This window comes from Diabrotica virgifera, chromosome 5, assembly GCF_917563875.1.
Source record: "Diabrotica virgifera virgifera chromosome 5, PGI_DIABVI_V3a".
NCBI lineage: Eukaryota > Metazoa > Arthropoda > Insecta > Coleoptera > Chrysomelidae > Diabrotica > Diabrotica virgifera.
Genome location: NC_065447.1, coordinates 138222839 through 138511196, shown reverse-complemented (window position 1 = coordinate 138511196; position 288358 = coordinate 138222839). Strand labels below are relative to the sequence as shown.

The 288358-nt window shown below is 32.9% G+C and overlaps 1 protein-coding gene and 2 long non-coding RNA genes across 4 annotated transcripts; 2 read left to right on the top strand and 1 right to left on the bottom strand.

Moving 5' to 3' along the window:
- Positions 1-49792: 49792 nt before the first annotated feature.
- LOC114332424 (UPF0764 protein C16orf89 homolog) lies at positions 49793-236968 on the top strand. Its single transcript, XM_050650375.1, has 5 exons — positions 49793-50027; positions 62960-63097; positions 172097-172370; positions 235010-235170; positions 236601-236968. The coding sequence occupies exons 1-5, from the start codon at positions 49868-49870 to the stop codon at positions 236825-236827; spliced, it is 960 nt and encodes a 319-aa protein (XP_050506332.1). The 5' UTR covers positions 49793-49867; the 3' UTR covers positions 236828-236968.
- LOC126884449 (uncharacterized) lies at positions 199226-202090 on the bottom strand. 2 transcript variants are annotated; one of them, XR_007698044.1, is made up of 3 exons: positions 201464-201810; positions 201203-201405; positions 199226-199406 (listed from the first exon to the last, which is right to left on the bottom strand). It is a non-coding gene; the product is annotated as an uncharacterized LOC126884449 (long non-coding RNA). The 2 variants fall into 2 exon arrangements; XR_007698043.1 differs by having other exon boundaries at positions 201203-202090.
- On the top strand, positions 208154-209388 carry LOC126884448 (uncharacterized). Its single transcript, XR_007698042.1, has 3 exons — positions 208154-208369; positions 208469-208734; positions 208908-209388. It is a non-coding gene; the product is annotated as an uncharacterized LOC126884448 (long non-coding RNA).
- Positions 236969-288358: the final 51390 nt, after the last annotated feature.

Here is a 288358-nt window from a genome sequence, read left to right as displayed (position 1 = left end):
TAACCGAAACAAGTGTGTAGACACTTATCGGTATATGTACTAATTTATTCAAATATTTTATTTATATATGTATACAAAGCTGTAATTTTTTTTTTGAATAAAGTTCATTCATTCATAACGTGAAAACAGCGTTAAGAAAAAACGGCTTCTCAACATACAACATCGAAAAAGCTCAAAATGCTCGAAGAAGAGATAAGGACCCTACAGAAGACAATAAACCGATCGGCAAAACTATTCTGCCATATGTGAAGGGTACGACAGAGAAAATAGGGAGAGTGCTGAGAAAACACAACATATAAACGATATTTAATACGGACAGAAAGATCTCAACTATTTTACCAACACCAAAGACCAAAATATCGTTAGAAAGCCAAGGTGTATACGAGATTCCGTGTGGGGATTGTGGAAAGTCGTACATTGGACAGACCAACCGAAGAATCCAGGTAAGACGAGAAGAACACCGAAATGCTATCGAAAGGGAAGAAACCACGTCATCCCTAGCTCAACATGTCGCAAATACAGGACACACAATAAACCTGAACCAAACAACGTGTAACGGTCCACCCGTTATAATATAATTTTAGCTCTTTAATTATTTTTTATAATTATTTTCTCTTGACCTCCCAATTAATTTCTGTAACTTTCTCGTAAAGGACCACTTATGTGACGTCACACGTCGACGTCTGCGGAACAATTGTAGAATCGTTCCGTGACATTTAATTCATGTTCTGTAGTCGTTTGAGATGCTCCTCTTGGAAGGTGAGGGAGAAGTTCCGTGGCACGTGGCACTGGTGGCCGGAGATTCAACGAGCATGGATGGGTGGCGTGTGCAAATAGTAGGTCAAATTTAGAGGTTAGACCTCCAATATGTGAATTTTGGAGTTTGGATCACCAAAAACTTATTTGTGGAAGGAATAAGTAATTAATCCAATGGGATTTCTGCACAACATCATCGTATCACACGCCACCCATGTGAGAACTTAAAACACCTCGAAACACCGTGAGGCCAATCTCCAACCATAAGTCGCCAGGGAATACGTCTTTTTGGGAACAAGCTATGGGAGCGTTCCAGCTCAATTTTCGTCTTGGCACCTGGGCCTACAGGAGTCATGGGGTCGCACCATCCTGGTGCATCATTTTCTAGGATGCAACCGCAACCTCGTTTGGGAACATTTAGTGAGGTGTTGTAGTAACTATTGGTTTTTTTTATATTTCAGACTATCTGTTAAATACACTATGTTTTTTTCCAGATTTAGGTTACCTCTGGTTTTTTTTTTGACATATTTGTATATTAGATTATTTGGTTCCCAAACTTTGTATCTACGGTAACTTCTTGTGCACAGGAATAAGCCTAGAGAAAATTAGGTTTTTAATACTTTATTATTGCTTTGATATTGGTTTATGTAATTCGGGTAAATTTATTTTTTAATATTACTAGCTTGTTTCCCAAATATTTTACTGTTATTCGCTTTATTCCATTTGTTCGGTTAATTTAGGTCATCGTCGGTATTTATCTCAACTTCATTTCTACTTTAGTCAATTGTATATTTAACTTTATTTATTCATTATTGTATTTTCCCTTAGTGAGGCTTGGGCCTATTTATTTGTAGTATTTTCATCTTTGTCAGTTTCCTTTAGTTGTACGTAGCAGGCGTACTATAACCATTTGGTAGAAGACTCATGTGAGTGTACCCTATATATATATATAAGAGGTATTTAAGTTTGTAACAGATAACATTATTGTTGTTATCTTTAAAATATATATAGCTTCTTGTATAACTTATGTCATTTTAGAGTTACATGATATATGCTTGTCTAACTCAGAGATTGTTAAAAATCTAGTAGTTATTTTAATAAATATTTATTTATTTTGTATATCATGAATTTTACTACTCCTTTATGTTCATTATTACAGGTTTGATATATTTAATATTTGACAGCAGTATAAAATACCTGGGAAAATGATCGAAGATCATTTTCATGGCGCCCATGATTTGTTAGATTTATTTATCTTGTTCGTCTTTAGAAATTATTCATCTTCATTCCTCTTCAGTACATTATTCTTATTTTATTAGTTCATCTTTTAGTCATCATTACTATTTATATAGAGCTACTGTTCTTCGACAGGCATGCAAACGAACCGTATCCATCCTTGAGTGTCAAGTGGTTTTCTTGCATCTCTTGCTAGCCAACTCTATTCAGTTTGCCTCTGTCTCTTCCCACTTCTACTTCTATCCCTTCTAATTCCCCTTTCTTCAGTACTACTGCACTTTAGTAGTATTTTTCCTATTGCGGCTTCTCAACGTAGAAGCCACTGCACCCTTTCTACACACCCCACTCTCTCTCTTCATTTTTATACCAGTTCTTTTCTTTATTCTTTTTCCTTACTTCTGTTGGAGTATATCTTTCTTTTTACTTTCACTCCAACAGAAGTTTCCTTCTTTTTGTTACACTGGCTGCCCAATGCGTGGTGCCAACCGTTTTATGGTTCTAAGACAGTAGTTCTTTTAGTTCATTTTTATTTTATTGGAATTTTCTGTATTATTACCTTTTTAATATCGTTGTATACATGTTACTTCTGATTTATTTTTGTCTTAAATTTTATTAATACTAAACAGGTAGACTTATACTGCTTTTCTTTGTTTTTGATTAGTTTATTTTCGATACCTCATTTTTAGTTTTAGTGGTACAGCTCATATTTTAGTTTGAATTTTGTATTTTTATTGGAAACTTATTTGTGTATTTAGAATGAGTATACATGACTGACATTATGTTCTATTATTATGGATTTTTAGTCCTTCTACCAATGGTAGTATGTTTGCACGTACAATTAATTATTGACTATATGCATATATTTTTTTTTCTAGTGTGGTTATATTTTACACCTAACTAGAAATTATTTTCAGTATTTAGGTATTTTATTTACTTTATTGATTTGATTATTTATATATTTTGCTGGCATTTTTGATTTGTTGGTGTGTCGCTAATATTTTCTCCATATGTATCTTTGTCTTACAAACTTTAGATTATATTTTATATTTGTTATTTTTGATATTTGGGTTGTTTGGTAAGACAGGCACACACCACAAAGCAATATCAGTCCAGACATTAGTTTCTATACATGATACGTTGAATTCGCATGGTTCGGATGGTTACAGATGGTCATCCAAATTATTTTTCTTTAATTGGTAGTGTTAAACATAACAATTATAATTATTGTATAGTAAAGTAGTTCCATTATCCATCTCAGTTTCTAGTTTTATTATTGTTGATGATAATATTATATCAATGTGGGTACCATAATATAATGCTCATAGAAATCAGATACTTTAGGTTGAGATTTAAACATAAATTCTTTATTAGTTAGGAAACATTGGTACTTTTTGTATTAAGTTTTAGAACAATCTTCAGAAGAAGATTACATTAACAGTGTTGTTCAGGCTAATCTCTTCTTCTGTTTGTCTTTAGCTTAGCTCAATCTTTAGTATGGTTAGAAATTTTAGTCTGATATTTTTTTTATCACCAGATAATGCAGGTACCTACATACATTGCTTGATTTCATCTTTGGCTTTGTTGTTGATGACTTTTAATTTATTACTTATTAATTTAATTATTATGTAGTACTTTATGTATGAGTTTATTTTTTTTTTGGTATTAGGTATGGTGCATTTTAATTATTATTATGAGTCAATATTATTAATTGCTAATCCTGTCAGTAGGATTATCCAATTAATAAAAACTTCACTTGTATTTTTGTCTAGTTTTTGCACACCTAACCCCTAAGTTAGAAGGGTTGTTGACTATTATATATTTATATATTTGGATAGGTGAACTCATACAAGTACCTACTCTTGGTTAATATGGATATTATTATGGAACTATATGTTATGCACTACATATGTCAGATTACCTATGTGTTATATATTTTTGAATATTTGATTACCTACTATTTTTTTTATATTATTTTTATATCTAGTTATGAATTTGCCATATTGGAAAGATGTGGTTTTTAATTTGTTATTGGGTTACTCTATTAACATTTGTCTCAAATATCTTAAACACTTTATAATAATTTATATCCTTCTATCCTACACACTATGATTCTGGAATTAGATTGGAATGTTAATGTGAGTATGTATGGTTTCTTAAGTCTTTTATTGATTTCTTCTTGTGGACTAGCCTGTCCTTACTCTGTTAATGCTAGTGAGTGAGTACGTGGGTTCGAAATTCAGCAATTGGCCATTGCTATCCGGTTTCGTAATCTATGTCCTCATGGCAGAGTATGCAGATGTCTATTCATCATCAGTTCCTAACCATTCTCCTGTAATTAGTCCACTTATTCCAGTTTTTGTTACAAATTGATAGGGAGGTTTATTTAATTTGTATTATGTCTCGTACTTCATAGTATGTATGTGGAACTTTGACTGATGAGGGATAGATATCCTAGTGTGCACATATTCATCGATCAAAGCTTTGACTATACCTATACATAGTAGGTTCATTAATTCAGTATTTGGAGTGTTTAGACAAATGAGTTGTTCATTTGAGTATATTCCCACTTCTTTCCTTAGGCATTAGTTTTGTTATTTAGATTTTGGAACATTTCCTGAATAATTCCACGTATGTGAGAGCGCATGAATCTGCAGTTTTAATTAAAATTGGTTGCCCGTTCTCGTCAATTTTTTTTCCTATCACTTATCACATATTTTTTTTCCTATCACTTATCATAGTGTCATAAAACTTATGAGTTCATCATTTATTCTTTTTCTTTCTTACTTATTCTTACATTATTGGTACTTTATCTACGTCTGGTTATTCTCACATATCTGTTGTAGCAACATGCTATAGTTCGCGAATACCAGCACGAATTAGTTTATGTAGTTTCTATAAAATTTTAGTCAATACACATTAGGTATTTATCTTACTTTTGATTTAGTTAGGTTACATCTCTGTTACTTAGTCTGTTAGCAATATTTATTCTGACTTATTTTGATTACTTAGTTTGGATAGGTTCATATTACCAGATGAGGGTGTATGTAGACCTAATTTATTTATTTTGTGCAGTATTAGTTACCATTGGATCCAATAATTTAGTTTATTTAGTATTAGTAAGAATTGGTCCATAAATTTGCCTGATCGTTCTTCTTTGGATATACTCTTATATAAATCTGGTGTCCATTGATAGTCCGATTCTGGATAAGTGTCCGATTCTTCATTTATTTTGTGTATTTGGTTGGATAGGTTCGTATCACCGGATGTGGGTGTACGTAGACCTGATCTGTTTATGTGGTTTAGTATTGGTGTGAATTGGTCCATAAATTTGCCTGGTCCTTCTACTTTGGATATGCCTTTTATGAATCTGGTGTCCACTGATAGTCCGACTTTGGATTAAGTGTCCGATTCCACATTTATTTTGGTTATTGAGTTTTGGATTCCTTTGGTATGTTTATTATTGGTATTATTTGACATTAGTGAGAATTGTTCCATAAATCTTCCTGATTGTTCTTCTCTGGATATACTATTATGAATCTGGTGTCCATTGTTAGTTCAGTTTTGGATAAAGTGTTCAATTCTTTACTTATTTTAGTTACTGTTTTTTTATTCACTTTGATATATTTACTTGTGATATGGTTCGAATTGGCTCACACCTTTTCCTGGTTGTTCCGTCCTTGGATATATCCTTTATAAATCTGATGTCCATGGATAGTTCAATTTTGGTTTGGTGCCCAATTCGACACTTAGCATTATTATAAACTTTAGTGCAATATTTAGTTCTGTTTTGAGTTTTAAGCAATATTATGTCAATATTTGGTAGCAGAGAGTAACATAGTAACATTTTAGTATGAATTTGAGTCATATATTTGTTTATTTTTCCTTGATCATTAGTTTATGCTCCTTGGTAATCTTGCGAATCAACGTGGATTGTTAGACTAGTGTAAATTTTAGTTGTTAATATTTTGAGGTTTAAAAAAAAATTTCTTTGATAAATTTTTTTTCCCGAGTAGAAGGGGATTGTAACGGTCCACCCGTTATAATATAATTTTAGCTCTTTAATTATTTTTTATAATTATTTTCTCTTGACCTCCCAATTAATTTCTGTAACTTTCTCGTAAAGGACCACTTATGTGACGTCACACGTCGACGTCTGCGGAACAATTGTAGAATCGTTCCGTGACATTTAATTCATGTTCTGTAGTCGTTTGAGATGCTCCTCTTGGAAGGTGAGGGAGAAGTTCCGTGGCACGTGGCACTGGTGGCTGGAGATTCAACGAGCATGGATGGGTGGCGTGTGCAAATGGTAGGTCAAATTTAGAGGTTAGACCTCCAATATGTGAATTTTGGAGTTTGGATCACCAAAAACTTATTTGTGGAAGGAATAAGTAATTAATCCAATGGGATTTCTGCACAACATCATCGTATCACACGCCACCCATGTGAGAACTTAAAACACCTCGAAACACCGTGAGGCCAATCTCCAACCATAAGTCGCCAGGGAATACGTCTTTTTGGGAACAAGCTATGGGAGCGTTCCAGCTCAATTTTCGTCTTGGCACCTGGGCCTACAGGAGTCATGGGGTCGCACCATCCTGGTGCATCATTTTCTAGGATGCAACCTCAACCTCGTTTGGGAACATTTAGTGAGGTGTTGTAGTAACTATTGGTTTTTTTTATATTTCAGACTATCTGTTAAATACACTATGTTTTTTTCCAGATTTAGGTTACCTCTGGTTTTTTTTTGACAAATTTGTATATTAGATTATTTGGTTCCCAAACTTTGTATCTACGGTAACTTCTTGTGCACAGGAATAAGCCTAGAGAAAATTAGGTTTTTAATACTTTATTATTGCTTTGATATTGGTTTATGTAATTCGGGTAAATTTATTTTTTAATATTACTAGCTTGTTTCCCAAATATTTTACTGTTATTCGCTTTATTCCATTTGTTCGGTTAATTTAGGTCATCGTCGGTATTTATCTCAACTTCATTTCTACTTTAGTCAATTGTATATTTAACTTTATTTATTCATTATTGTATTTTCCCTTAGTGAGGCTTGGGCCTATTTATTTGTAGTATTTTCATCTTTGTCAGTTTCCTTTAGTTGTACGTAGCAGGCGTACTATAACCATTTGGTAGAAGACTCATGTGAGTGTACCCTATATATATATATATATATATATATATATATATATATATATATATATATATATATATATATAAGAGGTATTTAAGTTTGTAACAGATAACATTATTGTTGTTATCTTTAAAATATATATAGCTTCTTGTATAACTTATGTCATTTTAGAGTTACATGATATATGCTTGTCTAACTCAGAGATTGTTAAAAATCTAGTAGTTATTTTAATAAATATTTATTTATTTTGTATATCATGAATTTTACTACTCCTTTATGTTCATTATTACAGGTTTGATATATTTAATATTTGACAGCAGTATAAAATAACTGGGAAAATGATCGAAGATCATTTTCATGGCGCCCATGATTTGTTAGATTTATTTATCTTGTTCGTCTTTAGAAATTATTCATCTTCATTCCTCTTCAGTACATTATTCTTATTTTATTAGTTCATCTTTTAGTCATCATTACTATTTATATAGAGCTACTGTTCTTCGACAGGCATGCAAACGAGCCGTATCCATCCTTGAGTGTCAAGTGGTTTTCTTGCATCTCTTGCTAGCCAACTCTATTCAGTTTGCCTCTGTCTCTTCCCACTTCTACTTCTATCCCTTCTAATTCCCCTTTCTTCAGTACTACTGCACTTTAGTAGTATTTTTCCTATTGCGGCTTCTCAACGTAGAAGCCACTGCACCCTTTCTACACACCCCACTCTCTCTCTTCATTTTTATACCAGTTCTTTTCTTTATTCTTTTTCCTTACTTCTGTTGGAGTATATCTTTCTTTTTACTTTCACTCCAACAGAAGTTTCCTTCTTTTTGTTACAAACGATGTTAGCTAACATTGAAGTAAAAAGAAAACGGGAAATCAGAGAATCGATAGAAATTGAAAGAAATCCCAACGGCTTAAACCAAAGAGATGATGCGCATACAACATGGAAAACGGTACTGAAGAAAAAACCAAAATAAATCAGGCCGCGACATCCCGCCGACGACTGCAACCTACACCGGACCAATAACAAGAGCCAGAGTTCGCGCAGGGCAAGCAGCAGCAGCATCAGGATCAACTACATAAGTGACGGTATCGTGAGTAAAAATTCAGTTTACTTCAAGCAGCAGCGAGAAGCGGAACTACCTGATTTGACAATGGCAAGTGAGATCTTGCCGAAACGTCGTCAAAATAATGGTTTTTCTCAAAACCAAAATTATTCAACGCGGAGTCAAACCCGGAAAACAACAGAAAGCATATATCTATATATATATATATATATATATATATATATATATATATATATATATATATATATAAATTAAGAAGACAATGAGTCTTTGCTGACAGTAAATGTACAGTTTTTGGTTATTGGGTTATGCAGCAATTGATAAGTGTACTCTTTTAAGTTTTTATTCCGAGCTTTCGTTCATGATTATGAACATCGTCAGGGTGCTACAATTATATTATATATGTGAGACAATATGAAAATATGTATATAAAATTATATGTACTTACAACTTATTGAGGATATTTCAAATAGGTGGTCATTAAAATGAGATTTGTACTTATTAAAATGGTCATGTAATGTCTTGATATAACAAAATTATTCAAATAAAGGTTTATAATTTAGTTCAACTTCAAATTCGACGAAATATAAAATGACACTTGGACATTCATGACATGGAGTTATTTGAAATATCTAACAAAATTTTTTTTAAATATGATCAATTTAGTAAACGACCAATAAGGGTCAATGATAAGTATGAAAGTATTTTTTAAATTTTATAAATTACTGTTGAAATTATAAATTAAAGTAAAATTTAAAAATGAGTAAGATTTATTGATCAAGGTTAATTAAAAGTTTTAAATTATTTATACAAAAGTAATTTATAAAGTTGTTAACAAAAATTAATTTTTACAAAAGTAATTTATAATGTTGTTGACAATTCAGAGTATCTAGAAGAGAAGTTAGGAGATAACTTACGATTATCTAAAAATAGTAGATAAGAAAACATTTCATTTAGGTGGCCTATATCAGTACGATGATTCATCGAATTTGGATTTTTATTTATGTGAACCATTTCTAAAAAAAGCCTCTTTGAAGTATGTGACTCACGGTCCAATATTTTAGCGTTATTGTAATCAATTCGATGATTATTATTGAAAACATGTTCACCCAATGCACTTCTGTCAGGGTACAATCTACAGTCTGACTTATGTGAAGTTATTCTGTCTTTTAATCTTCTTGATGTTTGACCAATATATATTTGATTACAATCAAAACAAGGAAGACTGTAGACTGTACAAGTTTTAGAAAGCATTGGAGTCTTGTACAGTCTACATTCTTCCTTGTTTTGATTGTAATCAAATATATATTGGTCAAACATCAAGAAGATTAAAAGACAGAATAACTTCACATAAGTCAGACTGCAGATTGTACCCTGACAGAAGTGCATTGGGTGAACATGTTTTCAATAATAATCATCGAATTGATTACAATAACGCTAAAATATTGGACCGTGAGTCACATACTTCAAAGAGGCTTTTTTTAGAAATGGTTCACATAAATAAAAATCCAAATTCGATGAATCATCGTACTGATATAGGCCACCTAAATGAAATGTTTTCTTATCTACTATTTTTAGATAATCGTAAGTTATCTCCTAACTTCTCTTCTAGATACTCTGATTTGTCAACAACATTATAAATTACTTTTGTAAAAATTAATTTTTGTTAACAACTTTATAAATTACTTTTGTATAAATAATTTAAAACTTTTAATTAACCTTGATCAATAAATCTTACTCATTTTTAAATTTTACCTTAATTTATAATTTCAACAGTAATTTATAAAATTTAAAAAATACTTTCATACTTATCATTGACCCTTATTGGTCGTTTACTAAATTGATCATACAGGGTGGGGCATTAGTGTGACAAAGTCCAATTACTCGTTTATCGTAAGAGATACGAAAAAAAGTTATTTAGGTAAAAGTTGGGGCACATATAGTACCATAATTTAAAAATATTTTCAAATATACAGGGTCGTCCGTATTGACAGGGTGACACAAACTTATGTTTTTTTTAATGGAACACCCTGTATATTTTTACATTTTTTGATTCTCCTCGATGTTTCCTTTCTTAAAATATATGGTTTTATAATATTATACGAAGTAGTTTAAAAGTTAATTACGTTTTTTTATTAATTTCGCAGCAAAATCTACACCCTGTAGAATTTTAGTTATTTGACATCAAATTTTTATTTTATGTTCAAAGGATTTTTAATGTAGTCTACTATTGTTGAACATTAACAGTATAGCGAAATGTTTAATTTTAGTATACAGGGTGGGTCGAAACTCGGAATGAGTATTTTCTGAGTTTTCTTAAATGGAACACCCTGTATTTAAGTATTGTAATGAAATGATATTTTATGGTACTTTTTTATTTCCTAAGCATTCCCTATACCTAAGTGCTTTAATTTGTAAGTTATTCGTGATTCTTTAAGCCAAACATTAATTGTAAGAAAAATTACGTGAAATTTTAATAGGTGGCTGTGAAAATATTTAATCAAAAATAATTTTTGGAAAAGAAAATACATTATAATCTAGTCTGATCCTTAATTTATTACTATTGGATGAAATATCCAAATAAATTCGTAGTTAAGGTTGTTGGTGCGCAAAATATTAATAAAAACATACAATATTCTACCTAGTCGGCTATGACACTAAATTTCCTTAAAAATTTGACATTATACTATTTTTATAGATCCAGTTGCTTTGTTACCATTACTAATATGTATTTTTCTTATGAGAAACTGATTAATAAGATTTTGGTGCTAGTGGAATATAACAAAAATGTGCTAGTAGCAATAAGAATTTTTCATCAGAAATTCCCTGATAGACGACAACTAAGAAGACAAACGTTTAAAAATATACTAGAACGGTTTCAACGGACTGATCACTTAGATTATGATAAATCAGCTCGAATAAAAACTATTGTAAGTGAAGAAACTAGCAATTAAATGTAATCCTTAGTGTCACTGAGGATCTGCATATTGGTACAATCGTTCTTACAATCTAAGTATCTAGTCTGTTGAAACCGTTTTAGTATACTTTCAAAAGTTTCTCTTTTTGGTTGTCGTCTATCAGGGAATTGCTGATGATAAATTTTTATTGCAAGTAGCTAATTTTTGTTATACTCTCCTAGCACAAACAAAGCCATTTTAATCCGTTCCTCATTAGAAAAATTAATATTAAGTAGTAATGGTATCAAATCAACTGGAACTATATAAATAGTATAATGTCAAATGTTTAAGCAAATTTTGTGTCATAGCCAACAAGGCAGAATTTTGTATGTTTGATTCATATTTTAAGCACCAACAACCTTAACTACGAATGTATTTGGATATCTCATCCAATATTAGTAAATTAAGGATCAGGCTAGATTATTATGTATTTTTTTTCGAAAAATTACTTTTTATTGGATATTTTCACGGCTACCTAATGAAATTTTACGTAATTTTTGTTGCAATTAATGTTTGCTTAAAGAATGACGAATAACTTACAAATTAAAGCACTTAGGTATAGGGAATGCTTAAGAAATAAAAAAGTACCATAAAATATAATTTCATTACAATACTAAAATACAGGGTGTTCCATTTAAGAAAACTCAGAAAATACTCATTCCGAGTATCGATCCACCCTGTATACTAAAATTAAACATTTCGCTATACTATTAATGATTAACAGTAGTAGACTATACTAAAAATCGTTTGAATGTAAATAGAAAATTTGATGTCAAATCACCACAATTCTACAGGGTGTAGATTTTGCTACGAAATTAACAAAAAAACGTAATTAACTTGTAAACTACCTCGTATAATATCACAAAACCATATATTTTAAGAAAGTAAACATCGAGGAGAATCCAAAAATGTAAAAATATACAGGGTGTTCCATTTAAAAAAACATAAGTTTGTGCCACCCTGTCAATACGGACGCCCCTGTATATTTGAAAATATTTTTAAAATCTGATACTATGTGTGCCCCAGCTTTTACCTAAATAACTTTTTTTCGTATCTCTTACGACAAACGAGTAATTGGACTTTGTCACACTAATGCCCCACCCTGTATTTAAAAAAATTTTTGTTAGATATTTCAAATAACTCCATGTCATGAATGTCCAAGTGTCATTTTATATTTCGTCGATTTTGAAGTTGAACTAAATTATAAACCTTTATTTGAATAATTTTGTTATATCAAGACATTACATGACCATTTTAATAAGTACAAATCTCATTTTAATGACCACCTATTTGAAATATCCTCAATAAGTTGTAAGTACATATAATTTTATATACATATTTTCATATTGTCTCACATATATAATATAATTGTAGCACCCTGACGATGTTCATAATCATGAACGAAAGCTCGGAATAAAAACTTAAAAGAGTACACTTATCAATTGCTGCATAACCCAATAACCAAAAACTGTATATATATATATATATATATATATATATATATATATATATACATATATATATATATATATATATATACATATATATATATATATATATATATATATATATATATATATATATATATATATACAGTGAGCACGTAAAGGTTGGAATAAATTCATTTTCTCGAGAATGGACGACTTTGGAAAAAAATCCTAAAACAGGTCAATTTTTATTTTTAAATTACGACTTTTTGACATATATATTTTACTAGTGACGTCATCCATCTGGGCGTGATGACGTCATCTATTATTTTTTTAAATGAAAATAGGGATCGTGTGATAGCTCATTTGAAAGGTAATTCAATTCTCTATTCAGTAATATAAACATTAACATAATTATTTATACAGGGCGTCCAAAAAGAATTTTTTGAATTAAATTTATTGACATAAAAAGAAGAATGTGTGTAATTTATTTAATTCAAAATTCATTTTCCTGCTATCAGGAAACAGGAAAAAATGTTTATTTGGCAAATAAATATTGTTTTTTGCTTAAATTCAATATTAAAGCAGCCACCCACCAGCCTCGTGACAGTTTAAACATTTAATTTAAGCGAAAACCATGATTATTTTTCAAATAAACATTTTTTTCTGTTTTCTGAGAGCAGTAAAATGTATTTTGAATTAAATAAATTACATACATTCTTCTTTTTATGTCAATAAATTTAATCCAAAAAAATTTTTTTTGGACACCCTGTATAAAAAATTATGTTAATGTTTATATTACTGAATAGAGAATTGAATTACCTTTCAAATGAGCTATCACACGACCCCTATTCTCATTTAAAAAAAACATCGATGACGTCATCACGCGCAGATGGGTGACGTCACTGGTATGATATATATGCCAAAAAGTCGTAATTTAAAAATAAAAATTGACCTATTGTGGGATTTTTTTCTAACATTGTCCATTCTCGAGAAAATGAATTTATTCCAACCTTTACGTGCTCACTGTATATACAGTGCTAGTCAAAAGTCCGTACGCCCCTCTTATCCTTTGAACGGTTATACCTATAATAGTGAAATTTGGAGGGAGGAAATAAACAGACGTAAGCTTCTTAACTAGTCATGACAGGTGACGTAATAGTGACAGATGACGTTACATAGCCACTGTGACCGATAATTTTAAATGGGACCTTATAGCAAGTGAGACCTCGTTTGAAAGGTATTCAAAATACCTATTTAGGCATGCAAATTATTTTGGGTTTAAGTTGATTTTAATTTTGGTGAAAAAATTAAATAAATATAATATTGTAGTTTCGCATTTAATTAATAAAAATTCATAGGTCCGCCTATGGTTTTTTTATCAAAAAAGTTGACGTTTTTCAATTCTCTAGTAGTTTTTACGTCAACGTCAACCTTTTTGACAAGTTATCATAGGCGGAATTTTGAATATTTATTAATTAAATGCGGAACTTCCATTTTTTTATTTATTTCATTTATTCATCAAAATTAGCTTAAACTCAAACAAAATTAGTATAACTGAATAGGTATTTTCAATACCTTTGAAACGAGGTATCACTTGCCATAAAGTCCCATTTAAAATTATCTGTCACAGTGGCACTGTAAAGTCATCTGTCACGATTACGTCACCTGTCATGACTAGTTAAGAAGCTTACGTCCGTTTATTTCCTCCCTCCAAATTTTACTATTATAGGTATAACCGTTCAAAAGATACGAGGGGGGGTACGGACTTTTGACTAGCACTGTATGGTCTTTTGAGTCCCTTTTACTTTTCAGTGTCGGGACCTAGTACGTATTTTACCAGCCCGTATTTTCCCGGAATTTCGAGTTTGAATGCGGAGCTCAAATTTACACGTGTGTAAACAATCACCAGTAGCGTAACAGTTTAGCTTATATCATTATTTATACAGGGTGGCCAAAAAAAAATTTGAATTAAATTAATTGACGCAAAAAAAGAATGTATGTATTTTATTTAACTCAAAATACATTCTATTGCTGTCAGAAAATAGAAAAAAATGTTCATTTGGCAAACAAACATTGCTTTTAGCTTAAATTAAATGTTCAAACTGCCAATCGGTAGGAGGGAGGCTGTTTGTGATTTAATTTAAGCGAAAAGAAACGTTTATTTGTGAAATAAACCTTTTTTTTTCTATTTTCTGGCAGCGGTACAATGTATTTGTACAAAAATTATTTCTTGGCAACCCTGTACATAATGATATTAATGTTTATATTACTAAATGGAAAATTGAACGCCCTTTCAAATGACCTACCACACGATCCCTATTCCCATTAAAAAAATTATCGATTACGTCATCACGCTCAGATGGATGAAGTCACTAGTATGAAATATATGCCAAAAAATTTGTAATTTAAAAATAAAAATCAACCTGTTCCGGGATTTTGCTCCAAATTCGTCCATTTGAGAAAAAATGAATTTATTTCATAATTTTGCCCCTCTCTGTATAATCTATTATAAAAATTCTTTCAGGTCATCAATTTATTTAATTATTGATAAATAATTACTTCCCTAAAATTTTATTTGAAAATTGCAGATTTTTTTGGGAAAACTCTGATTTTCCGAGTAAAATTTTTGTTGAAGGAAATCGGAAAGAAAATAACTTTGTGCAGAACTAAATTACGGTGAATTTTTATTTGAGTGTTTTTGGCTTAAAGGAAAATCTTAGGAGTTACAGAGCACTAATTAAAAAAAAGAAGATTTAGGAGTGCTAATTTGTTTATAAATAAAATAACACACTTTCTGTGGACTTGGTCATACCCCATATTACTAATATATGCAATCTTAATATTCGATTTTAGCAATAAAATAGCTGGTAAATAACTTTTCCCAAAAATGGCATTTTTTCGATAATTTTCCCAGACTATCAACAAATGTTGTGGTGGTTCCGTAGCCAATAAATCCAATAAACCGGAGCGCCAACCCAAATTCTGAGCAGTGTCAAAATTATAACGTTAATATCCCCAGTTGTAACTAGTATCGAAATGAATAAGAATCGCTATAAATTGCGACCATCATGGCGGTGTCGAAATTCAATAGCGACCTCGAAATGAATTAGAATCAGGGCCCAGTGTAACTATCATTTCTAATAGTATAATAAACACACTTAGGCTAGGTCTTTTCACCTCCGGATAACTAGTTATCGGGAAGTTTATCTGGCAGGTTACAAATGTAAATCTGTCAAATAAACTTCCGGATAACTAGTTATTCGGAGGTGTCCAATAACAAATATTCAGAATTAATATTCGATATTGAACAGTATATTTTTATCACCCCGTACATCATATTAACCAATTTGTTATCATATTTAAACATGTGCGGGATATTTCATTTGTTTATTTGTCGTAATTTATAAGCTATATTTTGGCAATGAACATTAAATTAGCTGACTAATTAACTTTGTTGTCGTGTGGCCCATGACCTAATTCATGTTGCCAACAAGAAATAATACAATTTAAAATCATTCTCAAGAATCACTTCAACCAGGCCAGAGGTGCCTTTAACTTCAATCAATATGTAGCATCATAGAGTCTTCAACTAAACGCGTACCAGTAACAAGTCAGTATTCAAAGTTCTCCCGGGGTAATTACCCTAGTGTCGGTTCTATAAATAAATTCCTTTATCGCTATTGGTGTTTCCCTTATCTGAAAAACAGACTCCACTGAGCCCTAGGATTATACGTGGTCCTTATCGAGAAAAAAGGAGATATCGAGGTAGAAACGAGACTCGACAAACCTACAACTACAGTCCACACCAAACAAACTCAGTAGCAGATAGACGACGCTAGGAACTTTCCACGATCTGTTTACTAAAATAATACATGAAAACGACCAATTGTCGAACGCAGAAAAAATGCAGTAAGTACGTAAAAACTCAAGTAAGAGGGGAAGCCAACAGAATGATACAACACTTACACATATCCGAGGCCAACTACGAAGTGGCATGGAACATGTTAAAGGAAAGATATGAAAACCCGAGGATGATATTGTTTAAACTAATAGACAGGATGCTACTAGCGCAGGAAGTAAAGGAATCTTCTGATAGAGCACTGAAATCACTACATGACACCTTCCATGAGTGTCTGGAAGGCATAGGAGGATTAGGAACAGACACGGAAGCGTGGAGCCCATTGATAGCTCGAATTAGCATAACAAAATGGGACTATGAAACAAGGAGGCTATACGAAAACCACATCGGAGACAGTAGAGAGATACCGACGTACAAATCAACACAAACATTCTTACAGCGAAGATTCCAAACACTGGAACTGCTGGAGTCAGAAAAGAGACAAGAGAAGCAAGGAGGATCGGGTAAAAAAACAAGAATGAGTTGCGTGATATGTAACGGAGATCACGGAGTACCATACTGCAGAGAATTTCAGGAACTCAATGTAAGAGACCGGAACAGGATAATACGAGAAAAAGAATGGTGTGCGAATTGCCTAGCACATAAGAAGGAAAAACAATGTTTTTCACAGATGAGGTGCAGACAATGTGGCGGAGACCACCACAAAATGTTGCATTATGAAAAAGGAAACACAGGCAACAGAAGAACCTCAAATGAAACAAAAGGAGAACAAACACAAGAAAGAAATGGAAGAGAATCGAACAGTAGAAGAAACGGGTACCAATCGGACAGGTACAGAGGAGGAAATAATTATTCCAACAACGCCAGAGGACAAAATAACAGAAGACGAGAAAACACGCAAGAGAACAATGGACAAAGAAACAACAACACACAACAAAGAGGACAGAATTCAGTTAACTGTGCAAGCCATAAGGAAGGTGAAGCATAACTAACCACAGCAGTGGTACGCATAAGAGATTCGAAAGGAGATTCTCACATAATGAGAGCATTGATCGACCAAGGGTCACAATGCGCATTTATAACAGAACAAGCAGCGACGGCGCTAGGAACAAAAAGGCAGCCAATACAGGCGACCATATCCGGAATAGGCTCGTCAGGGGAAAAGACAGCCAACTGGAGTATGAAACTTTTGATCGGAACTCATTACCAAAGTGACTTCGAGATGGAAATAGAGGCACTGGTATTACCGAAAATAATAAGGGATTTACCGGAACAGGACATAATCCTACAGGACTATAACGAGAAAAATGCACTACTGGCAGACCCAAGATACTAAAAGGTAGGGAAGATAGACTTACTTTTAGGGGTCAAAGAATATAGCCACATATTGATGTAGGGTGTAGATCGAATAAGTAACGGCCTACTTAGCCAAAACACGAGACTAGGATGGATAGTGTCAGGAACGACGCAAAGAAAAGAATTCAGTACTCAGGAAACAATTCATAAAACTATGACAATTGTAAAGGCAGGAAAGTTCAGCTCCTTATCAGGGGCAACTACATACGTTAAGGATCAAGAAACACTTGTCCGAACAAAAAACGTAGAAAACTCCAAAAACCGAAGAAACAGTAGGTATAGAGGGAGAAGAAAAAGTGTACCAAACGGACACAAGTACCTAAATACACATACAAAACAATACGAGTCACAGGAGCCGCAGATGTACCGTGACAAAACGTACAGAAATTCAAAACAAAACGAACCACGCGGGTCGAAGATGTACCGTGATAAAAATTACAGAAAAACAAAAGAAGAAAGACGTCGTGATACAAGGACGTACCTAGATTAAACTTATAGGAAAACAAGCGAAAACAAGAAGAAAAATTACAAGAATACAAATAGAAAATTATACGAGGAGGTATCAATATAGAAACTATACTTCTTCTTCTTTCTCATAATCCTTAGTGCCCTTCAGGGCGTCGGATATAGAAACTATACAAATATGAAGAAACATGAAACATATGAAAGAAGGACTTATCATAATAAGAAGAGGAAACAGAGAAAAAGAGGAGCACAGCAAGCTCAACAAGGAAGAAGAAATAAACAATGGACTCAGGTGACTTACAACCACCGTGAGCAACAGGAAAATTCGGTGCCTGATGCAAAATTTTTCAGGAATTTATGCAAACTAGATAGGGATTGACTTAAGGGTTGAAAACTAAGTCGTGTGTGATGATGCTAAAGAGGTATGCTTAGGGTGGTAATTCGAATCCCACTCGGTTTGAGGACCTGCATATTTAACACGAAAATAGATTGTTTACACGAAGGAAAATAAGCAAACGGAACTGGGAATTATGGAATTAGGATAATTTTTTTTGGAAATTAATTATAACGCTGCAAATGGAGGGATTTTTTGTCCCGCGCCAAGGAACCTACTTACAGTAGGTTTTATTTACACTTTACTTTACTCTATTCTACAAAACTTTTACCTCTTGTACACAACTACAGGGTTGATAAACTAATCATTCGATTATGGTCATAGAAGAAATTAAGACGAAAAGGTGAACAATATAATTAATACTTAAACACACACATACAATGCTATAATAAGAAGAATATTAAATACTCTAATAATAAAATCTAATAACTTTACGTATTTCAAAATATTTATCGTTAGAACACACGACTTATTTTCAATACACATGTAATATGATGTAATATAAAACGAGTAACAGAAAACATATCATTCTGCACAAACTGCAAATTCCATTCAGGTTTGTTTGGATGAAAGAAACTACAGTTAAAAATATCTACATATAATTATAGACAGAGAGCTCGTGGTACAATTCTATAATATTAATAATAAAATCTCGAATACTAAAATCCAAAAATACGATTATAATAGTAAGAGAATACAATAATAATATTATTCTTAACACACTGAAACATATATCCCACTCAATACCTTGCATTTACTTTCATTTCATTTCCTAAACTAAACTTTGATTTATTACCTAAGGTGTTGCAGTTGGAAAAGTATTATTTGTTCAAAGACTAGTGTCTTTACATCAGACATTATATTAACCTATCTTTGTAAACTAATGTATCATGATTATTGTAAACTTTGAGCACTGACTACATTCGTTATTACTTATTTCGTCGGACAGTACTTATTTCGCCCCCGCAGTATGTCCAATAACAAATATTCAGAATTCATATTCGATATTGAACAGTATATTTTTATCACCCCGTACATCATATTAACCAATTTGTTATCATATTTAAACATGTGCGGGATATTTCATTTGTTTATTTGTCGTAATTTATAAGCTATATTTTGGCAATGAACATTAAATTAGCTGACTAATTAACTTTGTTGTCGTGTGGCCCATGACCTAATTCATGTTGCCAACAAGAAATAATACAATTTAAAATCATTCTCAAGAATCACTTCAACCAGGCCAGAGGTGCCTTTAACTTCAATCAATATGTAGCATCATAGAGTCTTCAACTAAACGCGTACCAGTAACAAGTCAGTATTCAAAGTTCTCCCGGGGTAATTACCCTAGTGTCGGTTCTATAAATAAATTCCTTTATCGCTATTGGTGTTTCCCTTATCTGAAAAACAGACTCCACTGAGCCCTAGGATTATACGTGGTCCTTATCGAGAAAAAAGGAGATATCGAGGTAGAAACGAGACTCGACAAACCTACAACTACAGTCCACACCAAACAAACTCAGTAGCAGATAGACGACGCTAGGAACTTTCCACGATCTGTTTACTAAAATAATACATGAAAACGACCAATTGTCGAACGCAGAAAAAATGCAGTAAGTACGTAAAAACTCAAGTAAGAGGGGAAGCCAACAGAATGATACAACACTTACACATATCCCTGGGGGTGACTTTCACCCCCTCTCTGGGGTGAAAAAATGTATGTCCATATAAGTCCGCAAATCGATAAACTGACTAATTCTAAGCAACTTTTGTTCTATAAAGTTTTTCACCAAGTCAATACTTTTCGAGACATTTGCGCGTGAACATGTTCATTATTTAACATAAAAACCACGTTTTCAGACGGTTTTTCGGAAATAACTCAAAAAGTAAGTACTTTGTCGAAAAAAACATTTTTAAGAAAAAATAGCCTGTGAAAAAGTGAAAAAAATGGTGTATGTTAACTCTCTGCACCTAGTAAAACCAGAGTTAAGTATAGCTAATGAAATATATGTTCATATTCGTCAAATTCCAAATCGAATATTTTAACGTGACATAACCAAAAAATGAAGCACTTTTTGGGGAAAACTCATTACATCTTTCTTAAAATGTTTAAAAAAAGCTTTATTTTTGTTTTGTACAAAAGATTTCTAGCCTTGATTCCTTTTTGTTGGTAAAAAAATCGTGAAAAACACCCCCTAATTAGCACCTCCAATTAACTTAATCGTTACCACTTTACAAGTTTCTTTATTTGTGTATCTATTGTTTATACGATCTTTAAGTTTCATCGGTTCAAAGTCCTTATTTTTGAAAGGGCTGTAGTTAAATGGGCTTGAACGATTCTATACTCACGAGTGGATGCAAATTTAGAAACATCAAATCTTAACCAATTTTTGTCTTACAGAAAAACATAAAAATAGAAAATATTCAGGAAAGCAAAGCCGCCTTTTTCTATTGCCTGAAATTTTTGGTATCTCTAACAACTTTTAAGTTATTTTGAAAAAAAGCATTTTTTCAAAATAAAAAATTTTAAAAATTTTATTTTAAAACCAATTTTCTTCAAAAATAAGAAGCACTTTGAATCGATGAAACTTACAGATCATATAAACACAACATAACTAAAGTATTTAACTTGTGAAGCGGTAATGATTAATTTCATTAAAATTGCTAATTAGGGGTTGATATTCACGAATTTTGTTTTGTCAAAACAAAATTGACCAACTTTATTTTGGGCGTAACTTACATTTGATGCTAGAAACTTTTTTATAAAAACAGAAATAAAGCTATTTTAAAACACTTTAAAAAATTTCTAATGAGTTTTCCCCAAAAAGTGCTTAGTTTTTTGGATATTTCACGTTGAAATATTCCGTCTGCAATTTGGCGAACATGAATCTATTTTTCATTAGCTATGTCTATATAGCTAAGTCTGGTTTTACTAGGTGTAGATACCTCATGCGTACACCATTTGTTTTACTATTTTACAGGCTATATTTTTGTTAAGAATATTTTGTTCGATAAAATACTTACTTTTTGAATTATTTGCGAAAAACTGTCTAAAAACGTGAATTTTGAAAAATGAACATATTCACTAGCAAATAACTCAAAAAGTGTTGACTTGGTGAAAAAACTCTATAAAACAAAAGTTGCTTAGAATTAGTCAGTTTATCCATTTCCGGGCATATTTTGGACATATATTTTTTCACACCCAAGAGGGGGTTAAACTTACCCCCAGGGCAAAATCACACACAGGCATAATATCACTTTTTTGCTTTGACTTGTTAGCTATGCGTATGACAAATTTCATGTCAATCCAAGCGGTTCTTTAAAATTTACAGCAAAAACCGTGAAAGAATATACTAAATTTAAGTTCTCTTAAGCCGCCGAATTTGACGGTTTAAATTTAGTGAGGTTTAAATCGAGTTTGACATACGGTGGAACAAAAATATTTACTTTAAGGCCATCGGTACATAATTCGCAAATATTTTACGACTATCCCTACTTTTTCTGTCTTTACACGGCAAATTACGTGTAGTAAAATTCACACTGGTATGCATATGTAAACATTACTAATAGAATGTCATTCTACTTTAAAATGTCATCATTAACTTAAAGAGATGGCTTTTGAATGTTCTTGGATAACTGTTATTTGTATACCTAATTGCAAATTATTAATTCAGTTAATAAATGTGATTATTTTTTTCACTAATTGTACAGATTAATTTTTTTTTATATAGAATAATATAATATTATTTAATACTATATTATTAGCGCCATCTATTGACTAGATTAAATGTTATAAATGTCACCGACGAAATGTAATCAGCGACGTGCGTTTTTTTCTGTCACATACAATTTAATGCGTTAGAGAGAAATCGAAAAACTGTGACGCACTGAAAAATGCTCATGAAAAGAACCATACTTGAATCACAGAATATATTATCCTGATGTATTCTCTGCTTGAATCTTCCACAAATAATACCATTGACATATTATAAGCGTAGACAAGGCATACTCACCAAAAAAGCGTAACGCGGAAACAGCATGGAAACAGTCGATCGGTGGTCTATCTATCTCTTTTAACCAGACGATCCCGCTCATGTGACAGACAAAGATGGCTAGACCACTCAATCCTATGTCGGCGTTAGACATCGATGCATTGGGTGCATTCAGCAGACGCAATCGCTAACTAATCGATTAGTGATTTTCTGCTGAATGCCACATAAATTGTGGCATTCAGCATGTAAATCACAAATCGATTACTAATCGATTAGTTAGCGATTGCGTCTGCTGAATGCACCCATTAAGTGGCATATGACTAGCCCGGTCTATTCTTAACATGTCTATGAATAATACACAATATGGGTCTATTGAATAAAAAGAAGTATTTGCTTTTACTTCCTCGTATTTAAGTATTTACTTAATAGTAATTGGATAAAGCATTAAAGAAATGACTTTATTCAATTAGTATTAAGTAAATACTTGTAAGTAAAAGCAAATACTTGTTTTTATTCAATAGACCCATAAAATAACTTTTTATTAAGTTCATGTCTTAATCAATTATTTATCAAATACACTATATTATATCAATATTATTTAATCAACAACTCAAAATATTTCCGATGCCATGTCAAATATTTAAAATTGTCACTGATTGTCACTGTCTGACTGACAATATGCTGACAATATTCTATTCGACTGAGTGCGTTGTAAGACAAAGATAGATTTGGAAAATATTACCACGGACATTGTGTTCATTTTTTTCGAAACCTGAAAAAACCAATAAATATTTTTGAAAAATTTAAACGCAGAATAAAAGACTAAATTATTACAGAGGGCCGAAAGTCCCTTAGAATAAATAAAAAGTTTATTTTAAATGTGATATTTGAAATTAAAAATCACACTAAATTTTCTCTTAGTTTTTCACCCCTGTAACTTGTTAACATAAACATTATAGAAGTTCTCAGGGACTTTCGGCCCTCGCTAATAACGTAATATTTCATTCTGCGTTTAAATTTTTCAAAAATACTTATTAGTTTTCCCATGATTCGAAAAAAGTGAATCCCCATTTGAATAGCATTGCAGCAGAAAATACGTACCCATCCCCTTAAACGGGCCTTAATCTTAAGCTAGCCTAGCTTAATATAGTCGGTGCAAACGGCCCTTAGGCTACGGCTCCACGGGCGGGAAATTGACGCTAGCAGTAGCCGTAAAACGAACTTAAGGTTCCGCGAAACGGATAAGGAATAGCCGAACTGAACCGACTACGCACAAATCCTGTAGTCGGTTCAGTTCGGCTATTCCTCTTCCGTTGCGCGGAACCTTAAGTTCGTTTTACGGCTACTGCTAACGTCAATTTCTCGCCCGTGGAGCCGTTCGCTTAGTCTTACCACACCCAGGATAAGTGGGTTTTGAATTATTTTTGTATGGGCCTAATGTTTTTTTGCTTGACGGCTCTTGGTTTTTCTCTTTTTTGGGATTATTGAATTGATATTTTATTTTCATCAGGGGGGGGGGAGAGTCATGACCATCGTGACACATAGAAAATCAAGAAAAACATCAAAAAAACCTCATTAATGATATCAGCGAATTAGTGGAGTCACTGAAGGTTTTCACCTCCGATTTCGTTGAACCTTCATCGATTTTCATAAAAATTTGTGAGTAGTTAGAAGAAACTTCAAGGGACAAAGGTGACATAACGCCAACATGCGCTTTTACCCTGGGGGTGGATACCACCCCTTCTCGCGGGTGAAATTTTTTTTATTAAAAATAATACCAGAAATAGATAGAGGGGCAACTTCTAAGCAAAATTTGTTATATAAAGTTATTAACATAAATCAATACTTTTTGAGTTATTAAATATCAAAGATTTTATTTTTTCTCAAAAAAAAATGCATGTTTTGAAGCTGTTTTTCACGTATTAATAAAAAAGTATGAGCTTTTGTAAAAAAGCTATTATTACCAAAATTAAAGATAATAAAAAATTTAATACACTCCCCACTTAAAGAACTAAACTAATGTTATTTCAAAGTGAGTTATGGGTAATTGAATGTATATTTTTTTCGACGAGTACTCAAATCTAAGTATTCAAGCTTGCATAACGGGAAAACGATGCATTCTATAGAATATACTTGTCAAGAATTGTCAAAGTACTTCGGAATTCCTATCAAATGAGCTCCAGTAGAAGTTAATAGCATCAAAATTAAGCAAGTTATTAAAAATTTCCACAAAAATTAAAATTTGTAGTAATCCTCACAAAGATTTCTTTAAGTTAACATAGTTAATGATTTCAACAATTTTGACCGGTTTAGAATGCATAATTTTGAAAAGAAGATATAATTTAAAAAAATCAGAATTTTTAAAATTATCGTACTTTTCATTTTCTTTTGATAATAACTCCAAAAATACTCAATATACGTAAAAAATGATATATAACTATATTTTAGTTTCTTCGGTTCCAATTACTATACCCATTTTACTATTTCCGTAGAATAAAAAATAACCGAGACAGAAAGGTTTAAAATTTCAATTTTGCTGCGAGAACCATGTAACCGGGGCCATTTAACCTTTTATTTTTAAAAAAGTAAGAGGGTTAAAAGACTAATTTCGACGTTTTTTAATAGCTCTTAGAATCAGTTTTCAACTAAATTTTAGGTAAACCTGATATCATAAAAATTAACGGAGTTATTTACAACAAAACACTAACATTTTTTGGAAAAATTTTTAAAAGATACATTTTGAAACATTTTTGGTGAATAAATTTTAATGCTATCAACTTGTTCGAGGGCTTATTTAATAGATATTTCTATGAACTTTGACAAATGTGCAATAAGTTTATGTTATAAAATGCATCATTTTCCCGGTATTTAAGCTTGAATACTTAGATTTGGGTACTCGACGAAAGAAATATACATTCAATTACCTATAACTCACTTTTAGTTAACATTGAAAGGTTTTTCTAGTAATTAGTTTATTTGATTTTTTATTAGCCTCAATTTTGATAATAATAACTTTTTTGTAAAAACATAGTTTTTGAGTTATTTGTGAAAAATCGGTTAAAAACATGCATTTTTCTCACGAAAAATTAAAATCTTTGATCTTCAATATCTCAAAAAGTTTTGATATATTTTAATAACTTTATATAACAAATTTTGCTTATAATTTGTCCCTCTATCGAATTTTGGAGTTATTTTTAATAAAAATTATTTTCACCTCCGAGGAGGGGTGGCATCCACCCCCAGGGTAAAAGCGCAAGTTGACACCATGTCACCTTTGTTCCTTGAGATATCCTCTAACGACTCACCAATTTTTATGGAAATCGATGGAGGTTCAACGAAATCGGAGGTAATAGCTCATATCCACCTTCAGTGACTGAACTAAATGGTTGGGAGAATAAAATGTCTGTAGGTAATTATTTATTTATATGACTACCTCTGGTCATATACAGGTATCTGAAAACCTCTAATGAGAGTGAAACGTACGTAGGTACGCTCTCTGAACGAACTGAAATATAAGACGTCTTTTACTCCTAAATGAGTATTCGGACCGAGTTTTCGTTGGAATTTTGGCCATGATGAATAGGCAGGCAGTAACGGGCCAAGCCGAACCCCTGGGGCACCCCAGCCGTAACATCCACAATCACACCTCTTTCGACCATGATTTTCCTCTCGGACAGATAATCCGACACGATATTCATCAAATGTGCGGGACAGTTCCTCGCTGCTAGAGGACCTAGCACAAAGGAACATTGTAGCGCATTAAAAGCGTTTAGGACGTCGAAGAGGAGCAGAACCGCCCACTTGTTGCGGTCTTCCTTCGCCTCCATCGCCCGAAACACCTCTATCACCGCATCTACCGTGCTCTTACCCTTACAAAATCCGTACTGCCTTGGAGACAATCCCCCAGTTCTCTCTATCACCCCTTCGATTCTCTCAAGCAACATCCTCTCATACACCTTGTTTATGCTCGAAAGAAGACAAATAGGCCGATACTTTCCGGTACCTTTCGGTAGGAGTACGAGCCTAGAGATTTTCCAACTCTCGGGAAACACATGTGCCTTAAACATGGCAGTTATGTGACCCAAGAGCCACGCAGGCTCCAATCACACCAGACATTTAACCGCCTCCGTCTAGACCCGGAGCCTTGCGCGACTTGAGGGACTCCGCCGTCAAAGCGAGTTCCTCCGGAGAGAGGGGTACACCCCGCCCCATATTAACGTCCCTCTGCCAAATTCCGGGCGGGAATAAATCTCTGACAACATTGAGCTTCTCGTCCAGAGGCATGTCGTACGGACGGTACGCTTTGAAATGCTTCATGAAATCCAGAAGAAAAACCACCAAAAAATCCATCCAAAACACTCAGCCAATATCTACCAATTCGGACGTTGCCACAACCTCCAAAGTCAAAGCCTCAAAACCTCCCGCCGCACTGTGGTTCCAAATGAATGAAGAAGAAAAACCACCAAAAAATCCCTTCAAAAAAGCCAATATCTACCAATTCGACTCGATTCTAGATCCTGACCCGAATATTAGCGGCGTGTAATTTGTGTTGCCTATATAAACTTGAATCGCGAAACGGGCCTGTTTATTATCGGTGGCATTGTAGTTCACTATTCCTGCCTTTTTTCCTTTTTCCGCAATAAAACTAGCATTTGATTAGAGCTCTATTTTATTCTTCCAAGAAATGAAGTCATCGTGGTTGGAAAACACTATTGTATCGTATTGCATAGGAATGCTATGAGAAGTTTCATAATGTTTAATAAAGTCCTTTTTAAAAGTTGCATGATAATTACACAGAGAACATTTATGTTGAAATGTTTTAGTTTCTGCAGAAACCGAAGCAGAAACTGATACATTTGTGTGCACTTTTTTGACATGAAAGTTTAAACTTGACTTATATCTAAATTGTTTATCACAATGTGTGCACTTATAGACGTTGCCTTTAAGCACATTTAAAGGGGCAATTGCATCCAATTTGTCGGGATGCGAACTTTTTACATGTCTTTTTAAATCATGTTTACGTTTATACACTTTTCCGCATTCCATGCACTTATTAAATTAATTCTTTCCACACCGAACATTTTCGTTGTCAAGAAAATTAAATACCTACTCAAAAGCAAACACAAACACAGAACTGTGAACAGTAGAAATGATTAAATCGGAAAATTGATCTAACAGCTTCACGTTCAATTGATAATTATACAAAGAGTCTACATTCTACCACATCCAATACTATTTTAATATTAAATATCATGTAACCGCAGTAAATATCGGTTTTTATTATCACTAAAAAATAGTCTTTTCAGCGTTTTAAAAAACTCAAAAGGCCCATTTCGTCGATTCAAGTTTATATAGGTAACCCAAATTACACGCCGCTACGCCTCGGGTCAAGATTTAGACAGAATAACCAATTCGGACGTTGCCACAACCTCCAAAGTCAAACAAAATTAGTATGACTCCATAGGTATTTTCAATACCTTTCAAACGAGGTATCACTTGCCATAAGGTCCCATTTAAAATTATCTGTCATAGTGACGCTGCAACGTCATCTGTCACTATTACGTCACCTGTCATGACTAGTTAAGACGCCTACATCCGTTTATTTCCTCCCTCCAAGTTTCACTATTATAAGTATAACCGTTCAAAAGATAGGAGGGGGGGTACGGACTTTTGACTAGCACTGTATTATGGCAGCTACATGCGAACAACAGCCTATGGTTATGTTGCCGTTTGCGCAACTCGCATCTACAACAGTATCTATTGTTTAATGTTTTCCGAACCATCTTCGTTTGGCTCATAATGCAAATAGTCCATGCTGTATACTTGTCCCCATTAGGTAAATTATTTCGATTCATTTTTTTGCACAAACTTATTCAAAAACAGGTCCTTATAACAAATCCACAAATCTCACAGTGGTTCCAAATGCCGAAAACATGGTCATGCATGAACCTTTAAAAGCGTATATTGTTTATACAATTCGGAATTACTTTCGTTGTTAAGGGTTTTTGGCATCGCTGATTACGAATCTGATATTATTTTTTTTAAACAAAATGGTGGATCCAACATGGTGGAAAGAAATTGAAAATATCAATCAAAACGCAAATTTTTTTATCAAATTTCATAGTTTAATGTCGCTGATTACAAATCTAACTATATTTTTTTAAAACAAAATGGCGGATCCAATATGGATCCGCCGATTTTATTTTAAACGCATATTTGTTTAAAATTTTATATTACAAGGGACTTGAAATTGCTGATTACCAATACATTTTCTTTATGAAGTAAAATAATAGCACAAAGGAACATTGTAGCGCATTAAAAGCATTTAGGACGTCGAAGAGGAGCAGAACTTTATGCACAACCGCCCATACATAGTACTCAACAATCACCAGAATTATGTAATATGCGTAATTTCCCACTTTTGTATTCAAACAACTGCCAGCAATGCATAGGCAGTTATAGGCAGCTAAACCAAATTGATTCTGTATCTTCTTACCATATAATTTTAAGATTAATAAACATTATTCGCAGAATTATGCAGAATTTTGTACTTTTTGTATGTATCTTTACAAAATTTTAATTATTTCAAGTATATTTTCACTATTTATGCATTAACAAATTTAAGGCATTTATTGTTACTAAATCTTAAGTTAATTTACATCTTACATTATTACATACTTAAAAAAAGAAGAATCTGTTTTACAGCAATAAAATTGATAAACTACAAAACGTTTTATAGCGTTTTCAATATACGCTTTCTTTTTTACTTTCTCTGCCGGCCAAAATAACCTCGGACATGGCTCACTTTTTCCTGAGCTATGAACCAGAATACATCCAGCCTGATCCTTATACCTGCGTATTACGACTCTACGATAGTATGAGAAAACAACTGTAAACATGAAAATCCCTAGATAGGGACTTTTTTTCACCTCATGACTACGTTTTCAGCATTTGGAAATACTGTGCGCCGTCCAGCTTCCTTCAACCTCGACGGCCGTTCAGCAACCCAGCTCTGTCCAAGACAAGCGCCCTACGGGCTTCCACTACAAAATTGTTAACATTCCTGCCAGTTATGACACCCAGAGGTAGCTATTCCAGCTGGGTAACACACAGGAGCTCCTTAAAGGGTGTCATGGTTAACCTAAAAATGGTCCCAAAATACAACCTAGCATTCCTTGAGACCAGCCAAACGGTTGACCTCAAGGAAATGACAAAAGGTTACAGGACAGAACTGGCGAGCCAACTATCTGCATTGAACCTAAAAACTCACGCCCAACTCGAGTCCCAAAAACCAATGTATCAAAACGGTCAGAATTACAATTTGTCATCACTGCCTTAGACCCACAGTTAACCTGATCCTAGAGGATCTCAGCCAAAGCCTCAAGAAAATAGACTTTCCTTTCAACAAGTTTCACAGGATTGTATCCAAACGATACAACAAACCTACAAGGCTAGTCCGGTTATACCTCGATTCCGAGGCGAACTTTAAGAGAGCCCTGTCCAGTGACATCTGTATAGATGGACTGATCAGGCCTTTCGAGGTGCCAAGGACCCCCACAATCGTCCGACCAACCTCCAAATATTGCAGCCGTTGCTGCAAAAGTGGTCATGAGATATCTGAATGCGACCAACGACAAGTAAGGGGCCGTCCATTAATCACGTGATGTTTTTTTTGCATTTTCTAATTCTAACCCCCCCTCCCCATTGGTGATACATGGTGAGGTTTAAGACTTACCCTCCCCCCTATATCACGTGTATTTTTTAGGATCTACAAAAAATCTTTTTTTTAATATCTATAAAATACACGTATAGTAGGTAGATAAGTATCATCAAATTTTTTGTATAAAAAATTAAAGACTACAATAATAACGTTTAGAGGTAGACAGAAAGGTTGCAGGTTGTTTTTGACTGACAAAAATAATGAAAAAAATGCGAAAAACATTTTTGTACTAAATTAGTATTAAATACTAAATGTACTATACATAATAGTTATTTATGTACCAAGTCAGTATCAGTCAGACTCTTTATCGAACGAGTCTGATATTATGAGCCGAGCGAGCGTAGCTTGAAGGCGAATAACAGACGAGTTCGATAAAGAGTCTTTACTGACGTGGTGCATACAAAATTTTATCGCCAATCATAAAAAACATTAACACTTACTTAACATTTACTTAATTATATCCTTCTAATGAAAAAAGAGTGTGTGTACTTAGTCCTTATAGTAGTCTAAGTATGTCAATAACCATTAATATTAAACAAAAAAGTTTTCCTTACGGGGGATTCGAACCAAGTACTGACATGCCCGTAACCAGATACACATACCGTTAGCCTACGCAACCACTTGATAGACACGGCCGATATTAGGTATAAAAAGAACAAATAGGCAAGTAAAAAATGCAAAGAAAATAATTGGCATCAAATGAAAAGGCATTATACATAAATCATAGATTCAAGGATATGAGAAAGAACTTTACGTACAATATAATATGTAATAGTAATTTTATTTTTGTTGAATTACCTTCATCATTAAAAAAAATAATCGTTATCAGTTTGCATTTAATAAAAAATTTAGCACTTCTTCTTGCGGCAGGATTTTTGATTTTTTGGGAATGTAATTCCTTCCTTTTTGTTTCAAAAAAGCTGTAAGTTTTTTATAATTGCTTATATATATATATATATATATATATATATATATATATATATATATATATATATATATATATATATATATATATATATATATATATGTATATATATATATATATATATATATATATATATGTCTTTATTTGTGGTCAAAGTTGCCTTTAACATTGAATAATAGGACCACATAGTCGATGGAGAATATTCTTTAGGCAATTCAGAGAAATATGCTAGTAAAACACTTTCACTATAATTTGTGATACAATTTTTTTCTCGCCATGCTTCAAATATATCATATTGCCTATTGTATTTTTCGATGAATTTTGCTGGGAGAAGCTCTGAAACTGCCTCTAACGATTTCTTACGTATTTCAGGTGGCGTTCATGTAATTTCTTCCATTTCCAAAGCAACACAACTGTACTATAATTTGATATTCGTTTTAACACTTTTATTACAATAAATACAATTTTCAATTTAAATTTTTTAAATATGACAGTAATGACAGGGGACTTCTGCATGCCGCTTTCGATTTTTAATCGATAGATAGTTATCAATATTGAATAATTACTAAATCGGTAAAATTTTGATTAATTTTATATGAATATAATTGCAAAATACTACAGAATTTCACTTTTTGGAATACATTTAATTAATAATAACGTAAATTGTGTACAATAATTTCAATAATTAAAGTAAATAAATTTTAAGTTCACTCAAATAAATAATCGATTACTGCCATCGGCCACTTACATTCAATCTCGGTTAATTTGATTAATCGCGGCAAGTAAAGTAAAATTCTTCTTTCAGTACAATAAAGTGTTACTTTACTGCCGCAAATGTCGTCAAATGAGTAGGAATAATGAATGACTTTAGTGACGGTTGGCGATAAACATTATTTAATGTACGGTATCCTCGGATCACTAATGAGCAAGACTTTCTTCAACGCCAATAACTGGATAAGCATCTAGCAAGTCAGTTGTTGGCACAGTGCTTTGTTGAAGATCAACATCAGTTTCATCAAGCCATTCGGCCTCATTATTTTCGCGCACTACGCAGATAATCTCTCTCGATCTACCGTTCGATCGTCGTGTGAGGATGCAGGAAGGACGAACATTGTGCACCTCTAGAGTGTTATTGCTCAGATTCAGTTGCTTGTGACAAGTATTCACATGCGCTTTAGCTTTTTTCTCTGTACAAAGGTCCAGTGCACACCGCTAACATGTCCTTTCAAAAGTATATGAAGATCCTTCTGCAGGCTAGGGCAATACAGGTCATAAATCAATTTGCCGAAGCCTTCATACGTTGGAGTAATTTCTAAAGAACGTCGCAGAAGAAATGGAGCGTGATGGATCTTGTCATCATGCTCTTGAGGCTCTGGAATATATAGGCCACCGAACAACTGCAAAATCGGGTAAGGAGGTATAACGAATCGTTCCGAAAGAATGAATCATATAGAACTCCGCATATTATATACCTAAAGCAAATATTGACTTTCTCACACATGCTCGATATACCACTGCTGGGAAGACAGATCTGGAATAAAACTTTCGACATTCTTATCTGGCTTGACATACTCTGCTATGACGCCATGGCCGTCAATAATTGTATTACTCCATACTTCTGAGAGAACTTCACCAGCCTTCTGAAAGTTCTTTTTTTCAAGGTCATGATCTTTTGTTCTCCCTTGTTCATCCAAATGGGTTCCATAAGAATCATGCGGAAGTGTAAATCCAGATAATTCCGGGCTGAAAGGCGCCATTCTTCTCTCAACGCGATTGAACGCGCTTATACCAAGTGCATTTGTAAAGATAAATATTGCTCTATACTCTAGATCATGCTTGACAAAGTTGTGTAGGGCATGGGCAATACTTTTGAAGTATTGATACATGAGCTAAAATATTGAGTTTGTCAATAGAATAGTATAATATTTTCATCACCCTGTACAAAATTGTGTAACAATAAACATATTATGTTTGAATATGTCAAATACTCTATTGTTAAGATCTAAGAAGAAATGTGCCTCCGATTCATACATAGATTCGTAGATATTCAGTGCCAAAACAACAGAATAACTCCCACCATTTTACCAATTTATCAGATAGTAGGTATAATACCTATGTTAAGACTAAAAGCCCATATCGAAGTGGAAACATCTGGTGGTGCATTCAAAACAAAAGAATTCGTCCTTTCTTTCTTATAGGCACTTACCATGTAAAGTATCCCGTGTCGCTACAGAAATTTGGGTGGAACCAAAGAAAGTTAACGTGTTGTTGGTTTATATGTATAATATTAGAATGAGAAATGATTTTTTTATCAGTCACACCAATGCCACTTTCGATTTTTGTGTGCATTTGACGAAAAAATAAATACACGTGATATTATTACTAGACCCCCCTCCCCCTTGTGATGTTTCGTGATTTTTTATGGAACCCTCCCCCCCTTTCGAGTCTCACGTGATTAATGGACAGCCCTTAACTTGCCCTTATTACGGTAGTGGCGATCACAAGTCAGAGGCGGATCCAGGGAGGCGGCCATGGGCGCCATGACCCCCGCCTTAAAAAATATAAATTTAAATATTTGCAGTTCAAATGCTATTAGTTTCAAACACATATATGTACAAAATAGGAGATAAATATTTTGTCTGGACTAGAATTGAACAAAAGCAGTAACGAAAGCATCAAGAATGTACATAGGATGTTTTGCAAATCAAAATGTTGATAATTTTACAAAGTGCCAATTTTTAGAACGACCTTGGCAGCCATCAAAATCGTATCAATTTCCATATTCTGTATAAACATAGGAAAGAAATGAAGCATCACTTGGGTCACCAGCACTTAGAACAAAGGAGTTTATTGGTACTTTCGCACAGTCAAAAGAGATTGTTTATCAATATTGCGTTTTATTTTTCTAACGAAAAACATGGTCACAATAAAGGGATGACAGCTCAAAGTCTTGTCACGAAACCTTTAACATGTTTAGAAAAACTCATCGTCAAAGACAGAGCCATACAAACCCATGAAAAAACATCATACCACAAGGAGTGCGTTCAGGTTGGGCTGGATTTTCTATAAAGTTATCGCAACCTGCAAAAGTCAGTCATTAACCAGATATACTCTCAGAGGTCTAAATAGGTACAAGAAAATAGAGAAAGACTACGACTTATAGTAGAGTCTATAGTGTTCTTAAGTCGATAAAATACTCCTCTAAGAGGCTATCGTGATGATAGCCTTCTGCTTCTGGACGAAGATGCTGGACCTAACAATGAGGGGAATTGTTAAGGTTTAAAATCGCATCAGGAGATAAGACTCAAACAACACCTATCCACCGCATCTTCCCGAGCAACATACATTAGTAGCACCAGTCAAAATCCATGATAACATATAACATGTTGTGGTGAAGAAATAATGAATCAGGTTCAAAGTGCAAATTATTACGTCATGTTTGACGAAATGACCGACGGATCCCACGTGGAACAGCTTTCTCTAAATGTGAGATACATACACAATAACAACATTCGTGAAGACTTTGTTAAGTTCATTGACGCTTATGAGAATATAAAAATAATTAGTGAAAATCAGAAAGAGGTGAAGAACAAGGCCTGACAGGTGGTGAAGCACTGGAAAAATAGAATAGTATTAAACTTGTTGAAAGAACTGCACTTAGATCCGAAAAAATGTGTCCTGACTTTAATAATACTTTAATAACTATAAGTTTGGAATGTCTTTATGGCACTCAAAAGTCTGTGAAAAGTGCCTTAAAACGCACTATTATAACCCTCATTTTTAAAAATTTTCCCCAGACCCTCCGGTACCCCTCTCAAAATAAAGTTCATGGCCCCTCCCGAAAATATGTCCTGGATCCGCCCTTGTCATAAGTCTGCTGAGTGTTCCAACCACGGCAACCCTACTTGCCCCAATTGCAAACCCCAGAACGCCTGCACCCCAGCTATCCTTAGGAGGCACTACTTACTGTTAGGGAGACTAAACCCCTTGCTGTCGAGAGGAAAATTCTTCCTGGCACATTAAGCACGGATGTGCAACTAGTTCTACAATTTACCACCACACTACTTCTCAACATACTCCCTGATCGTAGGGACGTCGTCGGTAAATACGCTTCCGAACTATCCTCTGCTCTCTTTGGTCACACTATGGTGCCACATACCAGGAATAACAGGTTAGAAATAACCTTTATTCCTAACCACTAATCGAAAACGTCACGTACGGTCAACTGTCAGGGTATCAGAGAAAAAGAGCTCTTATCAAACGCCTGCTCTTTGATTTTAACATTCAAATCCTCCAGTGGCGGCTCGTGATTTTTACCATAGGGGAGGCTATAACTAACTGTAAAATATCAAATATCTAGACAAATTTGCACTAGCAAAAAAAAATTCGCCAAAAAATCTAATCTAAGGCCCTATTTTTTTGACCATTTTTATTTACATTTTATAATATCAACATAATTTCATAATATCATATCATTTTAAAAATAGTTAGTCAAATTGTCAAAGTCTATTACCAAAGTTTGTGTCGTTTATTTGTTAACAATTCTATCTTTATAAGTAGATATGCATATCAAAATAAATACAGATTTGAACTTTTGAAGTCCATACAGGTTGAAGGTTCACATTTTTTAAGATACTTAACTGATTTTTTTAATTCTAAAAACGGCCTACTGCGAATCCAAAAACACGGTAAATTACCGATATTTTGCTTTGCATTACAGATATAGGAAAAAGTTATTTGAACAAGGTGTTCCAAATATTATTTTAACCCCACATACCAAATTTCATCACAAAATTCGCACTTTTAGTTTTTCATTATTTGTAGTCAGGATCGTAAAATTTCAGAGGAGGCTACTGGCCGATCAGCGGCTCTAAGGAGACCGGGTCTCCGTAAACGCTGCTGTGCTGCGCGGAGCATTAGCAAGTGAGATATTCCGGCCAGCAGCCTCCGCTCAAATTTTGGAATCCTGACTACAAAATAATGAAAAAAGTAAAAGTGCGAATTTTGTGCTGAAATTTGGTATGTAAGGTTAGAATATTATTTGGAACAACTTGTTCAAATAACTTTTTCCGATATCTCTAACGCGAAGCAAAATAGCAAAGTAAACGCAAAACAGTGTAGCATGTGTAAAAAATGTATGGGGAGGCTAAGCCTCCCTTGCCTCCTCTGACCAGCCGCCTCTGAAATCCTCTCCTTAACTGATACCCTGTACAAAACCACTTACCGAAAAGTCAGGTCAATCGTGGTAATGGCTTACTTATTCACAACAGCATACCTACCTCTCGTCACATCCTTCCCCCACACATCCAATTATCTGACCTTGATTTCCTGGCAGTTGACATACACGTACAAGATAACACCAAATTACGATAATCTCGTATTAGTCTAGTCTAGTCTATTACTAGTACGATAATCTCGTACTACTCTACTAAGCATCCAAATCAGTCTTTCCAACCTGCTTGTTGAGTATTTTTCCACAATCAACGCAACAGTGTTAATGGGCGACTTTAATAGCAGGCATACCCAATTCGGTGACACTTCCAGAAATATCCATGGCAGAACGCTATCCAATTTGATTTCACGTTTTTCAATCACTTTGGAATGTCCATCGTTGACCATATCCTTTGCACAGACACATTGTTTGATGTGGTGGAACATGAATGTTTCATAGCGGATTCGATAACCTCTGACCACCTACCATGGTTAGTTAAGACTAACTTCACAGACCCTCCACAACCACGAGCTGCTATATACAAAGATTATCGTAAAGCTACTTGGGAAATATTCCAACATTTCATCAGTCATAACAGTCTTCAGTTAGGTGATATGTCAACTACAAACGACGTTGACACAGAGATATCCAAAATTGAAAGTCTTTTACAAGAAGCTTCATCCCTTGCTATTCCGATAACAAAATATAATCCATATGCTCTAACATTATCTCCTAGAATAATCGTTAAAATCAAAACAAAGCGACGATTACTCAGAGGGTATAAAAGATTCAGAGAACCTTTTATCAAAACAGAATATAACCGACTCTCGGCTTCCATCAGGCTAAGGCTAGAGGTTAACAGCATGAAACAAGCACAATGGATGCGTGTTACCGCTGGTCTGGATTATCGAGACAGTAAAAAATTCTGGAGCAATTTCAAAATCCTCTAGATCCTTAATAATCCGCTAGATAAGGCTGAAGCTTTCAAAAGCTCACTTCAAGCAGCCTTCATCTCACCAAATAACCCAAACTTTAATGAACGACACAGGCGCATTACCGAGTTGAGAGTGGAAGAAATACTCCGTACTCCCTCCAGCATATGGCAGCCTACCCTCACCCGATGGTGGCTCCTGTGCAGGAGGAAACCGTCAGGCAGATGTGTAATATCGGAAAAACACAGCTCCTGGCCCTGGAATCCACAGAAGATGCCTCAAAAAACTTCCAGAGGGTATTATCCCGCCGCTTACCAAAACAATCAATGCTTGTCTTAAGCTGAGCTACTTTCCAACCTCATGGAAAGTAGCCAACACAGTCATGATTCCTAAACCTAGGAAACCCCTTACCAGCACAGAATCCTACAGACCAATATCTCTTCTAAATACTCTAAAGTCTACGAGAAGACCCTAAAGGAGAGACTCGTAGAATTTCTAGACATGAATCACATTCTTTCCAGTTTTCAATACGGATTCAGAGCTGAACATTCCACAAATAATGCATTGATTGAAGTGAAGCCGCCACTTTCATCTCCCAAGCTATTAATGAGCATCAAAGATATGCAGTAGGCATATTCCTAGACGTCCAGAAGGCCTTCGATCAATTCTTAGTCTAGGCGCCAGAGGGGTCACCGTGTCCTTTTCGATTCTGATGGACAAACTCAACGGTTTCTTATAGATTTTTGGCTGCTGATTATGAATTTCGAGGGTGGATTTCGATCCTAGTGGTCAAAAAATTGTTATAAACAATTTAATTGATTATAAATTGTTTATAAAGCTCTGTCTCATAAACTAAAAGAGATAAAAAAAAATGTTTCAAATAAAATTTGTTCATTAATGAAAAACGAAGAAAAACCGATTACTAAACTTAAAACCAACGATTAGAACTCAAGATATTGTAAAATTAGTGCACAATGAAAATTGCAAAATAAGTATTTTTTTGAAGCTTTATCGATCGTAACTGGGCTTCTACGCATGGAAATGAGCCTGAGAAGGTCTCAGTTTAAATATTAATTAATAGGCTTCCAAACAAAGTTTGTTAGATTACTTTATCTTCATTTTTTTTTAAGTTATACCCGTTTGAAGTTATAATTTTATTAAAAAAATTGTACATTAATTTGTTTATAAGGGTTTCAAGCAAATTTGAGCTATAAACATTTATACTTTAATTGACAATAATATTAGAAGAACTTAAAAGGAACAATTTTAACTTAATAAAACGTTCGTAAGCTTATTTTTGGCCAAGATGTCGATATTTTAATGGCGCGCTATGAGGCGCAATATCGGCTCACAGTTAGGGATGGCAACGATGTATCGATAAATTAAATTTATCGATATATTTTAAAATTTTATCGATATTTTCATATCGATACTTAACTTTTGATTTATCGGAAAATATATCGATATTTGAGATTCAATATATCGCCCACACAAGATTAATATGCCATATTGGCAAGATATAAAATTATAATAAAATCTTATAATATAAATCATATCCTTATTTTTTTTGAGACGCTTATTATAGGTACTAAAGAAATATTCTATTACACTATACAATATCATAATCAAGATTTTCGACTACAATAGTATTATTTTATTTGAATGTCGTATAACCCACCCTTGCCCTTAACTTGTTGTCCAAGTTGCAGGTAGTAGCATATTTTTTAACTTATATTTTTAACCTATAGTTCCGCTTTAACAATGTTTTTCAAGAGGACAGGCTATGTAAACCCTAATAAAACGACCTCAAATTTACCATTTGTCACGTTCACGTAGTACGTCCTATAAAGTTTTCAAATAATTGTATTGTATTGACAAAAACCCTAAAGGTCGCCTCATATTATAATGCACGTCGCGTTTTCGTCACGTAGCGTTTCGTTTGCGAAAAATATAATTTAATGGTTTTTAAATTGAACCATTCATATTGTGCGTATAAGACACGTAACGTAGCGTATAAGACACGTTACGTCTGCGTTCGGTTCATTCGAAAACAATATTTTTCGGATGTTGACAGATACGGGTAGTTTTCCCCTTGTTGTTTGTGTAGGTATTTCTTTGAATTTGATACCGAGTATTTAGACCGGTCAGTATCGTCGCCCTCGCTAGCGAAATTATTCCGATTCGATTTTTTGCACAAATTTACTCAAAGAGAGGTTCTTATAACATATCCACAGGGTGCCAGGCGGTGCCGTGGTCGAAAAATTGTTTAAACAATCTTTTTTAAACAAATTCACAAAAATATTTTTTCATTCGAGCAATATTTTTTTTAGATAATTTGGGTAATTCTGAGCAAAAAAGGTTTCTTGTCATTTTTCTCTAAAATTGCGAAAAATCAAGGCTTAATAACTCGATTAAAAATTATTATTATGAATTTCAATAAGTGACCAAATCAAGTTTCAAACAACTTCTTCAAGGTCCTGAAGAGATTTTTGTCATTATTTTATTACAAAGCTGTTATTTTTAACTATTAACAATTACCGCTATAGTCCAACTGTATCGTCGCCCCCGTTAGCGAAATTAGATTTTTTTGCACAAACTTACTCAAAAAGAGGTTCCTATAACACATCAACAGGGTTCCGGGCGGTGCCATGGTCTAAAAATTGTTTAAACAATTTTTGTTAAACAAATTCACAAAAATAATTTTTTATTAATAACACTAGTTTACAATCAATTTGCGACTGAAATGCAATGTGCTGTTTTTTGTTAATTTTTGCTCTCTGAATATGATTATGATGATAAAAAGTTCCTAACACGTAAGATTTTTAAGTTATGATTTTTTCAAAAAAAAATGAGTTACGATTTTTGAGTTATGAATATTTTACTAATTTTTTTTAAAACAGTCATTTGTAATATGTCGGGGAGTGATGTTATCAAATTAACATTTTTTCTAAAAATTGTGCATAATTTGACAACACTGGGATATCTAATGTCTACGAATAACACATTATTTAAAAAAAGAATAAACCAAAGGTGATCCTTAATCAGTAAACCTACCCATTTAAACTTATATAGTTCTAAACCGTTTTAACGACTGTTACTTCTGCATGACAAAAGTGTCTGTGTTTTCAAGGAAAAGCAAGCATAAAATTGAATATCCAGATATTATCTCAGCAATTAAACCGGCTTTCCATGGAGAAGATTTACCAGTTCCAGGATCCACGGCAAATTGGGAGGAAGATTTGGAAGTGTATGGCGATATCAGTAAACCCGATGATGTATCAGAAAAGAATGATTCTTATTTTCACGAAAGCGACGAAAAGCACCTTACTGCATCCAACAAGCCGAATTACATGATTTAGTTCGAGACCTTCACTTGTCCAAAGGACATGCTTAACTCTAGGTTCTAGATTACAATTATTGTTTTTTTTAATGGAATTTACTAGCCAGTAAAACTTATAATACTTAAGAACCGGAACCAGGAGTTATCCTAGTTTTTTACTATGCAGGATAAAATGTGTGTTCGTGTTAATCCACATAGTGTTATGGGACAATTGGGATATGCACAAAATTGTGTACAAAAGGCTTACTATGTTTTTGTTTCTAGTTCTGAACTTATGCGTATATAGTATAAAAGAATTTTTATAATAAATAGCAATATTTGATGCATTCTATAACTCAAAATCTAACATATCACCTGACAAGACAATGTAAGCGTGGACCCCTGCGCAGAAATGCACGGCACCTTAAGAAGAAGATAACTCAATATCTATACGTGGTGGAATATTTTAGTGTTTGAATTCGCATTCAGGGCGCTTTAAACTCCACGGTACAGCCCTTTTAACATCTGTCGCAAAAATTTTTTGTTTATTTGTTGACTAGTGTAATTTAATTAAACCCAAATTAATAATAATTTGAGTTATTCTGGGCAAAAAAGGTCTCTTGTGATTTTTCTCTAAAATTGATTGTTGTCGAGTTATATGGCCATTTCCGCATTTTTGCAAGATATGTTTTTTGCTAAGAATAACCCAAATTATCTAAAAAAAAATCGTTCGTAATGAAAAAATTATTTTTGTGAATTTGTTTAATAAGAATTGTTGAAACAATTGTTTGACAACGGCACCGCCCGGCACCCTGTGGATGTGTTTGTTATAAGGACTCTTTTTGAGTAAGTTTGTGCAAAAACATCTAATCGAAATAGTTTCGCTAACGGGGGCGACGATACAGTTGGACTATAGCGCTAATTGTTAATAATTAAAAATAACAGCTTTGTAGTAAAATAATGACAAAAATCTCTTTGGGACCTTGAAGAAGGGGTTTGAAACTTGATTTGGTCACTTATTGAAATTCATAATAATACTTTTAATCGAGTTATTAAGCCTTGAGAATGGCCTTTTCGCATTTTTCAAATTTTTAATCGCATGTAACTCGACAACAATCAATTTTAGAGAAAAATGACAAGAGACCTTTTTTGCCCAGAATGACCCAGATTATCTAAAAAAATATTGCTCGAAATGAAAAAAATATTTTTGTGAATTTGTTAAAAAAAATGTTTAAACAATTTTTCGACCACGGTACCGCCCAGCACCCTGTGGATATGTTATAAGGACTTCTTTTTGAGTAAGTTTGTTTAAAAATATCGAATCGGAATAATTTCGCTAGCCGGGGCGACGATACTGCCCGGTCTAATTTAAAAAGTAGTTTTCGAGGCAATTTGTCATGTAAACATGTGTTGTGACAATAAACACATCTGCACCACACCAAACTGAAACCAACGTAAACGTTCTATGTATGATAATGTGAATGGGCAGTCCGATTGACGTTTTGCAAACGCTACGTGCCGAAAACGCGACGTGCATTATAATATGACGCGACCTTAAAACTCAAGATGTCAATATTTACTGGTGTTGGAAGGAGCAACTGCTACCAAAACAAGGAACCGCTGCATGCAAACGGTTGTCAAAATTAATATTTTTGAATTCACTGCCACAAGAATTAAATTTATTTTGAATATAATATATATTCATAAATACATATATAAGACATAAATTTATATAAACATACAAATAATTATAATTTAAGTAATTTTTAATATAATAGTTTTAAAAATTCTGTATTGATACTGTATGTATGTACTTCTTTACTGATACTCTGTATGTATTAAGAATATTAAAGGATTTTATACGTAAGTGCATCTTTACTTTTAAATTTTGAAGAAAACCTCATCCTTTTATTTATGATTTTGTATATGTAATTTACTTTTTTAGTAGTTTATTTTTAGTAATTCTTTTATTGTATTTAATTACATAAGAATATATCGATATTTCGCACCTATCGATATTTTTTCTCTGATATATATCGTATATCGATATCTTCATTCGATGTATTATATGATACAATATATCGATGTACAATTTGTTTTTGCCATCCCTACTAGTAAGTAAGTAAGTATTTTTCGACGCTTTATCGATCGTAACTCGGCTACTATGCATGCAAATGAGCTTTTCAAGCTTATTAATAGAATTCCAAACAAAGTTTGTCAAATTACTTTATCTTCATTTGTTTTAAAGTGATACTCATTTGAAGTTATAATTTTCTTAAAAAATTTGTACATTCATTTTTTCATAAGGGTTTTTAGTAAATTTGAGCAATAAACATTTATACTCGTACTTTAATTACCATTTATAATAGAAGAACTCAAAAGTAATATTTTGAGCTTAGGAAAGTGTTCGTAGGCGTAGGCTTATTTTTGGTTTTTTGCATCATAATAAAACTATTATAAAGTACTTTTTGAGGAAGCATTTGGTGATACTGATACGTTTTTATTAGTTAATTTCATTTTTACAAAATCCATTTATAGATTGCTCGGAGTTATCTATTCAAAAGAAACCTTAAACTAGCGGAAGAATTTTTGGTAAAGGTTCTGAATAACTCAGAAAATGTGAAAACTTTTGATGAATTACTCTTATGTTTATATGACCATGAAGGCGTTTTTCTTGTTTCTTGTTGAAGATATGCCACCAACCTCAAACTCAATCGAATTGCATATTAACGAACGAGTATTTTATGTGGTGTACCTACACACAATTAACGTGCCTCAAAGATACTGCAAATAACTTGATCCACTTGTATATGGATATCATATAGATAACGAAACCCTGAAGCCCCAAAAAGTTTTAATTTTAATGCCTTCAAGATCAGATTTAGTACCACCATGTGTCTGTAAAAATTGCTCTAAGAAATTATGCAGATGTAAAAAAGCTGAGATTCCCTGTATATCTCGATGCAGATGTATGAAAGAAAATGTTTGTAAAAATAGTAATAATAAATAATATCAACTTACCTTTTTGTTATATTTCTGAAATATTTGTTTTTAATGTTTTTTTTTTCTCATTTAGCACAAAAAATAGAAGACAAAGTAAATAGAATGAAAGGTGATACGAGGTACAGTAATATGATGATTTAATTATAAGAATTATATGATAAAATTTTATTAGGATCTTCAAAAATGAAAAATGCAGATAACGTATGTATATATATATATATATATATATATATATATATATATATATATATATATATATATATATATATATATATATATATATATATATACAGAAATTATAATTTGCATCGAGAAGTTAGCGCGTGAACCTTTACGCTGTGAGTCGATCTTGCGTCTCAGAGCGCGCTATTAAAATATTGATATCTTTGCCAAAAATAAACTTACGAACATTTTCGAAGCTCAAAATGTTCCTTTTGAGTTCTTCTATCATTATTGTTAATTAAAGTATAAATGTTTATAGCTCAAATTTGCTTGAAACCCTTATAAACAAATTAATGTACAATTTTTTTTTAAATATAATTTCAAACGGGTATAACTTTAAAGTAAATGAAGTGTTAAAGTAATTTAACAAACTTTGTTTGGAAGCCTCTTAATAATTAATTATGCTTTAAATGAGACCCTCTAAGGCTGATTCGCATGTGTGGAAGCCGAGTTACAATCGATAGAGCTTCGATGTACGATCGATAAAGCTTCGAAAAATATTTATTTTGCAATTTGCAATTTTCATTGTGCACAAATTTTACAATATCTTGAGTTCTAATTGTTGGATTTAAGTTTAGTAAACGATTTTTTCTTCGTTTTTTATTAAGGAACAAATTTTATTTGAAACATTTTTTATCTCTTTTAGTTTATGAGCCAGAGCTTTATAAACAATTTATAATCAATTAAATTGTTTATAACAATTTTTTACCACTAGGATCGAAATCCACCCTCGAAATTCGTAATCAGCAGCCAAAAATCCATAAGAAACCGTCGAGTTTGTCCGTCAGAATTGAAAAGGACACGGTGACCTCTAATTGGCGCCGAGACTATCTGGCACGCAATTCTTCTTCGAGAATTTTGAGCTTTTTCGATGGTGTATGTCGAGAAGCCGCTTTTTCTTAACGCTGTTTTCACATTATGCATTTCTTCATTTTGGTGTTCTTGGTCTGTCAGTCTTTCGGATCTTGTAATCAAGGTTTTGATGACTGAATGCAATTGTGCAGGATGGTGATGTGAAGCAGCATTTAGATATCTGTCGGTATGTGTCGGTTTCCGATACACTGTATGGCCTATGTGTCCGTCTTGTTTCTTTATTATTAACACATCTAAGAATTGAATTTGATCGTTTCTTCCAGTTCCATGGTAAACTGAATTTTATGGTGGATATTGTTGATGTGTTCTAAAAAAGCCGTTAGTTTTTCTTCTCCGTGGGTCCAGATGATAAAAGTGTCATCCACGTAACTATGCCAAAGTTTGGGTTTGTATTAAGCTGTTTCTATTGCCCGCTGTTCTATTTCTTTCATAAACAAGTTCGCTATTACTGGTGACAGAGGGGAACCCATCGGTGCTCCCTCAACTTGGTTATATCTTTGTTCCTTAGATGAAATATGTATTATTTAAGCAGTGTTTAGTTAGGTTTAGCGTATCAGGTGATAGTGGATACTTTTTGCTTATGATGTCAAGTGATTCCTCTATCGGCACATTCGTGAAAAGTGAGACCACATCAAAGCTGACTAGTAAATGTCCCGGCTCAAGAATCACATCTTTTATACGCTCGATGAAGTGGCTCGCGTTCTTGACGTAAGAATCTGCTTGCTTCCTCTGCGTATGGTTGCAGCTGTTCAGCCAGAAATTTTGCCAGTAGTTGTAGAGGAGATCCGATGGAGCTAACAATTGGCCGCAGTGGTAAGCCTGCCTTATGTACCTTGGGTAGGCCGTAAAATTTCGGGCATCTTGACGACTTCTCTCTAGGTAGGAGATGGAGCTGTTGTTCTTTCTTGATGTCTGAGGCTTTGATCTTGGCTTTTGTTATTTTCTCTAGAAGTGTTGTCGGGATCGACGAGATGCTTTGATATGTTGTATCATTTAAGATGTCGTTTATTTTTGTTTCGTAGTCTTGAACATTCAGTACTACCGTAGCATTGCCTTTGTCAGCTGGAAGCATGATGATTTCTTTGTTGTTCTTCAAATTATGTAAGGCTTCTTTCTCTTCGCGTGTTAAATTTCTTTTTGGTGGTTTGGCTATTCTTAATATTTTTGATACGTCTTGGCGCATGATCTCGACTGTTTCTGCTGGCAGACTAGTAATAGTAGTCTCTACCTCAGTAATTATATTTTCTACAGGAATGTGTGTAGGTGCAACAGCAAAATTAAAAACTTTGGAAAGAACACTATCCATGACTTCATCCAGTGTCAGATTTGAAAAGTTATATACTAATTTTTTTGATTCTATTTGTGGTTTTTCTTTCTTTTTTGGCAGCTGTTGTAGTAACAAATTTTCAAACTTTTTAACTTGTTTTGTCTTAGTGAGATCAGCTTCTGGTTCTGCTCGAAATTCGTCAGTTATTCGAAGAAATTTCATGATGTTGGATGAATAATTGTGTTACTTAGTTTAAGATGCATCTGTAATGATTCTAAATTCAAAGATGAAATAGTTTTCAATCCTAATAGCATTATTATTAATATTTAAAAATATTAAAATATTACTAAAAGATTTTTAAATTGAAAACTTATTGGTCCATTTCCTTGGTAACACCTCCATGGCTTCTAAAATTTGCAAACCAGATGGATGCTGAAGCGAAGGAGACAAGAGGGAATTCAAAAAACTTACAATTTACGACCCCACCCCATCTGTTCAGCTGGTAAATTCCAACAGAAAATGGACCTAAGTTACTCAAAGAAGTAACGACCAATATAAAAATAAAATAAAAATTCCATTTTTATTCAGTTGCAATGCGAAGGCAAAAAAATCTTATTTTTCACTTAAAATACGGAGAGCAGTCCAGCCCTCTGAATCGACGATTTTCGACTCTTATTGGAGTCTCATTGGAGAGAGCGTAGGCCTGCTTCTCCATACCTCAAATAATCAACACCAAGATCTTATCCCCCACACCGCAACTGAAGTGAATGAAGTAGGTGACTAGCGTCATCTGGCAATTGAAAGGTGAAATAGTTTTCAATCCTAATAGCATTATTATTAATATTTAAAAATATTAAAATATTACTAAAAGATTTTTAAATTGAAAACTTATTGGTCCATTTTCTTGGTAACACCTCCATGGCTTCTAAAATTTGCAAGCCAGATGGATGCTGAAGCGAAGAAGACAAGAGGGAATTCAAAAAACTTACAATTCACGAACCCGTCTGTTCAGCTGGTAAATTCCAACAGAAAATGGACCCAAGTTACTCAAAGAAGTAACGACCAATATAAAAATAAAATAAAAATTCCATTTTTATTCAGTTACAATGCGAAGGCAAAACAATCTTATTTTTCACTTAAAATACGGAGAGCAGTCCAGCCCTCTGAATCGACGATTTTCGACTCTTGTTGGAGTCTCATCGGAGAGAGCGTAGGCCTGCTTCGCATTGCAACTGAATAAAAATGGAATTTGCTTCGCTCATTCTGCAAACTTTCACATGCGTGTCTTAAAATTGTACTTTTAACACTTGTATAATAAATAACTATTATTTATATTCAATTTAGAATGTGTGTACTGATTTTCAGCCTTAGTAAATGGATTTATCTAATTACCTCCGCAGGTAAGCAACTTTGACAAGCTGTCAGTACCACCTGTTCTACGTTTCGCTTGACCGACCGCAGTGTGTTTCTCTACACAATCACAGAAATCAACTGTGAAATAATTAGCTTTAGTAAATTCAGAGAAATTTTTCAGCGCTGCCTCTTGGACTATAAGGTAAGTCAAGTACATACATGCAAAAGAGTGCATATTTCAAAAATCTGACGATGCGCGATGTAAAGGGGCATTTAGACGGGCTAGTTTTTAAAGCAATATGTTGCCGGCAATATATATTCGGTATGTTGCTGGCAACATTGCAGCATCTAATGAAAATATCGCCGTAGGGCCGAGACATGTGGCCGAAATATTGCTGGTATTTGAACACTATTGCAGTTAGTGGCTGATGTGTTGCCGATAAGTTCGGACTGCTGTGGAAAATCTTGCATGTTGCTCGGCTATTCTGTAGAAATTTAATTTGGTTTTGTCACAACATACAAAGAAAAAATGAATACGTGGTCAAATGAAAACACAATAAGTTTTATTAATGCAGTACATTTACGTCCAGAGTTGTGGGATGTAGAAAATACATCATACAAAGACAGAAATGCAAAGAAAGATAGTTGGACGGCCATTGCACAAGAATTCAATATAACACCAGAAGAAGCTTATAAAAAATTCAGAAGTTTATGGACATGTGCGAAAAATGAACACAAAAAGGTAATTCAAAAGAAAAGTGGAAGTCAAGGTGGCAAAATTGTACATTGGTTTGCATAGTGCATATGAAGCAATTCAATTTATTTTATCTCGGGATATACCAGAAACGGGTATTGATAGTGTAAACATTCGTCTCGTCAATACTTCAAGGGTATTTTTCATCTAAAACGGATATATAATGCAACAAGCATGGCTGCAAATATTGCAGTAAATATTTTTTATTATTGTTGACAGGCCATAAGTAAATATTTCTGTTTTCACAAATATCGCTGAGCAATATTTCCACTAAATATTGCCGAAAATATGCAATTTTAGTGGCCCGTGTAAAGGACCCTTAAGGAAATGGGTGAGTCAAAAAGTTTCACAAGAAAAAAGCGAATATTTCGCGAAATGAACGTCAGATCGAAAAATTAAAAAATACGTGTTCAATATTTTTCAAAAATCTATCGAATGATACCATACACGACCCCCACGGAGAGGGGTGGGGTAAATTTAAAATTTTAAATATGAACCCCGCGATATTTCGCGAAATGAACATCAGATCGAAAAACTGCAAAATACACGTATTACATATTTTTGAAAAATCTATCGAATGGTACCAAACACGACCCCCACGGAGGTGAGGTCAGTGAGGTGGGGGGTTACTTTAAAATCTTAAATAGGAGTCCCAAAATTTTATTGCAGATTTGAATTCTTTACGTAAAAATAAGCAACTTTTATTCGAAACATTTTTTCGAATTATGGATAGATGGCGCTATACTCGGAAAAAAGATTGTTGCAAATAGAAAATTAAATTAAAAAATGAAAAGTCCCCACTAAAATGGAAAACTTTACTTAAATTTTGTTGGTTTTAGGACCTAATAATCACAACCCAATAGGTCCCCATAGCGCTCGAGTGGCTGCAAATTTAGCATAATTTCCTCCCCTACTATAATAAGAATTTTTGAAAAATTTAAACGCAGAAGGAAAGACTACATTATTACCGAGCGCCGAAAGTCCCTGAAAACGTCTATAATGTTTATTTTAATAAGTTATAAGAGTGAAAAAAAAAGAAAAATTAGTGATTTTTTTAATAATTTGAAATATTTCATTCAAAATAAAATTTTTGTTTATTCTATGGGACTTTTGGCCCTCTGTAAAAATTTAATCTTTCATTCTGCGTTTAAAGTTTTCAAAAATATTTAATAGTTTTTTCATGATTCGAAAAAAATTGATGCATTTAAAAATCATGGGCCCCAAATTTTGCGCCTACGCTCTTAAGCTAAAGTCTAAAGGTGTAAACTATCGATAGTGGCAATGTAATGTAAATGTAGAGGTCTACGATAATTTCCCACCTCTACTAGTTCTATTCCTTTTTATTCCACAACGTATTATGTTTTCCATCGTTTGCGTTATTTTGCCGGTTTTTACCGCACTCATCACTCTGTATATGCTATTTATAGCGTAGAAATAATAGTAGTATATATAGTAATTCTAATTAATTTAGCTTATATTTAATTGTCAACCCACATATGGTTTTAGACAAGATATCGACTAATAATGTGCAAAATATTAATAAATAAAAGCGAGTTTACGAAAATCCTGCACACAACGTTGAAAAATAGGTACCTATACATAAGGAAGGATATCATAGAAGTATACAGTATATTATTGTAAATGTATCTTCTACTAATTGTAGGTTTGGTTTTATTTGCTAACGGAACGAACGGATTATTGGGTGATGTTAAAGAAGCATTAGACAATGTCTTAAATTTTGTTAATCAAAGGATGGATCAATTTGGATTTGATGGTTATTTTGGAATAGTATTAGCTCAAAGTAAGTAGGACCATTTATTTAGTTGGAAAACATCAAATTATATTTTAATTATTAATATCTCGATATACCCATATACAGGGTGCGCCAAACCTCTGGTTTTCTTTGATTACGGCTAAACTATGGGATATACAAAAAAATGTTTAACAAAACTAATGTATATCAAAAACACCTATAATTTAAAATTATTTTTAATTATACAGGGTGAGTCAGAACGACGGTATGAACCAAAGTTGTATTTTTTTAAATGGAACATCCTATATATTAAATGATTTTGGAATATATTCTTTTAAAATATGAAAAATTTGTATAAGGTCTTATAGGCCTAAACTTAATAATTTTCGAAATACTTACATTTTTATTGAGAAAATGGTAATATTTGTAGGGCTGTGGATTATGTTTCCAAGGTAATAAAAATTTAATGGTAGGTCAAAGTTTTTACAATATAGTATCATTTTTAAATAATTTAATATCTCTTACTTATAGCCATAAAATATACAGTGTGATCACTATTTGCAAATACAAAATTTTCTCATTTTTTTAATGGAACACCCTGTATATTACTATTGCATTTTGTAGTAAATATTACAACCTTTCTTTTGGTATAAGGTTGTATGTACATATCATATTTGGTTTTGTAAACATTTAAAAAAGAACTATAGATTTTACGTTTCACGGATATTTTATATCCGCGATAATTTTAATTAAATTTTTTTGCAAAAAAAAATTATAATCTGATTTTAGAGACAAAATATCAAAGATGAAAATAAAAACATAATTAAAGGTTAAAATAAAACGTATGCAAGTGTAACTTAATTTAAATTAATATCTTTAATAGTTATTTATGATATAAGTAAGTACACGTTTAAGGCACGCATGTGAAAGTTTGCAGAATGAGCAAAGTGAGTCTGTAATTCACATGAGTGCCTTAAAAATGTACTTTTTAACACGCATATCATACAATATTTTTTCTACAAACGTAATTACAGGACAATATCTACAAAAACTGTTACTGTAACTTGACTGACATTCCATTTTTATATTTTTTTGACATGACATCAAAATGGCCTATACGGTCAATACGAACTGCAGTGACTTAAAAATTTTAAAGCACTAAATAGTGCCTTAAAGTAGCATTTTTAACGCTCGTATGGAGTGCTAAAAATTGCATTTTTAACACGGTTGTAGAAAAAATTATGTTACAAACAATATTTTACCATACTAATAAGTAATTAATATGGATAAATTAATTATTAAATTAAACAACCAATTTTAAAATCTACCCTAGAAATTTTTCTACCCTAGTAACTTTATTGTACTTAATTTTGATAGTTAAATTGTATTTACGAGTAAGATCAGTTAATAACTTTTTAATTTACCTACATCTTGAAACAAATGAACGTTACACAAGTAGGGGTCGCCCCCAATTCGCCTAAACTGTGAAATGTCGGTAACACAGAAATAGTCACGAAAACGCATAATCGCCAAGTTGGATACAACTGGATACAACCCTATTCATATACACACCAACTCACATACATATTGAGAATAATATTTATACATAATATAATTAGAAATTGAATTAATGATGTCGTTATTACATGTATTATATCGATTAAAAAGTATAGAACATGTATTATCCCACAAATATAATATAAGAGTATAAACAGTATTTTATACTTTTATGTTTGTTGGATAAGTTTGTATTACAAGTGGGAAGAAAAAGAGAAGATTTGATTTAAGTACCTACTACCTAACCTATTAAAATGATATATAATAAAAATAGATCATAAAAATAAAATATAAAGTAGTTTTTGGAAAAGTAGAGTATATATTTCTAAAATATGTGTATAACCAGCAGATGATAGATAAAATATAGGACTAAGTTGTTAAAAATGAACAATTTTTACAATCCTGTTCCTTTGGAAATTGCTGAAACTTACAGATTTAAATGCAGACGGCAAGTAGAAGGAGAATCAGTGCAATAATTTCTATATAAATTGCAATTTTCAAGCACATCTAAAGTCTGCGATAAGGAACCAATTTGTTTTTGGATTATGTTCCAAAAGAATACAAGCAAGACTATTGGGCACCAGGCACCAGGAATCTAGACTTGGAGGGAGCAGTGGAGATTGCCAGTAGTTTGGAAACTTCTGAAATGGACAGTAATCAATTAAGTTACAATAATTCAATTCATTAAATTGTATCTAAATTTGTAAATAATCACAATGAATATTTTTAATTATAATAGATTACAGGTACTATAATATACATATTCTAAAGACAGTGCGATTTATGTAAATACAATTGCAATTTTATACCCTGAAAATATAGGTATGTATATCATTGTAATATTTATAACATGGGGGTGAATCCTTTATATAAATAAATCTTAATGAAAATTCATCAGAAAAACATTTTCTTAAAATTAATGGTATGTAATGGTGATTGTAAACAATTATTCATAGTAATAGGGTATTTAAATGCTAGACTAATCATAAAGAATGAGGAAACAGGCAAAGCAATAGGTATACATGGAGAAAATAAAAGAAGCAACAATGGCTTCAGACTGTTACAATAGGGCTTTTCATTGACTGTCATTTGTTTCGAGCTCCTATCATATGTTGTATAATCCGTGTATTATATGGCTTTTCATCTATTGTCATTTGTTTCGAGCTTCTGTCATGTCACATAATATTAATATATCTACGTCATACGTCTTTGGTTTGTATCATTGTTATATACCAATAACATATGGCAGAGGACGAAAAAAATAAGTTAAAATGTTGATTGGAAAAGTTTGAAGTACACTTCCAAGTAAAAGAAAATATTGCATATGAAAGGTATAAATTCTTTACTTACAAACAAGACCCAGGACAACCAACCAATAATTTCATAACCGAGTTGAAGAAAAGGGCAGGTAATTGCAAATTGGAAAAGCTTCAAGATAGTCTTATTGTAACAATGATTATATGTGGCATTAAGAACAATGAAATACGAGAAAGACTATTACAAGAAGATGGTCTTACATTGGAGAAAGCAATCGAACTTTTGCCAGGTAAAGAGTCATCCAGAGCCAGAAGTGAAATGATGAGAGTAGGAGCCTCGAGTAATGTAATAGAAGTGGAAGCAGACAACAAATCAGGTAATCGTTATCAAGGTGGTGGGAAGGAGAAACATCAAGAGGTCAGAGGAGATCAGAAGGAGTCAGAATATACAAAATTGTAATAAATTTGGTTAAAGGTCGCATCGAATAAATAATTGTCCAGCCTTTGGTAAGGTATGTAATTTTTGTAAATTACCAAATCATTTTGCAACAGTATGTAGAAAGAAAAAATTTCAAAACAAAAAGGTTAATGAAATAAATACTGTAACTAAAAGTCCAAAGGTAACAAGTAGTTGTAATGATTTGTTCGTAGACAATGTACTAGAAGTTAATGCAGGGGAAAATAATTTCACAAATATAACAAGTAGTTGTAATGATTTGTTCATAGGCAATGTACTATAAGTTAATGCAGGGGAAAATAATTTCACAAATATAGCATGGTTTGCAGATTTAAATATAAATAAACATAAAATTACTTTCAAAATAGATTCAGGTGCAATGGCAAATGTATTACCATTGTGTATTACCAATGAGTAAGGTATTTTTGAAACTTTAGAAAGGATTTTCTAACAGGGTAATCATGAAAACAAATACAAAACTACAATCTTACACTGGAAATAATCTTAATGTGGTAGGTGTAGGTAAATGCACATTACACTGTGAAAGAAATAAAGTTGAACATGATTTAGACTTTTATATTGTAAATTCTAAAACTGAAGCAATTTTAGGCTTAAATTCTAGTATTCAATTAAATTTAATATCTAAAGTAAATAGTGTAGGGAGTGTAGGTTATGATTTTGAAGAATATATTTTAATTGAACAATTTAAAGATATTTTTTCAGGCATAGGATGCATTAATAAAAGGTATGCTATAAAAATTGATAATAATGCAAAACCAGTTATACACCCAACAAGAAAAGTAGCTTTACCTTTACTTAAAAATTTAGAAGAAAGTCTAAACAATCTTGAAATGCAAAAAATTATTGAAAAAGTTGTAGGTACTTCAGAATGGGTGAATCCTTTGGTACTTGTAAGAAAGTACTTGAGAATTTGTTTAGATCCTTTTGAACTCAATAAGGTTGTTAAAAGAGAACATTGTCAAATTCCAACTTTAGATCAAATAACGAGTAAATTACGCAATGCAACTGTTTCAGTACTTACATTAGACACGCAACACAAGGGTTTTATCAAATTCCATTAACAGCAGAAAGTAGTAGATAATCTTTGCACATTTGGTACTCCTTTCGGGAGATATAAATTTCTTAGAATGCCCTATGGCTTAATATCGGCTCCAGAAGTGTTTCATAGTAAATTCAAGGAAATTTTCAAAATGGATGGTGCCGACACATAGGTGCCTACATTGATGATATATAATTGTTTGGGGAAAAGACAAAGAAGAGCATGATGCCAAGCTCAAAGAAGTTTTCAAAATTGCTAAGAGAAACAATGTTAAATTTAATTTGTCAAAATGTAAGTTAGGTAAAACTCAAATTTGTTATATGGGTCATATAATTTCAGGCAACGGTATAAGTCCAGATAAATCCAAAATACTGAACTTCGTAGACCAGAAAATAAAAAAGATTTTCAGAGACTGTTAGGTATGCTGACTCAGTGCCGGATTAACCATTAGGCGGACTAGGCCGCCGCCTAGGGCCCGGGCACTTGATGGGGCCCGCATCCCACACAAATGCATTAATTAATATTTAATTATTTAAACAAAAATTTAAAATGTTACGTTTTTTTTTCAATTTCTACCCACCGATGGGCCTTATAGTCCATTCACTCACGGTAAAATATTGCAAAACCTCCGAATTTGAAAGAAACTTTGGATTTGAAACAAGAGCTTGGATCGATATGAAATTTGGTACAAGCATAGCTAACATGTCAAATAAAAAAGTGATATTGTGCCAATGTGTGTTTTTGCTCTACGGTTGAGTCCACCCCTTCTCGGGGTTGAAAAAATATATTGTCAAAATACGCCCAGAAGTGGATAAACTGACTAATTCTAAGCAACTTTTGTTCAATACAGTTTTTCCAGGGTTGGTAGGTTTAAACCAACATGCTTAAATCCTTGGTATAACCATGGTTTAAATCAACTGGTTTTTTTTAAGAAAAAAACCTGGTTTTTTTACTGAACCTCCAAACTGGTGTTTTTATTTAAAGTTTTTTTATACAGCTGCCGCAAATGAAGAAAATTAAAATAAATAAATTCTATTTTTTACTTTCGAACTTAGCTATTTTGAATATGTTGAAAAATAAAAGTTGTCTTAATCATTTTTTTTATTGTTTATTACTATTATTTTATAAAATAATTTATTCATTTTTAAAGTATTTAGACTTATGATACTTTGTATCAAATAAACCTGGTTTAAACCAAATAAACCTGGTTTAAACCAAATAAACCTGGTTTAAACCAAATAAACCTGGTTTAAACAAAAAATCCTGATAATTTTGGTTTTTTTGAAAAATCCTTTGGTTTTTGCCTACCCTGGTTTTTTCATCAAGTCAATACATTTCGAGTTATTTGCAAGTGAATATCTTCATTTTTCAACAAAAAATAACACGTTTTTAGACGGTATTTCGCAAATAACTCAAAAAGTAAGTATTTTATCGAAAAAATATTCTTAGCAAATGTGTATGTGTGCAGTCTGTAGACCCAGTAGAAGCAGAGTTGTAGCTAATGAAAAGTAGGTTCTTATTCGTCAAATTCCAAATCAAATATTTCAACGTGAAATAATCAAAAAATGAAGCACTTTTCATGGAAAACTCATCATAACTTGTTTAAATGTTTTAAAAAAGCATGATTCTTGTTTTTAAAAAAAAATTCTATCATAAAAAGTAAGCAAGATACGCTCATAATAAAGTTGATCCTATTTTGTGGGTTAAAAAACTGGTGAAAATAACCCCCTAATTAGCATCCCAAATGAAATTAATCCTTACCGCTTCACAAGCTACTTTACTTGTGTGTATTGTTTATATGCTCTGTAAGTTTCATCGATATAAAGTGCTTATTTATAAAAGGGCTGTAGTAGAAAGGGCTTGAACAAGTCACTAATCACGAGTGTATGCAATTTTTTTTATTTAGCTTAATGCCTCGACAACTAATGGCCATTGGCATGGTACAGTGGATTTTTTCAATCAGCTACCTAGTGTAGTGGGTAGTGTGTGTGTGTGTGTTGAGTAAATGTCTTGTTACTTAGCAAAGTCGTCATTGTTCTTGCAAACAGACGCTAATTGTATCCGAACGTTTGCGGTCCCTCCGGTGAGTACCGATCCCACAAGGATAGAAACTATTTTCATTTATTAATTTTTAATAAATGAAAAATTCTGTACCCAGGGTATGCAAATTTTGAACAGTCATATCTTAACCAATAATTTTTATCTTAAAAAAAAGCAAAAATCTGAAATATTCAGAAAATCAAAACCTATATTTTTTACTCTTTAAGATTTTTGGTACCACTAATAATTTTTAAGTTATTTTGAAAACAAAATACATTTTATTTTTCAAAATTTCAAAAAATTTATTTTACTTTAAATCCCAATGGTTTAAAATATAAGCACTGTGAACCGGTGAAACTTATACATCATATACATAATATACTTATAAGTTTTTTCAAGATTTTCATAAATTTTCAAGACTTTTGTGCCAAAAGAAGGAATCGACATTATTTTAAGCTTTACTTACTTAATTTTGATACTTGAAACTTTATTAAAAAAAAACAAAAATAAAACTTTTTTTAACACTATAAAAAAATATGATTTTTCACCGAAAAGTGCTTCATTTTTTGGTAATTTACGTTGAAATATTTGATTTGGAATTTGTCAAATAAGAATCTACTTTTCATTAGCTCCAGTTCTGCTTATACTGGGTCTACATACTTCATACATACACCATTTTTTTAAATTTTGTATAGGCTATATTTTTTCTAAGAATACTTTTTCGATAAAATACTTAATTTTGGAGTTATTTGCGAAAAACTGTCTAAAAAGGTGTTTTTTTTTGTTGAAAAATGAACATATTCACTCGCAAATAACTCAAAAAGTATTAATTTAGTGAAAAAACTCGATAGAACAAAAGTTACTTAGAATTAATCAGTTATCCATTATTTTGAATGTATGTTTTTTTACCCCCGAAGGGGTAGCACTCATACCCAGGGCAAAATCACATATCGACACAATATCCCTTTTTTTCTTTGGCATATATTGAATATTAATGAGCAGTTGTTGCGAAATGTAAAAAAAAAGAAAAATGATCTTTTTTACATTGTCGTAATTTATTTTTGGAGTAACTACTTCCCAAAACAACATAAATATCTGTAAATTTGTTTTAAGTAAATGGTCGATATAAAGGGGCCTACTTCTTATGGCCACCTAGGGCCCCATGATGCCTTAAACCGTCACTGTGCTGACTTATGTAAGTAAATTTATTGGTAATTTCTCAGACATAACATATCCGATATCCACTACGTCAATTACTTAAAAAAATGAATTCATTTGGGAAAATGAACATGAAATTTCTTTTGAAAAATTAAGACAAGTTCTAATTAATAAACCTGTATTACAATTTTATGATATCGTTGATTGACCCATATCAATAATTCAATCAACGATGATATTGAATTAGAGACAGTAGTTTCAGCTTCAGTAGACGCATCGCAAAACGGGTTAGGTGCTGTGCTTCTTTTGTTTACTTCAATCATCAACTAGTCTAATTATTAAAAGAGGCTGCTTTCATATTTATCCTTTATTTCCTAGGATTATATTGGATTATTACAAAAATCATAGAGAAATAAAAACAAGGAATAAAAACAAGAAATAAAACAAGGAATAAAAACAAGAAAGAAAACAAGAAATAAAAACAATCTTGTTTTTATTTCTCTATGTTGTAAAATGAATATTATGTATAAATAAACATTAAAAATAAAAATTTATTTATTATTTGTTTTTGTTTTCCAAGCTAGGCTGTCATCTGTCTGTCAATAATAGTGGTCTAGTCCGATTAAGGAATTAAGCTTGATATGAACGAAGCTAAAACAAATAATTTCACCAGAGTATGTGAAATGTCAAGTATATGAGTTGGGGCTCTCGATGAAGTGACTGTATACGAGTTGGAGCGTATAGGACATGCGCGTGACGTTTGACAAGTTCAAGGTTTTAGGTGAATTGGACGGCGCCCCACAAGTAGACCAGGGCGCATCTGTAAAAATATTAGTACATTTGGACGTTGAAAGGTGACTCAAATTTTTTTGCAGAAATTGCTTCAAAATAAATCAAATAATAATATTTGGGTTATCCTCCCTCTCAAAAAGGTCCGGAACATTGTTTAAATAATCAAAATGTCAAAAAATTAAGGAAAAATTCGATTTTTTTCTTGGTTTTTTGATTATAACTTTAAGAGTATTCATTTTCGAGAAAAGTTGTACTGACATAAAAGTTGCGTAATTAAATTTCCTATAATACAGAATTGGTTAAAAATTTAAAAAATAGTCACCCTTGTTGCAAAATAGCAATAATTGTGAAAAAAAAAACATACAAAAACAAGTATTCGCATTTTACGTTTTTCAACCATTTATGCTACACTTAGGAGCTTCATATTTCACCCTGAAAAACTTTATGATACAGTAAAACAATACTGTAAATTTCATTAAGATCGGTGCAATAGATTTTGCAAAATAAATTTTGCAATACAGCTTTCGTAAAAAAAATTCATTTTTTCAAAATGTTACAGGACTGAAAATAAAGCAGATAGCAAGTTGAAAATTTTTTTGCGTATAGAAGTGTACTGTACCTTTCATTTGCAATTTTGCAAAATTAAAATCGATTAACACCACGGCGTCAGGAATTTTTTTAAATAAACATTAATTATTGGTGCTACGCGCAGGACAGCGGATAGTTTGCTCTGATTGGGCATTCCAATGACCTTTGATAATGATTGATACATTTTAATTTTTATTACATTTCGATATAAATAAATAAATTTGTTTATTGCAAAACACTCTATCCTTTGAAATAACACTTATATTAGCAAAAACTTTCTTTGTTCATATATTTTAACTTAAATAATAAAAGTTTATTATTTTTAAACATATGCAATTGTTTAACCAATATTTCACAAACAATAATAAAATTAGTTTGATTTCTGTGGAATTAAAATATTAAAATACAACAAAATATAGAGTAAGAAAATAATATATTAGATAAACATTGGAAGAAATTTTGGTGGAAATCAACTTGTGTGAATCGAACACCGCTGTCCTGCGCGTAGCACCAAAAATTATTGTTTATTTCAAAAATTTTCTGACGCCGTGGTAATTAATCGATTTTAATTTTAAAATTGCAAATGAAAGGTACAGTACACTTCTATAAGCCAAAAAAATTTGAATTTGCTATCTGCTTTATTTTTAGTCCTGTAACATTTTGAAAAAATGAATTTTTTTTTGCGAAAGCTGGATTGCAAAATTTATTTTGCAAAATCTATTTACCCGATCTTAATGAAATTTACAGTATTGTTTTACTGTATCATAAAGTTTTTCTGGGTGAAATATGAAGGTCCTAAGTGTATCATAAATGGTTGAAAAACGTAAAATGCGAATACTTGTTTTTGTATGGTTTTTTCGCAATTATTGCTATTTTGCAACTAGGGTGACTATTTTTTAAATTTTTAACCAATTCTATATTGTAGGAAATTTAATTACGCAACTTTTATGTCAGTACAACTTTTCTCGGAAATGAATACTTTTAAAGTTATAATCAAAAAACGAAGAAAAAAAACGAATTTTTCATTCAATTTTTTACATTTTGATTATTTAAACAATGTTCCGGACATTTTTGAGAGGGAGGATAACTTAAATATTATTATTTCATTTATTTTCAAGCAATTTCTGCAAAAAAGTTTGAGTCACCTCTCAACGTCCATCTCAAAACAGATGCGCCCTGGACTAAAGTATAATATTATGAAGTAAATAGTATCTATGTAGTCGTGTCGCAAAAGCTGGTAATAATTTCTAATGGTTTCGTCCAAAACAAATGTCATATTCACCAATTGTTTGGTTGAAAAATTAAAATTTAAAACATAAAAAATTGTTACAAAAATTTCAACTACAAAAGTATTACCAGCTTTTGTGACACCAGTTAATAATATTTATATTAATAATTTGGCTGATACATTTAACATTCATTTGTTTCAAAGCATACTTTATAATTATCTTCTCAAGATGCAAGTAAATTTAAAAGGTAAATTAAAAGTTTAACTGATCTTACTCGTAAATACAATATAACTAACAATTAATTTGGTACAAGAAAGTTGCTGTTGTAGAAAAATTACTAGGTTAGATATCAAATTTGGTTGTTTATTTAATTTAGTAACTATTTTATGCATTCATTAGTATAGTAAAATATTTTTTGTAAAATAATTTTTAAATATTAAATTCAATTGAATTGTACTAGTAATGTTCTTTTCATGAGCATTTTTCAGTGCGTTACAAATGATGAAAAAAAGGTAAGTCCGTGATAATATACATTTTAGTGACATGACATTTTAGTTAAATCTGACAGTTGTCACATTTTATTTGCAATTTGGCAAAAAAAAAACAAATCAATTGTGTTTATTGCATTTATAAAATGGTATTTTCTTTGATTTGTATAGTCTTATAAATTGTTCAGATTATGGGTATTCGTAAATATTTTATATAATTCACAAATTATTTTATTTTCGATTATGGCGCCATCTATTGACAACTAGAATAAATGTTATAAATTTCATCGACGAAATGTAATCACCGACGGGCGTTTTTTTCTGTCACATACAATTTAATGCGTTAGAAAGAAATCGAAAAACTGTGACGCACTGAAAGACCCTCATGAGAAAAAGCATATACGATTTATTTTAATCTTTAATTACGTTTTTATTTGCATATTTGATATTTTAATGTATGTTTCTAAAACAAGATTATAATTATTTTTTTTTGCAAAAAAATTTTTTAACAAAATATCCGCAAAAAGGTAAAATCTATAGTTTTCTTTAAATATCTACAAAACGAAACATGCTAGGTACATACAACCTCATACCAAAAGAAAGGTTGTAATATTTACTACAAAAGGCGATACTACTATACAGAATGTCCCATTAAAAAAATGAGAAAATTTTATATTTGCAAATAGTGATCACATTGTATATTTTATGGATATATGTCAAATATGTTAATTTATTTAAAAATAACAGTATACTAAAAAAACTTTGACATGCCATAAAAATTTTTATTACCTTGAAAGCCTAATTCACAGCCCTTTGAATATTACCATTTTTCTCAATAAAAGTGTAAATATTTCGAAAATTGTTAACTTTAGGCCTATAATACCTTATATAAATTCTTAATATTTTTAAAAAATATATTCAAAAATGATTTAATATATAGGGTGTTCCATTTAAAAACACAACATCTTTGGTTCCTACCGTCGTTCTGACTCACCCTGTATAATCTAAAATAATTTTAAATTATAGACGGTTTCGATATACATTAATTTTGTTAAAAACATTTTTTTATATCCCATAATTTAGCCGTACACAAATAAAACCAGAGGTTTGGCACACCCTGTATACTTCGAGCTGCAATAAGTGTCACCTCCTCCTATTAATTTAGTTATTTGTAACACATGAGCAATACGTTTGGACTGATCGAGTTTTGAAACATTCCTTGGCCTGTTTTTAAACAAGGAGTAGTAAACTCAAAAGACAGATTCACCCCCAATGTTGTCACTATAAAAATCACCAAATACATCTTCTTTTCTGGTTGATCATGTCGGCCTTCGACAGGCTGGTTGGTTTAATTGGAAGCAAATGAGCGGAGTACTCTGTGATCGAAATATCGGAAAAGGAAAGATATACAAGAATTTGGTGAGGTCTGCGTTGGTGTATGGCGGTGAAGTGTGGCCTGTAAAGAGAGTTCAGTAAAAGAAGATAGAGATAGCTTAAATGAAAATGTCACGGTGGATGTTGGATAAGACTAGAAGGGACAAGATCAGGAAAACATGATAAGGGGAAAGAGCTAGGGTGACTACAGTCTCAATAAAGGTTCAAAACTAGGGTCACGTTGAACGAAGAAATGAGAACTATGTGGGGACAAAGAAGAAAACTGTTAGAAGTTGAGGGAAAGAGAGTAAGAGACAACCCGAAAAGAAGATGGAAGGACTGTGGAGCTGGGGATTTGAGAGAGAAAGGTTTAAATAAAGAAGACACGACAGAAATGACTGGAGAAGAGGAGAGTACGCTGAGGAAGAACAAGAAGAAATCTGTAATCCATACAACACTGGGTTAGAGCTCTGCTTATTCCGTTCGATTCTATTGTCTCGAAACCCTTTTGTCATTCAGCAAAAAGTAATACTAGTGGACACTATAAGATCATTGGTACTGAAATATGAGCCAAAACCAGCTTGATCTGTTGGTTAATAGATATTGTATTATTGATAAAACAGATGACTATTTTGATAAAAAGTTTACACTGGGAGAGGAAGCTGTTAGGTCAGGTCTAAGTTGTCGATTTCCTCTTTTATAGATTAATATCTTTAAAACATTGCAACGTTGCAACGACGCTTTGTTCCAATGGGTTGGAATTATGCTGTCATATTATAAACCGATGATATGTATCGGAAGACTCATAGTCCTGAGTCCTGACCCTCAAAAGAATCAAAAGTTAGTGGATTTTCAATTAACATGTGATCGTTTCGTAAAATAGTTTTACTGGTTTCACGGTTTCAATATTTTTAATTTTCAAAGCTTTTCTTAAAAATGTAATGTTTACAACGCTGATTTAACACTTAATTTTTATTTTAGCTCAATTACAAATGATACTGGAGCTACAGATTAAATTTGACGACATTAAAGATATAAAGTATTTTATACAAAAATGTCAAAGTATATTAAACAAAGCGAAGTTTTTTTTGCCACTGAATCCTCCATATATGATTTTATGTAAGTCATTGTCTTAATTACCAGAATTTGTCTAATTGTTTAGCATTTTTTCGTACAGTTTCTTTTAATATTAAGGAATAAAGTAAGTATTCACATAAGTATTGTGAGGCTCCTAGACCCAGATTGAGCGCCGAAGATTCCGGCCTATTTTTGTAATTCCACGTAAATAATTTTTATTATCAATTTAATTTATAACCTGTCTTTGATTTATTTATGTGTGTAAATATTCTTTGTTATTCTAAAAAAAAGATCCACGAGGAAAAAGGTTTTCCTGTAGTTGGCTGTATACCATATAATACAAAAAAACGAATAAAATCCTTTATAAAAGGTAATAATATAATAATAGTCTCCCGTTACCGCTGACGCGGCTTTGGGATTATAGCAGGGTAGTCTGCTATATCTAGGGCCTACGATATACAAGAAAGGTAACAGGGCCAGTGCTACGCTTCAACCGCCTATTATTACCTCTGGTTTTACCCAAGTACTCATTTTATTCAGGCTGAGTCGACCTGGGGCCTATAGAAATTTTTAAAAATGTCTAGTTGTTCTTGCCGGCGCTAGGATTTGAACCCCGGCCTACCAGCATGCGAGGCAAGCATACTACCGCCTGCGCTACGCCGGCGTCGGCCCTATCTTTATAAAAGGTATATATTTAAAATCTCTAAAAAGGGCTACATCACAGAACTAGTTTTCGATTGATTGACCAATCATTATCAGTGCTTACCTAAAATGAATTAACCTGATAAAATGGTGCAAAGGTTTTAAAATTTTGACTACGGTTAAGAAAAGTTGTAGGTTATACTCACGTGATCTAACATGCTAATCACCAAAATATACCTAATGTTACAAAAATATGAGGGATTACAAAAATATGACGTAAAAACCCTTTAAAATAAATCCGTCAAGGAAGCATTGATGAAATATCCTAACTTAAGCATGGATGTTTAAAATATTCCATGTACTACGCTCTCGGTACCATCTGAGCTCTGATACGACTTGTTCACATGGTAATGGCAGATTGAATAGATAGGGTGAGAATAGTCATATGTAGAATTGTGGGGGTGGGTTGTATATGTATATGTATGATGGCAAGTGACGATGAAATGAATGGGGACTTCTGAACGATGACATGACAGAAGTGACAGTTCCACAGAGAGTTGAAAATTTAACCTGTCATATTTGAAGACTATGGTGTACAACTTGTTAAATTACGAAATGTAACAACACTCACTCCACTGTGAAAAATAATTAATTAAAATTAAAATAAACTAGATGTTGTAGTTATAAAATGTATTCACATATATTGTCAATGAAGTTGGTAGGCAAACCACATTACACAAATTATTTTTATTCGAAAACTGAAATCAGTAATCAAATCCTATTGTCGATAGACCCAGGATTTAGAAAAGCAATTTTGTGTTGATTTAAAATTATCAGTAATAAAATATTGAATGGGTTGCATATGTGAATCCATATTAGAAGTAGTAATGAAACACAGACTTACTCACAATCATTTAATAATACTTTGACGACCGGTTTCGATCTCTACACTATTCAGATCATCTTCAGGTCGGCGTTACAAGTAGTTAAATGCTACAATTAAAGAAAGCCAGAGTTAGAACATTGTCTGGTTGTACAAATGTTAATAGAAAGCCAAAATTTGAAAATAGGTATTCAACTGTTGACATTTCAGAACAACAAACTTATACATACATATGCACACATATGAGAAACAGATACTCATAAGCATGTATACGCACATGGATGCATGCGGTTTATGACTATTTGTTGAACGAGTAAAATTTAAAAATAATTAAAAACTATTAAAAATATTATTATAATTATTGTAATCAAAAATTAAAAATGCGTTCAAAATTCAAAAATTAATAAATAGAAATATCAATTTGATCCACTTACATGCCGTTACAAGGGATGCGTTGCATGTAACGGCATATAAGTGGATCAAATTGATATTACTATTTATTAATTTTTGAATTTTGAACGCATTTTTAATTTTTGATTACAATTATAATAATATTTTTAATAGTTTTTAATTATTTTTAAATTTTACTCGTTCAACAAATAGTCATAAACCGCATGCATCCATGTGCGTATACATGCTTATGAGTATCTGTTTCTCATATGTGTGCATATGTATGTATAAGTTTGTTGTTCTGAAATGTCAACAGTTGCATACCTATTTTCAAATTTTGGCTTTCTATTAACATTTGTACAACCAGACAATGTTCTAACTCTGGCTTTTTTTAATTGTAGCATTTAACTACTTGTAACGCCGACCTGAAGATGATCTGAATAGTGTAGAGATCGAAACCGGTCGTCAAAGTATTATTAAATGATTGTGAGTAAGTCTGTGTTTCATCACTACTTCTTTATCAGTAATAATTGCACAAGAGCTCTAAAATTATTGAATTTTTCCCGAGTGACACTTTGACAGTTTTAATTTAATTTGTAATTTTGTAAATTTAATTATGTCAAAGTGTCACGATGTCAAAGTGTCACGAGGGCAAAAATTCTATATTAATTTTAGAGATCGAGTGCAATTTGTTGCGATTATTTCATGAATAAAACTGTTGAAAACCAAAATTTTATTGTAATTTATTTATGTAAGTACAAATTAGTACAATTAAACACACAGTTGTTATAAATATTTTACGGTTGAAAGTCATCACTTTTATCATTTTTAAAACATTAATTGTGATTAATGTCACTAAATGTATTTTTTCATAGCAACGAAGGGCATCTGACGTAATATACTTGACGACGGGAAATTATCAAAAAATAATCAGCTTAATTTAGATTTATGTAGCTTTCTATTGGTCAGAATCTCCTACGAATGAAATTATCAGTAGTAATTGCACAATAGCTCTAAAATTATCAAATTTTTCCCGAGTGCCACTTTGACAGTTTTAATTTCACGACCCGAAGGGGAGTGAAATTATGTCAAAGTGTCACGAGGGCAAAAATTCGATAATAATTTTAGAGATCGAGTGCAATTTGTTGCGATTATTTCATGAATAAAACTGTTCAAAACAAAAATTTTATTGTAATTTATTTATGTAAGTACAAATGATTACAATTAGTCCTGTCGCCAGGGGGGTACAACGGCCTCCTGTATTCAGATGGACTTACCCAAGTTTTTTTATGTATTTTGACCTGTAGAACACGAATTTTTTGGGTAACAGTTGATCCGCATGTCGATAAGATTGTTATAAACCAAGAAGTTGAGGAATCACATAACAGCGATTTCTCGCAAAACAAAACATTTTTTTGTATTTTTTGGGCCATTCTAACCAAAAAATGTTCCTACAAATTTTTTCGTAGGATGCATAGTTTTCGAGATAAACGCGGTTGAACTTTCAAAAATTCGAAAAATTGCAATTTTTGAACCCGAATAACTTTTGATTAAAAAATAAAATAGCAATTCTGCTTACCGCATTTGAAAGTTCAAGTCAAATTATATCGGTTTTAATTATTTGTATTGCTAAAAATTTATTATTTTATTGTTAAAAAAAGCTATAAACACCTAGTGCTTGAGTGATGTTTTCAATGATTTCTCATTTAAAATCGAACGAGTAGGTGGAGGAGGTAAAAATGCAAGCGGAGCTATTTCTACGTAGCATCATGCATTAAAACGCATGTATTAGGCACAGGAAACACTATGTGTTTAAAGCTTTTTTTAACAATCAAAAAATAAATTTTTAGCAATGCAAATATTCAAAACAGATATAATTTGACTCAAACTTTTAAAGGCGGTAAGCAGAATTGCTATGTTATTTTTGATTCAAAGGTTATTCGGGTTCAAAAATTGAAATTTTTTTACTTTTTGAAAGTTCAACCGCGTTTATCTCGAAAACTATGCATCCTACGAAAAAACTTGTATTAACATTTTTTGGTTAGACTGACAGAAAAAATACAAAAAAAATGTTTTGTTTTGCGAGAAATCGCTGTTATGTAATTCATCAACTTCTTTGTTTATAACAATCTTATCGACATCCGGATCAACTGTTACCCAAAAAATTCGTGTTCTACGGGCCAAAATACATAAAAAAAACTTAGGTATGTCCATCTGAATTAAGAAGACCGTTGTAACCCCCCTGGCGACAGGACTAAATTAAACACACAGTTGTTAGAAATATTTGACGGTTGAGAGTCATCACTTTTATAACTTTTAAAACATTAATTGTCATTAATGTCACTGAATGTATTTTTTGGTAGCAACGAAGTTCATCTGACGTAATATACTTGACGACGGGATATAATCAAAAATTATCACCTTAATTTTCACTTCTGTAGCTTTCTATGGGTCAGAATCTCCTATGAATGAAATAATCGAATTTATTTAACTTGTTGGTAGTTGTTGGAATTTGTGTAAGTTTAAAAAGAGGTCACAGTGGGGGTGATTGGAGTGTAAAAATGTCTTAAATAATCTAGGGGTATATATCATTAAAAAACACAAGCTCAGACTAAGGCGACCAATTTCTAAGAACCCTGCAGGCTGCCCGGATCCCTAAGGGTTTAAAACCAAACCTGTCATAAGATGAAGTTTACAGTAGGGGGAGGAGAGGATGGGTATGAGATGTCTGTAAGGAAATTAATGAGAATGGAACATGAACGGGACCTAGAAAGAAAATGAGACTTTTTGATTTGGTTATAATATAGATGAGTGTTATATGTTGGTAATGGCAGATTGAATAGATGGGGTGAGAATAGTCATATGTAGAATTATGTGGGTGGGTTGTATATAGATGAAAATTTAGATAATGTCGATATGTATGGATGACAATATCAATGATTTATACGTATGTTATGGATGGATGAAAATGGTTTGATGGGTGAAGAAGAAAAGAATGTTAATGTGGATTATACCAAATCAATTATGAGTGTGAATGTGAAAATGTGAAGGAAGCAGTAAAAGGGGAGTGGAAAGTAATAATATAAATGCGTTAAGAAAATATTTGTCGATGGAGTGGTTGGAAGTCTCGATTGAACGAAACATGGCGGTTGACACAGTTCGGACTTTTTTGTTTTTCTTTGATTATTTCTAGGTCCTCGTGGAAGTCCAATTTTAAGAAGTCTTTCTGTGGAATGTTGTGAAGTAGAGAGACATCATCTGGGATATTCAAGGTATGATTTTTATGTTTAAGATGTTGAGAAAAGGTAGAGGTGTTCTCTCTTTTGGTGTGTTCAAGAGAGCGAAAAGCAAGTGATCTACAAGTTCTTCCTATGTAAGTAGCATCACAGTCAGAACATTGTAGTCTATAAACACCACTACGATTCATGTAGTTGATACTATCTTTGAAATTGGATGGAGATTGTCCTAAGTTGTTGGATACTTTAAAAGAAATTTGGATGTTATCTACTGATCTTTTGATAATATTTTTATTATCCCCAGATAGCCTATCTTGGTGGAAAGGCATAAAAGCATAAGTAGGTTTGGTTGTCAAATCCCTAGGGAACGCAGCATGTCGTAAGACCTTAAGCTATCTTTTATGAATGAGCTTATCTATGATGTGTGGATCGTAACCGTTATTGAAGGCTAATTGACGAAGTATATATAATTCCGGGAAGTATATTTAATTAGGGATCCGGGCAGCCTGCAGGATTGAAACAACTACCAACAAGTTAAATAAGTTCGATAACTTTAAATCAACACAAAATTGCTTTTCTAAATCCTGAGTATATCGACAATAGGATTTGATTACTGATTTCAGTTTTCGAATAAAAATAATTTGTGTAATGTGATTTGCCTACCAACTTCATTGACAATATACGTGAATACATTTTATAACTACAACGTCTAGTTTATTTTGTGAGTGTTGTTACATTTCGTAATTTAACAAGTTGTACACCATAGTCTTCAAATATGATAGGTTAAATTTTCAACTTCCTGTGGAACTGTCGCTTCGGTCACGTCATCGTTCAGAAGTCACCAATCATTTCATCGTCACTTGCCACCATACTGTCATGTGAACATGTCGTATCAGAGCTCAGATGGTACCGAGAGCGTAGTGCATGGAATATTTTAAACATCCATGCTTAAGTTAGCATATGTCATCAATGTTTCCTTGACGGATTTATTTTAAAGGGTTTTTACCCTTATATTTTTGTAATAGTATATTTTGGTGGTTAGCATGTTAGATTACGTGAGTATAACCTACAACTTTTCTTAGCCGTAGTCAAAATGATGCCTTTGCATCATTTTATCAGGTTGTATTCATTTTAGGTAAGCACTGATGATGATTGGTCAACCAATCGAAAACTAGTTCTGTGATGTAACCCTTTTTAGGGATTTTAAATAAATACCTTTTATAAAGGATTTTATTCGTTTCGATGTTTTCATTATAAGCTCTTCCGTAATAATCTTGTTTACTCGAAAGATTTCTAGAACATTGTAATAGGGCATATAAGACGCTTTTGAATTAGTCAGAATCAGAGACTCAGTCAGTGTTGTATACTCTCGCGGTCGGTCTAACAAATAAATTGTAATTTGAGATTATAAATAAATAAGATGTGTTTAGTTATTTGTTTTTAGTATTAATTATTCATTGTTTTGTGTTTGTAAATAAAATACTATTAAGTATACCCTGTTCCACGAACATACGCCTGTCTTGGATTATCGCGACAACGAATATTTTACTGTGCAAATTATGAAGAACGAAAGTAAATTGCAAAATACATTGTTGTTTATTGGAACAATTATTAGAGCCATTTATTTTCGCACTTCTTATGTTGCACACTAAAATAATCGTTGTCGCGATAATCCAAGACAGGCGTACATTCGTGGAATAGCCCATATGTCTTTTTACTTAAATATAAGTTAGTGTGGGAGATTGGATACGCCACTGTCCAGACAACAACACAAAAATAGGTGTTCCGATATTTAATTCGTTATCGGGTAATATCGAACTAAATTGGTGAAAAATTGTAGTGAAAGTGGTATTTAACTGGTAAGGTAGACTCAGAATTATTATTGGTTGTAAAAGAAACTGTTCGACGACGAATAACGTGATTTTTTAACAGTGGGTAGAGGTTAGTTATCCGCAAGGTTGAATTGTAACTAACTTCTGGCGCTAGCTGTGCGAAGCTGTGTAGGCAACCAGTAATTCACACCGAACCCAGTGACGTGGGAACTACAATAGTAAGTACAAATTGTGAGAGTACTTCCTAAAAATTAGGCAACCAGCATTACAGTAGCATCCGTTTTAAATTGAATTTAGCTTTATATTTTGATAAACTCCATTAATGTTGAAACTAATTATCAATAATTAAAAGCACGAAAGTTAACAAAAACTGTTAAAATTTGTAAATATTGGTAGACCTGTAGAGGTGGGAACGAATAATTTTAAAAGTTACAAAATAACTACAATAAGAATTGATATAATTAATTATTAAAAATAGAATAATAATTTTTTTAATTACTCAAAATACACAGAAATTGCTACACTGTGAGAAACGGCAATTTTTTAAAGGGTCGACCTGGATACCAGTTTCTATCGCGGTGTAATCAAAATGTATGATTCCGATGACTCAACTACAGCAGATGAATCAGGAAAAAGAAAAGCTACAGATGTCTTGGATGCTTTTCAACAATCTAAAAAAACCACCAGATCTCCAAAGAAATATGACGGTTCCAACAAAGAAATGCTAACGCAAATTATGTCTATGTTAAAAAATCTTAAAGAGGACACAGAAGAAATAAGAAAACAACAAAAAGAACAAGATAAGAAAATGAAGGAGATTTCCGAGGAACTAAAAGAACTCAAAAAAGAACAGATTGAAAATAAAAACGAAATATCAGTAATGAAGAATAATAATGAAAAAATGTTAAAAGAAATTAATAATTTGCAGAAAGAAATAATGAGTTGCAACGAGAGAATTCAATACCTTGAAAGCGACAAAAGAAGGAAAAATATAGTTATACAAGGCATCCCGATAACTACAAATAATCCAAAGGTATTAAGAGATTCAGTAAAAAATTTTATCGACAAGGAAATTGGTATAGAAGTAAAAATAAATGAAGCAAGGAAATTGGGAGATAAAATATACTTAGTCGAACTGGATAGCAAATACGAAAAGATGGAAATAATGAAAAACATATATAAACTCAAAGAACTGCCGAACCGCATATACATAAATGATGATCTAACAAAACGTGAAAGAGAAATACAATCCAAAATTAGAGCAACTGCTAAAGAAGAGAAGGCCAAAGGGAAAATTGCTAAGGTGGGATATCAAAAGTTAATTTTGGATAATAAAGTATGGGAATGGAACAGAGAAAGAGAGAAGTTGGAAAGAGTAAATTATAACCGCTCAAAAAACTAATAAGCAATAACGGACAGAACAATACTATAAAGACGACACGGCAAAGAAAAAGGAGACAAGAGGGAAAAGACGAAACAAAAAAGAAAACAATAAAATCAAACGAAGTAATACGTATGGCGACATGGAATATAAGAGGAAGTCACAAAGAAGGAAAATTAAAACAAATGGTACTTGAACTTAAGAGATACAGTTTTCAGATCGTCGCATTACAAGAAACAAAGCAATTAGGGCAATACAGTCAGGAAATAGAAGATTACTTATTCTTTAATAGTGGAGGGCAAAATAGAATGCTGGGTACAGGCTTTTTAATACATAAAAACTTTAGAGCATCAATTGTAGAATTCAGAGCAATATCCGATAGACTTAGTGTTCTTAGAGTAAAGGGAAAATTCCAAAAAATTTCATTTGTAAATATTCATGCACCTTCAGAAGAAAAAGAAATAGAGGTAAAGGAAGAGTTTTATAACCTACTGGACCAAGTATATGAAAGCATCCCCAAATATGATCTCAAAATAGTCCTTGGAGATACCAATGCCAAAATAGGTAGAGAGGACATATTTAAGCCTACTATAGGAAAATACAGCTTGCATCCAACAACGAATCAAAATGGACACATGCTCATCGACTTTGCAAGAGAAAAAAAACCTTTTAATAAAAAGTACCTACTTCCAGAGAAAGGAAATACACAAGGGCACTTGGAGATCGCCGGACGGTCAAACGGTAAACCAAATAGACCATGTTTTAATAGAGAAGGATGTAGAAAAAAGCATAATGCATATACGTACATATAGAGGGCCAGATATAGATTCAGACCACTTTTTAGTGGGAATAAAAATGAACCAAATAATACCTATAAATAGAAACAGAAACAGAGAAAAACGCATGATGAACAAGCTAGTCAGGTTACAAACAGAAGAAGAAAAAAAGGTATACCAGTTGACACTTAACAAGAAACTGGAACTTATTACAGAAAATGACAATGTAGAACAAACATGGGACTTAATTAAAAATACTTTAAAAGCCGTAGCAGATGATACTGACAAGTCAATCAAGAAACAACAAAAGGCATGGTTCGACGATGAATGCAAACTAGAAATAGAGAAACGGAACAAGCTACGATTAGAAAGTCTAAGACTGAAATCAAAAACAGCGGAAACACTTTACATAGAGCAAAGAAGAAAAACCAGCGCAATTTTAAGAAATAAAAAGAGAAAATTTTACGAAGATAAGTTGAAAGACATTGAAGAGAATTACAAAAATAATCTTATTAGAAATTTATATCAAGGCATTAAAAATCAAAAAAGAGAATATAAACCACAGCCCATTTATTACAAAGATAAAGAAGGAAAAATGATATCTGATGACCAAGAAATATTAAAACGATGGAAACAATATTTTGATGAATTGTTAAACGGGGAGTACACAAATAATCACAATGAAGAAGACACAGATGATGGAAATGAAGAACACATAAATCACGATAATGAAGGATACACAGACGAAATAATGAATATGCAAAGAGACAGTACGGAAGATATAGCACCATCCCTAAATGAAGTTGAAATTATTATTAAGAATCTAAAAAACTATAAATGTCCTGGAAGTGATTCTATAACAGCGGAAATGTTAAAATATGGAGGAGCGCAGCTGACAGACAAAATACACAAATTACTAAAAAACATATGGGAAAAGGAAGAACTACCAATGGAGTGGAAGCAAGCAGTGATATGTCCTCTTTATAAAAAGGGGGACAAAGCAGAATGTCAAAATTATAGGGGCGTGGCACTATTAAATGTAATATATAAGATATTAGCAGTCCACATCAAAAACAAGCTAGCAAGAAGTCTTAACAATAGCATAGGTGAATACCAGTGTGGCTTTAGAAAAGGAAGAAGTACTATAGACAACATCTTTACTTTAAGAGAAATACAAGCTGAGAGCTATGAATATAATAAACCAACAATGGCACTCTTCTTAGATTTTAAGCAAGCTTTTGATAGAATAAAAAGAAAAGAAATATATAAAGCGTTAAAAAATATCTAGAAGTTTCACCAAAAATAATAAGAATGATAAAGCTTACACTTACGAAAACAGAAAATAAAGTAAAAGTAAATAACAAACTAACAGAAAATTTCGAAGTGCAAGAAGGAGTACGACAAGGGGATCCGTTGTCATCATTGCTATTTAATGTAGTATTGGAAATAATAATAAAAGAGGCTAATATTAACAGATCAGGACATATATATCACAAAAAACATCAATGTTTGGCATTCGCGGATGATGTAGTAATTCTATCCAGAAGCAAGGAACAATTAAAAGAGGTACAGTTATATTAAAAAAAAAGGGTACAAGTATTAGAAAGAGAAGTTAACGTCATCCTATTTGTGTAAAACCGGCTGGGATTTTTGGGGGTTATCAAATGTCACAGGTTATTAAAAATATAAATCATTGGCGTTGAGCATTAATTAGACGAAACCATTTATTCAACAATTATATAAAGAATAATTTTAATGACTGTTACAAATAGAATTTAGTATTTGGTGATAGAACCGTCTGCTTCTATAACTTTATTTAGTCTATTTGGCATACTTTGAATTATATTAGATATCATATTTGGATCAAGATCTTCCCAGCACTCTAAGATTGTATCCCACAATTGATCTGAATTTTGTGGCATAAAATTTCTTTTATATATTTTTTTAACAATTATGCCCCAAATGTTTTCAATTGGATTTATATCTGGACTGTGCGCAGGCCATGGCAATACTTCCAGGTTTTGCGTTTGAAACCAATTCCTTACGGCATGGGCAGTGTGGACTGAACAATTCTCTTGTTGATATATAAAATTATTATTAGGATACAATTGCTCAATAGAAGGGAGCATTTCGTGTTCCAAAACGTTAATGTAATTGTCGGCAGTAAATCTTCCCTCTAATCGCCAACAAACACCAGGTCCATGTATAATAATCCAACCCCATACATTTACAGAAAAACGTCCAGATTTATTATGAGAGTGAATATATCGTTCTTCAAACCTAGTATTGGCTGGACGATAAACACGGATTTGACCGTTATAGGTCGACTGAAAAGTCTTTTCATCAGTAAAAATGACGTTGTTCCAAAATTGTGGGTTGCGGTAAATATAATTTAGTGCAAATATTACTCTTGCTTGCCGATGTTCAACAGTTACTAATGGTTTTTTAGCAGCTGGTCGGTTTTTTAATTCACATTCATTGATCCTTCTGCTTACAGTAGGTTGGGCACCAGGAAATCCCGTATGAATCCTTGAATCCTTCGACGTCGCAAATGGATTATCTCTTAAGAATTGAACTAAAACCGCATCTTGTTGAGGAGTGGATACTTTGGAACGCCCTGAACCAACTTTTCTTTTTAATGATTGTTGTTGGACCCATCGTTGCTTAATTCTGAAGATTGTTTTCAAATTTCTATTATAGAAATTTGCTAGCGCACGAATTGGCCATCCTTCTTCCATTTTCGTAATTATTTGAGCCTTTTCAATCTCACTTAAATGACGAGGCATATTAATTTTTTATTGTACGTAACGTTAAACCTTCTATCAAATTAAACGTCTTTGACGTCTATGAGTTGCATTTTTGATCACTTATGACATTTGATAACCTCCAAAAATCCCAGCCGGTTGTACACAAATAGGATGACGTTAACTTCCCTTTCTAATACTTGTACCCTTTTTTTTTGAATATAACTGTAGTAGAACGACTAGAAAAGGCAGCTCGAGAAAAAGGACTTTATATAAATGAAACAAAAACTAAGTATATGGAATGGACCGACAAAAAATTTGAACAAGGGCAATATTTAATGATAACAACGAATGAAGGAACAATGTATAAATTTGAAAAGGTAGACAGATTTGAATATTTAGGGACCTTATTTTCTAGTAAACCAAACATCCGGGATGAAATACACAAAAGACTAATGTCAGGGAATCGTTGCATGTATGCACTCAATAGAATACTCAGAAGCAAAAATATATCCAAAGCAGCTAAATTAAGAACGTATAAAACTGTGATACGACCAATAGTTACGTATGCCTCAGAAACTTGGACTATGACAAAAACCGAGCAATCAATGTTACAAGTATGGGAAAGAAAAATACTTAGAAGGATATTTGGGGGAAAAATAATCAACAATCAGTGGACACGAAGAACAAACAAGGAATTAGAAGAATTGTATAAGGAGCCTAATATAATTGCAGTTGTAAGATCACAAAGACTTAGATGGTTAGGACATGTCCAAAGAATGGCCCAAGTTAGAATGCCTAAAATCATGTTAAGCGCTACAATAGGTGGTAAAAAGAGAAAAGGAAGACCTAGGACCAGATGGAGCCATGAAGTTAATGATGACCTGAAATATCTCAATGCAACCAATTGGAAAGAAAAAGCGAAGAACAAGCAAGAATGGAGGAAGATTGTAAACCAAGCCATGAGCCTGCTTGGCTCGAAGTGCTAATGTATATATAAGTTAGTGTCTAAATATAAATAAGTCACTCTCGCATAACGCATAACATTTGGTGTCAAAGTGTGGGATATTTAAAGATAAATATAAAAGTTAAACTCGTGAAATAAATTTCACTGAGTGAGATTCTCGTATAAATCGTGTAAGTTTGCCCTTAAATAATTTACGCGTTACTTAGCTAAGAAAGGAGCTCGAGGACCGAGAATTGGACTCTGATCTAGTCTGATCTAGAGAAAAAGGCTGATCTAGTCGAACGTCTTAAGAAATCTCTGCAAGAAGAGGGTCATGATCCAGAAACCTATGTGTTTGAGGACAAGCATGATGCGTTGATTTCGTCAATTTCGAAAGATATTACATCATTGGAAAACAAAGTTTTTGGTGAAACCTCTCAAGTTTCTGGCGAGATTTCGAAAGTTTCTTCCGATATGGCCGGAGTTTCTTCGGATATGGCAAAGGTTTCTTCAGATGTGGCCAAGGTTTCTAGTGATATCACATCCTTAGAAAATAAAGTTTCCGTTGAAATTGTATCCCTGGAAAGCAAAGTCACTGACGACATTTCTTCTCTGGAAAGCAAGACCTCAGCTAACATCTCTAAGGTCACTTCTGATTTCGACGGCAAAATATCGTCACTAAAAAACCAAGTTACTGCCGAAATTTTTGCTTCGGAGAAAAGATCAATGAGATGAAAAAGTAAATAGAAGAAACAGAAAAAGTAGACAGAGGAGTGGAACCCATCTTAGCAGAGATAAAAGACGATGAGTCCAAATACAAATTGGAGCCACGGCCGATAGGTGAAGGGAGTGTAAGTGGTGCTCGCGTTAAAGATCCCACTTTCGGCGGAAAATCTTTATGGAACAATTATATGAAACAGTTCGAATCAACTGCAAGAGCGAACGGATGGTCCGAAAAGGAAAGGACTGTAAACCTGACTATTGCTCTTCGAGGAGATGCTTCGGATGTACTTCAGACCGTAGCCGTAGAGGAGACAAATGACCTCGAACTGTTTAAGAAGAGACTAAATATGCGATATAGTCACGAACATTTGAAGCATGTATATCAGTCGCAGTTTAAAAATCGAAGACAAAAGAAAGATGCTTTTCAAGAATATGAGGTAGATATTGCAAGGTTAGTACGATATGAATATCCAACATTTCCCGAAGACATGATGGAAAAGTTGGCAGCTCAAATATTTATTGATGGTCTTAGTGATCATGAAATGCAGAGAACACTGCGACTAGCTCGTCACAAGACGCTGGTCGATGTCTTGTCCGCTGCCCTCAAATCGAATCAGCTACCCAGGCCTCTGGGGGTACAGTAAAGTTAGGACTGTGAAGACTATGAAAGAATAAGACGATGAGTACAAACTGGAGCAGATTTTAAATATGATAAAGGGCATTTCATAAAAGAAAACGAAGACCATAAGGTGCTAGAATTGTGGTAAAATAGGACACGTGTGAAGTTCGTGTAAGCATTCCAGGTATGACACGAATCAGGAAACTTACCATCAGGCAAACAAGAACGGATTGGCCTTAGGGGGGCAGCTTTGACCCGAAACTTTTCCAAAGACCCTCTCATACTAATAGCTTCTTCGAAATGTCGTGAATATAGTGTATATTTATGTAGATGGAGAAATAAATAGTAAAAAGTATACATTGTTGGTGGATACCGGAGCGACCAGGACCATTATACAACCGTCAGTTATAAACAGCCGTAAGAAACTGTTACCAACGAGGTTGTGACTGCGGACTGCCACAAGTGAAAATGCTAACATCCATGAAGAAATCCAGATACAATTAGTAATTGGGGCAGAAAAGTTCATCTGTACTGTCACAGTTCCTGACATCGAAGAGAACATTATATTAGGAATGGACGTAATGAATTTGCATTGATTTCAATTATATTTTAAGAATATAGTAATCAAAGTTGGTAACGAGTAAGTATTTCTTCGTCTACGTGATGACAGCTCTGTATAAGCAGCCATTAAATAAGATACAATTGTGCCTGCAAGGAGTAAAACGATCATAGTAGCGCGTCTACAGGGAATTATGCAAGATGGAACAGCTGTTATGATGGAGTCATTGAACCACGATGAAGAGGTTGGTCGAGGAATCATAATTGGTAAAAAATTAGATATATCTGCTAACTAAATTCCTGTAAGACTCCTGTGCTAATTCCTGTGTGCTAACTTGTGTGCAGGTGACGTCCATAATCCGTCAGACGACAATATCCGATAATTCCAACGACAAGTTCGACCAAACAGTTGCAGTTGCAGGCCAGTCTCTAAATCAGGTGGAGAAAAGGAAATTAAGGGAATTTCTTCGGCGATATTGTGACATATTCGTACCGAAAGGAGGAAAGACAGGAAGAACTACCATTGTCAAACATAAAAATTAACATTAGTAGTGCTAGGACAATTCGTCAAATATCTCGACGATTACCACAGACAAAGCGAGAGGAAGCTGAAAGGATTGATCAGGAAATAAAGAAAACGGGGTGATAGAACCTACTACGAGCCCATGGGTTTCTCCAGTGGCCCTGGTCAAGAAGAAAGACGGAACTACGAGGTTCTGCGTGGACTACCGTTTGTAGAATAATGTTACCAAGAAAGATAGTTATTCTCTGCCTCGGATCGACGACACTTTGGATACATTGGCTGGAAGTAAATTGTTTTCTACGTTGGACTTCTGAAAGTCTGAAAATGGTAGAAATGGACTTAGAGGATAAGGACAAGACTGCCTTCGTCACAGGATCTGGATTATGGAAATTCAACGTTATGACCTTTGGACTCTGTAATGCTCCTTCGGCATTTGAAAGACTTATGAAAAATATGTTGAGAGGGTTATCTTGGAAAACGTGCTTGGTGTATTTCGACGACATAATCGTTTTGGAGGAGACTTTTGAAGACCATCTGAAGAATCTAGAAGACGTTTTTAATCGACTTCAACCTGCTTAGTTGATGTTAAATCCCATCCCAATCCTATTTCAAATGAAAATCAATTATTTAGATCATATAATCAGCAAAGAAGTAGTGGCCGTGGATAAAGTAAAAATCTGTTCCGTTAAGCAATGGCCTGAACCGACTGACAAATATCAAGTGAGAAGTTTTCTGTGATTATGTACTATCGGAAGTTTATTAAGAATTTTGCAGATATAGCTAAGCAATTAACGCGACTTAGAAAGGAAGCAAATGATTATTACTAGAATGGAGACTGCCAACGGCCTTTGAAACCTTGAAGGGGCATTTAACCATAGTGCCGATACTTGGGTATCAACTGCCAGAAGGAGAGTTTATTTTAGATACGGATGCAAGTAATATGGGAATTGGAGGAGTGCTATCTCAAATTCACGGAGGACAAGAAAGAGTCCTTGGATATTTCAGTAAAGTACGTTCAAAACCTGATCGAAATTATTGCGTTACTAGAAGAGAACTTCTGGTAGTAGTGAAATCAGCAGAACTAGTGATGAGCGAGACTGGTCTTGGTCTTGCGGTCTCGGTCTTGGTCTTGCAGCAAGACCAAGACCAAGACCAAGACCGCCTTTTGGTTGCAAGACCAAGACCAAGCTTGCAAGAACAAGACCAAGACCAAGACCGAACCTTGCAAGACCACGCAAGACCAAGACCAGCCTGCAAGACTCTTGCACTCTTTTGACAAAAATTGGTTTTTATTATTTAACTTTATTTTTTTAGTTCAATAATATATACTGACATTGTAAGAAACCTTAAACAATATCGAATTTTTAAAATACATAATATTTTGATTATATTTTTAAGTCGTTTTGATTAAGTCAAACGGTTTGCATTTTCTCAACCTTCAAAGTGTCCAGAAGGCAAGTTTTCAAACGGCGACAGTTCAAGGACAATTGAAATTACTTGTAAGAAAAAAAAATGTAATTATAGATAGGGTAATCCATTTAAAAAAAATGCAATTAAAAACGGTTTTTATGTACCAGTAGTTTTCGCTTTTTTGTCTAATAAAAATACTGACACTTATTTCAATTCTTTTCGCATAATCGAGGAAAAATGTAGGTCGTTAAATTTAAACTGAATACAAAAAATATCATAATAGATTTTGAAAAGGGATTCAGAATGCTGTGAAAGCATTGTAGGCCTGTCGCCAGGGGGGGTACAACGGCCTCGTTAATTCAGATGGACTTACTCAAGTTTTTTTTATGTATTTTGACCCGTAGAACACGAATTTTTTGGGTAACAGTTGATCCGGATGTCGATAAGATTGTTATAGACCAAGAACTTGAGGAATCAAATAACAGCGATTTTTGGCAAAACAAAACAATATTTTGTATTTTTTGGGCCATTTTAAGTAAAAAATATTTCTACAAGTTTTTTCGTAGGATGCACAGTTTTTGAGATAAACGCGGTTGAACTTTAAAAAAATCGAAAAATTGCAATTTTTGAACCCGAATAACTTTTGATTAAAAAATAAAATAGCAAGTCTGCTTACCGCATTTGAAAGTTTAAGTCAAATTATATCGGTTTTGATTATTTGCATTGGTAAAAATTTGTTTTTTTATTGTTTAACAAAGCTATAAACACGTAGGGTTTCCCGTGCTTTTACATGCGTTTTAACGCATGTAACGTAGAAGTAGACTTGATTGCACTAGTACCTATTCTACCTACTCGTTCGATTTTAAATGAGAAATCATAGAAACATCACTCACGCACTAGTTGTTTGTAGCTTTGTTTAACAATAACACAATAAATTTTTAGCAATGCAAATAATCAAAACCGACATAATTTGACTTGAACTTTCAAAGGCGCTAAGCAGAATTGCTATTTTATTTTTTAATCAAAAGTTATTCGGGTTTAAAAATTGCAGTTTTTCGATTGTTTGAAAGTTCAACCGCGTTTATCTCGAAAACTGTGCATCCTACTAAAAAACTTGTAGAAATATTTTTTGCTTAAAATGACCCAAAAAATACAAAATATTGTTTTGTTTTGCCAAAAATCGCTGTTATTTGATTCCTCAAGTTCTTGGTCTATAACAATCTTATCGACATCCGGATCAACTGTTACCCAAAAAATTCGTGTTCTACGGGTCAAAATACATAAAAAAAACTTGGGTAAGTCCATCTGAATTAACGAGGCCGTTGTACCCCCCCTGGCGACAGGACTATTGTGGCCTGAATAAAAAATAACTGGTTGTCGATTGTAATGTGTCAAGCTTGGTATTAGTCTAAGAGCTAGTGAACCTTTTGACTAACGGTCGTCCTGTAAGGCTAAAAATTTGTAGAGTGATAATTCATAGCACACCAAAGCTAAAAACCATGACCTGGCAGGCCTCAGCGGTGCACGTGTATCTACCAGGTGAATCGAAAAGTGCAAATTTAGGGGGTAAAATAAACTTTCTCCTGTAAGGTTTAAATTTAAGTATGTGTTTGAGTAAGTCATTTAGAAGAAATGTGTACAATGACAGGCGATTCTGAAGAGCATAAGACCTTGCCAGGCGAGGGGAAAGATTAGGGGTTTTTATTAAAATTATTCTTTTTGCATCGAACAAATTTTTTTTAGGCTTTTTGAATAATTCCAAACAGAAAAGGTCCTTAGTTATTTTTCTCTTAAGTTAATAGTTTTTGTTATATAAGCGATTGAAAATTTTGAAAATTGCGAAATCGGCCATTTTTAACCCAAATCGGACATTTATCTAAAAATTTCAATATTGGCAAGGTACGCAGATATTCCTTAAACATTGATTGATGAAATCCCGAAGAGTTTTTTGCAATAAAATAACGAAAACCGCTTTGTTTTTTTAATTGCTAATCAAGCGGGCGCTACACTGTAGTATAATTGAGGACGTTTGAGCTTGCATAAATTCATTATCTGGAGAATGGGCAAATTTGAAGAGAAATCCTCAGACAGGTCGATTTTTATTTTTGAATTAGGACTTTTTGGTATATATATAATACTAGTGACGTCATCCATCTGGGCGTGATGACGTAATCGATTATTTTTTTAAATAAGAGTAGGTGTTGTGTGATAGCTCATTTGAAAGGTTATTAATTCTCTATTCAGTAATATAAACATTAACATAATTATTTATACAGGGTGTACAAAAAAAATTTTTTCTTCTATTTGTCAAATTTAATCAAAGTTAATTTAATAAAAAAATTTTTTTTGTACACCCTGTATAAATAATTATGTTATTGTTTATATTAGTGAATAGAGAATTAAATAACCTTTCAAATGAGCTATCACACAACCCCTACTCTCATTTAAAAAAATCATCGATTACGTCATCACGCTCAGATGGATGACGTCACTAGTATTATATATATGCCAAAAAGTCCTAATTTAAAAATAAAAATCGACCTGTCTGAAGATTGCTCTTGAAATTTGCCAATTCTCGAGATAATGAATTTATGCCAACTCAAACGTCCTCACTTATACTACAGTGAAGCGTCCGCTTGATTAGCAATTAAAAAACAAAGGGGTTTCCGATATTGTATTGCAAAAAACTCTTTGGGATTTCATCAATCAATGTTTAAAGAATATCTACCTACCTTGGCAACTTTGAGATTTTTAGATAAATATCCGATTTGGGGTTAAAAATGGTCGATTTCGCAATTTTCAAAATTTTCAATCGCTTATACAACAAAAACTATTAACTTAAGAGAAAAATCACCAAAGACCTTTTCTGTTTGGAATGATTCAAAAAACTTAAAAAAAATTTGTTCGATGCAAAAAAAATAAATTTAGGAAAAACCCCTAATCTTTCCCCTCGCCTGGCAAGGTCTTATGCTCTTCAGAATCGCCTGTCATTTTACACATTTCTTTTAAATGACTTACTCAAACACATACTTAAATTTAAACCTTACAGGAGAAAGTTTATTTTACCCCCTAAATTTGCACTTTTCGATTCACCTGGTAGATACACGTGCACCGCTGAGGCCTGCCAGGTCATGGTTTTTAGCTTTGGTGTGCTATGAATTATCACTCTACAAATTTTTAGCCTTACAGGACGACCGTTAGTCAAAAGGTTCACTAGCTCTAGACTATATCGCAAAATCCAAAGCTTAGGTTCAGTTTCTGAATATAATGACAAAAATTCCGATACTGGGAAATTTTTAAAATTATTTTTTGGATTAAATTTTTACAATCAACGAAAGTTGGAAGTTGAATTATTTGTGAAAATCCCGGATGACAAACGTGTAAAGAATTTTACTGATTTCATAGTTGAAAACTATTTGGAAGAATCTAGGTTTTCCCCAGAAAGGGCCAGTAGTACAAATAGTATGTGCCGCACTTGAGTATGCGCATCATTTCAGTGTGTTTTAAATTCTAGTTTTTACTACCCACATCCGAATATTTTCAACTTTTTAAATGTCATAATGGGTATTCAATCCAAAAATATGTGAAAATAAAAAGTGCGAATAACTCGTGTTACGAGAGCAATGTAGTTTAAATAAAATTAAAGAACTGCAAGATAACAAATTACAGAATTAAGCGTTTATAACTCCCCATTAGGTTTAGTTATTATGTTATAGTATTAGGTCTATAAATAGGTATGGTAAATATGTACCTACGTATTTACTAAAAAGTATGTTTTAGTTAGTTTATAAAAAAGTTAATTATATTAAATAATGATTAAATAGAGTAAAAAATATTTGATTTTTTGTTCTCTTAAAAAAATTTAATTTATGTTATTAAATTTGACCCTCGTAGGATAAATACTACAGTGTTCGAGTGAAAGGAGCAGATCATTATCTGTTAACAACTATAAAACGTTCATCCCTTTTCGTAAAATCCGTGAATTGAAGGTCCCCGACCATTTGTGGCACCTTTAAGAAGCTCTTTTTCTTTAACATTTTATTAAAATACAAGGGCAATAAACAATAATCCAGACTCAACACGTGGTCGGAAGGCAGGCGGCAGGTATCGACAGCATGCAAAACACAACGTGACACAACCGAAGGCCGGCAATTGGAACAAGGGTTGTAAATGCAGGTTTTTCCTACTGATAAACATTCCCATTATAAAAATATACTCTAATCTCTTTATATAGAGAGAAATAATTAGGTCATTAGGTGAATGTATAATGTTAAAATTGGTATCCGTTTGAAACTACATTCTACGTTCTGTTAAAATTTTAAAGCAAAAAATATAGTTTCATTCTTCACATCTTTATTTATTTCAATGTACATTTTATTCGAAATTGTTTGGTTCAAATTATTACTACCAAAAAAGCAAGACCAGCAAGACTCTTGCAGCAAGACCAAGACCAAGAACAAGACCGGCTAGTGCAAGACCAAGACCAAGACTGCCTTTTAGCTGCAAGACCAAGACCAAGACCAAGCTTGCAAGAACAAGACCAAGACCAAGACCAAGACTAGCCTGGTCTTGGTCTTGGTCTTGTTCTTGTTTTGCTCATCACTAAGCAGAACACTTCTATCAATATGTTTATGGAAGGAACTTTCTAATCCAAACCGACCATGCCGTCCTTAAGTGGTTAATGCAGTTTAAGAATACTGAGGGTCAGATAGCCAGATGGATTGAACGACTTCAAGAATACGATTTCAAGATCGAGCATCGGGCCGGAGTTAGCCACAGAGACCCTAATACCTAAGAACATAATAGCCTAAGAACAACATTGGTCAACGACAAGTGGACGCCTACTAAGATGTAAGACCAAGAGAAAGATCTGATTTTACAGAAGATTAGAAAATGAAAAGAAGAAAATCGTCGACCGTCTTGGCAAGAAATATCAAACCGAGGTTCAGTAGTTAAGACATATTGGGCCCAGTGGGACTCATTTATCTTGGAAGGCCGCTTGTTTAAACGAGTACTGGAAAATGATGATGGTTTAGCGAGGAGAACACAGTGTGTGTTTCCAAAGAGCAGAGTAGCCGAAGTACTTCGTCAGTTATACGACTGTCTATCAGGAGGGTATTGTGGTGTAAAGAAAACCCTTCAGAGAATTCGGGAACAATTTTAATGGATGAATAGTTCCGACGATGTAAGGGACTGGTGTAAGAAATGTACTACCTGTGCTACGAGTAACGAACCTAACCGGAAAAGAAAGGCTCCTATGAGGCAGTACAATGAAAGTCCACTTAAAAAAATAGCATTGGATATTGCTGGGCCATTTCCAGAATATGAAATTGGATGCAAGTACCGGGTGTCCCAATAAGAATGGCTTTCGGCCATATCTCAGGAACCGTTTATAGTAGAGCTTTGAAATAAAAAATTTTATAACAAAAGTTGCCTCAGGAAAAGCCTGGAAATTATTTTCATAATTGTGGGACCACCGCTAGAGGGCGTAATTGAATATCAAAAATTACAAAATCTAAATTTTACAAAATTTTCCTAATGAAGGGGCACTGGAAATCCGATCGTCGTATTCTTCATAAAATTCTACGTATATTTGATTTGACAAGTTTAGGTCTACCTTTGGAAATAAGAGGTGGGGGTGAGTGGGAACCTTGTTATGAAAAACTGGCTGTGAGTCAGGTTCTGCTTAATCAAATTTTGCAAACTTGGTCTTGTTGAAGACAGATCTTTTTCGTCAATGTAAAAGTTATGATTTCGAACCAACTTACTGAGTAATATGCCAGCTAGAAGGCGTTATTTAATTTTTTTCAGAAATCTAGTGTTCCTTGGAAAATATTAAATACAAACATGCATTTTTAATCCCATATTACAAAATTAGACAAAATTAGCAACAGAATAGCGAAAACCGCATGTTAATACCTTTTTTCTATCTCGAGATATCTTACAAAACGTGTAAATTTAAAAACATAACTGTTACTGTCACCGGTAAACGAAATAATTCATTAAAAGTAGTGTGCTATGGAAACAACAAAGAAACATTTTCCAGCTGTCAACGTATATTAGGTCTTTTCAACGCTTCTCATTTGTCTCGAGCCTCGTTCATATCTCGTATATTAATATTATACACGGATTATACGGCATATGACAGAGGCTCGAAACAAATGAGAAGCGTTGAAAAGCCCTATTACAAAGAAATAAAAACAACTATTTAGTGATGACATAAACGTTCAAATTTTTGCCCATCATTTTCGTTGCAAACATTTACTCTTTCAAGAGTAGATTGAACAGCAGTCTCAATTTCTGCTCTCGATATGCTTTGAATGGCGTTTAGTATTCTCTGGATAATGTATTCTAGAGTAGTGTATGATGGGCAACAATTTGAATATTTAGGTCGTCACTAAGTAGTTCTTTTGTTCTGTGTTAGATTTAATTTTAATAGTATTTTTTCTCTTTATATTGTTGTTTTAATTAATTATATTTTTATACGTTGACATCTGGAAAATGTTATTTTGTTTTTTTCCACAGCACACTACTTTTCATTAACTTAGTTTACCGGTGATAGTAACAGTTATGTATAAAATTTACACGTTTCTCGAGATATCTTGAGATAGAAAAAAGGTATCGACATGCGGTTTTCGCTATTCTATTGCTAATTTAATCTAATTTTATAAAGTATCATTAAAAATGCATACTTGTATTTAATATTTTCCAAAGAAAACTAGATTTCTGAAAAAAATTAAATAACGCCTCCCAGCTGGCTTATTACTTATTAGGATGGCTCAAAATTATCACGCTTACATTGAAGAAAAAGATCTGTCTTCAACAAGACCCAGTTTTCAAAATTTGATTTAGCAGAACCGGACTTACAGCCATTTTTTCATAACAAGGTTCCCACTCACCCCCACCTCTTATTTGCAAAGGTAGAGTTAAACTTGTTAAATCAAATATGCGCAGAATTTGATGAAGAATACAATAATCGGATTTCCAGTGCCCCTTCATTAGGAAAATTTTGTAAAATTTAGATTTTTTTATTTTTGATATTCAATTACGCCCTCTAGCGGTGGACCCACAATTATGAAAATAATTTCCAGGCTTTTCCTGAGGCAACTTTTGTTATAAAATTTTTTATTTCAAAGCTCTACTATAAACGGTTCCTGAGATATGGCCGAGAGCCATTCTTATTGGGACACCCGGTACATGTTTGTATCAGTTAAAAAAAATGTTTGTACAACGTCATCAAAACTTTTTTTCTGTACAGCAACTGACCTAAAATACATTTAATAACGAGCTTAAAAAAACAAATGTTACCAAAAATTTTTTTGAGCTCTTATACTGTATGTTTGCTTATTTTGGAACCTATTGATAACTTTTTTATTATCAGGTTTACGAAAAAAGTTATTCTTTATAAAATGCTTTGCATCGCATAGAATCTAAGATGCAACTATCATATATCAAATTTTACTAATTTTATACAAGGTATTTAAAAAAATATGAATTGCGCTCAAGAGTAAAGTTCCTTTATATTTCACAATATCGAAAATTTTTATAAAGAAAAGTTATTTGGAAATAAAAACTATGTTTCAGTATTCGATTACATCCTTCTAATTATTGGCATATTGTGAACTGTAAATGTACTTAACTTTTAAGCGAAATTCATATTTTTACATACCTCGTATAAAATTGAAAGAGTTTGATATCTGATGATTGCATCTTAGATTTTAGACTAGGTAGAGAATTTCATGAAGGATAACTTTTTTTCGTAAAATTGATAATAAAATAGCTATCATAATTGTATCTAATAAAATGATGTTGACTATCCGGAATTTGTATATGTAATTGCATATTAAATCATAGCTTTTAATTTTAAACAACTTTTCATAATAACAATTATTATTGATATTCTGAAATATAAAGGTAGGTACTTTACTCTTTAGCGAAATTCATATTTTTGACATACCTCGTATAAAATTTATAAAATTTGATATCTGGTGGTTGAGTTTTAGATGTAAGACTATACAGAGCATTTTATGAAGAATAACTTTTTTTCGTAAAATTGATAATAAAAAAGTTTCCCATATGGTTCCTAGTTACGCAGACATACTGTATAAGATCTCAACATTTTTGAATTTTCAAATTATTATAATGCCATATTCGAATTCAGCATAATCAAAAATAAAATAGAAACATATTATTTTGTCAAAGTAAAATGATGAATTCAGCGATATTTTTAAAATTATTTATACAAAAGAATAGTTGTTATTGTTTAAACAATTAATAAACAATTAGCGGCTAAATCTGTGAATAGAACTTTTTACCTTAACATGTATATAAACTACCAAAAAAAGTTTTAGAAAAATATATTATGCTTGTTTGAATTTTTCCGAAACAATGCATATTTTCGTTCTCTATTGACTCCCCTATAATAAAAGTTTATAATTCATTATAGGCCTGGATATCGCGTACCAAAAAAAGTTGATTAATAGCAAGCTGAAAATTTGTTGATGGCTTAACGTTGTCTAGTTGGACAAACTTTGATGTAGGCCACACTGGAACAGGGGAAGTTTTAATTGTGGAACAGTTTAAAAATTTGGAACGTCAGATTAAGAAAACGTCCCATGTATTTTGTCGGACAGAACATCCAATTGATTTGTTACTCTTTCATTAAACTCTCATGAAAAAATCAGACTACTATTACTAACCAACATGATTCCTGTCATTTGACATGTTCTTCGTGTTCCACTCATTAAAATCCCCCAATTGGTGATAAACAGCAATCTGATTTTTGCACGAGAGTTTAATGAAATGGTAACAAATCAATTGGAAGCTCTGTTCGACGAAATACATGGAACGTTTTTTAACCTGTTCCACAATTAAATCTTCCCCTGTTCCAGTGTTCCCATACATCAAAGTTTGTCCGACTAGACACCGTTAAGCTATTAACAAGTTTTTAACTTGCTATTAATCAACTTTTTTTGGTACGCGTGATCCAGGTCTATTAGATATTATATTTTATTTAATAAAATAAGAGGTATTGCATTGTTCGTATTTATAATTATATCACCTACAAAATACTACAATGCTTATATTATTTTATTATAGCTACATTGTAAGATGTTTGATAGACAACAAATATAATATTTATTTTAGATACCTACAGGGTGGGACATTAGTGTGACAAAGTCCAATTACTCGTTTGTCGTAAGAGATACGAAACAAAGTTTTTGAGCTAAAAGTTGGGGCACGGATACGACCATAATTTAAACATATTTTCAAATATACAGGGCCATCCGTATTGACAGGGTGACACAAACTTATGTTCTTTAAATGGAACACCCTGTATATTTTTATATTTTTGGATTCTCCTCGATGTCTTCTTTCTTAAAATATAGGGTTTTGTAATATTATGTGAGGTAGTTTAAAAGATAATTACGTTTTTTTGTTAATTTCGTAGCAACATTCACACCCTGTAGAATTGTAGTGATTTGACATCAAAATTTCTATTTATGTTCAAACGATTTTTAATATAGTCTACTATTGTTAAACATTATTAATATAGAGAATCGTTTAGTTTTAGGATGCAGGGTTGGTCAAAATTCGGAATGAGTATATTCTGAGTTTTCTTAAATGGGACACCCTGTATTTTAGTATTGTAATTAAATGATATTTTATAGTACTTTTTTATTTCTTAAGCATTCCCTATACCTAAGTGCTTTCATTTTTTAGTTTTTCTTAATTCTCTAAGCAAACGTTAATTGCGACAAAAATTATGTGAAATTGTATTAGGTGGCCGTGAAAATATTAAATTAAAAAGAATTTTTCGAAAAAATATACATATTCATCTAGGCTGATCCTTAATTTATTAATATTGGATTAAATATCCAAATGCCTCCAGTTAAAGTTATTGGTGCGTAAAATATTAATAAGAACATACAATATTCTACCTAGTTGGCTATGACAATAAATTTGCTAAAACATTTGAGATTATTCTACTTTAAAGTTCCAGTTGCTCTCTTACCATTACTAATATTAATTTTTCTAATGAATAACTGATTAAAATGGTTTTTGTGCTAGGAAAGTATATCAAAAATGTGCTACTAGCAATAAGAATTTTTCATCAGCAATTCCCTGATAGACAACAACCAAGAAGAGAAACTTTTGGAAGTATACTAGAACGATTTCAACAGACTGGATATTTAAATTACGGGAAACCTGATCGAATAAAAACTAGTGTAAATGAATAAAATGAATTTAATGTAATCCTTAGTATCACTGAGGATCTGCATGATAGGACGACCGTCCTTATAATGTAAGTGTCTAGACTGTTGAAACCGTTTTAGTATATTTTCAAAAGTTTCTCTTCTTGATTCTCGTCTACCAGGGAATTGCTGATGAAAAATTCTTATTGTTAGTAGGATATCTTTGTTAAACTCTCCTAGTACAAAAGCGATTTTAATCAGTTCCTCATTAGAAAAATTTATATTAGTAATGGTAACAAAGCAACTGGAACTATAAAAAAATAGTATAATGTCAAACGTTTAAGCAAATTTAGTGTCATAGCCAACTAGGTACAATATTGTATGTCTTTATTAATATTTTACGCACCAACAATCACAACTACGTAGGTATTTGGATATCTCATCTAATAATAGTAAATTCAGGATCATTCTAGATTAATATGTATTTTTTTCCGAAAAATTATTTTTGATTTAATATTTTCACGGCCACCTACTACAATTTCACATAATTTTTGTCGCAATTAACGTTTGCTTAGAGAATTACGAATAACTCAAAAACTAAAGCACTTAGGTATAGGGAATACTTAAGAAATAAAAAAGTACCATAAAATATCATTTCATTACAATACTAAAATACAGGATGTTCCATTTAAGAAAACTCAGAAAATACTCATTCCGAGTTTTGACCAACACTGTATATTAAAATTAAATATTTCGCTATATTATTAATGTTTAACAACAGTATACTATATTAAAAATCGTTTGAACATAAACAGAAATTTTGATGTCAAATCATTACAATTCTACAAGGTGTGAATGTTGCTACGAAATTAACAATAAAACATAATTATCTTTTAAACTACCTCGTATAATATTATAAAACTCTAGATTTATAAAAGAAGACATTGAGGAAAATCCAATAGTCTAAAAATTTACAGGGTGTTTCATTTAAAAAATCATAAGTTTGTGTCACCCTATCAATACAAGTCGCCCTGTATATTTGAAAATATTTTTAAATTATGGTCGTATTTGTAACTTTTACCTCAATAACTTTTTTCCTTTCTCTAACTAGTAGAAGAGGAAGACCAAAGAAGACCTGGGGGGAGACGATATGGACATGTTGGTAAAGGGGATTAATATTGATATGACCCAAGATAGAATTATGTGGGAAATGCAATTAGGGAAGCCGACCCCGCATAGGGATAAGGCAAAGAGAATGATGACTGTAATATATTCTAACTACAGTGGAACCCCGATAAGTCAACCTCCGATAATTTTTTTTTTTGGATTGAGGTGGAACGCTCTTAGCAGACTAGGGAAGTCCCTAGTACTGTTGGACTCGGACAGGAGAGGAGAACACGCTGGGCCCCACAGACCAGAGTATGGTTCATACGCCCCGCGTGCCCCCCATAACCTGCCGCCTACCAACTAAAACCACCCCCTCTTCCGACCCGGAACATCCCTGGACGTGTTCATTAGTGAACGATACATAGGGATATTCCGCGCGGTCTGTAAGTAGGTCCCAAGAAGATTTGCATAAGCCCTGCTATGCTATCCTCACCTTCCTAAAAGCGGATAGGAGGATAGGGGAAGTCTTTAAGTGACGTGTTGAATTGAAAATAAAGATAAAGTAGGGGTTGAGGTCATGTGTATCTGTGTACAATATTACTAAATCTTATTCTTAACGTAAGATAGGGGAATAGGGGTATATCTCTGTATACGATGTTTGTAAATCTTACTGAGAAAAGTATTGTTCTTTTTGTATTTTTTTTTTAATTTCTTTTAATTTTTTATTTATTTTTTTTTATTTTTTACTGTTATTTTTATTTTTTTCTAATTTTTTATTCTGCTGACTTTGAGGGCCCACTTCACCCGTTTTGTTGTTCTACCCGTTCTAGAGCCGCTTTACGTTTTACGATGGCCGTAATGATGTCAATTATAAATTCAAAATTTATTTTGTTCTCGATCGCGACGTTAATTATATTATCTGGGCCTACCTCACCAAATCTGTTCCTGAGCTCGGCCTGTTCGCGAGCGATGACGCTACACCGGAAGACACAGCGCTCTGCGTCTTCCCTCACGTGACAGGTCCGGCACACGTCGTCATCAGTCTTGCCGATTCTGTGTGTGAACGCCCGGAAGGACCCGAGGCAAAATTTAACCAATTTTTATCCTTTGTTAAGTGTTTTTGCTAAGAATTTTTATTGTTTTTTATGTTATTCAAAATGTACAACAGCCGTTTACCATTGATATTTTTAATCTTATGTATAGTAACCAACATTTTTTTATAATCTAAATTCTGGTAAGTTACTCATTACTCTTTGTTCTTTGATACATATTCTAATATTTCTTTTATCTTATTGCATTGTAGACATTCTTGAAAAAGGAAATAAAAATTTCCGAAAGCTCGAATATTAGACAATAGTATACTTTAAAGCCCCAATTTGACTTCAATACCCAAAAAATTTGTGACATTCGTATTTCCAATTAAGTCAATCAAAATACTACTTGTATATATATATATATATATATATATATATATATATATATATATATATATATATTAGTGAATGTGTGAGTTATTCGTAAGGGGATTTTTCCACATTCTCTATTTCATTTGTTTGATATATATATATATATATATATATATATATATATATATATATATATATATATATATATATATTATATATATAATATAATATATAATAATAATCTTATATATATATATATATATATATATATATATATATATATATATATATATATATATATATATCAAACAAATGCAATAGAGAATGTGGAAAAATCCCCTTACGAACAATTCACACATCCACCATTTCAGGTTGGGAAAAATTTCTTCAATAGAATCAAAGATCCAAACACCTGTTCTTCGAAATGTGTTTCGCCCTCTTCAACCTCTCTGGGCTTATCAATAAAGATGAGAGGTTGAATATCTTTAGACACATTCCATCAAAAAACAACATTCGAGACCCAGATATAGCAGAAATTTTGATGTCAAATCATTACAATTCTACAAGGTGTGAATGTTGCTACGAAATTAACAATAAAACGTAATTATCTTTTAAACTACCTCGTATAATATTATAAAACTCTAGATTTATAAAAGAAGACATTGAGGAAAATCCAATAGTCTAAAAATTTACAGGGTGTTTCATTTAAAAAATCATAAGTTTGTGTCACCCTATCAATACAAGTCGCCCTGTATATTTGAAAATATTTTTAAATTATGGTCGTATTTGTAACTTTTACCTCAATAACTTTTTTTCGTATCTCTAACTAGTAGAAGAGGAAGACCAAAGAAGACCTGGGGGGAGACGATATGGACATGTTGGTAAAGGGGATTTGTTTGATTTAGTTACGTTTGGTCGGTAAACCAATAACTTAGATCTTTTGATCACTGAGTGTGTTTCAAAGATTTACATCTTTTGTTTATATATATATATATATATATATATATATATATATCGAAAGAAATTTAGGATATTGGGTTATGCAGCAAATGAAAAGTGTACTCTTTCAAGTTTCTTTAATCCAAGCTTTCGGTTATGATTATAACCATCATCAGGGTGCTACAATGATATTTTTTCTATGTAACAGAATATGAAAACATGTATAAATAAATAGTACTTACAAACTTATTGAGGATATTTCAAATGTGATGTCATTGAGAAGAAATGAGATGCAACTTGATCAATGGTCATGCCGATGCCTCGAATCCAACAATCTTCAATTCTTCTCAATGACATCACATTTGAAATATCCTCAATAAGTTTGTAAGTACTATTTATTTATACATGTTTTCATATTCTGTTACATAGAAAAAATATCATTGTAGCACCCTGATGATGGTTATAATCATAACCGAAAGCTTGGATTAAAGAAACTTGAAAGAGTACACTTTTCATTTGCTGCATAACCCAATATCCTAAATTTCTTTCTATTTACTGTCAGCAAAGACTTCTTGTCTTCTTATATATATATATATATATATATATATATATATATATATATATATATATATATATATATATAGTGATTTTTTGAATAACGGCAATTCGGTCAGATGAAATAAAACTCTATTTGTTCTAGGTCTCAATATTTCGTCACTATTTGGTGACTTCTTCAGGAGAAAACTGTAAATTTATTAAGATTAGATATGGACAAAAATCAAAACATTTCATTACTTACAACTATAAGGGCCGGTTGTTCGAACGCTAATCAAGAAGTTGATTATAATCAATCATTTATTGTAATCAATTTTCTTGATGGGAATCAAATCGCGACATGAAAAATACATGTAAAACACTAATCAGTTATTGATTGTAGGTAAAACAGTAATTAAAATATAGCTGCAGCTCTTAAATTATTAAAAATTGCTTATTACATATTATTATTATTGATTTGTAAGTAAAAACAAGAAATTAACATCAGAAAGAGTTTAATTATGTTTTGTTTTAAATTAAAACCAAAATAATAAAATAAATCAGTCAACATAACCTCAAAATGCGACAACTGTCAGAAGTACGCTTAATCAAATATAATTGTAATTAAATATTTGATAATGATCAGTTTTGATTAGCGTTCGAACAACCGGCCCTAAGAGTGATAATTTAAATTCGTTTAACATATTATATTGAACATTGACTTGAGAAATGACTGATGTTATTTTGACATATATTTCGGAGTTATGGTAACTGCAATATATTTTATGTTAATAGAATATTGTCTAATATTGAAAAAAAAATTATTTTTTATTTTTAGTGAATACGTCAAAGTAAACAAGAAAAATTATTTGCGAAATTTTAAGGTGGAAAGGTAATAGTAGACAAATGAAAAAGGACTTGAAGTATTTTAAATTGACTATAAAATGTAATCGATGGTACGTAATGAGTTAGTGTAAGACTGGTATTCAGAACTTGAATAAAAATAAGGTAGATTCATTGTTAGTAGATTAATTGAGTAATTTGTTTGTATTTTTTAAATTTTGGGAAAGAATGTTATGAATTACTTAGAATATTACAGTAGATATTACTCAAATGGTTAGTGTCAGTCTTATAATTAATTGATTCTGGAGTTTTGTTAATATGTACCATCTCAAGGAAGAGTCGTTTTTTATAGTTGTCAACTTGTTCCAAAATTTTTACATTATTAAAATCAAATTTATGTCCTGTATTTAAGTGGTGATCTACTAAGGCACAACAGTTTTTTTTGATGTTGCAGTCACTTTTATGTTGAGTGACGCGTTGCTTAAGCCACTGTTTACTTTGACCAATATAACAACCTTGACATTCAATGCAATTTATTTTGTAAATTATGTTGCTCTTTAATGTATTTGGAGTATTAGCTTTAGTTTTTGAGAACAACATTGAATTTAGAAGTGGATTGTACTTAACTAATTTGATGTTGGGAAAAATTTTGAAAAGTGGGACAATCTGGTCTGTTAAATTTTGGACATAAGGTATTTTTTTGTAAATAACTGGCTGTGGATTATTAATCAAAGGTCTATTAGATGAGTTGGTGTTATAAATAAGTTTTTTTAAAATGTGTTTTGGGTAGCCATTGTTCAAAAACATTTCAAAAAGTTTATTAAGATTGATATCTAAGAAACTTCGATTACAAATTGTCGTTATCCGATTTTTCATGGATATGATTGTGTTAAATTTTTGATTTCTAGGATGATTCGAATAATAATTTATAAATCTGCCGGATGCAGTATCTTTTTGATACCAATCTAATATGATTTTGTTATCATTTGTTCTTATCACTTTGGTATCTAAAAAAGGTACACTATTTTGATTTTCATATTCGACAGTAAACTGAATATTTTGATGAAGTGAATTAAATATTGTTTTTACTGTCTCGATGTGGTTAAAGGGTACACTGCATATTATATCATCAACAAATTTATAAATAAATGCTAGTGAAAACGGCAATTTTGAGATTCCAAGATCTATTAAATGGTCTAGAATAATTGTTGCTAGTATAGGGCTTATAGGACTGCCCATTGGAGTTCCAAATATTTGTTTATAGAATTTATCATCAAAACAAAAATATGTGTTATCAAATAAGAAGGTTATTAATGATAGGAAGTCTTTTCTGGATAAAGATGTGAATTGTTCTATTTTAGACCATTTTTTTTGTATGATTTCAATTATCAACTTAATAGGAATGTTAGTAAACAATGACACTACATCTAATGAGATTAAAACATAGTTATCTGGTAGCTGAAGTCCATTTATAGAATTTACAAAAGAAAATGTATCTTTTGTATTAAAACTTGGCTCATGCTCAAATGTTTGTTTAAGTATATCTCCCAAGAATTTGGACAAGTTGTAAGTTGTGGAGTTTATAGTACTGATAATTGGACGTAATGGTATATTAATTTTATGTATCTTTGGTAAGCCATATAATTTAGGTATGTCAGAGTTGTAAATGGTTAGTTCTTTGGCTTGTTGTTCTGTAAGTTTATTTTGATTTTTTAAAGTTTTTATTAATTTATTATGTGTAGTTTGAATAGAGGTAGTTGGATCATTGTTGATTTGTGTGTATGTTGTGTTATCTTGGAGAAGAGTATTCGCTTTTTGAATATAATCTAATTTGTCCATTGCGACAGTACATCCTCCTTTATCTGCAGGTAGAATGTATAAGTTAGGGTGATTTTTAAGAAACTTTTTTGTTTTATAAAATGTTTTTTTAAGATGAGACAAGTTTATGGTTTTAGGATTTTGAATAAAATTTGTTGTTATATTGGTTACTTTAGCTCTCAGTAAATCTTTAGATGTATTAGGTATATCTTCGATGATGTTTTCTATGTCAGCTAAAAAATGGTGTATATTTATGTCATCATTATTGCATGTGACACCAAATTTCGGTCCAAGTGATAAGAAGTCTGAAATATCTTTTGGTATGTTAATTGTCGAAATGTTTTTAAACCATTTTGAGTTGTTTAAGAAAAGTACATTTGTCTCTAAATTGTTTGCTAAGGTATTGAATTTGTCAATGTTATTTTGTTTAGTTTTTTTAAAAGTCGAATCAAAACTTGATTTTAATCGATGTGAATATTCACTAAAAATTGTCATGGGAATAAGATTTTTTAATTCAATTTTTATGTTAGTTATATTATGATTTATAGATGAAATTTTATTGCATGTTACCTTAATCTCCAAAGATAAAGTTTTACGATTTGTTGTTAATATAAAATTTTCAATTTTGTTGTTTAGAAATCGGTTTGTATTAGTAGTTAAAAGATTTTCAATCTTCTTTTTGCTATCTTGGATGTGTTTAGGTGATAAGTTATTTTTTCTGCATCGTAATAGAAATATTCTTCTGTTGGTATAATTTGCAAGTTGTTGGTTGAATGTTGCCCATTTCTTCATTAACTTTACAGTGTGGATTCCATAGGTGTTAAGAATATTCTGATAAAAGCCCATCGTTTTATTATTTGTACAAATATTTTCGACCGTACTGTGTTAAATAGTGATTTTTTGAATAACGGCAATTCGGTCAGATGAAATAAAACTCTATTTGTTCTAGGTCTCAATATTTCGTCACTATTTGGTGACTTCTTCAGGAGAAAACTGTAAATTTATTAAGATTAGATATGGACAAAAATCAAAACATTTCATTACTTACAACTATAAGAGTGATAATTTAAATTCGTTTAACATATTATATTGAACATTGACTTGAGAAATGACTGATGTTATTTTGACATATATTTCGGAGTTATGGTAACTGCAATATATTTTATGTTAATAGAATATTGTCTAATATTGAAAAAAATTTTATTTTTTATTTTTAGTGAATACGTCAAAGTAAACAAGAAAAATTATTTGCGAAATTTTAAGGTGGAAAGGTAATAGTAGACAAATGAAAAAGGACTTGAAGTATTTTAAATTGACTATAAAATGTAATCGATGGTACGTAATGAGTTAGTGTAAGACTGGTATTCAGAACTTGAATAAAAATAAGGTAGATTCATTGTTAGTAGATTAATTGAGTAATTTGTTTGTATTTTTTAAATTTTGGGAAAGAATGTTATGAATTACTTAGAATATTACAGTAGATATTACTCAAATGGTTAGTGTCAGTCTTATAATTAATTGATTCTGGAGTTTTGTTAATATGTACCATCTCAAGGAAGAGTCGTTTTTTATAGTTGTCAACTTGTTCCAAAATTTTTACATTATTAAAATCAAATTTATGTCCTGTATTTAAGTGGTGATCTACTAAGGCACAACAGTTTTTTTTGATGTTGCAGTCACTTTTATGTTGAGTGACGCGTTGCTTAAGCCACTGTTTACTTTGACCAATATAACAACCTTGACATTCAATGCAATTTATTTTGTAAATTATGTTGCTCTTTAATGTATTTGGAGTATTAGCTTTAGTTTTTGAGAACAACATTAAGTGGGACAATCTGGTCTGTTAAATTTTGGACATAAGGTATTTTTTTGTAAATAACTGGCTGTGGATTATTAATCAAAGGTCTATTAGATGAGTTGGTGTTATAAATAAGTTTTTTTAAAATGTGTTTTGGGTAGCCATTGTTCAAAAACATTTCAAAAAGTTTATTAAGATTGATATCTAAGAAACTTCGATTACAAATTGTCGTTATCCGATTTTTCATGGATATGATTGTGTTAAATTTTTGATTTCTAGGATGATTCGAATAATAATTTATAAATCTGCCGGATGCAGTATCTTTTTGATACCAATCTAATATGATTTTGTTATCATTTGTTCTTATCACTTTGGTATCTAAAAAAGGTACACTATTTTGATTTTCATATTCGACAGTAAACTGAATATTTTGATGAAGTGAATTAAATATTGTTTTTACTGTCTCGACGTGGTTAAAGGGTACACTGCATATTATATCATCAACAAATTTATAAATAAATGCTAGTGAAAACGGCAATTTTGAGATTCCAAGAGCTATTAAATGGTCTAGAATAATTGTTGCTAGTATAGGGCTTATAGGACTGCCCATTGGAGTTCCAAATATTTGTTTATAGAATTTATCATCAAAACAAAAATATGTGTTATCAAATAAGAAGGTTATTAATGATAGGAAGTCTTTTCTGGATAAAGATGTGAATTGTTCTATTTTAGACCATTTTTTTTGTATGATTTCAATTATCAACTTAATAGGAATGTTAGTAAACAATGACACTACATCTAATGAGATTAAAACATAGTTATCTGGTAGCTGAAGTCCATTTATAGAATTTACAAAAGAAAATGTATCTTTTGTATTAAAACTTGGCTCATGCTCAAATGTTTGTTTAAGTATATCTCCCAAGAATTTGGACAAGTTGTAAGTTGTGGAGTTTATAGTACTGACAATTGGACGTAATGGTATATTAATTTTATGTATCTTTGGTAAGCCATATAATTTAGGTATGTCAGAGTTGTAAATGGTTAGTTCTTTGGCTTGTTGTTCTGTAAGTTTATTTTGATTTTTTAAAGTTTTTATTAATTTATTATGTGTAGTTTGAATAGAGGTAGTTGGATCATTGTTGATTTGTGTGTATGTTGTGTTATCTTGGAGAAGAGTATTCGCTTTTTGAATATAATCTAATTTGTCCATTGCGACAGTACATCCTCCTTTATCTGCAGGTAGAATGTATAAGTTAGGGTGATTTTTAAGAAACTTTTTTGTTTTATAAAATGTTTTTTTAAGATGAGACAAGTTTATGGTTTTAGGATTTTGAATAAAATTTGTTGTTATATTGGTTACTTTAGCTCTCAGTAAATCTTTAGATGTATTAGGTATATCTTCGATGATGTTTTCTATGTCAGCTAAAAAATGGTGTATATTTATGTCATCATTATTGCATGTGACACCAAATTTCGGTCCAAGTGATAAGAAGTCTGAAATATCTTTTGGTATGTTAATTGTCGAAATGTTTTTAAACCATTTTGAGTTGTTTAAGAAAAGTACATTTGTCTCTAAATTGTTTGCTAAGGTATTGAATTTGTCAATGTTATTTTGTTTAGTTTTTTTAAAAGTCGAATCAAAACTTGATTTTAATCGATGTGAATATTCACTAAAAATTGTCATGGGAATAAGATTTTTTAATTCAATTTTTATGTTAGTTATATTATGATTTATAGATGAAATTTTATTGCATGTTACCTTAATCTCTAAAGATAAAGTTTTACGATTTGTTGTTAATATAAAATTTTCAATTTTGTTGTTTAGAAATCGGTTTGTATTAGTAGTTAAAAGATTTTCAATGTTCTTTTTGCTATCTTGGATGTGTTTAGGTGATAAGTTATTTTTTCTGCATCGTAATAGAAATATTCTTCTGTTGGTATAATTTGCAAGTTGTTGGTTGAATGTTGCCCATTTCTTCATTAACTTTACAGTGTGGATTCCATAGGTGTTAAGAATATTCTGATAAAAGCCCATCGTTTTATTATTTGTACAAATATTTTCGACCGTACTGTGTTAAATAGTGATTTTTTGAATAACGGCAATTCGGTCAGATGAAATAAAACTCTATTTGTTTTAGGTCTCAATATTTCGTCACTATTTGGTGACTTCTTCAGGAGAAAACTGTAAATTTATTAAGATTAGATATGGACAAAAATCAAAACATTTCATTACTTACAACTATAAGAGTGATAATTTAAATTCGTTTAACATATTATATTGAACATTGACTTGAGAAATGACTGATGTTATTTTGACATATATTTCGGAGTTATGGTAACTGCAATATATTTTATGTTAATAGAATATTGTCTAATATTGAAAAAAATTGTATTTTTTATTTTTAGTGAATACGTCAAAGTAAACAAGAAAAATTATTTGCGAAATTTTAAGGTGGAAAGGTAATAGTAGACAAATGAAAAAGGACTTGAAGTATTTTAAATTGACTATAAAATGTAATCGATGGTACGTAATGAGTTAGTGTAAGACTGGTATTCAGAACTTGAATAAAAATAAGGTAGATTCATTGTTAGTAGATTAATTGAGTAATTTGTTTGTATTTTTTAAATTTTGGGAAAGAATGTTATGAATTACTTAGAATATTACAGTAGATATTACTCAAATGGTTAGTGTCAGTCTTATAATTAATTGATTCTGGAGTTTTGTTAATATGTACCATCTCAAGGAAGAGTCGTTTTTTATAGTTGTCAACTTGTTCCAAAATTTTTACATTATTAAAATCAAATTTATGTCCTGTATTTAAGTGGTGATCTACTAAGGCACAACAGTTTTTTTTGATGTTGCAGTCACTTTTATGTTGAGTGACGCGTTGCTTAAGCCACTGTTTACTTTGACCAATATAACAACCTTGACATTCAATGCAATTTATTTTGTAAATTATGTTGCTTTTTAATGTATTTGGAGTATTAGCTTTAGTTTTTGAGAACAACATTGAATTTAGAAGTGGATTGTACTTAACTAATTTGATGTTGGGAAAAATTTTGAAAAGTGGGACAATCTGGTCTGTTAAATTTTGGACATAAGGTATTTTTTTGTAAATAACTGGCTGTGGATTATTAATCAAAGGTCTATTAGATGAGTTGGTGTTATAAATAAGTTTTTTTAAAATGTGTTTTGGGTAGCCATTGTTCAAAAACATTTCAAAAAGTTTATTAAGATTGATATCTAAGAAACTTCGATTACAAATTGTCGTTATCCGATTTTTCATGGATATGATTGTGTTAAATTTTTGATTTCTAGGATGATTCGAATAATAATTTATAAATCTGCCGGATGCAGTATCTTTTTGATACCAATCTAATATGATTTTGTTATCATTTGTTCTTATCACTTTGGTATCTAAAAAAGGTACACTATTTTGATTTTCATATTCGACAGTAAACTGAATATTTTGATGAAGTGAATTAAATATTGTTTTTACTGTCTCGACGTGGTTAAAGGGTACACTGCATATTATATCATCAACAAATTTATAAATAAATGCTAGTGAAAACGGCAATTTTGAGATTCCAAGATCTATTAAATGGTCTAGAATAATTGTTGCTAGTATAGGGCTTATAGGAATTAATTTCTGTTTTGATGATAAATTCTATAAACAAATATTTGGAACTCCAATGGGCAGTCCTATAAGCCCTATACTAGCAACAATTATTCTAGACCATTTAATAGATCTTGGAATCTCAAAATTGCCGTTTTCACTAGCATTTATATATAAATTTGTTGATGATATAATATGCAGTGTACCCTTTAACCACGTCGAGACAGTAAAAACAATATTTAATTCACTTCATCAAAATATTCAGTTTACTGTCGAATATGAAAATCAAAATAGTGTACCTTTTTTAGATACCAAAGTGATAAGAACAAATGATAACAAAATCATATTAGATTGGTATCAAAAAGATACTGCATCCGGCAGATTTATAAATTATTATTCGAATCATCCTAGAAATCAAAAATTTAACACAATCATATCCATGAAAAATCGGATAACGACAATTTGTAATCGAAGTTTCTTAGATATCAATCTTAATAAACTTTTTGAAATGTTTTTGAACAATGGCTACCCAAAACACATTTTAAAAAAACTTATTTATAACACCAACTCATCTAATAGACCTTTGATTAATAATCCACAGCCAGTTATTTACAAAAAAATACCTTATGTCCAAAATTTAACAGACCAGATTGTCCCACTTTTCAAAATTTTTCCCAACATCAAATTAGTTAAGTACAATCCACTTCTAAATTCAATGTTGTTCTCAAAAACTAAAGCTAATACTCCAAATACATTAAAGAGCAACATAATTTACAAAATAAATTGCATTGAATGTCAAGGTTGTTATATTGGTCAAAGTAAACAGTGGCTTAAGCAACGCGTCACTCAACATAAAAGTGACTGCAACATCAAAAAAAACTGTTGTGCCTTAGTAGATCACCACTTAAATACAGGACATAAATTTGATTTTAATAATGTAAAAATTTTGGAACAAGTTGACAACTATAAAAAACGACTCTTCCTTGAGATGGTACATATTAACAAAACTCCAGAATCAATTAATTATAAGACTGACACTAACCATTTGAGTAATATCTACTGTAATATTCTAAGTAATTCATAACATTCTTTCCCAAAATTTAAAAAATACAAACAAATTACTCAATTAATCTACTAACAATGAATCTACCTTATTTTTATTCAAGTTCTGAATACCAGTCTTACACTAACTCATTACGTACCATCGATTACATTTTATAGTCAATTTAAAATACTTCAAGTCCTTTTTCATTTGTCTACTATTACCTTTCCACCTTAAAATTTCGCAAATAATTTTTCTTGTTTACTTTGACGTATTCACTAAAAATAAAAAATAAAATTTTTTTCAATATTAGACAATATTCTATTAACATAAAATATATTGCAGTTACCATAACTCCGAAATATATGTCAAAATAACATCAGTCATTTCTCAAGTCAATGTTCAATATAATATGTTAAACGAATTTAAATTATCACTCTTATAGTTGTAAGTAATGAAATGTTTTGATTTTTGTCCATATCTAATCTTAATAAATTTACAGTTTTCTCCTGAAGAAGTCACCAAATAGTGACGAAATATTGAGACCTAGAACAAATAGAGTTTTATTTCATCTGACCGAATTGCCGTTATTCAAAAAATCACTATTTAACACAGTACGGTCGAAAATATTTGTACAAATAATAAAACGATGGGCTTTTATCAGAATATTCTTAACACCTATGGAATCCACACTGTAAAGTTAATGAAGAAATGGGCAACATTCAACCAACAACTTGCAAATTATACCAACAGAAGAATATTTCTATTACGATGCAGAAAAAATAACTTATCACCTAAACACATCCAAGATAGCAAAAAGAACATTGAAAATCTTTTAACTACTAATACAAACCGATTTCTAAACAACAAAATTGAAAATTTTATATTAACAACAAATCGTAAAACTTTATCTTTGGAGATTAAGGTAACATGCAATAAAATTTCATCTATAAATCATAATATAACTAACATAAAAATTGAATTAAAAAATCTTATTCCCATGACAATTTTTAGTGAATATTCACATCGATTAAAATCAAGTTTTGATTCGACTTTTAAAAAAACTAAACAAAATAACATTGACAAATTCAATACCTTAGCAAACAATTTAGAGACAAATGTACTTTTCTTAAACAACTCAAAATGGTTTAAAAACATTTCGACAATTAACATACCAAAAGATATTTCAGACTTCTTATCACTTGGACCGAAATTTGGTGTCACATGCAATAATGATGACATAAATATACACCATTTTTTAGCTGACATAGAAAACATCATCGAAGATATACCTAATACATCTAAAGATTTAATGAGAGCTAAAGTAACCAATATAACAACAAATTTTATTGAAAATCCTAAAACCATAAACTTGTCTCATCTTAAAAAAACATTTTATAAAACAAAAAAGTTTCTTAAAAATCACCCTAACTTATACATTCTACCTGCAGATAAAGGAGGATGTACTGACGCAATGGACAAATTAGATTATATTCAAAAAGCGAATACTCTTCTCCAAGATAACACAACATACACACAAATCAACAATGATCCAACTACCTCTATTCAAACTACACATAATAAATTAATAAAAACTTTAAAAAATCAAAATAAACTTACAGAACAACAAGCCAAAGAACTAACCATTTACAACTCTGACATACCTAAATTATATGGCTTACCAAAGATACATAAAATTAATATACCATTACGTCCAATTGTCAGTACTATAAACTCCACAACTTACAACTTGTCCAAATTCTTGGGAGATATACTTAAACAAACATTTGAGCATGAGCCAAGTTTTAATACAAAAGATACATTTTCTTTTGTAAATTCTATAAATGGACTTCAGCTACCAGATAACTATGTTTTAATCTCATTAGATGTAGTGTCATTGTTTACTAACATTCCTATTAAGTTGATAATTGAAATCATACAAAAAAAATGGTCTAAAATAGAACAATTCACATCTTTATCCAGAAAAGACTTCCTATCATTAATAACCTTCTTATTTGATAACACATATTTTTGTTTTGATGATAAATTCTATAAACAAATATTTGGAACTCCAATGGGCAGTCCTATAAGCCCTATACTAGCAACAATTATTCTAGACCATTTAATAGATCTTGGAATCTCAAAATTGCCGTTTTCACTAGCATTTATTTATAAATTTGTTGATGATATAATATGCAGTGTACCCTTTAACCACGTCGAGACAGTAAAAACAATATTTAATTCACTTCATCAAAATATTCAGTTTACTGTCGAATATGAAAATCAAAATAGTGTACCTTTTTTAGATACCAAAGTGATAAGAACAAATGATAACAAAATCATATTAGATTGGTATCAAAAAGATACTGCATCCGGCAGATTTATAAATTATTATTCGAATCATCCTAGAAATCAAAAATTTAACACAATCATATCCATGAAAAATCGGATAACGACAATTTGTAATCGAAGTTTCTTAGATATCAATCTTAATAAACTTTTTGAAATGTTTTTGAACAATGGCTACCCAAAACACATTTTAAAAAAACTTATTTATAACACCAACTCATCTAATAGACATTTGATTAATAATCCACAGCCAGTTATTTACAAAAAAATACCTTATGTCCAAAATTTAACAGACCAGATTGTCCCACTTTTCAAAATTTTTCCCAACATCAAATTAGTTAAGTACAATCCACTTCTAAATTCAATGTTGTTCTCAAAAACTAAAGCTAATACTCCAAATACATTAAAGAGCAACATAATTTACAAAATAAATTGCATTGAATGTCAAGGTTGTTATATTGGTCAAAGTAAACAGTGGCTTAAGCAACGCGTCACTCAACATAAAAGTGACTGCAACATCAAAAAAAACTGTTGTGCCTTAGTAGATCACCACTTAAATACAGGACATAAATTTGATTTTAATAATGTAAAAATTTTGGAACAAGTTGACAACTATAAAAAACGACTCTTCCTTGAGATGGTACATATTAACAAAACTCCAGAATCAATTAATTATAAGACTGACACTAACCATTTGAGTAATATCTACTGTAATATTCTAAGTAATTCATAACATTCTTTCCCAAAATTTAAAAAATACAAACAAATTACTCAATTAATCTACTAACAATGAATCTACCTTATTTTTATTCAAGTTCTGAATACCAGTCTTACACTAACTCATTACGTACCATCGATTACATTTTATAGTCAATTTAAAATACTTCAAGTCCTTTTTCATTTGTCTACTATTACCTTTCCACCTTAAAATTTCGCAAATAATTTTTCTTGTTTACTTTGACGTATTCACTAAAAATAAAAAATAAAATTTTTTTCAATATTAGACAATATTCTATTAACATAAAATATATTGCAGTTACCATAACTCCGAAATATATGTCAAAATAACATCAGTCATTTCTCAAGTCAATGTTCAATATAATATGTTAAACGAATTTAAATTATCACTCTTATAGTTATAAGTAATGAAATGTTTTGATTTTTGTCCATATCTAATCTTAATAAATTTACAGTTTTCTCCTGAAGAAGTCACCAAATAGTGACGAAATATTGAGACCTAGAACAAATAGAGTTTTATTTCATCTGACCGAATTGCCGTTATTCAAAAAATCACTATTTAACACAGTACGGTCGAAAATATTTGTACAAATAATAAAACGATGGGCTTTTATCAGAATATTCTTAACACCTATGGAATCTACACTGTAAAGTTAATGAAGAAATGGGCAACATTCAACCAACAACTTGCAAATTATACCAACAGAAGAATATTTCTATTACGATGCAGAAAAAATAACTTATCACCTAAACACATCCAAGATAGCAAAAAGAACATTGAAAATCTTTTAACTACTAATACAAACCGATTTCTAAACAACAAAATTGAAAATTTTATATTAACAACAAATCGTAAAACTTTATCTTTGGAGATTAAGGTAACATGCAATAAAATTTCATCTATAAATCATAATATAACTAACATAAAAATTGAATTAAAAAATCTTATTCCCATGACAATTTTTAGTGAATATTCACATCGATTAAAATCAAGTTTTGATTCGACTTTTAAAAAAACTAAACAAAATAACATTGACAAATTCAATACCTTAGCAAACAATTTAGAGACAAATGTACTTTTCTTAAACAACTCAAAATGGTTTAAAAACATTTCGACAATTAACATACCAAAAGATATTTCAGACTTCTTATCACTTGGACCGAAATTTGGTGTCACATGCAATAATGATGACATAAATATACACCATTTTTTAGCTGACATAGAAAACATCATCGAAGATATACCTAATACATCTAAAGATTTACTGAGAGCTAAAGTAACCAATATAACAACAAATTTTATTCAAAATCCTAAAACCATAAACTTGTCTCATCTTAAAAAAACATTTTATAAAACAAAAAAGTTTCTTAAAAATCACCCTAACTTATACATTCTACCTGCAGATAAAGGAGGATGTACTGTCGCAATGGACAAATTAGATTATATTCAAAAAGCGAATACTCTTCTCCAAGATAACACAACATACACACAAATCAACAATGATCCAACTACCTCTATTCAAACTACACATAATAAATTAATAAAAACTTTAAAAAATCAAAATAAACTTACAGAACAACAAGCCAAAGAACTAACCATTTACAACTCTGACATACCTAAATTATATGGCTTACCAAAGATACATAAAATTAATATACCATTACGTCCAATTGTCAGTACTATAAACTCCACAACTTACAACTTGTCCAAATTCTTATATATATATATATATATATATATATATATATATATATATATATATATATATATATATATATATATATATATATATATATATATATATATCAAACAAATGAAATAGAGAATGTGGAAAAATCCCCTTACGAACAATTCACACATCCACCATTTCAGGTTGGGAAAAATTTCTTGAATAGAATCAAAGATCCAAACACCTGTTCTTAGAAATGTGTTTCGCCCTCTTCAACCTCTCTGGGCTTATCAATAAAGATGAGAGGTTGAATATCTTTAGACGCATTCCATCAAAAAACAACATTCGAGACCCAGACATAGCAGGAGCGTATATCTACGCCGCATAATCTGACCATGACAGCCTCACGTTTTAATTCCCTAATTACTATAAGTAAAATATATGTTTGAAAAACAAAAACACAAAAGATGTAAATCTTTGAAACACACTCAGTGATCAAAAGATCTAAGTTATTGGTTTACCGACCAAACGTAACTAAATCAAACAAATGAAATAGAGAATGTGGAAAAATCCCCTTACGAACAATTCACACATCCACCATTTCAGGTTGGGAAAAATTTCTTGAATAGAATCAAAGATCCAAACACCTGTTCTTAGAAATGTGTTTCGCCCTCTTCAACCTCTCTGGGCTTATCAATAAAGATGAGAGGTTGAATATCTTTAGACGCATTCCATCAAAAAACAACATTCGAGACCCAGACATAGCAGGAGCGTATATCTACGCCGCATAATCTGACCATGACAGCCTCACGTTTTAATTCCCTAATTACTATAAGTAAAATATATGTTTGAAAAACAAAAACACAAAAGATGTAAATCTTTGAAACACACTCAGTGATCAAAAGATCTAAGTTATTGGTTTACCGACCAAACGTAACTAAATCAAACAAATGAAATAGAGAATGTGGAAAAATCCCCTTACGAACAATTCACACATCCACCATTTCAGGTTGGGAAAAATTTCTTGAATAGAATCAAAGATCCAAATATATATATATATATATATATATATATATATATATATATATATATATATATATATATATATATATATATATATATATATATATATTATATATATATATACAGATATATTCTGTCAATCTGGCACCATTTTTAAGCAAAACATGTCAATGTCGCACCCAATTTGACGATGTGGCACCCGATTTTGGGTGCCAGTACGACAGCGTGTATATTTTCGTCCTAGGAGAGTACGAGTGTTCCTAATGCAGAATATGTAAAAAACGTAATGGTGCCAGATTGACACTTTTTCCAAACGGACATATTGATTTGTTCAGGCATTTTTCTATAGAGGGCGCTCTACTATATACAACTGTATGTAACTATATAATTGTAGTCAATTTGGCACCAATAGGAAAAGTGGCATAGTGGCACCATAAATCTGACAACCCCGCCTTTCCCTAATATAACCTCACTTGTATTATTTAGCGCCGATTTGTAATACCGTTAAAACCGCTGCGATCAATGCAGATTATAGCTCAGGTTCTATAATAATAAAATATTTTCAAAGGTGATCTTTGTGTGCAATAAGTCAAAGTGTGTGCAATAAACAATAAATTGGGTGTTAACATTACCATGAGAGACAGAACGAAAAGAATACTTAAATTATTAGACGACAATGTACAAGGTAAGTATCCTAATTTAACTATAATAATAATAATTATAAAGTATTAACCCTTTAACGTTTAGTGGTTATATTTGGAGTCACTAGAGAATACTCTGAAAGCATTAATTTTTTTCTTGTAAGAACTGAGTCATTCTATTGTGGAGTGAAATAGAGGAAAAAACAAGGTTTTTTATTTACTGAAATTTTTTATTTGATTAAATAGCATAGCTAATAGACCAGGGCGCATCTGTAAAAATATTAGTACATTTGGACGTTGAGAGGTGACTCAAATTTTTTTGCAGAAATTGTTTGAAAATAAATCAAGTAATAATATTTGAGTTATCCTCCCTCTCAAAAAGGTCCGGAACATTGTTTAAATAATCAAAATGTCAAAAAATTAAGGAAAAATTCGATTTTTTTCTTGGTTTTTTGCAAGCAAGCAAGCAATTTGATTCAACCCGACCTGTGGGATGTGTCCACCCTATCGAAAAAGTACATTCGGGTGTAACAATTCATTGGAGCGAGGTGTTTTGACCCGAGTATGAACAGGGATCACCCCACCTCGCTCTAATGCCCCAGGCCATCCCTTTCCCCCCCCCCCCCCATAGCACGCTGATGCGCGATGATGGGGGCACAACTATCGTAGCCAAGTGCTCTTCACAATGGAATCCTGGGTAATAAGATTCCATGTGGTACCCTAATCGAATGCAAAAAACTAGGCCAGCGTGAAGCGCTCTGTGCCTTTATCTTCTTACTTACTTATCCGCGGAAACTAAAATTGCTTGCTTGGGCCCCAAGTCATTGTACCGAGCCCCATTGAGCTCTGTCCAATGACTTGTTGCTCGAGTTTTTTTGAGTGTTTTTTGGTTTTTTATATTTTTTTGGGGGCTTACGCCTTTTTTGTATTTTATATATTTTTTTGGGGGCTTACGCCCTTCTGTAATTTTCTATTACTGTCTTACCTTGAGGTGATCGTGGTATTGAACCTACGTGTGTTACGTTATCTTCGGCACTTGTTGTTTTCGAGCTACGAACCGTTCACTGTTTTCACTATTTTTCCCATTTCACAATATTTGCTGTTTTGGACGTTTGTGCTTCCATCGGTGGAACGCATCGTACCCTAGCATCTCTCGCAGTATGTGACTTGGGTGGTGCTCCAGTTCCGCGAATTTGACCCTTGCCTTGTCTGTCATCATTTCGGTGACTCTCACCTGTTGAAGTTCTCTGAACAGGAATCTTTCTGCTACGTATCTTGGGGCTCTGGCTGCTTCTCTTAAGCTGCTGTTATGGACCGCTTGTATCTTCTTTTTGTGGGTGTTACATACTTGGCCCCATGCGAGAGATGCGTATGTTAATACCGGTAATATTATGCTGTTTATTAATCTTAACCTTGTTTTTAGTCTTAGTTTACTTTTTCTGCCTGTGAGTCCTCTTAATGTTGCTCTCGCTATGTTGGCCTTCTGGACTGTGGCTTCTACATGTTTTTGGAAGGTTAATCCTTTGTCCATGATGACACCTAGGTATTTAGCTTCATTTTTCCACTCGATGGGGGTGTTCTGCACTGTCAGCTGTTCTTCTGGCTGTTGTCTTCCCTTCTTGTATAGTACCGCTTGCGTCTTTTCTGAGTTGATGGCTATCTTCCATTTTATACTCCATTCCTCGATGTCTTCTAACGCTGTTTGCAGGTTGGTCACTGCTATTTCTACATTTCTGTGTTTGGCCGCTATCGCTGTATCATCGGCGTAGAGGCTCATTAGGGTCCCTGGTGTTCTAGGTACGTCAGCGGTGTATATTGTGTACAGCAGAGGTGACAGGACCGCTCCCTGTGGCACTCCAGCTTCCGGGCTCCCGAGCTCGGACAGGACTTGTCCTATCCGAACCCTGAAACTCCGGTCGCCCAAGTACGAAGAGATCAGTCTCGTCATCGCCCCGCTGTACCCATATCCTCGCATTTTATAAATGAGCCCCTTATGCCATACTCTGTCGAAAGCTTTGCTTACGTCCAGGAATGCCGCTCCAGTGTACTGCTTATCATTGAAACCAGCTGCTATGTACTCAGTTAGTCTGAGTACTTGTAGCTCACTGGAGTGCTCTGCTCTGAATCCAAATTGAGCTTCAGGGATTATCTCTAATCTATTTGTTTCCGCTTGCAGTCTGCTGAGGATGATTCTTTCCACTATCTTGCTGATAGCTGGGAGTAAGCTGATTGGCCTGTAGTTCTGCGGGAACGTGTGGTTTTTGCCAGGTTTTGGGATCATGATGACATGGGCCTCTTTCCATCTGTTTGGGAATCTTTTATATCTGAGTATAGCGTTCACTATGTTTGTAAAATACACTATAGCTTTTCTGGGAAGGTATTTCAGAGCTCTATTTGATATTTGGTCTAGACCAGGCGCTTTTCTCGGAGAACTGTTTCTTATATGTTCGTTAATTTCTTCCGGTGATGTTGGGGGAATAATATCTTCCGGATCCTCTGGTACCTCTTCTTGCTCTTCTACTTCTTCCAAGAAGTCATCGTCTTCGTCTACATGGAAGTTTAGCCTGCATTCACTTTCTCAGCTTTTTCTTCTATGGAGTATACTATGCCGTTTACTCCGTGTAATGGGGGGATGGGTTTTCTATCGCTTTTTAGCATTTTCTGAAGCTTCCAGACGTTTTTCATGTTTGAGTCTATTTCTTCCATCTCTTGTACGTAGTTTTCCCATTTTTTGCTGCGGTGTAGTCGAAGAGCAGTCTTCACCTCTCTATTTAGTGTATTTGCCCAGGTTTTGTCTACTCTGTTTCTCGTTCTTCTGGCTATTTGCTTCGCTCTGTTCTTTTCCCTTATAAGATCTTTTATTTCTTGTGTTATGTCTTTGAACCTTCCCGTGTGGATCTCGACTTCTTCTTCCGTTGTGCTGTTTCTGATTGCTTCTTGTATGATGTTTTCTAATTCTAGGACTTTTTCTTCTATTTGTTCTGGGTCGGTTAGAATTGGTACTATATTTATTCTTTCACTAACTAGTCTTTTGTAATTTGTCCACTTTATTTTCTTTTTAGTTCTCTTCGGTTTGTTTGTTTCTTCCCATTTCTAGTAGAATGGGGTTGTGATCTGTGGTTCCTTCATTTAGTGTGATTAATTCTGTTTGGAGTCCTAGGTTTTTAGCAACAACGATGTCTATGTGGGTGGGAAGTCCATTTCCTGGGAAGTGTGTTGGATCTTCTGGGCCCATTGACACTGTATCTTCGTTGTTTTCTATGTAACTGTTTAATAATCTTCCGTTTCGGTTCGTAGCTCTATCATTCCAGTTGGGGGATCTTGCATTAAGGTCTCCTATTATTATTGATGGTTCTGGGATGTTTAGGAACGCCTCTAGATCTTCGTCCATTAATGGGTCTTGCGGTCTTACGTAGGCTGATGTTATTCTGACTGCGCCTTGCCTCATTTTCACTTCTACCGTTGTTGCCTCCATGTTTACTAGTGGTGGAGTCGTGAATCTTGTGTGTTTAATTCCCTTCTTGACTAGTATGGCCGTTCCTCCTGATCTTCTTGTGTGGTCGTTCCTGTAAACATCGTACCCAGGAAACTTTAGGTTGAAGTTGTTAGTGAGCTTGGTTTCCTGTATTGCTACGATGTCCATCTCGTATCTATTGACGAGTTCATCTAGGATGTTTTGGTTGGTTGAAATACCGCCTGGATTCCAGGAACCTATCCTCAAGTATCCCCTTTCTGTCACCATTACTTCTGTGCCTCCCTGGTGCCCAATATCACCTCTCTGACTACCCTAGTCACTATTCTGACTATGTAGTCTTCGTCTGGGATCGCTGTGGTGTTTTGCGCGTTTTGTGTGGCCTGGGCGTAGGAAACCCCGGCTGCTTGTGGTCGTCTTTGTTGTTGTGCTTATTGGTGTTGTGGCCTCCTTGGCGGTGGTCTTCCCCATATTGGGCACCTAGGGCATCCTCTGTAGCTGGCTGGATGGCTGCCTTTGCAGTTTGCGCAAGTTGCTTTGACATCTCTGACACGTTTGCACTCTTTTGTTTGGTGGTCTTCACCGCACTTAACACACTTTGGGTCTTTGTGGCAAGCGTTTTGGGCGTGATGGAAGCCCTGGCAGTTAAAGCACTGCGTTGGTCCGTTTGCCTTTCGTAGGTCCTCTACCACGACCTTCATATGGCACAGGTTGGTTATCCGCTTTGCACCCTCAACGTCTTCGTGGTCCAGAGTCAGGACGAACATCGGAAGCTGTCTCTTGGGACCGGCTCTGGTGGACATGTTTTTCGCCGAATGGCAGACAATGTTATATTGTGCTGCCATTTCGTCTTTTATTGTCTCTTCTGTGGTGTTCGTTGGTAACCCTCTTAAAACCACTCTGGGTTTTCTATCCTCGTCTAACGGGAAGGCTATCCATTGTAGCCTTTTGGTTTTGTCTTTTGCGTCGTATGCTTTTGCATAGTCTTCCACTATCCTGACCATGCTTCTGTAATCTTCGGGGCTTTTTGCTTGAATGAGGGTTTCCCTACCGCTCCTGGAGATTTTGTTTATCGTGATTATTTTTTTCTTTTGGGCGATCCTGAGGATGGCCCCTGTCTCGCAACACAGCGGTGTCTTCGTCTTCGTTTGTTTCCATCCGACTTTCTGACTCTGAGACACTGGGACGTCTCGGGGCAGGCGTGTCGCCACCTGCGCTCGTAGCTGGATGGATTGGGGAAACTGATCCTTGGGGCAGGTTGGGGGTGTCTTGCATCTGGGGAGACTTTGCCCTCATAGCGTTGCCTGCTTGGAGTTCCCATGCCGTCGCCTCTTCCTTTGAAATCGGTGATTTCAGCGCTGGGAAATCTTCTTTGTTTTTTGGTTTAGCTTCGTTTCGGATATTTTTTAATCTCTCTTCAGCAGTTGGTTTTTGCTTTTTATCTTCAGGGCTTGGCTGTGGCTTCTTCACTTCAGAGGCTGGCTGTGGCTTCGGTTTAATCTGCTGTAGCTGTTGTTGCATCTGTTCCATGAGTTTTCTTGTTTCTTTCTGTTCTGTCAACAGGTCGTCCAATCGGTTTGTCATCTTCCGGAGTTCAGCTCTTAGTCGCTCGTTTTCTTCTTCTTTCTTTGCCATTTGTTCTTCGGCATTTAGAAACCTGGCCCTCATCGTTTCTATTATTTCTTCTAGGATTGCTACTTTGTCTCTCGGTTCATCTTCGCTCTCGGATTTTGATGTCCGTGCTCTTTTGGTCGTACCTCTGCCTGCCTCATCGGGAACTTCTTCCTCCATGGCCTCTACTTCCGAGCTTTCCTTTTCTTTCTTCTCGCTCTCTTTCTTTTTCTCCTCTTTCTTTTTTTTTGACTTTTCCTTCTTTATCTCGCTCTTGGGGAGTTTAAAACCATCGGTTTTTGCGTTCTCGTCCACGGACGAGTATCCATCATTTTCTTCCGAACTTAATCTCTGAAACACGTTTGAACCCACTTTACGTGTGTCCTCATAAGTTGGCGGGGTAGGCGCCATGTAACGGGGGGGTGATCGAGATCTAGCTCGATTCATCTGGGGTTTGGGGACGGATTTATCTAATTTTGATGAAGCCTTTTTGTCTGCCGACTGGCCCGACACCACGTCGGCTTCAGGGTTTGCTCCCTGCACAAAGGCGCGGTTGTTCACGTACTCAGACAGAACTGAGTACGGGATCCTCTTGCTGTTCTCGTTCTACTGACCTAGGGGCCGGGGCTGCCCGATGTAGATTCCAAAGAACTACACCTTGCAGTGTCGATACCCTTACGGAGGCACAGTAGAAATCCCGTGACGGGCTCAAGTAGAGCCCGTCTTGCTTTTTCCGCTAACCGTTGTCTAGCTACGGCGTCTCAGAGAATCCAATAAAATCAAATTCCCTAAGTTTCACCGCATCCAGTCAATCGGCCTTTGCCTCTCCTTCTCGCCTCGGAGAGTGAGTATCGCTCAACTGGTGTTGCGCTTACATCCGCAACTGGACTGAGAAGTCCACAGTCAAGCTACCCCCACCTCGTTCGGCTGCTCTTCGCTGTTGCACCGCTCCGCAGGCACGTCTTTACTGTTCAGCGTCCGACGCTGAACTCTTGGTTTTTTGATTATAACTTTAAAAGTATTCATTTCCGAGAAAAGTTCTACTGACATAAAAGTTGCGTAATTAAATTTACTATAACCTAGAATTGGTTAAAAATTTAAAAAATAGTTACCCTTGTTGCAAAATAGCAATAACTGCGAAAAAACCATACAAAAACAAGTATTCGCATTTTACGTTTTTCAACCATTTATGCTGTACTTTCGACCTTCATATTTGACCCAGAAAAACCTTATGACATAATAAAATAACACTGTAAATTTTATTAAGATCGGTTAAATAGATTTTGCAAAATAAATTTTGCAATCCAGCTTTCGTAAAAAATATTCATTTTTTCAAAATGTTACAGGACTGAAAATAAAGCAGATAGCAAGTTGAAAATTTTTTTGCATATAGAAGTGTACTGTACCTTTCATTCGCAATTTTGCAAAATTAAAATCGATTGACACCACGGCGTCAGGAATTTTTTTAAATAAACATTAATTATTGGTGCTACGCGCAGGACAGCGGATAGTTTGCTCTAATTGGGCATTGCAATGACCTTTGATAATGATTGATACATTTTAATTTTTATTACATTTCGACATAAATAAATAAATTTGTTTATTGCAAAATAAAAACACATACTCTATCCTTTGAAATATCACTTTTATTAGCAAAAACTTTATTTGTTCATATATTTTAACTTAAATGATAAAAGTTTATTATTTTTAAACATATGCAATTGTTTAAACAATATTTCACAAACAATAATAAAATTATTTTGATTTTTGTGGAATTAAAATATTAAAATACAACAAAATATAGAGTAAGAAAATAATATATTAGATAAAGATTGGAAGACATTTTGGTGGAAATCAACTTGTGTGAATCGAACACCGCTGTCCTGCGCGTAGCACCAAAAATTATTGTTTATTTCAAAAATTTTTTGACGCCGTGGTAATTAATCGATTTTAATTTTAAAAATTGCATATGAAAGATACAGTACACTTCTATAACCCTTACGCTCCATACACTCACAATTGTGAGCGTCTTATTTATAAGTGATATTAGGTTTAAAATATCATTTTGCACCAGTTGCTGCTCTACGACACGATAGTGGGTGCACGTGTCTATCATATTGTCGCGGGAGATTACCGAAAATTTGCTTAGATTCGTATGATATTGTTCAGTGAATGGTAACAACTTTTTGTCAAGTGTATTAATATGGCTTTTAGACGTAAGTACATATTTTTATTTGTTTTAAAATATTTATTTTGGTGGATAGTCGTCACAAATTGTGTATGTTTACCTATTTAGACAAAATCATTCAATACTAATTTGAGGTTACAAATCCACAAACGTGTTTTGAAGAACAACACGTTTGTGAGGGTCAGGAGTGAGCGGTGTCAATGTAAGTTTTGAAGTGTTTCACGTTTATGTAGGCCGGGAGTAAATGGTGTAACAATGTAAAAAAAATAAATAATGATTCAGTGAACAAAACTGGTAACAAGGGTTTCTTTTTCAGTAACAACTAGAAAAGTTGACATGGCGAGACTGGCTGCTCATCCAGATGAAATCTACGAACTGCTGGATGAAATTGATTCCGATTTGGAAATTGAACTCGGAGATGATGATGATGATTGGGTACCGTCTGAAGAGGAGAATTTGTCTGTACAAGATGATGAAATTGAAGAAAGTGATAAATCTGATGAAAGTGGAGACGAAAATGATTCAGCAGTTCCCAGTACTGTACAAAATCTCCAAAAATCATCAATGCTAAATTGGGGTAGAACTAATCCATTTAAAAATGAAAATATACCCGAAACAATATTTCCAGATCCCACTGAAGTTTTAACACCATGGTGTTACTTTGAAAAGTATTTAGGAAACTCATTTTTTCAACTGTGTGCAGAACGTACTGCACAATTTTATTTACAAAAACACGGAAGGGAACTTAAACCCAAAGTAACTCCTGAAGAAATAAAAAAAAATTTTGGAATCCATGCAGTGATGGGTTGTTTAAAATTCCCTCGAATTCATTTATATTGGAGCAGTCGCATTAAACTTCCTGTAATTGCGGATGCAATTCCAAGAGATAGGTTGTAACTCTTGAGAGTCAATCTTCATATTGTGGATGTATGCATCAAAAAATAATCGTCTGTGGAGAGTTCAGCCAATGATCGATTTAGTCAGAAGCCGATGTCGGGAATTAAAGAGAGAATCTGAAGCTGCATTCTCAATAGACGAACAGATGATTCCGTTTCTTGGTCGATGTGCTCTTCGGCAATATGTAAAAAATAAACCAAGACCTGTGGGTTTAAAAAATTTCGTTTTATCAAAAAGTGATGGTACTGTCCTAGATTTTGAAATATATCAAGGAACAAGTACCAATTTAAGAAATAAAGAACTGGGACTCGGACCGTCAGTCATCCTTAGGCTAGTGGAAACGTTACCGGTTAATAGCTTTGTATTCTTCGACAGATATTTTTCGACGATACCTTTGTTGCTCAAATTATCTGAGCTACAAATACATGGCACAGGAACTATTATGAACAATCGTTTTAAAGGATTTACATTTAAAACAGATAATCAGATGAAAAGAGGCGATTCTGAGCAGGTTGTTAGCAGTGATCAGAAGATACGTATCACTAAATGGAAAGATAATAAATCCGTTTTAATGGCATCTACGGCTTTTGGCCAAGAACCCACACATTTAGTCAAACGATGGGATAAAGCTAGTGCTAGTCGTGTAGAGGTTCCATGTCCAAACGTAATTAAAATTTACAACGAAAAGATGGGTGGAGTCGATATCTGCGATCAGATGATGGAGTGTTATAGAACTTTCTTCAAAACTCGCAAATGGACATTAAAGGTAATCCTACATCTATTTGATTTAGCTATTGTTAACAGTTGGATGGAATACCGTCGCGACTGCCGAAGTAACCAATACAAATCAAAAGATATTAAAGATTTATTATCCTTTCGCTTAGAACTAGCAGATTATTTGTTATGTGGAACGAAAAGTCCAAATACAGAAAACGTGGACACAGAAGATGAACATGAAGACCCTCGTCCAAAGAAAATGAGACCGTCACCTTTACCTTGCACTGACAAAAGATATGATGGTTTTAATCACTGGCCTGTCTTGGAAGATCTAAAAAATCCTTTATGTTGCAGATTGGAATCCTGTAAGAGTAGGTCAAGAGTTTCATGTAGCAAATGTAAAGTTTATCTCTGTATGAGCAAAAATCAAAATTGTTTTTTTAACTTTCACAACAAATAATGTGTTAAAAATATACTAGTTATTAACATTTGTAATAAATGACAATATTATGTGTACTTAACATTACTAATAAATGTTGTAAAATGTTATAATTTATTTGTTTTGTTTTCTAGGGGGAGTAGTCATACACTCCCAGTACTCACAAATGTGTCAGTCACACAATTGTGCATGTCATGCATATACTCCTGGAAAACACAATCGTGAGTATCAATAAAATCTGTCAAAGTGACATACCAAAATTCTGAAAAAAATTAGTATATCTCTTTGTTCCCATATAAATTGAAAAATAGACTGAACAACTTTATATGTCAACTTACATAGTTTCGGGAGTGTAAGGGATAAGCAAAAAAAAATTTAACTTGCTATCTGCTTTATTTTCAGTCCTGTAACATTTTGAAAAAATGAATTTTTTTTGCGAAAGCTGGATTGCAAAATTTATTTTGCAAAATCTATTAAACCGATCTTAAAGAAATTTACAGTATTGTTTTACTGTATCATAAAGTTTTTCTGGGTGAAATATGAAGGTCCTAAGTGTAGCATAAATGGTTGAAAAACGTAAAATGCGAATACTTGTTTTTGTATGTTTTTTTCGCAATTATTGCCATTTTGCAACTAGGGTGACTATTTTTTAAATTTTTAACTAATTTTATATTGTAGGAAATTTAAATACGCAACTTTTATGCCAGTACAACTTTTCTCGGAAATGAATACTTTTAAAGTTATAATCAAAAAAACGAAGAAAAAAATCGAATTTTTCCTTCAATTTTTGACATTTTGATTATTTAAACAATGTTCCGGACCTTTTTGAGAGGGAGGATAACTCAAATATTTTTATTTGATTTATTTTCAAGAAATTTCTGCAAAAAAATTTGAGTCACCTCTCAACGTCCATCTCAAAACAGATCCGCCCTGGACTAAAGGTAAATGTACAGATTTATAATCCATACTACAGTATGTCCCTGTAAGTTGTATCCATATGGAAAACTTTTTTATTATTAATTTTACGAAAAAAAGTTATTCTTTATAAAAAGCTCTGCATGGTCCAAAACCTAAGATTTCACCATCAAATATCAAATATTTTGAATATTATACGAGGTATGTCAAAAAGTTTGAATTTCACTCAAGAGTAAAGTAACTTTATTTCAGGTATTTCAGACGCGCATCTTTGTTTTTTATTAGCTACAATTTTGTTTTTTATGGTTTTTTCTATAAAATTAAATTTTTTTAAGTTATTCATAAAAAACGGTTATAAAACGTGAGTTTTTGGCATAGTTTCACGTGAGAAAAATGCATAGTTTCAATCGCAAATAACTTGGAAAGTGTCAATTTTGCAAAGAAATTTTATAAAACAAAATTTACTCAGAATTGGTCACTCTATCGATTTCCATAGTCATTTTGATTAAAAAATTTTCATCCCCTAGATGGGGTTCTTTACACCCCAGGGAAAAAGCACACTTCGGCATAGAGTAGATTTTGACAAAGGTTATAAGTACTACCTAAATCCAAATTTTCAAGGAAATCGACCTTGGTTCTCAAAATTCCACGAGAAAATGGCTGTTGATTGGACTATAATATACTTGGAAAGCAAAAATTTTTTAGAAAATCATATTAAATAATCAAATTTTTGTCTTTAGCTGTTTAGGTGCAATAAAGTAAACAAGTTTTCAATTAACATTGTGGCCTAGCAGTAATTAATTATAAATAAAAATTGAATTATCTCAGTTTCAATGTTGAAAAAAATTAGCGGTTTTTACAATTTTCAAAGTTATACACGGCTTTTTTGCGTAAATTATGAGTCTAATCAAAAAAACTTATTCTTTTTATTTCTAAAAAAGTGTCAAAGATTTTGCAAATAATGGAAAAGGGAAATGCAGCTGAATTTAAAAATAAAACACTGGAAGAGATAGATATTAATATGGATGAACTAGATGTAGGGAATGAACCACGCCATATGGAATTTAACGAATCTATGCAATCCGAAACTGAATTCTTTGAGTCGCAAACAGAATATATAGAAAATAAAGAAAAAGGACAAGAGGAATCAATGAAAATACAATCAAAGAAAATGTATCAAAAAGGCGAAAAAGAAAAATATTTTGGTATATTACTTGTCTCTTAAATATACTAGAAACTAATTGTTGTTTGTTTGTTTTTTTTAGATAAAGGAGATATACACCAAATTGTTAAAGTACTAGAAGTACAACAATCCGATGACAACTTTTCACAAAAAAAGGTAGCTCTTTTGTAAAGTATTGTGTTCATGTGTTCTTGAATTTGTTGTTTTTAGGTGAAAGACTAAAATGGACTTGTAACCAAAAACGTATTATGCGAAGATTTTTTTCAAACCAAATAGCATCGAAGAAAGCATTAAGAAAAGTTGAATGCGAAGATTGTATTAAGAAACATCAACCTAATTTCTTAAACATTTCTTGGTTAAAGGTTAAGACATTTATTTTCAATGAGTCAAGAATGAGAAAGGAGGATTCTTAATTAATCTAAAATTCAACATTAAATGGACTTTTGTTAAAAAAAAGACATTTTTGTTTTATATTTTTTATACAGTGTGTCTGCGTAACTTGGGTAACGCGTAATAAAGGAAACTTTTTTAATATCAATTTTACGAAAAAAAGTTATTCTTTATAAAGTGCTCTGCATAGTTCAAAACCTAAGATGCCATAATCAAGTATATTCAAATGGGAAATAAGCCACAATTTTACCTAAAAATGATTTTATTAACGTTTCGACGCCCAAGTCGGGTGTCGTTGTATTATTTTGTATTATTATTTTGTATTTTGACAACGACACCCGACTTGGGCGTCGAAACGTTAATAAAATCATTTTTAGGTAAAATTGTGGCTTATTTCCCATTTGAATATACTTGATTATAAAAATGCCACAAGAAAATAGCTTCAGAACAACACTAAGATGCCATCATCAGATATCAAATTGTATCAATAATATACGAGGTATGTCCAAAAATATGAATTTCGCTCAAGAGTAAAGTGCCTTTATATTTCACAATATCGAAAATTGTTATTAAGCAAATATCTTTGTAATTAAAAATTATCTTATAATATGCATTTACACTCTTCTAATTGAAAAAAAATGCAAATTTTTCTAAAATTACGGATACCCAACATCATTTTCATTTAAGATAACTCCGTTATTATTAATTTCACGAAAAAAGTTATTCTTTATAAAAATCTCTGAATAGTCCAAAAACTAAGATGCAATCATAAGATATCAATTTTTTTCAATTTTATACGAGGTATGTAAAAAAATATGAATTTCGCTCAAGAGTACCTTTGTAGTTCACAATATTTCAACTAGAATGATACAATTGCATATTGAAACACAGTTTTTAATTCTGAACAACTTTTTAGTCATATTTTTTGACATACCTCGTATAAAATTGACAAAATTTAATATCTTATAATTTTATCTTAGTTGCTAGACTATGCAGAACGTTTTATAAAGATTAATTTTTTTTCGTAAAATTAATAATAACGGAGCTATCATAAATAAAAATGATGCTGGGTGTCCGCGATTTGAGAAAAATTTTCAAAAACATTTTTGTTCAATTATAAGAGTGTAAATGCAGATTATAACATAATTTTTAATTACAAACACCTTTAATCAATGACAATTTTCGATATTGTAAAATATAAAAGCACTTTACTATTGTGCGAAATTTATACTTTTTGACATACCCCGTATAGTGTTGATAAAATTTGATATCTGATGATTGCTTCTTAGGTTTTAGACTATGCAGACTACTTTATAAAAAATAACTTTTTTCGTAAAATTGATATTAAAAAAGTTTCCCATATGGTTCCAAGTTACGCAGACACACTGTATATTTTTAACTTGTAATTATTAAGTGTTTAATACAGGCTTTGAAAAATATTCGTTAATTTTATTGTTCGTGCTCCCAACGGGGATTTTTTAATATTAGTTTTTATTTTATAAGACCTTTGTTTAAATCTTTTAATCAGAGGTTTGTTAAATAAGCACACAAATATATTTTTTCGTAAAATATTATAAAGTAAAAGATAAATAAAAATAAAATCAACTACAATTTGTCATATTCCGTAGTTTATTATTATTTATTTTGTTTGTAGTATACATTTTGTTTGTTCAGCAAGTATGTCTTTCTCTTATGCAGTTTTGATAGTTTATTTTTGATAAAAATATAAGCACAAATTTAAAATAAAATAAAGTTTAAATCGTTTGAGGTCTTTCTTCACTCGAATAAAATTGCATATTTTTTTATTGCGATAATTACTTGCACCCACTTTTACATACATAGGATGAACATGTAAACTCAGTGTCAAGTTTAAATAACTAATATACATTTTAAGCAGAAAAACAGTTAATGTGACCCCCATAAATGTGGCAACGCTGCGTGGTGCCTGTTTGTAATTTATTATCAAAATTTTATACAACTTGGATGCCTCTTTATCAGATATTTTCGGGGTGCCGAAATATCAATATTTATTATATACAATATACACCGGGAGCTACATTGACGTCGGTTTACTGGGTGCCTGTAGCTACAGTTATTATGTATATATATATATATATATATATATATATATATATATATATATATATATATATATATATATATATATATATATATTTATATATTTATGCACAGATATCAAAGTGAGGTCCTGACATTACGCGCACTTAGTGAGGACCGGTAGAAAACGTAGACATAATCGTTTCAACTCTTCATAGTGACCTTGACAAGTAAATAGCAATTAAAAAATGACGAGTATACACAAAAAAAATTACGTATATGTGCCCCGTATTGTTCAAGTATATTGCCACCCAAGTGAGGCCATTATACGCAGCTATTAAAGTGAGACTGTATATACTTTTTCGTTATGCGCACAAAGTGAGGACAACTTCACGTGTATATTTCCTTACAGCTCATCAAGTGAGGACCATACAGTGTTGTCGATAAATATGAGATTAATCGTTTCTACTGCCTTTTTCTGTATAACACAGTAAGAATTATTATTGTTTCGATGTTTCAGTCACTTGTAGTTATAAGAAGGATGTGGACTCTTTGTTCTTGCTCGTACTGTTTGTTAATTTTATAACATTTTAGTACCTCAGCATTAAATCACGGTAGCCTTATCGGAGACTAGCGTTAATAAAGAAATAGTTTTATATTTTTTAATAATTTACGTTAAAGATGGATAGGAAAGCAAGAATTTTGAAAATAGCGTTAGTTGAGAACAATAATAATCAAAATGGAGGATACAGTGATAGTTCAGTTATGTGAAATTTGTATTGAACTTAACATATAAATATAAAAGCCCGACTTTTGATCTAAGGGGAACACAGTTTTTACGGTACATACATATCTGTCATTTGTCAACCCCCTCCCTTCCATTTCCCCCACCCCTTATTTTTAAATAGGGAAGAGGGGCGTGTGCTAGCTCATTTGAAAAGATATTCAATTCTCTATCCAGTATTATTAACATTGACATAATTATCTATACAGAGTGTATTTTAGTATAGGTACTGTTGCCCCTGTCGATTTTCATTTTGAAACGACAATTTTCCAACCTTAATTTTAGTATACAAGATGATTTACTTAATTTAATTAAACTTAATGTACCTTTTTTACTGACTTAATTTTACAGTTATTCCACTAGATGGCAAATACAGTGAATATGTGCATATGTTTTATTTCGAATAATCATTTTAAAATAGTTTTAGTTTTCTATTTTCTCTGAAAATTGTTGCAAACTTCTTGTTCTTATACTTAAAATCATGTCACTACAAATTTATACGAGACTACATATTAAGAGTATAGAAAGTATTATAATATATGACATACATGCTTTTTTCCATTTATTGAAGATATTTCACCTTATCCTGAAACAATGCAATGTGACCAAGTGTCCTCAACTAAAAAAATATATCCCACTATTTTGATATTAAATGTATAGTTTGTACTGTAAACCGTATTGAAATAGATTGCAACATGTGTGTGTGGTTGGGATATTGACTGCGAAACCTAAGGCTTCATTCGCCTAATCATATTTACCTTTGATTCTTATAACAATAAATAAAATTGATTAACATTTTATATCAATATTATTAGTGTTTTTAAACAATATCAGTATGATATATCAGTATGATAAAGTCAAGATAAACAATACTATAACAGAAAGCTTTGAGGTCAAACAAGGACTGCGACAGGGTGATCCATTATCGTCTATAATGTTTAGCATATTACTAGAAAAGGTTATACAGGAAGCAAACATTAATAGAACAGGTCTGATCTACCACAAAAAACATCAGTGCTTGGCATTCGCAGACGATTTGGTAATCTTGGCTAGGAGCAAAATAGAACTTATAGAAACACTCATGAAACTCGAGGAGAGGGCAGCAACCAAAGGATTGTATATAAATGAAGTAAAAACAAAGTATATGGAATGGACAAATAAGCAATTCGTTCGGGGGCAATACATAACAATGACAACAGCGAAGGGAACACAGTATAAATTCGAAGAAGTTGAGAGATTTGAGTACTTAGGAACTGTCTTCACAAGAGATCCTAACTGTGAAGAAAAAATACAAAAGAGAATTATGTCGGGCAACCGCGCTATATTTGCTTTTAATGGGTTGTTAAGAAGTAAACATATATCACTAAGAGCAAAACTAAGAACTTACAAGACCGTAATAAGGCCGATAGTAACGTATGCTTCTGAAACATGGGTCACAACAAAAAAACATCAAGAGTTGTTATTAGTTTGGGAGAGGAAAATACTGCGCAAAATCTTCGGTGGGAAAAACTTAAATGGACAATGGGTAAGAAGAACAAATAAGGAACTAACTGAGCTCTATCAAGATCCTAACATACTAGCAGTAATTAAGGCGCAAAGACTTAGATGGTTGGGCCATGTGTAGAGGATGATTCCATCTAGAATTCCCAGAATGGTACTATCTAGTGCATTGGCAGGGAAAAGACGAAGAGGAAGACCGAGGTCACGATGGAGTAATGGAGTTAGAGAAGATATGAGAAGAATTAACTTAAGGAACTGGGAAACAAAAGCGACTGACAAAAGGGAGTGGAAAAGAATAGTACATCAAGCCATGGGCCTACTAGGCTCGTAGTGTTTACATATTATAATATCAGTTTTCTAATATTATCCAGTTCCATATCCAGTTCCGAATCCAGTGGTTATATTTCTTCCGTATTGTTTAGTTTCGCTTCCAGTGATTGTATTTTTTTTCTTGTTTTTTTTTGAAATATTTATTTATTATTTTATTACTATATTTTTTTATTGTGCTCATAATAGATTGCAACATTGTCTACAGACATGAATGCAGTAACAATAAATAAAAAAATCGGAGATCCACACCCCGGATTTGAAATCGAAACCTCTGCTTTACGAATCCGAGATCCGAGGTCTACCCACTAGGTCACTAGGCTATCGCTCTTAGACAATATTTTTTCCTGAAACGGGGAACTTTTAAAGCCGGGTCTAGACTATGTAACAAAACATGCTAATAACAAAGTTGTACAACAAATTTGTTGTACAACTTTGTTATGTAACTTGTTATAATATAGCATGAGTATCCAGACTATATAACAAAAAACAAAACAACAACATGCGCATAAATTTTGCAGCATTTTAGATGGATAGCTGGTAGGTTAGGTAGTATATAAAATTGCGTCATATAAGTATGGAGGATCTCTTCATAGCAACAGCAGCTTGTGTAATATTGTGGAGGCGACACCGGCGTGTTAAATTAATATTTTAGATGTGTCCTTCATTAGCAGCTCGAGCAAAATATAGGTAGTGGTACAGCTCTTTTAGCTGATCTGGAAAGAGATAACATAGACACATCGACAGGAGACATTAAATGTGATGGCAGTTTTAAAAACTTCTTAAGAATAGAAAGTTCTGATTTTGAATTTCTTATAAATGAAATCGGCCATAAAATAGGCAGGAAAGACATTTCGAGATGCAATTCCAGTAAGAGAAAGTTTAACAGTTATATTATTAGCAAAGTATATTTTTTAAACTTTTTACTCATTGTTTCAGAGAGGAAGTATAACATTTCTGTAAAATTTAATTCCTCAGTATTATCGTCTTCACCTGTTCATGATTGAGTGTCACTGTCTGTTTCAAACAGACTGTTTGAATTGGTGTAGCTGGAGAAGTAGCGGATGTAGGTGTAGTGGACGGAATAGAAAGGCTCAGATATATTGTATGATTGAGTGCCTGTTTGAGTAGCTGATGAAGCAGTCTGCATCTGTGTAGCGAATGAAGTGAATGTTACAGGTTTTATGTCTGAACACTCTGCTCTGTAGAGAATAGTATTTATGTCAAATTTAGAGTTGATTTGCACCGATTTGCTGTTAAGGTTCCGCGTACTGCTTTTCTTTTGTTGGCTTGAGTTATAGGCGTACGTGCATTAGTTTTAACTACAGTTTCTGTATCTATTTTCACTTCTATTTCAGTCTATTCATCGTGTTTTTTATTTGTTTTTTAAATCAATAAATGTAGCTCATCCCATAGCAATCCCATAATACTCGTTACTTACGAAATAGCTCAATTAAATGAGTAGTCAGTTCTTTCGACAATTTCATCGCGTAAATAACCCTACGTGAACAGAGCAAAGAAAAATATAGCACAATCACTCCAGAATGAACAAGGCGATATGACTCCAACGGTTGCTGCTCGCGTAGGTACTATGCCAGAGAAATGTTTCAATAACATGTTTTTAGGTGTAGATCAGTCGCGGTTCGGTTTTATAACTTTCTTTGATGTTTACCGACATCTGTTGGATAACATAAAACATGCTATATAACCAGAAAAATGTTATACAACACTGTGTTTTAAAACTTGTTTATTTAAAATTTTGTAACAAGTTACAAAACTTTGTTATTTAACATGTTTTGTTACATAGTGTGGACCCGGCTTAACGGTAACTTCTTATAGGTAATACACTACAATTTCTGAATATTTTTTCTGAAATCTATCGAATGGTACCAAACACGACCCCCACGGAGGTGGCGAGGGGCAGGGTTACTTTAAAATCTTAAATAGGAACTCTTTTTTTTATTTCAGATTTGGATTCTTTGCGTAAAAATAAGCAACTTTTATTCGAAACGTTTTTTCTAATTACGGATAGGTGGCGCTATAATCGGAGAAAACGGGTGTTGGAAATGGAAAATTAAATTAAAATATGGAAAGTCCCCACTAAAATGGAAAATTTTACTCAACTTTTTTGGTTTTAGAACCTAATAATCACAACCCAATAGGTCCCCAAAGCGCTCGAGTGACTGCACATTTAGCATACTTTGCTCCCCTACTAGATGTATTATAAATAATATGCGAAGTAATTATTAACCCAAACAACCATAATTCAACTTTTATTTACTAATAAAGAACTGGACGAAAGTGTCACATCAGCTTTTATGAAACACATGAATATTTACATAAAAAGGTAAGTGATCTGCTTGAAATCGATATTCCCAAAATCATCTAAAAATTGTTTATACTTGAGTACTTTGAGACTCTTGTATGAAATGTGAATACCGAAATACGATTAGGAATCTCCATTATGTAATTTTTAAATAATACATAATTCTTAGGAAATGAAAGGTATTATACAAACGTGTTAAAAAATACTACCTACTGAAATTTTTTGATGGCAATAAATGATGAATTGGTTTATCGAATTTATTTTTAAGGTGATACAGTAGCGATCAACAGGTAGCCAAAACGCGTTCTAAGATTGAGGCTGTAATTTTGAATATTTTTTCGAGATATTTGGCACACGTATTTGTAATATAATAAAGAATGGCGGTAAAAAACCAATTTGAAAAATATATTAATATGTGGAAATTACTCTGTAAATAAATACAATATTAAAAAAACGAGTCTGTACCGCCATTAAGAAGAACAAAAAAATACACTTTCTTCAAATAAACTTTTTTATCAGATGCCTAGATTTTGTGTCATTTTGGAACTACTAATGAAATAAAAAATTTTAGTAGTTCCAAAATGACACAAAATCTAGGCATCGGATAAAAAAGTTTATTTGAAGAAAGTGTATTTTTTTGTTCTTCTTAGTGGCGGTACAGGCTGGTTTTTTTAATATTGTATTTAATTACAGAGTAATTTCCACATATTAATATATTTTTTAAATTGGGCTCTGTACCGCCATTCTTTATTATATTACGAATACGTGTGCCACATATCTCGAAAAAATATTCAAAATTACAGCCGCAATCTTGGAATGCGTTTTCGCTACCTGTTGATCGCTACTGTTTCCTCTTAAGTAAAATATGTCATTTGGATATTTTTTTAAACTCGATAGATCCTAGGGACATGTCGGTAGGATCATCACTTTTGGGAGTTTTGGGAATATCCCAATTGACAACGCAATATACACCGACGCCGTCTACAACGAGCGACGAATCAGAGATGCCAGATTGGGGTACTTTCGCCCATTTTTAGGGTAATTTGAAAGCACATGGGAAAATTTTTATAGGTTGAATTGGTTGGGGAATTTTTCGGGAGGAAAACTGCGCAAACTGAATTGCAATATAAATGTATGTAACATATAACATTATATTAACATTAGGGTCATTTCGCCTGTTCGCGTCCATCGCCCAATTCGCGTCCATTTTACGGCTCTTCTTTTGAAAATTCTCGAAAATAAGTATACTAACGCGCCAATAAAACGAAAAGTTATTACCGCTAATACCTCAATATATAAGACACATGCACACATAGACAAAACTTTCATACGCCCAACCAATCCTGTTTAAAATAATTTTTAGTTTTGTCTTGTCAAAAAGAAAGTGCGGACGTGCCTAATATTGAGAAAAAAATAGTGTGCAGCAGCACGGTTAACGGTAAGTATTTTATTTTTTTATGTGAATTTTACGATAAATAGCTGTTTTTAGACTTTAATAATTAAAAAAGGAGTAATATTAATTTATTATGAATTTGCTTATATTTTTTATAGTTAACAGTTAAAATAAGGTGGACGCGAATTAGTACACCGAATTTCTAAAACTTACACTTTGCGTCCGCAATGGACGCAAACTATACCTACAAGGGATAACAAGAGAACAAATTGCGTCCTTTTTTCAACATACGACTAAATTCTTTGGAAATTTAAAATGTATTATATAGTTGATTGAAATGAATGATTTGAATGAAGTAAGTAATTTTTTTGATTCCAAATGTTCTGTTTAAGATCAGTTCTTCAGAGACAAGAAAAAATAAGGAAAAGAGAACATACATAGAAGAAGATTTAAAAAAAGCGTTAAATGAAATTCGAGAGAAGAAGAAATCGATAAGACAAATATGAAAAGGATATGCTATTCCCAAGACCACAATATTGGACAAAATCAGTGGGCGCAGACCAGATGGAGTAAAGAAACTGGACCGGAGCCAGCGCTAGGAGTAGATGGTGAAAAAAGGTAGCTGCATGGCTAAAAAAACAGGAATTGTTAGATACTCTTACTAAGGAACAAAAGCCAGAACCGCTTTCGACTTCTTCAACTTATCAGCATCAATTGCATCGCTACCAACCTTTTTAGAAAAGTCTCCTCGAGTACGACCAGCTTCAGCTGTGTTGGAGAATTAACAAAAGAAAATCCCTGATCCATTTAAAAACCACCTGATGTTGCCTGAAATTTCTAACACAGCAAGAAAAGAAAATCAAAGAACTCCAGCAGTCATATATTCTGCTGCTTGGAGAAAGTATTATGAAGATAAAGAGAAGATCAAGAACGAAAAGCAGGAAGCAATACAAAAAAGAAAGTTAGAAGGAATAGAGAAACAAGAACAGAAAAAAAACTTTAAAAGATTCTAACATGGTTCGTAAAACTGCTCCGAAACGAAAAAAGAAGATACATCCTCTTCAAGAAGTCACACAGGAAATGGTAGATATAGCATTTAAGAAAGAAAATTAACCAGTCGTGGAATGAGTAAAATGTCCTGAATGTGACGATGTACTAATTTCAGATGTAGAAGATGACGATGAGAAAAACATTGGCTGTGACAAGAAGTGTATTAGATGGTATCATCTAAAATGCACTCGATTTGTAGGATTAAGTTATTTAGAGGCCAAAGTCTTTTTAATGTGACTTGTGTCATTGATTAAAATTCTAAGGCCTTAATAATCATACCTTGTCTCATAGTTAATATGATTCAACATTTCTTGTGGTGGTAAGATTAGACAAAATTATTGTATTGTTTTGTGACTATGATATAGCCAAAAACATGATAATTTTGATTTTTAAATAACTATATATTCTTAAATAAACAAATTGTTAAAATCCAGTCTTTCTTTACATGATCTTAAAAATATTAGCTTTACATTCCTATTCTAACCTGGTTGACGCCAAATGGTCTACTAGTGGAAGCAATTTGGATTTTGTGGACGCAAAGTGGGTGAAACGCTTAATTCTGAAATTTGTTTATTTAAAAGAAAAACACAAGATGTTTTGAACTAAACTAAGAGTTAACCTTAAAATAGACTATATAATGAACACATTACATAAATCTTTCATTGAAATAAGTGCTGGGACATTTCTATTTTCTTCTTCAAACTTACCAACTGCACTAAATGGACGCGAACAGGCGAAATTACCCTATAACCTATCGAGTATTTGCTTCTGATTAAAAAAACCGAAAAATGGTTTTTGGAACAACCGCTTTTTTTGACCAGTTATAACCGCCAGGTTAAACCGTAAGTAAAAAACCGGTATAACCGAAAACCGGTTTTTTGTTCAACAACCGCCATCCCTACCTTGGTTGTTACAAATACAGTTCGCTGGAATAAGTTTTACCCCCCTTCATTAACTTATTTATTTTTAGCACATAAGAAAAACGCTCGGATAGGTCGATTTTTAAAATAATCATAGTATATTATAGCGTCAATGTTTCGAACTTTACGCGATCCCTCTTCTTCAGGTGACAGGCACAACTTTGATTTTTTTAAATAGGAAAGTAAGTACATCATGTGACACCTCATTTAAAGGCTTTTTTCTACAACCGTGTTAAAAATGCAATTTTTAGAACTCCATACGTACGTTAAAAATGCTACTTTAAGGCAGGGCCGGTTTTAGGGTTCTGAGCGCCCCTGGCAAAATAAAATTTGGCGCCCCTTCATATAAGAATATACAAATTTACTGCAAATATAAAAAAAATAGGAAAAAATCAAAATTTTACCATAAAGAACTATGTAAAAATATATTTATTTAAAAAATAGTAGGATAGTTATTACTTATAACTTATCCAACATAGGGCATAGCATAGCGAGCACATTTTAAGTTCAAGCGAGGAAGAAGCGAGGTAAAAGATAAATGCACATTATCAACAACCAGTAAAAAATGTGTTTAAATAACTATTTAGATGGAAAATAAGCCACAATTAAATTGAAAAAAATAATTTTATTATCGTTTCGACGCCCAAATCGGGTGTCGTTGTCAAAATACAAAATACTACTAAATTAAACAAAAATGTTGTTGCTTAGCAAAAAATTCGTCTAATAATTTATTTAATCTGACTCATTTATATCATTTAATGTGTATAAATCTTCTACAAGACCAAAAAACATGTTGATTGTGCGCAAGATATAGCTGCATCCCCAATAACTAAATTGAGGGAGTGGCATCCACTTAGCATAAAATAGCATGCGGATATTCTTTGCAAACGCGAGCTTGTACATCTTTATTTTTTCTCTTCCTTTTAGAGCCGTTGTGATATCCTTGGCCTTACAATCATCTATGCAAATTCAAATAAAATCATTCATTATTTTTTTTATTATCTCATGAGCTTTTTATTATCTCTATGATTCGATACCTATAAAACCAAGCTATGGTTTTAGGTATCGAGTTACTAGGACAAACAATATGCTGCATACTAAAATTAAACCCGGTACTGTGGGATAAGAACATCAGTATAAAAACAAAAAGAAGAATATAATATAACACCATGACAAAAAGTATTCTGAATAATGGGTGTGAAAATTGAATAAAAAATACGAAAACCAAATGCAAAATAAGAGCAACAGAGATCGAATACCTAAGTAGAAGCTGTAGAAGGAATAGAATAAATAACATAGAGATTAAGAAAATAATGGTAATGAATTCAAGGGATAATAGACAACATAGAACAAAAGAGATTAACCTGGTACGGACATGGCAGAAGAGCACACCAAAATCGTTGATAAACAGAATAACAGATTGGAGCCCGATAGGAAGAAGGAAGAGAGACAGACCCCGAAAATCTTTTAGAGATAAAATGGACGAAGCAATATTAGAAAAGAAACCTGCAGGACTGGAAAAACAGAAAGAACTGAAAATAACGGTCAAGTGAAATAATACAGGAAAAACTATGGAAATCCAGGGTGGTCAAGAAAAAACAGGATGTTTCTAAATAAATGCGACAAACTTTAAAGGGTAATTCTATATGAAAAAATAATGACAGTTTGCTCTATAAGCGTATGTCAGCAAATACTTCGTTTCCGAGATATGGGGTGTTGTGTGTGTGTGAAAAAATGGCTTGGATGCGAGTCCGTTAGCCACAGATTTTTATTTTATTTTTACCTATGATATGGGGTGTTGACATTTTTCTTACCAACTGACGATTTCTTTATTGTTCTAAAACCGGTTCAGATATGCAAATGAAATTTGATGTGTTTTAAGAGGTAATTATTGCGCATTTTTTGACATAAAATTAATAATTTTATATCTACTGTTGAAATGGTGTGAATTTTTTTAAAGAAAAACATAGTACGCCACTGTGATATTTCAAATAACAAATCATTTTGGAATTACTCGTTCAATTTATGATATATACAAAAATCTATTATTCCTTTTTTTCATACGTCGTTCGTGCCGTTTTTATGCAAAAAGTGAAACATCTTAACGCGTACAAAGTATTCGAAATAAATTTCTATATATTCATATTATGAAAAAGAACTTGTCAATTCTAATTCATATAGATATACCTGGTTTGTTTTTTTTTATTTCAAATTACACACCCACGGACACACGACAATGTTGATAAAGCAAAGTTTACAGAACAGGAAGACAAAACTATTTAACCATTGAGGCTATAATGACAAGCAGCAGTATAATAATATCACTGACTATTCATAAATTTGTTGATACTTCGTAAATCTGATCTTCGTGTATTTTAAGTATGTATGTATAACATTGTAATACCATAAAATTGATAGGTATTACCTGACAAATGACCTTTAAAAGCCATAACAATTTTTAGGTTGCATTATTTTTATTAGAGAATTTTTGTGAGCTAGAAATAGTTTTCTTATTGTTACAATTATTTAATATTAATTGTCTTAGGAGTAATCTTAGCCCAAAGATAATCTATAAAGTCCAAAAAAATAGTGAATGTAAAAAATATTATATTTTTTTTTGTTTAGCTAATGCCTCGACAACTAATGGCCATTGGCATGGTAGGTACGGTAATTTTGAACAGTTAGGTACCTAGTGTCATGTGTAAGTAGTGTGTGTGTTGAGTAAGTGGCTTGTTACTTTGCAATGTCGACGTCATTGTCTTTGCAAAGAGACGCTAATTGTATCCGAACGTCTGCGGTCCCTCCGGTGAGAACCGATCCCACGAGGACAGAAACTATATTCATTTATTAATTTATAATAAATGAAAAATTTCCGACCCTGGTGAGATTCGAACCTACAACCTTTCGGATTTTGTCGATCCAAAGGCAGGCGCTCTTACCACTGAGCCCCGGAGGGGGGTAAATATTATATTTATATATCAGCGTCTCTCAAAATTTGGCGCCACCAAATTCTGGCGCCCCGGGCGGTCGCCCGGCTCGCCCGCCCCTTTATCCGGCTCTGCTTTAAGGCACTAGTGCTTTAAAATTTTTATGGCACTGCAATTCGTATTGATCGTATAGGCAATTTTGATGTAATGTCAAAAAAATATAAAAATGGAATGTCAGTCAAGTTCAAGTAAAAGTTTTTGTAGATATTGTCCTGTAATTACGTTTGTAGAAAAAATATTGCATGATATGCGTGTTAAAAAGTGCATTTTTAAGGCACTCATGTGAATTGCAGAACTCGCTGTCGCTCATTCTGCAAACTTTCACATGCGTGCCTTAAACGTGTACTTTTAACACTTATATCATAAATAACTATTGAAATACTGATTACAAAAATTTATAGTATTTTAAGCCTTTCTGCGAGCATATGCGCAAAAATTTCGCTCGAATTATTTTTAAATGCGTTCATTTTTTTCGAATACGGAGAAAACCTTAAGTATTTTTAAAAAATTTAAACGCAGAAAGAAATATTACTGTATTATCCATGGTCGAAAGTCCTTGAGAACTTCTATAATATTTATTTTAATAAGTAACAGGGGTGAAAAAAATAGTATGATTTTTAATTTTAAATATATATTACAAAACAAACTTTTTGTTCATTATAAGGGACTTTCTGCCCTCGGGAATAATGTAGTCTTCTATTTTGCGTTTAAATTTTTTAAAAATACCTATTAGTTATCTCAGGATTCGAAAAAAAATAAATCCGTTTAAAAAGAACTCGACCGAAATTTTGCGCCTACGCTCTCAAAAAGGATTAAAGTATTAAACATTTTTGTACTGTTTGAATTTATGCGACGATTGACGATCCACTGTTTTAAAGATTGGTTGAACAGATGTTGCCAGTTGTATGGTCCTCACTATGTGTATCGTAAGTTATTCAACAGGGCATAGAATATACATGGTTAGAAAATATACGCCAAAGTCAGCGCCTCTATGCGGAAAATCTCTGAACTAAAAATTGATGTGGACCATACAAAGTGAGGTCCCACTTTTTTTTGTAAAAAAACAGTGTTTGCTATCAGTACATGTCTACGAAAAAGTCTTACATTGATTGACTAAGTGAGGTCCGTATACTGGACCTCACTTTGTACAGGACCTCACTTCAACCGCAGTTTCTTTTGATATGTGGCTCACTTCATACGCTGGGAGTAAATATATATATATATATATATATATATATATATATATATATATATATATATATATATATATATATATATATATTGTTATGATCTGATTTCTATTACTTTTATTTTAATTGAGTACTTATTTAATTAATTATTGAATTGACGCAAATCATACATAAACAATTAATAAAAAAATCTCAGGGTGCCCTTTTGTCATAAAAATTAACTAAAGTTATCTTAGGTTATACTTATCTTTTCTCGTGGCTTCAGTATCTCTTAGTTGATCCTTATCGGGATAAAATAGGAAAAGGAAATGAATAGAAAAATCATAAATAAGCACATACAAATACCTTTATTATTAAAAGCAATGCTCTGAAAATCTATCAATTAAATCCTGTGGGCATAATTGTCCAAATAAAACTTTTACCATATAATTAATCTAATTTAAACAAATATTTATCGCTTTGTTTCTGATACCATTTATAAAATAAGCTAAACAAACAAATTTAGGTATTTGCAAAACTACTTATACTTCCTATTAAATTATTGAAATATTGGAACCTTAATTCATATGCTTTTACGCAAATATTTTAACTTCTGATTATAAAGGACATCTATCACATAAGTTATTGCCTGCCCTTTTTGATTCACACACAATGATGTCCCCTCTCGACCCAAACAGCTCTTCCTTGTTGATTATGCTAGGCTACCAATCAAAGCCCTCTCCGTTCTTAGCATCAATCCAGCAGCATACCAGCAACTATTTCTCCAAAACACAAGCCAGGCCGCTTTTGACCAGTACTCGTTCAATAAACTCCCAAAACTCTCTCCTCTCTTTCTCTCAATAATAATCTCCTGAGACCCAAGTATCTCTTTTACTTGGTGTCATACATAATTTTAATAACTATAGTTCTTGTAACTTACTCTCTTGGACTTTACAGAATCAAAGAGGTTTTTCTTCTCAATTTGATTTGTCTCTCGTTCCACTTTTCAGCTACTCTCCACTATCAAACAACCACTAGTACTTGCTTCTGAACTATACGCGAAAACTTTCGACTTCCCTTCTCGGATGCCCGCAACACACAATAATTTTTCTTTTCCAAACTGTCTCAACATTCAAACTTCCCTTTCCCCATTCTAAATTGCCAAGCCAATCAGAAACATTTCCCTTTCCACATTCCTCTCTTTTCACTCGAAAAACCCAAGCATTCTTTCAAACAATACTTCTACTCATTCTAATCACTTTCCGGAAATTATACAATAATTCTTGTGTTTATACAAACAGAATTAAAATTCCAAATCTCTCTACCTTTATTTTTCTAAAAACTAATAATTAAAATTACCTGTGGATTTTACCTTTCCCGTAACAAAAAATCTTTTTAAAATTATAATCCGAAATAAATTGTCTTTCACTTCACTTATTTACAAATGTCTTTAAGTCTTCAGGGAAAAACTCATTAAGGAGAAACCCACTGCGTAAAAGCTACCTTCTAATAACTAGTTACAAATCAATATACAGGGTGTATCAAATTTATGTGCCCGCGTTATAATTACAAATTTAAAATTTTACTCTATCTTTGATTGATAAAGTGATACATAATAACATCCCCGCCTTGTTTTGAGATAAAATCGTTTTTAATAAGTGCAACGAAAAGAATGATTTTCTCTCGACAACAACACTTTTCTCTTATGTCAAAATATTTAGTCCCGCCTGAAAAACAATTGCTTCCTTTGTCCCAATGTCTGTACTTATATGGGATTGGGTAAGTTTTCGATCGAAAATTTTCTACGTTTTTAACCTCAAAGGAATGTTCATATTTTTGGCTACTTTGTTTTCTTCATTTATTAAATTTTCATACTCTCTCAATATTACGCAGTTCCTTCTCCTTTTCTTCTCCACATATTTATTTTATTTCTTTTTCCTCCGATTTTTTACACATATTTATTGTGTATTCTGCCTCCTCCATTTCGCATACTTCTTCTTCAAATACCACAGTTTCAATTGTATCTCTTTCGCCTTCCTTTTTATTCTGATCTCTTTTTCTGGGCTCATCTCTTCTTTTGAGGAATCCCAGGCTTCATTTTCTTTAATTATCTTCTGCTGCTTTCTCCTCTTTCTTTTCTGTCCTTGCTTCATTGCCAAATTCATTTCAACCGTTTGTTTTTTGTCTAAATTATCCTTTCTCCGTTTCTCATGTTCCTTGTCCATTTCCAGAATGTCCTGTTTTTCTTCTTTTTCCTCTGTGATTTTCATCGTGTTATTTTTGAAATCTATCACCACATGTTTTTCTGACAATTCATCCACTCCTACGATCATATCATGCATCATGTTCGGCATTATAACACATTGTAGTTCATAAAATTTCTTCCCCAATCGAACCCTTATTCGTATTCCTTCATTTATTTTTGGCAAAGTCCGTTTATTTGCGCCCACTAAATTTACCCTGGGAATTTTGTAAATTAAATTCGTTAAATCAACCTCTTCTATTAATTTCCTGTTATACAATGTAATTTTTCTACAACCACTATTCAAAGTGCACTTTTCTGCACGGTTTTATGTTAGCAAACTTGATATTTTCTCACAGTATAAGATATTTGACATTAGTGTGCAGAAAAGTGACGTTTCTGTGCCGCAAAGTGACGTTTTTGTGCCGCAAAGTTCTTTTCTGCACAGTTGACTACCTCATTCTGAGTCAGTGGCGGCTCGTACCACTTTAAGAAGGTAGTGCCAGAACTCGGGCAGCCGCCAAAATTTTTAGTGACGAATTCACGGTATTGTCAAAAAAGGTATACTTACAACAAAAACTGAAAAAATATATGCGCGGATACTTTTATCTTATGTATCTTATGTTTATTGATCTAAGGTGCCAAGCAATTGTCCAATATTGATCAAAACAGTTCCGTAAATTAATTAATAATAAAAGCCTCTTAACCTACCACCAGCATTTACTGCTGATAGTGCTTGAAGTTTGTTATTAAGATTTAGTCTCTATTTACCAATTTATAAAAATAATACTATTTCATTATTTACACACATGCACAAATTTTTGTAATGTCACTTTAAAGTTTACGACAATATGAAGTTCATTCTTCTATTTTTTTGGTTGCAAAGTTTTCAATGCCTTTATTATTAAAATTATCAATACAATTTACAAAATGCTTTTCTGCAGATAGCATACCTAAAGCACTATGTTTTAACATCGAAAAACAGCGTTCTGCTTCAGATGTTGATATAGAAATGGTAACTAAAATACTTAAAAGTTTAATAGTTTCTTCAAATGTGCTTTTTAAGCCTTCCCTCTACAATAAAACCGATAGCGAAACAGCCCCACAGGTAGTACTTAATTCGTCTCGCCAATACAGTACCTACTTCTAATTCAGTTTTAAAACGAGTTTTGTTTAAAAATTAAAATTGTCTCCATGTTTCATTAAGAAATGATTCGAAGAACTGTTGCTTATAAGCAGAAAACTTCTTTGACATAAATAAAATAGAAGCAACTAAACGTCCGGAGTAGACCTTTGAAAGATCTGGTACTTTGAATAATATGAACCTTTAGTCGTTGTCTAAATCGGCGCTTAAATTGACCAGCTCCTTAAATATGCCTCTATTTTCTGAATTTTCTTTTTCTTCGTGACCTCTTAAAGCTAACTCAAAAGCTCCACAAAACCTTATACAATTTATGATTTGATTCAAGACATATCGATTCTTATCTACCTGTTCATTATGTTTAATTAGAGTATCACGATAAGCTGAATTTAATTGGGTTTTTATATTTAACTTACCAAGCATTGAAAAGCTAAAAACGTTATTCATGTGCACTTTAGATTTTTCATGGGATTTCAATTTCTCCCATATATGTACAAGATCATCGGTTCCTTTGTTTGACCAAGTCTCGTCACCTCCAAACAAAACGCATACAAAACAGAAGAGTTTATTAGTTTGTTCGCAACCACACAACCAGCTATTTTTATCATAAATAATTTTATTAAACTTACGACAGCGAAGTTTTTGTCCATTTCCACTTTGTTTTTCAATTTTTAAATCGGGTAAAGGCCGACCGAGTTCTTTAATTTGTAGTTTTTTTTCTAACGAAAAACCACCAAAAGAGTTTTTTAATATACTAATTTGATTTATTGTCAATAAATAAATTAAACATAGAAAATAATCAAAATATTATTTTTATACCTACGACACCCACGATCACAACGCACTAACTAATAATTACAAATTAAAAAATATAGTAGAGTATAAACACAAATATACAATACAGTAGTAGACAATAAACACAATAGCGTCAAGCGAACGCGTAAAGAAACTAGAAATATGTAGATCTAAAACATTGTATCTTAAGATCCACTAACTTCCTTTTCGAGATTTCGAGCCTGGCACGGAGACTCCAATTTAAACGTATGTTAAAAGTGCAATACCGCTCTCTCTCTCTCTCTGTCACTTACACAGGATGCTCATACAATCTTTCTCTTTTCTCACGAGCCACTATGCCGTTCGGCACTGGGATTTTTATGATTTTCATCCTTTATCCGGTCAGCTATGGGTGGCCAGAGTCGGTAGATTTGCATTGCGCTACACAGTTGCCAGATTTGATATAATTTATAAAAATAAAGAGAAATATTCACAAAAAAAATAAACAGGCATTAAAATGTTTTTAAGATAAAAAATATGTTTCTGCATAGTTAGCAAGGTAGTGCCATGGCTCTATGGCACTACCTCACGGGCCGCCACTGTTCTGAGTAACGTTATATTCTGTTTACATCCGTGGACTACCGCATTCTGAGTAACGTTATATTCTGTTTACATCCGTGGTTAAACTTTAGACAAATATATAACCTATAAGACAATTATTATATTTAACTATAGCATAGAAACTAAATTATGGATGTTACAACTGTTTTATTTTACAATTTTATTCTTATTAAACATTTTATAATTATCAAATAACCAATAAGGATTTAGCAACCTGTGCAAGAGACGTCGAATGAAGTAGGTTTTGTGTAAATCCGTGACTGCATAAATATAATGTCAATAATGTGTAATAATTGTTTAAATTTAAACAAATTAAGGCAGTGCATTATTTTTTTAACTGATTTCTGTGCAATTTATTTAGGTATAAGGAATTTAAATTGATTAGTAGGTATTAATTAAATACAGGGGTGTAAAGCTAGTTCGCGTCCGTAGTAGAATACTACACGTGCACCCTGGGTAATGCTAAATGAACTAGCACAATAGGCAGCCAGACAATCTAGAATCTCTAGATCTCCTGGCAAGGAACACATTAAAATAATTAAAATAATAAGATATGCCTCCAACCAACAACTTAAAGGGACCTTCTCAGGACCAAGCAACAAAACGACTCGGACCAAGCGTCCGAATATGCCATTTAAATATAGAAGGTATTAGTAGAAGTAAATGTGAGTACCTTCAAAAGGTACTCATTGAAAATAATATCGACGTAGTCGCAATTCAGGAAATCCATGTAGAAAACGAGGAACAAATTCTCGCTAGAGGAAGAATTCATGGTTACGATTTACTGGGTGCAACTTACCATCCAGCTTATGGAGTAGCAACCTATGTACGAAACAAAATAGAAAATGCACACATATGTTCTACATCAGACATAAATAACATTCATACGGTTACCATACAAATTGGCGAAATTACTGTCAGCAATATTTATAAACCACCGGCAGTCCTGTGGCCTCCGCATGTTATTCACGCCCACCCACACCCCTCAGTGTATGTTGGAGATTTTAACAGCCATCACGAACTCTGGAAGTATAGACAAAGTGATCAAAACGGCGAGGCTTTGATAAATTGGAGCGAAGGGGCTGGCACGTATTTAGTCTTTGACGCTAAAGATAGGGGAACTTTTCGATCTGCAGCCTGGAGGCGAGAATACAACCCAGACCTATCCTTTGTCTCCACAAACGAAAACGATCAACCCCTGGCAGCTTCACGTACAGTGCTCCCAGATTTTCCACATAGCCAACATAGACCAGTTGTAATAGAAGTTGGCATCAAAATACCAATAATAACATCTTTCCCTCGACCTAGGTGGAACTTTAAAAAAGCAGACTGGGCGACTTTTACTGCGAGATTGGACAAATTTCTCGGATGGATAACCCCAACACGTACAAACTATATGAGGTTTGTTGGCGCAGTTATATCTACAGCGAAGAAAACTATACCCAGAGGATATCGTAGAGATTATGTCCCACGATGGGATGAAAAATGCGAAAAATTGTATCAAGAATACAACGAAAGCCAAGACCGAGAAATTGCGGACGAACTGCTGCACAGTTTGGATGCAGCCAGACGGCAAAAATGGATGGAAACTGTGGAAAAACTAGACTTTAGTAAATCAAGCAGAAAAGCGTGGTCCTTACTTAGAAAACTTGGTAGTAGCAGACACTCAACTAGAGACAAAGTACCAATAGTTCCCAACAGAGTGGCCTCCCACATTGTAGCAAACTCAAGGGCACCTAGAGATCGTGACCACACCACCAAAGTAAAACAAGACCTAAAAATATTAAAGTCTGCATGCCCGCCTACATCTGAATACTCTGACGAGTTTACTCCAGAAGAAATTACCTCAGCAATATCAGAAATTAAATCTGGAAAGGCACCTGGCTCCGATAAAATACATCCAGAATTTTTACTCCATTGTGGCAAATATGCTAGGAAATGGCTGGCTGATTTCTACACAGATATATTAAAATCAGGAGAAATCCCCCATTTCCTTAAAAAGGCCTCCATTATAGCTATATTGAAACCAGGAAAAGCAAATGATCAACCCCAAAACTACCGACCGATTGCACTGCTGAGCTGTGTCTATAAACTGTTGGAACGCTTAATCCACAACAGAATTAGTAACACCATATTGGGGGTGATACCTATTGAGCAAGCAGGGTTCAGACCTAACCGCAGCTGCACAGATCAGATCCTATCCCTAACAACACATATCAAAGCAGGTTTTCAAAGAAAGCAAAAAACATCCGTTGCTTTCATTGACCTATCAGCTGCATACGACACCGTCTGGAGACAAGGACTAATCTGCAAACTGATCCGTGCCATCCCGTGCCAAAAGGTAACCAAACTCATTGATAGCATGCTCACCGACAGACCTTTTCACGTCACAATGGGCAACTTAAGAAGTGTCCAAATGAAGCTCAGCAATGGACTGCCACAGGGATCTGTTTTGGCACCCTTACTCTTTAATTTATACATTGCGGACCTACCTAGGACAACTTCGCAGAAATTTGGGTACGCTGACGATTGGGCCATTGCAGCAAGACATAATAACATGAATGTTACAGAGACAATACTGACGGATGACCTTGCTGTTATGGGTGAATATTTTCGCAAATGGAGGCTACGGCCCAATGCAACGAAAACTGAAGTGTGCTGTTTCCATCTTAATAATGCCCAAGCCAACAAAAAACTCTCCGTTCACTTTGAAAACAGACTACTCGCTCATAACTCAACACCAAAATATCTTGGAGTGACTCTTGACAGAACCTTAAGTTTTAAGGAACACCTACAAAGAACGGCAGAAAAACTGAAGACGCGAAATAATATAATCCAAAAGCTATGTGGCACCACATGGGGGTCCTCAGCCTCCGTACTCAGATCATCCGCTCTCGGACTCGTATACTCGGCGGCTGAATATGCTTCGCCGGTATGGCTCAATAGCAAACACACGAAGATCATTGACACCCAATTAAACCAGACAATGCGAATGATCTCAGGTACAATTCGACCAACACCGAACTATTGGCTTCCCATTCTGAGTCACATTCCACCGCCTAAACTAAGAAGAAGTCATTCTCTTCTCAGAGAATATCGAAAAATCGAGGCTAACCATCAACTACCCATCCACCATGATAAGCTTGATATCGAAATGAAAAGACTGCGCTCCAGATATCCCCCATTGTTAAGGGCCACCTCCCTACATCAGGAACATTTCGACCTCACCAACGCTTGGAGAAGACAATGGGAGAGCGACTCACCACAGGAATCACACCAAATGGCCTGTATCGATCAGAAACCGCCAGGCTTTGAACTGCCCCGCAATACATGGACGGCGCTGAACAGAATAAGGACAGGGACCGGTAGATGTGCTGACAGCTTGCATAGATGGGGAAAGGCCCTTACTCCTGAGTGTGATTGTGGTGCGCAACGGCAGACCATCCGCCACATTATTGAGGAATGCCCCCGAAGGCGATACCCTGGAGTTTTCGATGAGTTCCTGAATGCGACCGAAAATGTTTTACAGTATATTAATACATTAGATGTTCGTTTGTGATACTTCATGTAGTGTTTTATATACTTTTTTTTAAAATTATGTGTTCTTGTTGTATCTATGCCATACGATAAAATAAATTAAATACAGTTTAAAATTTATCACATAGGTACCTATTATAATTAATCGTCGTTTGGAAATTGTGATTTTTATTTTTAGGAAAAACTGTGCTTGTAGAAAAAGTATAGTGTGAAACACGTGCAGAAAGGTAATTTCTCACTCGTTTGAATTGCGGCACTCGCTTGCGCTCGTACCGCAACTTTTCAAACTCATGAAAAATTAGTACCTTTCTGCACTTGTTGCACAATATACTATTCCGAACCAGTATCAATCATAATTTTAATCGGTTTCTCATTGATAAAACCATCTACAAATTTTTAATTTACTCCATTTCTTTTATCATTATTTCCTGCTAATTTAATAAATTCCTTCGGGTGACAAAAAATTCCTGTTTGTTCTTTTGTGTCTAGTGAGCGAATTCGTGAAAAGACGCTTGCTGTTCTTCTTCGCTTCTTCTTTCGTCACTCTGTCTCTCATCCTCATATTCACCTATTTGCGTATTGTTTACCGCTCTTCTATTTTCTCTTGGTCTGTCGGACCCGCATCGGTTTCCACGATTTTCCTGTTCATTCCTTCTATTATCATTTCTGTCTTCTTGATATGTGCGGGTGTTATTTCTATTCTGGTTTTCTCGATATCTGTCTTCGTTCCATTGCCGATTTCTTCGTTCATAGTTTCCTCTTCCGTTGTCTCTATTTTCGTTTTCCATCCTCGGAATAAATTTTCTTCTTGTATAATCTCTCCTAAAGTTTTGTCCTCTATCTCTATAGTCTTGGTTTTCGCGTTGTCTATAATTTTCTTGCGATCTTCTTATTTGTCTTTCTCTCATTTTTGCTTCTCGTATTTGTAAGAATTGGCACAAACTGTCAATATCTTTGTAGTTTTGTAAAGTTATGTGATCTTCTAAGGTATCTTCAAAATGTCTGGCTATCAGTTCTACTAGCTGTTCGGACGAATAATTGTACTGTAGGTGTTTTGCATTGTTGTATAATTATTGTAGTGCGTATGTTTTTTCTGAAATACCCATTCTATCATGGCACCTCCCATTTTGCAACTCCTTGTTTATTTCTAGCTGTTGTATTTTTCCCCAGAAATAACTCAGGAACTTTTGTTCGAATTTATGCCAATTGTCCAATTCTTCTTCTTTGCTATCAAACCATAAACTCGCCTCATCTTTAAGATGGTTCCTTATCGTTTCTTTGGCTGTTTCGAAGTTACCGATGTATTGTACTTTCTTTTTAAATTAGTTATGAAAATTACTGGGTGTAAATTTTTTACGTCCCCGCCAAACTGTATTTTTATATCACCCGGACTTTGGATGAGTATTTATCTCCTGTCTCCCGTCTCTCGTTGTTTTCTGATATCATCAATTAGTTTTTTATTATTTCGGCATCTTTCTTCTAATTCTTTCTTGTCTTCTTGCAAAGCATTTTCAAATTTTGCTTCTAAGTTCTCTATGTCATTTGTCTGGCAATTTCGTATATCCTTCATTTTATTTTTGATTTCTTTAATCTCTGTCTCTTGTTGTCCCATCTCGTTCTTGATCATTGTCAAATATCCTTTTACTTCCTTTTGATACTTTTCTATGCGTTCCTCCATTTTCTTGTTGTTCTCTTTTATTGCTTGTTTTGTTTCCTCCTGATTTTCTTGCATTACTCGTTTTGTTTCTTCCTGATTTTCTTGCATTTTATCCATTTTTTGATGTATTCCATCCATTTTCTTTGATGTTTCTTCCTGATTTTTACCCATTTTATCCATTTTTTGTGATTGTATATGCATTAGTTGTAATAACTTTTCTAAATCTGACAATTCCTTTTTTCCTGTTTCCATGATTGTTGTGTCTAAAATGTCTTCTTGTTCTATATGTTCTTCTTGTTCCAAATGTTCTTCTTGTTTTTTTTTTCTTGAGGGAAAATCCGAATGTAGTTGTGCTAAAACCAGACAAAACCAACAAAACCGTTATAATGGAATCTAATGATTACGACAATAAAATGAATGATCTCTTAAAAGACGAAACCACATATCGTAAACTTAAGAATGATCCCACCAACATTTTTCAAAAAAGAAATAATGATCTGATTGACAGATGGGACAAAAATAGTTATATATCACCAAATACAGCAAAATCACTTAAGCTACACAATTCTATTCCACCAAAAATTTATGGATTACCTAAAACACACAAGAAAGATGTACCTCTACGTCCTATCGTTTCTTGCATTCAATCACCATTCGAGAAGCATTCAAAGTTCTTAAAAAACATTATATCTAATGTCACAAATAAAAATCCTTATTACATTAAAGATTCCAATGACCTTATTTCTAAAATTAAAAATATTCATATTCTTGGCGACTATAGGTATACTAATATCTTTAGATGTCGTTTCACTCTACACTAATATCCCAATAAAACTTGGAATCTTGGAAAAGCCACTGACATCATTAAAAAGAAGTGGAATGACATAAAAAAGTACACTGACCTCCCATTGCAAGAATTCCAATCATCTGTAGAGTTAACATTAAACTCAACATACTTTTTATACAAAGACGAAATATACCAACAAATCGATGGATGTGCAATGGGTGCAAGTATATCCAGTGTCATCGCTCAGCTGGTTTTGGAAGATTTAGAAGAATCTGTCATAGATCACTTAGATTTTAATATACCATTCTTCTACCGCTACATCGACGACTGTGTATGTGCTATCCCAACTAATAAAATCAATGAAATTTTAGACAATTTCAACCGCTACCATCCAAAACTAAGATTTACTTTAGAAATTGAACAACGTAATAAAATAAATTTTCTGGATGTCACTTTACATCATACCAACAACACAATAAAAACTATGTGGTTCACAAAAGATACGTGGTCTGGACGATATCTTAACTATAGATCCCATCATCCATTCTCCCAGAAGAAGTCCGTAATTATAGGTCTTGCTGATAGATCTATTAAACTGACAGATCCAGAGTACAGAGCAAGTGCAATAAAAAAAGCAAAAAATGCACTCCTAAGCAATGATTATCCCAAACATTTAATCGAAACGATATTCAAATCCAGACTAAATAAATTTTACAACAACACTAATAACAACAAAAGCAACAACACCAAGACTATGTATACAACTCTGCCGTATATAAATGGTTTATCTGAACAACTGATGCATCTTTTAGCCAAACATAACATAACAGTGGCTCACAAGGGCAACAACCTTTTAAATAAATATTTTACCAAATTGAAAACGAAGACTCCAAAACTTAAAAAATCACATGTTGTTTACGAGATACCATGTACTAACTGTGAAGGTGTCTACATCGAGCAAACCAGTCAACTGCTTCAATCTAGAATTCGTTCCCACAAATGTGATAAAAACAACACCACTGCGCTTACAAATCATGAAAATGGGAAGAAATATAAATTTGACTTCGAAAACATCAAAGTCTTAAAAACCGAGAAAAATAAAAAAAGAGGGAGATTGATTTTGCTATTCGCCGGGCTACCAAGAGAATATTTTATTTTCTCATTTCACACATAGAGGTCGCGCTAAGCATACTCTGGTGGGTTTCTTCTATAAATCCACCAAATAAGAATTGCATTTTACTTGAATTCGAACACTCACCTAGTGTCCCCTGATGACGAGTTGACATGACTCGAAACTAGTCGGGCTCCGGTGAGGTTTGAATCCAACTAAAATGCAATTATCCATTTCATTTTACTGTATTCTCCAGTAAGAGACGAATTGGTTAGCCCAAACGGTGTTTGCATGATGTATTGTCGGAAAAAGGATTCCGTTACATCGCCTTTCATAGTTTTATTGTTATAAAGCTTGATTTTGCTATTCGCCGGGCTACCAAGAGAATATTTTATTTTCTCATTTCACACATAGAGGTCGCGCTAAGCATACTCTGGTGGGTTTCTTCTATAAATCCACCAAATAATAATTGCATTTTACTTGAATTCGAACACTCACCTAGTGTCCCCTGATGACGAGTTGACATGACTCGAAACTAGTCGGGCTCCGGTGAGGTTCGAATCCAACTAAAATGCAATTATCCATTTCATATATATATATATATATATATATATATATATATATATATATATATATATATATGGATTCCGACTTTAGGAAGCCAAAAACGCTATATCGCACCGGTCATACGAAGCCCGACACCTCCTTACGAAGCCCGGATTCGGGCTTCGTAATTCTTTAATGTTATTTCCCCAAAAAACGTACTTTACACCATCTCTCGATATTTTAACCAAGCTCAGAACATGTGAATACGCTTGGGCTTCATATATATTCGGACAAATTTTAGAAATGTACCATAGGTAGCTCTGAAATCATGATTAACAATACGAAGCCCGGGCTGCTTATGCCTGGAATTATTATCAAAACATACACTCGTAGTTCATGGTATCTACCACCAGTTTGCGCTGCGAAAAAAAGTATATACTCTGTAGAAGTTCAGCAGCGTTAGGAAGCCCACATTGAGCTACCGATTATAAGAAGCCCTGAAGTTTGGCAACGTTTTTGCGTATTCCTCAAAGTACTATTAGCTTGTAAACATTTTTATTATTACCTGGCAATGCACATTTTTCGTATTTTTGGGTCGTTCATCGTCATTAATCTTGTGTACTAAGACTCCCGAGAACAGATTATGGTAATTCTTAGCATTACCTGTACACAGTAAGATACCGACAGAAAAAAGATTTAAAAATTGAATCGCAAAAGAATTATTTATTTTAATTGATACAATTAATACAAATTAATACTTTGTATTACTAATTTACTATTTTAGTTTGTAATAAGCCACAAAATTTGCTACCAAATAGGAAATTAATATGACAAATTAAATTATTGTTTTTTTTTTATTTAAAAAAGGTCAATGCCTCGACAACTAATGGCCATTGGCATGGTAGGTACGGTAATTTTTAACAGTTAGGTACCTAGTGTAATGTGTAGTGTGTGTGTGTGTTGAGTAAGTGTCTTGTTACTTTGCAAAGTTGACGTCATTGTCTTTGCAAAGAGACGCTAACTGTATCCGAACGTCTGCGGTCCCTCCGGTGAGTACCGATCCCACAAGGACAGAAACTATTTTCATTTATTAATTTATAATAAATGAAACATTTCTGACCCTGGTGAGATTCGAACTCACAACCATTCGGATTTTTCGATCCAAAGGTAGGCGCTCTTACCACTCAGTCAAGGACGGGGTTAAAGTTATTATTATTAAATATTACTTTATAAAATTAAAAATAGTCATTCTTATGAATTATGCGTATTATTCTGATTCTGATACGATGAATACTTGTTTGATGGGTCTGAGCCACACAATTGAGGGTTAGGCCACTGTTTCATTCGTATTTTTAGTATTTGTCAAGGCAACAATACATTATGTAGTGCCATCTTGCCAAATATAGAGCTAGATTGTGTAGACCACTGTTGAACCATATATCCAATTTTTCTGCTTTTATTGATGTATTAATCTAAAAATGCTCAATTTGTGGACTGTGTCACTGTTGCTCTGAGCGCCTCATTTAATACAAATACAAAATATTTAATACAAATGCATATAGATTTTCCCTTCGGAAAAAATCAAACAATATAGATGTTTTTTAATTTCATTAAGGGGATGGGTACGTAGTTTCTGCTGAAATGCTACTCAAATGGAATTAATTTTTTTTTTCGAATTCTGAGAAAACTAATAATTATTTTTGAAAATTTTAAACTCAGAATAAGAGATTACGTTATTAGCGAGGGCCGAAAGTCCCTGAGAACTTCTATAATGTTTATTTTAATAAGTTACAGGGCTAAAAAACTAAAAGAAAATTTAGTGTTACTTTTAATTTCAAAATATCTCATTCAAAATAAACTTTTTATTTATTGTAAGAGACTTTCGGCCCTCGGTAATAATTTAGTCTTTCATTTTGCGTTTAAATTTTTCAAAAATATTTATTGTTTTTTTTTTCAGGATTTGAAAAAAAATGAACACAATGTCCGTGGTAATATTTTCCAAATCTTTGTCAGTAGTAAATAGAATATTGCCAGCATATTGTCAGTCAGACAGTGACAATTTTAAATATTTGACCTGGCATTGGGAATATTTTCAGTTGTTGATTAAATAATATTGATAATGTGTTTAATAAATAATTGATTTAAGACGTGAACTTAATAAAAAGTTATTTATTGTTTATTATTTATGGAAGATCCAAAGCAGAGAATACACCAGGATATATTCAGTGATCCAAGTATTGTGTTGTTACAGATGTTCAAAATTGTAAGCGTTTCATAGTAACAATATAAGTATTAAAAAATCACTTTATCACTTTTCCTCTTTTTTCGATTGATTATTAGCTTTTGTTGTACAGTAGATAAATTATTACTGAATACATAAGTAGTGAAAAAATTATCAGTAGTAATTGCAAAAGAGCTCTGAAATTATCGAATTTTTCCCGAGTGACACTTTGACAGTATTAATTTCACGACCCGAAGGGGAGTGAAATTACGTCAAGTGGCACGAGGGAAACAATCCGATAATAATTTCAGAGATGGAGCTGCAATTTGCTGCGATTATTTCATGAATAAAACTGTTTAAAACCAAAATTTTATTGTAATTTATTTATGTAAGTACAAATTAGTACAATTAAACACACAGTTGTTATAAATATTTGACGATTGAAAGTCATCACTTTTATAAGTTTTAAAACAGTAATTGTCATTAATGTCACTGAATGTATTTTTTCACAGCAACGAAGGGCATCTGACGTAATATACTTGACGATGGGATATTATCAAAAATGATCAATTTAATTTGTATTTCTGTAGCTTTCTATTGGTCGGAAATATGAAATAATCATATTAATTAACTGAATTAACAATTAAGGCAATTAATTATACTAGTAAAAGTTATCCAAGAACATTCAAAAGCCATCTTTACAGTTAATGATGAAATTGTCAAGTAACGTTTACATATCCATACCAGTGACAATTTTACTACACGTAATTTGCCGTGTAAAGACAGAAAAAGTAGGGATAGCCTTAAAATATTTGCGAATTATGTACCGATGGCCCTAAGAAATGTTTAATAAACAACATATTAAAAAGTTCTACTCTAGAAGTGGGCACTTAATTTTTTATTAAACAAATGAACTGCGAAATTAGATGTTTCTTTAAATAACCCCGAAAATATAAATTTTAGAAAAAAACTGACTTGACTATTGAAAAATTCAGACTATTGAAAAAAACCTAAATATAAGATTAAAATTTTTATAAAATTAAATCTGTAGCTTCTATAATTTTTTATTTATAACGCTAAAGTCACCCTTCTCACAAACATTGGCGCACTGTAAACTAGCGAAGTGCACGGCTGAGTTATTTCAGTGTATTTCTCTAATTAATGGATCAAATAAAATTTTACAAATTGGACAAGAAAGAAGAAAATTAAGAGAAGGAACAAGAAAGGATAGCTTAATTGGAAAGAAGAACAATTAAGCTATCTTATGGTTATAATAAAAAGAAATAAAATGTATGGGCATAAGTACGGTGTGGGCTGAATTTTGTTTAAACATTATTTAAAAATGTGTAACTAATAAAATTTTTCTTATAAAGCTCTCAAATTTGCACAACTTACCTTTCAAACATCTTACTAAACAATGTTTCATTCAAAAAAATGCCAAAAATTTAATTCAAATGATATGACGCAAAAATGCAATTTTTGAAAACTTTTACGTAAGTTTTAAGTAAAAACGTAGTTTACAGAATTACCAGCACTTTAAAACGGTATTACTCAAGTTTGAAAAGATTTTTTACAATTTTATAGGTGATTTTTTAAAGCATTTGATGTATTTTTTAAAATTTACTCAATTTTATTTTAGAAATGAAACTATGAAACTATGAATGAAACTATTCCTTTTTGACAAAAATTAAGAAAGATAACAAAAATGTACCTAATACAAAAACCGAAAATTACCAACTAAAAAATTGTTTATAAAAAGTGATCAAAAATGTTTTCTCTAAAACTTACCAAAATAAATTTAATAATAAGCTTGAACAATAATAAATTTTCAACAAAAATATGTTTAGCTCTTAAACATTATGTCTGCGTAACTTCGAACCTATTAATAACTTTTTTATTACCAGTTTTACGAAAAAAGTTATTCTTGATAAAACTTGATATCTGATGATTGGGTTTTAGATTTTAGACTATGCAGAGCAATTTATGAAGAATTAACTTTTTTTCGTAAAATTTGTAATAAAAATGTATCAAATATGGTTCGCAGGTTCTGGTACGCAGACATAGTGTAGAAGAGCTTCTTTATAAGCATTTTCAAATTGTAATGCCATATTCGGATTCAGCATAATCAAAAACAAAATAGAAACAAAATTCAACGATATTTTTAAAATTATTTTAAATTATATAATTTAACATGATTATTTGGAATTAAGAACTATATTCTGATATGCAATTTCATCCTTCTAATGGCAAAAAAAAAATTTGAAAATTTTTCTAATCAACATTATTTTTAGTTGTTTATTTCAATTATGATACATATAGATATTTGTATAACAAGGGAGGAAAGTGCTTTTTTTCCTCCCGAGAATGAAGTTTACTGCCCGACGCGTAGCGGAGGGCAGTAATCATTCAAGGGAGGAAAAGGCACTTTACTCCCATGTTATACATATGGTTTTTCCACCTTCCTCAAATAACAAGTCATTTTTTCATGTTTACTTAATTTATTTATGTAACTAACCAACAAAATTTATTAGAACTAAAACTAATAAGTACGTACAATATAACTGTCAACTGTCAAATATAAGTCAAAATAAAAATGTAAACATTGTTAAATCAAAATAACAGCTTACAGTTTTTTACCATTCTGTGAAATACAGGGTGTTTTATAAATAAACGTTAAAATGTATACAAACTTACGTAATAGAAAATAGATATTGTACAGGGCGTCAAAAAGTTATATTTTTATGAATGAAATACCATGATGTCACTTTTACTTTTCTTCCCTAGGGAGGAAAAGTACAACTTTGCTCCCTACAATCAGGTCCGGAAAAGTATACTTTCGGTAGAGGTAGGTGGAAAACTCTTTTATTATTCATTTTACGAAAAACAGTTATTCTTTATAAAATGTTCTACAGGGTCTAAAACCTAAAATACAACCGTCTAATATCAAATTTTGTCAATTTTATACGAGGTATATAAAAAAAATATGAATTTTCCCAAGAGTATTTAAATAATATACCCTTATTTTTCACAATATTGAAAATTGTGCTTATGTAAAGTTGTTTAGAACTAAAAACCATCATTAACCCGCCAGTGGTCGTTATATGAGATTTTCTCTCACGGTTTCAGAAAATTGCACAGAATTTTTTTTCTGGGAAATTATAAGATCTGTAGTTCCTTCTAGTCTCCTAACTATCCTCCCTCGACAATCTAATAGAATCGTCCGCTTAGATAGTGACTCAGTTGACCTAATATCACCCAATTGTTGAGTCAGCGCGCTTCAAGTGAGACATTCTCTCATCAAGCGACCACCCGCGTTACGAACTGTACATAAAAATTAATTTTATTTTGGCACTTAAAACCTAAAATAATGTAAAAAAAAATTGTAATTGTCATCAATCAATTTTTCCAGAGCATTCTTGTTATATTTGTGTGCTGTGCCGTAAATTATCAAGATACGGAGATTGATTAATATTGGTTTAATTCCGATTATTTCTTTTTATTTTATTATATTATTATCTATATTAGGTTACATTCTTTTTTTCTTATTATTAGTTAATAAAAAAAGTTTAAAAACTGTTTTAAAAACTTTATTTTGTAAAAAAAGGTAAAATTTGGATATGTGAGAGAAAATCTCACGCGCGACCACTCGCGTAACAATCTACCTAGCGACCAATGCCGGGTCGCTAGGTTGGGAATCTATCTTTGGTTGGGAAATAAGCCACAATTAAATTGAAAAAATAATTTTATTCGCGTTTCGACGCCCAAATCGGATGTCGTTGTCAAAATATAAAACATTACTAATATTTACTCGGTAATATTTTGTATTTTGACAAGGACATCCGATTTGGGCGTCTAAACGTTAATAAAATTATTTTTTCAATTTAATTGTGGCTTATTTCCCAATCAAAATAATTATAAAAATGCCACAAGAAAATAGCTTCAGAACAACACTAAAAACCATCTTCCAATATTCCATCCTTCTCATTGAAATATTGTGAACTATAAAGGTACTTTATTCTTGATCGAAATTTATCTTTTATGACATACCTCGTATAAAATTAATCAAAATTGATATAAGATGGTTGTATTTAAGGTCTTTGGCCATGCAGAACTTTTTACAAAGGATAACTTTTTTTCGTATAATTAATAATAGACCAGTAAGGATCTGTTTTTAGATGGAGGTGAGAGGTGGCATTCAGATTTTTGCGGATAAAGTTAGGTGATAACTTCGTTAATAATAATTGATTAATGCTCCGTCTCAAATATGCCCGGAACATTAATAAAAAAAATAAAATATTTAAAAATTTCAAAAAATTTCGTTTTTTTTTCAACTTTTTTTGCTTATAACTTTAAAACGATTCATTTTGGAACAACGTCGTATAGGAATAAAACAAAGGTAATTAAATTTTCTATCAGATGCGATTGGTTAAAAATCTCTTAATTAATCACCCTTGCTGCAAAATAGCAATAAATATAAAATAAGGGGGCAAAACAAGCCTGTTCTTATTCAATTATTTTCAATCACTTAGGTTACACTTGGAACCTTCCTAATTCGCTTAGAAAATTTTTGTAATGTGCTAAAACCGTACACCAATTTTCATTAAAATTGACTTACTAGATTTTGAATAATAATTTTGCAATCTAAACTTTTTTTAAAAAATTAAAATTTTTTAAAATCTTGCACAACAAAAACTAGTATATACAAAGATTTGTCAATTTTTTTACATATAAAGAGGCACTCCACCTATCTAATGCACTTTACAGAATTAAAATGGGATTGTTTAAGCAGCCTCAGCAATGTTTTAAAATTATAAACAATTTTTTGGCTTATAAACAAATTAGTCCTGTGGCCAGGAGGGGGTGCTGCGCGCTCCTTTATTTAGATGGACTTACCCAAGATTTTTATGTATTTTTTGACCCGTGGAACACGATTTTTTTGGGTAACAGTTGATCCGGATGTCAATAAAATTGTTATAAACAAAGAACTTGAGGAATTACATAACATCGATTTTTCGCAAAATAAAACATTTTTTTATATTTCTTGGGTAAGTCTAAGCAAAAAATGTTCTTACAAGTTTTTTCGTAGGATGCATAGTTTTCGAGATAAACGCAGTGGAACTTTCAAAAAATCGAAAAAGTGCAATTTTTGAACGCGAATAATTTTGATTAAAAAATAAAATAGCAATTCTGCTGACATAATTTGAAAGTTTAAATCAAATTATACCGGTTTTAATTATTTGCATTGCTAAAAATTAATTGTTTATTATTAAACAAAGCTATTTGTTTATAAGCCAAAAAATTATTTATAACTTTAAAACATTGCTGAGGCCCCTTAAATAATCCGATTTTAATTCTGTAAACTGTATTAGATAGGTAAAGCACCTCTTTATATGTAAAAAAATTAGACAACTTCTAAATGGTCTACTTTTTGTTCAGAAAAATTTTAAAAAATTTGAACTTTTTTAAAAACATTTAAATTGCAAATTTATTATGCAAAATCTATTAGGTCGATTTTAATGAAATTTGGTACACGGTTTAAGTATGTTACAAAGAATTTCCTAAGTGTGTGTGTGCTATCGGATTTCTTGACTGTGGACTTAATCCATTAGCCGAACCAAATTTGTTTACTAACTAAAATCTTAGAGATATCTGTTATACTCTCATTATATTTTTGAATATGAATGACCTATTTGATAATAATGATTTACAAATATAAGTACTTATTATTTTAATGATAGCTTCTTTCATTTTTTTTTTATTTTATATATATATACACACATATTTTTTTTTTATTATTATTTTTTTTTCTTTTTTTTCTTTTTTTTTTTAATTATTTTAATTTATTTTTTTTTGTAATTTATTTATATATTTTTTTTTATTTTTTTATTTATTTATTATGTGTTTTTTTTCTTCTTTTTTTCCTAACCTAAGGATTATTAACTGGGATACATAAGTGCTCAGGGGTCTTTCAGAGCAAAATCAAACAAGACCAGACCACGGAAAGGAGGGTCAACAAATGGGGTAAACAAAGGTAACTTATATATATAATTTCACAATTTTAGTTTTATATTATTAATGTGTTTAATTAGGATCTCGTAGATACTTTTATCTTTTGTAGCAATCAGTGTTTGTAAACTAAAAGGTTTTCTTATGTGTTGTTTAGTATGAATTTGATTTATAAAATGTTCTACTTCTTTTTCTTTTAGTTTGCAATCTAATATCATATGTTCTGCGGATCCTAATTCTCCACATTCACAACAGTTTGTGTCAGACAATCCTATTTTATATTTATGTTCTGGAACTAAGGAGTGACCAAACCTAAGTCTACATATATATGATATGAGGACCTTGTTGCCTTGATAATCACTAAACCAGCCTTTAGATGGAATATCTGTTTGAATACTTTTATAATACAGTCCCTTTTTGGAGTTGGTATACCATTCTTTCCAGTTATTCATTTTGTTGTTATTAATATAAGCATATGCGTCATTTAGTGTTAGCTTATATTCACAGTTAGTTTCTAGTTCTGTAGCACTCTTTGCTAGTTTGTCTACAATTTCATTGTGTTTTAAATTGCAATGAGCTTTTATCCAGCAGAAAGATATTTCTTTGCCTTTGGCTTTGAGTTCGATAAAGTTTCTTATTATTTCTATAATAATATGATTGTTATGTCCTGTCCACTTTTCCAATTTACTTAGAGCACTTTTGCTATCTGACAGTATTACGAATCTATTGTTGTTATTGTTGATCGTGGCTATGTATTGCATTGCTTTCAATATTGCTATTAGTTCGCCTGTAAATACCGTGGTATCTTCATCCAGTCCTATTCCTTCTTTGTACTGTGTTTTAGGGTCCCATATGGCAGCAGCAACTTTAGAGTTAATCTTTGAGGCATCTGTATAAATTTGGTAATACTGTGGGCATAGTGTTTCTATATCTGCATTAAACATAGAGTTCCTTAAATTCGCTGGAAAGTTCGAATAATCTTTCATGTAAATTGGCTGTATATTAGGAGTGCTATTTAGATATATTTGAAATGTGGGTGATATTTTTGATGTGTATAATTTATTTTTAAATTGGCGCAAGCTGTTATATGTTTCAGCAAGTAGTAAAGAAGGTTTTTTCTTCCAGTATTCACTCGTTAGGTCATGTATAAAAAGTTTTTGACACTTATCCCCTATTAAACTCTCTTTAGCAATACTTTTAAGTATAAACTTTTCGCATAGAGTTTTTCTTCTTAGGTATAGTGGTGGTTCATTACACTCTATACTTAAATTTGACAATGGGGTGCTTATGAGAGCTCCGATAGATAATCGAAGGCATTTATTTGATAACACGTCTACTTTTTTAAGATGAGTTTTGGCTGCCTGATTATAAAATATGCATCCATAATCTAAAATAGATCTTATGTATGATCTGTACATTATTAATGAAATATTGGCATCTGCTCCCCAAGTTATGTGACTTACTGCTCGTAATGCATTATAACCTTTTTCAGCTCTTGTCACAATGTATTCAATATGGTCTTTCCAGCTCAGTTTTCTATCTAATATCATCCCCAAATACTTAATTTTAGGTTGAACTTTGAACTGGACGTTTTGTATTTTTACTAGTTCGGGAAGTTTTTGCTTTCTGGAGAATATGCAAATTTGTGTTTTATTTAAAGATATTGTTAAATTTAAGTGATACAAGTCTTCAAGTAAACAACTGTATACTTCATTTATTATTTTGCAGCCCTTTTCTATCTCGTTTTGGTCTACGTAAATACATATGTCATCTGCAAACTGTAATATTTTACCTTGGGTACTATTTGATATGCTTTTACCTATATCCGAAGTATAAATAGCATATAATATTGGGCTTAGAATACTTCCTTGAGGTATCCCAATGTTTGATATTCTGGGACCTAATAGTTTATTCCCAATTTGGATATACAAGATTCTATTACTGTAAAGTTTATAAATTCTCCAGCATAGTATATCTGGGATTCCTATTTTCTTCATTTGGTGATACAGGCTTACCAGATTAACATTGTCATATGCATTTTCGACGTCTATAAATGTAGCTACAACTGACTTATTAGTAGAAAATGAGTTGTAAACATCTAGTACCAAGTGTGATAAGTTTTCCATTGTTGAACATGATTTTCGGAATCCAAATTGTGTTGGAGAGAGTCGAGAATTTTTCTCCAGCCAAAATTCTAATCTTTGTTTAATCATTCTCTCCAATGTTTTCAAGATACATGACGATAGCGAAATGCCTCTGTATGAATCAGGACAATTTGCGGGTTTGTATTGCTTGAGAATTGGGACTATAATATATTCTTTCCATGAGTTTGGAACTTCCATGCTTGTCCATATGCGGTTTATTATATTTAGTAGTTGTATTTTTCTTTGGATAGGCAAATTATATAGCATACTATAGTGAATACTGTCCTTTCCTGGAGCTGAGTTGTTATTGTTTTTTAAACAATTTTTAAGCTCTTCCAAATTAAATAATTCTGTTAGAAATTTACTGTCTTCAGTGATTGTACTGTTCGTTGTACATGTAATTTCTTCCTCTAGGACCCAAGGTCTGGCAATTTTGTTAAAGAATAGTTCGATCCATTCATTTTCAACTATTGGATTTTTAGGTGGATTATAGGCGTTTTTTAATTTTCTAATCTCACTCCATATTTTACCTATCGGTGTATTTTTGTTCAAACTATTACATACATTTTTCCATGAGGCTCTTTTACTATTTAAAATAATTCTTTTTTTATATGCTTCTGCTTGCTGATATTTTAAGTAATTTTCGTGATTAGATATTCTTTTAAATTGTAAAAAGGCCTCTTTTTGTAGTCTAATAGCATCCCTACATTCATTATTCCACCATGGTTTATTAAATTTTGCATTGGTCACTTTTCTCTTCTCTGGAATGCTAATTTTACTAGCATCATTTATAGAATCATAAAACATTTGATATTCTTGTTCTGTATTTTGTCCTATATTGTCTTTTTGTTTATTGCTTAACAAGTAAGAGAAAACTGTCCAATCCGCTTTTTTAATATCCCATTTAATTCTATTTCTAATTATATCATTATTATCAAAACAGGTATTTACATTACTATCATGTGCAAATTCGATAACTACTGGATAATGGTCTGAACCCAGACTCATATTTTCTGTGTGCCAAGAGCATTTATAATAGATATCTCTTGAGCAAATTGTTAGATCTATAGCTGACTTATTTTTATTCATGGACCTCCGAATTAATGTTTCCGAACCGTCATTTAAGAAATTAAGTCCACATTCTTCCATAGCTTCAAAAAGATTTATCCCTTCGCGATCAGTTTCATCACATCCCCATATTTTATTATGGCAATTGAAGTCTCCCCCCACTAAAAATGGTTTGTTTAAACTATTAAAGAACCTGACCCACTCATTTTTCGATATACCTAGTTTAGGTTTTGCATATAGAGAATATAGATTTAAAATATTTTGATTTAAAATGACTTGTACTGCAACACACATTACATTATTTATTTTATAAAAATCTAAGTTATTCTGAAAATTTATGTTTTTATTTAATAATATTGCGACCCCTCCAAAACCTTGCGGTCTATCTTCGCGAAATATATTATATCGAGAAAAATTTATGTTTGTGTTTGGTTTCAACCAAGTTTCACTCAATAATATAGCCAAAAATTTATTTTCAAATATATATTTTTCGAAATGTCCCTTATTGTGTATTATCGATCGTGAATTCCACTGTAAGATTTTTTTACTTGTTAGATCCATTTAAAAATTTTTCTAGACTATCTTTAAATTCTTCCATAATTTGTTTATTTTCTGTCGGCAAAAGTTTTTTACCTAATATATTTTTAAAAATTGTTAATATATTTTCACTAAGGTTTTTGTTTGTTGTTTGGTTATTTTGTGTTACCTGTTTGTGATACATTGGAATATTCTTAGGAATTGGTAGAGGCGGGTACGCAGAGGTGCTAGGATTGTTTAAAATATTTTCATGTTCTTCCGAATATGGGTAAACCGATTTATTTTGAGTGGCTTCGCTCCATTTTCTTTTTGTTGTTATTGTATATCTATTTCCTGCATTTGATGTTTTTAAGGCTGAGGTATAACTATTACTGTATTTTAATTTTGCTTCTTCAAATGCCATATTTTCGTTTACCATAAGATATTTGATAGCCTTTTGTTTCTCAAACTCAGGACATTTTGCTCGGTCCAGTGCTGAGTGTTTTCCAAAACAGAATAAACAAGTAGGCTCTGTTAACTCACATGCTTCAGATTCATGCTCCTGTCCACATTGTCCGCATCTTTTTTTCCCTCTACATTGACCAGTGACGTGGCCATACCTTAAACAATTTAGGCATTGTATTACTCTCGGTATATAGGTTTCGACTTGATATATCATTCTCTCAATGATAACTTCTTTTGGTATCATTTGTCCTCTAAAAGTCACCACTATCGTACCCGTCTCTATCAGCTCGTTGTTTGATTTTCTTTTCATTCTTTTTACACTTAATACCTTAAAATTACCATATTTACAAACAATAATGTCCTTTAATTCGTTTTCTGAGATACCTTTATCGACCCCTTTAATTACTCCACTTTTTTGTACCATAAAATTAGGAATGTATATGTCATAATCTTTTTCTAATAAATTTTTACTATCAATTAAAATATTTGCGCTTTTATATGAATTACATTCAATTCTAACTTTATTTCTACCAATAACGCTGATGTGAACTATATTATCTCTTACCGTAGGTTCTGCAGAAAGCACAAGACGCGCGGTGGCGATTCGATGTAGACGGCCAATGTGCCCGTTTCGGTTTTGTAAATAGACAAAATACGGTCCTTGGTCTCCTTGTGTATATTTATTTTTAATAGGTTTAATTAGCAACTGGTTTTCATTAGAATTATTGTTATCGCTTACCTGATAAACTGGAAAAAAGTTATTTGATTGTGTTTTTGCTACCTTTTGTACCTGTGAACTTGCATTTTGACTTATTTGTGTTTGTTTTTCCTCCTGATCCAGTTCCATATTATTAATATTTATCGTCCCTCCCCGATCGGGTGGATGTCCTTTGCCAATGGTATTGACTTCCATTTTATTAATTACCGACTCACCAAAACTAATTTTCACCGATCACACACGCAAAAACGAACTGTTCGCTTCGAATGCTAAATCGATACTGAATTTCCTAAGTGAATTACTAAGGTTCTAAGTACCACCGAAGTGGTTAAAAACATTGAATAACAACAGGCATATTTTGCCCCCTTATTTTGTATTTATTGCTATATTGCAGAAAAAGTTATAAGTTAAGACATTTCTGACCAGTCCGATATCATACAAAATTCAATTATCTTTATTTTATTTTTCTACGACTTTGTTCCAAAACGAATCGTTTTAAAGTTATAAGCAAAGAAACAGAAAAAAATCGACGTTTTTCGAATTTTTAAATATTTTATTTTTTTTATTAATGTTCCGGACATATTTGAGAAGGAGCATAAGTAAATTATTATTAACGAAGTTATCACCTTACTTTATCTGCAAAAATTCGAATGCCACCTTTCACATCCAAAAATAGACGTTTTTTCACAGATCCTTACTGGTCTATAATAAAAGAGTTATCATAATTGAAATAACTGAAAATAATGTTGTATATCCATAATTAAAAAAATTCAACTTTTTTTTAATTAGAAAGATGAAATGGCATATTAGAATATAGTTCTTAATTCCAAACAACTTTTCATTACAACAATTTTTAATATTTTGAATAATAAAGCTACTTTACTCTTGAGTAAAATTCATATTTTTTGACATAATATCTCGTATATGGCTTAAAAAAATGAACTGATGGTTCTATTTTTAATTTAGACCATGCACAACTTTTCACGTTGACGAACAGAACGTCTATAGTCGTCTAATTTCCATTGATGTAATGTGACACAACGTCTATATACGTTGAATTTTTCCCTATTCTACTTTGCAAAATACATATAGTGTCACAACACTTGCTTATACATTTGGCGCAGTGTCCGTCAACGTGTTAATTGGACACACTGTACAAAACAATTATTGTTATTGTTTAAACAAATAATAAACAATTAGCGGCAAAATCTGTGAGTAGAACTTTTTACTTTAACATGTATATAAACTAACAAAAAAAGTTTTAGAAAAAGATAATCTTGTTTGAATTGCTCCGAAACAATGCATCTTTTCGTTCTATCTTGACTCTTCTAAAATGCTTCGTATAGATTGCTGAATAGAATTGGGCTTCTTATAACAGGCAATATGACGACTTATATACACATATAAGGATCTCGTAGAACAGTCGTATTATTTAAACGTAAATTAAAACATGGCAACATCGTCGGGCTTCGTATAATGCGTAATCCATATACACTGTGAACGCGTTTATACGAGTGGGCTTCGTAAGACTGTAGGAATAAGACAGTGCTACAATCCCCTTACCGCGTAAACCGCGGGCTTCCATTCATCGGCAGGTTGTAGCGGGCTTCCTATCATTTGTGAGCCATATATATATATATATATATATGCAATCCTGTTACTCCATGAATGAGATAGGGCATCCACGAAGCTTCTCCATTCTCCCCTATTTCTGGCCATTGTTGCTATTTCTCCCCAGGTTTTCTTCATACTTTTGTGGTCTTCTTCAATGGTACTCCTCCATGTTTTGGTCGGGCATCCTCTGCTTCTTCGTCCAACTGTATTCCATTTGAGTGCCTGTTTTGTTATGTCTGCATTTTCTTTCCTCAGGGTGTGACTCAGCCAGTTCCATATTTTCCTCTTTATTGTTGTTCTGATGGGTTCTCTAACATTTGTTATGGTATTGGGCCAATATACCTTTATAATTTTACGTAGACATCTATTTACAAAAACTTGGATTTTATTTACATTTCCGTCATTTAATTTACCTTCAAAAAACTAATATCAAATTCTGACTTTAATATGTTTAAATTATAAATAATATTAATAATACATAGTTATACAATAAGTAATACTAAAACATAAAATTTGTACTAACTCGATATATTATTGACTTACTAATCGTGGTATTTTCTTTCTATTGACTTCCTCTTTCAGTATGGGTAACCACATCCTACTGCATTCTACCGAGAATTTGCGACACAATTGGTTTCATTTAGCATAATTAGAGCCGCTTCTTTGATTTTTCTCTTTTTACTATCTGCTTCTTTCAGGACTATACTTGAATCTCTCCACTGAACTCTATGTTCATTATCCCATGCGTGTTGACATATTTGAGATCGATCAAATTCTCTATTTTTAATATAAGACTGATGTTCACTTATTCTAACGTTTAATGGTCTTGATGTTTCACCTAAATAAAATTGTTCGCATTCACAAGGTATTTTATAAATGCAATTCTTTGTTCTTTCTTGTTCATTGCTAGGTTTAGTTTTAGATAGAATAGATCTCAATGTGTTTGTGGTTTTGAATGTTGTTGAAATGTTGAATTTATTTCCTATTGTTTTAAGTTTCTCGGATAGTCCTTTTATATATGGTATTGTTATTTTCCGCGTATTATTTCTTGTGAATGTTGTAGGATCCCGTTCTAAGTTGTTCTGTTCCATTCGATCCAATCTTGACAATTCCTTATTTATAAACGATAAAGGATAATCATTTTTTAATAAAACAGATGTTATCAATTGTTTTTCTTTTAAAAATGAATTTTCGTTAGAACAAGTAATTTTGGCTCTATCATATAAGGATTTAATGATTCCCTTTTTAACGTTGATGTTGTGATTTGATTTGAAAGGTAAAGTGTTATTGTATTCCTTTTCCATTGTAAATTTTATTGTCTCTTCTTGATCGTTTATAATATTCAGGAATGTATCCAACAATTCTGATCTATGAGGCCATATTGAAAACACATCATCTACATATCTCCACCATTGTTGGTTGATGTATAGTTTATCACAGTTAGTTACTCCTATTCTCATCTCTACTGTCTTATTCGTGTTGATTTTAAGACCCACTTCTGCCGATTTTACCTCTAGCTTCCTTAACATGCTCTTCATATCATCTACTCATCTATCATCTATTGTGTTATGTAGTAATAGCTATAAATAAATACACTAACTGTCTGTATATAGAAATGTCCAACATATGTGTTATTATCGAGGCCAGTGCTGCAATAAACTCCACCGCCTGTAATAAACCTCTTTCTGATTATCTATCGACCGATATTGAATATTGTAGAAAATTTACAATTTACGATGGTGAAGTCTCATTGTTCAGGTCGACCATCGACACCTAATAAACTACGTAAGAGGCATCAAAGCATTTCAATATTATTGTTGTCTGATATAAGGAGATCCGCTTATAACGGATACTGTACTTTCAAATACTACTTTGTATAGTATAGAGCACAAAGTGTCACACAGACAAATGCAGCTTTCTACATATACATACATACTTTTAAACATGTGTCATATTTACGTATATGCTTCTAAGCACCGAATTCTTACACTCTTCACATTTTTTAACGTCGTTTACAGGGTTAAGATTTGATTATGGAAAAAAATGTATACAACGTTTTTTGTAGGAAATTTTACATACTTTCTGAGGCGCCTAATTAGAAAACCCTCTAAGAGATTGCTTTCACATGTTCTATGACATTTTTTATCATTTTTAGAAAATCTAGAACAAATTCCACCCAAAAAAATAATTTTTTTGCAATATATACATCCATTGGTACTTACCTCAATGTTTTTGGAGTGAGCATGTATGTATATACAAATGCAAGTATGTGAATATAAATTACCAGAGAACGGCAGTTCTCGCCAGTGGCGCACAATACCCCTACACGCTACACTATATACAGCGTGTCTACTTAAGTTGGAAACATATGGGAAACTTTTTTGTTATGCATTTTACGAAAAAAAGTTATTCTTTATAAAAAGTTCTGCATGCTCTAAAACCTAAGATTCAATCATTAGATATCAAATTTTGTCAATATTATACGAGGTATGTCAAAAAATATGAACTTCGTTCAAGAGTAAAATACCTTTATTTCTCTCAATATCGAAAATTCTTATTATGAAAAGTTGTTTGGAAATATAAACTAAGATCAAATATGCAATTACATGCTTCTAATTGAATAAAAATATTTTCCAAATTTTTCTCAAATTTATTGATAAAACTCCGTTTTTATTTATTACACATACGATAACTATTTTATTATTACTTTTACGAAAAAAAAGGTATTCTTTATAAAAAGCTCCGTTTATCCTAAGGCCGAAGATGCAACCATGAGATATCACATATCACATTTTTTTCATTTTATACGAGGTATGTCAAAAAATATGAATTTCACTCAAGAGTATAGTAGCTTTATTTTTCACAATATTGAAAACGGTTATTAAAAAAGTTGTTTAGAATTAAAAACTATGTTTCAATATGCAATAACATCCTTCTAATTGAAATATTGTGAAATATAAAGGTACTATAATCTTGAGCGAATTTCATATTTTTTGACACACCTCGTATAAAATTAATAAAAGTTGATGTATCATGGTTGTGTCTTAGATTTTAGACCATGCAAAGCTTTTTATAAAGAATAACTTTTTTTCATACAATGAGTTATCATATTTGTAATAATTAAAAACGATGTTGGGTATCCATAAATTTGAGAATTTTTTTTCCAATTAGAAGCATGTAATTGCATATTTGATCTTAGTTTTTAATTCCAAACAACTTTTTATCATAAGAATTTTCGATATTGAGAGAAATAAAGGTACTTTATCCTTGACCGAAATTCATATTCTTTGACATACCTCGTATAATATTGAGGAAATTTGATATCTGATGATTGAATCTTAGGTTTTGGGGCATGCAGAACTTTTTATAAAGAATAACTTTTTTTCGTAAAATTAATAATAAAAAAGTTTCCCATATGTTTCCAACTTAAGTAGACACGCTGTATACACGAAATTTTAGATTTTCTAAATCTGACTGAATTGAAAATTGGGCCAACTCTCATACAAAAGTTCAGGAAAATACTCACCTATCCATATGTCAACCATCCATTTTAGTCCAAGGCTGTGGATTTTACGGCCCTTCTTATTTAGGGTCTGTTTTTCGTTCTCGTCCCCAAAACTCCCAAAAATTTTGAAAAATTTAAGTCCAACTTTTGCGGTTTCTGATAGTACTGATCATTACCTTTCCAACGCATGTCTAATTTTGAAAATCGGTTGTACCATTCAAAAGTTACCGAGCTCAGAAGTATGACTCAATTTTTATTTAAAAAGGGTAAAATGTTTGTGGATATGTATATGTATGTACAGTGGAACCTCGATAACTCGGATTAATCGGGACCACGACCGATCCGGGTTATCGAAAATCCGAGATAGCCGGAGAATATGGTAAAAATTAATAAAATACGGTATATGTACTTACAGATAAACTCCGTTAGAATTGAAATAACATGAAATATATTTATAAATATGCACAGTATTACCTACTCATTAAAATTACTAAAAAAAACACCAAACCCAAACGTAAGCAGAACAATACCAGACACACAATACTAAAGACCATTGTTTATAAAAGAATTTTTTAAATAGTCTTTCCTAAACAATGCTGACAGTTTGAAATAAAAAGGAATAGATACTACAGACAGCTGGCTGTTGTTTTTGCGGCGTGTACTACGAGTCATTTTTAATCTCGTGTTCAAATTACACACATAAGTACACGACACAGAGAGTCTAGACACATTATCTCTCAAATATTATATTACATACATTTTTATTGTTGAAAGGATTGTCTGATAATTAACTATTTTGATTGGAAATAAGCCACAATTAAATTGAAAAATACAAAATATTGAAAATCAAAATGTTTATCTGATGAAAATCGGTCCGGGTTAGCCGGACTTCCGGGTTATCGGGGGCCGACTTATCGGGGTTCCACTGTATTTATGAATGTGTGTGGAAAAGTTACACCGATTAAAATTTTTTTTCTATATTTGAAGAGGGGGTGAGGGTCGATTCAGAACCGGCGTAGTTTGTGACTTTTGACCACCAATAAGCCAGTTATAGGACTTGGTAGGTACAAAACGGCATTGTTTTTGGGGGTATATATCTTCGGTTCAAGAAGAGACAGGAAAATCGCAAATACACCAAATCAATAGAGTTGAGTTATGCTTTCAAATAATGTTCAAGCCGTCAGGATCAGACATACACACGGCTCAGTAAAGCCGAAAAACTGAAAAACTAAACTTTGAAAATTTTGGTTTTTCGACAATTACTCAAAATTTCAACCTACGAATTGCGCCAATAACTGAGCGTTTGTAGAAGGACTCTAGACGAATCTAACGGTGTATACCTCATAACCGGGAAAATTCGAATTTCTAAGTTATAAGCTTCATAAGTATGATCAAATCTCTTTCGTATGGGAAAAACGGTTTTTCAAGCTCAATAATTCCTGTAATAGCTTCAGTTATCATACTTGACCTTAGATGAATCAGATAACACTTGTCAATACGTTTCAAACTCATGTTTAGTGATCAAAATCGGTTAAGTTGTTTTAAAGTTATTAAGCTACAAAAGTAAAATCCAATTAACGATTATTCCCGAAATGGTTTATGTAGTTGTAGTGATTACGACGCTAAATTTGATCTGGCAACGGGCAATCCGAGTTCATTTACCGGCCATCCCAATATTTTTTTCAATCTATTTCGAATAGAAAAAAATCTAGTGTACATTCGATTTACACTAAATCATTTCGGAGATAATGCGACAAAGGCGACCATTTATAAAGCTTAACGTGTAATCGAGGAACATTGCATTCAACTTCATACATGTAATTTTTAAATAACTTTGAAAAACTCCTGACACAAGAATAAAAACCGCTAAACGCCGTAAAAATGAGTGGCGCATACAATATTCCAGCTACAAAAGATCTGATATGAATATTACGTGGCGCGAAAATGTATTTTCATTTTGATGCAAAACAAAATTCTAGTTTTATTTTAAAAGATTTTTCCATAATATTTGCTAAATTTGAAGTAAACGCGCCAAAAAAGAGTTTCAAAATTCAAACTGTTTCAAAGTTACTCTTTTGCGGCGCGTTTTACTTCAAATTTAGCAAATATTATGGAAAAATCTTTTAAAATAAAACTAGAATTTTGTTTTGAATCAAAATGAAAATACATTTTCACGCCACGTAATATTCATATCAGATCTTTTGTAGCTGGAATATTGTATGCGCCACTCATTTTTACGGCGTTTAGCGGTTTTTATTCTTGTAATAATATACAACTAAAATAGCTTTATCAATATGCGACTAAGTCATTATGAAAAAATGAATTTTTATTTATTTCCTTCGATTTACCTAAACTTTTTGTCTGACATATAATTTTTTGCTTTACAAAATATAATTTGTACATAAAAAAAAAACAAAATTAGCTTGCTATTTATCACCAGCATTTTTGTCAATAGCTTACATGTTTAATCTATAGCTTCCCATTAATTTTGTCGGACAGAACTTCCAATTGATTTTTTAACCTTTCATTAAACTCTCATGCAAAAATCAGACTGTTATTTATCACCAATATAATTCCTGTGATGTGACATGTTCTACGTGTCAGACTCGTTAAAATGCCCAACATTTTTGTCGGACAAACATTTTTTCGTATATCTCTGATGTTTGGGAAAAAGGACTTAAGTCATAAAATCAAAGTTTACAGGGGGAATACTTGAATGTTTCAAAAATTGTTATAAATCGCACATGTTACCTTTAACCAATTTAGTACAATAGTATCATTCAATGTACCATAAAATGATAATTATAGCAAGAAGACGATTTTCGTAGACTTTTAATATTTTAAATGCACTTAAGACATATATATCTTACTATTTACTGACTTAAGACCTAATGACCGCAACTTTTCTATATCTATATTTTTGTGTATCTACCATTGAAAGTGATAGTCGGAGAGATAGAAGCGGATTTTGTGCGTAATAAGTAATATGGAAAAACTATACGGTGATATGTTGAATTAGTTGTGTACATGATTTTTCTCAACGGCCGGAAACCAGAGTGGGGGACGAGGGTAGTTATAAGGGATCAAAGTCGCGGTTTTTATTATTTCTTTTGTGACGCTCATGATCGAGATAGTGCATCAAAATTTGGTAATAAGTAGATCATGACGCAACTAAGTAAAATCTCCAGGGGCGGAACGCTGCGTGGCCGACAAAGGGGTGGGGGCAGGGGTGAATATAAAAATTATAAGGGATTTTTTGTGACGTTCGTGATCGAAATAGTAAACCAAAATTTGGGAGAAAATAGATCATGACGTAACTAAGCAAAATCTCCAGAGGCGGAAAACAGAGTGTGGCACGAGGGTACGAATCAAATTCGCGGTTTTATTATTTTTTTTGTGACGCTCGTGATTGAGATAGTGCACCAAAATTTGGGAATAAGTAGGTCATGACGTAACTAAGTAAAATCTCCAGGGGCGGAAGGCTGAGTAGCCGACAAAGGGGTGGGGGTAGGGGTGGGGGTAGGGGTGAAAATAAAAATTATAAGGGGTTTTTTTGCGACGCTCGTGATTGAGATAGTGCACCAAAATTTGGGAATAAGTAGAAAATGACATAACTAAGTAAAATCTTCAGAGGCGGAAACTAGAATGGGGATCGAGGGTAGTTATAAGGGGTCAAAGTCGCAGCTTTTATTATTTTTTTTTGTGACGCTCATGATCGAGATAGTGCACCAAAATTTGGGAATAAGTAGGTCATGACGTAACTAAGTAAAATCTCCAGGGTCGGAACGCTGCGTGGCCGACAAAGAGGTGGGGGCAGGGGTGAATATAAAAATTATAAGAAATTTTTTTGACGTTCGTGATCGAGATAGTGAACAAAAATTTGGAAGTAAGTAGATCATGACGTAACTAAGCAAAATCTCCAGGGACGGAAACCAGAGTTGGGGACCTGGAGATTTTACTTAGTTACGTCATGACCTACTTGTTCCCAAATTGGTGCAATATCTCGATCACGAGCGTCAAAAAAAATAATAAAAACCGCGACTTTGACCCCTTATAACTACCCTCGTCCCCCACTCTGGTTTCCACCTGTTGGGGAAAGTCATGTACACAACTAATTCAACATATTCCCGTATAGTTTGTCCATATTACTTATCACGTACAAAATCCGCTCCCAACTCTTAGACTATGATTATAATGGATTGGGAATTAAAACCAAAGCAGCATTAAATATTTTACTGACAAAATATTGACAAATGAATATGTTTTTTTAACAAATAATTATTCATAAAAATAAAAAAGTAAAATAAAAGTAAACCAAATCTAGAAAATAAAAATGATTATTATAACAACAGTCTTTCAAATCTCTGGATCTATTTCTTCAAGATCTGGATCAATTTCCGTTATATTTAGGGTAGTTGGAAGATCCTTGTAAAATTTATGAAATATTGAAGGTATCAAATTAATGAGATCTAATAGATCTTTCTTTTTTTCTTTTGTGTGACCGCGACCTCTCCTTCTTAACGATATACGCTTAAAAGGTGTATCACATTTTAGAGATGTATTAAAATCGAATTGACCGAATATCCGGCCATCAACCATTGGCACTCACGCCATAAAAAATGCTCACCGCTGTTATTCTTGTGTTTTTGGACTAATGGACCTTTTAAAAGTTCTGCGAAGTCCAAAAATTCGTTTTGTTTCATTTCTACTATTTTAAATTTATTATAAGCATGCATCAGATACAAAATATTTGCGGATTTTGCCAATACAACTAAAATAAAAAAGTGCTGTGTTAGAAAATAGACAACTATTTAGTAAGTAATTAAAATATAACTAATATCAATATTATTATTTATTAGTAGCCAAAACTTTTATTGTTCGGTGTATACACAATATTTTTATAAAAACATTTACCTATTGATCAAACAACCGAAAATAAATTAAGATCAGCAAGGCTTATGTCAAGACATATGCCTTCTAGATCATAGCAGTTATTCTCCAAATGGTACAACAGACGTAAAGTGACTTAAGTCTTATTGCCATATCATATTGAACAATAATGTTTGTGACCTTTGTATCATCGTGAATAACTTTGAATTATAATGTGGTAGACTTAAATCGTTTGTACCAATAAAAAGAGCTGATTTTTTTGGTCCAGAAGGCATCAAAAAAAATTTTTGCGAAATTCTGACTTAAGGCCCTTTTTCCTAAACATAAGAGATATATATATATAACGGTGGCTATTGAATAAACTTGAAAACAATTTGTTATTTTTCACAATCATAAACTTGTCAGGACGACGCGTTTATCATGTTCCACAATTAAAACTTCCCCTGCTCCAGTGTTCCCGTGCATCAAAGTTTGTCCGACTAGATACCGCTAAGACATTAACAAATTTTCAGCTTGCTATTAATAAACTTTTCTTTCTTACGCGGGATCCAGAACTATCGGGAGTAATTACATAAGTAGTATATTAAAATTATCGATAATTTTGCTTAAAACGTATTGCCTAAAAACTACTGGAGTTCATTTTCATATTTTGGCGAAAGAGCCCGACTCCGAAGGAGGAAGGCTGCGAAAATACAAAAGAAAGGGTACTGCTTATGTTTTTCCAAATTTTATATTTATATCCAAAAATTAAAATTGATTCTCTTTCAGTTGAAACAAAACTGTTGGATTCCCATAAATGGTTTCGTTCGCTCATTAAAAATGTTACTTTTGGTGAAATAACTAACTTAGGACAATATATGGAATGGTCACCTGAGAGAATTTTGAAAAATAAGAGAGCAATTTACAAAGGAGTAGAAACAAACTTTTGTTTAAGAGAAATTTTGGAACTTACAACTGGTGATACTTGCTATGTGAGTACAATATGCAAAGATATGATGACAAACACGTCACGAATGGATACTGGATATTTATTGACACACAGGTTAGCTGATTTTCGCCTTTATTTAATCTAATAATCCATGATATAATAATAGTCCATGATGTATAAGTACATGGAAAAAAGGGTCAATACTCACTATCTTTATTATTACCCGTGTTGAGCTGCCCCTCCCCCACTTGCAAAAATTAAAAAACAAATAGCCCTGATTAATGAGCTATTTATGAGCTTTCAAACTCCGCAAATTAAAAATTTTGAGCTCGTTCCACTGAGCAGGAATTTAATATTTTAGGCTGACTCAGACCCCACCCCCACTACTTAAAAATAGGAATATTGAACAGATTCTTGCGGCAGAATTACGAGCTATTTATGAGCTCTGGAAACTATATAGTTTCGATTTTTGAGCTCATTTCCTTCACCCCCAAACAACCCTTTAATTGATTTAACTTAGAGAAAAATGCTGAGAAAACTTAAAATATATCGTATTGCGGATATAATTCCTATAGCTTATATACTCTAAGAATAAACTATTAAATCACGTGCATTTCAATTATTAAGCTACAACCCCTTCGCAAGAAAACCACCCTATCTTTCCGGCTTAAGAGAAAGTTGTACTTAAAATTCATTAAATTAATTATTTGGCGACTACATATCATTTAATAATTTATAAGCTCCCAAATTACGCGCATTTGGAACAGTAAATTGCAATTTATGTTGTATAGTGCAGTCACTGAAGGTAAAATTCAACGATTACCGAATAACGAATTTCGGTGAACCTTCATCAATTTTCACGAAAATTGGTCAGTAGTTAGAGGAGACCTCAAGAAACAAAGGTGATATGGTACCACCTTGCGCCTTTACCCTGAGGGTGGATACCTCCCCTTCTCGCGGGTGAAAATTATTTTATAAAAAATAACTGCACAAATCAATAAAAGAACAAATTATAAGCAAAATTTATTATATAAAGTTATTAAAATAAGTCAATACTTTTTAAGTTATTAAAGATCAAAGATTTTAATTATTCGTGAAAAAAATGCATGTTTTGAAGCGGTTTTTCGTAAATCACTGAAAAACTGTAAGTTTTTACAAAAAAGTTAATAGTAGTTTAATTCGTATAGCTTATATTCTAAGAATAAACTCTTAAATCACGTGCCTTTCGATTATTGAGCTACAACCCCTTCACAAGAAAACCATCCCATATTCCCGGCTCAAGAGAGAGTTGCACTTAAAATAATTTAAATTAATTATTTGGCGACTACATATATCGTTTAATAATTTAGAGCTCGCAAAATATACGCATTTCAAATATTTAATTGCCATTTTCTTTCTATAGTGCAGTAACTGAAGGTAAAAATCATCAACTATGACCTTCGATTTTGGTAAATCTCCATTCATTTTCACGAAAATTGGTGAGCGGATAGAGGATACCTCAGGAAACAAAATTAACAATAACAACTTAGCCGGAGGTATATGTCACTCCTTCTCGGGGTGAAAATTACTTTATTAAAAATATCCCCACAAATCAAGAGAGGGACAAATTCTAAGCAAAATTTGTTATATAATGTTATTAAAATAAATCAATACTTTTTGAGTTATTAAAGATCAAATATTTTAATTTTTGTGAAAGAAAATGAATGCTTGAAAGCGATTTTTCATAAATAACTCAAAAACTGTAAGTTTTTACAAAATAGTTTTCATCACTAAAATTGAAGCTAATAAAAAATATAATAAATTGCTTACTTGAAAAACCCTTTAATGTTAATTTAAAGTAAGTTATAGGTAATTAAATGTATAGTTTTTTCTGCGACTATTCAAATCTAAGGATTCAAGAAATAACGGGAAAGAGATGTATTTTATAACACTTACTAAATACTTGTCAAAGTACTTAGAAATACCTATCAAATGAGCTCCAGAAAAAGTTGATAGCATCAACATTTATACTCCAAAAATCTTTACAAAAAAAATGAATTTTTTTAATAACTCTGTTCATTTTTAAACGCTTTTATTTAGTTCAATAGTTTGCGTCAAATCTTTAGACGTTAATTTGACTGCCTTTTCTTCAATGCAAATGAATGAAAATTTGCAGACATATGCATTCGCGGGAACAATACACGAATAGTCAATAAAAAAAATTGTTCATGTTTATTAATTGTTTAAATAAAAAAAAAAGATTTTAATGTAAAACGCTTAAATTCTCTTGTTTTTTACAATGTAAAAACTTGAAACTTTTACGGATTGTATAGCTAATGATATAAACAATACATAATTTCACTTTTTACGTTAATTGTTTACGTTATGCTTCATTAACACATTGGCTGCCACCATAAGAGTGTTAGGTACGTTCACCAGGTGCCAAAGTGAAAAATGCTTACAAAACAATATTTATTCATACAAATGGTTAATAATACAATGTAAGTTTACATTCTTACAAATTTTTTTGAAAAAAATAGCAAGATCACGGGTGATCCTAATGGCACTGCACTAATTACACACGTATGTGCCACTGTGAACAACTTAATGCTTTTTAGTGAAACATGTCACACAGTAAAATTTTTCACAAACATTACAAAATGTAGAAACAAGTTTGGGTTTCTTTTGAGCTTCTTTGCTGCCTTTTGTTGCAACTGTTTCAGTGTAACATTGGTTACAACGTTTTCTCTTCTTCCTATTGTTTGTAGTTTTGGCGTCAACTGTAACAAGCATATGCTTTACAGTAGTAATAGGCTCAGGCATCGGACTGTAATTGACTAAACTTAGGATTAGCATTTCCCGAAATGAGATAACTTGTTGTTTTGGTGTGTTGAAGGAATTATATATTATCAAACTATTGATGACAGCCGTATTCAATAAAACTTCAATTGCAGCTTTATGGTACCAGCGAACACTTTTTCTCAGAGGTGAGAAATAGCTTGCGAGTTGATTTGAGACATCAACATTATCTTTTCCTTTGTTGTAATCTATAATTGCTTTAGGTTTAATTATAGCTACACCATCTTTCTTATGTTTACCTGTCTCTTTCATGTCGATTCCATGTCTGGTCGTCAAGAAGAGGACATCACGTTTATCGTGCCATTTGCCTATTACAATGCCATCACGATGTTCCTTTCCAATTATCTCTCCTTTTTTTAATTTTGCGGAAAGTATATCTTCTGGAATATATTTTCTATTTTTACGTAGTGTCCCTAATAAGTGACTATTAGCATCTAATAATTGTTTTGCTAAAGGCACAGACGTATAGTAATTATCTGTTGTTAAAACTCTTCCTTTTTGTAGATAGTCGTTTGCTAAATCTAGTACAATTTTTCCCGATAAATCCTGCCCTTTATTAGCCATTTTTCCGGTATACATAATCATTTTTAGAGTATAACCTGCAGGATTACATAATTTAAACAGTTTCAAGCCATAGCGGTGACGCTTTGAAGGTATATATTGTTTGAAAAGTAGTCTTCCTCGAAAGGGAATCATACTTTCATCAACAACTAGTATTGAGCCAGGATTACATTGTTGGGCAAAACGTAATTGTGTCATTTCAAATAATTTTCTAATTTTATGGCAACGATCGTTTGGTAAAGCAGCCGTGTTATCAGCAAAATGCAAGAATCTCAAAAGAAGCTGAAATCTGTTTCTAGTCATTACAGAAGAAATAAAAGTAAAATTATACAATGGTGACTTACTCCAATAATCAGCAATTTTGGGAAGCTTGACAACTCCCATATACATAACACAACCCAAAAATTTTAAAATTTCTTCTTTATTGGTAGGTTTCCATGCATGAATTCTGGATGATCTGCTATAACGTTGTGCATTTTTTACTTGCGCAGCATTTCTGTTAGTCTCCTCTACAATAAGTTGTAAAATTTCATCATCGATCAGTTTCCTGTATACATGAAAAGGAGTTAGTTCGGTTCTATTTTGAGGATACCTATCATCATAGACATATGATTCATTACCAGGAAACTGTATATCGAGACGTAAATGAGTACAGTCAACTTCGTACCATTCATCGTCATTATTTTGCTGGTCGTTAGATTTTACCGATTGTCGTGCATTTTCATCTAATAAGCTTGAATCACTGTTAGATTCATCTTCTATATCAGATTCTTCTTCGTCACTCGGGTTGTACTCTGAACCGGATAACACACATTCATCAGAATCCTCCTCTAACAATTTGAGCAACTCCGCCTCTGTCAACTTTTTATTTTTATTTGGCAGACGCTGCATTTTACTTGTACTTGGTAAATTATCCATGATCTGAAAGACAAATTCCAATTAAAAAAAGTAACTTTACTATCACCATTTTTCATTAATTAAATGTAAGCAAAAACATTTGAGGTTATGTAAAATAAATACTGTAATATTTTGTTTATCCTTACAAATATTCAAGCAACAAGATTTTAAAACGAATAAACTACATATACTTACTTCATATAATTTCAAATTCACCAAAAAAACTGCTAATTCCGTAGAAAAACTTGATAATGAATGCCACTAATCGTTTCTACAACGCCTTATTATCAACTGTCGTTACAAGCTATTTACGACATTATCGCGCCTAACAAAATAACATAAGCTAGCTATGGGTTCCTAGTGTGCCACAGTAAAACTAGTTGAGCGTCCTCACAGTGCCGACCGTTATAATAATTCTGAAAGTTAAATACGCACAAGTAACACCAGTGATCCTAATGGCACAATTGTAATCTGTTAGTTAGGATCGCCGGTGATCCTTGTGGCAGCCAATGTGTTAATAAACAATAAAGTTTCAAATTTTTTGCCGATTCCGATTACTTTTCATGTTTGTACATCATATGTTTTATACATATTTTAATAAACATGACGATATATTTTAATGTTTGAAAAGTGTAAGACTAAAAAGTAAAAAATAAAAAAATATGAAAAAAAATTTTTTAAGAAACGCTTTTCTTTAGTTACGAGTGACTCAAATTAAAAATATAAAAAAAATCAACTAAAAAGCAAAAAATAAAAAAAATTGAAAAAATTTAACACATTCGTTAAAGAGCGAAAAAGCGTGGGGCGAAAACCGTTTATTCGATGAACACGCGCCACGCTTTTCTTTGACGGATGTGTGAGATTTTTTCAATTTTTTTTAATTTTTTGCTTTTTAGTTGATTTTTTTATAATATTTTTAATTTGAGTCACTCGTAACTAAAGAAAAGGGTTTCATAAAATTTTTTTTTTTTTATATTTTTTTATTATGATATTAGGCACATCCAACTATTTGAAACGTAATTTCAAGAGCTATAAAACTGTATTACATTTAGGCCCGGTACTTTATGTCTCGATTAACAGCCGGTTAGTTAACCGGGGTTTAATCGTGATCTCTTTAGGGTCTCTTGCGTTGTAATGAATGCAATTATAATTATTATTATTATTCTTATTTATAATCATAATAATACTTGTAATTGTATTTATTACAACGCAAGAGACCCTAAAGAGGTCCCGATTAAACCCCGGTTAACTAACCGGCTGTTAACGGAGACATAAAGTACCGGGCCTAAGGCCAGTACTTTATGTGTCGGTTGACAACCGGTTAGTTAACCGGGGTTTAATCGGGACCTCTTTAGGGACTCTTGCGTTGTAATAAATGCAATTACAAGTATTATTATAATTATAAATAAGTATAATAATAATAATAATTATAATTGCATTTATTACAACGCAAGAGACCCTAAAGAGGTCCTGATTAAACCTCGGTTAACTAACCGGCTGTTAACGGAGACATAAAGTACCGGGCCTTAATCTTTCAAATACTTTATATTTTTTAGGATAATAGGTTAAAAGGCTCCAGTTACATTGTTCTCGTAGTAAAATTTAGGCTTAAACGTTTCTATCTTCGTTATTTTGATTGATACAGAAATCAAAAGACAAGTAAAATCTTTGCTAATAAAAAAACTCTAATTTCGTTATCTATCATTTTTTACGTGTATCGAGTATTGTTGGAGTTATTATTTTAAATATGATCTAAAAAAATAAAGTATTTGAAAGATTAATTTTTTTTATAGCTGTATACTTTATAAGTATAAATTTTGATGCTATCAACTTTTTCTGGAGCTCATTTGATAGGTATTTCTAAGTACTTTGACAAGTATTTAGTAAGTGTTATAAAATACATCCCTTTCCCGTTATTTAAGCTTGAATCCTTAGATTTGAACAGTCGCAGAAAAAATATACATTTAATTACCTATAACTTACTTTAAATTAACATTAAAGGGTTTTTCAAGTAAGCCATTTATTATATTTTTTATTAGCTTTAATTTTAGTGATGAAAACTTTTTTGTAAAAACTTACAGTTTTTGAGTTATTTATGAAAAATCGCTTTAAAGCAAGCATTTCCTTTCACAAAAATTAAAATATTTGATCTTTAATAACTCAAAAAGTATTGATTTATTTTAATAACTCTCGATTTGTGGGGTTATTTTTAATAAAGTAATTTTCACCCCCGAGAAGGGGTGACATATACCCCAGGCTAAAACCGCAAGTTGTTATTGTTAATTTTGTTTCTTGAGGTATCCTCTATCCGCTCACCAATTTTCGTGAAAATGAATGGAGATTTACCGAAATCGAAGGTCATAGTTGATTTTTACCTTCAGTGACTGCACTATAGAAAGAAAATTGCAATTCAATAACTGAGATGCGTATATTTTGCGAGCTCATAAATTATTAAACGATATGTAGTCGCCAAATGAGCAAACTATAAGTATTTTTGAAAAATTTAAACGCAGAATGACAGACTACTTTATTACCGAGGGCCGAAAGTTCCTTAGAATTTAGAATAAAATAAAAAGTTTCTTTTGAATGAAATATTTGTAATTAAAAATCACACTAAATTTTCTCTTTTATTTTCACCCCTGTAACTTATTAAAATAAACAATATAGAAGTTTTCAGGGACTTCCTGCACTCGGTAATAATGTAATCTTTCATTCTGCGTTTAAATTTTTCCAAAAATACTTATTAGTTTTCTCAGAATTTGAAAAAAATGAATACATTTAAAACACATTGAAAATTTTTACATGCGCCAAAATTTTGCATTTGGTTCCGATCCCCTTAAATAAATCAGTTCATTAAGGGCATATGCGCAAAATGTCGCCTGTCAAATTGTTCAATGTGTTTTAAATGTATATTCATTTTTTCGAATCCTGAGAAAACTAATATGTATTTTTGAAAAATTTAAACGCAGAATGAAAGATTACGTTATTACCGAGGGCAGAAAGTCCCTGAAAAATTCTATAATGTTTATTTTAATAAGTTAGAGGGGTGAAAAAAAGAGAAAATTTAGTGTGACTTTTAATTTCAAATATCTCATTCAAAAGAAAGCTTTGGTTATTTTAAGTGACTTTTGGCCCTCCGTAATAATGCAAACTTTTATTTTGCGTTTAAATTTTTCAAAAATATTTATTAGTTTTCTCAGGATTCGAAAAAAATAAATACATTTAAAATACATTTAACATTTTGTCAGGCGACATTTTGCGATTATGCTACATACCTATACAAATTTTGTATAAATTGTGTCTTATGATTAGGTAAATAATTGATCAAAATTTCAGAAAAATCTTTTTCTCATAATATCCCAGATGTGTTCAATTGTTGACAAATTGGGAGATTTAAGAGGCCAAGGGAAAAATTGACTTGTTTGTCTTTAAAAAAGACCAATGAAATTCTGGCTGTATGCGGTCGCGCAATATCTTATTGGAAAAGTGGACTGGGAGCATCCGCATACAAAGCAGAACATGTGGATCTGTTACATCCTGGATGTAATACATGGCCGCCGTGTTGCCTCTGATACACACCAAATGTGACCTACTTTCCTAGCAAATAGCACTCTTAGTGAGAAAATAGGAAATAGTGAGAAAATTCTGATGACTAAGCTTGATGAAAACTGTCGATATGGAAGTTTAAGGATGGTAGAAGATGTGGACAATGTCGAGTTCCTAACGGCAAAAGCTGTGGCGAGAGTTCGAGACGTCGTCCCTGTAAGAGTTATGAATTTAAAGGAAACTGCTATCGAGTTGATAGTAGAAGAACTTTGATTGGACAGTGTGTTCCCGTGTTTTCAAATTGCTCTATGCATATCAGTGAGAAATCACCTAAGTCGAAGTATTCAAAGGAACTTGTTAACATGGTCATTGAAAGATGCCAAGATCTCTCATTCGTTTTCCAGCAGTGGAAGTGTACGGATGTATGTTTTGATTTGTTTCTTGTGTTCACATATTTTGTTATTTGTTTTGATTGATGTGTTGTGAATACTAGCTGTAAGTGTTTCAATTTTTATTACTATCATCACATCGACCTAGTTAATTTTTGCACATCTAACCTTGAAAATGACGTATACTTGTGAACATTGTCTTACACAATATTCTGACTCGGATAAGTATGTACAACCAGTTAAGATGTAAGGAAGATTGCCCAAGAAATTTTTGTATGAAATGCACGGGGTTAAATAAGACCACCACTAAGCCCTATTGGACCAAAAGTTTTCCCATCTTAGATTTTTTTGTACAATATGTGACTTTCCAAGCTTAAGATATTTAAACGACAAAATTACAAATTTATCAAAAAATAAAATACCTTTAGAGAACTTTGAGGCCTTAATTCAAGTTACTAAAAAAAAACAACAATTTGCCTGTTTTTATCGAGACCTATGATCTATTAACTAAAAATGACGGCAAACTGGAATATCTTAATAAAAAAATTTACGAGATCCACAAACTAAACAACCTGCTGAATCCTGAAAAGGTTTTAAAATCTGTCACAATTCCTACACAACTATATCAATATAACCTCTCACTACACTCTAAGTCCATCTATTTGTATGGGTCTTCATCTAGTTTCCAACCAACATTACACAACATTCATTCCATTAACATCAACTCAACCTTTTACTGATTTAATTTCACATTTTCACCTATCTTTCTCATCTTCTTACCTATCATCACCATCATTTGGTAGCCGGTTGTGGTCGGACTCCTGTGGTTCTCAGCCTCTCTCTCATTTCTTTCACCAATCTCAATCACTCTGTTGTCTGATATTTACAATTCCACAACTTGATAGCATCCATTTACTTTTCACAACCTAATCTTAACTTTTTAACATAAGAAAACATTTTTTCCTTTTTAATTTTGAAACAACAACTTTTACTTAACACATTCTTTCTTTATTTTCTCCATAAAGGTAATAACTTAGAAAAATCTTACTTAATTTTTTCATTGTCCTAGATATACACATATATGGACAGAATAATATTTTTCTAAACCTTTTTATAACAACTATCAGTCCTAATCAGTGTGGAGTAAACCTCACATACCCCATAAACTTTAATATAGTATGAATTTCAGTTAAATTCATTTATCCTCCATATCAATATTAAAATATTAGACATATAGAGCTCATGGTCTCATAATTTTACCATCAGCCATACCTTTGTTGCCTATCTCATTTCATTCAGTTAGGTACCTACTTTAATCATCTTCGTGCTGGATGTCAAATAACTGCACACTTATAAGAGTGACAACTTCAACCTAGATATTGCCTTCACTATGTTTAATAGTATTGAAAAAATATTCAATTATTTTCTCTGCCCTAAATGCATTATATCATATGGGCAAATTATTATTTTTCAACTATTAAAACAAAAATAAGATCTTCATTTTATTTAAAATAGACTCATGTATGGTTGGTTGCCTATCTTTGATAATGCACTTATTAAACCCCACTGACAATTGGTTTTCAAATAACGGTACTTCCACTTTGTATAACATTCTTGGTAGTTTAATAGTGAATACTTATAATCCCAGCATATGATGTTTGTTGTTATTATCGTATTTTGCTACAAATAATTTTTTTAAACTATTGGCTAGTGTACCTAACTACATATCAGTTCACAAATCTTCATGTTTGACCGTCTGTCTTGTGCTGTCATCAGTCAGAAACGCTTTCTTACCTGTCACCTGTAATTAGTTGACTTCCACCTTTCTCTTTGTGAAGACAGAGAAATCAACTCAACCACCCACATACACGTGGTGGAGTCATATAATGCTGTGAGGTATATCCTTTTCATTTTCACCCATCGCCAGGGTTTAACATAATACACGCCAATGTAAGACTTTTGGTCGGCGTTTTAAGGGTTTTAACCTATGTATTTTTGGTGGCTTAGCATGTAGAGCTTGTAAGTATAACCTAATTTTTTATCTTGGTCAACCTTTAAATTTTTTTACTCTTGTTTTCACTAATTATGGTTGTACTTATTTTAGGCTTAGAACACTGATGATGCTCTCTTTAGAGCGAAAACGTTCTGTCTTTTAATGTAGCCCTTTATTGGGGTTTTAATAAATATACCTTTTACACAGAAGTCTTTCTTCAATTTTTGAAATAGAAGAAGATTATTACTAATGAAGTATTAAAGAAAATAAAGTAAAATAATTATTTAAAAATAAAATAGCAAAAATGTTACGTTTGTAACGTTACACAATCTAATACTCTTTTTATACATGGATCATCTTCTTGGGCGTCTTGTAACTGTTGGATTGCCATTGCTCGTTAACGACGGTGGTTCGTCTCACGGGGCAAAATCGTTCCTCTAATTTGGCACAGTAATTACAATTTGCACTGCGTGGTCGTCTCGAAATGGCATCATAATTTGAATGAACTTTTCCGACCCTGTGTCGTAATCATATTATTGTAATCGTTTTAACCATCTTGCTATCTAGCCATCTGGATTACGGAATTGTATGAGCCATTTCAGAGCAGCGTGATCTGTTCGAAGAAGGAACTTTCTGCCATACAAGTATTTATGGAAATGTTCGCAAGCCTTTACTACGCCCAGCAGTTCTCTTCTGGTAACGCAATAGTTTCTTTCGGGTTTCTACAGGACTTTGCTGAAATAAGCGATGACTTTTTCCTGTCCATCCTGGATTTGTGAGAGAATAGCTCCTATAGCACTGTTCCTAGTATCGGTATCCAAAACAAATTTTCCTGCCTGTCATATATCTTCTTTGCCCTCCTCCGTCAACTTTGTGAGGGGCTTGGAGATATTGTCAAATCTTTTGACAAATCGTCGGTAATATATACATAGGCTAGGGAAACTTCTAATTTCATGTTTATCTTTTGGTACTGGTCAATCTTTAATTAATTCAATCGGTTCAGGATCAGCTATTACACCATTATTCGATATAATAAGTTCTCAGTATTTAACTTCTTGTCGAAACATGTGGCATTTCTTCGGACTTAACTTCCAGTTCGCTGCCCTCAATCGTTGAAAGACTTCTATTAGATTCTTGGCATGTTCATTTAAGGACCTTCCAACCACAATTATATCATCCAATTAAACCAGGCATGTTTTCCATGTTAGACCACTTAAAACTGCCTCCAATAATCTTTCAAATGTGACAAGAGCATTACATAAACCAAAACCGTAAACTGCCAAAGCCCTGATCCTATCAAAAATGCAGTTTTCTCCCGATCGGCTGGCTCCATGTCTACTTGCCAATATTCACTCTTTAAATCGAGTGTGGAGAACCAACGAGAACCGTAGAGAGTATCCAATGTATCGTCTATTCTGGGCAAAGGATAACTATCTTTTTTGTTACCGCATTGACCTGGCCGTAGTCAATAAAAAACGCTTTGACAGATCTTTCTTCTTTACCAGAACTACTTGTAATGTCCATGGGCTATTTGATGATCTAATTACCCCTTGTTTGTCCATATCCTTGATAATTTCGTCAGATTCATCTCTTTTCACAAATGGAAGATATATGGATAAATACCGGTCTCCGGTATTTATTTTATGCGTTACTATGCTTGTTTTGCCCTATGATATTTGAAGAGAGCCTTTCTAATCCCAACTTAATCTCAGTTGAATTTGTGTCTTGGATTTCAACCTTGATAGTCTCATCTGAAGAGCCGAAAAAACTGACGATATATTGAAAATGTCGTGTTCCATCTGCCTTACAGATTTTAAAACCTTTTCAGGATTCAGCAGGTTGTTTAGTTTGTGGATCTCGTAAATTTTTTTAGTAAGATATTCCAATTTGCCGTCATTTTTAGTTAATAGATCATAGGTATCGATGAAAACAGGCAAATTGTTATTTAGTTTTTTGGTAACTTAAAATAAGGCCTCAAAGTTCTCTAAAAGTATTTTATTTTTTGATAAATTTGTAATTTTGTCGTTTAAATATCTTAAGCTTGGAGAGTTATATATTGTACAAAAAAATCTAAGATGGGAAAACTTTTGGTCCAATGGGGCTTTAGTGGTGGTCTTATTTAACCCCGTGCATTTCATATAAAAATTTCTTGGGCAATCTCCATTACATCTTAACTGGTTGTACCTACTTATCCGAGTCAGAATATTGTGTAAGACAATGTTCACAATGAAACACTTACAGCTAGTATTCACAACACATCAATCAAAACAAATAACAAAATATGTGAACACAAGAAACAAATCAAAACATACATCCGTACACTTCCACTGCTGGAAAACGAATGAGAGATCTTGGCATCTTTCAATGACCATGTTAACAAGTTCCTTTGAATACTTCGACTTAGGTGATTTCTCACTGATATGCATAGAGCAAATTGAAAACACGGGAACACACTGTCCAATCAAAGTTCTTCTACTATCAACTTGATAGCAGTTTCCTTTAAATTCATAACTCTTACAGGGACGACGTCTCGAACTCTCGCCACAGCTTTTGCCGTTAGGAACTCGACATTGTCCACATCTTCGACCATCCTTAAACTTCCACATCGGCAGTTTTCATCAAGCTTAGTCATCAGAATTTTCTCACTATTACCTATTTTCTCACTAAGAGTGCTATTTGCTAGGAAAGTAGGTCACATTTGGTGTGCATCAGAGGCAACACGGCGGCCATGTATTAGATCCAGGATGTAGCAGATCCACATGTTCTGCTTTGTATGCGGATGCTCCCAGTCCACTTTTCCAATAAGATATTGCGCGACCGCATACAGCCAGAATTTCATTGGTCTTTTTTAAAGACAAACAAGTCAATTTTTCCCTTGGCCTCTTAAATCTCCCAATTTGTCAACAATTGAACACATCTGGGATATTATGAGAAAAAGATTTTTCTGAAATTTTGATCAATTACTTACCTAATCATAAGAGACAATTTATACAAAAATTTGTATAGGTATGTGGCATAGGCGCAAAATGTCGCCTGACAAAACGTTAAATGTATTTTAAATGTATTCATTTTTTTCGAATCCTGAGAAAACTAATAAATATTTTTGAAAATTTTAAACGCAAAATAAAAGTTTGCATTATTACCGAGGGCCGAAAGTCACTTAAAATAACCAAACCTTTATTTTAAATGAGATATTTGAAATTAAAAGTCACACTAAATTTTCTCTTTTTTTTTCACCCCTGTAACTTATTAAAATAAACATTATAGAATTTTTCAGGAACTTTCTGCCCTCGGTAATAACGTAATCTTTCATTCTGCGTTTAAATTTTTCAAAAATACTTATTAGTTTTCTCAGGATTCGAAAAAATGAATATACATTTAAAACACATTGAACAATTTGACAGGCGAGATTTTGCGCATATGCCCTTAATGAACTGATTTATTTAAGGGGATCGGAACCAAATGCAAAATTTTGGCGCATGTAAAAATTTTCAAGTGTTTTAAATGTATTCATTTTTTTCAAATTCTGAGAAAACTAATAAATATTTTTGAAAAAATTTAAACGCAGAATGAAAGATTACATTATTACCGAGTGCCGAAAGTCCCTGAAAACTTCTATAATGTTTATTTTAATAAGTTACAGGGGTGAAAATAAAAGAGAAAGTTTAGTGTGATTTTTAATTGCAAATATTTCATTCAAAAGAAACTTTTTATTTTATTCTATATTCTAAGGGACTTTCGGCCCTCGGTAATAAAGTAGTCTTTCATTCTGCGTTTAAATTTTTCAAAAATACTTATAGTTTTCTCAGGATTCGAAAAAATGAATACATTTGAAACACATTGAAAATTTTGACATGCGTCAAAATTTTGCATTTTGCTCCGTTCCCCTTAATTTACCCTTATAGATTAACCTTTTGCAAAAAAAACTCACAATCGACTATTTGTAAATTTTTTTATTTTAAAAGATGAAGTAGTTGTCAAAATAACTGTCAAAGTTTAAATACATAATTCAAAGTTTCTCTTCGAATTTTGTGATTTAACCAAAGATTATTTAACGTAGATAAAATTTGTTCAGTCCATTCTTGTATCGACATATCGAAGTAATTTAGTACATCAAAAAAACACCCTGTTCGGGACTGTGACAAGCCCAGTCCAGGAAAACTAATACACAGGTACGCAAATGATGATAAATATATTTTTCAAAATATGTTTCCATCCGGGATAAATACAGAGTTTAGTAATAATTCAATAACCAACTCACAAATGTATCAACAAGTCAACACACAAGGGCAACTAGCCATGAATGTACAAACAACGCCATATCTAATATCGATGTCGCAACCAGCACCAACTAAACCAATGCCACCTAACTTGTACCCTCCACTACCACAGACACAAATTCCATTAGTGCCGATCACATATCATAGTTCTGCTTCAAATTATCAATTACAACGGTTGCCATCCACCAGTGAAAAAGAGGAAGAAAACAAGGAACCAGCTAGCAGCAACGATTGGCAAGAAATTAGAAGCTCAAAAAGAAGAAATATCAGAAAAACAACAGACAATTCAAAAAGTACAAATATTATTGTAACTGAAAATAGATTTGAAGAGGTCCATGTCACCAGCCCCCCCTTTTTCGATTTGAGGGTCAAAAAAAAGCTCATTCGTTTGTATTGCGTTAGTACTGGATTGTATCACCCTTCATTCGTTTGTACTGCCCCCACCCTTTTAAATCTGCCTGAAGGGGCTGGTGACATGCCATCCCCCCCTTTTTCGATTTGAGGGTCAAAAAAAGCTCATTCGTTTGTATAGCGTTAGTACTGGATTGTATCACCCTTCAATCGTTTGTACTGCCCCCACCCTTTTAACTCTGCCTGGAGGGGCTGGTGACATGCCATCCCCCCCTTTTTCGATCTGGGGGTCCGGGATGGGTATGTTCGTTTGTACTGCGTATCGGATTGTATCGCCCTTATTTTGTTTGTACTGCCCCCCCCCCGTCTAGATTGGCCTGGGGGGGCCAGTGACATGCTTCCCTCTACTCTGCACTTTTTGCCTTCTGAATGTCGAAAAAAGGCTATTTCGTTTGTACTGCGTTGGTACTGGATTGTGTCACCCTTCATTCGTTTGTACTGCCTCCACCCTTTTAAATCTGCCTGGAGGGGCTGGTGACATGCCATCCCCCCTTTTTCGATATGGGGGTCCGAGATGGGTATGTTCGTTTGTACTACGTTAGTATCGGATTGTATAGCCCTTATTTTGTTTGTACCGTCCCCACCCGTCTAGATTGGCCTAGGGAGCCAGTGACATGCTACCCCTCTACTATGCATTATTTGCCATCTGAATGTCAAAAATAGGCTATTTCGTTTGTACTGCGTTGGTATTGGATTGTACCGCCCTTATTTTGTTTGTACTACCCCTACCCTTCTACATTTAAAACAGAGAAGGATTGGTGCTATAGGAGTAAGGACACAAAATCAGCCAAACCTTGCACATAGTAACACCGCGGGTGTAAAATTTGGTAAATTCGTCAAAAATGAAACGAATTAAATTTTGAAACTGAAAAACAGGCTTGCAAGCCATTCTCCACTCTCCATGGGGAATGGAAATTTACCCCCTCAGATGGATCTCGGAGTAGTAGCGATTTAAAAAATGGTACATGTATTTGTTGGAGATATTTTGAACACCATTTTCAATCAGAAATCAGAGCAGCGACCTTGTCTTTTCCTACTAGGAATTATCCATCTCCTCAATAAATTTTACAGTTTCAGACGCTATCGATATGAAAATCAAAGATCTTATGCGGCGCATTCCGAAATGCACTCTTCGTTGTACAATTTCAACCTCTCTGAATAACTGATTAACTGAAACATACATACGGCAGAATTCATTGGAATAGAAAATTATTAAAAGTATTTGGAACATTAAATGAAAAATTCCCACAATCAATATCTTTCTTACCATCTAATGTCAGAGACCAGATAACAATAATTGCCGCTGCTATGTTATGGTAATTTGTTTTCTAGAAAGGTTTGTATTGTTCGTTTATGACTGCAATAAGATTCAGAATTTCCGTATTTCATTTGTAAAATAAATATAGTGTCAAAAACTTGCTTATACATTTGACGCACTGTCCGTCAACGTGTTAATTGACTCTACAGATTCAGTGCCAAAACGAGACATTTTTATAGAAAAATATTTGCAAGTAGATTAAATGCCAAACTGACCTATTGAATAAACAATGACATTGCAATTTTCGATTTCTACTATGGAATTATTGCTGTATAGACCAGGGCGGATCTGTTTTGAGGTGGATGTGAGAGGTGGCATTCCGATTTTTGCAGATAAAATTAGGTGACAACTTCAGTAATTATAATTGACTTATGCCCCTTCTCAAATATGTTTGGAACATTATTAAAAAAATTTAAATATTTAAAACTTAAAAACTTAAAAACGATTCATTTTGGAACAAAGTCATAGGGAAATAAAATAAAGATAATTGAATTTTGTATGATATACGACACGACTGATATAAAATATCTTAAATGATTATCCTTTCTGCAAAATAGCAATAAATACAAAATACGAGGGCAAAATAAGCCTCTTTTTATTCAATGGTTTTCAACAACTTTGGTTGCACTTAGAACCTTCGTATTTTACTTAGAAAATTCTTACAACATACTCAATCCGTCCACCAAATTTCATTAAAATCGACATAATAGATTTTGCATAATAATTTTGCAATCTAAATTTTTTTAAAAAGAAAAAGAAAATAATCGTTTTCGTTTTGATTCAATTCGAGTCTCTTGCCATCCTCTGACACGGTGTTTCTGGATCTTTATCCTTTATCAAAGAGGCTATTGCAAGTAGACTGAATTGAATCAACTCGAGACGAAGAAGAACTGCATCTATTAAAATATCTGCAGTATATTGTGGTTAGACTGTCCTCTAACGGGGAATGACAAAATAAATAAAATAAATTTCGACCACGAGTCAGGATTCTGTTAACCGAGATACTATAGTATCAAGCGGCGCCGCTAGGAGGAGCTTCTCCAACAAGACTGAGACGCATTGTTGGAGAAGCTCCTCCTAGCGGCGCCGCTTGATACTATAGTATCTCGGTTAACAGAATCCTGACTCGTGGTCGAAATTTATTTTATTTATTTTGTCATTCCCCGTTAGAGGACAGTCTAACCACAATATACTGCAGATATTTTAATAGATGCAGTTCTTCTTCGTCTCGAGTTGATTCAATTCAGTCTACTTGCAATTGGCTCCGTGCGTCTCCCCTCTACGTACAGTCACGTGATACGCTGTCAGATTTTGTAAGGACGTTTTAACATTGAGTCTTATGGGATTATTTTGTTAAACTTGAATATTTTATTTTGTAGTGATAATAACCGAATACAATTGTTAGAATTCATTAGTTATTAATTTATACTGTAATTTATAGTGCAACAAAATATTTTCTTTTTCGTTAATAAATATTTATTGACATAAACTGCGATAGTGAGGTTATGCATACAAAATCAAACTGATAATCAATATTGGAAAGTGAAGAATTTATAGTGCGTTTTTATTTTCTGTTTATATTAATACATAATATCACTAGCGTGACACGACATTTTTTTAAATGTCTCATTTAAACATACACAAAGCGTCCTTATAAAATTTCAAAAAACCGCCACCATGAGCAGGTCGGTCGATTTTGCTTTGACACTTTGTTAACGCTCGGAGCGAATAGCCTCTTTGATAAAGGATAAAGATCCAGAAACACCGTGTCAGAGGATGGCAAGAGACTCGAATTGAATCAAAACGAAAACGATTATTTTCTTTTTCTTTTTCATGCTTTACTCGGTTTAGAGTACAAAATGACCAAGTGTTCTTAAAGTATTCTGAGACGCATTGTTGGAGAAGCTCCTCCTAGCGGCGCCGCTTGATACTATAGTATCTCGGTTAACAGAATCCTGACTCGTGGTCGAAATTTATTTTATTTATTTTAAATTTTTTTAGAAAAAGTTCAAATTTTTTTAAAAATTTCTGAACAAAAAGTAGACCTGTTAGAAGTTTGCTAATTTTTTTACATATCGAGAGGTACTTTACCAATCCAATACACTTTACAAAATTAAAATCGGATTATTTAAGCGGCCTCAGTACTGTTTTAAGGATATAAACAATTTTTTTGCTTATAAAAAAAATATAGTGAGGACGTTTGAATTGGAATAAATTCATTTTCTCGAGAATGGGCAACTCTGGAGATAAATCCCTAAACAGGTCGATTTTTATATTTAAATTATAATTTTTGGGACATCTTCATACTACTAACGTCATCCATCTGGGTGTGATGACGTAATCGATGATTTTTTTAAATGAAAATGTGGGTCGTGTGCTAGCTTATTTGAAAGATTACTCAATTCTTTATTTATTACATAATTATTTATACAGGGTGCCAAATTTTTTTTAATTAATTGAGACAAACAGAAGAAAGTATTTAATTTAGTTAATTCGAGATACATTTTACTGTTGTCCTAAACAGAAAAAAATGTTCATTTGATAAATAACAGAAAAATGAATTTATTCGTATTTATTAACTCAAAAGAAAGAGTAAAACTGGGCAAAGCACCAGGCAAGGATCATATCACCCCGGAAATGATAAAATTCATGGGGACAGAGGGAATGGATAGCATGAAAGAACTAATGAATGATATCATAAATAGAGCAGAATTACCAAAGGACTGGAAGAAAGACATTATATTACCAATACACAAAAAGGGAGACAAGAGAAACTGTAATAATTACCGAGGTATCACCATATCAAGTATCCCTGGGAAGGTATTAGCAAGAATACTAGAGACAAGAATAAAAACACAAATAGAAACAACTATGGAAGACACACAGTGTGGATTCAGGAAGGACAGAAGCACGCAAGACCTAATATTCACACTAAGACAAGTAAGTGAGAAGGTAATCAAGAAAAATAGAGAGATACATATGTGCTTCATTGACCTGGAAAAGGCGTTTGACAGAATCCGAAGAAAGGACGTTTGGAAGACACTAACAGAAAGGGGAGTCGACAGACACATAATAGAAGTAATAAAGGATATGTACAAAAATAATACAAATACAGTAAGAACCAATAACGAGGAATCCAGAGAATTTTCTACAAGTCAAGGCGTCAAACAGGGATGCGTGCTGAGTCCACTGCTATTCTCAGTGGTACTGGATGAAGCGATAAAGAAAGCCAAGAGAAGAATGAGAAAACTAACATTAGGATACTGGCAAATGAAACAGACTCAACTATCGGAGCTACTATTTGCAGACGACATGGTATTGATAGCAGAAAACAGAGAAGACTTACAGAACAATCTTGAAATCCTAGAAGAAGAACTATCAAACATAAATATGAAAATTAATACAGAGAAAACAAAAACAATGATAATTTCAAATACGAGGAAGACACACGCAATAGAATTAGACGGGAAACAACTAGAGCAAGTGGAATATTTTAAATACCTAGGAGTAATAATCGAATCAAATGGTAAACAAGACATGGAAATAAACGAGAGAATGGGACGAACAGGAAGCTTATTTAACACTATGAAAACAACATTTTTTGGGAAAAAAGGGATACCGGAAAAAGTAAAAACGGCAGTCGTTAAATCAGTAGTTAGACCAACAATCATGTATAGCAGCGAGACATGGACATTGACGGGGAGACAAAAATCCAGAGTCAATGCTATGGAAATGAGGTTCCTGAGGAAAATAGCAAACAGAAAAAGGACAGACAAAATACGAAACGAAACAATTAGACAAAACCTAAAACTAGAACCAATCAATGAAAAAATAGTAGAAGGACAACTTAGATGGTTCGGGCACGTGTGTAGAATGTCGAACGAGAGGCTAACAAAACGAGTGTTCGAAACGAGAGTGCAGGGGAAAAACAAAAGAGGGAGACCAAGAGTTATGTGGGTAGATGAAATCAGGAAAGAAGTCGAGAAGAAGGGATTGACATTGGAAAGTGCAAGAAACCTAGCGCAAGATCGGAAAGCATGGAGACTACAATGCCAAACTCAACTCCACCAGCCTTACACCTAAAGGTAGAAAGGCTTAGGACTAAGTAAGTAAGTATTAACTCAAACGTCCTCACTGTGTTTGTTTATAAGCCAAAAAATTGTGTATAACTTTAAAACATACAAGAATCTACAGGTCGAGCAAGTCTCGTAAATTTCACGATTGCGAGCCACGCTTCACGCAACCGTGTTTGCGTACTTGTGTTTCGAGTTGCGTGGTCGTGCGGAGTTATATTTACCAATTCGCGCAATCGTACTTGAGACGCTGTATCAGGTGAGGTGTTTGAAAATTTGTGTAACTTGATTCTGTGGTTCCCACATAACAATGATGTTCGCATCATGTTCTAAGCATATCCTACCAACATTCGTCGAAGTATATCCTTTTTAGTATATGCGTAGTACAAGCATAGCATGTACCATAAAAACATTCTAAATTTCATGTTCTTTGCATGTGCCTCAAAGAATATTCTTGCACCGAATATACTGAGCACATTCGGGTACGTAGTATCTCGGAATGTTCGTAAAAGTTTATTCTTAGAATATACCTTAATCGAATATTCTTAGTATATGCGTAAGTATATGCAAAAGTATATACTTAACACATACCTACTTGTATATACTTTTAAAATATTTAAAAAATAATATACTGTATGTACGTACGTACCTATAGGAAGAAGAATAATGTGAGCCTATAGATTATCAACTTCGCGTTAAGAATAATTAATAAAATTTATATATTTTAGTAGGTACTACTGAACTATCTAATTCATTTTTTTAAACCGTTTTAATTGTATGGTAAAAAGTTTAAAACTTAATTCTATTGTGAAGAAAAATGAGAAATTCTCGTTTCGTTTTCAGTTGAAATGAATATACCATTTTGATTTGAGTTTATACCATAAGTAAAATAATTTTCGGGAATCCGGAAACGGCCATTCATTTGTCATTCTGACCCTTGCATTGCATTTTATACCTGGGGCCTGATTCTAATTCATTTCGACAGTCGCAATTTCATTTCGACACCGCCATGACAGCCGCAGAGTATAGCGATTCTTATTCATTTCGATATTAGTTACAACTGGGGATATTAACCTTATCATGTTGAGACTGCTCAGAATTTGGGTTGGCGCTCCGGTTTATTGGAATTTGTTAACGAGAATAGTCTGGGAAAATTATCGAAAAAATGCCATTTTTGGGAAAAATTATTTACCAGCTATTTTATTGCTAAAATCGAATCTTAAGATTGCATATATTAGTAATATGGGGTATGACAAGTCCGCAGAAAGTGTGTTATTTTATTTATAAACAAATTAGCACTCCTAAATCTTCTTTTTTTTTCAATTAGTGGTCTGTAACTCCTAAATTTTTTCCTTTGAGATAAAAACACTCAAATAAAAATTCACCCTAATTTAGTTCTGCACAAAGCTATTTTTTTTCCGATTTCCTTCAAAAAAATTTTACTCAGAAAATCCGAGTTTTCAAAAAAAATCTGCAATTTTCAATTAAAATTTTAGGGAAGTACCTAATTATTTATCAATAATTAAATAATAATTGATGACATGAAAGATTTATTATAGTAGATTATACAGAGGGGCTAAATTATGGAATAAATTCATTTCTTTAAAACGGACGATTTTGGAGCAAATTCCCGAAAGAGATCGATTTTTATTTTTAAATTACAATTTTTTGGCATATATTTATACAGGGTTGCCAAAAAAATTTTTTGAATTAAATTAATTGGCGCAAAAAGAAGAATGTATGTAATTTATTTAACTCAAAATACATTGTACTGCTGTCAGAAAATAGAAAAAAAGGTTTATTTCACAAATAAACATTTCTTTTCGCTTAAATTAAATCACAAACAGCCTCCCTCCTACCTATTGGCAGTTTGAACATTTAATTTAAGCTAAAAGCAATGTTTATTTGCAAAATAAACATTTTTTCTATTTTCTGACAGCAATAGAATGTATTTTGAGTTAAATAAATTACATGCATTCTTCTTCTTGCGTCAATTAATTTAATTCAAAAATTTTTTTGGCCTCCCTGTATAAATAATGATATTAATGTTTATAATACTAAATAGAGAATTGAACGCATTTGTAAATGAGCTACAACACGAACCCCTATTCCTATTAAAAAAAATAATCGATTACGTCATCACGCTCGGATGGATGACGTCACTAGTTTGAAATATATGCCAAGAAATTTAATTTAAAAATAAAAATCGACCTGTTTCGGGATTTTTCTCTAAAATCGTCCATTTTAGAGAAAATAAATTTATTCCATAATTTAGCCCCTCTCTGTATATCAGGACCTAACCAATAGTTTAGCAATAATTAAAATGTTAATTAAAAAATTTCGGTCGAAATAATAACCAGCAAGATTATGATACACCAGAATAACTATGATTTTCGTATAAAAAAGCACTATACCTATTCAACGTACGTTACAGGATTGAAATTGGACCATTTGAGCGGTCTCAGGAATGTTATAAAGAATCAATTTTTTGGCTTATAAACAAATAAAACCCCTCAGAAAATATTAGATTAAATTAAATTAAGTTAACGCTGTTGAAAAGGGCACGGCTTCTGTGTCCTTTTCGAAGAAAAACAAATTGAATTGCGAGGACTGATTCCAGGTATAGCCGGTCAAATTTGACCGGCATTTGCGACCGAGTTATAAACAACAGGATTTTAATCTTTGAACCATTAGATACCTTTTAATTCCGGTCCTCTTTGTACATACAAATTTTCATATCTTCAAGGCACTCATAACAAAAAAGATTTATGTCACTGTCACCAAATTATTTAATTATTGATAAATAATTACTTCCCTCAAATTTTAGTTGAAAATTAAAGATTTTTTTTGGAAAACCCGAATTTTCCGAGGAAAATTTCCGTCGAAGGAAATGGGAATAAATTATCAATGTGCAGAATTAAATTACTGTCAATTTTTATGTGAGTGTTTAGGTTTAAAGTTAAAATTTTCGGAGTTATAGGGCTTTTCATCGATTGTCATTTGTTTCGAGCTTCTGTCATGTGTCACATAATATTAATATATCTACGTCATACGTCTTTGGTTTGTCTCATTGGTACATACCAATAACGTACAACGAGGATAAATTAATATTATGTGACACATGACAGAAGCTCGAAACAAATGACTGTGAATGAAAAGCCCTATAGAGCAATAATATAAAAAAAAATTCGGAGCGCTAATTTGTTTATAAACAAAATAGCACACTTTCTGTGGACTTTGCACAGCTATATTACTAATATAGGAAACCTTAAGATTTGATTTCAGCATGTCCAGCAATAAAATAGCTGGTAATTAATTTTCCTTGTTTTTTACTAATTTTCCCAGATTATTACCTTACATCTTTCATTGAGTTGATGATTCATGTTGTGGACATTCTCAATTATTATATTTCTAATTTAATACTATTCTATCTAATTCCTCAAAACAAGCAAATTTCAATTAAACCCAGCTATATTATAATACCTTTTGCTTTAGTTTTCCTTGCAAGAAATAAACAAAACACATCTAAACTAAACCTAACCTCGCTTTTGGCCATTCATTCATCTCCGTGTCAAATAATTTCGACAGTCGAAATTATAATATCAACACCCTTTTTAAAGTCGCTATTAATTTCGATAGTCGCTATTTCATGACGTCACTTCGTTAGTTCAACTAAAATCCACAAGGCTCGCACAATCGCATTTCAACCGTCGCCATATTGAAAGCGACTTGTTTTTGGTCGAAATTTGATTTAGAATCAGGGCCCTGCACAAGGGAAGGGGGTAGGTAACAAAAGAGCAAAATATGAAAATAGTTTCCAGTACAGTTATGCATTTATGTTTACGCTGTTAGGTAGGACCAAGTATTTCTAGCTACAAGGACTAAAACATTTTTAAGAACATAAAAAGCAGTTTGAAAATAATAAATTCATATTGGTACTTCAATATATTTCCTAAATACCTAGTAAGTAAAATATGTATAATGTATATAGATACCTATAAATTTTAGTAATTTACATACATATTATAATATATTTGGCTATTATATAATTATATAAGCAGCATTTTTATTTTGATGTGCACATAATAACTAAATATATTACTTATATTTTATATATATAGGCTACTTACCCATATAATATTTATTATACATAGGTACCTATATAACTAACTAAAGTTTATATATTTTATACTTACTTTTTACGTAATATTGTAGAATGTAATAACTACATTCTCATATGCAATTAGAATATGTAAATATAATATATTAGTAGAACCAAAGAATACTAACACACCCTGTGGGTGTGTTAGTATTCTTTGGTAGAAACTATAGGATGAGATTGGGTGATGTTGAAAACATACTTCTGAGAAATACAGCACGTCCTTGGAATATTCTTCCCATATACTAAAAATATGTGCGATAGTACATTCTAAGTATATACATAGAAGGTATATAGCACTTCCTTGGAATATTCTTCCCATATACTAAAAATATGTGCGATAGTACATTCTAAGTATATAAATAGAAGGTTTATAGCACCTCCTTAGAATCTTCTAAAAAGTATGTTCTTGGTATATACTGAAAAGAAGTGCGGTAGTACATTCTAAGTATATACATAGAACGTTTAAGTACTGTAATGTAGTATATACTCAGTATATGCTCTGCACATTCGCAATGGTAATTACGCATATTCTAAGTATATACTTTTTCTGAAAAGTATGTTCTATGAATCTACTAAGAACATGAAATTGTTATGTGGGTTAAACTTTTGTTTTATTTTTTTTTCGCAGAAAATTTTTAGATGAAGTAATTGTATGATGAAGATAACAGAAAATACAAGAGGGCAGCATACTTTGCAAAACAACTGTTACAATTTGAAATCAACAAGTTGTTGTCTTGCAGGTAAAAAAAGTGACTTTTTAAAAAAATTATATCTTGGAAACTAAAAATTATTTTTATTTATAATTGAAACATGTAAAAGTATAGTACTCTCAAAAAAATTTCAGCCAAAAATATTCATTTTTGTAGAGTTGACTGCAATTTTTCGACAACAGCCCTTTTTTGTGGTGAGCAGCATAACAAGTCCAGTCTCATCTGAAATCAAAGTTTCTTGTAGTTTATACCTCTGGCTAGTGAATGAACAAATGATTTTTTATTAGATGAGGTCATTTTTGTTTTATAAAAAAAAACTACTTTAAAAATGAGAAAAATTGGGGTCAAAAATGTGTTTAAACTTATGTAAAATCTTCAAATTTCATTTTTTTTAATTCCTTCGTTCATATTCTAGCCAGAGGTATAAACTACAAGAAACTTTTTGATTTCAGATGAGACTGGACTTAGTTATGCTGCCAACGCAAAAAAAACTTAAACTCTACAAAAATGAATATTTTTGGCTGAAACTTTTTTTGAGACTACCTTAAGTACTATACTTTTACATGTTCCAATTATAAATAAAAATAAATTTTAGTTTTCGAGATATATTTTTTTTAAAAAGTCACTTTTTTTACCCACAAGACCTATGTAACCCCTTAAAAAAATGTTTCAAAGAATATGTTTGATGGCCAAGATGCATACATATATTTAGAAGGAAAGTTCCTGATTTCTGTAGTATAATACATAATACCAAAGAGGAAGTAGCCCTAAGCGCCGGACTCCACTTGCGATTTGTAGTTGTGAAGATTGAACACATTCTTTCAAATAGAAGTCAATCCATGATTATTTAGTCACAAATGGATTGACTTGTATTTGAAACAATGTGTTCAATCTTCCTGATTACAAATCGCAAGTGGAGTGCGGCGGTAATAACACCAAAATATTCCATATAGGTCCATAGAAGGTACACAGACATTGAAAAATTCCTGGAATATCCCCGAAAACATGTTCCCTGAACATCTCAGGAAAATCCTGTGTCAGCATTTTAAACATTACCTGAATGTCTTATTGGAACATTCCATGAATGTCCACGAATGTTCTCTGGACATTCAAAATATATTTTGTAGACATTCCCTGGATATACCAGAAATACAGTGATGAGCGCTCTAATAACCGGCAAAATAGCACAAAAGATGTATTAAGTAGCGAGATAAAAAGACATGAAACTAGTCGAGCTGGGAAATTTAGCGATATTAACTTATACATTTAGATTGTATTGATTGTGTACCACCTTCAGACATATCAGACGAGTTTGGAAACTACCACTGTCACAGTGACAGTTTTAGTTGACATACTCCTCCGATATGTGTAAAGGTGGGATCAATATAACGTAAATTTAAAGGTTAATTTCGCTAAATTTCCCAGCTCGACTAGTTTCATTTCTTTTTATCTCACAACTGAATATGTTGCCCATATTTTGCCGGTTATTAGGGCACTCATCACTGTACATCCTTGCTGATGTGACAATACCTCCTATCTGTTTTTTCATGAGTTTTGTATGAGAGATGGAAAAACATGTTTTAAGGTCACCTCCTGTGTTCATATGTAAGTTTTGACTTGTTTTGTAGTTCATAGATAGTTTAATTTACTACAAAACAAATATCATATGAAAACAGGAGGTGACCCTAAGACAAGTTTTTAGTCTCTCTTACAAAACTCATGAAAAAAACAGATAGGATGTATTATTACATCACTGACGATATGTGGCCATACCAAATAATACATCCTTGATAAATATAAACATTTTTATTGAACAAAATCTTTTCATACATTTTTTAATGCAATTTACTGATATTCCTAAATATTTCAAAAAAATGTGTCACATTTGCTTTGTAAACCTTTCTTTTGCCTTTCGTAGCCACATATTCCGTTTCCTTCCTGGTTTTTTGTAGACCACTTCTCTCAGCTGATTCTAAAAAAAAATAAAATAAATGGTAATTTTTCTATCCTTTACAATTAACAATCAGAAGAAATATTATTTACAGATAATGATATGCATAATAATAATAGGTTTGTTTTAGCATCAGTTTCAAACAGTTTGAAATCATCAGCGAATAGTGGACCAGCGCGAGTAGAGGGGATCGCACTGGTGACTGTATTATGTTCTTTTACCGACCAACTGTTTGCTGACGGTTTTTGACTAGTTTGACTGTTTCCTAGAATAAACCTAATAATAATGAATATTTTGTATTTTGACAATGACATCTGATGTGGAAGTCAAAACATTAATAAAATTATTTTTTCAAGTTAACTTTCACATGCGCGTCTTAAAATTGTACTTTTAATACTTATATCATAAATAACTATTAAAACTATCTTAAGAGGTAACAGTATCGATCAACAGGTAGCGTAAAGGTGTTCCAAGATTGCGGCTGTAATTTTGAATATTTTTTCGAGATATTTGGCACACATATTCTTAATATAATAAAGAATGGTGGTACAGAGCCCAATTTGAAAAATATATTAATATGTGGAAATTACTTTGTAATTAAATACAATATAAAAAAACGAGCTTGTACCGCCATTAAGAAGAACAAAAAAATACACTTTCTTCAAATACAACTTTTTTATCCGATTTTGTGTTATTTTGGAACTACTAAAATTTTTTATTTCATTAGTAGTTCCAAAATTACACAAAATCTAGGCATCTGATAAAAAAGTTTATTTGAAGAAAGTGTATTTTTTTGTTCTTCTTAATGGCGGTACAGGCTCTTTTTTAAATATTGTATAATTACAGAGTAATTTCCACATATTAATATATTTTTCAAATTGGGCTCTGTACCGCCATTCTTTATTATTTTACGAATATGTGTGCCACATACCTCGAAAAAATATTCAAAATTACAGTGGCAATCTTGGAACACGTTTTGGCTACCTGTTGATCGCTACTGTATTAACTTAAAACATTGTAATTTGCTAAACCAGTATATTTTACTCTACTACTACTCTACTAGCTACCTCATTTTCCACTGTTTGTAAAGACTTGTTTACATGGGTAGAGTTTTGAGGAGAGTAGAGTAGCGGTAGTACTCTACCAAAAATGGCTTGATACCATTCACATGAGGAGAGTACAAGTATAGTACTGATGCTAGTATAGTGAAACCGATTTTTGTATTTTTAAACACTCTTGATTATAAGTGCACCTTAAATTCTTAATTTTTTGCTTAAGCTCGTTTACTCCAAAGCCTCCTTTGCCATTCTTTCGACGATTTCATCCTCCGCAGCTTGCTGCAAACTTTTATTTCTGTAGTATACACTACCTAAATTCCATAAACACTGGTATTCGCCGTATTATAGCTCTACAAGTTTTAAAGTTTCGTCTTCGGTGAACTTCATTTTCACTATTTACACAAAACACAATTCCAGCCAGAATGACAGCGCCCCCATGTACTCTCCTACCTACTCTATTCTGCCATAATTGAGCGTGTTCCATGGGTAGAGTGTGCAGCCGAGTATATATTTTGGCAGTAGTGGTGGTCATAGAGTAGTTACTTTGCCATAGGTTGCTAGTCACTCTACTTTAACTCCAACTATACACTCTACCAGCTATTCTACTGTGCTGAGCATTTTTACAGGTAGAGTTACTCTACTCTATCAAGTACTTGCATCATTACTCTACCCGTGTAAACAAGTCTTAAATCTACTGAATGAAAATCTACTTAATCTTAATCTACTCTTAATGAAAAATGTCTAAAATCATTTACCCACCTAGTATTATTGTAGAATTTAAGACAGTCCAGTGCCTTATAAATAATTTCAATATGAATATTTTTTCCTTTAATTCTCCTTTGATAGCACTCCATTTTAGATTTTGGGGAACTTATTTCATTGTGTTTATAGCCCATATTTATTGAAGGAACCCAATCTGGAGATTGTTATTATCGATTAAGTCGGCTGGTTTTCCTATTTTCCTATAAGATTAAAATGTTAACATCTTCAAAAATCGTTACTGTTGTAATTGTAACTTACCAGATATAAAATGATTACAGCAGACAGGACAGGAAAATTTTCATTTCGCTAGTAAAACCTGTACATTGTATTGCATTTAACCATTGTTGTCTCTCAGATACCTTATTTAGTTCAGTTTAAAAGTGAACTTTATCTTGACTTTATCACAATTACTTTGCATTTCACACTTCAAAACACAACACCAATGAAGCATATTATCTTTTTAAATTAATACTTCCAGAGAAAATGTTAAATTAATCTTTGTACAACACAAAATTACAAAGAAATACAACTAAAATTATCTAAAACTCATGAAGAACAGATAGAATAAGATTTATCTTTTACACCCAGTAGCCATATAGGGCTTTTCATTCACAGTCATTTGTTTCGAGCTTCTGTCATGTGTCACATAATATTAATATATCTACGTCATACGTTATTGATATATACCAATGATACAAACCAAAGACGTATGGCGTAGATATATTAATATTATGTGACACATGACAGAAGCTCGAAACAAATGACAGTCGATGAAAAGCCCTATTGAGAATAGTATATTATTTATTATCAGTAGAAACGAATTTGGTAAATATAACTCCGCACGACCACGCAACTCGAAACACAAGTACGCAAACACGGTTGCGTAAAGCGTGGCTCGCAATCGTGAAATTTACGAGACTTGCTCGACCTGTAGATTCTTGTTTAAAACATTGCTGAGACCGATTAAAAATAACAAGAATCTACAGGTCGAGCAAGTCTCGTAAATTTCACGATTGCGAGCCACGCTTCACGCAACCGTGTTTGCGTACTTGTGTTTCGAGTTGCGTGGTGGTGCGGAGTTATATTTACTATATTTACCAAATTTAAATCCGTTCCAACATGCTGTCAAAATTAAATCAATATCAATATGGCTACTGGGTGTAAAAGATAAATCTTATTCTATCTGTTCTTAATGAGTTTTAGATAATTTTAGTTGTATTTCTTTGTAATTTTGTGTTGTACAAAGATTAATTTAACATTTTCTCTGGAATTATTAATTTAGAAAGATTATATGCTTCATTGGTGTTGTGTTTTGAAGTGTGAAATGCAAAGTAATTGTGATAAAGTCAAGATAAAGTTCACTTTTAAACTGAACTAAATAAGGTATCTGAGAGACAACAATGGTTAAATGCAATACAATGTACAGGTTTTACTAGCGAAATGAAAATTTTCCTGTCCTGTCTGCTGTAATCATTTTATATCTGGTAAGTTACAATTACAACAGTAACGATTTTTGAAGATGTTAACATTTTAATCTTGTAGGAAAACCAGCCGACTTAATCGATAATAACAATAAATAATAACAATCTCCAGATTGGGTTCCTTCAATAAATATGGGCTATAAACACAATGAAATTAGTTCCCCAAAATCTAAAATGGAGTGGTATCAAAGGAGAATTAAAGGAAAAAATATTCATATTGAAATTATTTATAAGGCACTGGACTGTCTTAAATTCTACAATAATACTAGGTGGGTAAATGATTTTAGACATTTTTCATTAAGAGTAGATTAAGATTAAGTAGATTTTCATTCAGTAGATTTAAGACTTGTTTACACAGGTAGAGTAATGATGCAAGTACTTGATAGAGTAGAGTAACTCTACCTGTAAAAATGCTCAGCACAGTAGATTAGCTGGTAGAGTGTATAGTTGGAGTTAAAGTAGAGTGACTAGCAACATATGGCAAAGTAACTACTCTATGACCACCACTACTGCCAAAATGTCTACTCGGCTGCGCACTCTACCTATGGAACACGCTCAATTATGGCAGAATAGAGTAGGTAGGAGAGTACATGGGGGCGCTGTCATTCTGGCTGGAATTGTGTTTTGTGTAAATAGTGAAAATGAAGTTCACCGAAGATGAAACTTTAAAACTTGTAGAGCTATAATACGGCGAATACCAGTGTTTATGGAATTTAGGTAGTGTATACTACAGAAATAAAAGTTTGCAGCAAGCTGCGGAGGATGAAATCGTCAAAAGAATGGCAAAGGGGGCTTTGGAGTAAACGAGCTTAAGCAAAAAATTAAGAATTTAAGGTGCACTTATAATCAAGAGTGTTTAAAAATACAAAAATCGGTTTCACTATACTAGCATCAGTACTATACTTATACTCTCCTCATGTGAATGGTATCAAGCCATTTTTGGTAGAGTATTACCGCTACTCTACTCTCCTCAAAACTCTACCCATGTAAACAAGTCTTTAGAAACAGTGGAAAATGAGGTAGCTAGTAGAGTAAAATATACTGGTTTAACAAATTACAATGTTTTAAGGTAATACAGTAGCGATAAACAGGTAGCCAAAACGTGTTCCAAGATTGTCACTGTAATTTTGAATATTTTTTCGAGACATTTGGCACACGTATTCGTAAAATAATAAAGAATGGCGGTACAGAGCCCAATTTGAAAAATATATTAATATGTGGAAATTACTCTGTAATTATACAATATTTAAAAAACGAGCCTGCACCGCCATTAAGAAGAACAAAAAAATACACTTTCTTCAAATAAACTTTTTTATCCGATGCCTAGATTTTGTGTAATTTTGGAACTACTAATGAAATAAAAAATTTTAGTAGTTCCAAAATAACACAAAATCGGATAAAAAAGTTGTATTTGAAGAAAGTGTATTTTTTTGTTCTTCTTAATGGCGGTACAAGCTCGTTTTTTTATATTGTATTTAATTACAGAGTAATTTCCACATAATAATATATTTTTCAAATTGGGCTCTGTACCGCCATTCTTTATTATATTACGAATATGTGTGCCAAATATCTTGAAAAATATTCAAAATTACAGCCGCAATCTTGGAACACATTTTCGCTACCTGTTGATTGATACTGTTTCCTCTTAAGATAGTTTTAATAGTTATTTATGATATAAGTATTAAAAGTACAATTTTAAGACGCGCATGTGAAAGTTAACTTGAAAAAATAATTTTATTAATGTTTTGACTTCCACATCAGATGTCACTGTCAAAATACAAAATATTTATTATTATTAGGTTTGTTCTAGCAAACAGTCAAACTAGTCAAAAACCATCAGCAAACAGTTGGTCAGTAAAAGAACATAATAAGTGTGTTCATGGGAGCCTGTCGGCGACAAATTAGCATCAAAACGCATGCCCACTTTAAAATGATATAAATAATATCGTTAATAGATAAATATACAAGCTATATTTACCTAGTATAATTTAATAATTAGTTATTAATATTAATTAAAAGTAAATATACCTTGTATATTTATCTATTGGGATGTAAGGGATAGTGATGCGCAACGTATAGCCTCTCCTATCCAAATGTCAACCTCACCTGCCCGTGTAATGGTCTTGATACTGACCTTTCGGTGCATCCTGCCAGATAACAAACGAGGCTCTGACGTCCGAGCGATTGCCGGTATAAGCAATCCCCCCACTTACTGGCCAACGGCTTCGGGCGGATGAGCTGATAAGTGGAAGGGCACCTTTTTGTCCTGAGATTGATAAATCGGTCTCGAAGGCGGATGAACCTAATAACAACGTAACGGTCAACGGCATAAAGATGCAGAAGGCAACGGGGAACCACTGCATTAAAGACTCGGAGAGTACCCCTAGTACAATTAGCATGACTACGACAAATCATAGAAACGATATTACTGATCATGGAACTCGGATACCAAGATCCGGCAGAGAAGGACAATCACAAGACGGCAAGGCCTTCTCGGTCGCCAGCAGAAGAAATCCTTGCCAATATAGTGTAAAGATAAACCTCACGATCTGCACATGGAACGTTAAAACATTATACGAGGCAGGTAAGACTCATAATGCAATCAAGGAGATGGATAGACTATCAGTAGACATAATGGGAATAAGTGAAATGAGATGGACGAACTCTGGGCAATGTAAAATTAATGATCATCACATATATTATTCAGGTAACCCTAATGGAAGACACGAAAATGGGGTAGGTATAATCTTAAATCAAGAAACTGCCAGACATGTTAAAAATTTTGTACCTATATCGGAAAGAATACTCCTCCTTCAACTTAATACCTACCCAATTACAACTAACATTATCCAGGTATATGCCCCTACAGCTGACAAACCGGACGAGATAATTGAAGCATTTTATAATGAACTATCCAACACCTTAAAATGCCTCCCCAAAAAGGATTTAACTTTGATTATGGGTGATCTAAATGCTAAGATTGGTAGGGGACAATCGGGAGAATTCATAGGGCAATTTGGACTTGGAGAAAGAAATGAGCGAGGAGACCGACTGGGTGAATTTGTGGCAGAAGAAGAGTTTGTGATTACTAACACTTACTTCAAACTCCCTTACAGAAGATTATATACATGGAAATCACCTCAAGACACTCCAGGCCGCATAGTGAGAAATCAAATAGATTACATCATGATTAATAAAAGATTCCGTAACAGCATAACATCAGTCAAGACATACCCAGGAGCTGATATCAAGTCAGACCATAACCCACTGATTGGCAAAATTAAGCTCAGGCTAAAGAAGGTTAGACGTAGTGTCAATCCAAAATTCGACATAAGGCTATTAAAAGACCAAAACACAGAACAGAGTGTAAAACGGTATATACAGAACAACTTGAATACCGTTATTCAATCGGATGTAATGGACCAGGAGATAGAAAAGTTGCATACAGTTTCACAAGACATACGTGAGAAATTCCTCAAACCACCAAAAATAAAGAAGAAATCGTGGATGACAAACGAGATTTTAGATATGATGGAAGAGAGGCGAAAGTCCAAAGATCAGGACATGTCATTATACAAAAGAATAGATAAAGATATCAAAAAAGCAATTAGAATAGCTAAGGATACACGACTAAGAGAACAGTGTGCGGAAATCCAGCAATTGCAACATAAACACGATTCATTCAATATGCACAAAAAAGTTAAAGAAGCTGCAGGCTTATACAAACCTAGAAGAGTTGGGTGTTTGGCAGATAACCAAGGCAAACCACTGTTAAGTGTGGAAGAAAAACTAGACACGTGGAAGAAATATGTGGAAGTAACTTTTGCAGATGAAAGGCAGAATACCATTGAAGACATTGAATGCCAAACAGGACCCCCGATTACCATTGAAGAAGTCACGTCAGCTATTAAAACAACTAAAGATGGTAAAGCTGTAGGGCCTGACCAGTTTTATGTAGAATTCCTAAAACTTATGGATGAACAAGGAATAAAATGGATAACAACCGTATTCAACAAAATATACGTAACTGGAAAAATACCCCAAAGCTGGTTAAAGTCGACCTTCGTAACTTTACCCAAAAAAGTAAATGCCAAAACATGTGAAGACTACAGAACAATTAGCCTAATGAGCCACTTACTCAAAACGTTTCTGAAGGTGATACATGGCAGAATATATAAAAAATGCGAACAACAGATATCATGGACGCAGTTTGGATTCCGCGATGCCTTAGGCACCCGAGAGGCTCTATTCGCTGTCCAAGTGCTTATGCAAAGATGCAGGGATGTTGACTGTGAAGTGTATATTTGTTTTATCGACTACAAAAAGGCGTTTGATAGAGTAAAACATGATAAACTCATAAACATCTTGAAAGAAGCGGGAGTAGATGATAGAGACTTGAGAATCATATATAATTTGTATTACAACCAAACTGCCAATATTAAAGTGGAAGACCAATTAACAGAGGCAGTCTCCATAGATAGAGGAGTGAGGCAAGGATGCATCCTGTCCCCGGTGCTGTTTAATATATACTCTGAATGTATCTTCGAGCAAGCGCTGGGAGAACTACAGGAAGGCGTATTAGTCAACGGAGTGCGTCTGAACAACATTAGATATGCCGACGACGCTGTAGTTTTTGCAGACAGTCTAGATGGTTTGCAAAGAATAATGTCGCGCATATCAGATATAAGTAGAGAATACGGACTTGATCTCAATACGAAAAAAACAAAGTATATGGTAGTCAGTAAGCGCGAAATATTAAATACACAGCTTTTGGTTAACCAACAACTAATTGACAGGGTCGACAGCTACGCATACCTTGGTACCAACATAAACAGCCAGTGGGACCACTCAAGTGAAATAAAACAACGCATAGGAAAAGCGAGATCAGCGTTCATAATGATGAAGTCTCTTTTCAGAAGCCACGATTTACCTCTTGCTACCAAAATCTCTATCATCAGATGCTATGTATTTTCTACGTTATTATACGGAGTAGAGGCCTGGACACTTTCCGAGGCTTCTTTGAGAAAACTCGAGGCATTTGAGATGTGGTGTTACAGGCGCATTTTGAGAATTTCGTGGGTGGATCGTGTGACTAATATTGAGGTTCTACGTAGAATAGGCAAGGAATGCGAGATTATTAACATAATCAAAGAGCGCAAACTAGAATATCTTGGCCATGTTATGAGGAATGAACAGAGATATGGCTTGTTGCAACTCATTCTTCAAGGCAAGGTATTTGGAAAGAGAGGACCAGGGAGAAGAAGAATATCTTGGCTTCAAAACCTGAGAAAGTGGTTTAATACATCGACAACCGGACTATTCAGAATAGCAGCAAGCAAAGTTAGGATAGCCATGCTGGTCGCCAACATCCGGAACGGATAGGCACCTTAAGAAGAAGAAGATTTATCTATTAACGGTATTATTTATATTAAGTGAGGTTAGAAATTGTCGGCGACAATTTGTCAACTAGGCAATCCAAACCACGTGACCTCTGGTTGGCACACAAACTAAAGAAGAGGTTATGTTTGTATCTATTTTTCAATGATTTTTCATTGTTTATCGTCGTATTTTGGATTCATTTGGATTTTCGTTTCCTGTTTTTGTGAACTTTATAAACTTTACCACAATGCGAACTGATTATTTAAGGAAATTATTATTGGAAACTCCAGATGTTGCGAGAAAGGTAGGCGAAACAATGTTTATTTACTGTTCATTTTGCCCCGATATTTATCAATAATGATGAATTTTGCAAGCAATAACAGTATTTCTTTTATTGTTTTAGATATTTATTGAAGCTGAAAATAATTGGGGATTTAGATCCATACGGAATTCAGTCAGAATTGGATTTTACAGTAAAGTGCAGTCCATCAAGTTACTATTATAGATATATATTTATACAGATCTGGTGGAGTCTCACAGTTGCTACTCTAAGCAGCAGATGAAAGCATACAAAAGCCTTCAGGCACATAAATATTTTACAGCTGGATTTGTTTTGAATGGAGTAAAAATTGTTAATGATTTCCTGATTTCCATATTATTGTTGGAAAGGTATGCCTTTATTTTATTTATTCACCATTAAGAAATGTAATGAAATTATATTATATGAATGTCTGATTTTAAATAAAGTATTCTCAATCATTGTAAAGAACGCAAATACTCTAATAAAAATAAATTTTTGTAGTTGAAGAATTTCCAAAAAAAAAATAAAATATTTTTTTTAGGTGAAGCATTTCCAAAAAGCTAATGCTAAACGACTAAATGCTTGGGTGGGGTGATAGCCAGTTCTGATGACATAGCAAATGCACATTGTATGCGTATGGCCGGTAATAGTGAAGTCTGCAGCCATATTGCAGCAATCCTATTTTTAGCTGAGTATGCCCAGAGCAAGACAGACGAAGAAGAACCCAATGCATGTACATATGTTACAGCTACATGGTTTGGAGATAGCAACATATGCATTCTCTGATGAAAAACTAATGAGTTTTGAAACTGTTCGGTCAGAGTGCTTGTTGCGCTCACTAAACGAACTGAAATATAAGAAGTCTTTGGCATTGTGTTGCAGCGATATGAAAATGGTTATTCATTTTTAATTATAATGTACTTCTTCATCATGAGTAATTATGTATTGGTCTTTTAGATGTGTATTTATTTTTGTAATTAGTATCAACTTGTAATGATAATATACATTTATCGTTTAAGGTACGACTATGTTTTGACTCTAAAATAAATGTTTTAGAAATCGAATCCTGCCTCTTTCTGTTAGTAACTACCCATGGATATCACAAATTGTGCTTACTGATAGGTTTGTTCGTAGAACGATCAGCAACTCTTGCCAACCATCAGACACATGCGCATTTGTAGTCTATGAATGCTAACTATTAACTGCACAACGCTAACTGTTAACTGCTCATGCATCTGATGGTTGGCAGCAGTTGCTAATCGTTTGTGTCGTACTATGAACAAACCTATTAGGTCTGGATCCTGTGTACCAAAAAAATTGATTAATAGCAAGCTGAAAATTTGTTAATAGTTTAACGGTGTCCAGTTGGACAAACTTTGATGTATTGTGACACTGGAACAGGGGTAGTTTTAATTGTGAAACAGTTTGGAAACTCAGATTTGGAACATCAGATTACGAAAACATCCCATAAATTTTGTCGGACAGAACATCCAATTGATCTGTTACCCTTTCATTAAATTCTCATGCAAAAATCAGACTGCTATTACTAACCAACATGATTCCTGTAGTTTGACATGGTCTTCGTGTTCTACTCATTAAAATGCCCAGTTGGTGATTTTTTCACCAGTCTGGTTTTTGCATGAGAGTTTAATGAATTGGTAGCAAATCAATTGGAAGTTTTATCTGACAAATTACATAAACATTTTCGTAGTTTGACGTTCCAAATTTTTAACCTGTTCTACAGTTAAAACTTCTAGTGTTCCCATACATCAAAGTTTGTCGGACTAGACACTGTTAAGCTATTAATAAATTTTCAGCTTGCTATTAATCAACTTTTTTTTGGTACGCGGGATCCAGGTCTATATGGAATAAATAAATAACAAAACAAATTCCCTGTCAAAACTGCATTTATTTTGAATAGAATGAAAAACAAAATAATATTGTTTTAACAAAATAGGGGATAAATGTTAAAATTTAGTATTAATAAAGTTTGTCACATTGGCCTAAAATTAATGTCACTAGTTACGTTAGTGTCACATATAAATAATTGTAATAATATTAATAAAAACCATAATTCCTAGCATGAGTGCGTCCTGTTTTTTGATAATTTAGTTAGGCGAGGAAACATAAATGAGTTTCTAATAGTGCTTTTCATTGATTGTCATTTGTTTCGAGCTTCCGTTAGATGTTGTATAATTCGTGTATAATATTACTATACACGGATTATAGGACATATGACAGAAGCTCAAAACAAATGACTGTGAATGAAAAGCCCTATAGAGGGAACACGAAAAAAATTAACATTATCCGATCAGCTCGACTTTCACAGTTCACTACTATACAAGTTACAGGCATGTTTTCAGCACTTTTTTTTTATTAATGGCTTTGACATAGCCAATTAGCCATTTTCAGCACTTAAAATCACCAAAAACGAAAAGTTTATAAAATAATCAATCTAATGAATGTCTTTAAATACTATATTAAGCTCAAAATCACGATAAAAAACAAATTAAAATTAACATTATTCTGATCAGTTGGACTTCCACAGTTCACTACTATACAAGTCACAGGCATGTTGTCAGCACTCAAAATCACCAAAAACGTAAAGTTTATAAAATAATTAATCCAATGAATGTCTTTAAATACTATATTAAGCTCAAAATCACGACAAAAAACAAATTAAAATTAACATTATTCTGATCAGTTGGACTTCCACAGTTCACTACTATACAAGTCACAGGCATGTTGTCAGCACTCAAAATCACCAAAAACGTAAAGTTTATAAACTAATTAATCTAATGAATGTCTTTTAATACTAAATTAGCTAAAAAATCACGACGAAAAACAAATACGAAAAATCAAAAATTACATTGAGTTTAGGTTAAGAACGGTTTTGTGTGCCAACCAAAGATCACGTGATTTAACTTTGACAGGTCGATGGATTCCCTAACTGTGCCCGCGAACGCACCTAATACAGTCACCAGTGCGATCCCCTCTACTCACGCTGGTCCACTATTCGCTGATGGTTTCAAACTGATGCTAGAACAAACCTATTATTATTATGCATATCATTATCTGTAAATAATATTTCTTCTGATTGTTAATTGTAAAGGATAGAAAAATTACCATTTATTTCATTTTTTTTAGAATCAGCTGAGAGAAGTGGTCTACAAAAAACCAGGAAGGAAACGGAATATGTGGCTACGAAAGGCAAAAGAAAGGTTTACAAAGCAAATGTGACACATTTTTTTGAAATATTTAGGAATATCAGTAAATTGCATTAAAAAAATGTATGCAAAGATTTTGTTCAATAAAAATGTTTATATTTATCAAGGATGTATTATTTGGTATGGCCACATATCGTCAGTGATGTAATAATACATCCTATCTGTTTTTTCATGAGTTTTGTAAGAGAGACTAAAAACTTGTCACCTCCTGTTTTCATATGATATTTTTTGACTTGTTTTGTAGTAAATTAAACTATCTATGAACTACAAAACAAGTCAAAACTTACATATGAACACAGGAGGTGACCTTAAAACATGTTTTTCCATCTCTCATACAAAACTCATGAAAAAACAGATAGGAGGTATTGTCACATCAGCAAGGATGTACAGTGATAAGTGCCCTAATAACCGGCAAAATATGGGCAACATATTTAGTTGTGAGATAAAAAGAAATGAAACTAGTCGAGCTGGGAAATTTAGCGAAATTAACCTTTAAATTTACGTTATATTGATCCCACCTTTACACATATCGGAGGAGTATGTCAACTAAAACTGTCACTGTGACAGTGGTAGTTTCCAAACTCGTCTGATACGTCTGAAGGTGGTACACAATCAATACAATCTAAATGTATAAGTTAATATCGCTAAATTTCCCAGCTCAACTAGTTTCATAATCAAGTATATTCAAATGGGAAATAAGCCACAATTTTACCTAAAAATGATTTTATTAACGTTTCGACACCCAAGTCGGGTGTCGTTGTCAAAATACAAAAAATTTATAAAAAAAATACAATAAACTAGTTTCATGTCTTTTTATCTCACTACTTAATACATCTTTTGTGCTATTTTGCCGGTTATTAGAGAGCTCATCACTGTATTTCCAGGGAATGTCTACAAAATATATTTTGAATGTCCAGAGAACATTCGTGGACATTCATGGAATGTTCCAATAAGACATTCAGGTAATGTTTAAAATGCTGACACAGGATTTTCCTGGGATGTTCAGGGAACATGTTTTCGGGGATATTCCAGGAATTTTTCAATGTCTGTGTACCTTCTATGGACCTATATGGAATATTTTGGTGTTATTACCGCCGCACTCCACTTGCGATTTGTAATCAGGAAGATTGAACACATTGTTTCAAATACAAGTCAATCCATTTGTGACTAAATAATCATGGATTGACTTCTATTTGAAAGAATGTGTTCAATCTTCACAACTACAAATCGCAAGTGGAGTCCGGCGCTTAGGGCTACTTCCTCTTCGGTGTTATGTATTATACTACAGAAATCAGGAACTTTCCTTCTAAATATATGTATGCATCTTGGCCATCAAACATATTCTTCCAAACATTTTTTTAAGGGGTTACATAGGTCTTGTGGGTAAAAAAAGTGACTTTTTAAAAAAATTATATCTCGAAAACTAAAATTTATTTTTATTTATAATTGGAACATGTAAAAGTATAGTACTTAAGGTAGTCTCAAAAAAAGTTTCAGCCAAAAATATTCATTTTTGTAGAGTTTAAGTTTATTTGCGTTGGCAGCATAACTAGTCTCATCTGAAATCAAAAAGTTTCTTGTAGTTTATACCTCTGGCTAGAATATGAACGAAGGAATTAAAAAAAAATGAAATTTGAAGATTTTACATAAGTTTAAACACATTTTTGACCCCAATTTTTCTCATTTTTAAAGTAGTTTTTTTTATAAAACAAAAATGACCTCATCTAATAAAAAATCCTTTGTTCATTCACTAGCCAGAGGTATAAACTACAAGAAACTTTGATTTCAGATGAGACTGGACTTGTTATGCTGCTCACTGCAAAAAAGGGCTGGTTGTCGAAAAATTGCAGTCAACTCTACAAAAATGAATATTTTTGGCTGAAATTTTTTTGAGAGTACTATACTTTTACATGTTTCAATTATAAATAAAAATAGTTTTTAGTTTCCAAGATATAATTTTTTTAAAAAGTCACTTTTTACCTGCAAGACAACAACTTAACAAATTGTTGATTTCAAATTGTAACAATTGTTTTGCAAAGTATGCTGCCCTCTTGTATTTTCTGTGTTATCTTCATCATACAATTACTTCATCTAAAAACTTTCTGCGATATATTCGCAACAACAAAAACAAACAAAACAAAAAAAAATAAAACAAAAGTTTAACCACCTTCACACCACAGAATCAAGCAATCAAGTTACACAAATTTTCAAACACCTCACCTGACACAGCGTCTCAAGTACGATTGCGCGAATTGGTAAATATAACTGCGCACGACCATGCAACTCGAAACACAAGTACGCAAACACGGTTGCGTGAAACGTGGCTCGCAATCGTGAAATTTACAAGACTTGCTCGACCTGTAGATTCTTGTTTAAAAATAAACCAACTTAGTTCTGTAAAGTGTATTAGATAGGTAGGGCGTATCTTTATATGTAAAAAAATTAGCAAACTTCTAAATAGTGGTCTACTTTTTGTTCAGAAATTTTATAAAAAATTTTAACTTTTTTAAAAAAATTTAGATTGCAAAATTATTATGCAAAATCTATTAAGTGTATTTTACGTTTTGTCGTATATCATAAAAAATTCAATTATCTTTATTTTATTTCCCTACGACTTTGTTCCAAAATGACTCGTTTTAAAAACGATTGAAAAGTTGAAAAAAATCGATGTTTTTCGAAATTTTTAAATATTTGAATGTTTTTATTAATGTTCCGGACATATTTGAGAAAAAGCATAAGCCAATTATAATTACTGAAGTTGTCACTTAATTTTATCTGCAAAAATCGGAATGCCACCTCTCACATCCATTTCAAAACAGATCTGCCCTTGTCTATACAGCGATAATTCCATAGTAAAAAAATCGAAAATTGCACTGTCATTGTTCATTTAATAGGTCAGTTTGGCGTTTCATATATTTGCAAATATTTTTCTATAAAAGTGTCTCGTTTTGGCACTGAATCTGTAGAGTCAATTAACACGTTGACGGACAGTGCGTCAAATGTGTAAGCAAGTTTTTGACACTATACAGTCCGAAAAATGAAAGAATACCCATGAACGAACATATAAAACACGCTGTATTTTCCTGTCACCGTGTCACACAAAAATTTGGCCAGCGCAAGTACATGTAATAATTATTATTAATGTACTTGCGCTGGGCGATTTTCTTTGTGACACGGTGACAGGAAAATACAGCGTGTTTTATATGTTCGTTCATGGGTATTCTTTCATTTTTCCGACTGTATTTATTTTGCAAATGGAATACGGAAATTCTTAATCTCATTGCAGTCATAAATGAACAATACAAACCTTTCTAGAAAACAAATTACCATAACATAGCAACGGCAATTATTGTTATCTGGTCTCTCGCATTAGATGGTAGGAAAGACATTGATTGTGGGAATTTTTCATTTAATGTTCCAAATACTTTTAATAATTTTCGATTCCAATGAATTCTGCCGTATATATGTTTCAGTTAATCAGTTATCCAGAGAGGTTGAAACTGTACAACGAAGAGTGCATTTCGGAATGCACCGCATGAGATCTTTGATTTTCATATCGATAGCGTGTAAAACTGTAAAATTTATTGAGGGGATGGATAAATTTCTTCCTAGTAGGAAAAGGCAAGGTCGCTCCTCTGATTTCTGATCGAAAATGGTGTTCAAAATATCTCCAACAAATACATGTACCATTTTTCAAATCGGTAGCGTAGAACTACTCCGAGATCCATCTGAGGGTGTAACTTTCAGTGGCGGCTCGTCAGAGGAGGCAAGGGAGGCTCAGCCTCCCCATAAATTTTTTACACACTCTATACTGTTTTGTTTATCATGAATCGCGAAAACAACAATTACTCTCACTATTATACAACGTGTAAATTCCATATTATCACTAATTATCCATACGTACGGAGCATTAGCATTAGAACGCATGATCGCGTCTCAGTTTTATTACATAATATTATTGTAGGCAGGACCCTGGGTTATCCCGAGATGCACGAACGGAGCCAAGAAGCCCTGCTTTCTCCGTTGCTAATGCTCCGTGCAGCGCAGCAGGCGTTTAAGGAGACCCGGTCTCCTAACCCACTAAGCGTACGTTCAGAGTGGACGAGCAAAGAGCAAAGAGCAAAGAGCAAAGAGCAAAGCGGAGAAATCAAACTCATACTGGCAAACGGAGGTGCACAGAGTGCTAGCAAAGAGCAAAGCGGCGAAACCAAACAAGTTTGATTTCTTTGGTCCATGTAGTGAGACCGCTCCCGTCTGAAAAAATTTTTGATTCGGTTTCTTTGTCAATTCCTATTCAAAAATGTCCCCTTTAAACAAATCTGAAGAGCACCGGGCGGAATTTTTGGGCAGAAATTGTTTAAACAATTTTATCTACTCTATGTTATATTATGTGTAAGTTTTTAGTTTGTGAAAACTGTCATTATAGATAGCAGTGCGTGAAGTGTTTAAAGTGAGCGTGAAGTAACAATGTATTTTAAATGGGACTTACTTTTTCGCACTGTTTTAACACACTTTCATATAATCAAATATCCTTAACTTTGGCGTTGTCATGGTGATGACATAATGAGCAATAAATTACGACAAAAGTTTTTACAGTTTTGTGGTTTGAAAGAAGTTAGAATTTGTAAATGTCAAAGTTCTAAAAATTGTAGAATAGAAATGAATTCCAGTGACGAAGAGTTACATTTTTTTTATTTGTTTATGGTAGAGTAGATAAAATATTGTATGAAACTGTGCATGAAGTACTTTTTGCGAACTTACGCGATGTATAGCACTCGCTCCGCTGTCGCTCGTGCTCTAAATATCGCGTGCGTTCGCAAAAATCATACTTCACGAACTGTTTCATAAATAACTATTTTTAAACAAATACAAAAGATCACGTTTTTTTGCTCCGGAACATATATTTTTAGACGAAGTAGTTTTCAATCCCAATAGTAAATTATTAATATTGAAAATATTAAAAATATTACTAAAAGATTTTTAAATTGAAAACTTATTGGTACACTTTCCTGGTGACACCTCCAAGACTTCTACAATTTGCAAGTCAAATGGATGCTGCAGTGAAGACGAGAGGGAAGGAATTCTACACTATGCAATTCACATCCCCCGTCTGCAGCTGGTAAAGTTCCAACGGAAAAATGCACCTAGTTAGGCCGCACCTACATTGGATCCGATTTTCTCCGATCAGATCAGATCCGACGTCGGCCGACGTCGGAATAGAAAATAAACCCATAGTATTAAATGGGGGTGCCTACATCGCATCCGTTTTTCTCCGATCCGATCAGATCAGATCAGATCCGACGTCGGCCGACGTCGGAATAAAAAATAAACCCATAGTATTAAATGGGGGTGCCTACATCGGATCCGTTTTTCTCCGATCCGATCAGATCAGATCAGATCCGACGTCGGCCGACGTCGGAAAAAAAAATAAACCCATAGTATTAAATGGGAGTGCCTACATTGGATCCGTTTTTCTCCGATCCGATCAGATCAGATCAGATCCGATATCGGCCGACGTCGGGAGTAGCTTCTCCTATTCTCATCGAGAAGTGTTTGGTTTCATTCCGATTGGTTGCACGTTGAGTTGCAATTTTAGTTGCAAGTTGGTTGCAAGTTGGTTGCAAATTGGTTGCAAGTTGGTTGCAAGATGGTTGCAAGTTGGTTGCAAACTGGTTGCAAACTGGTTGCAAACTGGTTGCAAGTTGGTTGCAAGTTGGGGGTTGCAAGCTAACATGTTTAAATATATTCAATGTCATCATCTCAACACTTCATCGCAACTTATTGTCGGTGGTCGGAAGATTACTGAACCAATGTAGGCACCCTCGCCGGAAAACCGGTCTGATCGGATCTGATCTGATCGGAGAAAGACGGATCTAATAGGGCTTTTCATCGACTGTCATTTGTTTCGAGCTTCTGTCATGTGTCACATAATATTGATATATCTACGCCATACGTCTTTGGTTTGTATTGTTTATATACCAATAACGTATGACGTAGATAAATTATTATTATGTGACACATGACAGAAGCTCGAAACAAATGACTGTGAATGAAAAGCCCTATGTGGGCACCGCCTGTCGGATCGGATCGGATCTGATCTGATCTGATCTGATCGGAGAAAATCGGATCCAATGTAGGTGTGCACTTACTCTACGGAGTAATACGACTATAAAATAAAAATGTATACCATTTTTATTCAGTTCGCATTTTTATTATTATATATTTTTAGGTTTTTTGGGTTATTCTAAACAAAAAAGGTATCTTGTAATTTTTCCCAAAAATTAATAGTGTGCGAGTTATAGGCGATTTAAAATCTGAAAAATGCGAAAATACGCATTTTCGAGGCTTAAAAATTCATATTTCAATTAGTATTTTTGAGGTTACCAGATACTTAAATTGATGATTAAACATTCAGCTTCGATTCTGAAGAGTGATCGCGTCTAACCTTAATTTATACCGTTGTTTTTTAATTGTTAAATATGCGTGTTTATCAGATTTTTTTGCCGGTGCGGCGCGCTCTATTTCAAAAATCTCCTATTTCCTCCGAAAATTATTTTTTCTAGATTTTTTGGGATATTCTAAATAGAATAAGTTTCTTGACATTTTTCTCAAAAGTTGATAGTTTTAAAGTTATAAGTTAATAAAAAACTCATTTTTGGATTTTAAATCGCTTATAATTTTAAAACTGTTAACTTTTGAGAAAAATGTCAAGAAACTTATTTTATTTAGAAAATCCCAAACAATCTAGAAAAAATAATTTTCGGAGGAAAATAGGAGATTTTTGAAATAGAACGCGCCACACCGGCAAAAAATCGGATAAACACGCATATTTAACAATTAAAAAACAACGGTATAAATTAAGGTTAGACGCGATCACTCTTCAGAGTCTTGAGGCTCAATGTTTAAACTTCAATTTAAGTATCTGGCAACCTCAAAAATACTAATTTAAATATGAGTTTTTAGGCCTCGAAAATGCGTATTTTCGCATTTTTCAGATTTTAAATTGCCTATAACTCGAAAACTATCAATTTTTGAGAACATTTACAAGATACCTTTGTTGTTTAGAATGACCCACAAAACTTAAAAATATATGTTCCAGAGCAAAAAACGTGATCTTTTGTATTTGTTTAAAAAAATTGTTTAAACAATTTCTGCCCAAAAATTCCGCCCGGCACCCTTCAGATTTGTTTAAAGGAAATTTTAAAATATTTTTAAATAGGAATCCACAAAGAGACCGAATCGGAAATTTTTTCAGACGGGAGCGGTCTCACTACATGGACTACTGTGAGAGTAAAGAGCAAATATCCTACCGCTCCTATCCATACTGCCGAGTGGAAAAAAACTACTCTCGTCTAGCGTAACTACCCGCTATTAGCACTTCTTTGCTCTTTGCTCTTTGCTCGTCCACTCTGAACGTGCACTTTTTGCTCTTTGCTCTTTGCTCGTTGCTCTTTGCTCTTTGCTCGTCCACTCTGAACGCGGCCTAAGGCGCCCACTGAGGTGGAATGGCCGTGGCCCGTGCCGTGGTATTGAGTAGAGGTGGCCGACTCGCTATTTTGATAATTACAGCAGTTGCTTTTTCAGCATTATTCAACGTATTCATGTTGATATAAGAAAAGCAAAATAATATTTGTTTGTTTTGTTTCAAAAAGCAGTTTTGTTGGCATTTAATGAGAACATATAAATAATATAAATAATTATAATTATTGTTAAAATAATACATCTAAGTACGGATATTTTTTGAACTGACAAAAACAATATAACAAAATACATGGTGGTTGTAACATTTATATGGTCGTACTGTTTATTTAAATTTACTTTTGTTTTCACCCAATTTTAAAAAAATGTGAAAACTTTGAATTACCCACGTCCGTCTGTCTGTCTGTCCGTCTGTAATCACAACTACTCCGTCAGTATACCAGCTAGAATTATAGGCGTAACCAGGATGATCCTAAGGGGGGTTACAACTACCTGAAAGGGGGGGGGGGTTACAACTACTGGAAGGTCTCTGAGGGCTATGGTGTTAAGCATATAGAGCTCAAAGTACATCCCAATGGGGGGTTAAACCCCCAAAACCCCCCCTGGTTACGCCTATGGCTAGAATGACAAATTAGGTGTCAAATGAAAGCTTATAATCCAAGGATGGTACTAAAGGTGAGATATTTGACGTATCCTGTCTCTCCGTCGGTCCGTCCGACCGCGAATATAACTCCTCCGTCATTATACCAGGTAGAATTACAAATGAGGTATCAAATGAAAGCTTATAATCCAAGGATGGTACTAAAGGTGAGGTATTTGACGTAGGCTGTCTGTCCGTCGGTCCGTCCGACCGCGAATATAACTCCTCCGTCATTATACCAGGTAGAATTACAAATGAGGTCTCAAATGAAAGCTTATAATCCAAGGATGGTACTAAAGGTGAGATATTTGACCGAGGCGGTCTGTCCGTCGGTCCGTCCGACCGCAAATATAACTCCTCCGCCATTATACCAGGTAGAATGACAAATGAGATGTCACATGAAAGTTTATAACACAAGGATGGTACTAAAGGTGAGAAATTTGACCTAGGCTGTCTATCCGTCTTTCCGTCCGACTGCGAATATAACTCATCCATCACTATACCAGATAGAATAACAATTGAGGTGTCGAATGAAAGCTTATAATCCAAGGATGGTAATAAATGTGCGAAATTTTACCTAGGACTCCCGGTTTTAGAAATGCGACCAGAAGTACTGTTTTAAAGTCACCGGAATAATACACGTGATATTTTATTCGACGTTACTTTGCAAGAAGAGAATAAATATATACTTTCGGTTCCATCACTGTCTGGTTATCTGTCTTTCCGTCCACGAATACAACTCCTCCATTATTAATACAGATAGAATGACAAATGAAGTGCCGAATGAAGGCTTATAACCCAAGGATGGTATTAAAGATGAGACATTTGACATCGGACTTCCGGTTTTAGAGTTGCAACCGTATGAACTGTTCTAAAGTCACCGAAACAGTATAAGCGATATATCATTCGACGTGCCTTAGCAAAATGAGAAAAAATTTTGGTCTTGGTTTTTATATCATTTCGTATTGCACGAAGCGTATTGAAAAGTTGACTTTTAATCTTTAGTTCCTGTTTTGAAGTCATTTCTGTTTAAATAATGATGACGCAAAGTTTAGTCAAAATGACTCAAAATTAGTAAAATCGTATATCAATCGACGCAAAGTTACACGAAGCGTTCAAATATCGACTTTCAGTTCTACCTTCGATTAGTTTGGGTGAAAACCTAGGACTTACGAAGTCCAATTACTTGTTTTAACTGAGAATAAGCCACAATATTATTAGAAATTGAATTGGAAAGATTTGAATTTGGAGGTAAAATTAAACTTCGACTTCGGAAATTGCTCCAAATGAAATATATAGCAATGCCCTGCACATTCCTAATTAATAACATCAAGTAAAATAGTATTGAAAAGTACGTGAGTAGTGTAGAACATACAGTTTTCCAAAGTTTGTTTTCTCTTCAGGTGACAGCCACATCTTTGATTTTTTTTAAATAGGAAAGTACATAATGTGACACCTCATTTAAAAGCCTTTGAAATACTGATTACAAAAATATATAATACTTTAATCCTTTTTGAGAGCGTAGCCGCAAAATTTCGTTTGAATTATTTTTAAATGCATTCATTTTTTTCGAATCCTGAGAAAACTAATAAGTGTTTTTGAAAAATTTAAACGCAGAATACAAAACTACAGTATTACCGAGGATCCAAAAGTCTCTGAGGAATTCTATAATGTTTATTTTAATAAAAAGTTACAGGGGCGAAAAAAAAAAGAGAAAATTGAGTGTGATATTTAATTTTAAATTGATCACTCTAAAGAAACTTTTTGTTTATTCTAAGGGACTTTTGTCCCTCGATAATAATATAATATTTCAGTCTGTGTTTAAACTTTACAAAAGTACTTGTTAGTTTTCTCAGGATTCGAAAATATGATTGCATTTAAAAAGAATTCAACCAAAATTTTCTGCCTACGCTCTCAAAAAGGATTAAAGTATTATACATTATTGTAATCAGTGTTTTAAAGGCTTCTAAATGAGGTGTCACATAATGTACTCTCCCATTTAAAAAAATCAAAGTTATGGCTGTCACCTGAAGAGGGATCGCGCAATAATTCTTAAAGTCATTTTAAATCAAGTATATCACATAATTTTTGCGGAAGTGGATTATACAACAAAACAAATTCATATTCAATGTAAATAAATAAAAACTTTAGAAATAGAAAACAAGAATTAAGTTATAATCTTAAGTTAAAGTAAATAATATAAACAGTAAATATAATAAAACAAATATACTTATAATAAAGAATAAAAACAAATATGAAGTATCATCACCGCAACTGTCAAATAAATGTTACCAATTTATGCTAAAATGTCACATTCGTTCGATTACAGTTATAGTGTGTTCCGAACAAATGTGCTTCATAAAAACGCTTTATAGTCCATTTAGGTATACAAATGAAATGAAACATATTATTGTGTATTTCTTTAAGTTAACATTAATAGAAATCTTCAAATATTATTTCTACGCGTATATAATAAAATAATATATCTAGTGGCTGTAATTCCCGTGTACTCGGAAAAATGATTCTAAAAAAGAACACACCTACCGCCAAAATATTTCGTGTTGGTATCATGTGACGTCACGGGCTATGACGCGGATCACGTGCAACGGTAAGTAGATTAGACGAAGTATAAGTAGGTGGGCACTGTATAGAAATTTGTAGAAAAATAAAATAATTTTACCACCAGTAAATTTGTCGGCGAGTTTGTATTCATAACAGTTTTTATAAAGTATTTATTACCTGAGAAACCCTAATAATATAAAACAGCTATACAGGCCTTTGAGGCATTTGCAATAAAGCATAATACCCGATATAATTTAAATTTTTAGGATATTGTAGGTAAAAATTTTTTCGTTTAGTTAAAAAGTATTATAAACAAGGGTATTATTTTATTAAAAGATATTTCAACAAACGGATAAATTTATTAAGGGGGTAGGCGCAAAATCTTGGTCCAATGCTTTTAAATGCATTTTTTTTCGAATTCTGAGAAAACTAATACGTATTTTGAAAAATTTAAACTCATAACGAAAGATTACATTATTACCGAGGGCCGAAAGTCCCTGAAAACTTTTATAATGTTTATAATTATAATATACAGGCGTGAAAAAAAGAGAAAATTTATTGTGATTTTTAATTTCAAGTATTTAATTCAAACTAAACTTTTTGTATATTTTAAGACACTTTCGGAACTCGGTAATAATGTAGTCTTTCATTCTGCGTTTAAATTTTTCAAAAATATTTATTGGTTTTTTCAGGATTCGAAAAAATGAAAAAAAATGAACTTAAATAGCATTGGACCAAGATTTTGCGCCTACGCCCTTAAAAAGTAAATGGAAACGTTTCGGGACCTCTAATTTATATTCCATAAACAGGGATATTCCTATAACTGGTACTTACATTTTTACTTGTTGGAATTTTGAGATGCTAGATTCAATTCTTGATTTGACTCTCTGCCATAATGTGTCAATAGTCAAATAACAAAGCTAGCAATATATAATAATTATTAATTAAAGTGCTTATTAAAAATGGCAAATAGCTGAAAAGAGTTTTACCGAAAAATCCAGGAATTAAAAAGTTTCTATATAAATAAATATTTAATATATTTATGTTAAATTGTTGATCGTCTTGTATGATTTTAAAATTTTTAAATACGTCCTCGTATATTGCAACACAAACTCAACGTGGTCACCATTCGAGTACCACTCGAAAATTAAACCTGCTCTCGATTAGTGGCAAGAGGACTGGCGCTACGGCGCGGCACTTCCAAAATACCACCCCTTCAAGTTCAAATCCTTTTTATAAACGTTAGAAATTGCAAATTTTTATTTTTCTTGCCAGATAGGGTGCACCCAATAATGATGTTTTCTCTTCTTTGGATTTTTAGCATTGAGATTGGCAAACTAAAGAAATAAAAGTTAATCGGTGCTACTATATAGTACTTAGTCTACCGCGCTGTATTATAATATTACAATGCTGACAAAAAAAATCTTTACAAAGTGAATAAAACGCATAAATCATAAGAATTATTATTCTAATTTCACAAATTATGTATTAATTAATTACAAATAATTGAACTTTCTAAGTCCTAGGTTTTCACCCATGGGGATCGAAAGTAGAACCGGAAGTCGATATTTGAACTCTTCGTGGAACTTTGCGTTGATGGATAAAATATTTCGCTAATTTTTAGTCATTTTTACTAAACTTTCGGTCATAATTGTTTAAACGGAAATAATTTCAAAACCGGAACCAAAGATTTATACTCGACTTTTCAATACACTTCAATTAATGTCACATGTACCATTTCTGCGAATCTGATATGGTACTTCGGTTAAGAACTTTTTAACGGGAAATGATATGAACCCAAAAAGCATCCGGTTCTTCTTCTTCTTGAAGTACCGTCTCCTATCGGAGGTTGGCTACCATCACAGCAATCTTAACTTTGTTGGCTGCAGCTCTGAACTATTGTATTTGTATAAATCCTCCTACGTCCCACATTTCTCTTTCCCGAGATATTTCCTTGGATTTTGAGCCTTAGCGGGGAGTACTAGGTCAAATTTCTCACCTTTAGTACCCATAGTAACCATATAAATAATAAATATATAAATATTACAACCAAATATTTTTTCTCATCTTACTAACGCACTTCGAATAATATATCTTATACTATTTCAGTGACTTTCCAACGGTACTTCCTATTGCAACTCTACAACCGCAACTCCGAGGTCAAATTTCAAATATATCACATGTACTATTTTTGTATCCATAATATGGCACTTCCGGTTAAAAATTTTTAACCGAAAATGATATAAAAACCAAAAGTATACATTTGTTCCCATCTTGCTAAAGCACGTCGAACAATATATCGCTTATACTACCCCGGCTACTTTAAAAAAGCACTTCCGGTTTCATTTCTAAAACCGGAAATTCTAGGTCAGATTTTTCACCTTTAGTACCATCCTTGGATTATAAGCTTTCATTTGACACCTCATTTGTCATTCTACCTGGTATAATGACGGAGGAGTTATATTCTCGGTCGGACGGACCGACGTACAGCAGCCTAGGTCAAATATCTCACCTTTAGTACCATCCTTGGATTATAAGCTTTCATTTGACACCTTATTTGTCATTCTACCTGGTATAATGACGGAGAAGTCATATTCGCGGACGGACAGACCGACGGACAGACAGCCTAGATCAAATTTATCACCTTAAGTACCATCCTTGGATTAAAATCTTTCATTTGTCACATTATTTGTCATTCTACCTGGTATAATGACGGTAGAGTTATATTCGCGGTCGGACGGACCGACGTACAGCAGCCTAGGTCAAATATCTCACCTTTAGTACCATCCTTGGATTATAAGCTTTCATTTGACACCTCATTTGTCATTCTACTCATTTGTCATTCTACCTGGTATAATGACAGAGAAGTTATATTCGCGGTCGGACAGACCGACGGACAAACAGTCTACATCAAATTGATCACCTTTAGTACTGTCCTTGGATTATAAGCTTTCATTTGACACCTCATTTGTCATTCTACCTGGTATAATGACGGAGAAGTTATATTCGCGGTCGGACAGACCGACGGACAAACAGCCTAGATCAAATTTATCCCCTTTAGTACTATCCTTGGATTAGAAGCTTTCATTTGACAACTCATTTGTCATTCTACCTGGTATAATGACGGGGGAGTTATATTCGCGGTCGGACGGACCGATAACCAGCCAGCCTAGGTCAAATATCCTACTTTTAGTACCATCCTTGGATTATAAGCTTTCATTTGACACCTCATTTGACATTCTACCTGGTATAATGACAGATAAGTTATATTCGCGGTCGGACAGACCGACGGACAAACAGCCTAGATCAAATTTATCACCTTTAGTACTATCCTTGGATCATAAGCTTTCATTTGACACCTCATTTGTCATTCTACCTGGTATAATGACGGAGAAGTTATATTCGCGGTCGGACAGACCGACGGACAAACAGCCTAGATCAAATTTATCACCTTTAGTACTATCCTTGGATTATAAGCTTTCATTTGACACCACGCTTGTCATTCTAGCTGGTATATTGACGGAGGAGTTGTGATTACAGAGAGACAGACAAACAGACAGACAGACAGACGGACATGGATAATTCAAAGTTTTCACATTTTTTCAAAATTGGGTGAAAACAACAGTAAATTTAAATAAATACTACGACCATATAAATATTACAACTACCATGTATTTTGTTAAATTTTTTTGTCATTTCAAAAAATGTTCGTACTTAGATGTATTATTTTAGTAAAAATTATTATTTATATGTTCACATTAAATATCAACAACAATGCTTTTTCAAACAAAACAAACAAATATGATTTTGCTTTTCTCATATCATCTTGAAAATGTTGAATAATGAAAAATAAAAAAGCAACTGCTATATCAAAATAGCTGGCCGAACCATCTCTAATAGCCAATACCACGCCACGGGCCACGGCCATTCCACCTCAATGGGCGCCTCGCATCATTGAGGGCGATTGATGCCCATAGTGGCATCTACGGCGCCATCACACGCTGCCCGGAGATATACCAAGGGAGGCAGTGTAGCTTCTCAGCTCCGTTGGGTGGTTGGGTGCGTCTCGGGACAACGAATTTTAGGGTCCTGACTAAAAATAATGAAAAATCTAAAAGTGCGAATTTTGTTATGAAATTTGGTATGTGGGGTTATAATAATATTTGGAACAACTTGCTCAAATAACTTTTTCCGATATCTCTAACTCAAAGCAAAATATCGGTAATTTATCGTGTTTTTGAATTCGCAGTAGGCCGCGTTTAGAATTAAAAAAATTCAGTTGAGTATCTTAAAAAATTTGAAGCTTCATTATGTATGGACTGCAAAACTTCAAATCTGTATTTATTTTGATATTCATAGGTATCTATTTACAAATAGATCGAATTGTTAACAAATAAACGACACAAACTTTGGTATTAAACTTTTACTATTAGACTAACTATTTGTAAAATGATGATATCATGAAATTATGAATTAGGATGATATTATGAAATGTAAATAAAAAATGGTCAAAAGATGGGGCCTTAAATTACATTTTTTGGCGCATTTTTTTGCTAGTGCAAATTTGTCTAGATATTTTACAGTTAGGTATAGCCTCCCCTATTGTAAAAATCACGAGCCGCCACTGGTAACTTTCCATTCCCCATGGAGAGTGGCTTGCAAGCCTGTTTTTCAGTTTCAAAATGTAATTCGTTACATTTTTGACGAATTTACCAAATTTTACACCCGCGGTGTTACTATAATAGTTTTGGCTAATTTTCTGTCCTTACTCCTAGCATTAATCCTCCCCTGTTTTAAATGTAGAAGGGTAGCATGTCATTGGCCCCCCAGACCAATCTAGATGGGTAGGGGCGGTACAAACAAAATAAGGGCGATACAATCCGATACTAACGCAGTACAAACGAACATACCCATCCCGGACCACCATATCGAAAAGGGGGGATGGCATGTCACCAGCCCCTCCAGGCAGATTTAAAAGGGTGGAGGCAGTACAAACGAATAAATAGTGATACAATCCAGTACTAACGCAGTACAAACGAAATAGCCTACTTTCGACGTCAGATGGCAAAAAGTGCAGATTAGAGGGGTAGCATGTCACTGACCCCCCAGGCCAATCAAGACGGGTGGGGGCGGTACAAACAAAATAAGGGCGATACGATCCGATACTAACGTAGTACAAACGAACATACCCATCCCGGACACCCATATCGAAAAAGGGGGGATGGCATGTCACTAGCCCCTCCAGGCAGAATTAAAAGGGTGGAGGCAGTACAAAAGAATGAAGGATGATACAATCCAGCACTAACGCAATACAAACGAAATAGCCTATTTTTGACATTCAGAAGGCAAAAAGTGCAGAGTAGAGGGTAGCATGTCACTGGCCCCCCCAGGCCAATCTAGACGGGTGGGGGCAGTACAAACAAAATAAGGACGATACAATCCGATACTAACGCAGTACAAACGAACATACCCATCCCGGACCTTCAGATCGAAAAAGGGGGGGATGGCATGTCACCAGCCCCTCCAGGCAGATTTAAAAGGGTGGGGGCAGTACAAACGAATGAAGGGTGATACAATCCAGTACTAACGCAATACAAACGAATGAGCTTTTTTTTTACCCTCAAATCGAAAAAGGGGGGATAGCATGTCACCAGCCCCTCCAGGCAGATTTAAAAGGGTGGGGGCAGTACAAACGTTTGAAGGGTGATACAATCCAGTACTAACGCAATACAAACGAATGAGCTTTTTTTGACCCTCAAATTGAAAAAGGGGGGGCTGGTGACATGGACCTGATTTGAAGCCCTAGAGAATGAAGTAATCCCTCCCAAGGAGAACAACACAGCAAACCCTCCACCAATTTTCATACACGGTGTACAAGACTATCAAAAAATGGTACAAAAAATTAAGGATGTAGCAGAAAGGGAAGAATATCATACAAAAAGTTTAACTAACAATGTCGTAAAATTAAGTTGTGGCACGCCAGATACATAGAGAAAAATGGTTAGATATTTTAATGAACATAACATTTATCACCATACATATCAGTTAAAACAGGATCGAGCCTATAGAGTTGTAATAAAATACCTTCACCACTCTACTAACACCGAAAACATAAAAAACGAACTCCTAAAACTGGGTCATAAAGTTCGAAATATAATAAATGCACAACACAGAATTACTAAAGAGTTACTTAATTTGTTCTTCGTGGATCTCGAACCGGCAGCAAATAACAAAGATATTTATAACTTAAGGCGGCTACAGAATAGAGTTATTGAAATTGAACCTCCTCGAACAACCAAAAATCACATAATACAATGCATGAGATGCCAATCGTACGGTCACTCCAAGTCATATTGCAATAAATAGTATAGTATAGTTGATCCAAAAGATGGCATAACCCAGACATCCAAAGTGAAAGTTATGCTTCAACACCAAATTGTTCTATATGGTCCACACAATGTCCAGAAAAAAGTCACACCATTTTGAGCGTCGGGTTTGGGGGGGGAGAGGGGGGAGAAATCGGTAAATTCGTAGTTTTTTAAGTTTTTCGCCAATATTTCTAAAACTATGCGGTTTAGCATGAACAACCTTCTATACAAAATTATTCTACATTAAATTTGAAATAAAAAAGGCTCTATGCATAATTTTTCTAAAATGAATGGTTCCAAAGTTACGGAGGTAGTATAGTATAACTGGTCCAAAAAAGGCCTAACCCAAACATCCAATGTAAAAGTTTTCCTCCAACACTAAAATATTCTATATGGTCCACATATTGTTCAGTAAAAAGTTACACCATTTTGAGCGTCCGGTTTGGGAGGGAGATGGGAGAGAAGCCGGTAAATTAGTAGTTTTAAGTTCTTCGTCAATATTTCTAAAACTATGCTTTAGTTTAAACAATGTTATATACAAAAATATTCTACATGAAATTTAAAACAAAAAATGTTCTATGCATAATTGTTATAAAATCAACGGTTCCAGAGTTACGGAGGGTGAAAAGTCGAGGTTTTCGATACTTTCTATATTTTTTGGGCAATATTTATGATATAACTATACCAAAAACCCAGACATCCAAAGTGAAAGTTATCCTCCAACACCAAATTGTTCTATATGGTCCACATAATGTTCAGAAAAAAGTCACACCTTTTGAGCGTCGGGCTTGGGGGGAGAGGGGGGAGAAATCGGTAAATATAAAAATATCGAAAACCTCCACTTTTCACCCTCCGTAACTCTGGAACCGTTGATTTAATAACAATTATGTATAGAACTTTTTTTGTTTTGAATTTTATGTAGAACATTTTACTAGAACATTCCTTACGCTAAAGCATAGTTTTAGAAATATTGACGAAAAACCTAAAAAAACTACTAATATACCGATTTCTCCCCCATCTCCCCCCCAAACCGGACGCTCAACATGGTGTAACTTTTTACTGAACAATAGGTGGACCATATAGAACAATTTGGTGTTAAAGGAAAGCTTTTACTTTGGATGTCTGGGTTAGGCCTTTTTTGAACCAATTATACTATACTACCTCCGTAACTTTGGAACCGTTCATTTTAGAAGGGTTATGCATAGGGCCTTTTTTATTTCAAATTTAATGTAGAACAATTTTGTGTAGAGGGTTGTTCTTGGTAAACCCCTTAGTTTTAGAAATATTGACGAAAACGCAAAAAACTACGAATTTGCAGATTTCTCCCCCTCTCCCCCCAAACCCGACGCTCAAAATGGTGTGACTTTTTTCTGAACATTATGTGGACCATATAGAACAATTTGGTGTTGGAGGATAACTTTCACTTTGGATGTCTGGGTTTGGGTCTAACTATACCATACTAAAACCATTTGTATGCGTCAAATGCGGAGGAGCCCACAATACCACAACTTGTAAGAAGACTAGAGAAACTCCAGCAAAATGTGCATTATGTGGTGGGGATCACCCCGCAAATTATAAAGGATGTGAACATTACCAAAAAATTTCTAATATTAATAACAGGTATCATAACAGAGGAAACGTATTAAATCCAGCAATAAATCAAATACATACACAACCCAGAATATATACACAACCCAGGATTCAGAATCAGTATGAAAGTTACGCTCAGGCTGCAGCAAATAATCAGAACAATAACGAAGATACAGCGAGTATACTTACCAAATTTCTAGAAAAGTTTAAAAATTTATTTAACCAGCTAATGCAACAAAACAGTATGGTGCTCAACATGATTTCCATGCTAGTAAATAAAGTAAACTAACAATGTCTAAGTTCATAAGAATTGCCCAATGGAATGCCAATGGTCTTCCTAATCATAAAGAAGATATAAAACTATTTCTGGAACAAAATTTCATTGACATACTACTAGTAAGTGAAACCCATTTTACAGACAGAACCTACTTCAAGATACCTAAGTATAAATTATATTACACAAATCACCCAGACGGTACAGCCCACGGAGGTTCAGCCATATTGATAAGAGAAACTATAAAACATTATGAAATGCTAAAATACGAAACAAATCACATTCAAGCAACATCGATAAAAATACAAACTCTTCCATATGATATAACTGTTACAGCAATTTATTGTCCGCCCAGGCATAGACTTACAAAAGAAGATCTTCTACCCTTTTTCGAAACTCTAGGGCCAAAATTTATAGCAGGTGGAGATTACAACTGTAAACATACGCTATGGGGTTCACGCCTAACAACCAACAAAGGCAGAGAGCTAGCAAAAGTTATCCAGGATAAAAGCTACTCATTCCTATCGACGGGATCACCGACATATTGGCCAACCGATCCAAATAAAACACCAGACCTATTGGATTTCTTTATTAAAAACGGAATATCTCAATCATATACAGATGTAATACCAAGTTTTGATTTATCATCAGATCATAGTCCCATAATTGCCACAATTAGCACAACGGTGATAATCAAAAAACCAACACCTCGACTGCATAACTTCAAAACAAACTGGGACACATACCGGCTAATCATAGAACAGGAAGTAAATCTACTAGTGAGATTGCAAACTCCCGAACAAATAGAAACAGAAACTAATAATCTAATCAACTTACTTCAAAATGCTGCCAAACAGTCTACCCCTCAACCTGGATAAAAAAAATTTTCAACCAACATTCCTCTTGAAATAAAAAAACTAGTAGCAGAAAAACGAAAAGCCAGATCAATTTGGCAAAGAACTCAGAGACCAGACGACAGGACAATTTATAATAACAAAACAAGAAACTTAAAAACAGCTCTAGAACAGATGAGAAACAACTCATTTGAAAACTATGTATCAAACCTTTCGCGTCAAGATAACTATATCTGGAAACCAATCAAAAACAAAAATAAACCAATAAATACTTCACCTCCAATTCGGAAAAACTCATTACCGCCAGGACCATGGGCAAAAAGCAACAAAGAAAAAGCTGATTTATTTGCTGAACATCTAACTGAAGTCTTCAAGCCACACGACAATGACCAAGTACAAGAAGTAGAGCAGGAACTAGCCTTACCAATTAATCAACGAGAGCGACTAACTTTAATTACACCGAAGGAGATCAAAGATGAAATTAATCATTTGAATGAAAAGAAGGCAACAGGCACTGATCTCATAACAGCAAAAATGCTAAAACAACTTCCTAAAAAAGGTATAATGAAATTATTGTACATATTAAATGCAATCTTAAGACTTAATTATTGGCCTATATCACTAAAAATTGCCCAAGTAATTATGATACCGAAACCTGGTAAAGCTTTAACGGATGTTTCATCATACCGCCCAATAAGTCTACTGCCAATAATGTCAAAAGCTGTTACTTAAAAGAATTAAGGATCCCCCAAACCGACGCGAAACTTTTGCGACGCGAATTTTTCGTTGCGGAACATTCGCAGGCGAAACGGTAGCGGACAAGGCTTTCCCACATTGGCGCGGAACCTGACGCGACTGTTCGCCATACAAATATGAACAAATTATATTTTTAAATCGGCCAACAGGTTTAGGAAATACAAGACATCAAAAATGACCAAATTTTTAAGTGGGCGTAATCTCTATGCAAGCAAATTAATAATAATATTATAATATATGTATAATGAAAACTTATCATTTTCTCCTAATTCTGACCCTATACTATTCCAGACTTTACCTTTTTTTCTTATATTTTTATAATCTTCGTCCGTTAAATCATATATTATAGGATATTGTTTAACAATTTCAATGAGTTTTTCTGTAGCAACCATTTTAAAACACGCGAAACTACAACGGTAGCGGAAAAAACCGTGCATGCAGCGTTTCATGAAAGGAACGCTGTTCTGCCGCGACCGTTGCGGATTCCGCGCAAAGTGGTCTGAACACGTTCATAATCCGCCGTGTCTATCGATTCGCCGCGATTCCGCGTAGGTTGCGGCTGCGAAAGTTTCGCGTTGGTTTGGGGGATCCTTTATGAGCGACCTAGAATTCCAAAACTGATGGATCCCAGAACACCAATTTGGATTCCGGCAAGGTCATTCTACAGTGCAACAATGCCATCGCATATCAAATGTAATTAATAGAGCTTTGGACAATAAACAGTATTGCACAGCAGCCTTTCTGGACATCAGCCAAGCATTTGATAAGGTATGGCACCCAGGATTACTTTATAAAATCAAAAAATCCCTACCCAACAAATACTTTGACTTATTAAAATCATATCTAAATCACAGAGAATTTGAAACTAAAGTGGAGGATGAACTATCAAACCGTAACAAAATTCAATCAGGAGTTCCACAAGGTAGTATATTGGGTCCACTTCTTTATGTACTGTACACATCCGATTTACCAACCTCTCCACAAACCACCATTGGAACTTTCGCTGATGACACAGCAATATTTGCAACTGAAGAGGATCCAAGAGCTGCAGTATTAAAACTTCAAGAACACCTAGACCAAATTGGACAGTGGTTAAAGCAATGGAAGATAAAAGCTAATGAAACTAAGTCAACACATATAACTTTCACACTAAGGAAATACCAATGCCCAAATATTAGCCTTAATCAAGTCAACATACCACAACAGAACATCGTCAAATACCTGGGGCTTCATCTTGATTCTAAATTAAACTGGAAACAACACATTTTAAAGAAGAAGAAACAAATTGAGTTGAGAGTGAAAGAAATTAATTGGCTTATAGGTAGAAAATCTCGACTCTCAATTGAGAACAAACTGCTGATTTATAAAACAGTCATCAAACCTATATGGACGTACGGTATAGAACTATTGAGTTGTGCCAGCAAATCAAACACAAAAATTATCCAAAGAACTCAATCAAAAATTCTACGCACCATCGCAAATGCACCTTGGTACATTTCCAACCAAACCCTTCATACAGACCTAAACATCCCGTTAGTCAGCACAGTAATTCAAGAAAGAGCCAACAGACATCACGAGAAATTGGAAGATCACCCCAACCAATTAATATTACCATTACTGCAGCCACTAAACAACAGAAGATTGCGAAGATTATGGCCCATAGATCTTCGCTGAAACTGAGGTGAAACCGCTGGGTGATGTACCTCATAACGCCATTTTAGTGTACAATAATACATTGATATATGTTATTGTACTTGTTATCAAATTAGCTTATAGAATATGTAATTCTGATTGTTAATAAATGCTTACAAAAAAAAAGATGGAAGTAGTTTTCAATCCTAACAGCAAAATTAATAATATTGAAAATATTAAAAACATTACTAAAAGATTTTTAAATTGAAAACTTATTGGTACACTTTCCTGGTGACACCTCCAAGGCTTCTACAATTTGCAAGCACATGGATGCTGCAGTGAAGACAAAGGGAAGGAATTCTACACTATGCAATTCACATTCCGCGCCGCGTCTGCAGCTTGGTAAAGTTCCAACGGAAAATGCACCTGGTTACTCTACTGAGTAATACGACTATAAAATAAAAATGTATACCATTTTTATTCAGTTGCAATGCGAGGGCAAAACAATCTTACTTTTCAATTAGAATACGGAGCGCAGTCCAGTCCTCTGAATCGCGATTTTCGGCTCTTATTGGAGCCTCATCGGAGAGAACGTAGGCACTGTTCTCCATATCCTGAATGACCAGCATCGAGAGTTTTTCCCTACCTAATACCTTCGGTTGCAATGGGTGGAAAAAACTCTCGATGCTGGTCATTCAGGATAAGGAGGACAGTGCCTACGTTCTCTCCGATGAGGCTCCAATAAGAGCCGAAAATCGAGATTCAGAGGACTGGACTGCGCTCCGTATTCTAATTGAAAAGTAAGATTGTTTTGCCCTCGCATTACCTAATACCTTCGGTTGCAATGGGTGGGAAAAACTCTCGATGCTGGTCATTCAGGATAAGGAGAACAGTGCCTACGTTCTCTCCGATGAGGCTCCAATAAGAGCCGAAATCGAGATTCAGAGGACTGGACTGCGCTCCGTATTCTAATTGAAAAGTAAGATTGTTTTGCCCTCGCATTACCTAATACCTTCGGTTGCAATGGGTGGGAAAAACTTTCGATGCTGGTCATTCAGGATAAGGAGAACAGTGCCTACGTTCTCTCCGATGAGGCTCCAATAAGAGCCGAAATCGAGATTCAGAGGACTGGACTGCGCTCCGTATTCTAATTGAAAAGTAAAATTGTTTTGTCCTCGCATTGCAACTGAATAAAAATGGTATATATTTTTATTTTATTTTTTATTTTATTTTGTATGTACTTCATAATATAATCTTTTAGGCTTCTATATATACAAATAAAAAGACTGGAAGGCTGTATAGTCCCTGAAGATCCGGTACCAATAAAGGAATATACCAGATTATTTTGTTCCTACATTCTGAAGGAGGCCAAAACCAATGAATATTTGAAATTTCCTTATCATGATATATTTATGGAGCAAGGTAAGAATTCTGAAATAATTACAAGAATGTTGAATTATTATTTAAAAAGCTTGTTTACTCACAGACAGTGTGTCCCAAAAGTAGCGGACGGTCGAATATTTCGCGAAATGAATAGCAGAATAGCCGATCGAAAAACTGAAAAATATCTACGTGTTATCGCCCTTATTAATACACTTGTTGGTTAAATAACTATTTCCGTCAACCGTCCATTTATGATCAATTTTAACACCCTCAAAATCATTGATTAATGACCCCTATTAATGAATGATATTCTATTAATGAGCGATTTCATTATAGGCAACACAACATACATTGCTTGCATAAATTAATTAAACGCTCTGTGATTGGCAGTGACCTGTATTGTAGGCAACCAAACATATACCTCTTTATATTCCCACTAAAAAATTAAAATCAAGTAGCCGCTGTTAGTACTATCTGTCATTGTATGTCATTATTGACTTTATTGTTTAAAATTCTGTGTATTTGAAAAATCAAAAGATGGATATATCTTTATTTCTGAAAAGTGCGGTCGACAGAAAAGATTTGTAACGAACTCGTGAATTAAAATGGCGATTAACAATCTCGAATATTAACGCGCTCGCGCCGCTCACGCGTTAAAATATCTCAATTGTTAATCGCCCTTATTAATACACTTGTTGGTTAAATAACTATTTTAAGTCAAAATCATTGTTAATTACAATATAAACTGACCTCAAATATGTACACAAATTAATGACAAAGTCAATGTTTTCCTTGAGTTGATGCTTTTGAAATGCGCCACCAGGCGTCGCCCACTTTGCGGTTCCTCGCCAATTACTGTCATATTATAGACCTTATATTCTATTAATACCAAGTCTATAATTCTGCGAACTTTCAACAGTGAGACAACAGTGCGTCGGTAATTCGACACTGACAGATGCTGACAGTGACATTTATTATACTATCAAAAACAATAATTTTTATACTCATAGGAGCAAAATGTTGCCAAATCAGTCACGTTCTATTTCTTGTTGTTACTTTACTGTGCTTGAGAAAATCGATTTTTAATAGATCCAATGTGACACAAAATCTAGGCATGGGATAAAAAAGTTTATTTGAAGAAAGTGTATTTTTTTGTTTTTCTTAATGGCGGTACAGGCTCCTTTTTGCAATATTTTATTTAGTTATAGAGTAATTTCCACATACTAAAATATTTCTCAAATTGGGCACTGTACCGCCATTCTTTATTATATTACGAATATGTGTGCCAAATATCTCGACAAAATATTCAAAATTACAGCCGCAATCTTGGACCGCGTTTGTTGCTACCTGCTGATCGCTACTGTATTCTCTTAATGCTATTTAAGAGTTCTCGTCAATCGAGGATTATTATCTTTCATTTATACAATTTTTATTTTGATATTATGTTATTTATCATAAGTTTGTTTCAGTTCTTCTTTGCGGAATGGAAGGTTTTGCGGAGTTTTTAAACAAGCCATGGTTGGAAACAATTATAAAATGGCAGAATCCTCAGGGTTGCTTTGAAAGCGTTTCGAAAGAATTTCAGAATATTCAAAAAAGGAGTAGCCATCTTGTAGATTTTGGATGTTCAGATCATTCTACAGGATTGGGAGCAGCTGTTTTGGCTTTGTTCTTAAAATGTTTATTTTTACAGTGACTTTTATGAACGTATAATCCAGATGTTAAAATTATTCAGTTTTATACAACCATAAGAGATGTAGTACCTATACTACTTAATATTATGTTATCGTATATTGGATATGTTAAAAACACACATTAAAAATAATAGTTCCACATAGCCAGTCATTCTTTTAATTTCAAAACACATTCCATTTTTCAGGAATGTTCAGGAATACATTGTTCAAACTAATTTATTATTAACAAATAAAATAAAAATGAAATAAACGGTTTCGTTTTTACGGTACTCGGTATTAGAGTAGGTACACAATGATAGCGGTTCACACGGATAAACTAAGATGCGTTGGTGGAATATTTTCGTAGGCATCGCCCGATGGTATTTTTATATTATGTGGGTAAACAGTTTACTTGAATCGTTATCGACACTCATTTGTAATTTATTATTGTTGTTATTCAGCTCTTATTGTTTCTTCTATCACGATATTAAAAACGATGATGTTGATAGCGAGTCACCTAATAGTCTTACTTCATTTGTTATTTCCATAATTTTGGAGGGGCATAATATACTAGTTCGCTTCAGCCATCGAGTTAGAATCTCTGGGATTCTAAAAGCAGGAAATCCATTATGAACGCCCGGCACGGCACAGCCCGGCACAACCCGGTACAACCCGGCACAACCCGGCACAACCCGGCACGGCACAAGACAGTCCAAATTCATTTGTATAGTTTTAAATGCAACGTAACCCATTATGATCGGCCAGCTCGGTTCGGCACAGTCCAGCACGCAAACGGAACGGCCGAAATTCTCCGAGGAGAATAAAATCCGTTCATGTCGAACGGCCTCAACGGCCAGTCGGCGCCAGTGCGTCATAATTGTTGGTAGTAAGCAGATAGTCTAAGAGCTAGTGAACCCTCCGACTAACGGTCGTCCTGTAAGGCTAGAAATTTGTCTAGTGATAATTCATAGCACACCAAGGCTAAAAACCATGACCTGGCAGGCCTCAGCGGTGCAAGTGTATCTACCATGTGAATCGAAAAGTGCAAATTTAGGGGGTAAAATAAACTTGCTCCTGTAAGGTTTAAATTTAAGTATGTGTTTGAGTAAGTCATTTAGAAAAAATGTGTACAATGACAGGCGATTCTGAAGAGCATAAGACCTTGCCAGGCGAGGGGAAAGATTAGGGGTTTTTCCTAAAATTATTCTTTTTGCATCGAACAATTTTTTTTAGGTTTTTTGAATCATTCCAAACGAAAAAGGTCTTTGGTGATTTTTCTCGTAAGTTAATAGTTTTTGTTATATAAGCGATTGAAAATTTTGAAAATTGCGAAATCGGCCATTTTTAACCCTAAATCGGACATTTAACTAAAAATTTCAATGTTGCCAAGGTAAATAGATATTCTTTAAACATTGATTGATGAAATCCCGAAGAGTTTTTTGTAATAAAATATCGAAAACCCCTTTGTTTCTTTAATTGCTAATCAAGCGGGCGCGACACTGTAGTATAAGTGAGGACGTTTGAGTTTGCATAAATTCATTATCTCGAGAATGGGCAAATTTTAAGAGAAATCTCCAGACAGGTCGATTTTTATTTTTGAATTAGGACTTTTTGGCATATATATAATACTAGTGACGTCATACATGTGGGCGTGATGACGTAATCGATAATTTTTTTAAATAAGAGTAGGGGTTGTGTGATAGCTCATTTGTAAGTTTATTTAATTCTCTATTCAGTAATATAAACATTAACATAATTATTTATACAGGGTGTACAAAAAAAATTTCTTCTATTTGTCAAATTTAATCAAAGTTAATTTATTAAAAAAAATTTTTTGTACACCCTGTATAAATAATTATGTTAATGTTTATATTAGTGAATAGAGAATTCAATACCCTTTCAAATGAGCTATCACACAAGCCCTACTCTCATTTAAAAAAATCATCGATTACGTCATCACGCTCAGATGGATGACGTCACTAGTATTATATATATGCCAAAAAGTCCTACTTCAAAAATAAAAATCGACCTATCTGAGGATTTCTCTTGAAATTTGCCCATTCTCGAGATAATGAATTTATGTCAACTCAAACGTCCTCACTTATACTACAGTGTCGCGCCCGCTTGATTAGCAATTAAAAAACAAAGGGGTTTCCGATATCGTATTGCAAAAAACTCTTTGGGATTTCATCAATCAATTTTTAAAGAATATCTACCTACCTTGGCAACTTTGAAATTGTTAGATAAATGTCCGATTTAGGGTTAAAAATGGCCGATTTCGCAATTTTCAAAATTTTCAGTCGCTTATATAACAAAAACTATTAACTTAAGAGAAAAATCACTAAAGACCTTTTCTATTTGGAATGATTCAAAAAACTTCAAAAAAATTTGTTCGATGCAAAAAAAAAGAATTTTAGGAAAAACCCCTAATCTTTCCCCTCGCCTGGCAAGGTCTTATGCTCTTCAGAATCGCCTGTCATTGTACACATTTCTTCTAAATGACTTACTCAAATACATACTTAAATTTAAACCTTACAGGAGAAAGTTTATTTTACCCCCTAAATTTGCACTTTTCGATTCACCTGGTAGATACACGTGCACCGCTGATGCCTGCCAGGTCATGGTTTTTAGCCTTGGTGTGCTATGAATTATCACTATAAAAATGTCTAGCCTTACAGGACGACCGTTAGTCGGAGGGTTCACTAGGCTTAGACTAAGACATATTGTTGATTTTTTAATTGAAAGTGCGTTGTTTCTTTTGAAATAATATGGAAGAAATTTTAATTGAGAGTGTCAGAGAATATTTTTGTATGATGCATCGGACTCAAGTTATTATGATAGTAAGAAAAAGGACAATGCATGGGTACAAATATCCGAAAATTTTGATCAATGGACAGGCCATTTTCAGATCATTTTTCCGGTACCGTGCCGTGCCGGCCGTTACAACTGGGTTTTTGGCTGTGCCGGCCTGTGCTGTGCCGTGCCGGACTATGCCGTGCCGGCCGTTCATAATGGGTTTCCTGCTTTCGCTCGATGACTCCGGCGGTCAGATTTTAATCATCATCATTCTCTTTGCCTTAATGCCCTTTCTATGCGGGGTCGGCTTCCCTAATTGCATTTCTCCACACAATTCTATCTTGGGCCATATCAATGTTAATCCCCTTTACCAACATGTCCTGCCTTATCGTCTCCCCCCAGGTCTTCTTTGGTCTTTCTCTCCTACTCCTTCCAGGAATCTGCACTTCAGCTATTCTTCGTATTGGGTGGTTAACGTCTCGACGTTGAACATGCCCAAACCATCTTAACCTATGCTCTCTCATTTTGGCATCAATTGGTGCCACACCTAGACTTCCCCTAATATACTCATTTCTAATTTTATCCTTCTTTGTCACTCCACTCATCCATCTAAGCATTCTCATTTCCGCCACATGCATTCGCTGTTCCTCTTTCTTTTTCACTGCCCAACATTCAGTTCCGTACATCATAGCTGGTCTTATGGCTGTTTTATAGAATTTTCCCTTCAGCTTCATTGGAATTTTTCTGTCACACAACACACCACTCGCTTCTTTCCACTTCATCCATCCAGCCCTAATTCTACTGCATGCATCTTCATCTATTTCTCCATTACTCTGTAATACCGATCCTAGGTACTTAAAACTATTGCTTTTTACAATCATTTCACCATCCAAAGATACCATTTTATTTGTAGTAGCTCCATCTTTAAATGAACATTCCAAATACTCTGTTTTTGTCCTGCTAAGTTTTAAACCTTTTTCATCCAGAGCTTGTCTCCACTGTTCCAGTTTTTGTTCCAAGTCTCTTTCACTATTTCCTACTAACACGACATCATCAGCATACATTAAGCACCATGGAATGTTACCCTGTATTTTCGCTGTTATCTGGTCCAAAACTAATGAGAATAAATACGGACTAAGCACAGAACCTTGATGCAATTCAACTTTCACATGAAATTTATTAGTCTCTCCCACACCTGTCCTAACACTAGTCGTTACTCCCTCATACATATCCCTCACAATCTTTACATATTCACCAGGGACTCCTTTCTTATTGAGTGCCCACCACAGAATCTCTCGAGGAACTCTATCATATGCTTTCTCAAGATCAATGAATACCATTTGAGCGTTTGTTTCTTTACTCCTGTATTTTTCCATCAACTGCCTTATAATGAAAATTGCATCTGTTGTTGATCTACCCTGCATAAAGCCAAATTGATTCTCGGATATTTCGGTCTCTTCACGTATCCGTCTATCAATTACTCTTTCCCATATTTTCATGGCGGTCAGATTTTAATACCCTACCCCTACAGAAAAGGGTAGCAGGTAAATTCGCTTCGGCCCTTCGGCCATATATTTCTTATTCAACAATGCCTTTAGTAGATACACTGGTACACAATATAATAGCAGAAAACAAGTTATGTACCTATTCCCAAAATCTCGAAGTGCGTGCAGGAAGTACATGACTTATTGAACTCCGTTGAAGTGACAAGGAATCAAAAAGAACAATGTTTATTGAAAAATGACCCGGTACACAAATTTGTTGCTTTTTCTTGTATATTCAACTTAACATTTTTAAGTAATTGTTACTCCCTAAATATAATGGGGTGAAATCAACCATCATAGATGAAATTCAAAGGAGACAACTGATCTGGCATGGTCATGTAGAAAGAATGGACGATGACAGACTGCCAAAACAAATTCTAAAATGGACACCAAGGGAAAGAAGGAAGAGGGGAAGGCCGAAACGATCTTGGCTAGGCAGCATTCAGAAGGCAATGTCGGAAAGGAATCTTCACCCTGGCGAATGGAACGACCGACGAAGCTGGAAACTGGGAACCGGAAGGCGAAGGACGCTATAAATAACCGGGATAGTAATAATAATAATAAATTTTTTACTCAACTAGTTCAGGGACTCTAAAATGGACCCTATGTGCCATTGGTATTCTTTTTGCTTTCAAATTAGTTACGAAATCCTTATTTGACTTCCCTAAATTGTTTAAAGACAGAGTGTCAAAAATTGAACTTAAATTTTAATTCCAAGATTGTGTAGGTATGTCAATTTCGAAAAAGTGATCCATGCAGCTGTAAGTAAAGTGTTTCCATGTGCGAAAATAAAAGGATGTAGATTTCATCTCGAACAATTATGGTTGAGAATAATTCAAAAAGTTGAACTGGCGACTTATTAGTCAAATGACAATGACGTTGGGCAATATCTTAGTTAGATATATGTTTGGTCTACCTTTCCTAGATCCATTAGACGTAAGTTGAGTGTGTTGTTTTAGATTTTAGTGACATATTTTCAGCACAATATCGTTGAATGAAATATTATAGGTATGAAATTATATTATATTATCCAATATATATCAATCAACGACAATATCAAGCCGTACAACAATTTGCTGACTACTTGGTGGGCAACTATATTTCTGAAGAGGCAGAATTCCCTCCTGACATGTGGGCGGAAAACAGTTAATCACTTGGGGGGTGCAATCAATCCCTGTGAAAGTTTCTATTCTAAATTTAATAATTAGTTATTTTATATTCCTCACCCTAATATATTTTAATTTTTAGTAGTTTTTAAAAGAAACCAAAAAAGTGTACCGAAATGTACTTCAAGAGCGTCAAAAATTTGTTGATCACATAGTATGAGTCTTTTTCATGAACATTTTTCAGTGCGTTACAAATGATAGAAAAAAGGTAAGTCCGTGATAATACACATTTATAACATTTATTCTAACATGACATTTTAGTTAAATCTGACAGTTGTCACATTTGATTTGCAATTTGGCATAAAAACAAATCAATTGTGTTTATTGCATTTATAAAATAGTATTTTTTTTATTTGTATAGTCTTATAAATTGTACAGATTATATTCGTAAATATATTATATAATTCGTAAATAACTTTTTTTCGATTATAGCGCAATCTATCGACAACTAGAATAAATGTTATAAATGTCTGTAATCACCGACGTGCCTTTTTTTTCTGTCACATACAATTTAATGCGTTAGAAAGAAATCGAAAAACTGTGACGCACTGAAAGATGCTGATGAGAAAAAGAATAAATGTGATTTTCCGGATGTTTTTACACTTGTGTTGTTTTGTCTCATATATTTTCAAATTAGCACAAATTATTTTAATAACTTAATTTTTAAAAACAGAATTAATATCAAAATAGCTAACAAAATCAGTAAACTATAGGAATAAACAATATTCCTAAAATAGGGACAAAAATTAAGTGAACACAATCTTCTTCTTCTTCTTAAAGTGCCCTCTCCCTAATGGAGGTTGGCTACTACAATTGCAAACTCTTCTCGGTCTTCAGCTGTTTTTATTAGCTCTTTAAAATTTATCCCTGTCGTTTGTCGGATGTCCTGTCATTTGTTTATTTAGAATATAATCGAAATAATATAAATCCAGTCTCATACATAAATATGCAACATCCAATATTTTATATAATTTCTATATAAAATAGTACAAAACTCACAGTAAAATTTTGCCGACATGAATTTTCCTAGAACTTCGTATAAATCCGCTTAACCATGGGAGCGAACAATTAAAAGGGTTTTTTGATCTCGGGAGCAAACTAAATAGTGTGCTCCGTTTTGGAGAAGTCATCATCAAATAAATAATAATAATATAAACCACATAAATAATGAAGTAGATACAGTAAACTACAGAAATAATAGATAAATACATATACATACCTATATTCTATATTAATAAAAGGATAATTAAAAAAAATCATAATCAAATAACAAATTAAATGAAACTAAAAATGGATAAGTGAACAACAAACCTACAGAATAAATTATGAGACAAGCATTAGAATTTATTCTCTGAAACATAATGGATTAGAGATCCTAATATGCAATGTAAAGATTTTAAACAAATATGATAAAAAATAAAGAACTAATATATGATTAAATTATAGTTATTAAAGTACCAAGAGTATTATAAGGATAATAACGCTTGAGGTCAATGGTGTATATACCGAGGGCCCTTGGCCCGACGGATATACGTTGGCCGAAAGCGTTATTATCTATAATACCCGTTGTGCCTTCAACGTTTAATTTCCGACTAAATTCTTCTTTATATGCAAAAAAATTGAATGAATTTTGAATTAATTAGCTTTCAAATAAGTACATTTAGCAGCAATAGTCATAACGTAATTGTGGTAACCATAGTTTTACTTAGGTTTTTATTTGTCAACTTGACAGTAGTTAACTAGTTATTTAAATATAACGCCCAAGGGCGTTATTTGTCAAATAATATACCAGTCGGATATTAAATTTAATTACATAATCAAAATATATTTTACACAAAAATAATCTCCATTGCAAAACTATTAAATTATATCAGGACAGTAAAACCTCGATACAACGGACCTCTATTTAACGGACTTCGGATATAACGGACAAAAAATCCGATCAAATGTAAAAAAAAATTAATGCAAAAAAATATGAAAAATCGAATTTTGAAAGAAAAATCAGCAATGACAGGATCTCGGCACTGCTTTAAGCTAACCCCGATAGATCGCATGGATTGACTGCTATATAATTATTGACAAATCTCGTAAACCTAGAGTTGTCAAAGATATGTATCATCTGCCCGTTTCATATTAGGTCATTAGGTATAGCTCTAATAAGGCATGGCTCACCACAGATATTTTCAAAAATTGGATTTTAAAGAATTTGTACCTGCAGTGAGAAAATTTCAAGGGAAGAAACTGGAAATACCACCGAAAGAGGTGAAATGTTTATTCATTTTAGACCACACTCCTGCTTATCCCTCTGAAAATATTCGTCATTCGGAAGATGGTAACTTTAATTGTATAATTCTCCCAAAAAATACATCGCTTTCAACCCATGGATCAGTGAATAATTTTGGCAACCAAACTAGTATATTGCAGAAAGTTTTTAGATGAGGTAGAAAAGTAAAAAAGTAGTAAATTTAACTAGACTCCTTTTTTAACGTACAGATTTTTACACTGTATCTAGATACAGTACCTACACATTTTCAAAAAAAATTCATTGATTTTAAACCTATTTTTATATAACGGACTTTCGGCTTTAACGGACATCCTGTCCCCCCAATTAGCCCGTTATATCGAGGTTTTACTGTATTTCTTATATCTTGTTAAACAATCAAACTACTATATAATGTCGTCTAAGCATTCTTGAGATAATAAAATTATGACGTCAGTTCATTCTAATTAAATCATAAATACAAATTGTTATACCATATTTAATTAATAAACGTTCAAACAATATCCTTATCATCTATTCTTATCAGATTACGATGTTAATATTATTAGTCAGAATTTCTTACATTACAGTATACTTATTTGCGACGCTGATAACATAAAAAAACAATTATAATAACAATGAACACTTCAAATTTCAGAGGAATATAGCAGATATATTTTTTAAATTTAATAAAATTTCACATCTAAAAATTATCGGATAAAATTTTAAAAAATAATACACATGTGTCAAATTCAGAATGTAAAATTTTTCTTTGTTATTGATATTATTTGATTTCGCAGTTTTTTAGAGCGTTTTATTTTGGCATATTTGGGATGTTATTTCAAAATCTTCGAAAGGGCAAGGGCAAGAAAGTATCGGGCAATTTTTAATAATCAAATTTTCATAATTTATGAATGTCTAACACCTATATTTTCCGAAAAAAATTTTCGATTTAGAAATATAGGTTATAACATTTAATTGTCTACAGTAAAACCTGTGTCAACTGCCACCTGTACTAACGGCCAATTTCAATATTTCCCAAACCGATTAAAATGAAGATTTCCTTATTTATGGCTTGGTATTTACGGCCACCTTCAGGGCCGGCGATAACGGGCCTGCAAGGGATGCATTGCAGGCGGGCGCCCTTGTTTGGGGGGCGCCAAAATTGGCTTTTTTCTGCTGTTGTTACAAAATATTAATTTAAAAGAAACTGAAGGGCGCCTATGCTAGTTTTGCAGGCGGGCGCCTGATACCCTAGCGCCGGTACTGGCCACCTTTATAATACGGACGCGGCCAAAAATAATCTTAAATTTTTAAAGCCCATTTCATAGAAATTTACCTGTTAATATCGGCCAAGATATGTTTGTCCATTTTATACTTAATGGAAATACCCAATATTATTACGTATTTAGATGGGTATCTATCTAAAAACGATACTACTCAAATATAAATGATTTGGTAATATAATTAAGATACGGTTTTCTAAAATATCTTGAAATGTACTATACAGTTGTTCCAACGTATCTTTGCATAAACGTAATGATGGATTTTTAAACAAGTTAAATCAATATATTATTAAGTGAAACGAACGTCGGCATATACTGTCAATGTAATTACAGTGGAACCTGCTTAATTCGAACTTCCATAATTCGAAATCTTCTTTAATTCGAATTTTAATCTGGTCCCTAGCATTTCCTATATAAGTAATGGTAAAAAGTCGTGAATAATTTGAATTATATTTTGGATAATTCGAAGTTTTCTGCTATCTTTTCTGAATATCGTAGAATCTTTTGTCATTGCTGAGAAGCTAAATTCTAAAAAGCAGCTAAAAATTTCGGATCTCTTTGGAAAAAAATAAAGTCGGTCTTTTTTATAGCTTGCAAATGCTTTAATTGGTATTTTTGGCCGAATTTTGTTGGCCCATTTTTTAGGTTGACAAAACTCGGGCAAGAATAGGAACAAAAACATCCCCAACTGACGTGGGGAATCTAAAAATTGCATTCTATAACACGTCAATCTGTGTACGCAAAAATTTCAGCAAATTTGATTTCAAGTACTCAATTGTGTGAGTAAACGAAAAATAAAAGACTTTTCCGATTTCGTTTGTTTTCAATATTCTAAATTACTAATCGTATCGTATCTTAATTTTTTCAAAACAACGTTTTCCTTATCCAATAGGAAAATTCAAATCCCTCCAATATTTCTTATCAGCGGCTCTGATTCATTTTCAGTGACGTAGGTATATTTTTAATTGTACTGTTTTCTTAATTAATAGGCCAATTAAATTCATGCAAAAATTTTTAATTAGTAGGTACCTAATAAAGATATTTCCACTTGAAATTTAGCACTAATTGAATTCTGAAAACCAAGATATGAGGTTTTTTATGTTACAGTCGATGTTCAGTGGTCTGATAAAACTATATACCTACCTATAAACACGAATATTAATTATACACATATTTGGGATTTTTGCCGGAAGTGAGAAACAGTACTTCCAGTAGAGATTAGATTATATTGAAATATTATTGGATTGAAGTGTATTATTATAAATGGTCTACCAGTATTATTATTTATCTTCTTCTTCTTCTTCCTCTTTATAAGCAATTCTGCTTGTTCATTGGCGGATTGATACCTCTATGGAAGGTTGTCGCTCCATCTTTTGCGCGGTCGGCCGATACTTCTTCTGCCGATTGGTGATTTATCTCGTGCTATTTTGACCACACGTGTCTCCCCCATTCTGGTTATATGGTTGTTCCATTCTTTTTTTCTATTTAGTGTCCATTCGTTTATACACTATACGTTACATTGTCTTCTAATATCTTCGTTCCTCTTTCGATCTCTCAGTGTATTTCCTGTAATTCTTCTCAGTACTCTCATCTCTGCCGTTTCCAGTAGTCTTTGTGTTGTGGCTGTATCGGGTCTTGTTTCTGATGCATATGTCATTATTGGTCTTACACTGGCTTTATAAATTCTTGACTTCATCTCAGTGTTAATATGTCGGTTTCGCCATATAGTGTTATTAAGGCATCCTGCCAATCTATTTGCTTTTTGTACTTGATTTCTCACTTCTTTGTCTAGGTCTCCGTAACTTGACAATGTAATTCCAAGGTATTTTACTTCCATTACTTGTTCAATACTGATACCATCAATTTCTATTTTGCATCTGATTGGTTCTTTACTGATTACTAAAGTTTTAGTTTTTTGAGATGAAATTGTCATATTGAATTCTTTTGCTCTTATGTTAAATCTGTGGACTAATCTTTGCAGACTATCTTCATCTTGGGCTATCAATATTGCGTCGTCTGCGTAGCAGAGTATTTTTACTTCTTTGTTTCCCATTCTATATCCTCTTCCTTTGTTGACGTTTTTGATGATTTCATCCATGATTAAATTGAAAAGCAGAGGACTCAATGAGTCTCCCTGTCTTATTCCGCTGCCTATATCTACAGGTTCTGTAAGTTGTCCATCTATTCTGACTTCCATCTTGTTATTTTGGTAGATTTTCTCAATAGTTTTTATGATATCTAGAGGGATTTCTCTATTATACAGAAGGTGGATTACATCCCTGAGTCTTACTCTGTCAAATGCTTTCTTTAAGTCAATCAGACATAGAAATGCTGGTCTATTATACTCTAGTGATTTCTCAGTAATTTGCTTTATGACGAATATTGCATCTGTACACGATCTTCCAGTACGAAAACCCTGTTGTTCATCTGCTAAACTTATCCTCTGATTCATTACGTCTTGTAAGATTTTAGTTGTAAGTTTTAGGCTAGTATTTAACAAGTTGATACCTCTGTAGTTCTCTGGCTGCTTTTTATCTCCTTTCTTGAATAGTAGGATTAGTTCGCTCGTTCTCCATTCTTCCGGTATTTTACCGTGTTTTATGATTTTGTTAATTAATGTTGTTAATTGTTCTGTCATTGCTGCTCCACAATATTTCAGTAGTTCGTTTGGTATTCCATCCTTACCTGCAGCTTTTCTGTTCTTCAGCTTTTCGAGTGTTTTTCGTACTTCCTGTGCACTTATATTAACATCTTCATCTGTGGTAATTTCTGGTGTTTCCGGTTCTAGCATTATTTGTTCTTCCTCTGCATAAAGCTTTTTTAGATAGTCAATCCATGTATCCTTTTCTATGTGTTTTGGTTCTATTAGTTCCTTTACCTCCATTCTTTGACCTCTTATAAAGCGCCATATTTCCTTTTGGAGACCATAAAAATCATGTTCCATTTCTTTCGAAAAACGTTCCCAGTGATCGTTTTTTATTCTTCTTACTACTGAATGTGTTTCGTTTCTTATGGTCTTATAATTATCGTATGCCTCTTGTGTTTTAGTTGACATGTATTTTAGGTAGGCTTTTTTCTTCTCTTTACATTTTTCCTTCACTTCTGTACAAAACCATGGAGTTCTTCGTCTTGGAAGCGATTTATTTTTATTAATGTTTCTTTCACCAAGAACTTCCTTGGCTGAGGCTAAGATATTAGACTTAATTTTTGCCCAGCTTTCTTCGACTCCGTCACTTTCTGTGATACATGTTGCTGCTTTTTTCCGTTAGTCTTTTTTGGAATAGGTATCTGGTGGAGTCGTCCTGTAAGCTTTCGACTTTAATCTTGGTGGTGTATTCTGCTGTTTTGTTATCACATAGATGTGTTTTCATTCTGATTTTGCACAATACCAATTTATGATCGCTTCCTATTTCTGCTGATGTTAGTGCTCTTACATCCAAGATTAGAGACGGGTGTAACTCTCTATTCGACAGAATATAGTCTATCATAGATCTTTGTCCTCTAGTGTTTTCAAAAGTGTATTTGTATTGTTCTTTGTGAGGGAAAAATGTATTGTTAATTCGTATTTCATTTATGCTGCAGAGGTCCGTTAGAAGGTCTCCGTTTTCATTTCTGATATTTTCATTATATCGTTGTTTTATTCCCGGAACTGTGTCATTGCCAACGCGGGCATTAAAGTCACCCATAATGATTATATATTCATCATTTGGGATCTCGTTTATTACAGTCTGAAGGTGTTCATAGAAGTTTTCTCTTATGGTGGCATCCCTGTTGTTCTCAGGTGCATAGATCGCTATCACGTTCAGAGGCTTGACATCCAGTTTGACTTTTACACTATTGACTATTATTTACACTATTTTGACTATTATTTATAATATGTAATATTTATTTTTTAACGGAAAAATCCTTACTGCATCAAATACTACACACAATAAAGGGACTAACATAAAAAAACAACAAAATTATTAGGAAATAAACCGAATATTAAGACAAACAACAATAACCCCATTAATAATAATAATTATTACTGATATCACATGTTGTCTCTAATAATTTACTTTATGTTGAAAATGTTTATACGAGGATTGTTGAGGTAACTCAATATTTATTCGACTGGAACATTTACCATTATTTTGTATTTTAAACTTGTATATAATGTATATTATATCTCAGAGGACGGCAGTTCTCGCCAGTGGCGCACAACCCCCACATGCGAAATTTTCGGTTTTCTAAATCTGACTGAATTGAAAAATGGGCCAAATCCCTTCTTAAAGTTTAGGAAAAGACTCGCCCATCCATATACCAATCATTCATTTTGGTCCAAGGGTGTGAATTTTACGGCCCTCTCCATTTGGAGTCTGTTTTTCGTTCTCCTCCCCAAAACTCCCAAAAATTTCAAAAATTTATGGCCGATCTCTACGGCTTCTGATAATATTGATCATTACCTTTCCAACGCATGTCTAATTTTGAAAATCGGTTACATCATTCAAAAGTTACCGAGCTCACAAATTTGACTCAATTTCTATTTAAAAAGAGGAAAATGATTGTATGTACAGTTGAGTCCGCGAGTCTTTACCCGTGCGTCATTAATACCTGGCTAGATAAATCACATACTGTTTATCTAGCATCATTATCTTCCACGCATGAATCTAATGACAAACCAGCTGCCGCATGTTATTAAGTAAAAACACATGTTATTTTTATGAACGATTTAGACTCAGTGCATTGAAAAGAGATAGATACAAAGAAAGACGACTGGGGATGTTTTCACATATTTTAAGTACAATTTCTGACGTTTTGGTTTGTTTACTTTTGTGGCTGTCAGTTTGTTGAATTTTTTGCTGTTATTTTGTCGAGTTTTTGCATTTTAAAGTTTTTTATAATATACAAACAGTTGTTTTCACAACTAATTTTATATTTGAGTTAGAAATTTTATGATAAATAAGTTTATGTTATTTTACGATAAATTTCGACAACGTACAAGAAATGCTTATGTTTAATGTTCCGCCAAAGTGAATAAAATAACAAAAAGAAAATATGTTATTGAATTTTTTTATAAATTGTTTATTTATTTATTAATCAATGATAATAAAATAATTTATTAAGCTACTTCGAATCTAGCTGTAATTACGCACCAAAATTTTAAAGCAAAACTTAAATTTGACATTCTATTTATTTGATAACGTAAAATTTTATACTATAACCCGTGAGCGGAATAATATCCACTTTCTGTCACTTGCTATTGCGTTTAGTAAATTTCCGACTTATTTCATAAGTGGAGTCACTGAAGGTTTTCACCTCCGATTTCGATGAACCTTCATCGATTTTCATGAAAATTGGTAAGTAATTAGAAGATACTTCAAGGAACAAAGGTGACATGATGTTAACTTGCGCTTTTATCCTGGGGGTGGTTGCCATCCCTTCTCGGGGGTGACATTTTTTATTAAAAATAATACCAGAAATCGATAGAGGGGCAACTTCTAAGCAAAATTTGTTATATAAAGTTATTAACATAAATCAATACTTCTTGAGTTATTAAATATCAAAGATTTTATTTTTTCTTAAAAAATGCATGTTTTAAAGCTGTTTTTCACGTATTACTCAAAAACTATAAGCTTTTGTAAAAAAGCTATTATTACCAAATTAAAGATAATAAAAAATTTAATACACTCCCTACTTAAAGAACTAAACTAATGTTATTTTAAAGTGAGTTATGGGTAATTGAATGTATATTTTTTTCGACGAGTACTCAAATCTAAGTATTCAAGCTTACATAACGGGAAAACGATGCATTTTGTAGAATATACTTCTTAAGCACTTGTCAAAGTACTTCGGAATACCTATCAAATGAGCAGGGGCGGCTTTACCTATTGTGCAGGGTGTGCGGTGCACACGGGCGCCGGGATGTTGGGGGCGCCTAGCGCCAAAGAGCGGGTCCTTTACTTTGTTTTTCAACATAAAATATGCTTTAAAACGATTAATGAAAAATTACATTGGATGTTACTACACCTTTGGATGTTTTAAATCACTTGTATACAAACAAATTACTTTCAGTGTTGACAAATTTATCACTCATAGTAAGTATTGGACATAAAATAAAAATTGAAGTCTTCTTCTTCTTTTTGTATAGACATAACTCTGTCTGTTTTTTCAATGTGGCTCTAGTAAGTTGTCGTTCCATCGTTTTCGTGGTCTTCCCACTGATCATCTTCCTATTGGGGAAACGTCTCTCGTTGTCCTGACTACCCTATTTGTTGTCATTCGGCTTATGTGGTCATTCCATTCTATTCTTCTGTTTCTTAGCCAGTTATTAATGTTATCCACCTTGCATCTCCGTCGTATATCTGTACTTCTAGCTCTGTCCCATAGAGTCTTACCATCGATTTTTCGAAGGGTTTTCATCTCCGCTGTTTCGAGCAATCTTTTTGTCCTCTCTGTGTCGGGTCGTGTTTCTGTCGCGTATGTCATCATTGGTCTAATGACTGTTTTGTAAGTTCTGCCTTTCATTTCTTTTCCGATATTTTTATTTCTCCATATTGTGTCATTCAGGCAACCTGCGGCTCTGTTGGCTCTATTCACTTGATCTTCCACTTCTGTTTCGAGCCTTCCGTAGCTAGATAGTGTTATGCCTAGGTATTTAAACTCCATCACGTGTTCTATTATCTGATCTTCCAGCTCCAATTTACATCTTATTGGATCTGCTGTTATAACCATGCATTTTGTCTTTTTTGAGGAAATTAACATGTTAAATTTTCTGGCGATTATGTTGAATTGATGCAGCATACGTTCTAAATCATCTTCCTTTGAGAGATTAGTATTGCATCGTCCGCATAGCAGATTATTTTAAGTTGTTTTTCTCCCATTTGGTATCCTTTTTTAGTTCCTGCTTTTTGTATTATTTCGTCCATGATCAGGTTGAACAATAAAGGACTCAATGAATCCCCCTGTCTTATCCCATTGCCGGCTTCAATTGGGTCAGTTAGTTCATCTTTCACTTTTACTTTTATTGTGTTGTTCTGGTAGATGTTTTCTATCGTTTTAATTATTCCCAGAGGTACCTCTCTCGAGTATAACAAGTGGATAACGTCCCTTAATGTGACTCTGTCCAATGCTTTCTTAAGGTCCACGAAACATAAATACATATGCCGGTTTGTTGTATTCCAACGATTTCTCTTGAACTTGCCTCATTATAAATATAGCGTCAGTGCATGATCTTCCCGACCTAAAACCTTGTTGTTCTTCTGCTAATGTTATAATTTCATTCAATTTTTTTGTTATTGCTTTTGTTGTTAATTGAATTGAAATTTTGTTGAAAACTGAAGTAAGTGATATTATTCAAGATTTTGCTAATGCAAAAGCACGAAAAGTAACTTTTTTATAAGTATATGTTGTAATATGTGCGTCCTGTAATAATTCGTTAATAAATTATTATTTTTTTAAATAATCAAACCTGTCAAATTTCCTCAACCAATTTTTAACCTTACCTCATAGATAAAAAAGTTAATTTTAAATTAAATCTTTTTAACAGATTTGGGTAGGTTGTTCTGACGCCGTGAATACCTATTGGCTCCCGGCATCATTTAATATTGCAATATTTGCATCTGGATTTTTGTTTACATTATAAGCGTACCTAATACCCTCTAATAATCCATGTACTAATACTAAGTAGGTACCTATTCAACTATTCCATTTTCACTGCGCGTCCGCCAAAGGGCGCCAGGGCATTGGCTGCACACGGGCGCTACATGGGCTAGAGCCGCCTCTGCAAATGAGCTTCAGTAGAAGTTAATAGCATCAAAATTAAGCAAGTTATGATGAAAATAAGAGAACCCTTTCGATTTTTTTAGGAAAAAGTTAAAAACTAAACATACGCCATTTCCGCAAAAATTAAAATTTGTAGTAATCCTCACAAGGATTTCTTTATGTTATCATAGTTAATTATTTCAACAAATTTGACCGGTTTAGAATGCATATTTTTGAAAAAAAGGTATAATTTTAAAAAATCAGAATTTTTAGAATTATCGTACTTTTCATTTTCTTTTGATAATACTCCAAAAATACTCAATATACGTAAAAATAATAAATAACTAAATTTTAGTTTTTTCTGTAGCAAATACTTTACCCATTTTACTATTTTCGTAGAGTAAAAAATAACCGAGATAGAAACGTTTGAAATTTCAATTTTGCTGCGAGAACCATGTAACCGGCGCCATTTAACCTTTTATTTCTAAAAAAGTAAGAGGTATAAATGACTATTTTGACGTTTTTTAATAGCTCTTGGAATAAAATTTTAACCAGTTATTAGATGAACTTGCTACTTTAAAATTTAACGGAGTTATTTACAAAAAAACAATAACATTTTTTAGAAAATTTTTTAAAAGATACATTTTGAAACATTTTTGGTGCATAAACTTTAATGCTATCAACTTGTTCGAGCACTTATTTGATAGATATTTCAATGAGCTTTGACAAATGTTTTATAAGTTTATGTTATAAAATGCATCATTTTCCCGGTATTTAAGCTTGAATACTTAGATTTGGGTACTCGACGAAAGAAATATACATTCAATTACCTATAACTCACTTTCAGTTAACATTGAAAGGTTTTTCTAGTAAGAAATTTATTTGATTTTTTATTAGCCTCAATTTTGACAATAATAACTTTTTTGTAAAAACTTATAGTTTTTGAGTTATTTATGAAAAATCGGTTAAAAACATGCATTTTTCTCACGAAAAATTAAAATCATTGATCTTTAATAACTCAAAAAGTTTTGATTTATTTTAATAACTTTATATAACAAATTTTGCTTATAATTTGTCGCTCTATCGAATTGTGGGGTTATTTTTTATAAAATAATTTTCACCCACGAGGAGGGGTGGCATCCACCCCCAGGGTAAAAGCGCAAGTTGGCACCATGTCACCTTTGTTCCTTGAGATATCCTCTAACCACTCACCAATTTTCGTGCAAATCGATGGTGGTTCAACGAAATCGGAGGTAATAGCTCATATTCACCTTCAGTGACTGCACTACATATCGATACATATCGAGACATTTTTGGCGAAAATCATGTTTTTCCATTAAACTAACGCTACTATTGTTTGGAAGGTACTGCCAAAGTGTAGTAAGCCTAGAATTACTTTAAACATTATGTATATGCTTACTACACTTTGGCAGTACCTTCTGAACAATAATAGCGTTAGTTTAATGGAAAAACATGATTTTCAAAAATGTCACTTACGTTACTTTGCCAAAAATGTATCGATATGCTTTAAATGATGACGCACGGGTAAAGACTCGCGGACTCCACTGTATGTGGGTATGTGTGTATATGTGTGGAAAAGCTACACCGATCTGAATATTTTCTTCTACGTTTCAAGAGGGGGTCAGGGCTCATTCAGAACTGGTGTAGTTTGTGACTTTTGACCACTCATAAGAGAGCTATAGCACTGAGTAGATAAAATAGAATAGTAGAATATAGCTCAGGTTAACACAGTGAAGACCCAACAAGAGAAGAAGTGTCAAATGCCATCCTAAAACTCAAAGACAATAAAGCCCCAATAATCGATGAAATGTGTTCTGAAATGTATAAAAAAGGTGGTGATCAACTATTTGCAGCAATCCATAAATTAATATTACTTATATGGCAGAATGAACGTGATCAACTGGATTGTAAGAACTATAGACTATAGATGCATTACTCTCCTAGCATCTGCGTATAAAATCTTCTGCAATGTATTGTTTAAAAGACTGAAACTTTTCACAAAGGATATTGTTGGTCAATATCAATGCGGATTCACTGCTGGAAAGTCAACTATACATCAAATTCAAGCACATAGGCAGATTCTAGAAAAGTCACTAGAATATAACTCAGATACCCACCATCTCTTCGTCGATTTCAAAGCAGCCTATGACAGTGTTAAAAGAACTGCGTTATAACGTATTATCCAAAATTATTGTCATCATAGGTGGCTCTGAACGACAGAGATAGCTATACAGTGCATGTCTATTATTAATTCAGATATACTTTCCAGTTTACGTCAACTTTGACAGATACTTATCAGTGTGCGTACGTCAACTTAAAAAACACTATAATTGAACATAAAAAGTAGCAGGGGAAGCAAAATTTTAACTTTATACGTATTAAAAGGTCTTAAGATTGGGTATCTATTCAACGTGTTTTTAACTTGTTTTTAATCTTTATTCTTTGTTTGGAAAAATGATCATAACAACACTGAATATAGCCGCAGTTGGCCGTGATGTCACCCTTCGGTGGTCTTTCAGATTTAAACAAGACATACGTAATTTTTTGCACGGATAGCTTTGATCCCAATAATTGTGGATCGCTCGTTATAATGCAATGGTAGACTTTGGGATATCACCTAAGTTGGTTAAGTTGACCCAACTAACAATGCAAAATGTAAGCTCATGCGTTAGAATTCAAGGAGAAAACTTGACGTTCTTTGACATTAATAATGGTCTAAGACAGGGGGACGCGCTGCCGTGTCTCCGCTTTAATATTGCCTTGGAAAAGGCAGCCAGAAAATTAAATACTAGAATGAATGGAACTATTTTTAATAGATTGACGCAAATTCTCGCATTCTCTGACGATATAGTTATAGTGGGCAGAAGTATGAGAGACATGGTGCAGTGTTTTACAAGGCTTGCGGACGCGGCAAGTCAATTAGGATTTGTGGCAAATATATGTTGGTTTCTAAAAACTCCCGAAATATAGAACAGAGAATTCAAATTAACAACCATACCTTTGAGCAGGTCAAGGAATTCACATATCTTGGATCGCTAGTAAACTCAATAAACACGACAAGCGACGAAATAAAAAGACGCATAGCAATAGCAAACAGAACTGTTCACGGTCTCCAGAAACATTTAAAAAATAAAAATATAAAACGTGCAGTAAAACTCAATATATACAAGACCTTAATAAGACCGGTTTTGATATATGGGGCTGAAACGTGGACCTTATCAAAGACTTCTTGGTATTTTTGAGAGAAAAATTCTTAGAAAGATTTTTGGAGCCGTAAATGAAAATGGGCTATGGCGTCGAATACACAACTTTAAACTGTATCACTTATACGCCGATCCAGATATTGTGAAATTCGTTTAAAGTGCAGAGACTTAAATGGGTTGGACACATTGCTAGAATGTCAGATCACGAGTACACTAAAAGATTAACTTTTTCAAAACCAGACGGCACAAGAAGTAGAGGACGACTCCGAAGAAGATGGATTGATGATGTGGAAGAAGACCTAAAGATTCTAGGGGTCACAAGATGGAGGGAAGTTGCCAAGAATCGACAGGAGTGGCGATTTATTTGTGAGCAGGCCAAGATCCACAACGGATTGTCGAGCCACTTATGATGATGATGATGTATCTCAGGTTCAAAGAGAGATACGAAAACTGTAAATACACCAAGTCGGTAGCCCTTGAGTTTACCTTTCAAATGGTGCCTAAGTGGTTAGGATCGGATCTACACACAGCTCACTATAGTCAAAAAACTGGGAAATTGAACTTTGAAAATTTATGTTTTTCAACAATTACTCAAAATTTCCACCTACGAAATACACCAATAGCTGAGCGTTTGTAGAAGAACTCCAGACGCGTCTAACGATATATCTATACCTCATATATGGGAAAATTCGAATATTATAGGCTTCGTAAATATGATCAAATCCATTTCCGACGGGAAAAACGGTTTCTTATGCTCACTAAACCCTATAATACCTTCAGATATCATATTCGATCTTGGGTACGTCAGACACTACTTGTAAATACCTTTCAAATTCATGTTTAGTGATCAAAATCGGTTAAACCGTTTAGAAGTTATCGAGCTACAAAGCATAATCCATTTAACCATTATCATCTAAATAGGCTATAAAGTTATAGTGGTTACGACGCTAAACTTATCGGGCAATCCGTGTTCATTTTCCAGCCATCTCAATATTGTTTTTCAATCTATTCCGAATAGAAAAAAATCTTCGATGGACACAAAAAATTGAAAAAATAAATATTGGGGTGGCTGGGATATGAACTTTGATTGCTCTATCACAAGTTTAGTGTCGTTACCACAAGCCCATTAGTGCGATAATGCAGCAGTGACATTTATAACGCTTATTGTGTAATCGAGAAACATTACTCAAATTCATACATTTAATTTATAAAATACTTTGAAAAACTCCTGATACAAGAGTAAAAAACCGCTATAGGTACGCCGTAAAAATGAGTGGCGCACACAATATTCCAGCTACAAAAGAGCTGATATGAATATTACGTGGCGCAAAAATGTATTTTAATTTTTATGGAAAATAAAATTATAGTTTTATTTTGTAAGATTTTTTTATAGTATTTGCTATCTTTGAAGTAAAACGCGCCACAAAAGAGTACCTTTGATAAAGTTTGCAGTTTGAGGCTCTTTTGTGACTCGTTTTACTTCAAATTTAGAAAAAATACTATTGATAAATGTTACAAAATAAAACTATAACTTTATTTTCCATCAATAGTACATTCTTTCACAGTTTTTGCTGTAAATTTTAAAGAACCGCTTGGATTTACATGAAATTTGGCATACGCATAGCTAACATGTCAAAGAAAAAAAGTGATATTGTGCCGATTTGTGCTTTTCCCCTGGGGGTGACTTTCACCCCCTATTGGGGGTGAAAAAATATATGTCCAAAATAAGACCGGAAATGGATAAAATGACTAATTTTAAGTAACTTTTGTTCTATAGAGCTTTTTCGCCAAATAAACACTTTTCGAGTTATTTGCGAGTGAATATGTTCATCTTTTAACAAAATAACCACGTTTTTAGACGGTTTTTCGCGAATAACTCAAAAAGTAAGTATTATGTCGAAAAAAATATTGTAAGCAAAAATATAGCCTGTAAAAAAGGTAAAAAAAATGGTGTACGCTTAAGGTCTCTGGACCTCGTAGAACCAGAGTTACAGCCAATGAAAAATAGGTTCATATTCGCCAAATTTCAAATGGAATATTTCAACGTGAAATATCCAAAAGATGAAGCACTTTTTGGGAAAAACCCATTATAACTTTTTGAAAGTGTTTAAAAAAGGCTTTATTTCTGTTTTTATAACAAGTTTCTAGAATCAAATGTAAGCAAGTTACGTTCAAAATAAAGTTGGTCCCATTTGTTTTGGCAAAAAAATCAGGAAGATCACCCCCTAATTAGCAACTTAAATTAAATTAATCATTATCGCTTCACAAATTATTTTACTTGTGTTGTGTTTATATTATGAACTGTAAGTTTCATCGATTCAAAGTGCTTATTTTTGAAAAAAAATGGTTTTAAAATAAAATTTTTAAATTTTAATTTTGAAAAAAATGGTTATTTTCGAAATAACTTAAAAATTGTTACAGATACCAAAAATCTCAAAAAACAAAAAAAAGTCAGCATTGCTTTTCTGAATATCTTGTATTTGTTTGTTTTTCTGTAAGACAAAAATTGATTAATATTTGGTGTTTCTAAATTTGCATACACTCGTGATCAGTGACTCGTTCAATCCCTTTTAACTACAGCCCTTTCAAAAATAAGGACTTTGAACCGATGAAACTTATAGATCATATAAACAATACATATACGAGTAAAGAAAGTTGTGAAGGGTAACGATTTAGTTCATTTGTGTTACTAATTTTACAAGGTGATTTTCCCGATTTTTTTAACCAAAAAAGGGACTAACTTTATTTTAAGCATTACTTGTTTACTTTTGATACTAAAATTTTTTTTTATAAAACAAAAATGAAGTTTTTTAAACAGTTTAAATAAGTTGTAATACGTTTTTCCCAAAAAGTGCTTTATTTTTTGGTTAGTTCAGGTTAAAGTATTCTATTTGGAATTTGACGAATATGAACCTATTTTTCATTAGCTATAACTCTGCTTCTGTTAGGTATAGAGACCTAATATATACACCATTTTGTTCAATTTTTACAGGCTATATTTTTGCTCAGAATGTTCTTTTCAACAAATACTCACTTTTTGAGTTATTTGCGAACAACCGTCTAAAAGCGTGGTTATTTTGTTGAAAAATGAACATATTCAGTCGCAAATAACTTGAAAAGTAGTGACTTAATGAATAAACTCTATAGAATAAGAGTTGCTTAAAATTAGTCAGTTTATGCATTTCCGGACTTATTTTGCAAGTATATTTTTTCAACCCGAGAAGGGGTGAAACCCACCTCCAGGGCAAAAGCACACATCAGCACAATATCACTTTTTTTATTTGACATGCTTACTATGCGTACCTATGCAAAATTTCATGTCAATCCAAGTGGTTCTTTAAAATTTACAGCAAAAACCGTTAAATAATGTACTATTTGGAAAACTTTTTACTGCATTGTTGTAGCATCATATTTTTTCTGTAGTAAGATTTAACATGATGGGTTAATATCAATGTATTTGGAACGTTAAGGTTCAGCCGTTCGCCAAGGCTATACAGTGCGTCGATAAAGTAACACATAAACTAATTATTAGTTAATAAACAACACTATAAGAAATTCCCGAAACAAGTCGATATTTATTTTTAAATTACGATTATTTGGCATATATATCATACTAGTGACGTCATCCGTCTGGGCGTGATGACGTAATCGATAATTTTTTTAAGTGAGAATAGGGGTCATGTGATATAGCTCATTTGAAAGGGGAATTTAATTTTCTATTCAGTAATATAAACATTAACATAATTATTTATACAAGGGTGTCCAAAATTTTTTTTTAACATAAATTAATTGACACAAAAAGAAGAATATATGTAATTTATTTAATTCTAAATAAATCTTACTACTGTCAGAAAACAGAAAAAAAAATTATTTGAAAAATAAACATTGATTTTCGGTTAAATGGATATTAAATTAAACAGAATATTGATTTGTCAAATAAACATGTTTTTCCTGTTTTTTTTTTGACAACAGTAAAACGTATTATTATTATATAAACGTATATAAAGTACATAAACGTATATTAAACGGTTATTTCACGTTAAAGTATTCTATTTGGAATTTGACGAATATGAACCTATTTTTCATTAGCTATAACTCTGCTTCTGTTAGGTATAGAGACCTAATATATACACCATTTTGTTCAATTTTTACAGGCTATATTTTTGCTCAGAATGTTTTTTTCAACAAATACTCACTTTTTGAGTTATTTGCGAACAACCGTCTAAAAGCGTGGTTATTTTGTTGAAAATGAACATATTCACTCGCAAATAGTGAATGGGTCAAATGAAATCAATAATTACGAGAGAGAATAATTGATAACGATTACCTTTGTCGATGTCCTTTAATTATTAGAAAACCCATCACTAGGTTGGAAGGACAAGGTCCCACTAAACTACTTGAAATATCTTGTAGAATGGACAGTTCAATTCAAAGATATTAAAAATTTTCCCCATCTCATCTGGTGTCGTCCTCTTGCTCTCTTTCCTGTCCATGGTCTCCATTGTTGTATCGTGGTATTCCACCTATTGTCCGTTTGTCTGGCGTTATGACCTGCGAAGCTCCATTTTAGCCTAGCTATATGTTGTCCTGAGTCTTTGACTTTTGTTTTATTTCTCACCCAGTTGTTTTTGCTTTTTGTCTGTTAATTTTACTCCTAACATTGTTTTCTCCATGGCTCTTTGTGTCTTCATTATTTTATCCATGTTTGCTTTGGTAAAGGTCCATGTTTGGCATGCGTATGTGAGAATTACTGAGACTTTTACTGAGAATTACTGGTCAAACACTCTTGTTTTTAAGTATTGTTGTATTTTTTTTTATTTCTTTAGGGCCCATTTTAATTTCTCAAATCCTGCCCAGGCTAATCTGGCCCTACTTTTTACCTCCGCTGTTTGGTTTTCCTTATTTGTTTTTATTATCTGTCCCAAATAATAAAATGCTCGGGGTGAGGCCCATAGACAAAAAACAAATAAATGGATTAGAAGCCAAACCAAAATAAAAGATGCAGGAGAACATGCTGCCAAATTAAAATGGAGCTTCGCAGGATACAATGCCCAACTGAAGGATAAAAGATGGAATCGTGAAATGCAACAATGGAGACCGTGGTTAGGAAGAAGAAGTAGAGGAAGGCCACAAATGAGATGGGCTGTTGACATAATGAAGTTTGGAGGACACAACTGGAAACAGGTGGCGCAAAATAGACAACACTGGATTGAATTGGGGGAGGCCTATGTCCAAAGTTGGATTACTGAAGGCTGAAGAAGAAGTCCCAACTATATATAATCATTAACCGCTTCTATTGTGGTGTCGTTTAGTATTACGTTTCTATTGTCTTGTGTGTTTGTCATTGTTTTTGTTTTGGCAAAATTCATTTTTAGACCTATTTGTTCGGATTAATTTGCATATTTGCTTGAAATTCCATAGGATGGATAATATTTATAAGGAATTATGCCCGTAGGTAAAGTATGATATTCCCATCACGTAGGATGTAAAGTGAGTTATTTTGTCTCTACATGCCGACAGTTAGATCAGTTAGTTTCAACATCAACTGTTGACGTTGAAACTAACTGATCTAACTGTCGTCATGTAGAGACAAAACAACCCACTGTACCTATACCCTACCTACGTGATGGGAATGGCATACTTTGTCTTAGGGCATTATTCCTTATAAATGTTATCCACCCTATGGCGTTTCAAGCAAATATGCATTTATAACATAACTTTATAACATTTAAAGGGTTCCCACCCTCGTATTTCTTTGGTGGCTCAGCTAGCATTCAACCTGTTTATTTTTTAACACTAATGATGGTTTTTTAAGAAAATCGAAAACATTGTGTGATGTATCCCTTAATGGTATTTTAATAAAAATTTTTATACCTTTTACAAAGGATTTTTCAATAAAAATTTTTCGATTGATGGTATACAGCCAGCTGCAGGAAAAATTCTTTCTTTTCCTTGTGAACTTCTGAATTTATCTAGTAGCAAAATATTTATCGAAAAATAATCTTTTTGATGAGGCGTCATCGGTAAAAAAAATGTTACAGATAAAATTTTTTTTAAAATGTTGGTTGTTTGTAAATGTGGAAACAGACAAAAATGAATGAAGGAATAACCCCTTCATTTTAAACAGAATAATGTTCCTTGTCAAAATATTTTGAAAATAGAAGAATTCGCGCTTTTCCTTCCAAGAACAAATACAATAACAGAACGTATTTTTTGCATCAATAAAGTATGGACAACTGAAAAAACGCAGTTGAACGTTAAAACTTTAAAATCTATATAACTGTACAATATAATTTGACCAACCCATGCGAAATATTTCACATTTTAATAAATGATTCGGATCTATTGCAAAACATTCACTCTGATCAAAACTATGTTTGATAATTTGATAGCTTATTTTTTATACAAAAAATCATAATTTTGTTAAAATAAAAAATGTAATTTGATTAAAAATCATTATGTTTAAATTATTATTTTTTACAAAAATTTTTTGTTACAGATTAATAACAAATACATTTTTATTAAATTACTATGAACTACAACAAACTGGACGAATCACGCATCGCGAATCGTTCATAGTGTGTAGCGAGGGAATCTCGAATTACCACGAACTACGCATCGCGAATCGCGAATCACGCATAATGTGTAGCCAGCTTAATATTCATATCACTCAATATCAGCTCTTTTGTAGCTGGAAGATTGTGTGCGCCAGTGCGCCACTCATTTTTACAGAGTTTGAAGGTTTTTTATTCTTGTATATGGAATAAACAATTATTATTAATACTATTGAGTTTGAGTTACTTAATAGACTAGTCACAAAATAATCAGGTCGTTAATGAGTATGAAATTTTATGGAGGTTATGGAAATTTATGGAATTCAAGAAAATAAACTAAATTCTGAAAATTTTATTCAGTCTAGTCACGCCTAAAGCCTTGTAAACAAAACTGAACTTGAGTACTTAAATTAACATTGAAAATATGTGTACATGTGTGTGATTCATTGGGATGTAAACCTTAGTTTTTATCAGGGCCACGGCCGATCCAAAAACTATGGCCATATATGGAAATGCATTTTAAACCTCCAATACCATTACTCCGCACTTTAACTGTTTCTACTTGTGGTTGTGTCAGTTCACTTTGCTAAACGTGGCATTTGGTAATAGCGATATAAGGCATTGTTATTGACCAACTCTCCAGTGATTCGGATGCACTTGTAGAAACAGTGGCGTGGAAGGTCGAAATTCCCTAACTGATTAAATAGATATCACTTCAAAAACATTTTTTTGTTTGAGTGAAACTATATTTAAAATAAAACTCTTTGCGATACACAAATATGAAAAAAAAATATGTAGAATATAAATTGCATATAAAAGAAATATAAACAAAAACCTATAACTACTGACAGACCATAAACCTTAAACAACTAGCGAAATCTAGAACTTCATCCTATGAGAAGATAACTTAAATAGTAACAAAGTACCTATACGTATACAGGGTGATTGATTAGTAGGGTAAAGCTCAATAGCTCCGCTATAGTAACAGATAGCAATAAAAGTTAGTAACAAAAATTTTAGCCACCTTTGAGCTTCACATTACAAAATTAGTTAGAATGTTACAGGGTGTTCGATAAGACAGTGGCAGACCTAACTTATGTTTTTTAAATGGAATACCCTATATTTTATTTTATATTCGAAATCCTGTGAACTTCTCCATCACAAAAATATAAAGGTTTGTAATGTTATACAGAGTATTTACAAAGTTATAACCAATTTTGTATGAAAATCGTAATAAGTTCAACTCCCTGTATAAATAAAAATAAGCACAACAGCAATGGTTTATTAATGCCATATTTTTTTATTTATTGTCAAAATTTTTAAGAATTATTGATATTGCTAATTTTCTTTATATCAAATACAGGGTGAGTCAAAACGCAAGTACATTATTTTCTCAGTAATGTTAAATGGAACACCCTGTACTTTATATCATTATAGAAAAGTAAAGTTTAAATTTTAAAAGTTTAAATTTATCTAAATTTTAAGTAAGCCATGACTGAATTGACAATTGAAGATTACCGATTATCAATCCGGTAATCAATGTAACACTGTAGCAAATAAAGAAATAAAAATAATTTATTCGTTTATTTTACAAACAAAAACACAACCACTACATGCAACATTTTTGAAACAATTAAAAACTATCTTTTTATGTAAATGCAACAAATAAACAAAGAAAATTAGTAATAAATTTTACAAAAAAACACACAAACACAAAATACAATATTTTGTGAAGACAATTAAACACTACTTTTTTTATGTAAATGTAACAATGTAACAAATAAAGAACGAAACATAATTTATCAGTAATACATTTTGCAAAAAAACATGTTTGAAAAATTAGAAGCTACTTTTAATAAAATATTTTTAATATTTAATTACATAAGGTGTTCAAAATTATCTCCTAACACATTTATGTACGCCTAAAAACGATCATTGAATGAGCTACTTACTCTACGGAGCATTTGTAAATTAACACATCGAAATACACTTTGTATTCTATTTTTCATCTCATCCCTTGTTGTTGGAGGTATTTTATAAACTTCATTATTAACGTAACCCCAAAAAATTCAGTCCAGTTTATTAAATTCTGGTGATTTGGGTGGCCACGCTACTGGTCCATTGAAAAATGAAAATATGTCGAAAACTAATAGACATAGGGAATGTTATTAAAAATTAAAGTACGGTAATGGTACTTTTCAATAGTGATATAAAATACAGGGTGTTCCATTTAAAATTACTGAGAAAATAATGTACTTGCGTTTTGACTCACCCTGTATTTGATATAAAGAAAATTAGCAATATCGACCATTCTTGAAAATTTTGACAATACGTTAAAAAATATGGCATTAATAAACCATTGTTGTTTTGCTTATTTTTATTTATACAGGGAGTTGAACTTGTTACGATTTTCATATAAAATTGGTTATAACTTTGTAAATACCCTGTATAACATAACAAACCTTTATATTTTTGTGATGGAGAAGTTAACAGGATTTCGAATTTAAAATTAAATATAGGGTGTTCCATTTAAAAAAACATAAGTTTGGTCTGCCACTATATTATCGAACACCCTGTAACATTTTAACTAATTTTGTAATGTGAAGCTCAAAGGTGGCTAAAATTTCTGTTATTAACTTTTATTGCTATCTATTACTATAGCGGAGCTATTGAGCTTTACCCTACTAATCAATCACCCTGTATGTGAAAAGTAAAATTTAAATAAAACGAACAAATAAGAACACTTCCTCTCTTTTATAGCGGACACAATTCCTGCTGTTAGTAGTTACAATGAGATTGTCTTCTTTCTCTGTTGGTTTGTTATCAAGTTGTCATCAAGTCTGTTGTCTGAAAATAGTTGTAGGAGCTTTTTTTTATTAGAAATAACCCGCATCAACCATAAAAGGTTATTAGCGGTGGTACAATGATACATATTAATACAATGATACATATTAATGATACAAAATATAAACTATTTTACAAAGTTTTTTTACAGAGTTTTTACAAAGTTGATTTAAATTTATGATTGTTCTGAAACGTAGTACTCATATTTGGTTATATAATTTAGTTTCCTTTAAAAACCTAATGATTTTGTCACAATCCGCACTGTTTAACGCACACTTTATATCACATGGTAGTCCAGTAGCTTGTCTTTGCAGATGATATAATAGACAGTCTATAACAATGTGACCTACAGTTATATTGGCGTCACAGGCGTAGCACATTTATTGATTTTTTTAATTGAGGTTTTCTTGGGAAACATCTTTATCTTCGGAGTTATCACCTTCAGTTTTATCTAGATTTAGTTGACGACGTATTTTCTTCCTTATTCGTGTAATTCTAAATTTAATGCGTCTGTCTTCGAGTTTGGGGTAGATTTCTGTTAGCATTGCCAATAGTGCTGTTATGTTTTTCGTGTATTCTTGTGCGATACTTAATGGATTGGGGGAACCGTGTGCATCATCCAGAAAGCTGACTATCGCTGTATAGTTTAATTCAAACAGGGTTGAAGCTTTATCAATAAATTCCTGTGCAGGTTGGATAAGTTATTCAGTAGAAACTGTTTCTCCAGTTTTTGTATCAGATTTAGTGACTCTTGGCTTTTTTGTTGATCTTGCTTTAGGTTTTGTAAAATCTATTTCTGTGTTTTCTACCGGTGGTGTATCAAGTGGAGACGATATTTCAGAATGAGAACGTTTCGGTATAGTAATTTCTGTAGGGAGTTCTTGGGAGTCCATTACTTCACCAGTGTTTTCTGTTTGATTCTGGACAGAGTGATTTTTGTCTTCAGCTGTTGCATTACAGGAAGAAATATAGTCTTGGTCAGTTTGGGATGTAGGTATGGACGGGTTTGACTGGATGGCCGTATAGGTACATGTTGAGGCGATATGACCAGATTGATGACAGAGATAGCAAGTGAGTCCATCAGAAATAAAGATTCGGTAAGATGTATTATCGAAGTCAATGAGAATTGATTCAGGAATAACAAGATTGTCGTCAGGTGTATAGTACACCTGCCTACGAAAGCGTAATACGTGACTATATTGAGGATCTTGAATTCCCGCTCTTAAGAAAAACATCGGTGAAAGAAGATGAAAGCCCTTCTCGGCAAGATATTTTTCGAGGATGTGATGAGGAATAAACGGACAGACACTAGACAGCAGTAACCTATTAGCAGGAGTGACTAGTCTTCTTGCTCTGATAACATTATCTCCTATTTTTATACCTCCGTAGTCTGTTAAAAAAGTGTCAACAACTTCTTTTCTGGAAAGGTAGATGCAGATTCTGCCGTTAGAAATTCGTGATGAAAAAAGTACATTTTTGGGTTGTACTAGTGATCCTATTGCTGTAACGTAGTTTTCTAATTTTAGTGTGTCTACTGCTGCGATAATAACGGCTTGTAGTTTCGAAGGGAATGTAGCTGCTTTCTGTTGGGTAATTGTAGAGTAAGATGGTGTTTGTTGATCGGGTAACATTGGAGGACCCCTGTAGTCAGAAGTACCAGCCATCGGATAAAATTATTAAATACTTTTTATTTTAATTTTCTTATTTTGTTTCATTATATTGTAATTGGGTCAGTACGACTCTGTCAATTACAAAGTATTTAACTTATCGAAGATGAGCCAAAAAGCAAGTTTTTGTTAAACACCTTGAATTTACAAAACTGTATGACTGGATTGAAATTCTATAAGATTTTGATGAAACCGTAAATATATTGATAAAAGTACTTACGGCAATCAAATCACAACTAATAACTAAACTACTGGTTATGTTTCTTATAATTAATTTAAAGATTTACTATGGTAAAGCGATGAAAAACTTCGAGACTAAATTTAGGTGTACTTAATCAACTAGGTTCAGGACCGCACTCCTGGAGCTTTTTTCTCAAAATGGTTTTTCCTCTTCAGGTTCTTTTACCATTTAGTTAGTTTCGTCTTCCATTATAGATACATGTTTGGGCTTCCAGAGACCTGCAACCTCTTTTATTTTTGGATATAGTTCTTGGATTTTGTGTTCTTGCTGAAGAACACAAAACTATGTTTCTGTTCGTCTATTGTCCTTTTCATGATCATTTTTCAGTGCGTAACAAATGATAGGAAAAAGGGTAAGTCCGTGATAATACACATTTATGACATTTATTCTAAAACATGACATTTTAGTTAAATCTGACAGTTGTCACATTTTATTTTCAGTTTGGAATAAAAACAAATCAAATGTGTTTCTTGCATTTATAAAATGGTATTTTTTTTGATTTGTATAGTCTTATAAATTATACAGATTATATTTGTAATATTATTATCTAATTAAAAATAATTTTTTTTATTATGGCGCCATCTATCGACAACTAGAATAACTAGAATAAATGTTATAAATGTCACCGACGAAATGTAATCACCGACGTGCGTTTTTTTCTGTCACATACAATTTAATGCGTTAGAAAGAAATCGAAAAACTGTGACGCACTGAAAGATGATCATGAGAAAAAGAATACCTCTTTGCATCTCTCTTTTAGGTATTATTCCTTTGCTACTTGTATGTGTTTCTTAATTTCTCTATTGAGTAAAATCTGCATGGCGATTTTTCTTTTTTTTCCTGCCTCCCTGTTTTGGTTACTTCTCCTTATGTAAGTGTTTATTTCTATTTCTCCTTCCTGTATATCCAGCTGGTCGCCTACATACTCTCTATACCGTTTTATGTATTCATTCGTTGCATTAGTCTGTACTATTTGGCCTTTGTTTTTGGTGTTTGGGATTTTCTTTAGTTTTATTCTTATTTTGACTGCAACAATTTGTTTCCTGTATTTCCAAGTAATTTATTTACATCATCTCTAATAATACTATGGAAATCATTATCATCATCAACAGCTATTCCATCCATCGTCGGATGTAAGCCTCCCTTAGGTGTGTCCATTCATTTCTGTTCGTTGTTCTTTGCATCCATTCGTAGCCAGCCATACGCTTGATGTCATAAGTTCATCTGGTTTGAAGTCTGCCTCTACTTCTCTTACTTGCTCTTGGGCGCCCTTTAACAATTCACTTCGTCCAACGGTTGTTGTCCATTTTTTGTATGTGTCCTGGCCAGTTCCATTTTAACAAGGCAATCTTTTGGATTACATCTGTTACTTTTGATCGTCTTCTTATTTCTTCATTGGATTTGCGATCGTTAAGCTTAATGTTAAACATTCTCCGTGTCATAGCCATCTGCGTCACTTAAAGTTGGTGGACTATGTTGTTGTTAAAAGCCCATGTTTTAGTTCTAAATGTCAGAATCGGCAATACGTACTAATCGAAAGTTTTTGCCTTTAAAGTATTTGGTAAGTGTGAATTTTACCCCTGAGGTTTACCCGTTAATCTAATTTTACCCGTAACATGTACAGGGTGCGGCAGATAAAGGGCCTATTAGAAATATCTCGAGAGCTAAAGGCAACTGAATCATGAAAATTGGAATAAAGGGGCTTTAAAGACTGATCTAATTAATGAAAATTTTTTCATCTATTTGCTATTTCCAGTTATACCGGAAGTTGCTTATAACTTCGTTTTTTATAGGTCACCCTGTATATTTTCACATTTTTATATTCTCCTCGATTTCTTCTTTCTAAAAATATAAGGTTTTGTAATATTATACAGGGTAGTTTAAAAGATAATTACGTTTTCTTATTAATTTCGTAGCAACATTCACACCTGGTAGAATTGTAGTAGTTTAGTTTGATATAATAAACATAAACTCTATTTATGTTCAAATGATTTTAATTATAGTCTCCTATTGTTAAGAATTATTGGTGTAGTAAAATTTTTCATTTTAGTATACAGGGTTGGTCAAAACTCGGAATGAGTTTTCTTAAATGGAACATCATGTATTTTAGTATTGTAATGAAATGTTATTTTATGGTATATACTTGTTAATTTCTTAAGGATTCTCTATACCTAACTGCTTTAATTTATTAGTTATTGGTGATTCAAGCCAAACATTAATTGCAACACAAAATACGTGAAATTTTATTAGGTTGGCCGTGAAAATATTTAATAACAAATTAGTTTTCGGAAATAAGTACATATTAATCTAGACTGAACGCCCCATTAAGGCGCGTTACGTAGGAGGGAGGGGGTCAAAAATCTTCAAAAACCGCGTTACGTAATACTTGAACGCTCCCTAAGATTGTTGGTGCGATTAACAATTAAGCATAAATTAAAGCAGTTAGGTATAGGGAATGCTTAAGAAATAAAAAAGTACCATAAGATATCATTTCACTACAATACTAAAATATAGGGTGTTCTATTTAAGAAAACTCAGAAAATACTCATTCCGTGTTCCGACCAACCCTGTATACTAAAATTAAAAATTTAGCTATACTAATAATTCTTAACAATAGTAGACTATATTAAAAATCATTTGAACATAAATAGAGTTTTTGATGTCAAACTACTACAATTCTACAGGGTGTGAAAGTTGCTACGAAATTAATAAAAAAATGTAATTATCTTTTAAACTACCCTGTATAATATTACAAAAACTCATATTTTAAGAAAGAAGAAATCAGGAAGAATCCAAAAATGTGAAAATATACAGGGTGTTCTATTTAAAAAAACGAAGTTATAAGCAACTTCCGGTATAACCGGAAGTACCAAATAGATGAAAATATTTTCATTAAATAGATCAGCCTTCAGAACCCCTTTATTCCAATTTTCATTATTCAAAAGCCTTTAGTACTGGAGATATTTCTAATAGGCCCCTTATCTGCCTCACTCTATACTCGTATACGTATGAACCTTTTCTATATTATTATTGTCCAGAGTTATATCCTCAGTTACATCTAGAGATTTGTTGGTTAGATATAGTTTTTGCTAGATTTACTTTTAATCGTATAGGTCTAATAGGTCTATATTTAGGTCTATTAGCATTTCACATCAACGTCATCAGCAATGGTTCAAGATCAGCTCCTCAGATGGTTTAATTTTTCGCCGTCTGTCGTCTTTATTTGCCTTTATTTGCCCATTCTAAAGTTCGAAACATAGTATCTTCTGAAGCTAAAGTAAATAGTTTTGGTGCGATAAAATCTCCTTGTCTAAGCTTTCTCTGTACTTTTACCTTTTCTGTTTTTTTTTTCTATTTTTACTTCCGACCTTGCAGTGTCATATATTATATGTAATAATATTTATATGAATAAAGACAGCTGTGTTGCTCTAAAATCAGTACCGTTGATTCTGTAAAATTTCTTGGCATTTTTTTAGACAGCAACCTTAAATGGTCCCTCCATATCGATTTGTTACGGAATAAACTCTCTTCAGCCTGCTATGCTATAAGATCTGTTTCGAATGAACTCAATTTAGCATCTTCCAAAATAACATATTTTTCTTTGTTCGAGTCACATCTTCGTTATGGTCTTCCTTTTTGGGGTTCTGGTACAGCTGCCCAATTCGATGTTATTTTCAAATTACAAAAAAGAGCTATAAGATATCTGTTTGGCCTCAGAAGAACAACACACTGCAGAAGTTAGGTACTTCAAAGATCACGGAATTTTAACCCTTCCATCTTTGTATATTTTAGAAACTGTTTGCTTAATTCGTAAACATCTACATGTCTTTCCACCAAGACCTAATCATCACTACTTCACGAGAAATTCTACGTTTGACGTCTATTTGCCGACCCCGTCCTCGGAGTTAGTAAAGAAATCGATATTATATTCCGCAAAAAAAATGTACAACCATCTCCCCCTACAACTAAAATCTGCACCATCTTTTCCCAAATTCCGTAAACTGACAAAAGCCTACCTGTCTGAAAGACCATATTATTCAGTAGAAGATTATTTTATTCAATAACTAAGAAATTACAGTACCCTTTGCACAAGTAGTATTTTTATTATTTTTTTATCTATATTTGGGTGTCATATGCAGCAGCTTAACTTTTTAACTTTTAAACCTTTTTTATTAATTATTAGGTAGACTATGAATTTGCAATTTATTTAAATTTTTGCAATTGATTATTTCTGTTTTAACTTCGATTTATTTATTTATTTTATTTAACTTATTGACGATTTATGTAATTTTAGTAAATTGGATTGTTACTGTTTTGTTTTTTTTACTATTTATAAGCTTTGTCGATAAAATTGTAAAATTTTTCATGGCAATAAAGCATATTTCTATTCTATTCTATTCTATAAATATAGAAATTTATTAAAACATGTTTTAAATACAATATTTACAATCATCATCATCATCATGGCATCTACACTCCTTGCGGAGTGATTGCCGCCCTCTTTGGGCTCTTCCGATTCGTTGGTCGCGGTGAATCAATCCGCATTAACATTTTCCTTTTACAATTGGTTGTGTGACTTGGCATCTTTTACAATTTTCCTCCACTCGTTCCTGTTTTTGCTTCTGGTTACCCATTCTCTGACTCCCAATTTCTTAAGGTCCTCCACTATCTGGTTCTCCCATCTAGTTTTGGGTCTTCCTCGTGGTCTGCCTAATACAGGTCTCCATTTGTAAATTTTCTTGATAACGGCTTCTGGATTTCTCCTTTCTATATGTCCCATCCATCTGAGTCTCTGTGCCTTGATAAATCTGACGATATCTTCTCCTTTCAGAAGTTCTCTTACTTCGTGGGTCATGCGTTTTCTAAATTCATTATTACCTAAGTTTAGTGGTCCTGCTATCCTCCGAATTATTTTCCTTTCTAGGATCCTCAATCTTTCTTCCTCTTTCTGTGTCAGACAGATTACTTCAGCACCATATGTGATTACTGGTCTAATTGCTACTTTGTAAATTTTCAGTTTTGTATTCTGAGTAAGCTTCTTATCTTTGAGGAAGTTACTGTATTTCCAGTAGGTTGTGTTTCCTGCCTGGATTCTTTCATTAATTTCGATACTTCTATCATTAGTTCCATTAACATTCCTTAACCATTAACACCAATATTTAAGCTTATCATATTAACTGGGTTTTTTCTTGAGCATATTAGGTATTTTGTTTTGTTCTGATTTATTTCTAAACCCCTTTTGGATGCTTCTTTGCATAACTTCGTAAATTCTTCCTTTAAACTGTTTAGGTTTCTGCTAATTAATGCTATGTCGTCAGCATACGCCACAAGTTGCGACGTCGATGTTATAATCGTACCTTTTATTTCTGTAGCTCTTATTGTTCCTTCTATAGCGACATTAAATAGTGACGTTGATAGAGAGTCGCCTTGTCGTACTCCACTTGCTATTTCTATATTTTTGGTGATTCCGTTATCTGTAATTATTGCTGCAGTCGATCCTTTCATTGTCATTTTCGTAAGCTTTATAAGTTTCATTGGTATATCTAGGTTTTTCATGTCTTCTATTAGGTCGGGTCTTGTTAAGCTGTCAAAGGCTTGCTTGAAGTCTATGAAAAGGATATGTAAGTCGATATCATGTTCGTAACATTTCTCAATTGACTGTGTGATTATGTGAACTACATCTATTGTTGACCTTCCCTCTCTAAATCCGTGCTGGTAGTCTCCTATTTTAGTTTCAATGTGTTTTGAGAGTTTTTGTCTGTATAATGATGTCAATATTTTGTAGCAGCTGTTTAACAGTGTTACTCCTCTATAGTTGTTACATTTTGTGGTGTCCCCTTTCTTAAGAATCGGAAATATCCATCCAGTTTTCCATTTTTCGGGCATTCTTTCTCCTTCCCAAATCCTTATTATTAGGTCGTATATTTTCCGTTGTAGTTCTTCTCCGCCTCGTTTTATTAACTCATTTGGGATTTCATCTGGGCCTGCTGCTCTCTTTTGTTTTAGATTCCTTATCACACGTAAAAAGTCCTCATATGACGGCTTTTCGATTTCGATTTCATCATCAAGGTCTGTTTCTTCTGTATATTCGAGAGAAATTTCTCTCGCCTTAAATAACTCTTCGTAGTATTTCTCCCATATTTTGGTATCAATCTTAACTGTGGGTTTCTTCTTGTTTTGTGATTTTATATATTTGTAAAGATTTACATTATTCTTGCTATTTACTTCCAAATCTTCTATAACTTCATCAATTAATATCTTTTTTTTATTTGTACAGCATTTGTCTGAGTCTTTCTTTTTTCTCCTATACTCTTCCAGATCTTCTTCTCTACCTGTCTTCAGCCATTTCTTTCGAGCTAGGTATTTTTCCCTGGTTGCTCTTTCGCAGTCTTCGTCATACCATTCTTTTTGCCTTTTTATTTCTTTGTATCCTATTACTTTTTCTGCTGCTATCGAAATGAGGCCTTTTATTTCTTTCCACGTTTCTTCTATGTTATTAGGGTTCGAAACTTTTAAATTTGCTTCATGTTTGCTAAATATTTACAATAATTACCTAAAATATAGAAACGACATTTAATATCAATATTCACAATATACAATGATGAGCGCGCTAATAACCGGCAGGATAACGCAAAAGATGGAAAACACATTACCTAAGTTGTAAGATAAAAAGAAATGAAACTGATGGAGGTGGGAGAGTTAGCGATAAAAACCTATATATTTACATTCTACTTATTGGGCCCCACCTTTAGAGGTATCGGACGAGTCTGGCAACTGCCACTGTAACAGCGACAGTTTTAGTTGACATACTCCTCTGATACATCTAAGCGCCAGACTCCACTTGCGATTAGTAGTCGCGCGATTGTTTTGTCGTGAAGATTGAACACATTGTTTCAAATACAAGTCAATCCATTTGCGACTAAATGATCGTGGATTGACTTGTATTTGAAACAATGTATTCAATCTTCGCGACAAAACAATCGCGTGGACTAAAAAATCGCAAGTGGAGTCTGGCGCTAAAGGTGGGAAACAATAAATAGAATGCAAGTGTATATAGGTTTTTATCGCTAAATCTCCCACCTTCCAATTTGAAATGGAGATGATGCCTTGGAGACTGTAGAGCACAGCAATATTAAAGTTATGAAAGTATATGTAGTTTCATTACATATATATGTATTTAATGATTTTTGTATATTGGTCATTAACTCTGTCGTTGCATTAAGGATTGCCCAAATTTTTATTGAGTCAAATGCCTTCTTGTAATCTACCATAGCTATTCAGAGTGTTATATTGTATTTGTTTGATTTTTCGATCAGTGTTCTTATCACTTGCCTGTTCCCGAGGCTGATAACTATCCAGTTTATTTGTTAGTCGCAATGTAATTATCTTTAAGAACAACTTATACAAGACTAATAACAGGCTAATGGGTCTATAGTTTTCTACTTTATATTTATTTCCTTTTTTTAAATATCAGTATAATACGAGCATTTAACCACACTGCCACACAATCACACTGTGAATACTTCAATCATTTTTCTATACATGTGTTAAATATAATCTTTATCTAAACGAAGTTAAAGACAGACGTACTCGCAATCATTTGTTGTTAACTCCCGACGACCGGTTTCGCTCTCTATAATATGCAGAGCATCTTCAGATCAACGGTTACAAGTAACTAAATGCTACAAATAAAAACCAGAATTAGAACAATGTCTGGTTATAAAAGATGCTAAAAAGATCCATAAGATCAAGCCAATATTGAACAATATAATACATAAAAATTATTAAGACAACAGACAAATACATATGTATGTACACGTACACATACTGGCAGTATCAAACGCCCTCATGTTCACAAACACATGCAAATGTATGCAGTCTGCGATTATGCAACGTTAACGTGTTGTACTTACATTCGGCTACAAGGAGCTCCTTCTATAGTCTTAAATAACATGATTTATTGCTCAAATTATGCTAATGGGAGTATGAAGGAATAGACGGAAAATGTTCTATAGGTTAACAAGTATATGGAAAAGTTCTTGAGGGTGATGAGATAAGTGACGAGAGACAGCCAACAAATATATGTTTGTTATTTTGTTTGTGAAATAGATTAAAAGTGGATGTCATATATTTAATTTTAATATGTAACGGTTTTAAAGTTTTATCTATATTTATTAAAAAAAAAACAGAACCTCGTCAGCCTTACATTCACCAACACTTAAATAAATAGAAATCTTTTAATATTTGTAGCATTTAGTTTTAGTTACTTGTAACTGTTGACCTGAAGATGATCTGCATATTATAGAGAGCGAAACCGGTCGTCGGGAGTTAACAATAAATGATTGCGAGTACGTCTGTCTTTTACTTTATTCAAAATGAACTCGCATATACAACCCATTCAACTATAATTTTTATCATTTTTATGATGTGTTGTAGGTAGTCCATAGTTTATCATTTCTATAAAACTATTCCGTCTTCAACTGGAGCTTTTTATTTCGCATAGTGCTCATTGCGTTTCTTATTTCGTCCTCTGTTATATCTGATATCTGATATAACTTCAGATCCAACCATTTTTACCAATTTTGCGGTGTTTTTTGCGTTTACCTTATGGTGATTTTATTTTGACTCGTAGGATGATTGATACAAGCTTTCTGTAATGATGGTTATTTTTTAATTTCTGTAATTTCCTCGTTTTCATCATTAATTAGTTTTGTAATTATATTTCTATCTTCGCTTATTTTCTTCTTCCAGTCTCGTATGACTTTCTTTTCTTGTAGTATTTCGTTCAGCTGTGATATTTTGTATTTTCTTATGTCTTCCGTTAACTTTTTTTTAATTATTTTGTTGATTTCTGTAATTATTTTATTAAGTGTTCTGTCTTGGACAATAAACTTGTTTCTTTTTTATTAAATCTTGTAATTTCATGCTGAGTTTTTGAATTTAATATAAGTATTCGTTAAATTTTGATTTAGGATTTCAAGCTTTGAATCTTTATCTATTAGTTCAATACTTACTGTCAGTTTTTAAGTTCGTCTATATTTATTGTTTTTTGTCTGGCGTTTATATAAGTTTTCTTCTTTCTGTCTTGGTGTTAATTCTTATCCGTATTTTTAGCATTCTGTGATCACTACCTACTCGTTCATATTTATCGTGTTACACCTACACCGTATTTCAGGCATGCGATCCAGTGTACAAAGGATAAGGCCAATGCAAACTAAATGAGAATTTTTTGACAACGTTGCCGCTCTTCATGGCAGCGGCCGTGAAAGGTAGTATTAGGCAGGTACTTGTAGAGGATTATCGCTTTTAACTGATGTGGAATACTAAATACTGCTGAGAAGGAATTAGTTATGATAATTCACAGAATGTCAAACCCGCTTGCAATATACCCGCTTGTTTTCTTTTGCATAATTTTCTAACATTTCTTCTATATTATTTCTTTCTCCTAATCCATACGGCCCTAACAGTCTATTAGTCCCACAGTGAAATTAAAAACAAAAATGTAATCATTTTATACAAGTTTTTTCTTTAATTTTCCAATACATTATTTTATTATTTGAGGCAACAAACCATTTTATTATTTAAAATTTAAATACTTTACACATTTACAAATCATTGCATCAAGTACAAAAATAGTACTTACAACATCAACTAACGTAGAGTTAAGTAGAGTATTACAAACAATTATTAATTTAATTCAAGTTAATCTCTTTAGAGTGGTTTTTAAAAATTTTGATAATTCCAACGTAGTTTAGTAAAATAACGTAAATACGTGGAATATGTACAAATGTATTAAAGTTTTACAAAATTATTCTGTAATGAATTCAATAAGCGAAGGATTTCCTAAACTGACCCCACCATAAATTTATAATAAACGAAAATAATCTACATGCACGTTACTGAAATTTTTTTTAAATCAAGAAATTTTATTGATTTTCTCAATTTTTATCTACGATTGATCAAAGAAATACAAAACTACAGTCAACATCCTATAAAAAAAAACTTGCTCACATACGTTTTTTATACCGATCAATATCAGATCACTCTTCCACTTGAGGGACATAGATCAAATAATTTGCTTGTTATTATTATTAGCTTGCTTTTATTACATATCGCAAACAAACTGGAAACTATTTGTTGTATTTTTATACATATATAATATAATATAATATTCGAATTCTATTCAGAAGAAATTTTACAAACATTTTGCAAAATTATCCTGTAATTATTTCAATAAGTTTTGATCATTGATTTAATTTGAATCAAGTATGATCAGTGAATTAATATAAGATAAGAATTGGTCAAGTTGTCCTCTAATTTCTGTAAAGCATACCAGTATAATATCGTCCCATAAGCCCTGCGCTGTTATTTGTCTGATTATTCAATTCAAAGTAGTCCTCTGATTTAGGTAAAATTGAAGATGTTAAATTTCAGATGTAATGATTGGATTTGTAATTTTATGGTCTAAAAGAATTTTTACTAGAACAAAAGTTTCTGTGGGAGGAATACTAGTAACAGTGACGCAGCTATCCCCTCAGGGGCCCAGTATCAAAGTTTCTCACGGGGCCCATTTCCACAACTGATAGGGGATAGTGCTAAAAAAATGTTCAACAAAAGAATCAGAAACGCTTGCATTAAACAAAATATTTATTAAATAAATAAAGTTATAAAGTGTACAAATATAATTACAAAAATTACAAATGATCCTGCAAGCCAATAATTTATAAACAAGATTTAAATTGCTCTACATTTTCGCTTTCTATAGACAGTAACCACATGTCTGATATTCGTTCAAGTCCCATAGAATTCCTGAGGTAGTTTTTAATCAATTTTGATTTTGAAAAACTTCTGTCAGCTACGGCAGTAGTTATTGGAAGGGTTAAAAACGGAAAACATGGTGTTATTACCTCCGGAAAACTGAATACAAGGATATATTTCATCTTTAATAGTTCTGAAGTTCTTGAACAGACTTAATTTTATAAATTTCAGTTTGCAAGCCGATTTTTAAAATTTTAAAGCAAGTAACTGTTTATATAGATCAAAATGAAATGTCTTTATCGTATTTAGCAGTCAGTCTTTCGACTTGCTTTTTTATAATTTCATTTGGAAATGATAAAAATTTCTCGGATTTTAATATTTTAAATAATGTATTAGCATGTATTAGGTCAGGGGTGGGCAAAAGCCGGCCCGGGGGCCGGATGCGGCCCTTTTGCTTACTTTTTCCGGCCCATTGAGAAATCCTGCAAGCAATTTTTTTAAGAGCTTAGGCGCAATGTTTTTTAAATGCATTCATATTTTTAGATTTCTGAGAAAACTAATAAGTATTTTTGAAAAATTTAAACGCAGAATGAAATATTACGTTATTACTGAGGGCCGAAAGTCCCTGAAAACTTCTATAATGTTTATCACAGAGGTGAAAAAAAAGACAAGTTACGTTATCATTTCTAAGTATGTTCCCTTTCTCCTTGCTGTCTTTCTCCTTTTAATGATGGTCAAAAGTTCTCTGTTACTTTTCCATTCTGTGCAACACCATTTCGTTCGTAATATGATAGGTCCATGGTATTTTTAAATTCCCCTAAAAAGCCACATCTCAAAAGCTTGCAGCTTTTTATTAAGTCAGCATTAACAATCCAATAAAGAAGAATAGAGTGGACATAACATTTTTATTATTATCCCTGTTATTTATAGCGTTCTCCGCCCTCCGGTTGCCAGTTTCCAGCTTCGTCCGTCATTGCATTCGTCAGGGTGAAGGTTCCTTTCCGACATTGCCTTCTGAATACGCCTAGCCAGGATTGTTTTGGCGTTCCTTTCTTCTTTCTTTTCCTTGGCGTCCATTTTAAAATTTGTTTTGGCAGCCTGTCGTCGTCCATTGACGTCGTACATGACCATACCAGATCAGTTGCCTCCTTTGAATTTCGTCTATGACGGTTGACTTGACAAAACATTTTACCATCCGATATCAGATTTGCAGATTGAATCTTTGGTTACTCAAAAATTTCCTCATCTTCAAAAAGCCTGCTCTTAATTACTCTATTCTTGATCGATTTTCTGAAGTTCATTTTTTATCTGGATCCTTGTTATGGCTTAATATAATCAAATACTATTGACTGTAATACATACAACTCTTGACATTTCCCATTACATTTGAGGAAGCAAACAATATAGCGCCATCTAGTGGTGTGCGGTGATAACCAGAGCAATCTAGCCTTACATTTATAAAATTGCTTTATTATTGTTTTTGTATAAGTGTTTGAACTATTTTTATTTTAATTTAATTTAGCAAAATTAGCTCGTTATTCAAAAATTTATAAAATTAAATTTAAATGTTTACGTCAAATTTTACATTTTCAAAACGTAGTTTCACTTCAAGCCGACAGTGGCGCTAGCGCGCTAGTGGCAACGTGCTTCCAGATTTCTGTAGGAGTTGGATGTATTACATAATGGACCATATTAAAAATATCTTAATTTTACTGGGAACAAATAGTTCGCATGTACACACCAGAAAGACAATTTATTATTCTTAACAGTCAAATGTATTTCTCCAAATGCTTTAAAATGATACTTATAGTATTTTTGTCAAAAAAATTTCTTGGGCAGAGAAAAACCTCCACCAAAAACATTAGCGTACATACTGGGTATAGTCCTCCGGCCCGGGAGACATTTTGAAAATTTCATTTTGGCCCGCGCTTAAAAGTATTTGCCCACCCCTGTATTAGGTACTCAAGTCTTAAAGAGTTGCATTACCAAAAGCCAGCATGTGGTCCAATCCCGAAATAAGGAAAGTATTTTCCTGAAGTGTTATTTCTTTGTCTTTGAATATTTCTTGTTGTAATGCCGCTAACAATAATAATTATTTCAAATACATACCGATAAAAATGCAAAAGTACCTATCTCAAAATATGCCACTGTTCCAAATATGTTATTACTTGCCAGTATATATTATGCCAATATATTAAAAAATCATACAATCTGGTATCTAATAGTAAGACCATACACTAAATTTACAATCAAGAGGCAGTAGAAATAAGCAAACCAAGACATGTTAAATGCTACTAGGAGCGCTCCCGAATCATAATTTACAATGTATACATTGTAAATCTCAAATCATGATTTCCAAAGTTTATACATTGTAAAATTATGATTCGGGAGTGCTCCTAGTAGCATTTAACGTGTCTTGGTTTGGTTATTTCTACTGCATCTTCATTGTAAATTTAGTTTAAATGTTGAAAACTCTACATAACTTTCAACATTTCTATTCGATGAATAGATATAGTACATAAAATATTTAGTAAATACTTCGAGATAAGACACATTCGTACGCTTGAGTTATTCGTATTTGGTCAGATTCTTTTGCTCCCAGTAAACGCATTTTTTTACCTTAACCGTGTAATATATGGTTTACTTGTTTGGTAGTACAAGAGATCGACGTACCATAAATAGAAAATCCAATCTAGATCCGATTTTTACTAAAAATGTACACGAGTAGCGAAGTGAGATCTCAAAACGGACACAATTGAAACGTATTCATGGTTAAGTGGTGAAAGTCATTGCTGTAACGATAATTAATCTGAGGATGTACATCTTTAAAAGAATTCTGTAGTAATATAGTCGACAAACATCCTTTATCTCAATAAAAGTCCCTTGTATAATGTATAATAATATGAAGTTATACGTAAATAAAATAAATACTGTGTTTATAATGAAAGATCAGCTTGTATAAACGCCGAATAAAAATTTAAGTATAAAAGTTATTTAACATTTAACATTATGGACAAACTAGCTGACCCGGCAAACTTTGTACCTCATTAAAATTAATAAATTTTCTATTAAATTATTAGCTCAGTTCTGTTAACTTTTTTATATTAAGACTAAATTAATTAAGTTCAATAAAAGTTCAAAAAAGAGCTAATTCATGGGGCAACAAAGGCAAAGGCATTAGCTAAATGGGTACATTTGTGTCGATTATTTTCATTGACGGACCTTGTGATATAGTATATTTTTCGGTGTTCTGCCAGAGGCGTGAGAATGAATAAAATATATGGTTTGCCTACACATCAACATAGGTACTACTATTAGGGTGTTCCATACTATTAGGGTGTTCCGAAAAAACCAAAGTTTAAATCCTAATGTTTATCTCCCCGGCTGTTTTATGGTGATTGGTAGCCTATAAACCCTCAATTTCAAATTTCAGCCCAAAACGTTAACCCTAACCCTTGTCCCAAGTCATCCAAAATTTTTTTTGGATTTTTCAAAGATTTTTAATTATTTTTCTCTTCTCCTTTTTTATCTCCTCTGCTGTTTTCTAGTGTTAGGTAGCCTATAAACCCTCAGCTTCAAATATCAGCCCAAAACGTTAACCCTAACCCTTGTTCCAAGTCCCCCAGAAATTTTTTTTGGGTTTTTCAAATATTTTTAAGTAATAATAATAATATCGTATGGCATTTTTGCCGGGGAGATCCTTTCGGATAGTTCCAGCGCCAATTACATCTTTAACCCTGTTTCAAGTAACTAGTGTCGATGTACACTAGCCCAGGGGGACCGACGGCTTAACGTACTCTCCGAGGCACGGTGAGACGGCTCGTGTCATTATTGGAAATGAAAATGGTTTGTCTTTGGCAGGGATCGAACCCACGTCTACTGGCGTATGAGGCCAGCGTTTATGCCGTTACCCACGGCCGCTCACATATTTTTAAGTATTTTTAATCAATAATTTTTTGTATGAAAACAAACAAGTAAACTCAGTTTTAAGTTATATTTTACATATATGTTCAGAAAAATAGTTATTTATGATGTAAGTGTTAAAAGTACACGTTTAAGGCACGCATGTGAAAGTTTGCAGAATGAGCGAAGCGAATTCTGCAATTCACATGAGTGCCTTAAAAATCTACTTTTTAACACGTATATCATACAATATTTTTTCTACAAACGTCTTATATACCTATCAACAATTATAATTTATTCATTCTCAATTAAAGGACAATATCTACAAAAACTTTTACTTGAACTTGCCTGATATTCCATTTTTATATTTTTCTTGACATTACACCAAAACTGCCTATACTGTCAATACGTAAATCATAACAACTATAGAATAACATCTTACTTTTATTGTTGTATATTGTAACAAATTTTAATAGTTTTTTTCTACAAACGTGTTAATAATGCAATAATACAGTTTAAATTAAATTTTAAAAAACCTTTTAAACCACCTTTTTCAAATTGCGCAAGTTGTACTATTAATATTAATGTTAATAAATGAAATATAAATATTTTGACGTTTCACAATTTGACAATTCACTTTTAACTTCAGTGCCTTAAAATTTTTAAAGCACTAGTGCTTTAAAGTAGCATTTTAACGCTCCTATGGAGTGCTAAAAATTGCATTTTTAACACGGTTGTAGAAAAAATCATTTTTGTTCAAAAAAAAGCAACGTTAACAAGTTTAATATGGGAATTAAAATATAATAAATATTACCCATTTTTCACGTTTATTGGTCTTCCTCAAGATATCTTGAGTACCTAACTGAAAATTATTCTCGTTAAAAAACAACACATTTTGGTTGCTACAAATTGAAATAAATGGGAAATAGTAACTACATGAATAAAACTTTATTTAAATATTAATCAAAGTTGCCTTTCTGACTGAAATCGGTATAACACTTTCTGTGGTTTTCAACTAATTGTAACACACTTTGCTTGCTTTTTTCATCTAACCAATATGACCAATATTATTTACAAATTTTTGGGACACCAATGGGTTCCTCTCTCTCTCCCATCCTTGTCAATTATGTTTTGGATGATCTAGTGTCTGACCGTCTTGGTCTTTTAGACTTTCAAATTCCTTTCATTAAACGATATGTTGATGACTTATTACTAGCCTTACCTCCTGACAAGACACAGACCACCTTGTCTATTTTTAATGGGTTTGATTCTCATTTGCAGTTCACCTATGAACTTGAGGATTCCATTACTAACAGCATGGATTCTTAGACATGCGTGTCTTTAGAAGGGGTGATAAGACTTTAACTACAAGTTGTTATAGGAAACCAATAGCCCCTGCCCCTAATAGGTTTCTCAACTACCATTCTTGTCATCATTTCAAATATAAAATAAATCGTGTACAAGTTTTAATCTGCAGTCTACATAAATTGGCACATCCGGTTAATCGAAGGGAATCCCTTCTGTTACTTAGAAGTATATTATTTGAAAGCTCCTACCCTTCTTTCCTTGTTAATAAACTTCTTTTTTCACTTGGTCATGGTTTTTCTTTAAACGACATACCCAATGGTGACCAATTCAGAGCCATTTTTAATAATACTATTAATAACACAATTCTGCCTACTACTACACTTGGAACTCCATCTACCCATTACTCATCACTACCATAGTTTCCTCAGCTTACTGAAAAACTGATTAAATTGTATAAAAACAATAGTACAGGGGAGGAAAGTATGCTAAATGTGCAGTCACTCAAGCGCTTTGGGGACCTATTGGGTTGTGAAAAATAGGTCGTAAAACCAAAAAAAGTTAAGTAAAGTTTTCCATTTAAGTGGGGCCTTTCCATTTTTAATTTAATTTTCCATTTCCAACAATCGTTTTTTTCGATTATAGCGGCATCTATCCATAATTCGAAAAAATGTCTCGAATAAAAGTTGCTTATTTTTACGTAAAGAATCCAAATCTGCAATAAAAAATAACCCCCCACCCCAGCTCCGTAGGGGGTCGTGTTTGGTGTCATTCAATAAATTTTTTTAAATTATGGAATACGTGTATTTTGCAGTTTTTCGATCTGATATTCATTTCACGAAATATCGCGGGGTTCGTATTTAAAATTTTAAATTTACTTCCCACCATTCTCCGTGGGAGGGTCGTGTTTAGTATCATTCGATAGATATTTGAAAAATATTGAACACGTATTTTTTAGTTTTTCGATCTAACGTTCATTTCGCGAAATATTCGCTTTTTTTGTGAAACTTTGTGACTCGCCCATTTCCTTGCGCCCCGCTCAAATCGTCAGATTTTTGAAATATACACTCTTTTGCATGTACTTAACTTACCTTATCTTAATCTGACAATTTCGAGTTTTTCTAAGGATAGATTTTTTTTCGGACCCCCCTTAACGAACTCCCCTGTGTTGAGAGCCAATATGGTAGAGGTACATCTGTAGGGTACAAGGTTTCTCCCCATATTATAATCTGACGCGCTCGAGTAACTGCAAAAATCCCCTCTTGGGCTCCCCTACCACAATAATATTCCTGTAAAATTGCTATTAAAAATGCAAAACAATCGGAAAGTTCTCTAAAACTTGTCCTCTTTGGAACAAATGAATGTTATCTATCACATACCTTGCGCTGGGTAATACTAGTTTCTTTTTTACCTCTGTTGTTCTTATAACACTCATTTGTAGATGAACTAATTATGTTTATTAAGCAGTAAACGAAACGTCTTCAATAAATAGACAATGTAGCCGTAGTCTTTGTCTTTTTTTCTCCACCTACTGACCGAAAAACCCACCACTTACGAGTGATCCTTATTATGTTTATCAATTGTACGGCCTCATGTACGGCCTAACGTTTTCGTGAATGTATATTCACTTTTCAGGGCTGAAATAAAGAAAATATCAATTAGCACCTAATAGTCCTGTCGCCAGGGGGGGTACAACGGCCTCCTTAATTCAGATGGACTTACCCAAGTTTTTTTTATATATTTTGACCCGCAGAATACGAATTTTTTGGGTAACAGTTGATCCGGATGTCGATAAGATTGTTATAGACAAAGAACTTGAGGAATTACATAACAGCGATTTCTCGCAAAACAAAACATCTTTTTGTATTTTTTGGGTCATTTTAAGCAAAAAATATTCCTACAAGTTTTTTCGTAGAATGCATAGTTTTCGAGATAACCGCGGTTGAACTTTCAAAAAATCGAAAAATTGTAAATTTTAAACCCGAATAACTTTTGATTAAAAAATAAAGTAGCAATTCTGCTTACCGCATTTGAAAGTTTAAGTCAAATTATATCGGTTTTGATTATTTGCATTGCTAAAAATTTATTATTTTATTGTTAAACAAAGCTGTAAACTGTAGTAAACACCTAGTATGTGAGTGATGTTTTCTATGATTTCTCATTTAAAATCGAACGAGTAGGTAGAGTAGCTACAAGTGCAAGCGAGGCAATTTCTACGTAGCATGCGTTAAAACGCATGTATTAGGCACGGGAAACCTATGTGTTTATAGATTAGTTTAACAATAAAAAAATTAATTTTTAGCAATGCAAATAATCAAAACCGATATAATTTGACTCAAACTTTCAAATGCGGTAAGCAGAATTGCTACTTTATTTTTTAATCAAAAGTTATTCGGGTTCAAAAATTGCAATTTTTCAATTTTTTGGAAGTTCAACCGCGGTTATCTCGAAAACTATGCATTCTACGAAAAAACTTGTAGGAATATTTTTTGCTTAAAATGACCCAAAAAATACAAAAATATGTTTTGTTTTGCGAGAAATCACTGTTATGTAATTCCTCAAGTTCTTTGTCTATAACAATCTTACCGACATCCGGATCAACTGTTACCCAAAAAATTCGTATTCTACGGGTCAAAATATATAAAAAAAACTTGGGTAAGTCCATCTAAATTAAGGAGGCCGTTGTACCCCCCCCCCCCCCCCCCCTGGCGACAGGACTATAACATATCCCATGCAAAATGTTAGCTTTTTATTGCCAGTACGCTGAATTGTAGAGCGACGTTCTTCGGTATTAAAAAAGGGGATATGCAAAAAAGCTTTATTATGCTTTTGTTTTGGTTTGCAGATTACTCCAATATTTACAAAATTTACTGTAATATTTATATATATACATTGAATATCTCTCAACATCTGATTATACTTTGTAATTAAATTTAAGCAACTTGCTCGTTGGAAATTAGTTGAAAAAGTTTTAAATCCGTCCAATTAATCATCAAATTATCTTTTTTGTAATTTAAATGAGTTTAACAGACCATCTAACGAAATCATCTCGTTAATCTGCTGATATTTTGTGTTACTTTGTATTAATTAAATAATTTTCGTTTTTCGCTAATTATCATATAACAATTAAAAAATGTAAAAATCATTTGTATAAAACTTTCACAATTTGGACATACCTATGCGCGATATAATATAAAAGAAAAGAATAATGTACTTACGCTTTATAACCGTATCGAAAAAAATGCGAAAAAATGTTTAATAAATTTTATATTATATGGGTCTAAATTAAAAATAGAATACTACTAAGTAGAATGGTATCAAATTACACTAGGAACAGGTGTTACAGACATTGGGTAGCCAATGGTTAGGTAACGTTAACAATCACGTTTAAATGTGAATTTTAATGTTTTGAAGGGGTTTTCACCCTAATAACAGAAGCTTTGTCCTCTAATTATCTTTTATATATTGTATATCGACAATTACTCTTCTATGAGGCATTTATAACCTATAACTCTGAAGATGGCATGTGCTATGCCGAAAGTACTTAGCTGATTTTAATAAATAATTTTACACACTATCAAAGATATTTGAGAGCATACACCTGTTGCCGGTTTGACCTACAAGTGTGTACGAGTTATACATTACATTTTTCATGCATTTTTTAATTTTTCAATAAGAAAAAGTTTTTGTTAATATCTAAAGTAGCTCAGCTAATTTGTTTTTGCCTGTGCTGCCATATACAGTTTTGTGAGAATTTACATATCCAATAATGAACTGTCTCTTTTTTTTTGTTGCACCAGCTGATGATGTTGTTAACTTCCTCTAGTTATCTTGGCCACCGGGAAAGTAAACAGAGGCTATTATAATATGCATTTTATATCGTCCGGTGGGAATTTCCACTAGCGCTGTTGTAAGATGTCTAGTGATGAACTTTGGAACAGTTTATTGGTGGAAAGTAAATTTAATTAAGTTTGAAATGAGTTCTTTTGTAGTCCTTTGTAAGCAGTACCTAGTAGTAAGTAGTCCTTTAAAAAGTTCTTTGTAAGCTCTTGAATTAGTCTCATACCACTTAGGATTTTTTCTGAACCTCCTACTAAGCACCCTAGATGCAGCTTTTGACTGATGTGCATTCAGTTACAAAAGTCTAATAGCAAATTATTTTTTACGGATTCCTGAAATCTTTCCGTGATCTCTGGTAAGGCTGGTAATAGAACTCACGCAGTTCAAACATTTGCCCTTCCAGACCCGGAAAATCTAAACGAA

Excerpts from the sequence above, each read along its gene's own strand:
- LOC114332424 (XM_050650375.1), top strand. The coding sequence starts at position 49,868 with ATGTATCTTCTACTAATTGTAGGTTTGGTTTTATTTGCTAACGGAACG. Across the intron at positions 172,371-235,009 it reads GGATATTTATTGACACACAG|GCTTCTATATATACAAATAA; the intron begins GTTAGCTGATTT and ends ATAATCTTTTAG. Across the intron at positions 235,171-236,600 it reads TGATATATTTATGGAGCAAG|TTCTTCTTTGCGGAATGGAA; the intron begins GTAAGAATTCTG and ends AGTTTGTTTCAG.